At 44.4% G+C, this 288,358-nt stretch overlaps 4 protein-coding genes and 3 long non-coding RNA genes across 14 annotated transcripts in view; 3 read left to right on the plus strand and 4 right to left on the minus strand.

The window, feature by feature from the left end:
* Positions 1–3,172, minus strand: part of LOC309332702 (protein NipSnap homolog 3B-like) — a 7,382-nt gene extending 4,210 nt beyond the window's left edge. Inside the window, exons 1-3 of the mRNA XM_081845831.1 lie at positions 3,029–3,172; positions 1,022–1,244; positions 269–424 (exon numbers count right to left, since the gene is read on the minus strand). Of these exons, the coding sequence (XP_081701957.1) occupies positions 269–424; positions 1,022–1,244; positions 3,029–3,088 (439 nt within the window). The 5' untranslated portion in view covers positions 3,089–3,172. The remainder of the gene's footprint in view (positions 1–268; positions 425–1,021; positions 1,245–3,028) is intronic.
* A 2,209-nt stretch (positions 3,173–5,381) lies between these two features.
* LOC309332377 (E3 ubiquitin-protein ligase TRIM32-like) lies at positions 5,382–12,836 on the minus strand. Its single transcript, XM_081845547.1, has 3 exons — positions 12,656–12,836; positions 8,303–8,845; positions 5,382–5,797 (listed from the first exon to the last, which is right to left on the minus strand). Exons 1-3 carry the CDS (start codon positions 12,665–12,667, stop codon positions 5,450–5,452), a joined length of 903 nt encoding a protein of 300 aa, XP_081701673.1. The 5' UTR covers positions 12,668–12,836; the 3' UTR covers positions 5,382–5,449.
* Positions 12,837–23,834: 10,998 nt separating this feature from the next.
* Positions 23,835–172,450, plus strand: PSD3 (pleckstrin and Sec7 domain containing 3). Of its 7 annotated transcripts, XM_081844885.1 has the most exons (16): positions 23,861–24,029; positions 31,663–31,774; positions 48,869–49,895; positions 57,117–57,485; positions 82,706–82,918; positions 83,048–83,128; positions 84,881–84,993; positions 88,215–88,273; positions 94,189–94,278; positions 150,119–150,162; positions 156,860–157,053; positions 158,239–158,309; positions 163,314–163,471; positions 165,559–165,703; positions 168,491–168,634; positions 172,135–172,450. In XM_081844885.1, exons 1-16 carry the CDS (start codon positions 24,009–24,011, stop codon positions 172,348–172,350), a joined length of 3,057 nt encoding a protein of 1,018 aa, XP_081701011.1. In that variant the 5' UTR covers positions 23,861–24,008; the 3' UTR covers positions 172,351–172,450. The 7 variants fall into 7 exon arrangements, with proteins under 7 accessions (XP_081701013.1, XP_081701011.1, XP_081701012.1 ...); XM_081844886.1 differs by lacking the exons at positions 23,861–24,029; positions 31,663–31,774 and adding an exon at positions 43,584–43,629; XM_081844889.1 differs by lacking the exons at positions 23,861–24,029; positions 31,663–31,774; positions 48,869–49,895; positions 57,117–57,485 and adding an exon at positions 65,486–65,568.
* On the minus strand, positions 37,790–45,938 carry LOC309332567. Its single transcript, XR_014152183.1, has 3 exons — positions 45,619–45,938; positions 39,266–39,401; positions 37,790–37,927 (listed from the first exon to the last, which is right to left on the minus strand). It is a non-coding gene; the product is annotated as an uncharacterized lncRNA (long non-coding RNA).
* LOC309332626 lies at positions 61,438–74,109 on the minus strand. Its single transcript, XR_014152258.1, has 3 exons — positions 73,980–74,109; positions 68,618–68,732; positions 61,438–62,247 (listed from the first exon to the last, which is right to left on the minus strand). It is a non-coding gene; the product is annotated as an uncharacterized lncRNA (long non-coding RNA).
* An 84,052-nt stretch (positions 172,451–256,502) lies between the features above and the next one.
* Positions 256,503–281,090, plus strand: LPL (lipoprotein lipase). Of its 2 annotated transcripts, none has more exons than XM_081845316.1 (10): positions 256,503–256,750; positions 263,262–263,437; positions 265,858–266,037; positions 267,341–267,452; positions 268,425–268,658; positions 269,807–270,049; positions 271,555–271,675; positions 272,787–272,969; positions 277,167–277,271; positions 278,869–281,090. In XM_081845316.1, coding segments are annotated over exons 1-10 (1,443 nt in total). In that variant the 5' UTR covers positions 256,503–256,662; the 3' UTR covers positions 278,870–281,090. The 2 variants fall into 2 exon arrangements, with proteins under 2 accessions (XP_081701442.1, XP_081701443.1); XM_081845317.1 differs by lacking the exon at positions 256,503–256,750 and adding an exon at positions 257,586–257,640.
* LOC309332598 lies at positions 277,290–278,125 on the plus strand. Its single transcript, XR_014152224.1, has 2 exons — positions 277,290–277,770; positions 277,923–278,125. It is a non-coding gene; the product is annotated as an uncharacterized lncRNA (long non-coding RNA).
* Positions 281,091–288,358: the final 7,268 nt, after the last annotated feature.

A 288,358-nucleotide genomic window follows, 5' to 3' on the forward strand; every position in this document is an offset into this window, starting at 1 on the left:
CCCGGCTACGCCCATGAGCTTTGGAGAGGCTTCTTCCGGAAATTAGGAATCTGCACAGCACCACATTTCCAGGGCACGTCTCATAGGAATTCCTCTTCCCCGTTGACCCAGTGACCAGAAAGGGCCAGAGCAGCCTGTGGTAACTTTAACCAGAGCTCTCTGGTGGCACAGTAATGTTACTTACGCCCTCTCCTCAAAATGCTCCCTGAAATTTGTTCCAATACTAAAGACCAGTACCGTATACTGTTAGTGCAGTAAGACAGCTCACCTGGCTTTGGAGAACTCCCGAGCTCACACCAGGGGACCATGTAAGCAATTTCCATATGCTGCTTGTCTAGGAATTGAAGAAGTACTGACAATCTTTCCTGCCATTCTTTATCAGCGACCACAGCTTTCCTTACAGCTCTCCTGTGGGCAAAGTTGTCTATATAAGAAAGCAAAGAAGTGTTAGAACTCCTTTGGCCAGGTTCGATGGGCAGGCTAATAACAACAACAACAACAACAACAATAATACAGTCAACAACAACAATAATAATAATAATAATACAGTGGTACCTCGGGTTAAACCACAGAGCCTAGGACTTGCCAATCAGAAGGTCGGCGGTTTGAATCCCAGCGACAGGATGAGCTCCCGTCACTCGGTCCCCGCTCCTGCCAACCTAGCAGTTCAAAAGCACGTCAAAGTGCAAGTAGATAAATAGGTACCACTCTGACGGGAAGGTAAACTGCGTTTCTGTGCGCTGCTCTGGTTCGCCAGAAGCGGCTTAGTCATGCTGGCCACATGACCCGGAAGCTGTACGCCGGCTCCCTCGGCCAATAAAGCGAGATGAGCGCCGCAACCCCAGAGTCGGTCACAACTGGACCTAATGGTCAGGGGTCCCTTTACCTTTACCTACAACAATTGCAGCGAATTAACCTGACAGTAAACCTTCCCAAAATATCTACAATCGCTTGAGAAATATCCTACTCGGGATCTGCATAGAGGTCCCAAATGGTTAAAGCGCTACCGCGCAGTACCTACCATATTTCCAAATATGGAAAGCCTTATTCATTGACCCAAACTCCGCTGTCCAGAATCCAATCATCTCTGAATGAGCCACGCGAATGTTGATGCTTTTACTGACCAACTCAAGGAATTCCTTTGCCTTTGCTGGTTTGATATCATAAGTACGGAGTTCATAGAAGGTGCCAACATCTTGCCTGGGTCCTGTGGCAAGAGACGAGCAAACTTGATACAGACTTGGCTTAAAAGAGAGACATAAAAGCAAGAATTCCAGTTAGAAAATGAAATGAGGGTTTTGTTTCTAAGTTTGCAGCCATGCTAATAATTATTTGGATCAGTAGTATTACAAGGTATAGTTTTAGTATGTGAAGCTGCAAATGCTTCTTTAATTTTTTAATCTACTTAGTGCAACAAACCTAAATAAATTAATAATAATAATAATAATAATAATAATAATAATTTATTATTTGCACCCTGCCCATCTGGCTGGGTTTCCCCAGCCACTCTGGGCGGCTCCCAACAGAATATTAAAAACACCATAAAACACCAAACATTAAAAATTTCCCTAAACAAGTTTGATCTTGTTTGCTCACTAGCGTTTCATCTTCAATGGCTACACATATAAATTTAAATTCATTGCACATCCTGAAGACTAGTTTGGGGAAGAAAAAACAGCAGAGAGAGAAGAAACGCATAAAAACATTTTATCAACTTCCTTGAAATTTCCCACCCTTTCCTGACTTATTCCTAAATTCTAAAGGACAGCACTGGGTCTTACAATATATTTTTTTAAAATGCTCTGGCAGAAGGAGAATTCTGTATCTTGGGCAGCGGTGAGGGAGAGGCGGTCATGGGAACATCTGTCTTTAATCCAGTTGCCTTCTGATGCACATATGGTCTCGTGAAAAGGGCATTCTCAATGAATCTTGGAGATTGTAATAGGATACAAAGAAGCGAGCGCACAGGGAAACCTGTAGATTAGGATCAGTAGCTTGAATCATTTCCGCAAGAGAACAAGGGGCCAGTGTAGACCCTGAAGGGCAGCAATACAGTGGTACCTCATGTTACAGATGCTTCAGGTTACATACGCTTCAGACTCCGCTAAGCCAGAAATAGTACCTCGGGTTAAGAACTTTGCTTCGGTATGAGAACAGAAATCGTGCTCTGACGGCGCGGCGGCAGTGGGAGGCCCCATTAGCTAAAGTGGTGCTTCAGGGTAAGAACAGTTTTAGGTTAAGAAGGGACCTCCGGAACGAATTAAGTACTTAACCCGAGGTACCACTGTACTGCCAAGGGGAAGAAATTGCCTCTTTGCAGTGCAGAGTTTGCAGGAAATATCTCAACCCAGCAATGCAATGTGCTGTGTGTGCGTTTTTGGTGGGGCCTTTGCCAATGATCACCTCTGGCCTGCAACCTTCCGGTTGGCTAACCTTGACGGCAGTTCTTGAGCTGAAGAAGGTGAATCACCTGTAGCTTAAAGGCACAGGGGCCAGTTAGAAAGCTGGAAATCCAAACCAAATGAGGCAACTAATCTATGAGAGTCAGCAATGGTGGAGATTTATACTTGAAGGAATATTATCCTTTCCAGCGTGCCTCTGCTTTCCTCCTCTCAGGGCAGGCTCCTGCACCGTTAAAGATTCACGTAGCAGGCAGAAATCCAACAGGTAGCACCTACCCATCTTGGAAGCGCCACACACCTGTTGGGTGCCTGCCTGTTATAGGCAGGGGGACCCTACAAGCGTGTCCGCCTCCCCACGTGGGAACTGGGAACCTTCCTTTCCCCAAATCCCGGGTGTCTGAAACAGGAGCTCGTTGCGTGAAAATGAGCAGGTGACGGTTTTCCCCGACCCTTCCCGGAAAATGTGATACGGTTAAAAATGGTATGGTCTCCATACCCATGGGCGCGTTTAAATGCGCAGCTGCACAGAAAAGAAAAGCAGTTTAAAAGTTGGCAGCCTCGTTCCCGATGGACTTGGGAAGTCAGGAGAAGAAATCTGAAGCCTGGCGCCTCTTTCCCGGCTTTACCTGGGCTTTGCACCCCGAGAACGCAGCTCTGCGGAGGGAGCCGAGGACGCGCGAGACCATCGTGCAGCGCCCGCCGCCAGCTTTGCTGCCAAGGAAGCAAAAGGCTCCTTGCACAGCTTCGCCCCGACCCTTTGCCTATGGAGGCTGCAGGGAGACAAAAAGACTCGTGGCGCTTTCTAAGAATAGCAGCTGCAGGAAGATCGCCAAACCGGGAAGGTAGACTGCAATCGTCCATAAATGTTTGGGGGTTCCAGTTTGGTCGTTAAAACGCTTTGCAAACCAGAAGCAATGAACTCAGCTGTTGTATCCAGATGATAACTGCGTGCCTTTAAAAAAAAAAAATGCCTTATGGTCATTCTGGAAAGATTGGGTGAGGGTGATAATGAATGAATAAACCTGTTTGTCGGCTCACAAGGCTCTCCCCGCGCCTTGCGAAGAGGCAGAAAGATTGATCTCGTCCGGACTACGTTGACATTTTCGTTTCAAATGAACAGGATCCTGTGGATTCAAATGGCGTGCGTGCACCGCATATTGCGATTGATTTTGTGTATGGGGTGTGTGTCTTACCTGGGTCTCCCAATATTTTATTCAAGAGTTGGGACCCCACTTCCGTGGTGCCAAAAAGGTGGTTTGTCCACCTTTGGTCCCCGGCCCCCCTGCACTCAACAGTGGCTCCTAGATGCTGTCAGCATGGACCGTGGCCACATCCCAGGAAATGACTAAACCAGGTGAGGGTAGCAGATGGGTGTCAAATCCTTGGTGAGTTAGGGACATCTCCTGCATGTGAAGACAGGCTCCGTCAGATTGAGTGGACCAGAACCATAGTGGGTCCAACGGTCAAGAAGGTGGTTTCTACACGTGCTGTAGAGGGAAGTGAGGGGCAGATGGGGCTTGTCCACCTGGGAAGGTAGCCCATTTAGGAGAAGGAAAACTCTGATCCTGAACTTCTGCTGTCTTGCAGGACACCTTCAGGAGAAGAAAAGGCTATGGAGGCAATGCAGGAATCTCACCTAGATCATAGTTGCAAGCAGGGCTATTTTTCTAGAAAAAGAGGGGCTGGAGCTCACCATGAACCTTGTTCTCGTCAAATGTCAATGGCGCCCACCTGAGAGGTGCCGGAATGGGGTTCTGGTGAGCTCCGGCTGAACAAAAAAAAGAAGCACTGGGTGCAAGTATAGCTCAGTTGGTAGAGCATGAGACTCAGGGTTGTGTGTTTGAGCCCCACATTGGGCAAGAGATTCCTGCATTGCAAGGGGGTTGGACTAGATGACCCCGAGGGATCTCTTCCAACTCTACAATTATGATTTTATACATGGCAGTTGATCATCCAGCCTCTGCTTACAAGTCTCCAAGGAAGGAGAGTCCACCACCCCTCATCTGCTCCACTGTCGAAGAGCTTCTTACCAAGAGGTTTTTAGGAAAGGGGCAGGTATGTCCTTGTTCCTTTGATTTCTTTCTCTCCCTCGCCCATGCTCAGCTTTCTAACGGCAGGCTGGCAGTGTATGTGAACGTAATTTGTTTTAACTACTCTGTAAAGGTGGCCACGAGGCTTAATCTTTTTAGAACAGGAGACATGAGCATGTTGCTGCAAAATAGCCAGTGGGGTGTGCCCATCCAGCCTGCCTCCGAAGGTCATTACAGAAACACGCCTTTTCTTCCCGTGTCAGCAAGCATGGATGTGCTGCATTGGGATGGAAAATCAGCTACAGATTTTGTTCTCTGGGACCATCCAAAATGGCTGCAGGAGTCAGAATATTTGCCACGCATCGGTTTGGGCATATTTGCCACGCATCGGTTTTTGCAGACTGTATACATAAGTACAGTGTATACCTCGGGTTACAGATGCTTCAGGTTACAGATGCTTCAGGTTACAGACTCTGCTAACCCAGAAATATTACCTCAGGTTAAGAACTTTGCTTCAGGATGAGAACAGAAATCGCGTGCCAGCAGTGTGGCAGCAGCGGGAGGCCCCATTAGCTAAAGTGGTACTTCAGGTTAAGAACAGTTTCAGGTTAAGAACGGACCCCTAGAGCGAATTAAGTTCTTAACCCGAGATACCACTATAATATATCACAGGCTTTAGGGATGTTATGGCTTGGGGTGGGTGGTTAGGCTGCATGCCAAGACTCTTCTAATTCCTGGATCCAGCAAGTAAGAATTCAAATTCCTGGACTAGCCCGGGTAGCATCCTGATGAGGCAATAGCCTAAGTATGGGCCATTAAAGTAACAAAGGAAGTGGCTTTGTGCCAGATAACAAACGGGTGCCCCCCCCCCCTTAGCTAGCTGGTAGTTAGAAAAGCAAAGACCAGAGTGGATAGTTGCGTTATGTGAGCTAGAAGCTGGAAGCAAGGCTGGGAAAGCAGAGAGTCAGCTGTGTTTATTCCAGTGAGTTCCCTTGCTCAATGAAGGTGGTGACTTGCTCATTTGTACCGATAGATTTTAACACAGTGGTTGTAGCAGTCGGTGACAGCTATCATCCCATGGTCCAGCATGGAGAGTCCGCTTGGTCCTTGCAGGCCCTCGTTCACCAACACAGTACTGAGGGATGAGTCGGGATTAAACATCACAATGCAGTTTTCTCCTTCGTCAGATACGAAGATGTTCCCGTGCCCATCCTCACAGATGCCAGAAGGGTTTTCGAAGGTATGAACACACCCGTACCGCGGCCCTATGGTCCTTTTTACCTTATTTCCCTTGTCGAGAACTTTGATGCAGCAGCCCTGGTACCTTCCGAAAAGCTGCCCTTCTGTAACTAAGATTTCGTCATTCTGTGGGGGCAAAGTTGTGGAGTGAAGGGGGTGGAAGAGAGAACAATGTTAACAGTATTTCACACAGGTCTTAGAAAAGCCGCTTTGTAACTCAGGAAACAGTGCCTTTATTTCTCACCCAGCTATCCCTCCCACCTTCCAAAAGAACTTAGGGAAATAGTCTCACAACAGCCTTGCAAAGTAGGATCTGGTGAGAGTTAGTAACTGGCCCAAGGTCACTAGGGATGAGGATCTGAGCACAGAACAAGTCCTGAAGTTGTGACCTGAGGGCCGTCAGGCAAGGATTCAACCTGTGTGATCAAATTCAGGCACAGACAAATAAATTCCTTATCCCAACAGACCAGGTGAAAGACTAGGCCTGGTGATACTCTCTGACCTGAAGGACTAAGGGACTTCTTATTTGCTCTCCTCCTTTTTCTTCATTCTCAACTCCACATAAGCCAAGTCTGACACCCTGTGGTTTCTGTGGTTGTGCAGAGCTTTGAACACCAAACCTGGGTCCAATGCTCTTCTGACACTATACCACACACTGACTCATAGGGAGAACCAAGTTTGCTATTTGTCAAAGGTTAAGGCAGAAACCAGCACATACTTCACTGGGATGCGTATTGGATTGAAACCTTTAGTTGGATGATTCAGCGAGCAAATGTCCACCTACTTCAATGGGCTGATACAAGTGAGATTAAATAGGGAAAAGAGAATGCAAAGAAACAAAGAAGTCACTAACTGGCAGGGCCAGAAAGCAGCTGGGGCCGCTTGAAAATCTTGGCCCCATCTACCGTAGGTCCATCCAGGGGCAGTTGTGAATGCCATCCATATTGCATCCAACCCATCCAGTGGGATCCACATCAACATCAGCCATGCCCGTTGAAATATACTCAGAGTCGCAAAGTGATTTCATGCTCTTTATTCAGCTCATAGTGGTGAGGAGGAATGAATGAAAGTCCCCTCAAAGTATCTGCTTTATATACATTATTTACACAATGGGCTGCACATGATTGGCTAATTCCGGAATTCTACTGTAAGCCAATCAGGTTGTGGATTCACTTCTATCTGGAGCATGATTGGGTGGTTCCTGCCAACCAATCATACTGCTGCATTGTTCTAGGACCAATCAGACTGCTGCATTCTGAATCCTATTGTTCTAGGACCAATCAGACTGCTGCCTTTTGGATCCTATTCGACTCAATACATAACACCCGTACATGCATATTTCTGCCTGTGAGTCAGAAGGACTCTGTGCACATAGAATCATAGAATTGTAGAGTTGGAAAGGACCCTGAGGATCAAACTAAGGCTGAGGGCTGGATCCGGCCCAATCGCCTTCTAAATCTGGCCCATGGACTGTCTGGGAATCAGCGTGTTTTTACATGACTAGAATGTGTGGTTTTATTTAAAATGCATCTCTGGGTTATTTGTGGGGCATAGGAATTCGTTCATTTCCCCCTTCCCCCCCCCAAAAAAATAGTCCGGCCCCCCCACAAGGTCTGAGGGACAGTGGACCGGCCCCCTGCTGAAAACGTTTGCTGGCCCCTGTTCTAACCAGCTGAACTATCTGTGCATCAAGTGAAACATATTCCCCACTTGGGCTCATGGGCACTCAATATGGATAATATGGGGGGGGGACCCCCAACCAAAGGCCTTTCCTGAGGCCAGTCAATCTTATATCTGATGAAATTGTTCCATTGTTTTCAGGGTGCATATGTTGTTGTTTTAGAGTTGGTTGAATCAACTTTATTGTTCTTAGATATAGTGGTACCTCAGGTTACATACGCTTCAGGTTACATACGCTTCAGGTTACATACGCTTCAGGTTAAAGACTCTGCTAACCCAGAAATAGTGCTTCAGGTTAAGAACTTTGCTTCAGGATGAGAACAGAAATCGGGCTCCGGCAGCGCGGCGGCAGCAGGAGGCCCCATTAGCTAAAGTGGTGCTTCAGGTTAAGAACAGTTTCAGGTTAAGAACGGACCTCCGGAATGAATTAAGTACTTAACCTGAGGTACCACTGTATTGTGTTTCTGTGGGGTTTTTTTTAACGTGTACAGTGCTCCAGTGTGAAGCGGTCTATCAATTTTATTAACTTTGAGCCGATCAAAAGGCATCAATCCAAGCCAAACTTGGCATGTACATCTTGTTGAGATATCTTCTGGTTTCTGCCTGCATCTTTCACAAACCACAAGCTGCGTACTCCTTTTCTCTCTCAGTTGCCTTGCTGGCCCGATCAGTGCAAAGATCCATCCAGCCCTTTGACACTCAGCCAGGTGCTACAGGTAAGGTTGTGTGGAACCCTGAGCAGCTGGGATGCTCAAACAGTCCTTTACAAGGGTGCCAAGAGGAGTAAACAGAAGGAGGCCCTCCTGCTACCTTCCTTTCCAAAGGCCCAAAGGCCCCCATTTCTCTAGTTGCTGCCCACTCCACTGTCTAAACTTAGGCTAGAGGCTTGAAGCATTCTGTGCTACCAACCAATAAGCAGATATCTGGCCCTTCTGGGGTCTCATACTGTACCTTATTGGCTACCACCCGCACCGGCCTATGAAACCCTTCTATGGAACTTGTCTTCAGAACGGCGTTCATTCTCCAGTCCACTCCAATGATGTTAATTTTCCCTCCGTCACTCCAGTCTGTCACTGCAATTTTGTTCGCTTTCAAGACGGCTATCCCATATGAATTAGGCCAGGTGATTTTTGGAGACTTCAGCTCGTGGATCAGCTCCCCATCTTTGCTGAAAAGCTGGATGATTCTGGTCCCGTTTGTAACGAGAAGCACGCCATTTTTCATGCAGGTAATGTCCCCCAGCCCTTTAATTGGTTCGAATCCATAAGGGAACCTTTGTTTAACCTGACCATCTGCGCTATAGATCTGGATGTGCCCAGTTCCACTGTCTTTCACGGCCAAGTCACCTTCGGGAGTTGTTGTCAGGCTGTTTGGCCAAATCAGTTTGCCGGGGATTGTGCCATATCCTCCCACTATCTTTTCTAGAGAGTTGTAGTGGATCTTCTGGATTCCGGAAAGTTTCCATTTGTTGTTAAATCTGAGAACTTGTTCTAACTAACAAACAGAAAAGGAACAGACAGCAATGAGTTGGATGGCACCTTTTAGGCTAGCGAAACATATTTTGTGACCAAAGCTTTTGTCCGTTAGACGTTCCACTTTGTTCGGATGCAACAAGTGGTCCCCTAAATTAGGCTTAGGCTGAAGAAGAATGCTACACCTCTAGCATTTAAACTTACAAAGCAACAGGGCATATTCTGGACCTCTTTAAAGTTAAGGCACAGCTAATATGATCTTGCATATGAACTCTTGCTTAAGAACGTAAGAATCACATTTCAAGATCCGAACAAGAGTCCATCTAGTCTTGCTTCTAACAGTGGCTAGAAAGACACCTCTGCAAAGCCTGTATGGGCAGGATACCTACCTTTTGTTGTCATTAGTCCCCAGTATAAATGTTAATTAAGGGTAAGCTGTAGCTGCACATGGAGGCTGCATTTGGGGCTGCTTTGTCTATTAGCCATTGATGGACTTTTCCTCCTCGAATTCATCTCAGCCTTCTCCAAAGCCCTCTTGAGGCCAAAGCAAACAATCCATTCTCCGTCTGCTTGCTAGCAATACAGTGGAGATGGTGTGGGAACGTGAGACTACTGTACACGGTTCTGTCTAGCCAGTAGGGCTGGGCAATATATCAATATATCATCCAAACTTGGTTTGAAGTCCACATCGTGGTATCAGTTTCCTAATTTATGACCTGGCAAAATATCGCAAATTGTGATGTCTGTTAGGGCCAGGCGATGTATCATCCCAAACCAGTTTGAAGTCCAGTTTGTGATACTGGGTTCATAATTTTTGTGACCTAGCAATATATCACAAATCATGACACGTGTGTGTGTGTGTGTGTGTGTGTGTGTGTGTGTGTGTGTGCTAGGCAAAAATCACAAGGTGGGGAAAACTGTGAAGCTGGCCGGTGCCTCTACATAGCACCATCCTTATTTCAGATGCCATGATAAATCACAATGTTTAGCTGGAGGTAGGTAGCCATGTTGGTGTGACGCAGTCGAAATAAATTAAAAAATTGTCCAGTAGCACCTTAGAGACCAACTAAGTTTGTTCTGGGTATAGGTTTCGTGTGCATGCACACTTCTTCAGATATCTTAAAGGTAAAGGGGCCCCTGACAGTTAGGTCCAGTCGTGGACGACTCTGGGGTTGCGGCGTTCATCTTGCTTTATTGGCCAAGGGAGCCGGCATACAGCTTCCGGGTCATGTGGCCAGTCATGTGAACCAGAGCAGTGCATGGAAATGCCGTTTACCTTCCCGCCAGAGCGGTACCTATTTATCTTCTTGCACTTTGACATGCTTTTGAACTGCTAGGTTGGCAGGAGCAGGGACCGAGCAACGGGAGCTCACCCCGTCGGGGGGATTCAAACCACCAACCTTCTGATCAGCAAGCCCTAGGCTCTGTGGTTTAACCCACAGCGCCATCCGCGTCCCTTCTCAGATATCTTAGTTGGTCTCTATGGTGCTACAGGAATTATTTTTTAAAAAATGTTTTGCTGGTGGTATACATATCACAATGCTGAAAACCAGACAGCGCGCAGGCCTGCTAGCCAGCCAGTGCCTCTACATAGCTCCATCCTTATTTCAGACGCCGTGATAAATCACAATGTTTAGCTGGTAATATATATCACAATGTTGAAAACCAGATGGCGCCCAGGCCTGCTAGCCAGCCAGCCAAGCAACCCATCTCCGAGCCAGAGCAAAGCAAAGCAAAAGCATTCTCAGTTTGGAGAGCCACCCAGTGGAAACCTGTGGCAGTGACTGTAATGGCTGTGGCGGGGAAGAGACAAGCTGCAGTGTGTGCTTTGGGCTGCAAGAACCCCAGGAACAAGCTGGTGTGACCTAAATGGGAAGTGATGAAGCAGGATTGGGGGGGCAGAAGTCCAGAGCGCACCCACCCACAGCAAAGTGAGCAGTAGGGTGCCCCAGTTTCTAAAGTAATACACAGTTCCATCTCAGGAGTGGGGAGGGGAGTTCCTATAAAACCTTAAAAGGAGCCTCTGTACTGTCACTGTTTTGCAGGAGGAATTCAAGCAGTTTACAGCCTTTCTCAACCTGTGGGTCCCCAGATGTTGTTGAACTACAACTCCCATCACTCCTAGCTAGCAAGGCCAGAGCTCAGGGATGATGGGAGTTGTAGTCCAACAACATCTGGGAACCCACAGGTTGAGAACCGCTGCACCTAGTATAATAAATCTACCTTTTTTTTTAAAAAAAAAGACAACTTTAACTTTTTGTGGTTTAGAAAGTAACAGGGGCACAGGGGGAAGAAATGTCATGAAAAGACGGGGATGGAGGAATGGCTGGTGGGAAGATGTGTAAACAACCGGCAAGCAAATCAGAATGAATGCAGATAAATGTTGTTGTGTAACTGCCCTGCACACAAATCAGGACGAAAGCTCAGTTGAGAGCAAATATAACCTAACCTCCAATGTAAGCTTGGTGCAAGCAAATCAGGGTGAATGCGCAATTAAATGGGGCCCTTAGTGAATTCTGGAGTCTAAAAACTATGCCACTGTGTGCATTTATACAAATACACATGTGCACAGAGTAAAACAGCAAATTTCCAGACCCTCCAAGTGTTAATATTTTCCAGGGACCGTCCCAGATTTACAGAAGCTATCCCAGTTTCTGATTTGATCCCAGAATGCCCCGTTTTTCCTTAGGAGATCCCTATTTCCGTCAGAGAAATGTTGGACGGTATGGAGTTCTGCAGCGACCCCAGCCATCTGAAGGTAGCCCTGTATAGGGAAGGTTTTTTAAAAATGTTTAATGCTTTATGATGCTTTTATACATATGTTGGAAGCTGCCCAGAGTGGCTGGGGCGACCCAGTCAGATAGGCAGGGTATAAATGGTATTATTATTATTATTATTATTATTATTATTATTATGGGATAGGACATCCTGATTTTCATCAGAGAAATGTTGGAGGTTATGCACCCAACCACACCTTTTCCAGAGCTACATTTCTTAGCGTGGTTTAACAGCCAATCCCTCTTCCCAGGTTCATTATTTGAGAATGAACCCTGTTGAAATCTAAGGGGCTTAGATCTGAGTATACATCTACCGTATATTTCGCTCCATAAGACACACATTTTTCCTCTTTAAAAGTAAGGGGAAATGTCTGTGTGTCTTATGGAGCGAATGTGTGGTCCCTGGAGCCAAATCGCCCGAGTGTGGCGCGCGCCGTTACCCCGCCCTCCCAGGTTGCCTCCCAGGTTGCCTTCCCCTGAAGCCCCGGGAAGGTTTGGGAGCAGTGGGCAGGCTGTTCGCCATTGCCCCGCACTCCTGGGCTGCTCTTTGGGGGTGAGGGAGCCACACCACTCTGCCGGCAGCCTCCCCTTTCCCGTGAAGCCCTGGGAAGGTTTGGGAGCAGCCGGCAGGTTGTTTGCCAAGAGAGGGGAGGAAGAGGACGGAGAGGAGGGGGACCAAGAAGCTTGGTGAAGGGAGAAGGGGTAGGTTGCCGTGAGTGGAGAGTCATGGTAGAGGGCAAAGGAGAGGCAGCAGCGAAGGGGAGAAATTGCAGACGTCACCTGAGGAGTTTGGGCGAAAGGGATGGAGAAGAGGAGGCTGGAAAAGGGGACTGTGCTGCTTGGGGAGGGGGAGAAAAAAGTGAGGAGAAGGAAAGCCTCCCAAGCTGTGATTCAGAATATTTTTTCCCTTGTTTTCCTGCTCTAAAAACTAGGTGCATCTTATGGTCAGGTGCGTGTTATGGAGCGAAAAATACGGTATTTAACAGTACCTGGAAAATGGGGTGATGGTGATGGAAAGATGTCTGCTCAACTACAGGTCTACAGGGTCAAATTACCTCTTTGTACATAGTGCATGCAGAGCAGGGTTGATGTCCCAACTCTTATACATCCAGGAATCTGGGTTCAGCAAAATGCTGGCACACTGCCCACTGGCCTCACTACGGGCTCTGTTCTTCTCCTGCAAGCTGTCCATCACGGCTGCCTCCTGCTTCCCCTCCTCTGTACACCCCAGCCCCCTGCCCTCTCCCCCCTCCCATTGTTACATCAGTGCTGCAAACTGTATGAAGTGTGTAGAGGCAGGATCAGGATCCAGGTAAGGCACATAAAACAAGCAAGGCAGGTGTTGATACCTGTTCATCCTCTAGTTCCTTCAAAAAATAAGAATCTAGCATTGTTCCTTGGACAACTGTGGGAAATGTCCCTAGAATACAAAGAGGGGGAAGGGGGGCATATGAATTACAGATTGGTACATCATCATCATTATTATTATTATTATTATTATTATTATTATTATTATTATTATTATTTTATTTTACAATTGCATACAGAAAGTCAAAGTCAGTAGTCACATCCACCCCAAGTGTTTAAGGCACACATAAAGCACATTTTTAAATTTTTTTATTTGGTTTGTCAATCACTATATCTTGCTCAGGGAAACCCAAAGTGGCCTAAACCCAAACAAATAGACAATAAGCCCTGCATAGATACGTTAAAACCAAGAGGAATTATAAGTACATTTAAAAAAAAATCCCACCCACTTCTAAAAGGCCACAGAAAGTTAAAGGCCAAAGGCCTGGTTATAGAGGAAAGTTTTTGCCTGGTGTGTAAAGATATATAATGGTGAGGCCAGGCGAGCCTCCCTGGAGATAGCATTCCACAAATGGGGAGCCACCACAGAAAAGGCCCTGCTCTTGTGTTGACACCCTCCCCCAAACACTCATGGAGGGGGTTTCCCCAAAAGAATCCTGGGAAATGTGGTTTGTTATAGGTGAGGGGATTGTAGCTTTGTGAGGGGTAAACTACAGAGGAGCATGTGGTTCACGAGGTTGCCGATACAGTGGTACCTCGGGTTAAGAACTTAATTTGTTCTGGAGGTCTGTTCTTAACCTGAAATTGTTCTTAACTTGAGGTCCCACTTTAGCTAATGGGGCCTCCCACGGCTGCTGCGCCACTGCCGCACGATTTCTGTTCTCATCCTGAAGCAAAGTTCTTAACCCGAGGTACTATTTCTGGGTTAGCGGAGTCTGTAACCTGAAGCGGCTGTAACCTGAAGCATCTGTAACCCGAGGTACCACTGTACATCATTGGCATCCATCTGTCTCGAAAGACAGTGGAGTGCGCCTCTGAGGGTGAAGTAAAACCGCTGTGTTAGCAACACTGAAGACACCTCCCTGGGGCGCAAGCAGTGTGTATGGAGGTCCTGGGTTGCCCAGACAGCAAAATCCGCCCGCCCCCCGACCTCGCTGATGACTGGCCCAAAGGAAAGCAGAGCAATACGTTTGGCACCAGCTTAGCTGCAGGGTCAAATGAGTGACCTGATGACCAGATAGGAGGAAATTTGCAGTTCCATCAAGACACCAATCTTTGTCTAGCTACAGAACAATCTATATTCTCTCCCCCCCCCCACCGCTCCCTTTACTGCCTCTGCCACCAAAACCAGTTAGATCTTGGGAGGTGAGGGTGCAAAAAAAATGCTTGCGGGCAAAGATTAAGTCCCTGAACTGTGGGTTGGTCATTCCTTCTTTATTGGTTTTAACCATCAGTCATAATAAAAGGTAAAAATTATAATAAAAGAGGCAGATACAATTGTCACCTGGTAAACAATATCCAGATCCCATCTAAAAACAACAACAAATATAAAAGAGGTTCCCTCTCTCCAATCTCTCTCTCATGCAGCTGGCTAAAAGAAATCCATTTTTGGCAGCTTGACCATTGTGACCTTTCTATCAAAAGCACACGGAGATCTTAATCTTTTGTCTGTACAGCGTTGCAATAGCTCTTCAGCACCCCCTTGGGATACAGATACAGAACCTTAAATTTTAAATGATGCTTCTGTAATGGCCATCTTGAACTGCAGACAGCATATGCTGAAACAGCAGGGGAGTCATTGTTCTCCTGACTGAACACTTGAAAAGAATCAATAGAGAAGTCGCAGATTCCCAAGAAAATGTGATCATGTAATACTATGTGACTTCTTACGCTGTTTAGTTTGTTCATTATGTCTGTTTTATTTTCTGCCTGTCTTCCAAGCGTAAAGAGCACACTTGCAGTCCCTCAGTTTAGTTTTCTGTTCAAGCACCTACCAAGTGAAGACCTACTTAACTTCAGCAAGGCTAGTGTGTTGTGTGCTTTTGAGCAGATCATGCCTTAGCTTAACCATATTCATTTGCACAAAAAAACATATTTTGCCTTTCTTTCCAAAGCACATGTAACAGAGAAAGCCAGATATTTCATCATCATCATCATCATCATCAATAATATTTTTGCTAGAGACATCCATGCAGTTAAAGAAATCCATCATTCAGCATCCATGAACTGAAGGCTGCAAATATGGCCAAAACGCTTTACAGGAGATCCATTTCTAAGACTATCATCCTTTGACCCCTTTTGTCTTCGACTTCAGCAATAAGTCGTACTGAAGGAAATCTGCACCAACTCTAAGCACCCCAGTTCTGCAGCTACCCCTGTGACTCTTGCAAAGTGCCGTGGGAATGACTTTTTGAGCCATCTTAGTAAAACAAGATAAACTTACTTAGCTCCTGGATATAGCGCAGTTGTAGCTGAGATCCAACCGCAGCTTCTGTTCCTATAGCTTCATACCCAAGAGAACGATCTCCAATATCACCATGCAACAGGATACTCCCATCTGTTCAGCACGGCTCTTTGTTCTGGTTTCTGGAGCTCCTGCTTTTTGAAAGGAAACGGCAATGTGCCATTTCAGAAGGGCGACGAAGAAAATGGCTCCTTTCTGGTTGCTGCACGTAGCTGGGGTCTTATAGTGGGTATCTCGGCTGTGACTGCTTTGGATGGCCTTAGACAAGTTATTGGCTTGCCAGCTCTGCCATCTCTACCTGTTATACGTAGATATCATCATCCTTTGATACGTAGGTCTCGGCCCAGTATACCTGAAGGAACATCTCCACCCCCATAGTCCAGCTCAGAGACTGAGGTCCTGCTCCAAGGGCATTCTGGCAGTTCTCTCACTGCGAGGTGTGAAGTTCCAGGGAACCAGGCAGAGCGCCTTCTCGACAATGCCGCCCTCCCTGTCGAATGCCCTCCTATCAGGTGTCAAGGAGATAACTAAACAACTTTTAGAAGACATCTGAAGGCAGCCCTGTATCAGGAAGTTTTTTATGTTTGGACTTTTATTGTGTTTTTATATGTGCTGGAAGCCCCCCCCCCCCCCGAGTGGCTGGGGAAACCCAGCCAGATGGGCGGGGTATAAATCATAAAATTATTGCTATTGTTGTTATTAGGCCTACTTTACAAGGATGGTGTGACGATGAGTGAGGCAACGTCTGTGCAACAGTTTGATCCATTACGAAATGTGCTACAGAAGCGCAACAAAGATGGAAGTCAAGGAAATGAACTCTTAGATCCTAAGGTAGTATTTAATATAGGACACTGCTGGACTGTGGCTATTTCAGAGGTGGGATTCAGTCACTTACTGGCAGATTTAGCCTTTCTGAACTTGGTGCCTTCCAGTTGTTCTGAGGCTACAACTTCCAGCACCACCAACTATTTGCCATGCTGGCTGAACTAATAGGAGTCATAGTACTAATTATTGGGAGAAGACCAGGTTGGGTAAGCTTTGGGGGTGAGGAAAGCCAGATATTTACTAGTCCTGAGATAAGAGTTGATTCCAACATGCTCCCATTCAGCAAACCCTATGTTTCAGTAGAGTGCATTGTGCCTAGGGTTGCTTCCTGTCCCTAGAAAAATGTGAGGGGTGGGAAGAGGTGGGGGGGAATCAAAGAGAGTGTTATGTACTGAGTTGAATAGGATCCAGAATGCAGCAGTCTGATTGGTCCTAGAACAATAGGATTCAGAATGCAGCAGTCTGATTGGTACTAGAACAATAGGATCCAGAATGCAGCAGTCTGATTGGTCCACAGGAGCCACCCAATCCAGCTCCAGGTGGAAGTGTCTCTGCAACCTGATTGGCCTACAGGTGAATCCCGGAATTAGCCAATCACGTGGGGCCCACTGTGTAAATAATGTATATAAAGCAGACATTCTGGGGGAACTTCCATTCCTCCTCACCACTATGAGCTGAATAAAGAGCAGGAAATCCACTCTCAACTCCGACTATATTTCAGAGAGAGAAAGAAGGCCTTTGCGCTTTGCACAGGCCTGGCCCATTCAGTCTGGTGGAGAGCTTGCATAGGCAACGAGGAGGAAGGGCAGCTGGCCAAAGAGCAAGAATGGAAGAAAAATAAATCACTGACCACAGCGTAGCAGCTAAAATGTGAGGGCTCTTGCCCCCAAACTCCTTTGTTGCAAAGGTGGTGGTGTGTTGGCTCATTGGTGTCGAGTCGGCTTTGAAGCTGTTTCTGCACCAGGTAAAGTAATTTTTAGCTCCCCAGTTCCCCGCACAACCTGTCTTGTATTTTGCCCGGTCAAAAGTGGCAACCCTAATTGTGCCTTAGCTCCTGTGTAATGAAACTCTGACCTTTACACAGAATGCTGGCTCCCTAATGCTGCCAGAACCGTGTATCATGGGATTTGTAATAAAACCCTGAGCTAGCAGTCAAATTCCAGAAGAATGTGCTAACAGCGTTACCTTCTGGAATTCATAAAGCTTCACTAAAACGTGATGGGGGCAGAAAGTTCTACAGACCTGCGGTGGGGATTACTTCTTTCCTTGCTGAAACAAAGCCATTTGCGACTGCTTTATCGCCCAACACGACACACACAGAAAGTTAGCAAGGGTATGCTGTTGTTGCTTAATGATAATTTTCTGTTGGGCCAGCTTGTTATACACAGAGAATTTTGCACACAAGGAAGATCTGAAATATTGTACTTTCCCTATCTGCAGTTTGAAGTGGTACAGTCCATTCTGCCTTGCCAGTACTCCACCACAGAGGTTTGGAATAGAGACAGGATGATGGGAACAATCTGACAGCTTGACATGTTATAAGCAGTCAGAAAAAGGACGGCAGCCAACAAACCTTGTAGGTTGTGCTTATATCCCTCCCCCCTCCTCATGCTGTTTCGGAACAGAATGCAAAATATTGTTGTGCACCACCCCAGTCTCTGAATGGTGCGAGATTCTGGGAGTATACAACCTGAGACTACAATGGAGGGCTTCATAGTGTTAAGACCCCAAAAGGGCCTTGCTTCTGCCCTAGCCACAACCTTGGGTTCCTGCAGAAATCAGGCATGGCTGTGACTCTCTGCCTTCCCAGCCTGCTGTCTTGCTTCTAGCTTTGACTTCACATAAATCTAAACACTCAACTTTGTCTTTCTAATTGCCAGCTGGCTGAGGGAGGGGGCCCCACCCATTTGCCATCTGGCACAGAGCCAGTTGCTTGGTTACCTTAACAACCCATGCTTAGGGGGTGATCACCAAGAAACTTGTCTGGCTATTCCAGTAACTGGGTCCTTGTTAGATCCAGGAATTGTAAGGAACTTGGGCATCCAGCCTACCCCCGCCCGTGACAACTCAAATATATGCTCCAGGGTTTTCCTTGGTGGTTTACTGGACTAGACTAGGAACCTGGAGGTTTCTAGTTCATCTCTTACCTTGCTTTCAGTGAGAGTCAGTGTGGTGTAATAATAATAATAATAATAATAATAATAATAATAATAATAATAATAATAATAATTTATTTATACCCCGCCCATCTGGCTGGGCCTCCCCAGCCACTCTGTAGTAGTTAAAAGTGGTAGACTTGTAATCTGGTGAACCGGGTTTAATTCCCTGCTCCTCCACATGCAGCTGCTGGGTGACCTTGGGCCAGTCACACTTCTCTGAAGTCTCTCAGCCCCACTCACCTCAAAGAGTGTTTGTTGTGGGGGAGGAAGTGAAAGGAGATTGTTAGCCGCTTTGAGACTCCTTAGGGTAGAGATAAAGGGGGATATCAAATCCAAAATACTCCTCCTCCTCCTCCTCTTCTTCTTCTTCTATGAACTTACCATGAGTGCAGCTCTCCCAGTCTCAGCCCTGCCTCCAATCTGTAGCATCATGCCTTTGTGCCTTCTAGTAGCAAACTCAGCAGGTGAGTGCTGCTGGCAGGATTGTAATACAAATGGGTCCACTGGGAAACAAGAGGGAGGCATCAACATGCTCATAAAATCATAAAATTGTAGAGCTGGAAGGGACCCAAGGGGTCATCTAGTCCAACCCCCTGCAGTGCTCAATAGCCCCTGGTCTCTCAGGTCCAGCACTCTGAGCACTACTACGCCATTGCCTTTAGATATCTAAATTTTGCTTTTAGTTTATTTTAATGGTATGGTTTTAACTTTTGGGTATTGGCTACCCAGGGCTCCTTTGAGAGCTGGGCAGGATGCAAATTTAATAAATAACATACAGTGGTACCTCGGTTTTCGAACAGCTTATTTCACGAACAACTTGGAACCCGAACGCTGCAAAACCGGAAGGTGTTTCGGTTTTTGAACTTTTTTTCAGAAGCCGAACGTGCTCCATTTTGAGTCCCCATGTCTTTCCTGTTGCACTGCTAATTTGCTTCCCCCCATTGTAATTCAAGCCTTCCGTTTCCGATTGCAGTGTTCTGAGGTGATATTTGGAGCTTATATTTGGTGCTTTTGATTTTGCTATTTATTTTGCGGTTTTTGTTTTGAGGATTTTTCAGTTAATTTGTTTTTGTGACTGTATGGATCCCAATTCAGCTACTGATTGATTGATTGTGTGACTATGGAAATGGATAAAAGCCCCCCATCCAAACAATGACTATCATCAGTGCAGGTAAGATTTTTTTTTTAATTTTAATTTTTATCATCTACAATACTGTTTTATTTATTTTATAGTACAGTACATTGCTTTTTAGGGATGTGGGTGGCGCTGTGGGTTAAACCACAGAGCCTAGGGCTTTCCTATCAGAAGGTCGGCGGTTCGATTCTCCGCAACGGGGTGAGCTCCCGTTGCTCAGTCCCTGCTCCTGCCAACCTAGCAGTTCGAAAGCACGTCAAAGTGCAAGTAGATAAATAGATATCGCTCCAGTGGGAAGGTAAACGGAGTTTCCGTGCTCTGCTCTGGTTCGCCAGGAGCGGCTTAGTCATGCTGGCCACATGAACCGGAAGCTGTACGCCGGCTCCCTCAGCCAATAAAGCGATATGAGCTCCGCGACCCCATGACTGGACCTAATGGTTGTCCATGACTGGACCTAATGGTCAGGGGTCCCTTTACCTTTCTACATTGTTTATTGCTTTCATTTTATGGATCAATGGTCTCGTAAGATAGTAAAATTCATGTTAAATTGCTGTTTGAGGGGTTGTTTTTAAAAGTCTGGATTAATCCGTTTTGCATTACTTTCTATGGGAAAGCATGCCTTGGTTTTGGAACTCTTTGGTTTTGGAACAGACTTGCGAAACGGATTAAGTTTGAGAACCAAGGTACCACTGTAATGTTGAAGTTGATGATTATCTAGCTTCTGTGATATATGGCAAGCCAGATATTCTGCTCCCCTCTGCTTGCCCTGTACTGCAGCCCAATACTTTTCTTTCCAGCGCTGTTCATTCATCTGCAAAACTCGCTGATCAGGCCATCACGTGCTGTGATACTCTGCAACATGCCGTCTCCAGCCAAATTCAAACCAGATGTCTTTCCGTACAGTAAGATTTCCAGATCAGCTTGTCACACCACTCTCTGTGTGCAGCTGGCTAACTTGCGGCTGGAGGCTAGCAGCAAGACGTGTAAACGGAGGAGCAAGCCGGCCCCACCCTGTGCTTCAAAACTTTGCCCTGGAGGCACAATGCTCTCACCTGGCTTCTCTGAACTGGTGTATCTCTTTGGGCTCCACCTAGAGAGATCTGAAACTGGAATACTTCCTGACTTTTGCAGAAGAAACAAGGCACTAAAAAATCAAATCAACCAACTGGCTACTTCAGTAAACTGGGAATGGAAAGGTTTTTCCAGGTCCACTGGTAGATCATGTGACATGTTTGTATAGGGCTGAGTCCTGACTGTCAGCACTTTGCAGCAGATTCAAGGGCACACTTGAAATTTGGGACTGTGCAATTGAAGTATGTGAAGATGCTCTATTGCCCTGGTGTAACAGACCCGCTTTTTAAATAAATAAAAAAACAGATATTCTGCAGTTTGAAAAGTTATGGGGAAATGCACTGAAAAGTGTGGTATGGATGAGTGATTGAGAAATTGCACAAGAAATTCAGCCAGGATTCAGGCTGCGTGCTCACTGTCGTACAACTTCCCTGCAATCAGAACAAAAGCTTGGTAAAGCTTGGACACAGTCTAACCTCCATGTTGACTCTGTGAATGCAAAGCAGGATTAATGTTCACCATACAGAACTGCAGGTAGCTTACTGTCTGCCCGCAGGTGAGTTGGTCTCCCTGGCCATAAAGCAGCACTCTAGCCATTACACCACACTGTCTTTCTCTCCCTTCTATGTTTTTATAGACTGACTAAGCCTGAAAAAGATATACACTTTCCTTTTTCTGAATATTTGAAACTACAGATGTATTGATAATGAAAACACAGATAAATTTTCTGAAGCAACATTGACAGCATTTTTAATGTCATCATAGAGATGTAATTGTTATTTAGTGGCATTTATTTATTTGCACTTTTGATAACGACTTTCCCCAGGCTCAGTGTTTATGTAATGTTTACATAAACATTAATAAATAAACCCATTCATTTTTATTCATCTTAATACCTCGCATTGCAGTTAGATATTGATCTTATCATAGCTTGGTTTGCACTAAAGTGACATAACAGATTGTGTGCTTTGTGATGTATAGTAACAAAACAATAGCATCGTTTATATCCTATTCTTCTTCCAAGGACCTCAAGTTTCTCCCCTCCACAACAACGCTATGAAGTAGGTTAGGTTGGAGATAGGTTAAGCTGTGAGGCAATGACTAGCTCAAGGTCACCCAGTGATCTTCTTGGCTGAGTGGAGATTTGAACCCAAGTCTCTTAAGTCCATCACTCTGACCTCTTCCCCATGCTGGCTCTTGGTCAGTATTCTGTTAATATCATTACCACCCATAGCCTGAAATAATGTGCTTGATAAACGGATAAAGTCCCTCGTGTTCTTTGAAGAATTGTTCTGCCCTCTGTGGAAAGAGTGTTGTTTGAAATGCTAGAATCCAGAAAGGGAAGGAAAAGAAACCAACATGTGTTTAAAACCACATGACTTTCAATTTCATTCCTGTTATTTAATGGACTGGTTTTGCTCATGACACTGGTTATAGGCAACTACCATGGCTTTCGTTGTTGAGGGCAGAGAATAAATTGAATAAAGGACCAACAACAACACAACAATTTATGATGTGTACTTTCATGTTATTAATTTTATTTGAAAGTGTGAGTGCAGAAAGCAAAAATGAAATTACAAGGTGGCCTTCCCTGGGAAATGAAATGATCCCTCCTGTCACTCAGTGGGTCAGTGTGGCTGGCTGTATAGACACATAAGCACAGATATACATAAATACACACACAGAGGAGAAGGTAAGCGAGAGAGCATGTACAATATAGCTGTGCACAACTTGCACAAATGTGCCATAGATTAATTTTTGTCTTCCTTATACATAGAGCCTGTAAGAGTGAGTCACACTTGTGTCAACAAGCTGATGACTCTCCTTCCCTGTGGCGTACAACTGCACTGCTGCTGCCGTCGTTGGCTCATCTGTTGCAAATCTGTTGAGCTTATTTCTTTTTTGATACAGAAGGCACTAAATATCACAGAGGGAGGGGAAAGCTTAGATCTTTCCAAACAGAGACAGGCCAAGGCAGGAAGTCCAAACGGCGGGAAAAGTGTAATAAACTAACTGCACAATTTGATTATACATGTCTGCTCAAAAGTCCCATTGTTCACTGGGGATTACTCCCAGGTATAGGAGTACAGTATAGGATGGCAGCCTAAATCATTTGCTGTTTCTTTAACAATCTTCCGTAATCTCTGTTTGTAGCGCCACATCTCACTTTGCCCAACAGTAGGGCTGGCTCTGCTTATTCAGGGCATCGGTTGGAATCACATTCCAGTGGATACCAATGGGATATAAAAGATTCCTGGTTATTCTCCTTTGTTGCAGACTGCCTACCCTTCAACACTTCTCTGATGAAAATAGGGACACCCTATGTATTATTATTATTATTATTATTATTATTATTATTATTAATATATTTTACTATTCACACCCCACCCATCTGACTGGGTTGCCCCCAGCCACTTTGTACGGCCTCCAACATATATAAAAACATAATTAAACATTAAACAAACTTCCCTTATACAGGGCTGTCTCGGGGGTCGAATATTTATGATCCTGGACGCACAAAATCAAAACATTAAATATCAACGCCTTCCCTTCTTTTCATGGTTCATTTTACATATCATAAATCCCTGCACATTTTGCAGAAACGAAACAATCCAGTATAGCCATTGATATTTTAAGGATGTAAAAATGAGTGTACTTTAAATTGTAAAACTGACAATTTAATAAAAAATATATTAAAAAACAAACCAAAATCAAAACATTAAATAAATTCCTGGCTGCACGTTCTCCTGCCGCCTTGGAGATATTAGGATAAAACTTGTCTGTCTGTGTGTGTGGTTTTTTTATTTTCATGCAGCCTTAGCCGTTCATCAACCCGAACCGCCCGAACCAACCTCGACCTCGCTTCGCCTCTCAGCGAAGCCAGACCCAGCGGCAGCCCGAACAGCTGCGCTTTCTCAGCAGGCGGCCAAAGTGCGGGCAAAGGAACCTCCCCCGGCGGCTTCACTGCCCCGCACTGCACATGTGCAGCCGCTTGGAGGCACCACCGGAGCGAGGCGGAGGGCTTTGCACATGCCCAGAAGAACCGCCTCACCTTCCCTCCCCGTGCAGGAGCTTCTGCCGCTTGCCCAGCGTGAAGTTCTTGCGGGCGGCCACCCCCCCCCACCGCCTCGTTGTCATGCCGACTCCTCGCCGCCGCCGCCGCCCCCTCGCCGCCTGAGAGGAGCGCGCGCGCGCGTCCCCGTCTCTCTCTCTCTCCGCCCCCCCCCCCGGCACATGCCCGCCTCCCGGCCGCCGGCAGGAGCAGCAGTTGCAATCCCCGCGCATCACCCTCGGCTGCCGGGCGCTCCTGCCTCGGCGCGCTTCCCTCTTTCTCCGCCTCTAACAAAGGGATCGTCGGCGAGGCAGCCCCCTCCCCACGCGACCACCCACCCACCCTCCCCGGGCTATTGTTGCAGCTTCATCGGACGAGGGCCGGGAGATGGAAGATGGAAGGAGGCGACGGTGGGGTAAGGGAGTTCCGCCACCCGCCCTGCTCCGTCCGCGCCTTATTCCTTCGCCTTTCTTCGTGCGCCCTGGTCACGCCAGGCGCCCGGGGCTGAGTTTTGCTTTCTTACATAAATGCTGCCTGGGAACAGTTTCCTCTTTATGCGCTGCTTGGAGCCGCCGAGGCAAAGCCGTCCTCCCCCCCACCCCCCCTCTCCCGTTCCCGCTGCTTCTGATGTGTGTGCAAGCGAGCGAATGAATGAGAGAGAAAAGGAAATCTATAGGGCGATGCGCCTTGCGCTTTTACGCATTTCTAGGGTGCTTGGGAAGCTGTCGGGGGTTCTGTTGGCAACCGCGCCGGCGTCTTCAGGCCAGTTCCATTCTCAGGGGGCGCGGGTGGGGAGCGTGGCTTGCTTAGGCTGGGGGGAAAGGCACAGCTCAAATACCCGCACCTCTAAGACATCTGGATCTAGTGGAGAAGGCGGTCGTGTTTAGTTAGGCGGGCTTTCCTTCCAGGGTTGTTGTGAGGAAAAAGAGGAGCGCAGGTGGGGTGGGGTTTGGAACCATGAGCACCACCACCTGAGCTCACCTGAGGACGAGCGACCTGTTTTGAGGTCCCCTGCTTTGAAGTTTCCTGCTAAAATCTAAACTTTGCTCTGCAAGCTGTTCTGTGTTTGACTATCCCCACCCCTGAAGCATGAGTTTAGAACTGCCCTACCTCGCAGGCTTGTTGTAAAGATTACTGGGAATGTAAATGACGATGATGTTAATGTGAAGTGTATTTAACAAAGGTTGGGTTGTGTTTTGTTTTTTGCTATGTTTATGCTCCAGAGGCCGGAGCTTCGTTGTGTTTCAGCAGCGAAAGTAGCACGATATGGCTGTGATTTCTCCCCCGCCTCTTTTGATATTTAGCACCTGTGGATAAAAACTGCACAGGCCACTAAAATTATAATGGAAATGCTTCGACAGCCAAAACAAAGTTGCAAGTTGGCATGTTTTTGCATCTAATTTGCTTTGGTCGTCGCTTTGTCTTTCGCTTCCTCCAGTTTTGTAACTTTGTTCTCTAGGGCTGCAATCCTTTTCCTGCTTAACCAGGAATAAATCCCACTGAACTCAATGGGACTTATTTTTCAGTGCGCATGTATTGGGACAGGGCCTGTCCCTTTGTATTTTGCATAGCATCTAGGTCATTAGGCACATATCTACAACACTGGTAATTGTTAGGTTAACTGGGCTGTAGCCAACTTAAGTTCCACTCATAGTTAACCCGTTGAAATTAATAGACCTAAGTTATTAGCAGTGCCCGTTCAATCTCAGCGGGTCTGTTCTGAGTATGACTAACATTTGGATACAGCTCAGTTTATGTAGCTAATTAAATGACACATTTCTGTGTCTTGACATCTGGGCACACTTGGGCCATACATCTTATAACTGCCGCAGGACTTTGTCCCATATGGTCTTCTTAGTTGGTTGACAGCCCATTCTTAGTTGGTTGACAGCCTGCATCTGTCCCAGTTCATTCTAATTATATGCAAAAGAGCGCTCTGTCTGTGTGTGTGTGTGTGAGAGAGAGAGAGAGAGAGAGAGAGAGAGAGCGAGTGCTCTTTTCTGTTTCATCTGATTGCTTGAAACCTATTTTTAGTTCCAGAGATCAGGCTCAGTTTAACACATTGCAATGATGAACCTGGGGAATTTCCTGCAATAGCTCCCAAAAAGTCTGGACTACATTAAAGGCACTACTGTGAAAGAGAGAACTTTTGTTGAGGGTGGCCGTTGAGAAAAACAACGTGTAACTCCCTACTGACAACTTTTCAATGACTGGAAGAAGTATCAAGCGCTGCAGCCGTACAGCTGACTTAGACATGACTTTGGGTCATGTGTTCTTGATTTAAGGGAGACATCTTTCCCCATGAGCAATGCAAGGCAGTTCTCAAAAGAACTGTCCTGTGAAGGGTCTGGCTCACCCTAGGGGGATTTTGGACCTTCCTCAGGTTTTTAATAAATGATTCTCCAGTTTTTTTCTTTTATAGAAACAAGGGGGGGGGGGTGGAAATCATTGGCTGCATTCTGTCCACTGCCTGAGCAAGACTCCTGTACCCATTTATCAAATGGAACACAGCCATTGCCGCCTGCTAGTGTTTGGTGGGATTCTTAAATATCCAGTGGATGGGGATTTGTGGCTCCCTATTGCATGTCCCTGAGGATATATTTAGCAATGTGTGTCTGCCCTTTTGTAGTGGAACCCCAGTGCAAGACATGGAGAGCTCCGGCCAACACGCTGGCTGTGTCAAATGTGCAGTGATTCAGTTTGTGCCCATCTTGGCTACCATGATCTGGATTTGCCTTTCCTCTCTTCCAGTCTTGTGTACATGTTTGGTCCCACTGAGGTCAGCAGTGCACTTGGTGTACTTGGTTCAGAAGAAACCCTTAAATAATACTTGGAATATATACAGCACCACAATGTGTGTCACATATGTTCTTTAGGTAGCCCTTGCAAAAGTAATACAACAAAAGAACAACACCACAAACTGGCTTATAAGCATAAAACCAAATTTACTAGAATAGAGATAGACTTGTAACCATTCAAACAACAAACATACTAAGGCGCCATGTGCAAGACAAAGCCTGGAGATACTGTAAACATGGAGTGAATAAATGTACAACTGTATCTTAACAAGTTACATGTGCAGTAAACGTTATACAGACTGGATAAATGAGCATGATTACATGGTTAAAGGTGCAGCATCACTTTTTGGACTGATGAAGCGTTATTCTCACCAAGGTGGTGGCTTTGATTTGCCTTCCCGTGATTGCCTTCCCATGGTTCAGTCTTTGAAAAACAGCTTTGAAAAACTTTTTCATATTCTCCAGTGTGCTACCCTTGCCGTTATGGTGGCACGGGGTTGCCGTTCTGTGATTGGACTTACTCTACTTGTTGAACGGTTCATTTATCCAGTCTGTATAACGTTTACTGCACATGTAACTGGTTAAGATACAGTTGTACATTTATCCACTCCATGTTTACAGTATCTCCAGGCTTTGTTTTGCACATGGCACCTTAGTATGTTTGTTGTTTGAATGGTTACACGTCTATCTCTATTCTAGCTATTATTCTAACAAATTTGGTTTTATACTTATAAGCCAGTTTGTGGTGGTGTTGTTTTGTTGTATTATTATTACTGTCACCACATTTGATACTTTGTGTATATACTTTGCAGCCCTTGCAAAAGGCCCGCTGCAAAATATTTCAGTGTATTTTCACCTCTTTCTAGCTTCCAGATGCACTTTCCTTCAGGATATTTACTTCATTCTTTTCTCCACCTCCTTTCTCATTTTTCTTTTCCAACTGACACCAACACTCTGTGGCCAATTGAGCTGTCCTTCCTTCCTTCCTTCCTTCCCCCTTCCTTCCTTCCTTCCTTCCTTCCTTCCTTCCTTCCTTCCTTCCTTCCTTCTATCTTCTTTATGCTAATACTACCTCTTTGTTTTTTGTCTTCCCATGTTTTGGCTGTACAGTGGTACCTCTGGTTGTGGACGGGATCCATTCCGGAGCTCCGGTCAATCCCAAGGTTTTTGCAACTGGAGGTACTTGTTCTGCACATGTGCATGGCGCGGTAGAGTGCTTCTGCACATGCGCACGTGGCGAAACCCGGAAAAATACTTCTGGGTTTGCCGCATGCATATCCCGAAGGATATTTAACCAGAGGTGCGTGTAAGTAGAGGTACCACTGTAATTCTGTTTGCACTCATTATCTGAATCTGAAGTGGTGGTATTGTAGCCAGAAGATGAGACTGAGATAGAAAGCCAAGGAGTTAACCAGGAAGTCCATGGGTCTACATTATAAACTCATAATGACGCAGAGCAATCCATGCATGTTTGCTCAGAAGTAAGTTCTGGGGCTGGGCGACATCTTGTTTTCGACATCATGATATATCACCAACTAAATATCGCAATATATGGATATAACACAATGTCTGAAATAAGGATGGAACTATGTAGAGGCAGACAGTAGGGTTGGGCAAATATATGGTTCCCAACTTTGTGATATAACACCATCTAAACGGTGTGATAGACTGTTGTATCTCAATGTCTGAAATAAGGATGCAATTGTGCAGAAGCACTGGCTGGCTTCACAGTTTCCCCCACATTGTGATTTTTGTATAGCACACACGCACATCTTGAGTTGCAATATATTGCCAGGTCGAAAACTATGAAACCGATATCACAATATGGACTTCGAACTGGTTTTGAATAATATGTTAATCTATCACTAAGTCCTTGTAAGTTCCACTTGTACTTAAAGGTAAAGGTAAAGGGATCCCTGACCATTAGGTCCAGTCGTGACCGACTCTGGGGTTGCGGCGCTCATCTCACTTTATTGGCCGAGGGAGCCGGCGTACAGCTTCCGGGTCATGTGGCCAGCATGAATAAGCCGCTTCTGGCGAGCCAGAGCAGCACACAGAAACGCCGTTTACCTTCCCGCCAGAGTGGTACCTATTTATCTACTTGCACTTTGACGTGCTTTTGAACTGCTAGGTTGGCAGGAACAGGGACCGAGCAATGGGAGCTCACCCTGTTGCGGGGATTCGAACCGCCGACCTTCTGATCGGCAAGTCCTAGGTTCTGTGGTTTAACCCACAGCGCCACCCGCGTCCCTTTCCCTCTTGTACTTACTTTCAGATTAATTCTGCCTGTGTTTGCTGCTTTAGTGACACTACCTCAGTGTCTTCCTGACCATGCTTTTGAGCGGCATTTCATATATGACGGTGCACATGATCTCTGAGCAGGAAAAGCGTCAAGTAAAATGTGACTTAAGGGCATTTAACTGGTCAGAGGACTGTAGTCTTTATGTGCAGGCCTTGTGAGATAAATGGCATGCGAAGCTAAAGACTGTGTCATGACCCACAGGCTGCAATCCGGCCCAATTTGTTTCGTGAAAGCCTGCATACCCTCAAGATCCAAATTATAAGACGAGGAGCAGTAGTTTGTTCTGAGGTTTGCACCAGATCAGCAGCGGAGGCAAAAAAATAGCAGCTGGACTCCCTGACAATCTTTTCTGTGCTTCCTAGCCGAGACCACACTGCCTTCCATAGTATCGCTCCCTACGTCTGACCAGAAGATCCTCATAAAATTGCTTGACAGCACAGGAAGTCACAAAGCAGGGTTGCCAGAACAGATCTTATTTAGGCTCTGAATGACTTCAGAGTTCCATTAACTTTTTAAAGGGAGAAGCCAGATTCTGAGAATATCCGGCTCATTGCTGGAACTGATGAGATGCAACCGCTAATGCGCTGGTGGAAGGAAAGGAAGGGCAGCCAGCACCGAAAGCTCTGTGAAATACACCTAAAAGCTTAAAGTAACAAGACAGTGGAATAAGTTTTGCAGAAGGCTGCCTGCTTCAGAGGCAGCAGTAAATCAGCTGAAAAACACACTGGGCATCTTCAGTGCCACCACAAACTTCTGCTTGCTCAGAATCAAGTTTGTGGCCTTGCCTCTCGCTTATTTATTTTCCCCTCCCTATTGTAAATTCACTGAGCTATCCCGCTTTTACGGTTTCATGCTGTCAAAACAGGCATCTTTAAGAGTTGAGGCATGGCTGCTGTATATGCACCCAGACTTGGTACCTGATGGGATTAGGAGATGCTGCAGAATTGCATTTCAGATGCTGTTGGGTTGATGGGGGACAAGGAGGTTCCGCTGTGGCCCAGTGTTGGCCCTCCAGAAATTGGGCAATGCTTGTATGGGAAGGAGCTATAGCATGGTCCCGGGGCATTTCACAAGAACAAAGGAAGCTGCCTTGAATCAGATCATTGGTCCATCTATCGGGTAGAGCTTTGTCTACAGAAGGTCCCAGGCTCCATTCCTGACATCTGGTGAGGTTGGAAGAGACCCTGGTCTGCAATCCCAGAGAGTCATTGCCGTCAGGGTGGATAAAAATCAATAATCTTTCTGTTACCGGAAAAATCCGAGGGCTCCCTTGGACAAAAAGTAAAGACACCAACCAGAGTAAATTGGAGCAAATCAGCAGCCTGTAGGCTTGGTCTTTATTGAAGAAAGACTGTCGCGACAGGGTGCTCCCCTCACTTGCAGGTGAGAGGAAAGACACAGAAAAATGGTGTGCAAGACCTTATAAAAACTTTTGAAATTCCCATCCCCTAGGTCAAGCCCACCCCCAGAAACATCATGCATACATTACAGAAAGGAGGGGTTGAGGGAGGAGTTGGTGGTAACCTGAGTGTCTTGTCACCTGGCTGGTTCCTCCTTTCCCCCCTCCCCATGAGTCACTTCCAGGAGACAAAGGGGAGTTTGCAGTTTCCTGCCCCCTGAGGGAAGATCTGATCAGAGTCCTTTGTTTCAGTCCATGCTGAATCCACTCCCATATGCAAGTTCTTTGTGATCTTGATTGTCTTCTGTCTGGGACCATCAGGGTTGGCATAACAACTGGGCAGGGCTCCTGTGTATGTTCTGAGATGGTGAAGGGATTATGGCTGACCAGAACCAAGCCACCCCCCTTTGATAGTCCTTGTCACATGGAATAAAATAAAAATGGAACAGTGCAAATCCCATGTATGGTTGATTTTTCTATGAATTTATAACAGAAGTGTGGCGCATGCAGCGCGCGAGTGTGAGTGTGTGTGAAGTTTGCACAAACTGGATGATTGGGGGGGGGGTTCCTGCTACATTTCTAAAGGAAAAATCTTTCTATAGATAGTATTCTATTCAAGTTACATTATAGTCCAAAGGCTATTAATCAGGAAATGAGATTTTTTTCATGTGTGCTAAAACTCAGTCTTAAATTGTTGTTTTTTACATTGTTTAATGTTTAACCACATCAGTTAACAAACATGCATATGCTATAATGTTATTGTTTTAGTTAAATAAATCGTTTAAATTGTTATTAAGGAAATGATTATTTTTCTCCTTCCAATAAAGTACAGCAGAAAAGTTGTCCAAATATAAACAGTGAGCTTATTAAACCTCAAAATAAAATTTGTAATTATCTGTCTATGTATCTCTTAGTATAACCAAATCAGTAATTTTTTTATATAACTGTAAAAAATGCTCTGAAAATTTATTCCGGTACTTTCGGGTTCGGCATGGTGCGCAACCCGAAATCGCACAACCTGAAGCATTTGTAACCCGAGGTATGGCTGTATACCGTCTTTTTAACATGTGCCAGATTGTGATGTGTCCAGATGTGCGTTGGGTGGAGAGAAATGGTGCCTATCTCCCAGACGATCTGGTATGCTTTGACAATGTATACATAAGAATAGAAAAATGTGGTTTAAGAGATTTGTAGGTCAAGCTTATGCATGTTTACTGAAAAGTAAGCCTTGGTGAGTTCAGCCCTAGAAAGTGCGCATAGGATTGCTGTATAAGCTGTGTAACTAATAATTGGAAAGCGTTTTGCCGAAGAGCAAGGAAATGAGAGGGGTGTGTATGTTTGCCATTGCAAAAATAGTTCCCATCCACCCCCCTCTCTGTGTTTAAGAGAGAAAGAGGGAGATAAGCAAGGATCTTGCTTTGCAGGGTGTTCAAGGTCAGTCTGCTGTTTTTAAAAAATAAATAAATCCCACTCCCGCTTTGAGATGAGCATTGCCAGTGGAATGTGTCACAGTGAACTGAACATGTTTTTCTTCTATTTTTGTTTGCAGGGAGAAGCATTTGTTTGGGTTAACGGTGCATCGGCTCATTCTCAGAGTGTTGCCAAGGCCAAATATGAGTTTTTATTTGGTGGATCAGAAAATGAAAATATTTCAGAATCTGGTAAGCGTTGATCATTTCCCAAGTGCTGACTCTTGGGTGCAAGATTGTGCACTCCTTCAGTACTGGATATATATTTGTTTGTTTGTTTAAGTCAGACATATTGGTGTTGACACATCCTTGATCTGAAATTAAGGCAGGTATAGGAAAGGGAGCTCGTGGTCTCTCAAGTGTGATTATGATCGCCTCCCTTCATTTCCTCTACATAAGCCAAGAATGGAGACATGTGGACCTCAAGATTGTGGTTTGACTCCATCTCCAGTGGTCAGGGAAGATGGGAATTGTACTCTAATAATAACTGGAGGACCACCTGCCTTGGAAGTCTCCTTGGCAATTCACACCACCTTGGATGAGCAGTGAGTGGATCTACTGGAAATTTGATGCTTCACATCCAGACAAGTCCCCAAGGCAAATTGAGCAGATTGGTGAAACCCCAAACTGGATATATGATATGGCAGTAGGACAACCAGCCCCCACCCAATAGTTTGTATCCTGCCTTCCTACAAGGTTCATATGAATTTACCTGAACCTTTTGGAAGGTAGTGGGCATGGTCCACAGATGGGGCTGGAGATCAGGCTCTAGACTGGGCAGACAAGAATAAGAGGGCCAGAAGCAGGTGCAGAGCTGAAGCCAAACAGAAGGTCTAGATTCAAGGCAACAATGGAGGGAGCCAGAAACAAACACAAGGTCAAAGGCAGGCATGGGTTCACTATTGACTTATTTATTTATTGCACAGATTTATATACAGTGGTACCTTGGTTACGAACTTAATCCATTCCGGAAGTCCATTCTTAAACCAAAATGTTCCTAAATCAAGGTGTGCTTTCCCATAGCAGCGGGGGAGTCAGTTTACAAATGGAACACACTCAACAGGAAGCAAATCATGTTCTGCTTCCAAGGCAAAGTTCACAAACCAAAACACCTACTTCTGGGTTTGCAGTGTTCTTAATCCAAGTTGTTCATAAACTAGGCTGTTCTTAAACCAAGGTACCACTGTACCACTTAACATAAAATGTCAAAGTGGTGTGCAAGAAAGGATAAGGACGAAATAAAATTCTGAATAAATTGCATTAATCAATGATACGCCAACAGCTGGGGCCACACTTCAGGGGAGTCCTGAAGTCTCTGAAGCATCTGAATGTGAGAGGAGACTCCTGGATCAACCTATCCTGTTCAACGTCCTGTTCTCAAAGTGGCCAATCAGATGCCTCTGTTAAAAATTGCAGGCAGGACCCGAGCTTAGCAGCACTCTCCCCACCTGCAGCTTCCAGCAATTGGTATTCAGGACCATTCCTGCCTCTGATTGTGGAAGCTGAGAATTTGGAGAGTCAGCTGACCATATTCAAGCTGGGAGGTCAGCTGATTCTCAGTTCAGCTAGAAGCTGCAACCTATTTTGCCTGGCTTCTTGAGGATCCAAAATAGTGGTGTCCCAGAAGGTAGGGTGCTGGAGACTAGCTGCTGGCCCCTTGCATCGCCGAATGATCGGTTCCCATGTCTCTCCTCTTCCCCTGCAGCACGTTGGTCCCCAGATGTTGTTGCACCACAACTCCCATCATCCCTGACTACTGGTCATGCTGGCTAGGAATGATGGGAGTTGTAGTCCAACAGCATCTGGGGACCCACAGGTTGAGAAACACTGGTTAGCTGAACACGGGAAACGCTGTGCATTTCCTATCCCCTGTCGGAAAACCATTGGCAGTCTGGGATAGAGGCAGTGCACATCAACAGGTCCTTGCTTTGCAGGTTGTGTTAAGCTAAGGATTGCAAGGGAAGTTGGGAAGGGTGGAACAGAAATGGAACAGCAGGAGCACTGAGTCTGTGCTACTACTGTCTGTTTAGACACTGAGGTGTGTGATGGATCGTTGGTTTTTAAGAGAAGGTGGTAGAACATCGGGTGTAGTAAGCTTCTGTCTCTCGTTACACTCAATGGTTTGTGAAGTCCGCAAACCCTGGAGGTAATACCAAGGTCCACGTGGACATATTATAGCAAACGATCACTTCCATACTTTTCCAGAGAGCTGGATGGCTGTCACATGTGAACAGATAGCTGACTGATACACATCCACTTCTGCTGCAAGAAGAGCAGGGGGCTTGGATCTGGAAAACCAACGATCTCAGGGCTGCTCCTACAGGTACTTCAGTGTGGAAGCGCCCTCGGACCACAGTCAGTTCTTCTGCACATTGGGCAGGGGTTTTAAATACCGTATTGGCCCGAATATAAGCCGCACCCGGATATAAGCCGCACCTTTAAAATTGGAGGGGGGGGAAAATACCTGAATATAAGCTGCTCCATTCCTCGCTGCTCCTGGCTGCATACTGGGGGGGGGGGGGGGAGCTACACTGCGTGGCCGGCGGAGGCCTTTCCCCTTCTTCGCTCTCTCCCTTCCCAGACTTGGGGGAGAGGACAGGGGACTACGCACAGGGCGGGCACCGCTTTGCTGCACTCCTGGTGCTGTTTGCCGCACGCTCCTGGTTGCATACTGTAAGGTTGCTAATATAAGCTGCACTTTAACTTTTCACGGTCAGAATTTGGGGGGAAAGTGAGGTTTATATTCAGGCCAATACGGTAATTCTAGGTGGTGGTTTGTGTCTGTGTTTGCACATTAGGCTAATTTTGGCAGACCTGCGGAAGAAGGTTCTCTCTCACCCAGTCCCATCCTCGCTCTTTTAGGAAACAGAAGAAAGGGGAAAACTAAAGGAGCTTTTATCTGGAGCGAGGGGAGAAGAAAGGGGCCATTGATTCATTAGTGAAAGTTCCCAGGCGTTGGCGTTTCAAGTGAGGAAAACTCTTGAAGTGCCTCATAAGAAACATTTACTGACTTGTAGAACTTGGCTCGTGTCAAGAAAGTTTTTTTTTTTAAAAAAAATTAAAAACCCGTATTTGTTTATGGAACAGTCTTTATTCAAGAAACCCAGAGTATTGCTCACATTAATAGTGCAGTCATCATAGCATTCAGTCCACATAACCTCATGGTGGAGGTGAAAAGATATACGATTAGATTACTTAATAGAAGGGATGCCAACTGACTAAAGAATTTTGTACTCAGCCACCTGCCTCTTAGCGGATTGACTGCTTTTTTTCCATATGAGCCAAACAATATAGATGCCCTTGAAGAAAGTGCAATAAACTTACAACTGCAGAAAGGACTTTATGGTCTGAAAATAGAGACGATGTATGTACTTTTGTAACCCAAGATAATCTTTAATAAAAACAATTTAAAAAGAAAACTTAATAAACCAAAGCTCTCACTTTGCAAGAAAGGGGATCTAGAATATTTTTTTCATGCTCTGTTACAGTAAGACACTAACACTAATGCAGACCAGAAAGAAAATAAAAGGTGTACCCTCAACTTTCACTTCCACCAATAAAGATTACCCCCCCACTCACCAATTAATCAGATAAAATTTTGGTTGATTAATTTACTAGCTGTACTGATTAACTGCTTAAGGATCCCCGCTCCCCAATAGTATCTCATAGACTTACAGGTGATGGAGGGAACTATATATCCATGGCTAGACTTAGACTGTTATTATGAATTCTAATATCTATACCGCTGAAATTCACTATTCACTTCAGGACTGATTCTAAACTCAAGCCAATGTGCTTGAAGTGTGGCTAGGTATGTGTAAAAGGGAAAGGGACTCCTGACCGTTAAGTCCAGCTGCGGACGACTCTGGGGTTGTGGTGCTCATCTCGCTTTACTGGCCGAGGGAGCCAGCATTTGTCCGCAGACAGCTTCCAGGTCATGTGGCCAGCATGACTAAGCCGCTTCTGGCGAACCTTCTGGCCGGAGCGGTACCTGTTTATCTTCTTGCACTTTGACGTGCTTTCAAACTGCTAGGTTGGCAGGAGCAGGGACCGAGCAACAGGAGCTCACCCCGTAACCGGGATTTGAACCGCTGACCTTCTGATCGGCAAGCCCTAGGCTCTGTGGTTTAACCTATAGTGCCACCCACGTCCCTTAGGTATGTGTACATATCTCTGTATCTTTCCTTCTCCATACTGAATGCCATAAAGTATGCCATCTTAATACACCTCCGCTGCTGCAGTTTGTTAAATGGTTATCTGTGCACTGCAGCCTGTGCCAACCTGTAGCCAATCCAGTTGGTTTGGATTGCAATTCCCTGTGCTGGCCATGGCAGAGTTGGGGTCTCATATTTCAACTGGTGCTCTGTGTGATGCCCAAACCTGCTGCCCTCACTTCTCTCTATCCATTCTAAATCATAGTTGCAGTGCCCCCCAAGGCTCTTTGCCCAGTGTGACTGGACTGGTTTTGCCCCCCTAAATCTGCTCTGGTCTTGGCTGCAGCTGATGGAAGTTTGGTCTAAGCAACAGCTGCAGGGGCCACATATTCCCCACCAAGAGACATCCATTCCCCCCTCAAATTTAGGCCCTGAAGAAGGAGATAAATCTCCAAATGGCAGCTCTACTAGAAACTCACTAGGAACAAAATGTTGTCAACAACCCAAAGAGGAAACTGTGTCAGCCAGAGACTCTATTCTGTGAAAGCTAAACGATACAATAAATCTTCTGATCCCTAAGATGCCATGTTTTTTTTTAAAGTTTTTTTTAACAAGCCATCCGTCAAAGGCAAAAATGGGGATGAAATAGGGAATACCAGTTATTTGTGATAGATGCCTGCTGGGGAAATGAGCTGTATGCCTCCGATGTTCTACTGTGGTTGTCGTTAGCAGAAAAAATTTAGTAGTTTCACCCGGAACAACAAGCTATTTGACAGCTTTGCAAGGAGGAGAGCCAGCGTGGTGTAGTGGTTAAGAGCAGTGGACTCGTAATCTGGTGAACCGGGTTCGATTCCCTGCTCCTCCACATGCAGCTGCTGGGTAACCTTGGGCTAGTCACACTTCTCTGAAGTCTCTCAGCCCTACTGTTGTTGTTGTTGTTGTTGTTGTTGTTGTTGTTGTTGTTGTCCTTCTTCTTCTTCTTCTTCTTCTTCTTCTTCTTCTTCTTCTTCTTCTTCTTCTTCTGTTTTCAAGTTTTTTTTTCATTGGATCTGAAACGGATGCATCTTCTCCTTCAATCTTGCATCATGAAGGTCCTGCAAGAATTCAGAGACCTAGAGCTTTCATTTGTTATTGGCCCCCCGGCTTAATTTTGTGATCGGTTTTAATCTGCAATTAATTCTTTAAGGTGATTAGCTGCACTGATTATTTGATTAAAACGTGGAGCTCTGCTTATTAAGGTTTAGCCATGAAAATATTTGCTCAGATATTGCCAAAGAGTTTAAAGAGGCATGTGATTAAGAAGGGCATGGTGTTCTCCAAATATGTGAACCCACCTCCCCAATTTGATTCCCCCTCCTCATTTAACAAATGAGGAGTATGGCACCTGCAGACATTTGAGTTGTCAGAAAGGTCCCTTATGAATTAGCACAAAGTATCCTATGCTCTTCTGGCTTTGCAAAAACGACAAGTTAATTAGCACGCAAAAGCCCAGAAGCAAAGTTTGTGCACGTGTTTTAAATTTGTTTTTGGTTGTCGTTTTGTTCAGGGCCCACTTGCTTCCACACAGGCCTCAAGTTTAGAGCTGCAAGCATTCCTCAGTAGCTCTAACAAAGCTTTACGTGATAATCAGTGAAGATCAATTTTAACGGGTGAGGCTGTGAATTGAGAAGGTGGGGCCTTTGCACAGTCGGGGAGTACTGGGGTGGCGGCACTTTGACATCGAAAAGAGGACACAGATTCGCAAATGCTTGTTTAGATGTATAGATACAACTTTATTCATAATTGCTAGAATTTCGAAAAAAAAGTACAATACAGTGGTACCTCGGGTTAAGTACTTAATTCGTTCCGGAGGTCCGTTCTTAACCTGAAACTGTTCTTAACTTGAAGCACCACTTTAGTTAATGGGGCCTCCTGCTGCTGCCGTGCCGCTGGAGCATGATTTTTGTTCTCATCCTGAAGCAAAGTTCTTAACCTGAGGTACTATTTCTGGGTTAGCGGAGTCTGTAACCTGAAGCATCTGTAACCTGAAGCATATGTAACCCAAGGTACCACTGTACATCTTGCCACAGTGGGAGAAAATAAGGAAGTGGGCTGTGTGCCTTCTCATCTTGCTATTAAGGCATTAACTGTTGGTGGGAATCTTCAACACCGCTTGTTCTTCCTTCTTACAGTTCTTTGTCTCTGAAACAAACTTGGGCCAGACACCCATTTGGCTATTATTATGATTTTACTTATTACATTTATTCATTACTTACTCCAAAAATGTCTCAAAGTGGTGTACAGTTTTAAAAACATACATGATACAGGCTGTGTTCGAAATTCACAAGGTGCTATTGGCCACTTGCAACCGAGCAAAGATGCCCGGGCGCCAAGATGGCGCCTGACGTCTCTACCATCTGGAGGTACATGCCTGAGGATCCTTGGATCTTGACTGTTTTCACACACTAGTAACACATCCTGTAGAAGTCTATCCGTCGTATTTTATTTGCACAATCGCAACGAATTTCGGGAACCAAAAAGTCATGTGGAAAAATACGACTTTTGAGCCGCCTGGCCCCCAAATGGCAACTAGGCATTCTAGTTTTGGCGACTGTAAGCCTGGTTTGAGAAGCCATTTGGCGCCTAGCTTATATACCTAGTTTCTAACACTGGATACAGGATTTAAAATGCTTCCAAAAATATATAGAATTGACTGAGAGCTATAATAAAAAGGACAAATTGTACCGAACCATATGAAAAGCTGAACACCAATATGGGCTTCTCGTTGTACCCTTTGACCCCAGATCTCCTCCCAGTCTCACTATTTCTCATGTCCCCAAATTCTCCTCTCCTGCCATCGCATGCCTCTTGCCTCAGTGAGCAAACTGGCTACCAAATTCTGCGCCAGTGGACGTTTCTGGACGGAAACTTTTTCCTTCATATTTTCTCCCTTTCCTAATGTTTTATTTCTCTTTTCTCTCTCCTTTGCTTGTCAGACTGTTTTTTGGGTGTGTGTGTGTGTTGGTTTTCTTTGCAGTTGATACCATCAGCAGAAACAGAGCATCTGGGTCCTAGCAGATTTGTTCTTTCAAGGGCAGTTGTTTCAATGTCCAAGCTATATACCCTCACAGTAGTTAGGAGAAAGTAGTGTTTTGTGTGCTTGTGTTCTTCAGACACTTAATTTTGACTGCATAATCCTATGTGCGTCCACTAAGAAGAAAGCCCCACTGAATTCAGTGGGACTTACAGAAGATTAGAGCTCTATTACTGGCATTTTCTCCCTGTAGCAAAGTAATTCTGTCCATAAGGTTAATGCTGTAAAGTGGCACCTCTAAAACAGCTAATGAACCCTTTTGCCCATCTCCACTCCACAGTATATTTTCCACTGGAGATGTTGTGGTTTTATATACAGTAATGCAGATTTGAATATGTGCGATAGGCTTCATAACCATGTTTATGATGCTGGAGGACTGCAAAAAGAGATGTCATCTGTACCATCATTTTTTCAGGATAGCGTGATCATCTGCAAATCTACCTCCTGTGTACTTACCATACGTAGACCACTTCCCGCTCCTCCCATATAAACTGTGGTTTTGTCTCAAATGGCACGGTTACTGGAGTGACAGCCTCGCCCCATTCCAGAGGTGATGATTTCTTTGTCACAAGCAAATGGCTTGGAAGAAATCCTGAAAAGGTTTGTCAGGAGAGCTGCAGGATTATCGTAGCCAATCATTACAGAGAGATTTGGTTATTTGTAGCTTGGCTAATGGGATGTGTGTGTTTTTACATTAATATATTAATGCAAATCACTTTACTCTGATTGGTTACGTCTCACTGAGGAGTTTTACTGCAACACTCAGAATGCTGTTGAGAATTCCGGTCGCTCAAGCAGTTGGGGAAATGGCTTCAGGAAGTCTGGGCTGCCTCACTCCTCTTTTCTAAAACATATTCTTGGGTTTGGGGAATGGCACACACACCTGATTCAGGAAGTGGTTACAGAAAATGGAAGGAAGCATTGCATTTTCTCTAGTGGCTTTGTTTGGTCCAAATTGAGTACAGTGGTACCTCAGGTTACAGACGCTTCAGAACTAACCCAGAAATAGTACCTCGGGTTAAGAACTTTGCTTCAGGATGAGAACAGAAATTGCTTGGCAGCGGCGCAGCGGCAGCGGGAGGCCCCATTAGCTAAAGTGGTACCTCAGGTTAAGAACAGTTTCAGGTTAAGAACGGACCTCCGGAATGAATTAAGTTCTTAACCCGAGGTACCGCTGTCTACATTTCCAGAGTTAACACTAAATACATTACTTCTGGTAAATGAGCCACCATAGCTGGTAGAGGGCCGTGAAAATTTGTGTCCCAGGCTTTTTGGAATTGTCTACCCATGTGCTCAGGGACGCGGGTGGTGCTGTGGGTTAAACCACAGAGCCTAGGACTTGCCGATCAGAAGGTTGGCGGTTCGAATCCCCGCGACGGGGTGAGCTCCCGTTGCTCGGTCCCAGCTCCTGCCAACCTAGAAGTTCAAAAGCACGTCAAAGTGCAAGTAGATAAATAGGTACCGCTCTGGCAGGAAGGTAAACGGCATTTCCGTGCGCTGTTCTGGTTCACCAGAAGCGGCTTAGTCATGCTGGCCACATGACCCGGAAGCTGTCTGTGGACAAATGCCGGCTCCCTTGGCCAGTAAAGCGAGGTGAGCGCCGCAACCCCAGAGTCGGTCACGATTGGACCTAATGGTCAGGGGTCCCTTTACCTTTATCTTTACTACCCATGTGCTCTCTGAAACCAAAGGGGCGGCACATTGGTTGCCAGATGTGAAATACATTGGCATTGTTTCCAGCTCTCCCATCCCACTGAACACTTCATAGCCCAAAGCAGCATGCAGGGGCGTAGCTAGCTGCTCTGGCACCCGGAGTGGTGTGGGTGAGGTGAGCTGCCCACGGGGGTGGCGTAGTGAGCTGCCCACGGAGTCCGCCTGGTGGATGCAAGCCCCACGCTGCTGTTTCAGGCAGCGCAGGGCCCCGAGCCACCACATCACTCCCAGCAGAGATGCGCGGCTCCTGCGAGCTGCAGGCAGTAAGTGTCGACCGCCGCGGTGTGCCATTTTGTCACCCCCCTCAAGGATGACACCCGGGGCGGACCGTACCCCCCCACCCTTCCTATGCCCCTGGCAGCGCGCATGTGTTTGGCTAAATATCCTCTTGCCTGCTTTGAGCCTCAGTTCCCTCTCTGGCCTCTGTGTTGCAACTGACCACGTCTGGCTTCCAGAGGGCAACACCACACAGTTGCTTGATAAGAACATAATTCTGTATGGACCCTTTGCTCAAGTTATCCTGTGTGACGCACAAGTATGTGTCAAAAAGGCAAGCTGGCAATGTTTGTGATTGTTTAACTGCGAGCTTCTAATAGGCACCGGGGGGGGGGGGGCCACTGTGAGAATGGGATACAGTGGTACCTCGGGTTACATACGCTTCAGGTTACAGACACTTCAGGTTACAGACTCCGCTAACCCAGAAATAGTACCTCGGGTTAAGAACTTTGCTTCAGGATGAGAACAGAAATGGCACGGCGGCAGGGAAGGCCCCATTAGCTAAAGTGGTGCTTCAGGTTAAGAACAGTTTCAGGTTAAGAACAGACCTCCGGAGCGAATTAAGTTCTCAACCCGAGGTACCACTGTACTGGACTACATGGGCCATTCTCTGAAGCCAGCAGGGCTCGTCTTACGTTCTAGTTGAATTTGCAAATTGTAGCAAACTGGCTTTCCTGTAATTTCCCGCAATGAAATACAGTAATCCTAATGAATTATAGTAAAATGTTACATCAGTAACTGCAGTTTTTAATTAATGCTAAAATATTTTAGTCAATGAATGGGTGTAATTAAAAAAGATGAAAAGCAAAACGATAGGCAAAACATTTGTTTTGATTGTGGTTTTAGTAGCTGTTCATGTTTTTCTTCTTCTGTATTTCCTTTGTGAACCACCAAGTGAAACCATATTATGTAGCGACCATAAACATTTAGTATGCAAATAAATAATGTAGTTCCTGTTTTACTTCCCATTAAGTTGTGTTCCACAGTCAGGCTTCCTTTGCCCCACTTAAATTATCTGGCTGAGATTCTCTCACATACAAATTAGTAATGTTCACTTTTTGCTGCTTATTAATTGAGATCCATTTGTAGCAGTTGGATTACCCTGATATTTGACTGTGGGCTTCCGAGAGGCACCTGGGTGACAGCGTTTGAATTACCCTGATGTTCTTGTTTTAAATCACAAAATTGGCAGGGGTTTCTCCCCTTTGTGCTAACAACATTGAAGTTTTGTGCTAAGACAACTGCATCCTGTATAGCCTTTATAATTATGCAAAATTGTTTTTGTGTATGCTTTACAACTCTGCATACTGTACTCTGGTCTGGTTACTTATGAGGAGAAGCATGGAGGTTTACATGGCTCGCAGTATGGCCTAGTTCTCGAGTCACACTCGAGAACTACATAGTTAAAAGCAAACCATGGTTTACTGTGACTGCAAAGCATGCTGGTACATGCTACTGACAAATTCTTGTGCTTATCCGCTGCTCCTTCTGCTGTTGTCATCTTTTATTGTCAAAACCCAGGATCACGGTCTGTTTCTCTCCAAACAAACTGCAAATGCTAAGACAAGAACAAACTTTGGTTACCATTCATGAGAGAGAAACAAATCACGAGCCTGGGTTTGGACATCACAAGCCAACATCTGGCTTGTTTCCTGATGGCGCAGCAGCTGGAGAAGAGCCCAGTGAGAATTTTTCAGCAGCATGCCCCAGCATGTTTCTCATTTATAGTAAACCATAATTTGCGTTTAACTATGGTTTATTGTGACATGCGAACCAGGCTAATTCAAGTATATTTTTGTGAAGTCATGAAGGAAAGATATTTGAGTGTGAGTGTGTAATTTTTTTATAAGAAGATAGCTGATATTCTATGCTCAGTACAGTGGTACCTCAGGTTAATTCGTTCTGGAGGTCCGTTTTTAACTGAAACTGTTCTTAACCTGAGGTACCACTTTAGCTAATGGGGCCTCCTGCTGCTGCCGCACCGCCGGAGCCCAATTTCTGTTCTCATCCTGAAGCAAAGTTCTTAACATGAAGCACTATTTCTGGGTTAGCAGAGTCTGTAACCTGAAGCGTATGTAACCCGAGGTACCACTGTATTGTCTTTTGCAGTTTTCCCCTTTGCTCCTGTAAAGTCCTGGCATATACATTGCCCTGACTATCCTGAATTCTGTGTGCACATGTATGCATAGCACGGGGGGGGGGGGGACGGACACCTATATTGTAAAAAAATATTCAGAACCGGAATAGACATAATATGGAAGCAGCAGACAAGCATGGTGAGCTTGCTTTCATTTGTAAATCCATAAAAGAAAAGGCTCAATTATTGCGTGCCATCATTGATTGTGTGTGCGTTGCTGTGTCACTGGTATTAATGCACCGGAACTTCTCCTCCTTGCTTTTATTTGGTTATTTGCTTTACGATGACGCCTAACAAGGAATAAAATTAACTCTCGTTAATCATTAATGTCGGCTGCAAAAATCCTATCCAGACAGTAGATCTTGATTTTGATTTTGAGAAAAGCTTACTGTAGCTATTCTGCTACAAGCTGCTGAGGTGGACTCATCTTCAGCCATAGCTGGAAAGAGACTGCAGTCCTTTCTCCAGTTTCATAATGCTCAGAATGCTTCCATTTACATCACTGTGTGCAATGCAGGGCAACGGGCTGCTGCTGCTGCTGCTGCCGCCACCGCCAGGAAATTTGAAACTATTCTGAAATCCAGTTGACTTAGAACGGCAGCAATTGAATTAAGCTTGCATCCTTATTAGATAAACTGATGATCTGTGTGTTTTCATTGACCAATGGGTAACTGCTGGAGCTACAGTAATCTCTGTGAGTAGTAGCCTCTGTTCAACAAAATTATATCTTATTTGTTCAGGGAGATGATAGGGATTTAGGGACACGCGCAAACTCACGCACCCACAAACGTGTGTGTAAAAGAGCACTCTCTCATTTTCTGCGGGGGGGAGGTCTATGAATGTGCTTTGCTTCCCAAGCTAGTTTCGGGCATTCAGCTGACGGTCTCCCTTTGGCTTTTTAAACGTGTGACATATAGATCATATTTATTCCAATGCTCAATTAAGTTTTTGGATTCTTAAAAGCCCCCGTCATCAGGAAAGACGCCAGCTGCTTCCAGGCTATATTCGCTGCAGTGGCTCAGCTTTCTCATGCAGTCTTATACCTCAAGGAATAAATATGTTTACCAGAAAGAAATAAAACTTATGTTGGGAGGGGGAAGAGATAGACAGCAAAAGCGTTTACCTGGGGGGCGGGAAGGGAGATTTACCCAGTTCCTTTTCAGTATGCATGATTTCCCTGCTTTTCTTCCATGGAGTGGCACCTAAAATGTTGTAGCTGTGTTCCTTTTACTGGTCTTGTTTGTGAGGCAGTTATATTGGGCTGTCGGGCCGGGGAGGGTGGGTGAGTGGAGGATTGACGTGATATGCTCGCTGTTGAACAAGACATGATGCTGTGTGGCTTGATGGGAACAAGGGAGGAGTTTCTCTTAAAGAGCTTGGAACACTTTAAAAAAAGCTTTTGTACCTGAATAGAATGAGGCACTCTTGGGAGGGGAACAGAGGACTTTTAAAAAAGAGAGCGGACAGACTTTTAAAGAATAATCGCATTACTGCTAGCACAGCGAAGCCAGAGCACAGCTTTAATCCTCGCATAAGTTCATTTGCAAGTGAAATTAGAAATTGAAAGTGAGGTTGGCTCATTGCTCCTGATTGACAAGTGGTAAACTGTCCATTTTTTTTTTTTAATGCTACCATACATTTCAGCTATCGGTAATCATATCAGTGCTAACACCTGCTTGGTGCTGTCGAGTATTTCAGAGTGTTTCCTATTGTTATGTTATTCTTACAACTACCCTGTAAGGTGGTATTATTATTCCCATTTTGCGCTAAGGTGGGCTGATGGAATCAGGCTGCCGTGCGAGTTTGTGGATGAGCCATGATCCAAATCTGGAGCTTTAATGATTCATAGCTCAGCCTCTCAACTACAAGATTATATTGAAGAGGCGTTGAAAAGTGCCGACTGCTAGTGGTATGAGTGGAAATCAGTCTCTGAATCTTATGACTTTGGTTTTGCTCTATCTCATATAATGCTTAGAGCAGCAGTTCTGAAATCTCATGGTTTTCTGGACCATTTAAAAATTGCCAGAGGGCTTGGCAGACCACTTAATACACTCCCCACCCCTTTAGCCCCATTGTCATAAAACAAAACAAAGCAAAAACCCAGCTCTCTTATGGAATCAGAGCCCCTTTAATTGGTAAAAAGCTTTTTTGGGAAATTGTTGATTGCACCAGCACCGTAATATGGAAATACAGTGGTACCTCAGGTTAAGAACTTAATTTGTTCTGGAGGTCCGTTCTTAACCTGAAATGTTCTTAACCTGAAGCACCGCTTTAGTTAATGGGGCCTCCCGCCGCTGCACCATTTCTGTACTCATCCTGAAGCAAAATTCTTAACCTGAGGTACTATTTCTGGGTTAGCGGAGTCCGTAACCTGAAGCGTCTATAACCTGAAGCGTCTGTAACCCGAGGTACCACTGTAATGGGATCTAGGCCAGAACCCTTTTACCCTGCTTGATAAATCCACTCCAGGTTAAAAGCCACTGATCCCTATTGTCAGAAAAAAATAAGGCCAAGTAAAGTATTCTTGACTGCTCTTCCACAACCTTTCATAGACCACCTGGATGGACTGCCATTCCTACCAAAGTCCGTAAACCACACTTTAGGAACCCAAGGACTGGGCTTAGGGGTTCCATGGTTATTGTGCAGGACAGATTTAGATCTGCACTAGCCCTTGAAGCCTTACCTCTAGCCTGTGGTTTTCTCTTTTGGGGTTTCCTCATTTCCTAACAGCAGAAGACTAAACCACCCTGTTTCAGATACAGCTGGAGATTTTTTAATTGGCAGTGAAAATTCACCTGCAGCAGGCAGGATGCAAAATTATATGACCGCCCGAGTGGCCATTGTCTCACCACCAGTGATTGTGTCAATGTGACCTCAGGTCCACTTGAATTGTTTCCTAAGCGACAATTGTTCAGTTGTCCTATAGCAGCTATTGGACACATGGCTCTGGGATAAGGCAAAGGAAGCCGCCTGTCAACAGGCTGCCAATCAGCACTTAGTGGCCTGGACCACCTGTCAACAGGCTGCCAATCAGCACTTAGTGGCCTGGACCACCTGTCAACAGGCTGCCAATCAGCAATTAGTGGCCTGAACCATCTGCCAACAGACTGCCAATCAGCAATTAGTGGCCTGGACCACCTGTCAACAGGCTGCCAATCAGCACTTAGTGGCTCGGCCACTGAGCTATAAAGCGGGAATGCCCTACTTTAAATTTTGCCTCTGCTATGGCCCCACTAGGGCCTAGATCTCACTAGTGTGGTAAACACAGGTGTTAAGCTGTACACATCTGACTGAAGGTTGAGGCATATGTGACTGAATAAGTACTGATCCATGCAATACATGAATTACAATATAAGTTATTTGCACATTAAGCCAGATAGTAAGAGTGTCTAGACCAGCCTTCCTCAGCCTTGTGCGCTCTAGATTTTTTGGAATATAGCTCCCCAACCTCAGCCCTAGGTTGGGGTAAGCCTGACCCGAAGTGGAACTCTTCTCCCCTGAAACTCATTCTTTGGCAAGCTGCTTCCTTCACTTGCAAATTTCCAGACCCAAGCCCATGAGAGTTGGGGGAGAAATGTCTGGAATCCTGTTGGGTGGTGTTGGGAAGCATGTTGGAGGGACAGAAGGGGGAAAAGACTTTTTGAAGAAAAGCAACGGAAGGGATTAGTGAGAAGATGGTGCTTTCTGAGTGTGTCTCAGACTGTGCCAGAGAGAGCCTCTACCTCACCCTAGACCCAGACTGGAGCTCATGAGTGGAACAGGGGCATCCCTCTGTGGTTGCCGTGGGCATCAGAACTACTCAAGGTGCCACTGCAGAGCCTCATGGTGCTACAGACGAGAGCAAGGCCCCTTTTCTCCCACCTGGGGGAAGGTGAAGGGCAGTGGCAAGCGCACATTTGGGCAAGCCACCTAGCCTCTCCTTAAGCTATTGTTCCATGGGTTACTGAGAAACTGTATCTAAGGACACTGAACACTTAAGAAGCATTATACGCAAGTGTAAAGAGGATGCCGAGCAATCTAGAAACTGAATAGCAGTTTTCTGTCCTTTGAGCAATGCCTTGGTACTTTGCTGATCAAGAAAGCATCCTTTAAACTTGCTACTCAGGAGAAGGACTCTGCGGCTTCTGTTTATAAACAATCAAAGCCATTATTGAATCCGAACAATGGGTGCTACTGAGTGCTGATCTCCTTTGGGAGATCTGCCTTGTTGGCTTGCTAAGTAGTTCAGTTTTCAGCCATCTGGAAGGAAAAAAAAGGTAAACCTACTATTCTAAGCAGCATTGGGGATAACTATGTCTTCTAACATTTATGGCACATAATACAACCCCAACCACCCCCAAAACAAAAACAAGTAACATTAAGTAGCATGGTTCACATACCACCCTAAACAATGGTTCATTCATTCATTCATTCATCATTTTATTTGTATGCCGCCTTTCCATAATTAAAACAGTGCCCATGGCGGCTCACAACATGACAAGATTTACATAATTGCCAACATAACAAAAGTCATAAACAATAAATAAAAAAAAATCAAAAAGTACACAACCAAATGGAAAACAATTTCGACATAATAAAATCTAAAACAGAGTTTTAGATGCGAGTGGCGCTGTGGGTTCAACCACAGAGCCTAGGACTTGCCAATCAGAAGGTCGGCGGTTCGAATCCCTGCGACAGGGTGAGCTCCCATTGCTCGGTCCCTGCTCCTGCTCCTGCCAACCTAGCAGTTTGAAAGCACGGCGTTTCCGTGCGCTGCTCTGGTTTGCCAGAAGCGGCTTAATCATACTGGCCACATGACCCGGAAGCTGTACACCAGCTCCCTCGGCCAATAAAGCGAGATGAGCGCCGCAACCCCAGAGTCGGTCACGACTGGACCTAATGGTCAGGGGTCCCTTTACCTTTACCTTTACCTTAAGAGTACAGCATTAATATCAATCACAATTTAAAATGACATAGATAAAAAATAAAAGCAATTTAAAAACAAAACAAACAAAAATGGAGCCCTCTCTGCCTAGCAGCAGCGTCAGCAGTCCTTTATGGTGCCTGTCAGGCCCTGCCCCAAGCCAGGTGGAGAGAAGCAGGGCCGGGCCCTTCAGGCTCCCAGCAGGTCAGTCCTGGGCAGCAGCAGCAGCAGGTCAGTCCTGGTTTAAAGTAAACACTTAGTATTTTGGGGCACACTGCTTAAAAGCCCCTGCAGTTTTGCTCTCCCACTCCTGCTGATGCTGCACAGGGAAGGAAAGAAGGGAGGCTTGTCATTATGTGGGAACCTAGCCTCATGGTTTGTTTCTCTGCAAACAGCCAGGAGTGGAAGTCAAAGGTTGTTCATGGCCTTCTACACGTGGTTTTTTCCAGCGGAAACAAAGCACCTGTCCAGTTCTTATGTAGTGACAACACAAACTGCGACTTGTTTCCTCCCCAGCGTGTCATCAACAGGAGCAGGGAAGGAGCAAAGTGTGAGGTGGTAGGTGTGGCTTCAGTCTCTTCCTGCTGGGTGTTTTTAAGAAGCACCAGTGGTACAGAAGGGGATCTTTGTGTGGTGCAGGTGTGCATGATGCTGGCAAGCAGGTGAGTGGATTTATTGAGCCAGTTTAGCTTGAACGGCTTCCTTTGAAGTGTCTGGCTCTTGGGGGTTTTCAGCTGGTGAAGAGAATTCTTTGTCAGGCAATTCCTAGCCCCTCTCTCAGAACTGCAGCTCCCCAGAAAGAGGTGATGGCAGACTGTTTGGAACTTTTAAAACTTGGAAGCCTGGCCTTCCAAAATGCAATGCTGTCCCAAACCCCAAAGCTGTATTAAAAGCAAGCCTAGTAATAAGACTGAATGAGAAATGACATCATGCATGAGGGACTGAAATGGAACACTGTTTCCATGTAATAGGAATGCAGACAAAATACCGGTGCTGGAATTAAGTCCTTATTCTGCTTATTTTTTTGCAGGCAGCCATGGAGGTAGCACTCTCCTTCCACACAACATCAACAACGAATTCCCGGAATATGGGGCTGTGGAGGAAGGTGCCAAAACTTCGGAAATTCCCTCTGAGGTTCACGAAGATGAACTAGTGTGTGTTTCTGAAGGGCAACCATGTGACCAGCTGCCTTCTGAGAACGGCAGACCTAGTGATAAGGTAGAGTTTTTCTCTGAGAGGTTACAAATGGCTCCCCAAGAGGAAGAAGTGTCAGAACAGTTTGGCAGGCCAAGTGAGACTGTAGAAACCTCCCAAGATTTAGAATCTGAAAAGGCACTTGACAGGGAAAACGATGCTTTTGGTTTGGAGATGCAAATGGAAAAAGAGAGGAAAGCTGGCAGTGGGGCTGAGGAGGCAGCCAGGGAGATGGTTCTTGCAGGCCAAGATAAACCTCCAGAAATGCCTCTTCCATCTGAAGCAACAGCGGAGAGAAAATTGTATTGGATCGCAGAAGAAGACTCTATGGTCTTAACTGTGGAAATACAGCCCGAGACCTTACGAACTGCTGGCGGTGCAACTGAGGAGGCCCACAAAATATGTGATACCAGTTGCCATAAAGCTCTGGCCCAGCCAGAGGACAGAAAGGTGGGTGCTTCAGGAGTCCTTGGCGGTGCCTGGGCAGACTTTGAGCGGGAGTTTTCTGTGTTTGATTCAGACAAGGAAGAAAGAGCGCCCGAGAGGAGGATATCCAAAGAGGCAGCTGTGAGCAAACATGTGGAATTTCAAGGGGTGGAAATCCTTTGGATCCAAAAAGCAGAGGAGCAGAAGGAAACCGGACTCTCTGACATGGATAGTGTAGAAAGAAGATTCTCAAAACATCACACACCACCTGCAGTCTCATCAGAATTGGACTGTTTGCCGGAATGCTCCTGGAATGTATCCTGGGAAAACTTCAGGCCTTTAACTTCGCTGGCCGAAGGTGGAGAGGATGAAGTCTTCATAGTAGAGGAAAAGAAGAACAGGGCACTGGAGAGGAAATCTATGTTGGACAAGGACAGGTAAAAAAGAAAAAAGAATGGGAGAATGAGAAAGTCTCTCACTCTGTCTCTACAGATTTGGGAGGGAACACAGTCCATACTTAAAAGTGCTACTAGGCAACATGTTAGGTACAGTCGTACCTTGGTTGTTGAACGGAATCTATTCCGGAAGTCCGTTTGACTTTGGAAAATGTTTAACAACCAAGGCGTGGCTTCCAATTGGCTGCAGGAGCTTCCTGCACTCAATCGGAAGCCGCATTGGACGTTTGGCTTTCAAAGAACATTCACAAACCAGAACACTCACTTCGGGTTTGCGGCATTCAGGAGTCAAAACGTTCAAGTCACAAGGCATTCGGGATCCAAGGTATGACTGTATTGGCTTCATAATGTTCTTGGGATGGTATCCTGTTGTTCAACACAAGGATTGTATTGATCAATACAAACAGTGTATACTGTTGTGCGTAAGGCAGGGCATGATACAAAACACCCACAACACCCCGTCCCCCTGCGGCAATAAAAGCAACCACCAGAAAACCTTATCCTAAGCAGTTTTCTCAAAATTTGGTCTTAAAACATTTTTTGTTCAGGCAACCCTATTCAGACGTGTTTTATCCAGGGCTTTTTTCAGCCATGATTTGATGGAGCTCAGTCCCAGCACCTCTCAGGTGGGCACCATTGCTATTATAAGAGAACAAGGGAGGTGTTCGTGGTGAGTTCCAACACCTCTTTTTCTAGAAAAATAGCACTGGTCTTACCTCTTTTTTGCTGCTGTTTGCTTTAATCATCCTTTGAATGCTTTTAAATACTTGTTTTAACTGAGTATTTTAGTGATTTAATTTAAATTTTTGTAAACTGCTTAATTTTTGTTTTGTTTTGCAGTCAATACTGCTGAATAAATAACTAAAACAAAGAACACCAAAGAACACAATAACTGTGGGTGACCAGGAAATCTCTTGTTTCTTCAGTGGCTAAGGGCTGTAGGTTTAGGAGAATTAAGAACTGTTTATCAAGCTGCCTAAAACCATTCAATGGGTGCAGCTTGCTGAGTCTCTAGAGGGAGAGAGGTTCCCGGTCTTTGTGCTACAACTACGTCTCAGGTGTTTGCCAAAGAAACTTTCAGTGGGCAAAGGACCCTGAACTAAGTTTCTCTGTAGAAGAGGCTTGCTTTGGCTGAAGCATTCCTGAAGCTATGGTAGCTAGCTAGGAGGGGACTTAAGCATTACGGTGACTTGCTGCCATACAAATGAATATTTTTGCCCATTATTTATTTTCAACTACAACCACATAGTTAATCTTCAAACTGTGTGTTTAGCAATGGGAACAGCGCGAAACTCTCTCCCCTTATTCCAATACCTGAAAGCTCATTATTTAACCCAACATTTTACAAACAACTGCCTCAAAACAACAGCATGTCTCTCTGTCATGTATTAACTGCACTAGAATGGTTTGTGCATTTTTTAAAAAAGGTTAACAGATCTTGCAGATACTTTTTTCTGAACACTTCGGCTGTGAAACTCTGCACCCCCCCCCTCCCCACCGCCTTTCATTTCTTTGGATGCTTCTATCATAGCAACAGGAAAGCTCTACCAGCAAGCAGCAAACAAATTCTGGTTCAAGGCCAGTCACAAGCTGCTTTTTGAAATGCTAAGTGAATGCGTCTGGCGTCACTCCCTTTAGATTATTCAGGTTATTTCAAAGCTGGTCAGAATGTTCAGCCTGGCTTCCTGACTGCAGGCAAGCTATGAATGAGAATGAGAGTTTTGCAGGAACGTGGGGGGTGAAGAGGGGGGAGACACTCCCCTCCCCATCACCTTGGTTTTACGACCAGCAGAAGGGGAAGTAGGGTCTAAGTGCAGACTGGGGGGTGGAGAAACTGGGTTATGAGGAGTTTGGATTTGATATCCCGCTTTATCACTACCCGAAGGAGTCTCAAAGCGGCTAACATTCTCCTTTCCCTTCCTCCCCCACAACAAACACTCTGTGAGGTGAGTGGGGCTGAGAGACTTCAAAGAAATGTGACTAGCCCAAGGTCACCCAGCAGCTGCATGTGGAGGAGTGGGGAAGCGAACCCGGTTCCCCAGATTACGAGACTACCACTCTTAACCACTACACCACACTGGCTCTCTCATCTCATGAGTAGATGAAGCGTTGGAATAGCCACTGCTGAATGTGTGGGAAGGGAAATAGGTGAAACTGAGACACCTCTCAGTATCTTTGTCCTGAGACATATCTGTAGTTGGCAGAGACCACTTGGCTGGCATCTTGACAGCATTGATTGTCTCTGTTTGCTTGCCACCTGGTGTGTAAATATGCCAAGAGGAGTTTGAGTGAGTCCCATTGCACTTGTGGGCTCTCCCCTACCACGCACAGAGCTTTGGATAGGAACTGAGCACTATCACCTTATATAAATCATTCATACCTCACCCTTCATTAACCCCAGAGAGGCAAACAACATTACAAATGATACCATGATACCATGAAACAATATTTCATTTAAATGCAGCTTAATCTATTGTCTGGTTTTACATTCACAACACAACTGCACTTGCCAAATGAGAGGCACCACTGGAGTCAAAATGTTTGGCTGCAGAGCATCACAGCTCCATCCGTTTTGGTGCCACTCACACCAGAGAGGGGCAGCGTTCGAGATTCGGGCTGCCACTATTGAGAACGTCCTTCACGAGGCGACTGCTCAGCTCGTGGAGGAATGAGTAATATGTGTTACCAGCCGTAGATTTTTTTTTTATTAGTTCTCAATTACATTCCAATAATAGCCTCTTTATAACAATGCCAATTTGTAATGCAATTATTAATACAGTGGTGCCTCGCAAGACGAAAAGAATCCGTTCCGCAAGTCTCTTCATCTAGCGGTTTTTTCGTCTTGCGAAGCAAGCCCATTGACGGCTTAGCGCATTAGCGCTATTAGCGGCTTTTAGCGGCTTATCGGCTTAGCGGATAAGCAGATAAGCGGCTTAGCGGCTTAGAAAAAGGGGGGGAGGAGAAAAAAAAACCCCGCAGGAACTCACAAGACATTTTCGTCTTGCGAAGCAAGCCCATAGGAAATTTGTTTTGCGAAGCACCTCCAAAACGGAAAACCCTTTCGTCTAGCGGGTTTTCTGTCTTGCGAGGCATTCGTCTTGTGGGGCACCACTGTACCAGTCATTCAAACACTAAATTAAATAATTTAATTAAAGTGGCTAGATTTGATGGCTTTCTAATTCTCTTTATTTCTGCATTCCAAAATCGTACTGGTTTCAATTACATTCCGGTCATAATAATCCCTTTATAGATAGGTAGCCGTGTTGGTCTGCCAACAACTGCAATGTTAATAGCTTCTATATGTGTTGACGCATTAAATGATTTATAAAACTTCAAGTGAGGGACTCAAAACTATATCATTGTTCTTTCCTGTGGGTAGCAATTATTCTGTCCATGGTGTGTGTTCCTGTCCTTGTAAGATATTATATCTTTCCCCCCCCGCCCCACCCCCGGCTTGTTGCTGTTATCCATCATTCCTTGGGCGGAGCTGATATTCCATTGTTATAATGAAGTTTAGTTTAAACTGTTTGAACAACTAACCTCCTGGATCAAATGGCAGCTGCTATATCAAATATTATTTGGTTGGCTCCATGCCTCTCAATGGATTGTAGTCCTTTATCTGAAAAGGTAATCACCTGGGCCAGATGCAATTCCTCACAAGAGTAGTTCTTAAAATTAAATTTAGTCCAGTAGATTTACTCGTGAAAGGACAGAATTTATACAGAGTCACTAGAACGCCTTATTGCATGGTTAGGCAAACTAAGGCCCGGGAGCTGGATCCGGCCCAGTCGTCTTCTAAATCCAGCCCGCGGATGGTCCGGGAATCAGTGTGTTTTTACATGAGTAGAATGTGTCCTTTTATTTAAAATGCATCTCTGGGTTATTTGTGGGGCATAGGAATTCGTTCATTATTATTTTTTTTCAAAATATAGTCCAGCCCCCCACAAGGTCGGAGGGACAGTGGATCGGCCCCCTGCTGAAAAGGTTTGCTGACCCCTGGGCTGGCGCAGACAGGATGATCCTGACTCAGTTACATGAAGACAATGCATCCCCCCTTCTCTTCTCCTGCTGGTCTGAAGTGTGGTAAAATGTTACACTGGCCTCCATGTTGACCACAGTTAGGTCCCCTCTTAACCAGGATTTGTATCATAGCTAAAAAAAGAACACTGGTTTGCATTGTCTACCTTTAACCTACTTAAACCATGCAACCCTTAACCATTAGTAAACGTTGTGAAGGAGGAGTGGGGGACTGTTCATAGCAGAGGAGAGGAAAGAATACATATTCTCCCCTGTCCTGCTCCTGCTGTTTTTACCATTCTTACAGGTCAAACTAAGGGACACGGGTGGCGCTGTGGGTTAAACCACAGAGCCTAGGACTTACTGATCAGAAGGTTGGTGGTTCGAATCCCCGTGACGGGGTGAGCTCCCGTTGCTCGGTCCCTGCTCCTGCCAACCTAGCAGTTCGAAAGCACGTCAAAGTGCAAGTAGATAAATAGGTACCGCTCTGGCGGGAAGGTAAACGGCGCTTCCGTGTGCTGCTCTGGTTTGCCAGAAGCGGCTTAGTCATGCTGGCCACATGATCCGGAAGCTGTACGCCGGCTCCCTCAACCAATAAAGCTAGATGAGCGCCGCAACCCCAGAGTTGGTCACGACTGGACCTGATAGTCAGGGGTCCCTTTACCTTTACCTTTCAGGTCAAACTACACGTGGCATTCATTAGTCAGTGAAACCAATGGTTTTTTTGACAATACAAATGACAGGTGCAAGAGACCAGTTCCGATCAGGCAGGATGCAAAGGGTCAAAGCCCCGCTGCTTCCCATTCTAAGGTTTCAATGTGAAACAGCTCCCCCTTCCATATATACATCCCAAGCAAATGGAATTATGTGCCTAATGTCATGTACAGTTCGTCTCTATAAGACCAGGAGTTCTATGCTTCTGTGTTGGGGCCTAGTGCTGTTTTAATCAGAGATATTAAGGCTCAGAAAGCTAGTAGATTATGGGTTTCTAAAGCAAAACCCAGTGCCAAAAGCAGATTTTGAAGGATTATCTAAATATTCTTACTATTCTGCTACCCCACCCCATCCTGAGCCATAGTCATTTGACCAAATTGCTTGGTTTACTAACAGATATTTATGGTTTTCATCAAACAGGATTCCTCTTCTCTCTCATCTTAATGGAACAATACGAGGACTGGGTTAGAAGGAAGCTGGTCTGGCGTTATGCAGAGCCTCAGTTATAATCTTTGCTGCTTTCAGAGTGACTTTGAATGTGACAGTTATTTTGGTAGCCTTGTTGTACCCAGCATTGCTGAGGAATACAGTGCAGTTTTCAAATTGGTGGTTAAAATCAATGCAGGTTGGGAAGGGTTCACAAAGCCATTTGATTCAAAATGGCATTCAGTTGTATCCAGACATAGCTAGAAATCTGCTTCTTGATCTCAGGAACCAACTTGTAAAATTTGGTTCCGATATCTTAAAAAGCGTCCAAATGCATAGTGGACAAAAAAATAAATAAATAATAAATAAATAAATAAATAAAAAATCCAAAATATATAGCAGATGGAGATATCAGCAACCACAATAGTCCTTTGCTTCCCATTAGTTCATCACTTCCTAAATACCGTATTGGCCCGAATATAAGCTGCGCCCAGATATAAGCCGTACCTTTAAAATTGGAGGGGGGAAAAAAGAAAAGAAAACATACCCGAATATAAGCCACTCCATTCCTGGCGCTGTTTGCTGCACACTCCTGGCTGCATACCGTAAGGTCGCGAATATCAGCCACACTTTAACTTTTCACGGTTGGTATTTGGGGGAAAAGTAAGGCTTATATTCAGACCAGTACGGTAGAACTTTTGAACTCACATGCAAACAAACCACTTTAGCACTTTGCACAAATCCTGCATGCTAGAGGCATCATTGCTTGTGGTATGCACACCCTTCCCACTCTTGTCTCCATCCATAGGTTCTATAGAGCTTCAAAATCACAGAATCATAGAGCTGGAAGGGACCATGAGGGTCATCTAGTCCATCCCCTTTTAATGTAGGAATCTTTTGCTCGAACCCATGTCCATGAAATTAAGAGTCTGATGCTCTACCAACTGAGCAAAGCCAAGCCTGCGGGTTAATTATTATTTTTTATATATATATATATTTTATTGTTAAAAAGAATCCTGCAACACAATAATGTTACAGCATATTAAAATTATAAAATAACAAACAAGCAATCTTAAAATAATAGTAAGGTAAAGGTACCCCTGACCGTTAGGTCCAGTCGTGGCTGACTCTGGGGTTGCGGCGCTCATCTCGCTTTATTGGCCAAGGGAGCCAGCGTACAGCTTCCGGGTCATGTGGCCAGCATGACTAAGCCGCTTCTGGCGAACCACAGCAGCGCACGGAAATGCCATTTACCTTCCCGCTGGAGCGGTACCTATTTATCTACTTGCACTTTGACGTGCTTTCGAACTGCTAGGTTGGCAGGAGCAGGGACCGAGCAACGGGAGCTCACCCCGTCGCGGGGATTCGAACCACCGACCTTCTGATCGGCAAGTCCTAGGCTCTGTGCTTTAATCCACAGCGCCACCCGCGTCCCATTAAAATGATAGCAGACAATAAAACCATTTATTACAATGTAGTCCTTTTTTTGTTTTAGAAAGTTTTAGGATTCTTCTAAAAACAAATAAACGGGATCACACTTATCTCCCCATGGAAGTTATTACACAGATGGGGAGGAATGTCTAGGGAAAGGAAGCCTGTGTTAGGCCACCTTCAACTCTCTGAATAGCCATTGTCTGTCCTTTTGTTCTGTGACTTGGCTGCGATGTTTGGAGAACAGACCCAGAAGCTTCAGAATCTCCAAAAGCTAATCTGGAGTAGGGACACAAAGTGTGTCTTTTCTACGAACACAATGAGCTGATGTTCTTTCTTAGTACACATCATAATGTGCAAGCCACTTTTGTTTCTACTCAAGTACAGGGACCGGGTGGGGAGGGGGTGGAGGGAGCCAGAGGGAAAGACAAGGGTGTCTGTTCTTCATTAACACAATTGAAACCAGACGTGTAAACATTGGTACCTGGTCATCAAAAGGAAAGGCTAGTTATGTGTGTATGTGTGCGCATGAAACATCCACAGAAGATCTGAGTGTGCCCACATGAAAACCTTAAAGCAGAAACTGAAGAGGCTGTCTTTGGTTTTGAATCCTAGGCTCATGGAGGAGGAGGAGAAAGAGGACGACGACGACGAAGCCATCAGTGGAAGAGTGGAAGATGTCCTTGGGCAACCGCACTCCGAAGTCTCCACAGATGTGTACAGCTCCCAGTTTGAAAGCATTCTGGACAATGCCTCTTTATATTATAGCGCAGAGTCTCTGGAAACTTTATATTCTGAGCCGGATAGCTACTTCAGCTTCGAAATGCCGCTCACTCCCATGATCCAGCAACGTATCAAAGAAGACGCTCAATTTTTAGAAAGGACTCCTGATGGGGCAATAAGAAAAGGCCACAGCGACGGGATTGCCAATGGACTAGGAGATGTGAAGGAGACGGACATCACAGAAGCTTGTCATTTAGAAAGGTAACTAAGAAATGGCTTCCGTATTACATTTGCTGTTGCTTTTGCACTGATAATGAGCTTTTTAATCCTCACAGGTAGAAGAAAGTGTGTGTGTTTAATTAGTTGCTAGTAAAATGGAACTTAGTGTGAGAAGAGTCTCTATGCTGCAGAGACCTCTGAGTGGCTGTTTGTGCTCTGTGCACAGAGCCATACAGTGCCGCTGGGTGTTCTGCTTTCTGAAGGCTAGGCCACTCAATGATAGAGGCATGTTTACGTGCACTCTCTGTGGACGAGGTTTTTGAGCAGGCTTCCTCATCCTCGGCCCTCCAGATGTTTTTGGCCTACAACTCCCATTATCCCTAGCTAGCAGGACCAGTGGTCAGGGATGATGGGAATTGTAGTCTCAAAACATCTGGAGGGCCGAAGTTGAGGAAGACGGTTTTTGAGCCTCTCTTTATCTGCACAGTGTTCTTGGTTAAGCTAACAGTAGGACCAAATCTTGGAGACATTGGCTCTTTTTAATACCTGGATGGGCATGCAGTATGTTCAGTCAACTGCTTGGAACTTAAATACTGTATGTACTATTAGCAAGAACCTATTTTGCCTGGTATACGAAGTAGATGGGATAAGCCTTGGTCCCAGTTTCGGTGAATCCCTTCTACCTGTGGCAAAATATTTAAAGAAGTGGATTAATCTCTCCATGACTTTGCCAGTTTCCCATAAGCATGGAGATTTTGATGTTGGGAAATATCCAAACTTATGACCTTCCCTATCCTAGCGGTGTGCAGTAGTACAGACATAGGAACGCTGTGCCACATATTCTATCAAAGGGCCAGATATAAAGTAATCTGAAGCTTGCCACTTCAAGCACTAGGAATCTTTTAAAACTGTAAATAGCATTTGCTCACAGTTACCCATTGTTCGCCTTCTCTTCCTCTCCGTCTTGCTGACAGCTAGAATTTAGATTGTAAGCTTCTCTGGGCAGGGACCTCTCTGTCTGTCTGCCCTGCTTATGTTACCTTATAAAGTTCGGTGCACAGTAATAGTGCAATATAAACAAACCTTTAGTGCAGATGAGTTGATAGGCAATCTATAGCCATTGTGTCAGCTGCAGGCCTCTCCCAGTGTATTATTGGTACAATGGAAGGCATGCACGCTGGCTCAGGAATCTGGGTGGGTATGTGTCGCCATTGCCATGGACAGTCTGTTAATCTTATTCATTATGAGAATAAGCCTTCAGCTCATTTAAGGAAATTCGAAGATCTGCCTTGGAACCACCAAGGCTAGAAGTGTAAGCAAATGCTGAACTAGCTGTCATAAGAAGCTTAACTCCGCATTTTCTATTTGCTGTTCGACTGTCTTATCAACAAAGGCTTTTGGATTTCATTTTACTTTCTCTTATTAAGCCTGTGTGGTGGAAGAAAATAAGTTAACAGATAGGTGGGGCTTCTCTGTGCTTTGATGTACAGCTTCAAGGCATGGGGCACTCAGTCCTATCTCCTAATAAAAAGTACGGCGGGGGGTGGGGGGAATGAAAGCTTTTAGCTTAAGCATCTTGAGTGCTGGCAGCACAGTTTCCCGGTTCTGCATGTTGTAACAGAATGAAAGCTAGGGCTGAACTAATCTTCCCAGGGGAAGTTAGCAAGCCAGATTTACTTGGAAATTGGAACATAAGCTAAATATACCTCACATTTCCCCCAACTGAATGTGCTTTTAAGCTTGGCTGTGTTGTCAGTTGCTAGTTGGACATTTGTTTCTGTTTACCTATATTTTTAATTTATTTGTGCTATTTATACTATGCCTACTAACCAAACTCAATGGATATTAAAGCCTTTAACGCTCTTCTGTTCCTTAGGATTTTGCAGTTTGATGCACTTGTAATGTGTACCTTTTAGAAATGTATTAGTCAGCATCTCCTATATTGGCTGAATTTCCACATAAAGCCATGTTTTGGCAGTGCTGTGTGGATGAGCTTCAGCAGTATGCTGTGCTTGCCTGCTCTTTCCTTCCACTTGAACCTGGGATCCCTAAGCTTCATAACAAGCCAGGGGAATATTATCTGCAGACCATGATGCATTTTCAAGAAGTCCTTGAGACCACAAGAGAAATCGAGGAATAAAAGACCTTTCGCAAGCAGAGGCCAAAATAAAATCACATTTAAATAGCAGTGCTTTGACTGACACACAACTTTGTGATGTGTGCTAGACATTTTGCCCTGTCCGTCCACCATGCGTGTTTAGTGCAGCTGCATTCGAGTTCTGAATTGAGAAGCTTTTCAAGCAGACTCCCACATGGTTGCTGTAACGTGGAGAGAGAAAAAGAGTTATTACATGTTAGGGCACAGAGAACAGGCAAAGGAGAATAGTGGCCTTCAAGACAATGGAATTTTAACAATTGCTCGATGTGGCAGCCTGGGCTGATTCATTAGGATAAGTCATGCTGTCAGTAGAAGCAAAAAATGTTTAAAAAGGAAAAAGAAACCTGGAAGAATGCTGAGCAGCCAATAGGTGTCCCCTTTGAGCTGCTGTGAGGAGTTCAGTATGGTATTCAGAACAGCATGCTTTTGCAGCTTCTTGGTTCAAAGGTAGCTCAGGCTCCAAATGATACGGTCAACAACAACTTAGCAACCCCCATTTATATGCTCAGGGCAGGTTGGGGATCAACTGACTTGCATGGGAGACAAAATAGGCTGCAGCAGGAGAGGCACGGTTGAAGAAAGGCAGAATGCATAACAGATTGCAGCTCTTAGTACTGAGTGGGGCCTGCTGGAAACTGAGCTTTTTTTGTGTGGCCTGTGCAAACCCACCTTCCGTTTTGTTCTTGCTCACACTAGAGTGTGACAAAGGGACTGACCCTAGGAACTGACTTTACGTACTTATTTTTATATTGCACTGTGCTTGTGGCTGAGTAGGTGTGATAGCTAAGCTCACTGTGCAGTTACTTAAAGCAGTTTGCAATCCAGTTTATGCAGCGGAACAGGAAGTTTGTTGGATGCGCAGAGATCAAAACCTCACATGGGGTGGCTTATGACTGAGAACAGGCCCAAGAAGAGAAACTAAGGGAGACTTAAGAGCAAGAATTTGAAAGGAAGGTGCAGAGTAAGGAATGGACTGAGAGGTGAAGGGATCAGTGGAGAATGAGGTTTGAGGACAAGGAAAGAGGAGACAAAGAATTGATGCAGTGTGATAACATGGGAAACACAACAGTGCTAAAACAAGTTTTATAAGTTCACAAAAGTTATTAGTCTCCATAATGTTTTGCTAGCCTGGTGGGGGCTGACAGAAGAGGGTTGGAGAGCTACATTTCCTCCTTTAGTAGCAGCCCGTTTGGTTTCCATGTTAGGTACAGAGGAGGGATCCTCACTTACCAACTTGAAATGCCTGATCACCTATGGTTACCGGGCTAGTATTTAAATGCAAATCTCTTTGTGTGGATGTTTTGAAAAAACAACGACCCCAATATCTTTATTAAATATTGTATGATCAAACAAAAAAGGGAAAGGGAAGGTTTAATAACTCCAGAACTCTGTGGAACGTGGTCCCCTAATAATAGAGGTCTGGTTTTCTTACTTGCAGTTGAATTGATGTGCTTAATCTCCTTTTTGAGCTTCTGTTCTTGTGCTACTTGCCCTTCTAGCTTTTATATGAAGTGTTCTTGGTTTGCTGTTTGCCATGTTAGAAAACTCCAATACAATATATGTTGTAATAATAATAATAATAATAATAATAATAATAATAATAATAATTCCAGAATGGTTGAATGTGAAAGGAGCAACAACATCTGCGAGGCACTTGAGATGAAGAGGGGCTAAATACTGTGGAGAAAGAGAATGTGAAATGCTAGGGAGATTGTTGAGGGACAGGGTAGAAGAAGGAAGTGGAACAAAGTAGGCTGTGGCCTGAAAAGGCATAAATCTGAGGAAATTATTTTTTTGGGTGGAGACGTGAAGAACAGCAGAACCAAAGGGTAAGTGGGACCGAGACAGAATTACACATAAGGGATTAGAGGTAGGAGAAGTTGTGCTTTCTTGAAGGAAGTGGACGGGCAAGGGGAGGAACTAGAGATTGGGGGGTGGGGTGGGGATAGGTTTCCTTTGAGGAGAATTTATCGACCCGAATATTGGAATTTTGCCACAGAAGGGTTTGTGACCTGGCCATCTTAAGGGGCCAGAGTGTGGACTAGGAAGCAGTGAGCGATGGCGGGGGCTGAATGTCACAGACTGGCTTGAAGTAGCCAGCGCATACTTTGACTCTAGACTTCCAACATTCATGTACACTTGCATGCAAAATACCTACCAGTATCATGGGCAGGTTGGTGTTGAGGGAAGGGCTTTTTACTATGAAGACTTCCAGCAGAAACAGTTTGCCCCATACACTAAATTTTATTGCGATCCCCTGAAGGATCCCTGACAGTGAGGGTTAGGTCGCACAGAGTCAGGGATCCGTGGCAATTTTTTGCCGTTAGGACAGTAGCGTTCCCTCCTCCCTCAGAACTCGACGGTTGCCTTTGGCGACTATTCCTGTTCCCTGCCTCAATTATTTCAGCTACTGGAAATCAGGCCACGTCACGCCACATCCACTTAGTCCCATCTTGAGTTCTCTGTTTTGGTCATGCTAGGGGCAGGCTGTGTGAGAAAAGAGACTACTTCCCTTTTTGGTGCCTTACTACTCTTGTGTAATGATATACCGTTCCTCACACGTTTAAGTCCTCAGATATATGTGAATTTATCTCAGGTAGACACAGGTGAGAGGATTTCAAGCTCCCTTCAGCCAGGAGAGTTGTCCTCAAAACAAATGAAGAAAATGGCCTCAGTCAGAGGGAGCCTCTCTAAACCTAAGACACAATATCTCAATATCTGCCTGCTCTCTATGGAAGCCAGTGATCCGATAAAGGTTTATGTCTTTGTGGCCTGTCCTGTTACGGTGCTGATGGCTCCCATTGACCACCGTTTATCAGGGCTTCCACATCTGGAACCAGTACGAAGTGGCAAAGTAATGTTCTTATTCCTGCTAACTTCCAACCCACCTGCTTCCTAGTTTCTCTCATTCTCCTCAGGAAAGACAGCAGCCACTGTAAGGAGAACGAGAGAAGTGGTTTGGGATGCAGGCAGGCACATGAATGAGCTCAGGTGCCCAATCCCAGAAAACAGCAGGTAGAGCTCGTGTGTGTGTGTGTGTGTGTGTGTGCGCGCCTCCCTGTCTATCTCCTCACAGGGGCCATTGCGTTTCCTGAGGAAAAAAACAAGTCAGTTGCATGCATGAGCTCAGAGGCCCAAGCATGGAGCACAGCTGTAAGAGCATCATGGGGTCTTTCAGAAATATGCTCCAGTTGCTGAGTTGCTTCACTCTGACTAGGCCTCCAAGCTCGTGTGTGTTTTTATCCGCCTTCCATTCTTTTAGGGAATAGTAGGAACAGCATTGTGCCTACTATTTCCATGTGCGGCACTGGTGCTGGCTCGCCAGTTGCAGCTTCGTCACGCCGGCCACGTGACCCGGAAGTGTCTTCGGACGGTGCCAGCTCCTGGCCTCTTGAGCGAGATGAGCGCGCAACCCTAGAGTCTGTCAAGACTGGCCCGTACGGGCAGGGGTACCTTTACCTTTACCTTAGGAACAGCTGCAGAGCAAAGCCCAGGCAACATCAAGGCAGGGTCTGCTTGATGCACCCTCCCTTCTGCTCACAACCTGGCCCCTATGGTCTTGGGCCAGTTGGTCTCTTTCCCACCTTTATTCTGTTCTAGTTGTAAAGGAATCTCCTCCACAATATCCCTCCTATTCCTACAAATGGCACAGATCGGCTCATAGCGGCTGTCAGACCCCTCTCCTCCTAGAAACGTATAACCCCTCTGTGCCACTATTTTTGGTATTCAGCTTGCCATTAGCAGGGAGCTCACAGAGGGAGATAAAAAGTTTGACTCTCCCCATCCTTGGTCCCACATATAAGACCCGAACCCTGAGAAAAGACAATCCTAGTCTACATAAAAAGGTTTTCCTACTTAGGCTTAGCTGATCAAATTTATTTTCTGCCTTTCTTCCAGGGACCTTAGGGCAGCATACATAGGGCTACCCCATTCCAGGATTACCACAGTCTTAGATGGTAAAATAGGCTGAGAATGATTTGCCCAAGGCTGCCTAGTGAGCTTGGTGGCTTAGTGGAGACTGAAGACTGCTTGTGTGATTGTTTGTTTGTGATTGGCTGTGGTGATCTTTGTTTTCGTGTGTGAGTGAGGTGGGTGGGTGTTTTGGATCAAGTTAGCCATATTGATTTGTATGCTGTTGGTGGATTATTGTCATTGTCCTGTTGGGCTGTGTATGTGATAAAGGGGAGCCATACCGGGGTGAAGGTGTCTTCTTCTGTTTGTCCCCGTGTCAGTTTCAGTTTGTTAGTTAATTTTTCTAGTAGGGCTGTTTCCCATACTATTTGGTACCATTGGTCCATGCTTACTCCTGACAGGTCTCTCCAGTGTCTGGTTATGGTGTTTCTGGCTGCTAAAAGTAGGTGGGTTATGGAACACAAGTGAACAACACAAGCACGCTGACACCAAACTACATACATTAAGCATAATAGAAACACCGCTACCCCACCCCACCCCCATCCATCTCCCCTCCTTCCACCCTCCTTTCTTCTTTTTTTTTTTTCTTTTCTTTTTTCTTCTCCCCCTAATGCCTCAACAAATGAAATGGATTTGTAAAAATGTTACACGGGGGGAAAAAAAAATACACGAGGCATTACACTTACACTGTAAAACAAGAAAACCCTTAATAAAATATATTTAAAAAAAAAAAAAAGACTGCTTGTGTGAGAAAAGACTTTGCTAGCTGCTGCCGACTGACCAGTAATGGCCAGCAGGTACCAATACGGTAATTGTTTTTCCAAGTTGCTTCATTGCTTCCAACAGAAGCAACGCAGAAGATAGCACATCTTCTCCTTGAAGACATCTTCTTAAATCTTGTGTGTGTTTATTGGTCCGGAGAGGGGCCAGACATAGAACTCAAAGCCTGCACCAGGCCAGAAAACTACTACCTATTTAGTAAATTCAGTACTGATAGTGCCCTCTTCATTGACCCATTTCTGCTGTCCTTGAGTGTCCTTCATGTATTTGATCTAGGTAAGGAACATAGGAAGTTTCCTTATACAGTGGTACCTCGGGTTACATATGCTTCAGGTTATATACACTTCAGGTTACAGACTCCACTAACCCAGAAATAGTACCTCTGGTTAAGAACTTTGCTTCAGGATGAGAACAGAAATCGTGCTGCGGCGTGGCGGCAGCGGGAGGCCCCATTAGATAAAGTGGTGCTTCAGGTTAAGAACAGTTTCAGGTTAAGAACAGACCTCCAGAATGAATTAAGTTCTTAACCTGAGGTACCACTGTACAAGAATTGCCTGTCCTTTCTGGCCACGGAGTTCATGCAGGGGTCTATTCCACCCTTACCTGGAGATGCCAAGGAATGCAAATTATGACGTTTGACTCCCATCAGTTTAGAAATATTTTTTAACTTTAACATGGACTTGAAGCGTCAAACGGGTTGGTAAGCATATCTGATAGCTAGTGGATGTACAGAGGACCAGATTGGAGAAACCAGCTGGTCCTTTGAAAGCCAAGATATGAGCAAGAGGACCAGAGCTCAGCAGGAAACGGATTTTCTGTCTCAATACTGAAGAATCTCTTTGCATCTTTTTTTTTTTTTAAAGATGCCAGGTAGATTTTAGATCAGAGGCCAATTGCCTAAGTGTGTGTGTGTGTGTGGTCGTTTATGAAGCTCTGACGGCTGTGGTGCAAAGCAGAGCCAGGCTCTAAATGTTGGTTAGAGATCAGCTGATTGACAGGAGGGGTGATGTGTGGCAGTAATGTTATCCAATCCTTTAAATGAATGAGCAGAAGGGGACCAACCTTTTTCTCCATGCGGTTCAGCTGTTAGGGGCTGAGTTTCAGGGAGAGGGGGGCTTGAGAGGCGAAGCCGCTCTGTGAAAGTGAGTCACATGGCTTCGAAATTAAAAAGACTGATTAGTAGTAGCTTGTGGGCTAAGGAGTCCCTATGGGCTCCTTTGTGTCTGGGTGTTTCTCTCCGCCTGGCCTATCAGCTGCTGACCTTGGCTACGTTCAGTAAGTCTGCGCCCAAACTCTGCATGGCTTCAGTGTACTTGCTGTGACATTGGGGTGGGGGTGGGGAAGCAGTGTTCTTTTGATCGCAAGGTGGGAGAGGCATGCCTGGGAGAGAGAGAGGCCTTGGCTGCTCTGAAATCAGTTAGCATGCATGTTTTATGTAGGATCTTGGCTGAGTTTCCCCTAAAGGGCGAGGTTGTTTTTGAAAAGGGGAACTCTCTCTTAAACATAGTTCGGTTACTATGTGATCTCACTTCCAAATAAGGTGCAGCATCGAACAAAAGAGTTGGGAGCTAAAGAGAGAGAGAACCTGCTATTTCTGGAAGGATATTTCCACTCTTGTGTTTCTGTTTTGTTTTGCCTTGGAGTTCGATAGCTAGCATTTGAAGAGACAGGGCAGCTATTGCAGGAGGTTTAGCCATCGCCAGCTTCGGCTCATTGAATGGATATTAGCCAGCTTTTTATAGGATGCACAGATAAGATATAGATACACACACGCCCCCCCCCCCAGCAAATTGATCCAGATCTGCTCCTATGGTTGCCATCCCAGAAATGAAAGAGGGAGGGGGCAGGGGAATGAATGATGTCTGTGGTGTTTAGAGGCCACTTAGGGGTATAAAAAGGGGAATTGGGGCCTTGCCTCACCACCAGCGCAGACACATGATATTTGCACCCTCTTCTCTTTAATTAAGATAGGATTAAAGTCTACTTGGAATGTTTTCTGTTCAAGCCTCACTGGAAGGAAGCCTGTCTGTGGCCAGTACAACAGTTGTATATCTTGTTTTTTTAAAAAAACAGCTTTGAGACCTACATGGTTTAAAGCAGGATACATTAAAAAAATAAAAATAACGACACATATGCAATTAATTCAGTATCTCTTCTGAGCCTCAGAGCAAGTCTGTTTTACCTTAGGGCAATTCCATTGTTCTGCACATGTTTCCTATCTATTAAGAATGCAGTAAGAGTCCCACTGGATCAAACCAGGATCCATCTAGTCTAGCAGCCTCTGTGACAGCTGCAGGGCAATCTGACTTTGGGAAACTGACAAGCAGGGCATGAAATCAACAACCCCTTTCCTGTTCTTTGGCTCCAGCAGCTGGTACTTGGAGGTATCCAAACTCTGAAGTGGATGTATGAATATTAGGAGGTGGGACTCTGTGTGTGTACGTATGGACATGTACTTACATGGTGTTATAGGCACCTAGGAGCAGAGGATATGGAGATGTGTATGTGTATGTGTACACAAGCAGGATGTGAAAGTGGTGTAGGAGGTGACAAACTGAGCCAATTTCTCACTGGTTATTGTTTTGCGTCGTAGCTCAGATGAAATAGGCAACTTTTTCATGCACACACTTAAATAAAATGGCCATTACACTGAATGAAGTGACAACTTTTGATGTAGGCTGGGAGTACAGCATGTGTTGCAGGGCAGGAAGGCAGATAGAAGAACCTGCCTTATTCAGAGTTAGAATGATGGCCTGCATCTAGTTCACTGGTCTTCAGTTCGTGGGTCAAGACTCACTACAGGGTCACAACCTGACCTAGGGTGGTTTACAACACAGCAGCAGCACTACCACCCCACGTATATTTGGTGAACTATTAAAATATGGGTACCCAAATGCACATTTGAGTTAAAGGTGAACCCCAGGTCTGAAATGGTTGAAGACTACAGTGGTACCTCAGGTTACATACACTTCAGGTTACATATGCTTCAGGTTACAGACTCCGCTAACCCAGAAATAGTGCTTCAGGTGAAGAATTTTGCTTCAGGATGAGAACAGAAATCATGTTCCAGCGGCGCGGCGGCAGCAGGAGGCCCCATTAGCTAAAGTGGTGCTTCAGGTTAAGAACAGTTTCAGGTTAAGAACAGACTTCCAGAACGAATTAAGTACTTAACCCGAGGTACCACTGTACTGCTGAATTTCTTCCTGCCTTGTACCCAGTTCACCTTTGAAGGGGGAGGGAGAGGGGTTTATGCGTATGTTTCATATATTTGTTTATAAAGTACTGGTTACATGCATGATATTTTACAACGCAAGATAAACACAAAATAATATATATATATATATTTTAAAAATGGACTGCCTCAAGGTTCCTTCTGTTCCTTCCTAATGAGAAATGTGACGTTCTAATGTTTTATGTGGAAGAAACATAGAGGAAGGAGGGATGGAAGAGAGAAGGATAACATATACCATCCTTTAGACTTAGCTGCAGTTTTTAGATACAGGCAGCATTTATGTGGGGGTTACGTTCCAAGGCACTGTGCATTTAAGTGAAATTGTGTACAGTGGCACCTCGGGTTAAGTACTTAATTCGTTCTGGAGGTCCGTTCTTAACCTGAAACTGTTCTTAACCTGAAGCACCACTTTAGCTAATGGGGCCTCCTGCTGCCGCCGCGACTCCGGAGCACAATTTCTGTTCTCATCCTGAAGCAAAGTTCTTAACCTGAAGCACTATTTCTGGGTTAGCGGAGTCTGTAACCTGAAGCGTATGTAACCTGAGGTACCACTGTATATTGGTAACACCACTGGAAAAGCTTGCAAACGCCCTCTAAACTTCCTTGCTCAAACCTTAACTCTCCATAGGCTTCAAGGTTAGTGCAAAGGATCCTGAGAGTTAATACTGTATATTCTACCTTCACAGCAACCCTGTGAGGTAGGTTAAGCTGAGGGGGACCTTGGGACCGCCACACATGCCTAATCAGTCTACCTCACAGGGTTGTTGTGAGGATGGTGGGAGTAAGAGCACAGTGCCTGCTACCTTGAGCTTCTTGAAGGAAAGATGGGGCATAAATAATTGGGGGCTATATAGAAGAGGCAGGTTTTAAGATGGGCTTTCAAAGAACAGTGAGCGGTAGTACCATTTGAGGAAGGGAGATTTGGGGTGAAGAGGCAGGAAGGGAGAATTGATAGAGTTGTTCTAGAGCAGGTGAGAACAGAAAATAGCTCAGGCTCTTAAGTGAGAAAAATAGAAATATTAATAGTATCTATAACAAGGGAGTGAAATTCCTAGGTGGGAAAACTGCTCCAGCTTTTTAGAATACCAGTACCTTTCAATCTCTGCAGCATAGCTCTTTTCATCTGTCTTTTAGTGAGACGCTAGTCAGACTGGTGCATGCAGGCTCAGAATTTAACAGCGTGGCTTCTCTGATCCATTAGTTAGGTCTGTCAGTAAAAAAAGAAAAGAAAAATGCCACAACCCTTTGCATTCTTGCTAGTTAACTCTGCTGTTCTCAGCTGTCTACCTAGAGTGATAGCTGCAGTCACTTGGGCTGAAATTCAGGGTTCTGCTTTCTCCCCACCCCTCCAAACTTAGCGTGACCACTAGGAACCAGTATTCAAGCTGTTTGGCTGCATAGCTGATAAAGAAGCTGATTTGCAAAGTGGAAAGGTTAGTTTGCTGGAGCTGCTAGTGTTTTTTTTTTAAAGAGTTATGCATCCGGCAAGCATGAGATGTTTATATTCCATTACGCCCCCCTCCCTCCCCCCTTCGGGAAAAAACACCACCACCTATTTGAAAAGGAATTGTAAATGCTGTATTTTTGGAGCAGCTGTTTCTCTCCTCTTGAGGACAGAATTTAATCCAGAAGCAATTGTAGAAATAGCTTGAGCTACTCTTTGTTCTGGCCTCCAAATGGTTAAAGGGAATGTTAAGGGGGGGGGGTCAGGGGTGACTTCATTGTATATTGTGCTTGATTGAAGCAGGTCTGTTGGAGGGATGTTATGTTAGGGAACTAGGAAGAAGGGGAAGGAAGTCCTTAAATTTGTTTTAAGTTTTGATTCCCGCTCCCCAAGGGATGCATAAAAGCAGAAACTTGTGTATGATGTGTGTTTATTCCCCTTTCTGAAGCATGAGAAGGTATCGGTGGAGAGAAAAGAATTGCTGAGCAGATAAAATGCACTGATAACACGTTTGTCAAGGGCATAGTTACCGGCTGACCATTTTCCAAGCCAGGTAATTAGATATTTCCCTACTTCTTTTTCAGTTAACTGTGATTTAGCAGGAAAAAAATGCAATTTTACTCTGAGAATCAGCCTAAGACATGCTGCTTTTGAAAATCAAGTTTGTGACTATAAAGTCAAGAACGGTGTCTATATCTAGCAATGCGTTAACAATGCATTGTGAGATAATTAAAATGTTGTTGTCCCTGCACCGTTTAAGGTTTCATTTCTAAATCCGCTTGCTAGGGAGTAAGCACCATTGGAGATAGTGTGACTTAACCACTTTGAGGTTGTATATAAATCCTTGTGTTTATATGCAGTTAATTCAGATGAATCATTAGGGATTAGTGAAGCTACCAAGGCCCATAATTACTTTCTACTATTTACCTGGGCCTAAGATGCCATGAATTCTCCTTTTAGCTGAACTCTGATAGCCTGCTGATAGATTTCAATAAGCTTGACCCCATAATGCTATACAGCCTTATATTGCCCTGCCAATTGTAAATTAAATCAAACCTTAAATTCTTCTTCTTACAATTACCTTGTTTTTCTTATGATTGAGAGATGCACAATGTATACATGATGAAGTTCTTGCACATATAGACACAATTCCACTTCAGGAAGTGTGGTGCAAATGGTACAGAGGCTGTTCATATAAACAAGAATTTGTTTTACACATGATTCTATCAAACCTTTCAAAAATTAGATTTTAAGGAGCAGCAAACTGTCATTATCAGTAAAATATCAAACAAACTGCCCATTGTGGCAAGAGTTGTGTTTATTGGTTTAATCCTGCTTTCATGCATGGGATAGCTTTGATCCTCTTATCATAGTTATCCTATAAAGTTAGGCTTTGCGTCCACTAATCTAGACACCCACTAAGGTGATTGAGAGTGTGTGGCTGGACACTTAATAGATGTACCTGGATGAAACAGAGTACCTGCCACTCTGGGCAGGTCCCAACAAAATATTAAAAACATGATAAAACCTCAAACATTAAAAACTTCCCTGTAGAGGGCTGCCTTCAGATGCCTTCTAAAAGTCATATACTGTGGTTGTTTATCTGTTTGACATCTGATGGGAGGGCGTTCCACAGGGCGGGCGCCACTACTGAGAAGGCCCTCTGCCTGGCTCCCTGTAACTTTGCTTCTTGCAGTGAGGGAACTGCCAGAAATATAAATAAGTATAAATCTGCTCATTAATTAGGGATTTTCTCCTGTTTTACTTGCTGGCTGCTAATAGAAACCAGTGCTTAAAAATGTTTAAGTATATATATTTGTCAGAGAGAAAGCGGAGGAAGGGAGGAGGATGTTGGCGTAGTGAGTCCATGATTCTCTTGGGCTACAGCAAAGCAGACAGACCTCAGATGTGTGCCAGCACACCTTAGTATGACTTGACAGAGTCAGTTAAGTGCTGTGGGAAATAAGTATGCTAGTATCAAATTTTATTTCGGTCACAGACCAGCATAAGATAAAACATACGGATAAACTGAACACATAAGGCTTAAAACAGGTAAGGAATAAAAACTATTAATTAAAAGGTGATTATATCGTACATATTTAAAAAGATAGAAACAGAGACAAACTGTTAAAAGTGTCTATAAGGGAGTGAGAGTGAAGGTCTTGCATTTTGGGCCTAGTTTGTGTTAAATAATGAAGGGATCCCAAGAGGCGCCGCTTATCCCAATGGTCTCCTCTCAGTGCAGGTAATTCTGTGTGTCTCATCAGGTTCAGTGCCTGAATTATCTAAGTTACCATTTAAAATATTGCAATACAGGTAAGAATTTATATTGGCAACATTATTTAAACATGCACCCTAAAAGCAAACTCATTGCCTATAAGAGTGTAGTGCAGGGGTCCTCAAACGTTTTCAGCAGGGGGTCGGTCCACGGTCCCTCAGACCTTGTGGGGGGTCAGACTATATTTTGGAAGGGGGGGGAACGGCAGCGGAGGGATGATGAGCTGTGTGTGAAAGGGCTCCAGAGAGGGGCTGGCAGCAACAAAGCCCAGCCCCATTCCTCCTCTAGGCAGGGCAGGGAGAAGCCAGGAGGAGGGAGGGAGGAGGCGCCGCCGCTGTGTGAGGGAGAGGGAAAGAATGTGCATGCTGGCGATCCACACAGCGATTCCCGGACCGTCCGCGGGCCGGATTTAGAAGGCAATTGGGCCTGATCCAGCCTGCAGGCCTTAGTTTGCTGACCTATGGTGTAGTGTACCAACAATTCTAAATAAAACAAACAAACAAATGCGCCCCAGCTACCAATATGCTGGAAACACAGCAGTAAGGAGTTAAGGGTCGGTCCGTCTGTCCACCTCAAATTTAGCCCACTTTTTCCTGCAGCAGCGTACAGTAGGCGATGTTTCAGCCTTACAAACAACTCTTTGAGGTAGGTTTGCTTAGCCTGAAACACAGGCACTTCACCATAGCAACTCAGCTTGCTTCCTATTAGACTTGAGGCTTTTCAGGTGTGGATGAGAATGCTTTGTAAGCCAGAATGCGTAAGTTATTTTAAAGGAAACCTATAACTGTTCCTTTGCAGTGTGGTGAGTTCAGCAGGTTGGTGCGGTTCTTTCTCTCTCTCCTCTCGCCCTCCCCGTCCCCTCCTTGTCATTGTCTTTTTGGCAGATTTCCACTGTGTGAGTGAGTGAGTGAGTGAATGGCACAGAAGTTCTGTTCACAGGCTGATAGGCGCAGAGCGACTTTGCAGCATTATTCTGGAGTTATGTGTGGGAGCAGCTGGGTCACTCCTATCACAGAAGCGTGAGCTTCTTCAAAGCATACCTTTTGAAGGCCATTTTCGTGTAGGACTTCAAAGTGCAGCATCGAATGGTGTGTAAGCCAGGTTAACGCAGGGTAATGCAATTTATCAAATACTGAGAGTGGGGATTTGTTTACCGTCTTGATTCTTTTTTCAAGAGAAAAAATTAATTAACAAGGAAGTCTTTGCTTCGCATCTGATGAATTTCCATCCTATGCAGAAGCCTCCTCAGTCTGTCATGTTGATTGTCACATGCGACATTCTTACGCATATGGCGTTCTATCTGAATGCTGCAACTGTTGGTAGGATATTTGCAACTAAAGATAAATTGCAGGGTGTGTTCTTTTAATCTTTTATATGAAACAAGTTTCAAGTTCACAATTTTGAAAGCAGAACTTTATTTTTGCTGTGAGAGCTGTTCCGAGAATATTCACACTGATCAGAGGCATTCAGATGTTTTTCAGACCAATCCCATAAAATGAAACAATAAAAAATAAACAAAAAGAGAGAGAACTGTCCTTCATAACACTATGCCTTGACTGATTGTGAGGGGGAAATACTGCACACTTTTTGGAAGGCAAAGATGCAGAGCTAATCAGATGGCTGCAAGCTTTGACCCGGCCACTGATTAAAAATCTGGATGTCTAAAACTTTGAGGGGATCAGCAGTTGTTTCTAGTTTTTGTTCAGTATTTTTTTTACTGTAATTTAATTTTTTTAAAGATGCCTTTAACACTTTTTATCCAGCCTTTCCGCCTAGTTTTATAACATTTATTTCAAAAGATGATGTGTCCCCAGAACAGGGAAAAGCGAGGGAGGAGGTTATCAAGGACACATGTGTATACACATCTATGCTAGGAAGTAAATATACACATTCAGCACTGCTGGACATCCTAGCATCCAGTTATCAAAGAGTTCCATATGGGCTAGTCTTCCATATTGGTTTCTGTTCACTCTGCCAAATGGTCAAAAAACTCCTTTGCTAGTCTGTTGCTTTCTGGTTGAGTACAGAGGCGTAGTAGAATCATAGAATTGTAGGGTTGGAAAGGGACCCCAGGGGTCATCTAGTCCAACCCCCACTCCATTTCTTCTCCATTCCACTGAGAAGTGAGAGAAGCAATTCTGAATTTGAATCCACCCTTCGTTCTTCCACCGGGCTGAAGAGTAAGACAAATTAGCTCTTCCATACCCACTTCAATTCTCAGGTACTCCGGCAATGAAGAAGCGCATCTGAAATAATCATATCTTCATGGGCATTTTTGCAAATCGCAAATCGCATCTCAGTTAGCTGAAATGCAAATCCACTCATTTATTTATTCTGTGTGGGCTGATTCCTGGGACAATGCAAATGTGTATTCTGTTATTGCTGGCCGTAATCCAAGCGCCTGGCTCCTGGCAGCAACACTGAGCGATGGCCACACAGTGCTGTTGTGGCCGCGGCGGCAACAAAGGCATGTTTTTCAGGCCGCTTTACAAGAGTTGCAGCCTGTCAGCCCATATGAACAGGTGGCAGACTTTTTTTGTTGTTATTCTTTTGCATTTGGTGCTACGAGGCACCTAGATATTTGATGCTGGCCCCTAGGAATGTGTCGGTGTGGGTTTTCTTTGGACAAGTTCTATGCATTGCTACGTCCTAGGAATTTCAAACATTTTTTCCTGGATTATAGATATAAACACAAAGGTGCCTGGTAAGTAACCAGACTCCCTAGAACTCACATCCTGCTTGTGAGCTTCCCAGAAGCATCTGTCGGACTCCTGTTAGAAATGGAAAGCTGGGTTAGATAGGACTTTGGTTTGAGCCAGCAAGGCATTTCTTATATTCAGAAATACAAATTTATTTGAGGCGTTCCAGTTTCCTCACTGTGGGCTTTCCCCCTTCCCTTATTTTATCACACTTGGTGTCAGGGAACTGCCATCGGAGGAACAGGTGGTGGAAAGGCTCCAGGAGAATAGGAGAGATTCTGCAGCAGAAGAAGGAACCAGTAGGGGGAGAGCAGGAGCTCCGGCGGAGGGGGAGTCGGAGGGGAGGCTCTGGGATACTTCCAGTGAGAATAGTGAAGAGGTAACAGGACCCCCCTTGGGAACTCCCACCCTTCGCCGGAAGCTGTCACGCAGAGAGTCACGGAGGCGCATGTCCGTCAAACAACTTTTTTTTTATTTTTATTAATTTTTTAGAAAAGTTTTTCTTTTACAAATTTAAATAACACATACTTTCCAATATAATACATAAATTCTTTTAGACTTCCCCCAGCTCCCTCCACAATCCTCATGATTTTAAAATTTAATTCACATTTCCTTTATAATTGTATTGCTAGTTAGTGAATCTTTACAGCTCTTTCCCCTCTTACAACACCCTTTCTCCTCACAAAGCCTCTTTAAAACCGACTAGCGTTGTCTGTTCATCACATATATTTTCCAGATAAATCGTAAACTTTCTCCAGTCCTGTATGAACTTGTGATCCTTTTGGTATCTGATTTTTCCTGTCAGTTTATCTAATTCAGCAAAGTCCATCAATTTCCGTCTCCATTCTTCCAATGTTGGTAAATCTTCTTGTTTCCATTTTTGAGCCATTAAAATTCTTGCCGCAGTCACTGCATATTGAAAAAGTTTATAATCACTTCTATTGATCTCGCTTCCTGTAATTCCTAACAAAAAGGCTTCTGGTTTCTTCACAAACGTATATTTAAACATCTTTTTCAACTCATTATATATCATTTCCCAGAAGCCTTTTACTTTCTTACACTCCCACCACATATGATAAAACGACCCTTCCTTCTCCTTACATTTCCAACATTTATTACATGTCTTATACATTTTTGCAAGTTTAACGGGAGTGATATACCATCTATATACCATTTTCATGATATTTTCCTTTATCGTCATACATGCAGTGAATTTCATATTTTCCTTCCATACCTTCTCCCAATCTGTCAGCTGTATATTATAACCAAAATCCTTGGCCCAATGTATCATAACCGATTTAACTTCTTCGTCTTTTGTTTGCCATTCCAATAGCATTTTATACATTTTTGACAAAACCTTATAATCATTATTTATTATCTCTTTCTGAAATCTAGACTCTCCTTCAATATATTTCCTCTCTTTACAATCCTTTTTAAACATTTCATTTGTTTGGAAGTAGTGCAACCAATCATATACATATTTTTTAACTTGTTCATATGGCTTCAATTGTTCCAAGTTGTCACATAATTGTTTTGATATAAATCAATATTTTTTTGAGTTAACCATATTCCTAAATATTTTACTTTTTTCGCCACTTCCATCTCTGTTTCTCTTTGCACTTCTTCCATCAGACTTTGGTCCAAATTCTTCACCATAAGTTTAGTTTTCCTCTTATTTAGTACAAATCCGGCTACTCTTCCAAATTGGTCAATTTCTTTTATAACTTCTTTTAAACTTCTTGTCGGATCTTCCACTGTAATTACCAGATCATCGGCAAAGGCTTTAACTTTATATTGATTTTGACCTACTGTTACCCCCTTTATTAGTTCATTTTGCCTAATAGAACTCAACAGGACCTCCAGAACCGTAATGAATAACAGTGGCGAAAGAGGGCATCCCTGTCTTGTACCTTTCTTTATATTCACATCTTCTGTAATTACATTGTTTACAATCAATTTTGCTCTCTGTTCTGAATATATTGCCTTTATACCATTATAAAAGTCTTCTCCCACTTCCATCATTTCCAAGTTTTTCAACATAAATTCCCATGAAACATTATCAAACGCTTTCTCTGCATCCACAAACATTAGGACGGCCTGTCTCTCATTACTGGCAGTCAGATATTCCAGAATATTTATTATATTTCTTACATTATCCTTCATGTGTCTGCCAGGAAGGAAACCTGCCTGATCTCCATGGATGTGCTGTTGCAGTATCTTCTTAAGTCTTGTTGCCAAAATACCCGAGAAAATCTTGTAATCCATATTTAGCAGAGATATCGGTCTATAATTCTTCACTTGTGTGAGATCGGAGTCTTGTTTTGGTATGAGTGTTATAAAGGCTTCTTTCCATGTTTCTGGTATGTCCTGATGTTTCAAAATATTATTCATAACTTCTTTGAGTGGTACCGTCAGGGAGCCCTTCATTTCTTTGTAATAAGTTGCTGTAAATCCATCTGGTCCTGGTGCCTTCCCTTTTTTCATCTGTTTTATAGTTTCCACAATTTCCTCATTCTCTATTGGGGCATTCAGTCTGTCTTTCATTTCTGTCGGGATCTTTTGCACCTTTTTTTCTTTCAAAAATTTCTCTATCTTCTTTATATTGTTTTTCTCTCGTCTTGCATATAAATGCTTGTAGAAATCCAAGAATCCTTTTCTGATGCCTTTTGGGTTCTCAATTTCCTCGCCATCCACAATAATTTTGTTTATTATACTTTGCTCTTTCCTTTTTTTGATTTGCCATGCAAGCCATTTTCCAGGTTTGTTTGCGAATTCAAAGTTCCTTTGTCTCAGTCTTTTAATATTCCATTCAACTTCTTTGTTTATGATCATGGCAAACTGTGTCTGCAAAACTTTAATGTTTTGTTTTATCTTAATGTTATTTGGCTTTTTGATTAGCTTTTGTTCATTGTCCATTATTTGTTTTAGGATGTCCTTCTTCCCTTTCTCTCTATTCTTGTTTTTAATCGCATTCTGTTGGATAAAAAACCCCCTCATTACCGCCTTGCTTGCATCCCAAACTGTACTGATCTTTGTGCCTTTGTTCATATTATCTACAAAATAATCCATCAATTTTTTGCGAGCATCTTGAATGATTCTTTCATCTTCCAAAAGGTAATCTTTCAATCTCCATCTAAATGTTCTTTCTTCATACGCCTTTATCTCCATTTTTATCGGATTGTGATCCGAAATTACTTTAGGTTGGATTTCTATTTGTTGGATTCTGGTAGTTAGTTCATTCGAGATCCAAATTTGATCTATTCTTGACATGGACTGATTCGGTTCCGAATAAAATGTAAACTCTTTTTCTAATGGGTGTCTGAGTCTCCAAATGTCAATTAAATTGAGATTTTGCACCAATGCAAAAAAGGTCTTCGGTAATTTCCCTTCTTTACTGTCACTTTTTTCTCTTAATCTGTCCATTTCCGTTGATACAACTCCGTTCATATCTCCCATTATTATAATTTTTTGATCCATGTATTCAAACAATCTTTCTTCCAATTTCTTGTAAAAATCAGTCTTGTTTCCATTTGGTGCATAGATCCCGACAATTATTAATTTTTCGCCCTGCCAATTGATCTGTATTGCAATTATTCTTCCTTCTTCATCTTTAAAGATCTGTTGAGCTTCTATATTTTTTCTTACGTAAAGGACTATGCCTCTCTTCTTTTCTTTATCCGAGGATATAAATTCATTTCCCAATCTGTTGTTAATCAAAATTTTTTTATGTTTCCTTGCCACGTGTGTTTCTTGAAGACAGATGATGTCCAAATTTTTCCTTTTTAAATATTGTTCAATGGTATTTCTTTTCTTCTTATCATTCATCCCATTAATGTTCCAATTCCATAATTTCAATGCCATATTTTCTGATAATTAATTAAAAAATATAAAATTTTGTTCTAAATTTCTCTCTTTATAATTCCTCCTCCTTTTCTTCTTCTTCCTCCTCTTCTTCTTCTTCTTCTTCTTTCTCCTCCTCCTTTTCATCCGTCTCTCTATTCTTTTTATACTTTTCTTTTAGAAATTTTCCTCCCGCCGGGTCAATTCCTCCTACCGCACCTTCTTCCTCTTCCTCTTCTACCATCAATTCTTTGTAACGTCTCTGAAACTTACTTGTTTCTTCGGGACTTGTAAGTCTGTGTCTCTTGGCTTTATAAACAAAAGAAATCCCCTGAGGGAATTCCCATTTAAATTCAATCTTGTTTTTCTTCAGAATTTGGACCAATGGTTTATATGGGTCTCTCCGTTTCAGCAATCTGACCGGTATGTCTTTAAAAATAATTATATAACTCCCGTCAATGTTCAGTCGTTTCTCTCTATTTTTTTGGAGTATTAAATTCCTCATGTCTTTGTCTTTAAAAGTAATCAAGCAATCTCCTGTAACTTTCCTTGTCTTTGTTGTCCTTACTCTCATCCTAAATGCATTTTGAACTCTCTTCTCTACATCTTCTTTTTGTAATTCCAACCATTGAGCAATTTCCGTTATTAATTTGTCTTTGATGTCTTCTCCTTGGACCTCTGGAACTGCTCTCAACCTTAGGTTCACCTCCCGTTGCCTCAGCTCGTTCATGGAGATTGCATCCCATAACTCCTCCTGCGTTTTGCTCATTTCTGAAATTCCTGCTTTCATCTTCTCCTCTTCTCTCCTAACTTCCCTCATCTCCACTTTTGTCTTTTTTAATCCTTCCTCCACAGATTGTGTTCTCTTGCTGACTTCTTTTATTTGGCCTTTCAATTCTTTTACTGTATCATCAATCTTTTGGTCCATTTTACCTATTTTGTTATCCACCTGCTCAATTCTAGTGTCTACATGTTCTAATTTATCCTCCAAATTCTTTTCGCTTTGTCTAATTTCTGCGAACATTTTTAAAATTTCGGCTTTGAAATCTGCCTCAGGTTTTGAACCTCTTCTATCTCCCGGTGTTCCTCCTTCCCCAGCTTTTTTCTGTGGGTGAGACATTCTCTCCTTCTCCTTACTTTCTAACCCGTTTCCTTTTCTAATAGTTCAGTCCCACTTCCCTGATTCAGTTGGATCCAGACCCCAATTTCTACTGTGTCCCTCTTCAAAACAAATTCTTATGAAACATTTAAATGACACTTTTTCAAAATTTCACAATTCAAAATACAAATACCACTATCAACCATTCATAGTCCATCAAGTCCAGTCCAAATCTTAATATAATCGAATATAGTCAAATTAAATCCCAACAGTTCAAATTGTCTGTAAACGTCTTCTTGCCACCAATTAGGCTAATCCATAAATATAGGTACTTGTTTTAAATATGACCCAACTTTTGCAAATTACTGGAGTTAGAGGAAATCCAAAAGAGAAGAGGAAAAAAATAAAAAAATAAAAAATATATATATTAATGTTCAAAACAATCTTCTGCCACCAATTAGGCTAATTCCTTAAATCGATATGAATAAATATTTCTTCTGCCACCAATTAGGCTAATCCAAATTTGTATGAATCAATAATTCTTTTAATCCAACAGCCAAGGGCTATTTATTAAAGAAAAAAAAATAAAGACCCGGAAAAAAACAAGTTGTTATATGCGTTCTGACCACTAGGGGCAAGGTCTCCAAACTGTTTTAATTTGCTCAAATATTTAGGTGTTTCAATAAAAAGAAATTGGCACACACACAAAAAAAGAATTAAACAGTCAAAAAGTATACCGAATTGTATTCAATCCTGAAACGCCAGTCCAGATCAGTTTAGAAAAAAACCTTCTTTCCACGGCGAACATCAGACAGTCTCATAGAACTTTAACAATGGAGTCTGGAAATCCCCTTTTGTTACGCAGTTTTTATTCCGCCACCGCTGCAAAGTCTAGTTACGCCAAATCAAATTCACAAGCTTCAAAAAGGACTTAAATAACTCCGTCTTGTTCTTCTGTCCCCCCTTTCCCTTTAGATCTTCCTTGATAAATTGTATCTCCCCCAAAAAGGGTACTTTTTATTCAGTTAAAGGGGAGAAGAAACAACAGCCGCGAGCGGTAACTTACTTTCACTTTTGATCGCTTTGTTGTTTTCATGCGTCGCTTTGTTGTTTTCATGCGTCTAAGCTGATTGCGAATAGAGAAGCTGGTCTCGTACCTTTCAATTTTTTCATCCGGTTTCTTTCCTTGATTTTAAATTCTTCTTATATCCAATTAAGTCCGAATTTCTTTCAAATCGAGAATTGAAAGCTCTCCTTGCAAGCCCGGGGCTTCGTTTCTCGGAGGTAGCTATGGCCTCCCTGCAACCCGCTCTCCCCCCCGCCGTTCTCGTCACTCTTTTTGAGAGCTACCTGACGGCCGGGAGGTTCGCGTTTCGGCTGCCTGCGGGAACCTGAGTGTCAGAACACCCTCCTGACACTACTTCGAGGGGTCACTGCGCCCTGTGACACCCCCAATCCTCCGAAAAACCCGGGATCTCCCAAGAGGGAAAATCCCCGCTTGCGCTCGGATCGCTGTCAACCGGAAGTCCGTCCGTCAAACAACTTTTATGCTGGCGTAAGTTCCGTAGACGCCCACTGTCAGATTCTACCAGCGACTGACGGAGTCATGCTTTGGGGGCTCCGTTAGTGACTCGGTTTGGTTGACCAGCCAAATACCAGAGGGATCAAGCTTTTACGCACAAGCAGCTCATTATCCCATCACACTTGGATTCCACATTTTGCCCAAGGAGCTCAGGGTAGTGTGTGCCCCTTATTTATACATACAACAACCTTGTGAGGTAGGTAGAGAAAATAAAGTGTGCTTTGCCCAGAAACTTGAATGCAGGCTTCGTTAAGTTCAGATCCAGTGTGCCATGCTAGAGAGTATGCTCAAAACAAAAAGGAATAGTTTAAATGATTTCCACAATGCATGCATATTTATTTGAGAATTTATAGACTACCCTTCTAATAGGTGTGCATATTTGGCGTGGCTTGTATCCAATAAAATAATGTGATTTCATGGTAAGTTCACCACAGAAAATATAGGCTGGAAGACAAAAGTTATCACCAAACAGCAGAAGACTGGAAGGGAAAGGAGATTCCAGCTAAGCACCTAGAAGAACTTTCTGGCAGTAAAAGCTGTTTGATAGTGGAACAGACCCCTGTGAGAGGTGATGGACTCTACTTCCTTGGAGGTTTTTTTTGGCAGAGATTGAATGGTCGCCTGTCATGTATGATCTAGTTGAGATTCCTGTGATGTAGGGGTTAAAAGGTAAAGGTAAGGGTACCCCTGACTGTCAGGTCCAGTCGCGGATGACTCTGGGGTTGTGTGCTCATCTTGCTCTATACGCCGAAGGAGCCGGCGTTTTCTCGCAGACAGCTTCTGGGTCATGTGGCAGCATGCCTAAGCTGCTTCTGGCGAACCAGAGCAGCACATGGAAACGCTGTTTACCTTCCCACCAGAGCGGTACCTATTTATCTACTTGCACTTTGATGTGCTTTCAAACTGCTAGGTTGGCAGGAGCAGGGACTGAACAACGGGAGCTCACCCCGTCGCAGGGATTCGAACTGCCGATCTTCTGATCGGCAAGCCCTAGGCTCTGTGGTTTAGACCACAGCGCCACCCGTGTCAATGTAGGGGTTAGGACTAGGTTATCATCAGGGTCCCTTCTAAATCTACAATTCTATGATTCCAATGACTCAGCTGTTGAGTGCTCAGGTGAGCATTGCTGCCTTCCCTGGTCTTGCATTGGTCTGGGTCTTTAGATGTCACTTACACAAGTGTGTCCAAATATGCCACACCCACTATGGAACAGAATTCCTTGTGATGTAATTTCTGCAGAATGCCACCCGTCTGGAATGTCCAGTGGAACTTCCTCAAGTCATGTGGGGGTGTGCATGGCAGGCATAGATTTCAGCCATCTTGACATGGCGATGATAGAGACCTTTCCCCCTTCTCTGAACTTCCTGGTGCACACCAGTACCAGTTTGGGTTTCCTGTAAACTAACGAGAGGGGATCTCCTAGCTCGCCTCCCTGAAGAGAGAGCGCTGCATACTGCCAGTACATGGGCACACTGCGTGTGTGCCCAGTGCTTAATCTTTGTTTGAGAGGAATGAAAAAACATGAACAAGCCGGTGACGTGGATGGCTCTAATGGGAGATTGAACAGGTATGATAAGATTGGTGCCAAAGTTGAATAAGGGCCATGATTTGATACGACTCGCTTGCCCATAGTAGGTGCTATTAGAAAGGCCTTCATTGGCTTCCCCATATATGTGGTTGACAACTATAACCAGAATTTGAGGAAGGACAGAGGAAGCTCAAGTGAAGAAACTGCTACCTGTGTCCTATACATGGAATTGTTTAGAATTATCTTCACTATTAGCATGTGAACTTTTTCTTCTTATTGTATTAGTTTCCTTTATGCAAAAAAAGAAAAAAAGAAAGTCTCAAAGTGACGTAATAATAATAATAATATTTTTTATTTATACCCCGCCCTCGCCAGCCAAGGCCGGGCTCAGGGCAGCTAACAAGCAATAATAAAAACAAGTTGAATGAATACAACTTAAAAACAAGAGTAAAATACAACATTAAAATATTGAAACATTAAAATATTAAAATGCAGCCTCATCACAGGAGGCAAAAGGAAAAAGAAAAAAAGAAAGAGGGGGAGGGAATAGAACACGAACAGATATTTAAAGAGTAGTGGGACAACCCTTGCTTATTGTTTGATGTAGTCTTCTTTTGCTGTTAAAAGGGATTTCTTCTTGAAAAACATTACTTTTTTAAAAAAGGATATTCACCTCCCCAGTTCCCTTAATATTCCTGTTTGTTTCATAGCAATGCAAGACTGGAATGTACAACGGCGCCAGATGCCGTAGGGGACATGGGAAGCAACGATTTCCTGGAGAAAGATGGGCACGAAAACCTGGGGCACGACTTCATCAATGGGACCACCAGCGGCAATGTGGAAGCAGCCCGGAGGCTGGCAAAGCGTCTGTATCATCTGGATCGATTCAAGCGGTCTGATGTAGCAAAGCACTTGGGGAAAAAGTAAGGATCTGGCTTTCTATCTCAAAGGGTGTTCATGTTGCATCTGCAGAATGATAAAAAAACATGAAAAGTTCACTTTTTAGTAATGTGGCTTGTTTCTTTTCCTTCTTTCTTTTCCTGCGTCTTAAGCAATGAGTTCAGCAAACTTGTCGCTGAGGAATACCTCAAGTTCTTTGATTTCACAGGCATGTCTTTGGATCACTCACTCAGGTAGGAAATCTCTGTGTCTTTTTCTGGGTTGTGTCTCATCCACTGATAATCCTATATGTGCCCATTTTAAGGTGTGCCTTCTCACGCTTAAGGCGGGTTGGCATGATTGCCCCTGACCTACCCAGCAACAAGCCTCTTCCCACTCTGTCCTGGGCCTGACTTGCCTACATGCATTGAATATAATGTATAATCCCGCACACCTAGGCCTTGCTGGCCCATAATCCAGACCTGGCAAGACACCAGCATGGATTCTAGTGTTTTGCATCTATGCATGAACTATTTGTCCACCCTCTGACCTTTCCATCACTTGATTATTGGGAAGCCCCCAGGTTTGCATGCCAGGTATTGAACTTGGAGATTTGTAAATGCAAAGTGTGTTTCTTATGACTGAGCTATGATTCCTTCTCTGCGTATGAGCTTCTTACCCAAGCTGGGGCTTGGAGCAGAATGGTCAGAAAGGAGCAGGAGCTGGAATCTGGCAGACATGATCTGTCAGTCCCTCTTAAGGCCTTTTTTAAGAAACCACAGATAGGTCTGCATTCTCTGTGCTTTGTAATTCTTGAGTGGCGAAGACTTGAAACCCATGAAACACCTTCCTGAACCCCACAAGAGCTTTATTTTTTTAAGAAAAGGAAAAAGAAAGGGGGAAGGGAGAGAATAATAGCAAATTTGGAAAGGCTTGCCATTGTGTGATTCAAAGACTGAGGGAGACAAGAGGTAACAAGATCTCTATGAAATCTATATAGGGAGGGGAGATGAGAGACCCTAACAGCTGTGTTACCTTAAAAAATATACAGCTATTTGGATTAGCTGGATTTTGGAATGTGTATCTGAACAGTGTGTTCTCTCTGCTGGAAGGAAGATTTAAAGGAAGCTCAGCACCCAGCAAGTCCTAAGTGTGTGCGAGAAAGATAGGACTGCATTTGGAGAAAAAGGAATCACAGCCAGTCCTAGCCCCTTCCCTCAAATGTCTGGGGTGCAAGAAGTGTAACAGTGGTTTACACAATCTCTCGTTTTGTGGGGGTTGTATTGGGGTTGTTTTTTCCTTTGCCTCCCCCACCCCCCCTTACTGCGACACATTTATTGAGAAGCAACACATTCTGAGGCTGGGAACAGGTAACAGCTTTTTAAAAGTGGTTTGAGAGAGATAGTACTTCCCATTGCGTTTATACATCTAATTTTTCTCCCACTGTTTCCTCTGCTGAAACAGCTTCTGTGGGTTTTTGGAACAATATTAAAAACCTGCAATATTTGTTTGACTAGGTAGGGGTAAAAGTGGGAGCTGCCAAGCTAGCAGTTTGAAAGCATACCAGTGCAAGTAGATGAATAGGTACCGCTGTGGCAGGAAGGTAAATGGTGTTTCCATGTGCTCTGGCTTCTGTCACAGAGTCCTGTTGCACCAGAAGCGGCTTAGTCATGCTGGCCACACGACCCAGAAAGCTGTCTGTGGACAAATACCGACTTCCTCAACCTGAAAGTGGAGGCAAGCACCGCATCCCATAGTCAATTTTTGACTGGACTTAACCGTCCAAGTGTCCTTTACCTTTTCACTTTACAAAAGTTGGATAATGTTGCACTTTTGAACCATATTCAGTTCTCTGAAAATGCTGTCCTCTGTTTCCAACCTCTGTACAAACATCTTTAAAGGCTACAGAAATTTCTGGTGATTGACTGTAGTAAAATGACTTGACTTGACTTGACTCTTTAAAGGCTGATTTAACTCCCCCCTCCTCTTTTTACATTTTTTCTCAGGACATTCTTCAAAGCCTTTTCTCTTATTGGAGAAACTCAGGAAAGAGAGCGAGTTTTAGTTCATTTCTCCAACAGATACTACCAGTGCAACCCAAATGCCATTTCCACACAAGGTAATTTTACTTCCATTGCTTTTAAAACATTTCCCTACCTACCTTTCCTCAGGCAGAATTCTAGGTGGCTAGCAACAGTAGAAAATTAAAGCAACATCACAGTAATGCAAAGATAATAATGCAGGAATGACAACAAAGTCAAGGGAAAACAAACGCACCCACTCAAAGCAATTCCCAGTAAAATTAGAACAATTTCCCAGCGAAGCATAAACTCACTGAAGGCCACAGTTTGGCTTTGGCACTTGTCAGATCAAACGGTCACTGTGATTGCAACTGAGTCACTCCAGTCTTTTGAGATCTAGTTGGGGAACAAAGGAAACCTAGAAAACTCAAAGCAATAAGGCAAGATAGAATATGCTATTTGTTGTCAGGTTCAAGAATTGGTTAGGACTAGTGTTAGGTATTTCCATTTACAGGAGGGAGATACCTGGATAGCAGACCCCCCCCCCGCCACCTGATGCTCTCTAGATGTTTTGGGCCACAGCAATCCCAGCCAGCATCTGAAGAGCTCTGGCTTGGGAAATGATTAATAATAATACATCATATTTGGGTGTTGAATGCCCTTGTCTCCCACTTACAGCACCATATTTTCTGCCACATTGTTTGGTGTATGTGGACCAGCTTCTTTCTCTCTCTATGAGGAATGTATTTTAAAGAGGTGGGCTGCTGGTGTGTGCTGAACTCTGCCCCTGTGCTTTTGCCCTGTAGCTCCTTGGCCTCAGGTGCTTTTCTCCCAGCTAGGTTCAATGGAGCAAAAAAGTACCGGGGTGGTTGGACTGCACAGCATATAATCAGCAGGTGTGGGTGGGTTCTGCACCACCTGATTTTGTGCCTCTTTGCAGCCATTTGTTGCACAGGTGACCTAAGGGAGCACACCCAAACCTCTAGATGTGTCTCAGTCATTGTCACATGCAGTCTGAGCTAAGAAGCTGAACAGAGAACCACATTTAAAACTTTCCTCTACTATGAACTCAGTGCAGGACTCTGATCAAATCCAATTGAATCTCCCCACTCCCCACATCTGCAGTGGGTTAACAACAGCAGCAGCAGCAGCAGCAGCAGCAGCAACAGCAACAGCAACAGCAACAATAGTAATAGTACTGGCCTGCCTCACAAGACTTACTGAGATAAAATTAACACCCTAAAGCACTATAGATATGCTATACCATCCATGAAGCATTATATCTTGTCCCACTTCTCTCTCCTTCTTTGCCACCAAAGGCTTTCCTGAGCCCTTCTGGTCCCATCTTACCTGTCTCTCTTCTGCCACTCTGGCTGTCCTTTGGCTGATCTCTGACCCTCCATTCCCTTCTCCTGCTTTGCTCTGCTGTTCAGGATAAGTAGTGATGAGGATATGCCCAAGGCAATGTTGATCTCCATTTATCTGTAGCCTGTCCTACATTACTAGGGATGCAGGTGGCTCTGTGGTCTAAACCACTTAACCTCTTGGGCTTGCTGATCAGAAGGTCAGCGGTTCAAATCCCCGCGACGGGGTGAGCTCCCGCTGCTCTGTCCCAGCTCCTGCCAACCTAGCAGTTCAAAAGCACACTAGTGCAAGCAGGTAAATAGGTACCGCTGTGATGGGAAGGTAAACGGAGTTTCTGTGTGCTCTGGTTTCCATCATGGTGTCCCGTTGCGCCACATGACCTGGAATGCTGTCTATGGACAAACGCCAGCTTCCTCGGCCTGAAAGCGAGATGAGCGCCGCAACCCCATAGTCAGCTTTGACTGGACTTAATCGTCTAGGGGTCCTTTACCTTTACCCTTTACCTATCCTACATTACTATTAAAAGCATATCCCACTTTCCTTTCCTGCCATGGACTCTTATCCAGGTACTGATCACATTCACACCTTGGTTTCCCAAGTCCTACAGTACAGTATTGGGGTACTCCCAGATGATTTAACTGTAAATAGCTGCAGTAATCTCTGAAGGCAACAGTAGTGACCACTAATGATCTAAACTGAATATATAACATGTAACTCCAGATGCTGGAAATAAACAACATGGGGTAACTGTTATTGCTGAGCCCAGCTTTCCCACTTGTGCCAGGCACTGTCTCTCAGCATAACCTACCTCACAGGGTTGTTGTGAGGATAAAATGGGGAGCTGGAGAGCCATGTGTACTACTTTGATCTCCCTGGAGGAAAAGGTGGTGTATAAATGTAATAAATAAACAAACCAATAAGACATTAAAAAAATAAATATGCCCAGCCACTTTGGAGGCAGCACTGAGTTGATGGAACAAGGCAGTTATTTTCTTCTCCAGTTATTCCTCCTCCTTTGTGCATTTGCTTTATAGAATAAGGCAGCACCCCCACCCCAAGCATCCTATGATTTAATGTCATTGGGGGAGCACAACGAGAGAATGAAAAGGAAAGGCAAAGGTAACAAGGCGAACAAGTGCAGTTACATAGGCTTCTTTAGTTTCTATTGGAGGAGAGTGGATTAAGGAATTTAGTTAATGGCTTTTGTGATGATGTAGGTTTAAAGACAGGGAGGCAGTGAAAGACAGGAGTGCCTGGCGTGGCCTGGTCCATGGGGTCATGAAGCGCCAGACACGACTAATCAACTAAACAACAGCAACAAAGTTTAAAGACAGGAATTTAATGGGGGCAGGAACAGAAAGAGGTGGCAGCCTATGGGTGTTCTGCGGGGGTGGGGTTGTTGTTAAAGGCATCAAAAGGGCCAATCCTTTTACATTGAATTTGGGCTAGTCTGGTGTTAGGGACAATGACTTCAGTGAGACTGAATTTGGTTAAAACCATTGGCTTAACTGGACTGTAGATTGGGTTGTTAAAAGTCAGACAAAACCTTTGGAAGGTCAGCTTACATGGCTGAGGTTGATATTCACGGATCTTTGACATTTGTGGAGCTTTCCTTCAAAGCGTTTGGGTCCTAAACTTTAGGAGGTTTCACCTCCCTCCCCCCCCCACAAAGGAACAAATTGGGCTAGCTGTTTCTCCCTTCCTCCTTATCAACCCTTATGACTTCATCTCATGAGACGGTCTCTCTTGATTAATGCCATGTATTTCTTTATAAGCAAATTGCTTTTGGAAGAAGAAGGGAGTGTTAATTAGGCTTCAGGGGGGTCCCAACTCAACGTGAATCATTCTTTCAGAAGCAGATGTGAGTAGTAGGAAGTGTGATTTCTCTCCCCCACCCCACCTGCCTGTGTGACTTTCTGTGTGTCATGCTTGGGGTGTTTTTCCCCCCCTACAGATGGAGTCCATTGCCTCACATGCGCAATCATGCTGCTGAACACTGACCTCCACGGCCATGTGAGTATTCTGCAAATTGTCCTGTTTGCTCAGAAATTTTGACCTGCTCTTTCAGTATGCTTGTTGTGGTTGAGTACTCACTGCTCAAGTCCTCGCAGGCTCGGGTTGAAGCAGCCAGAAAGATTTCAGGTGACATTAGCAGGGGTGGAAGGCAATTGTGTGAAGAGCTTGTGAAACTGGCAAGGGAGCCAAAACCAATATGAATGTGTCCCATAAGAATGAGGGTCAGGCTGGATACAGTGAATCGGGCAAGTCTGGAAACCCAGTAGCTCGTAACAGGAAGGCAGGTAGAAGAACAGTTTCACAAGCACAGAGGACCAGCCAGATTTCGGGCACCAGAAAATCGCCCAGACTAATGGATTTCAGGAGACCCTGAAAGATGCAATGCAAGGAGTGGATTGGGATAGGCTCTCCTTGATCACCTGATTTCCTTACTTAGGGTGATGTGCCTGAAAAGCTGGTTGTTCCCTCTTGGCCCCAGTTGTATAGGGAGCTGATGTCTGGCCTGCCAGACCATTCAAGCCCCAGTGCAAGCAGAGCTTGTAAATCATCCTCACAGCACAAACTACTCCCACTTCAGAATCTGAATGCTTGGCATCCCTGGCTTGTGCACAAAGGGAGGCTATATATAGATGGCAACTTCTCAGAGATTTGGCAGCCATATTACAGAGCCATTCTTATCCAAGATACAAATGGTCATGTTTTTTTCTTTGTCCTACCAGGACCTCTGTCAACCAAATTCTGTCATGCTTATTTAGCTGTACTCTGGGGGAAAAAACTGTCAATAACTCTACAGAAGTGTGAGCGTCATTTCTGCAGGAGACGCGCATAAGTTTTGTTGTGGCTGTTTCTCGTGCTTAGCAGAAAGTTCACGTGGGCGCTAACACACAACCATATACCCCAACAGTTTTGAACAACTATTTTAAAATGAGTTTTTAAAAATGTTCTTATGTGACCTTTAAAAAAGAAAAAGTAGAAAGCTGTTTCTTATCTCAACTGTTTGGCCTGGGTTGGGGTTAAAACTGACTGGGACGATAGTTGTGTGCAACTTGGTCACATTGTTGACAGGCTTCCCACAACTATGGCAAGTGCCTGCAGCTGAGAGTGGCTGAAAAGAGAGTAGTGACTCACATTAGGTTTGTACAGTTACCCACCAGCCAAGGCTGGATCAGTGTTAGTGACCTCATAGAGGTGAGGGGGCAGTCACTCTTCTTGCTTCATTAAAGTTAAAAAGGAAAGAGAAAAGATCTACACGTATCCTGAATATTAAAATGTAATTTTCCCCGGCATTGCTTTGCTGCAGTGTCAGGATAACTTACGGGCACTAGGTGGCAGAACATGCATAGCGTTCTCTGAACTGTTCATGCATCATCAGATGAATGTGCAAATTCCTATCTGGGCCTTGCATTTTAAATCCACATGTAAAACAGGTATCACCATTGGCCAGAAAGCAAAGGGTCACATACTTGAGCTCCGGCTGTCTGGGTAAAGAAGAGGTCAGATGCCAAGAGGCCCACCTGAACCAACCTGAAACTAGCTACCTAATTTCCTGCTTGTTTCCCTGAGTGCCAGAAAAGGTCTCTTGTTTTGGGCAACTTTCTGCTCTCATCACAAACTTAGGGCTACGTATAAAATAGGGTTACCAGACGTCCCTGTTTCCTGGAGAGAGTCCCCGTATTTGCGAATAAGTCCCCGGACAAATTCCATCCTCGGAATGTCCCCGGATTTCATCTAATGTCCCCGGGAACCGCAGCAGCGGCAGTCTCAGCAGCCTGGAGCAGTTGGCTCTGGCTGGCTTCAGGAGCTGCTTAGAAGTCCCCGTATGATGGTGGTGCAGGGACTCTAAGATGCAGCTTCCGGGCTGCCTCCACCTTCCCTCCATAAGGCAGTGTGAAGCCTCGCTTCCCAGCTGAGGGATCCCTGCCCCCTGCTGCTTGCACGCAAGTAGGAATGGGATTGGGGCTGCTCCGATGGAAAGGGAGGCATCACGCTGCCTGAGCCGAGCCGCTGCTGCCACTCTCGGCCCTCCTTCTCCGCCTTGTATGCCTGACCCACCCCATTACCACCAAAGAACGAACAACTCAGGGGCTGCCCAGGCTCTTGGAAAAAGGAGATAGAAGCCTCAGAGGAAGGGGAAACGTGGTGGTTGAGGTCAAGGCGGCGGCTGCCCCTCTGCCACCGCCATCGTTGCAGCACCAACATCCCGAATGTGTATTAATTAATTAATTAATTAATTAAAGTGTCCCCGGATTCACTGGAAAAAACAACTGGTAACCTTAGTATATGGACTGTAACTCTTATTTGTGGTGGTGGCATTTCACTGAATTTCTTTACAGGGGGTTAGAAATTCCCCCAAGAGTTTTATGTGGTTGGGACTTGCCATCAGTGGTGGCAAGTCCCATAGCTTTTTAAGGGCACAGCTTTTCTTAAGGGGTAGGATGTAGGGGAGAGGGTTGTTAAAAAAAGAGAAAAGAAGCCTTTTGGCTTGACTTCATTGCAAACTCAACCCTATTTTCCCAGAGCTGCTCTTCTCAGTTAAGTTTCCATCGCCTTCTTTCTGTTGCCGCCCTCTGTCTCATTTGCCCACACTCCCATTTAATTCTGCTGGCTGCGGCAACTCATGTGGTTTTGTGAATGACATCATGATGTACTTCGGATCTGATGATATCACATATGCTCATCAACAAAATTATGTGGAGTGCCACAGCCAGTAGGATTAAGCAGCCACCTGGGCAAGTGAGGTCGAGGAGAACGGAGGCGGCAATGGAGAAGAAGGGAAATGGCGCCGAGTAGCAGCACCAGCCAGGAAAACAGAAAGGGTGTCGAACAGCATTGAAACCACACAAATATTTGTTAAGGTGAGTAGTTTGCTGTTAATCTGGCTGTTGTGAATGAGCAGGTTCTGAAGTTGCTTGCACAAGCTGCTTCCACATGGTTTTTAGCATTTTGCTTCTCCCACTACAACTCCCAGTCACTACCTGAGGGACCCATGGCTTTGGGGGGAGTGCAGGGGACTTCACTAGGGAGTTGGAGAGCAGAAGAGCCCCTCTGCCTGCATACTCTGGACTGAAATCCAGTATGATTTGGTGATTTAGCCATTGGTGAAGCCTGAGAGATACGTAACTGGAGATTTGCTTTCCAACATTTTAGATGGCATCTGAAGCTGAAATGCACTTCCTTTCTGCCATGTTGTTTTGCTAAGTGTGAGAAATGCGTAGGGCCAACTTGATAAAGCAATATTTTCCCATCACTTTTGTGCCTTCCCTTTCCTTCGGAATGCTTATCCTAACTGATAATACTTTTTGTTTTTTGTATTGCATTGTTTTTCTAGGTGGTAAGTTGGGCATTTATTGCTTGGAATGTAAAACATAGCTTGGAATGCATTTAACCAGGTTATTTGTTTCCTAACTATAATCCAGTGCTTCATCCTGTAAGCATGTATCAGGATTTATTTATTTTTTAAAACTGTTTTTTAAAATTTATATACATCGTTTTTCCTTCTTTCTTTTTGAGCCCAAAGTGGTTCGCTGTACATGAACACACCCATCAATTGCATTATATTTCCATGTATAAGGCACCCTCATGTATAAGACGACCCCTAGTTTTTTGAACCCAAAATTAAGGGCGGGAAACCCTAAAATAGAAGTAACGTTCTGGACAGTCTGCAGCAGCAAGTTGCTGATCTTTCTTTGGGCAATCGCCATCCAAGTTTCCAGCATGAGGTGCATGCAGTGCATGGTGGTGCAAAGGCAGTGGCTAGAGCACCACATGCTCCCCCTTGGCGGTGGCTGCTGCTGTGGGGAAAGGAGGCTCCTGAATCGGACGCGAGGGAGAGCCTAGGGAAGGCAGCGCCCGCTCTATGCCAGCCCATGCCGCTGAGCAAACCTAGCTGAGGAAAGTGGTGAACGGGCTGGGGGTTTGAGAGGGGAAGAGAGAGAAAAAGGAAAGAAGGGCGACGAAAGGTAGCCAAGGCAATTCTCGGTGGCGGCTGCTGCTCTCGATCCGGTGGTCAATAATAATATAATAATAATAAATTATTATTTATACCCCACCCATCTGGCTGGGTTCTAACAAAACACTAAAATACAATAACCTATTAAACATTAAAAGCTTCCCTAAACAGGGCTGCCTTCAATCAGATTTAAATTTCTCTTTGACATCTGGTGGGTGTTCCACAGGGCAGGTGTCACTACCAAGAAGGCCCTCTGCCTGGTTCCCTGTAACTTGGCTTCTCTCAGTGAGGGAACCGCCAGAAGGCCCTCAGCGCTGGATCTCAGTGTCCGGGCAGAACGATGGAGGTGGAGACACTCCTTCAGGTATACTGGACTGAGGCCGTTTAGGGCTTTAAAGGTCAGCACCAGCACTTTGAATTGTGCGAGAAACGTCCTGGGAGCCAGTGTAGGTCTTTCAAGACAGGTGTTATATGGTCTGGGCGGCTGCTCCCAGCCACCAGTCTAGCTGCCACATTCTGGATTAGTTGTAGTTTCCGGGTCACCTTCAAAGGTAGCCCCACTTAGAGCGCATTGCAGTAGTCCAAGTGGGAGATAACTAGAGCATGCACCACTCTGGCAAGACAGTCTACAGGCAGGTAGGGTCTCAGCCTGCGTACCAGGTGGAGCTGGTAGACAGCTGCCCTGGATACAGAACTGACCTGCGCCTCCATGGACACCTGTGAGTCCAGAATGACTCCCAGGCTGCGCCCCTGGTCCTTCAGGGGCACAGTTACCCATTCAGGACCAGGGAGTCCTCCACACCTGCCTGCCTCCTGTCCCCCCAAAACAGTACTTCTATCTTGTCAGGATTCAACCTCAATCTGTTAGCCGCCATCCATCCTCCAACCCCTCCAGACACTCACACAGGACCTTCACCGCCTTCACTGGTTTCGACTCGATGGCCCTTGTGGTCTCTTCCAACTCTATGATTCTATGATTTGAAAGAGAGGTAGAGCTGGGTATCATCCGCATACTGATGAACACCCAGCCCAGTGGGGCTTCAGGAGGCTAGCCAGTCACCAGCGCACAGCCCAGAGAGGGAGGGAAAAGAGGAGGTGGTGGCCCCAGGGAACGCCTTAGCCCACCCAAGCTAAAATCCCAAACATTTGCTCAAATATTTTAAACCTCACCCACCGATGCCCATGTTCTGTGTATAAGATGACCTCCATTTTTTTACTTCCTTTTTTTAAAAACAAAAAAAATATGGTGCATAGTGCAAGTGCTTGAATTACACAGGGCTGTATGAGAAGGAGGTCCAGGGTTCCCACTTTCACCAGGTTTTGGATCCAGCTTGGTTAAAGAGGAACCCTGGTTTGCTTTCAAAGTGGCTTAATGTTGCTGTTGATGAAATGGTCTTGATCTCACAGTCCACTGGCTGAAAAAGAGGGCTTTAAAAGAAACCTCATAATTGGCAATTGAAAAGCTTCTTTCCCCTCTTTTGGAAATTAATTTTGTACAGATATGTTCCATTTTTGTGAGGTATATACCATAACTTTCTTTTCAGCTTGTCAATTTCAAGTTCTTGCTCTGGCCGCATGATTCCAGCTTTTGTTTGTGGCAAGCCCTTAACGTTCTTGGAATGCAACTCAGTTCCATAAAGTGCTTTGATAGCCATGGTTGAAAAGCCTGTGCAATTGTTAAGATTCATCACCACCATTATCCTAGCAGGATCACTTTCCCACTGATTCCCCCTTTCCCAGTAGGGTTGCCTGTCTATGCTGATTTGTATTTTGCAGCTATGTTCATGCAGACACCCTTACAATGTCTCTTACCCTGGGATTGCTGCTAACAACTTGGTTTTTAACTTAACATGGGGGGGGGGGAATATCAATTAGAGCTTTTAATATGCAACTCATTTTATAGGCTACTGTCCTTTTCTTTCCTGAGAATTGCATTAATATTTATGTGTCATTTATCTTTCAGAATATTGGCAAAAAGATGTCCTGTCAAGAATTCATTGCCAACCTTCAGGGAATGAATGAAGGCAAAGATTTCCCAAGGGAACTCTTGAAGGTGAGGCACTATATTATCCTTCCGTTGTGGGAATACAACATTAACTCTAACTCTGCCGTCGGCCTGTGCTAGGGTGATGCTTTCAAAATGATCAAGCTTCTTGTATTTTAATGATTTTTATTTTTTCGTTAGAGTGAATGGTAATACATTGATAGTGCCTGCTATATGCCGATCACATTTATCTTTGCTATTCTACGGTTATGGACATTTACTTTGACCATTCCTAGTGCAGCTGTTCCCATACTCTGCACTGGGAGAGGGGCTGAAGACATTACACCAGCACGTTGGATTCTGCTGCCATTCTAGGACAGGGATGGACAAGCCTGAGGCTTGAAGGGCCTCCTTTGTTTTTGGTTTTTACTAGAATCTCAAGCTTCACCAGAGCCAATTGATGGTGCATGGTGGCTTTTGGATATTTAGGACGATATGCACCTTAAATAGTTTTGCACAAGCAATTATTGCTTACTCAATGGGACTTCCCCCCTCTTCCCCTCTCCTTGCTCTGCTTGCACCTTGTGTCATCCTGAAGTCTGCTCCAAGGGGTTGGGGAAACCTCCAGAACAGATTTAGGGGTGCAGGAAGGAGGAGGGGAGAACCTTCAATTGCACTAATGGAATGTTCTCCTTAGTTCTGGGTTGAATTCTCCCAGTAAGGCTGTATCCACTGATAGTCATATTCAGAGTAAGCCCATTGAAAGTAAAGGGTCTGACTAACTTAGGCTTCTTAATTTCAGTGGGTCTACTTGGAATAGGACTAGCATTGAATACAACCCTTAGCATTAAGCAAATGTTTAGAGCAGACATTTGTTTTCAGGATTAGATCTGACCTGACAGTCGTTTCTCAGGCATATGTGCACGCACACACATAGTTTTCCTGCAAGCTCTTTCTTGGTTCAGTAACCTAATGGGGGTGGAGGACCATTTTCGTGGTTGCTGCTGTTTAAACCATTGGGAGACAAAACCTCACTTGCCAATCTACTAAAAACTACTCCCATGGATCTCCCAGTAGATCACGATCTGCCTATCCCTGCAATATGGTACCTGGAGCAGGAAAATGTGACGCACCATTGATGTGTCACGGCTGCCAGTGCTTACCCAGCAGCATTGCACCAAGGAAGGAAGTTATAGATGAACCAACGTTCTCTGATGCAGCGTGGGTTATGGGTGCAGCAGTACCCAGAAGCATCATCATTGCCCAGAAAGCACAATCCCACCCCTGAACCCTGACTCACTGAACAAAGAGGAGGACGGGATGTCAGCAGGCAGTGCTAATATACTATCTCACAGTTGGAAACAGAATACCTGCCCTTTCTTTCTAGTGTAAGAGTGAACAGTGCACCTCCAGTTTTAATTTAGAAAACGTGTGGCTTGAGTATCAAAACTTTGGCAAACATTGCCTTAATATTAAAAAGGTAAAGGGACCCCTGACCGTTAGGTCCAGTCGCGGATGACTCTGGGGTTGCGGCGCTCATCTTGCTTTACTGGCCGAGGGAGTCGGCGTACAGCTACCGGGTCATGTGGCCAGCATGACTAAGCTGCTTCTGGGGAACCAGAGCAGCGCACGGAAACGCCATTTACCTTCCTTCCTTACCTATCTATCTACCTGCACTTTGATGTGCTTTCGAACTGCTAGGTTGGCAGGAGCAGGGACTGAGCAACAGGAGCTCACCCCGTCATGGGGATTCAAACCGCCGACCTTCTGATCAGCAAGTCCTAGGCTCTGTGGTTTAATGCACAGCGCCACCCGTGTCCCTTTGCCTTAATATTAGTCCATGCTTAAGTGTTCCGAGAATCATGGATCTGGTGTGTGTTTTTACAGGAAAATGAGTTTAGAGGTGTGAGTGAAATTGTTTCTGGCCCAGTTGTGTTCGCAGGCATCTTAGCATGCCTCAGACCTCCATGTGCTTGTTGATCAATAAGATCAGAACAGAAGAAACTGAATTCCTCGCCAGGCTTCTTGATCAGGACTGTTTTTATGCATCATTGGAACCTGCATGGCACCAGAGGCCAGATGTAGCAAGGACAATGCACAACAGGGGCCGTTTGTTCATTTACGAATCCCAGTCCAATAAGGTATATAGAAGCAGATCTTGCTTCAGCACTTGAATTGTCCAAACTGGATTGAGACTAGCAAGTGCCTTGTGTAATAAGCGAAAGCAGAGAAAGCCAGACAGGCTTTTTATTAGAAAGCTAAGGCTGCCTGCGGAGTATTTATGGTAACAGGTTTTTTTCTAGGTAGCTTTGGAAAGAAGGTGCCTTTGGGCTTTTACATTTGAATGGAAGATATAATTTGAGATCGGGACATTCTGTATGGTACACATTACTGCTTTTCTCCCCTTGCGTGCCGAGTTGTATATGTGTTCACTCAATTTGTTCCAGCAGACGAATCTGAATAGTTGGTGAAGCTTGAGTTTGAGGTGCTGAACATTCCCCATTGTCGGCACTAATAGGAATGTTTCTCTTTCTTTTGTCCGATTTGCTTGTGTAGGAACTGCTGTTTGCTACTGCATTTGGTTTGCAATGGAAGATTTTTTAAAAAATGATGTTTTGATGCACAAAGAAGTGTGACTTGAAGTCTTGTAACACCAGCAAAGGAAGACTTATGTTGATTTTTTTGTCTTTCCTTTTGTTGTGACCCTGAATGAAACATATTGATACTTGGAATCCAAAAGTGCTGTGTACTGTTGATGCCCCCTGCACTGCAGTTAGAATCTGGAGGGTAAACTGGCCTAGAATATGGTCTAGGGAGGGTTAGGAATAGCAAATAATTTCTATCTGTGAAGCAATTAGGGTCTAGGCCTGAGCGGAATTGGGATGGGAGAATTACGGAAAGTTTCAGGTAAGCTGCTATAAGTTCCTTAGAGGGTGGGTGAGAAATGAGTGCAAGAAACAAGCCTAGTCCAACTTTACTCAGTGCTGGATTTCTCTGCAGTAGAAGTGGCCAGCTTGGTGCTCTCCCGATATTGAGGGCTACAGCTCCAATCCGCTCCAGCCAGCATAGCCAGCAGTCAAGGGATGATGGGGAGTTGTAGTCCGCAACATCTGGAGGGCTTTCCTGTGGCTTTCCAATTTTTTCCACTTTGAGGGAGGCCTCTCCCCTGAAGAATCTACCTGCATGCTGCAAATAGGTTTGTGGGGCATATTCTAGGAGAATACAGTGGTACCTCAGGTTACATATGCTTCAGGTTACACACTCCACTAAGCCAGAAATAGTGCTTCAGGTTAAGAACTTTGTGTTATGTACTGAAGTTCTCACCCTGGGCCAGCAGGGAGATACTGTAGATAGTTATGCAAATGAAGGATCGAAAGTGACGCTCAGTGATTGGATAGTTTTAGAAAGTTGTTACAGTAACGTGGTACTGGAGCTCTATATAAGCAGGCTGACTGAGCCCTTCAGTTCAGTCCTGTTCTGGCCTGTGAATAAACAAGAGCTGTTTGAGGAATCGCTGTGTCGTCTGATATGTTCACCCACAACTTAACACTTTGCTTTAGGCTAAGAACAGAAATCAGGCTCCAGCGGTGTGGCGGCAACAGGAGGCCCCATTAGCTAAAGTGGTGCTTCAGGTTAAGAACAGTTTCAGGTTAAGTGCGGACCTCCGGAACAAATTAAGTACTTAACCCGAGGTACCACTGTACTCATCTTGCCCAGGGTACTTGGGGGGGGGTGTCTCAGTGTTTGCCCACATAAACTGTAGAATACAGTCTGTACCCTCCTACAGCTGCATTGAAGGGGCTTGGACTTGATGACCATTGGGGTCCATTCCAACTCTGCAATTCTATGATATACTTTTAATAAATAAAATAAAAGTGAAACTGGTGCTTTTATTTAGGCTGGTACCATTAGGTGGAAGAAGATCAGCTCTTAAGCCTCAGCAGCCCAAAATAATTTCCAGCCAATATGTTTTGGGGCAGAAAGGCCTAGCTCTGACGAAGGTTGCTCATCTGGTCTCCTCACATTCCTCCCTGGTTCCCTAGATTGGAGCCGCTGCTTCTTGCTTGGCTTCTGTCCTAGACAAGTATGTAGGAATTATTCAAGCATGTGTTTTTAAAGATACTGGCTCTGGCTGTTTGTGACTGAGAAAGCTTCAGCCAATGTTGACAAATCAGCTTATTTATAATGCTGTCTTGGAGAGGTGCAGCGGAATGGCCCCAGACTCTAATTACAGGCTCTTATTGACTGGATCGATCTCTAGCGCCGTATTTAAGCAGCCCACTTAGTGTAATAAAGGCAGCTTCCTCTTCATCCTTCTCTCCCAGATGTATATCTTTCTGCGAGCAGATTGTACTTTTTATGACCATATTCCAGACATAGTCCTCCCAGCTGCTCTAAATGAATTGGCCAATATCCCCCAGTTCCTTCAGCTGGAATGAAGATTAAAGACCTGTCTAGGCTAAACGTGTGGCGAGGATGTTGCATTCCATCAGATCTCTGGCTGGTGTAGCTCAGTTCTAAAAAACCCGACGACGGTTGCCTTAATTTGGATGTGCCTTGCATATCTTCTGAAATGAGAAGAGAAAGGAGGTTGTTGAACTTCCTTTGTTCCTTCTTACATTTGGTCAAATAAACTCAAGTCTCTTGTGAAAGGGGGCTTATTTGTATGTTATATAAAGGGATTAAATGGTTCCTCTGGTAAGAGTTTTCAGGTGTGGGCATGCAGCACCAGGGGAGATTTGATTTAAATAAAATTGATTCACGATTTAAATCACGATTTAAATGACTAGTCAGTAAGACTTGATTTAAATCATTTTCCTACATTTTTCTACATTGTTGCTGATATAATCTTAATATTTACAACCAGATGAAGTTTTCATTTTTGGAATAATAAATTTTCAGAGTAGTTTTTACAGCCATTTCAAAAATTACTGATTTGGTTGTACTATTTGAAAGACAAGACAGATCATTGTGAAATCATTGTGAGGTTTAATAAGTTAACTGTTTATATTTGGACAACTTTTCTGCTGTACTTTATTGGAGGGAAAAAATAAATCATTTCCTTAATAACAATTTAAACAACTTATTTAACTAAAACAATAACATTATAGCATATGTATCCATGTTTGTTAACTGATGTGGTTAAACAAAAAAACAAAAAAACTTAGACTGAGTTTTAGCACACATGAAAAACTTAAAACAAATCCTTATTTCCTTTGAATAGCCTTTTTGGACTATAATATAACTTAAATAGAAAACTATATTTAGAAAGATTTTTCCTCCAAAAGCATTTTATTTTAAAAATCCAATTTAAATTTTAAAAATCCAATTTAAATTTTAAAAAAACCCAATTTAAATTTTTTAAAAATCTGTTTTTTAATTATATATATATATTTAAAAATCATTGATTTTTTTCCACCCTGTGTGCCATGCATAGAACAAAACCAGCTCTTTTCTAATCTCTTGCATGGGAATGGCTGCAGTGTAGCTCAGGACCATGGGGGAAGGGGAGCCCCCGCTGCAGCTCCTGCAGGGGGCGGGGGGGTCACTGGCAGAGGGAGAAGCTGGTGTCTGGAGTTTCTCACATTACATTGTGACTTGGGAAGGAGCAACATTGCAAGAACGTGGCCAGAACTGCCTTGTTCCACCTTGCAACCACTTTTATCTGGAACTGTGAAGCATCTTTCTGATGCTACAAACAGAAAACTTTGGTCATGTTTGGTCAAGAGTATTAATCTCTAGGGCAGGCATCCCCAGCCTGTGGCCCTCCAGATGTTTTGGCCTACAACTCCCATGATCCCTAGCTAACAGGACCAGTGGTCAGGGATGATGGGAATTGTAGTCCAAAACATCTGGAGGGCCGAAGGTTGGGGGTGCCTGCTCTAGGTGCTGTCTGTTTTGGAGGTATGGTTTCTGGCAGTTTTGGGTAAGTTTACGGCTAAAGTGTGATTATTTAGGGAACAATTTAAAAGAGACAAATTTTACAGCATTCGGTCTGACCGTTGCTTGCTTATATAGCAGAATCAGAAGATCTTAACAGAACAGTAGTGCAATACACATTTATGTGAAACCAGTAACATACACAGTGACTTATCATAGAATTGTAGTGTTGGGAGGGACCCAAGGGTCATCTAGTCCAACCCCTTGCAATGCAGGAATTTCAACTAAAACATCCATGACAGATAACCATCCAACCTCTGCTTATGAAGGAAAGTCCATAACCTCCCAAGGGAGACTGTTCCACTGTCAAACCGCTCCTATTTATGATGTAGTAGACATTTATGTGAGGCAGCAGACAGATAAGAATCTCATTTTTTATTTTTCATTTGATTAATATATGTATTATGAAAAGAAGTGCTGGAAAAAATTCTAGTTGTTTGCAATTATATCTATCTCGTTAAATTCAATTGAGTTCCTATTGAACAAGAGAAAAGAAAGCCCCATTTGGGATCTGATGCATAAAGATGTAGAAAGAAAGTTACGTGTTGCAGGGAGTTAACACAGGGCATAGTAAGCCCATGGAACTTGCTGCCACAAGGTGTGGTGATGGTCACCAATTTAGAAGGCTTTAAAAGGGATTAGACCAGGGGTCAGCAAACCTTTTCACCAGGGGGCCAGTCCACTGTCCCTCAGACCTTGTGGGGAGCTGGACTATATTTTGAAGAAAAAAATGAACGAATTCCTACTCCCCACAAATAACCCAGAGATGCATTTTAAATAAAAGGACACATTCTACTCATGTAAAAACACGTTGATTCCTGGACCGTCCATGGGCCGGATTTAGAAGGCGATTGGGCCGGATCCGGCCCCTGGATCTTAGTTTGCCAGTGTGGTGTAGTGGTTAAGAGTGGTGGACTTGTAATCTGGTGAACTGGGTTTGCTTCTCCGCTCCTCCACATGCAGCTGGCTGCTGGGTGACCTTGGGCTAGACATACTTCTCTGAAGTCTCTCAGCCTCACTCACCTCAGAGTGTTTGTTGTGGGGTAGGAAGGGAAAGGAGAATGTTAGCCGCTTTGAGACTCCTTAGGGTAGTGATAAAGCGGGATAACAAATCCAAACTACTCCTCCTCTTCTTCTTCTTCTTCTTCCTCTTCTTCTTCTTCCTCCTCCTCCTCCTCCTCCTCCTCCTCCTCCTCCTCCTCCTCCTCCTCCTATGGATTAGACAACATAATGTAGGATAAAGCTATAAGTGGCTATAAGCTATAAGTCCTGATGGTTATATGCTACCCCAAAGATCAGAGGCAGCATTCTCTGAAATACCAGTTGCTGGTGGGGTGGGAGGCAGAAGGGGGGGGGCATAGCTTGCTTGTGGTGTTCCAGAGGGGCATATGGTTGGCCCCTGTGAGAAACAGGATGCTGGGCTGGAGAAGCTTTTGGAATGCTCTTGAAACATGTCTGCAGCTGATAAGCTGATAATGCTGCCAATGGAAAATAGATGTGGCAGTCTGCCCTTCCTCAAGGGCATTTTTCATACAACTTAAGAGGCTCAGGTATGTGAAACATCACTTTCTAAATTAAATATGGGAGGTGGCTTAGAGGGAACTCCTGAATACCTACAGCCTCCTTTTCCCCAAAGCCTCCCAATGTTTCCTATTGGATTTGCTTGGTATCTGTGGGCCCACCAGATGGCACTAGGCCACTGTGGTAGCAGCACACCAGTTGTGTTGGACTATCTTATCTCCTGTGGGACTAGAGACGCCCACTGCCTGTAATTAATAATAAAACAGGAAGCGTGGAATAGATTTTATCTCTGAGTCATAGCTCTCCCTCTTTCTCTAGCTCTAGTCCCATTTTGGAGGTTTCTGCTTCATCAGTAGCTGCATCTGAAGGAATGGTGTAGTCTCTTAATAATCTTTCTGAAGGTTTAGTAATAGATGGTGGGGGTCAATTCTACTTTTCTAGAAGAAGAGCTCACCACGAACTTCTCCCTTGTTCTCTTAGAATGCCAATGGTGTCCACCTGAGAGGTGGATGAGATGAGCTCCTGTGAACTCTGGCTGAAAAAAAGCTCTGGTGGTAATCATAAGAAGCTATAAAACTATAGAGTTGTTTTTTTAGAAAAATTAACCCTATGAGTTAAACTTGGCACCAATAGCTCACTGTATAGCTCTGACCACTTGGCCACCTTGCTCCTCCCTCTCCCCATCCCAGTAAGCATCAGTGAGGCTATTGCTGTGGCTTCCCCTCAACTGGGCTTCTTCTGTAACCCAAGGGCAACTATCAGAGCTGATGTTTCTGGCAGAGAGGAGAGAAGCAGAACCCTGTAGCCAGTGTGGTGTAGTGGTTAAGAGCGGTGGACTCGTAATCTGGTGAACCGGGTTCTCTTCCCCGCTCCTCTACATGCAGCTGCTGGGTGACCTTAGGCTAGTCACACTTCTCTGAAGCCTCTCCGCCTCACTCACCTCACAGAGTGTTTGTTATGGGGGAGGAGGGGAAAGGAGACTGTTGGCCGCTTTGAGACTCTTTAAGGGGAGTGAAAGGCGGGATATCAAGTCCAAACTCTTCTTCTTCCTCCTCTTCTTCCTCTTCTTCCTCTTCTTCTTCTCCCTTCCTGGCCTTTGGAAGGGGAACCAGGCAAGTCTTCCATCTACTGTAATGTTCTCGGAGGTGTGTGTATGTCTAGTCAGTTGATGGGTGAATCCAGAGTGTGTTTCTTTGCTCTATAGTTCCAGGAGTAAAGGTTGCCTGGTTTGGATCTGCCCAGTATCTGAGTGAGAGAGTGCCTGGAAGTGTCACTTACTCTCCTGGAAGCTTCTTGTGGTGGACAGGATATAAATATATCAAAACCAGCCCAATGCCTTGTAGTTTCAGACTTACTAGGCATAAACTGAACCTGATGGCTCCTTGGCTGTATTTTTTTGTTTTTTGTTTAAAGGCCACCATATCTGGTAATCAGAGATTCCTGGTTTATTTATTACTGTGTCATTTCATAAATATGTATCATCTTCCTTTTCTGAATAGAAATATTTTATTCAAAATAGTGGGCAAAAATATAAGAAAAGCACAGTGGCATAATAAAATAACATTATAATAGCAGGAGGGATGATAAGGCAGTTAAAGGAGAACAAAATACAGTCATACCTCGGGTTGAATGTGCTTCGGGTTGAGCGCGTTCAAGTTGCGCTCTGCAGCAATGCGGAAGTAACGGAGTGCATTACTTCCGGGTTTCACCGCTTGCGCATGCGCAGACGCTCAAAATGACATCACGCGCATGCACAGAAGTGGCGAAAAGCGATGCGGACGGGTGCAGACGTGCCATCGCTAGTTATGTTTGCTTCTGGATGCGAACGGGGCTCTGGAACGGATCCCGTTCATATTCAGAGGTACCACTGTAATAGACCACCTGCCTGAAAGTAGGAGACAGTCAATTCTCAACAGAAAGAGGATCCCACAGCAAAAGTGAGCAGGTCCTATCTCTGGTATACATCAGCCATCTTCCTGGTGGTGATGGGCAAGAGAGCAGAGTCATCATAAAACATGGGCAGGTTCATATGGGCCTTAAGGTGACATTCTTCTAGTCCGATTTTGGTGCTTCAAAGACTAGTACTAGCCCTTTGGGCCCAGCTAGCCCTTGGGGCCCACTTGAGGTTGCATTATTATCATTTTTAAATTGGACACAACAAGCCGAGGTGGAGTGGGGGCAAACAAAATTGGAGAAGTGCAGTAGTGGTGGATTTTGAGCTTTTCCTCTTGCTCGGCAGTCCTGACAAGAATTGCCTCTAGCTGTTATTCGACTTTCAAAGGTTGCTTCCATTGGCACCAATAGGAGCTCCCTTCTCAGGCCAAACATCAGAGTGTATTGGAGTGAAGGTGCAAAGATTTGATGGTTGCCAAAAGCATACATCTGTTTGCTTAAAAAAACAAGGTGTGTGTGTGTGTTTGTGCCTTGGTGAATCGTTAATATTGCTTGTAGGTGTTTTGAGGTGTTAAAAAAAGAAAGAAAGATGCAGCAGCGAACATTTGTCAAAGGTCCTGCTTGCTTCCTGGCTGTCATGTTCGCTTCTGTTCTCAACTTGGGTTTTGTTATCTTCTGCAGTATTTTCATATTATTGTGACTTCAGAGTTTTGATTGATATTTGTTTATTTTACTTTGGATTGTTTTTAGCCCTCTGGTGGGCCATCTTGAGCGTCTCATTGAAAAGCAGGAAAAAACTCGTTTGAACAGTAAACAATGTGTTTTTGTGTTTTGTGTTTTGGTAATCTAATCTTGAAAATATCTAGCAGTACCCCTTTATCAAAATCTTAAATGATGCCCCTGCTGTTGCTTCTAGACCACTCTAGCTTCTTTGCCTGATTTTTGTCTGCTCAAAATTAGCTGTTGTTAGAACAGTAGAGTCTTCAGAGGTTTTCGTGATGAGTACAGCTAGTACTTCAAGAAGTTACCCCAAGCCATATGCCACCAGCAGCATATGCCTTGCAAATGTAACGCACATACGGTCGTGGCAAAAACCCCACAGCTTATAATATGTGTAGGTAGTTCTGAAAGCACTACGTTCACACGGCATTTAAAAAAAATAGACAGCACCACCACCTAAAATCCAAGGAGATCTGGCTTCATATGTCTGCAGTTCCACCAAGTTTTTTAGGTTTGATATGTAAGTGTAGGTGGGTTTAAGATGGACAGCTGTGTGCAGAATAAGCAGCCAGATCAAAAATAATCGAAATATATGCTTAATATGCATGTAATGAAAATGAGTGAACACAGATGTGGCTGTCACAAACAGGTGCATTTGTGCATTTTCTCAGAATAGTTTCCAATGTTTAATCACAGCATATTCATAAATAGGAGCATGCAAAGAAACTTTGCATCAAAGCATTGTGTGTGTGTGAGAGAGAGAGAGCGAGCGAGAGCGAGAGAGCGAGTGAGAGTTGTATGGTGTATCCATACATGGTATGCAAACCTGTTTTTTCTTGTTATCTTTTTGCTTTGGAAAACACCAGATACCAGAACAGGATTGAGAATTCAAGGATGAGATTTTACCTGGTATTGGAAATGGAGGGGGAGAGAGGGAGAGAGAGAGAGAGAAAGAAAGAAAGAAAGAAAGAAAGAAAGAAAGAAAGAAAGAAAGGACTTGTGAGTGAAATGGAAATGTATGTGCCTAAATGAAGCTGTATACTGTAGTTGGGTGTGAGTAGAATAAACAGGCATGTTGATGATAGTGGATGCAATGTACAGTAGGTGTAGAGTGGGAAAGAGCCAAATGAGAGGGAGATCTTACAGTCTAATCTATGTGACTATGCATAAGAGACAGAGCAAGTGCAAGACAGATTCTCTGCAATGTATATGCATATGTATGCACTGGTGCAGATATGATTTCAGAGTTTAGTTACGTGAAAGCTGGCTCTTTCCTTATTGGGAGTAGATAGGAGGATCTTATGCTCTCACACACCACAAGCTTTATCCATGGTTTAAAATCCCACTCACAGTTAAAGGGAGATGTCGGTGATTAAGGAATACCAGGCCTCTCACTTAGCCAAGATTCTGACCTAGCGCTGGGTTGTAAACCCTACTTAACTTGGTTAATCTAACTGCACCCACTGTGCAGAGGTGGCTGAAAAACAGCAACCTGAGTAGCAGCTGGTGTCACGAACTGGTAGTCTACCTGGTCTGTCTTTTCACTGCTTCTGTCCTCCACTTCAGCTGTCTGTGTGCTTTGCTGTGTTCCAAGACTGGTTAGTGGCCTTGGCACATGCAGGAGACGACAGTTTCCAGACACAGTGGCTGTATCTCTGCCTGGAGCGGTACAGCTTGCGAGAGCAGAAATAAAATGCAGCCAGCTAGAACGTGCTGTTGCAGCCAGATTTTATTGTTGTGTCTCCTCTCTGTGTCTTCACACTCATCACTTATTGAACTCGGGGACAAAAAGTACCCAGACTTTTAAGTGGCAAAATACACATATGGCTCAGTCACTTGTAAATGGCGTGTACACATTTAAATGGTCATGTTTCCCTACTATGTACATAGGTATGGGGGTCTCTATCCTTTTCCAGTTGTTGCTTCCAAGCATTTAATGAGGACTCTTCCTTCATTGTCCGCTTGATTAAATCTTTTTTAAAAAATAAAATAAAATAATGACCAGGTTTATAACCGATTTTACTTGGCAGGTGCTGTTTTATTGATCTGTGTTGACATCCAGTTGTTTTCTCTTTATACTGTTTCTGTTATTTATCATGTTTCATACTGTTTTGCCAGTGTTGGCTATTTGGTTGTCCTTTACAACCAAATTGTTGCTTTTTTTAAAAAAAGATATTTTGTGGCAGTGACCATCTTTCAGCATGATAGATATACCCAGTGGTTCAAAACTGAGCGAGGAAAATGGGACAATCATCCCCCAAGGATACCCCAAACAGGGTATTGCTTCAGCTTCTTATTTACTGTATTTTTCACTCTATAGGACGCACTTGCTCTATAGGAGCAAGACTCTCCTGGCTTCAGCGAAAGGAACCCGAAGCCTTTGGAGCGCAGCGCGAGGTCCCGCTGCGCTCCAAAGGCTTCACGTGGCTATCCCTGAAGCCTTTGGAGCGTAGCGGGAACTCACGCTACGCTCCAAAGGCTTTGGGGTTAGCTGCGCAGATCAAGGCACCCCGCTGCCCTGCGGAGGCTTCACAGGCTGTCCCAGAAGCCAGAACAGCGAGACGGAGCACTGCGCAGCTCTCCGTCTCGCTGTTCTAGCTTCGGGGTTAGCGGCGCAAAGCCTCTGCAGGGCAGTGGGGTGCCTTCATCCTGCTGCCCTCCGGAGGCTTCGCGGGCTCCCCGTGCCCTGCGGAGGCTTTGCGCAAAGCTAGACCAGCTATCCCAGCGGCTATCCCAGAAGCCAGAACAGCAAGAGGCTATCCCAGAAGCCAGATCCCTCTTGCTGTTCTGGCTTCTGGGATTCAGAATTTTTTTTTTCTTGTTTCCTCCCCCCCAAACTAGGTTCGTCCTATCGTCTGGTGCACCCTATAGAGCGAAAAATATGGTAAACCTGCCTACTTCACATTATCTCACCCTCAAAGGGCCCTTAAAAATTATTTGCACGTGGTCCACGTTTCCATGAGCAGCTTCCATATGGTTCAGATAACATTTAAATAACAGCCATGTGTGAGAGTGACAGTCATGTGGGTCTTGATCATGGACTCATCACCTCTCCAGGAGGGAGAGCGGGGAAGACCCGGGTGGTCCATTCTCTCTTGTTTGGCTGAGTCATTTAAATGTCATCCAAACCATACTGGAGCTGCTTCCATGCAGCTCCCTGGCATTGTTTCAAAGGGTCCTTAAACGGTCAAGTGTTGGGGTTGGTAGGCATCTCTATATGCGTTCATAGCAAGCAGCAATAGATTGAAAGGGAATTTAGACTGCATTTCCACCATTTTCGTAAAGATGGTTCTGCTATATTCTCTCCCCGCCCCACTGCCCAATGATCTTTGCTTTAAGGCTCCCGCCCACCCTCCAACGCTGCTTGGGTTAAATCAGAGAGATTCAAACGAGTAATTTTACATTTTAATCCACTTTTCCATTGCACTTTAGATATTCCTAGAAAAAGAAAGAAACATCACACATTCATTGGCTTGATATGGCCTTTACAAATGTTGATTTTCAATAGAATACAGCCATAGGTAAAGGTAAAGGGACCCCTGACCATTAGGTCCAGTCGTGACCGACTCTGGGGTTGCGGCGCTCACCTCACTTTATTGGCCGAGGGAGCCGGCGTACAGCTTCCAGGTCATGTGGCCAGCATGACTAAGCCGCTTCTGGCAAACCAGAGCAGTGCACGGAAACGCTGTTTATCTTCCCGCCGGAGTGGTACCTATTTATCTACTTGCACTTTGATGTGCTTTTGAACTGCGAGGTTGGCAGGAGCAGGGACCGAACAACGGGAACTCACCCCATCGCGGGGATTCGAACCGCCGACCTTCTGATCGGCAAGTCCTAGGCTTGGTGGTTTAACCCACAGCGCCACCCGCGTCCCACAGGGGATATAATTTAACTTTATATCATTGCTTAAATCATATAGAATTTTACTCTCTCTTTTTTAAACAAGCTGATATTACTTAAATGATAAATTGCTCTTTCCTTGTTACTTTTTTTCAGTTGTGTAGGATAATAAGTAAACCGCGCACATTCCACAATATATTTAAAAATACAGATTTCTGTTTGCCTTTATTCCTGTGTATACGTGAAGTAACACTGAGCAAGACAATCTCTTGTAGATAACATGTTCAGAAATTTTTAGAAGCAAGCATTGGTAGACTGAGGTGGTTTTTTTCCTATTAGATGGTTTGTAAATTTTGGTTAGTAGTAATAAATATTTATGATTTTGAGAACTGTGCAAATTTCAGGCCCCAGACAGCTAGGGGGCATAAAAAGTCACCCAGATAAGCTCAGAAGAAGAACATTTTTATTGGGATTCCACAAATCTCTGATTTGAAACTGCGTCCTTCTAATATTTGACCTAAAGGCCAACCTATAAACATATTTCTTTTTCTTATTAATGGTTATGCACTGGAAGAACTCATCATTTTCTATTTTGTTATACAGTATTTCCACCCCTTTAGCTCTTTGTATCCTGTTGCCTATTGTAGGTTTCTGCCTCTAATATACTTACTGTCTGGCATTAATTGTATTGCGGCATATACCAGTGAGCATAACAGAGAAAGCTATATTTAAAATGCCCCATGTGAACAGAAACTGACTTGTTTCAGATGTGCCAAAACAGTTTTAAAAAAACTTTTACTAGCCTGAACGGGAAACAAACCGGAAAAAGAGGTGAACATGATCTAGAATTGCACTAGAAAATTTAATGATATGACTCCCTGTGGTTCACAACTCTTCCTCCAAATCTCTCTAGTCTTGAAATCCACAGACATAGATTTTGTGATCAAAAATGGACAAAAGAAATAGTGCATTGGGATCATATAGTTGGTTTTAAAAATCAACTCATTACTGGGAGAAAAGTCCTTTTCCAGTTCATTGTTAAGTCTAGAGAAGCACTGAGATAATAGGAAATGTCAGTTACCAAATGTTTCTATGGTTCCCACTGACTCTGAAATGTCCTTAAGAAGACATATATGTACTCTCTACTGCTGAAACCTGTTAACTACTTAGCACAGCTCCTGGATGAGATAACTGCCAAGTGCGAGACTGCATTGTGCCATACTGTCCATCTTAAATTCCTTCCTTCCTTCCTTCCTTCCTTCCTTCCTTCCTTCCTTCCTTCCTTCCCTCTCCATTTTCCAAAGAACAACTGTTGTATCAAGTTAGGGCCAAATATATTTAAAACAAGCTTGGAAAGGAGAAAACTGCAGCAATCCCTAAATGTGTCCTAGTTTAATAAAGAATTATGGCAGAAAAAGAAGAAATGCAAATTTTGCATACAAAATGTTGCTGTTTTGGTTTTGTGTTTGTGCTGGAAATAGCAAGGAGTTTACTAGCTAAACATTTTAGGTCAGGCTTTCTGCTGAATTTTATCTTTGAAGCAGGGTTCCCCCCCACCCCTGTACAATAAAAGCTATTTGTTCCTGAATTCTTAATTTTTCCCAACTGGTCTGCTTGCTTGCTCAGTCTTCTTGTTGCCTGCCCTCCCCATCTTCCCCTTTTGGAAGCTGCAGAGAGGCATTTATATCATTTTGCTGTCATTCTTTTGCACTTTAATTAAAGATCTGTTTATCGGACTCTTGATTTTTCTGTCTGTCATGGGTCCTACCCGCCCTGTCCCTGCAAAATAAACCTTTGATTAAAGTGAATTAGTGACATTGTGTGTGATCCAGACCATTCATTTCAGATGGCTAGAGGCAAAAGGGAACAAATGTCCATTCACTTGCTTTACATAATGCAAAGTCATCCTGGGTTTGACTGCAGTGTACGTAAGAGGCTTAGAAAGCAGAAAGTTGGTTGTTGAGTGGAGCTAGCTGTAAAGACCACATCGCACTTATCATTTAAGCACTTGCTTTCATTACCAGTTAGTTTTGGGGCCCATTTCAGAGCGAAGTCCCCAATTTTTAAGGCTGAAAAAAAAAAAGGGTTATCTGAAGGAATGCCTTTCCCCATATATTCTCCTGTGGACCTCAATATAATTTGGAGAGTCTCTTCTGGTGTCCACAAAGTGTGGCTGGTGAGATCTATGGTTGAAAGCCCACTCAGAGAAGTATTTTTTATGTAGGCAAACTCACCAAGCTGACTCCTTCTCAGCCTTATTTAGCTGGGCCTTTGATGTGTGGAATTGGATGCTAGATCAGGTTGTTAATCTTGGTATACAACTGGCATCTATTTTAATGGTTTCTGCTGGAGCTTTTAATGACTGTTATTGTTGTGACTGATTTTTATTGGTTTTGCTCATGCTGCTTGATTTGTATTTGCATTTTTAATTATGAGCCTGCGTGATAGCTGTGCCAGCGAAGAGGAATATAGTCTGAAAATGAGAAAATAAATGTTGAATGCTCCGTGTTGTGTATCATCCTAAGTTTTGCCACATTACTATGGCCTTGTTCTTGCAAACAGTAGATGAGGACGTATATTTGTATCTTAGCTGCACCACTTTAGATGGAAAGTGCAGTTCCCATGACTGAATCATTCGCATAACACCTGGCCCATATCCTTGCACATCAAAAACTATATGACTGTCTGATTGACATCATAGTTCTCTGTGTGATGAGACATTTGTATTTGTGAAAGAGAATTCAGTTATGTGGGTCTTCTGTAATCACAGATTTGCAATCTCATCTGCTCTGCATGAGAAACAGACCCCTGCTTTTGTAAGGGCAGAGGAGATAGACATTGCTGTTTAAAACTATGGATATTGCTGAAGGGTAATGGTCTAGTTCAACCTTCTCTAACCTAGTGCCCTCCGAGCACAATTCAAAGTGTTGCTGCTGACCCTTAAAGCCCTAAACGGCCTCAGTCTTGTATACCTGAAGAAGCGTCTCCACCCCCATCGTTCAGCCCGGACTGAGGTCCAGCTCTGAGGGCCTTCTGCCGGTTCCCTCCCTGTGAGAAGTGAGGTTACAGGGAACCAGGCAGAGGGCCTTCTCGGTAGTGGTGCCCGCCCTGTGGAACGCCCTCCCGTATGCACTGTGTACTTTATCTGTCCTGAATATTTCAACATTCAGCCCACAAATTCTGGTGTTACTGGAGACAGAAAAAAGCTCTTCTCTCCATCCACTTTCTCCATGCCATTAATAATTTTACAGACTTCTATCATGTCACCTTTTACTCAACTTTAAACTAAAAAGTCCCAAATGCTGCAATCTTTTCTCACAAGGGAGTTTGCTCCATCCCTGTTGATTATTTTTGTTGCTCTTTTGGGGGCCTTTTCCAAGTCTACAATAGCTTTTTGTCCTGAACACGTGCAGAATGTTTCTGTTATTTTTTTATTACCCCTTTGTCACCACAGCCAGCACTACCACTCCCCATTAAGAGAAATGATTTCCAAAGTCATTCTCCTTTAATTAAAAACGCCCGTGCCCTAACCCTGAGAGAGGCAGAGATAAAATCTTTGTTACCTCCCAAAATGAAGGGAGTTGAATAAACTCTGCCTGCTTTATTGTTCAGTGTTTCAGTTAGTGATGAAGTATACAGGCTGTTTTTTGTTGCCTGTTGCTATCTGAATTACACATTCAGACATTTCAATAAAAGCCACTTACTAGAACCCACTTAAAGTTGCTAAGTGATAGTAAATGCCAAATCCCAAATCAGGAAAGCACATAATAGGAACCATGTATTTGCATGCCTTGCTCATCATTCCTCTCAAAACTCAGAAGCTTTGTTTCAAACAAAATCAGCCTTTCCCAAGCACAGCAGGGTTCTAAATAAATAGCCTTATAGCGAACCGTTTGTTATTGTTTGTGTTATTATTACTTAGGGAAATAAAGGAATAACCCAAAGCCCTGGCCAGGAGCAATAGGGCAGAGCAAAGCAGCAGATCCATCAGCCCAGCAAAAGTCTTGCCATTTTGTGTCAGGGTACAAGGGTTGTGTGTGTGGCTCTACTGTTTTTGCTGCACAAGGCCCAGTCGGGTACAACAAATGGGCCAGCTTTGGGTCCATTTCCAACCCTGCTGTGCTCCATCGTTGGGCCTTATCATGGCTGCTGCTACTGGGAACACCTCTGGCGACAGCTACACGTTTCTGCTACACCTTTAGTGGGCACTGCCTCCACCACCCTACCCACCCACACTGGTGGAGCCTAGCAGAGACAGATGCCTCTGCCTTTTCCTGACCCCCTTCCTGCAGCACAGCAAGAGATTAGGATTGCTCTGTCCATGTCCATTGTTTTATCTTGCAAATTATGCATCCATTATGTGGGACAGAACAGAGGCTTCAGAACATTTAGTTTCCCTTCACACACTTTTGACACTGAAGTAAATTTCATTTCTTTTCTTTTAATAATACTTTTATTCATTTTCCAATACAAAATTATACAATCAGAACATCTTATTTATCACCAATTTCTCCTTTTTGATTTCCCTCAACTCACCTGGTAATCCTTCATGTTACTTACTTCTTTCACATTTCTTATATTAATATTGCACTATAATATTATTTTACTTTTTATCTTATTTTTTTAACAATATTTCTAACTTATCTTATCACAAAACTTCCTTAAAACTTAAAAACGTTGTCTGATTATCACTTAATTTTTGCATATATTCTGTAAATTTTCTCCAGTCTTCTGTGAATCTCTGGTCGTGTCGATTCCGGATCCTTCCTGTTAATTTATCAAGTTCCGTATAGTCCATCATTTTCATTCTCCATTCTTCTATCGTAGGTAGCTCTTCTTGTTTCCATTTCTGGGCCAAAGTAAATTTCATTTCTGACAGACAGGTGGCTAGATAGGCTCCACATGAAGCGTGGAGGTGATGGCTAAGATCTACTGTGGCATAGTGACTGTGTATTGATTTATGAAGGCATGGGCATAATGGGTCTAGGGTACCTCAGGGATTGCCTGAACCCTAATATTCCAGCTCGATCACTGATATCATTTTCAGGAGTATTTTGGTCGTTTCCTGTGTTGGTGAGGCTCGTTTGACCACAATGAGAAATCGGGCCTTTAAAATCATTGGCCCAGTCTTGTGGAACAAACACCTGTAGAGATTCAGTAGGCGCCAACTTTTAAACTCCCACTGAACACTTTTCTATTCCACCAGGCCTATGCAGGCAATTAAGAGTACATCCCACACAATCGTCTATTTATGTTTGTTTTAATTTAAGTTTTGCTTTTAACTTTTTATGATGTTATTGTTTGGTTTTATGTTTTTATATTGTTGTAAACTGCCGTGATATATCTTTATGATACAGTGGTATGTAAATATTTTTATAGATAAACAATAAAAGACTTTTTAGCAATTAATGGTTGTCATTTATAATCATTAAGTACGTTTGATATATTTTGAGTAAAAAAGTGAGTAAAGATGAAACCTAGTATCAAATATATTAAGCCTGATTTGGGTTGTAGAAACCTAGTTTCTTTGTCCTCTTTAATATCCCCAGTTACAGTCAAACTTGTAACATTACATATTGTAGCTGTTTTATTGGGAGATAAAGCCTGAGCTCCCTATTAAATGTTGTTGTATTCAGTTGTGTTTGTTTTTTAAAGGAAAAAGCATGTTCCAGAATATTTTGAATCTTTCTTTGGAATTGGGAAATCTCTTAATTCAATGTCACATATATTCCGGTCCCTGTGACATATTACTCCCACTTCAGTGTGGGAAGGAAACAAATTGCCAAATATGTCCTTTGATGGTCCTCCCACTGATCTGCTAGAAAATATAAGTTCCAGCCTGCAAGTAGACTGAAGGAGAAGAAGAGAGACAATTTACAGCAGCTCCTTAAAAAGACTCACCCCCCTCCCCATTCCCTACTGTTTTGGGAATTATTAGCATGCAAATCTGTTTTTTAAAATGGCAAGGGTAATTCTGTGTAAACAGCTTAAAATGTTTCTTTCCTTAACTGATGAGATCGGTTGTTATTTGGATATTACTGTTTTACCTCATTACCGAGCAGCTTCGTTTGGCTTCAGTCAGGAGGATATTTGTCACCATGCAATTAGCATAGGAGGTCGCGTGGCTATTTTTAAAAATCATACATTTCAAGAATCAAGCAAGATTTCAGCATTGTCATGATTAGAATTATTATCTTCTGATTCAGGAATTGTTCCTGAAAAGTAGGTTTGAGGGGCAGGGAGACCGCCTGGGGCAAGGAGACCTTCTCCCCCAGGGGTGGTGAGGCTTGATTTGACAGTCAGCTGTCCAGTTACTGGACCAATGTGAATATCGTTTTCTGAATAATATCTTCCTGTCCCAGAAGCACTTAAAAGAAGCATTCATTCAGAAGTGGCAGTATTTCTGATGGCCAAAGAGCCAGGGTTATGACTGGAATGGACATAGCCATTCCACTCATCTATCAGTGAATTGCCATTTTGCTTGGAGTTTGCCCACATGAAAAATACCATATTCTGGTGCATGCCCCTCCAGCAATATAGCATGAATAATGTGTGAGGTGTCCCAAAGAATTATGGTGCAAAAGCACTCTTCAAGCCCATCTAAGTGAATGCCTTCTTTCGTATGAACTCCCTGAGATCTTCTATGGAGCCCTTGCTCCATCTCTGAGCTGTGGAGAACAGGGGTGGCAAGCAAGAACTGCTCTGTTGTGGTGTAGCATTTTTCCTGAGGAAGTCTGCCAGGCTTAGCACCTCACTCCTTAATGATTTTAGGCGGCACTAGTTCCACCTTTCTCCCTTGCACTGGCATTGTCCCACTGCTCCTCGGGCTTCCTCTGACAAAATGGCCCTGCTGTTCCAGGGTGACTTTGTGTCCTATTGGTACAAACAGGTTTGGTTCTGATTTAATCCACTTCCAGCCATTGTAGCAGTGGTATGATTGCATCATCATTCATTCAAGATGGCAGTACTGTGCGTAACTCCCATTGGCTTCAGCGAAACTGGTTACTGCTAAACAAGCAGAACATTGTGCAGTTGTTGGCATCTGTCTATCTTGGGAGACAATGGAAGAGTTTGCCATTGGCGTAAAGTCAAACTGTTGGAGAGTTACAGCGCCTGCTGTGTCTGTAGAGACCGATATGGGAGAGACATGTTTTATTGCAGCTGGAGCAGGTGAAGGCATCCTGTTTCGCTGTTACATATGCACCATGGTGTTTCTTCTTTCAATGCAAATACTAGAAATACATATTTATATGGAGAACTAAATGATGTGCCCTGTCAGATAGGGACCAAGGAAAGGCCTAAAGAGTGAAAATCTGAAAGCTGTAATGATATTAGTCATTTCCACATCATGCATGAAACATATTCTCTTATGCTGTTACTGGAAACCATTTTGGTCTTTGCGCGCTTAAATGATAAGTAGTTGCTCTTGGGTATCATTGGTTCCTATAGGTACACAGACAGTAGTTTGAAGTACTGGTAAATCTTGAGAATTCATATAAGCGATAGATATCAAACTAGTAAAACACCTCAGCAATTGCCGCCATGACACTGTTGCACAATTAAGGTTGGAAGCCACAGGGCCATGGTTTGGTGACTGCCGCTAATGCTTTTGTTTGGGGAAAATCCATAGCTCAGTGGTAAAGCACATGTTTTCTATCCAGAAGGTCTTGGGCTCAATCCTTTGCATCTTCAGGTAGGGCTGAGAAAGACTCCTGTCTAAAACCCTAGAGATCTTCTGCCAGTCAGTGTGAGCTAGATGGACCACTTGACTAACTTGGTACAAGGTAGCTTCCCTATGTTACAGTTTACTACAGATGTAGAGCTGGGCAGGATAAATCTCCTGATGGAGAGGACATAAAATTAATCCATTATTGCTTTCTATGTTATAAGAACTTTGTCCAGTACAAACATGTCACTTGGTTCCTATAGTTTATTGGAAGGTTTCAAAAAAAGGTTTATTATTTTTTTTGTCACTTGACTCGGGCTTAAAAACTGTGGTAATGGATTCTTCGCCTTTTGTTTGTGTAGAAAGCGGAGCCCTTCTGAAAGCGCCATAGGTAGAGTTTCTCCAACTCTGCATCACAAAGGCCATCTAGGATTTCTTTCCACAGTGAAGGGCAGGTCTTTACACCAGTGTTACAGTTTAACATCTCTGGGTATAGAGTTCCATTCATCTCAGCTAATTTAGATATCCAGTTCGGCCTAATTTATACAAATGGCTTGGGAGGCATCCAAAACTTTGGGAAGATCAGAAGCTAGCAGGGCCATTTACTTGGACACTTGTTTTTATGTAGTCCTACATGGTTCAAGGTCCACACAACACACAGCTCCTCCCCAAACAGACTCAACCATTCTTCTCTAGCGATGGTGAGTCCCTCTTTGAGAGGGGTAAAGGCACTTATGGAAGGAAGTTGGGCGTTGTGCCTCCTCCCCTGGGGGAGTTTCACATTGAATCCACCTTGTTTCATATTCCCAGAGGTGTTCCAGCCAGGGATGAACTTTCAGGCCAGAAGTCTCATTCCCATCTCCCTGTCATGTAGCCTACATGCCTTAATAATGCCACATTGAGTGTTCTCTTCTTGCTTGGTGGCCAGTGATGGATATTGTGGGATGGAGGCAGCATCACAGATTCATTACTATATATTATGTGGTGTCAGGGAACTTGACACCAGTCAGCTATTTTCAGCACCTGCCCTGTGCTTTGAGTAGTGTCTGTTTCTCTCCTCAGGAATGTTTCTTCTGTTTTGTAGTCTGCTTGGAACAAAATACACGTACCTTGCAACAGTTGGAATTGTTGCATTACACGTTCAGATTCTTGCAGTTGTTGGCAAAATGCTTGGAGGTGGGAGCCTAATCCTTCCATTGGTTGATGTAGTTCACCATAAAAGGTTCTCTCTCTCTCTCTCTCTCTCTCTCTCTCTCTCTCTCTCTCTCTCTTTCTCCCCTACCCCTCCAATATGTCCTCACCCTACAATCAGAGATCATGGCAGTACTTGCATTAATGAAACCTCCTTTGCAAGCAGCCTCCCAAATCTTAGTTTCATTGAAGGCTCAATTGTGAATCATTTAAACATGACACTTACGAAATTTCTAAGGATCCCAGTCCCCTGGAATTCATGGAAGATTTAGTTTACTGTCAATAAGTGTAAAAGCCAGTTATGAAGATTGTTGAATCTGTATCACTGATTGAGTGACACAGGTAGAATAGGATTTAAATAGTACTTTAATTTAAAGCATTTAAAGTATGAAAAGAATAATTCTAGTAGATGTTTCTCAGTACTTTCTGAGTGTCTAAGCTGATAATTAGAGTGCATTCTGTGTTCTATTGATAAAAAAGGTACAGTATATCTAAAAGCCTTCTTGATGATACTAAGGAACAAAATTGAGAATAAAACTTTATGTTGAGGTCCCACTCCAGCTTCGGTGTGTGTGCATCGATTTGTACAGGTTCGTGTTAGTAGACTATTAAACACACACATAATTAATTTTAAGGAAATATTGAAAATAATGTGATATTTATCATATTGTGCTGCCATGTCAACATTACTTTATAGGGGGGGGGGAATGGAAATTCTTAACTTGAATTTCTATTCCCAGCGGCTGCTAGAAGGCAGTCATTGTGCTTGGGATGGCTCCTCTCACTGGCTGTGCAGGCAGGACCCCCTTGTTCAGATGATCTCACCTGGTGGGAAGGTCTTTTCCACCCTCCAGACCAGCTGGTGGAGCAAGGACTACCCTTCAACCTCAACAAAGACCCCATTACTGTAGCAGGGCTTCATGATTGACAGCCCACCATTATGACAGGGCCAGAAGTTTTAGAAATAGAGAAGCACCTAAGCAGTGAATGAAGACAACAGCAATAAACTCAATATCAATAGAAGAACAACAGTAAAGAAATCCCCAGGAGGCCCTGACTGCTGCCTCATATGTATGGTGTTGTTGTCAGAAGCCACTTGTACAAACATGACCAGGAGCCAGAAGGAAGAGGTAGGGTGCTATTCTCCAGGAACCTCTCGGAATAAAATTTCACCGTTAAGGAGAGACCAAAGGAAAGACTACTTCATGCAACACATAATCAGCTTTGGAATTCGTACAAGGTGTGTTGATGACCACCAACTTTATGTTTTTAAAGAGACTTACTCATCCATCGAGGACACTTCTGTTAGCCCACATAGCTACATTGAGCCACTCATGTTCAGACACATCTGACTACCAGAAGCTGAAGATAGACAAGGAAATGGTTGTTCACTTCATGCTCTGTGAACTTCCCAGAGACATCTGACTAGCCAGAATACCAGAGTATCCAGTTGGACGGTTGTTCTTACAATATACTTTTGATGGAAGTTCTATGTTACTCTGGATCTTTCCCTTCTAATAAGGGAATACAGAGTAATGGCCTTATGAATCCACTTGTGAAAACTAGGTTACTTCAAATAAAGGGCAAATAGGTTAGTGAATTATTTTTGGACATGGACTGTGTACTTGTCAGAGCTTATTTAAATTAATTGAAGCTGTCTGGCTTGCACCGGAATGCAAATTTATGGAATGATTTTTAACAGCAGAGTTGCTGAGCCTTTAATATGGTTAATTCTCCAGTGAGTTGTTGTATTATTCTACATCGTTCTCCATTATAATTGTCTCTAATATTCTACAAAGGATACATTTCTTTACCCCAGGCATTCTGTCCTAAGTGCAGTAAGCCCAAATCGTATCTACCTGGATGGTTTTAAAAGAGGATTGGAAGAATTGATAGAGGATAAGACTATTAATGACTACTAGCTGTGATGGTATGTTCTACACCAGCTGTCAGAGGCACTGTGCCTCTGAATATCAGCTTCTAGGAATTGCAAGAGTACAGGCAGCGACTGATTTATGCTTGTCCAATATGTTCATAACCGCGTATGCACTCATCGGCCCAAACCTAGAAGTGACCTAAAAGCATCACAAAAAGGTCACAAAAGGGGCAGCACAGAACAGCCTTACACAGGCCTCACCCATGTGTGGGGGGGTCTGGAATGTGGCTCCCATGCAAATCTGTTGCTGTCTGTACAGTACTATTGTGTTCAGGTCCTGCCTGAAGCCTTTGCATGATATTGGACTAGGTGAAGCTTTAGCCTGATCCAGTAGGTTCTTCTCATGTTCATTCTGCCCCTCCTCCCCAAACCTGGTTCCATTCCAATACCCTCCATGCTCTTCTAAGCAGCATTGGATAGCATCATAAGAAAGGAGCTTCCAAACAGCTGCGAGTGCATTTGAATCCTGCTTTTTGTTCATCATTGGTTTCATAAAAACATAAGAACATTTGCTTGATCATACTGCAGTTCCATCCGTTCCAGCTGTATGGGCTGTAGGTCCAGTAGTGGCTGACCACATCCCCCTTGGAAGCACATAACCAGGGCTTGATAGACATGGTAATCCTCTGTTGTTTCTTCCCAGTCTCTGGTTACCCAATAGTGACACTAAGTATGGAGCCCAGACATAGCTATCATGACTAACAGCTATTGATAGTCCTCTGCTGTATGATCTGGAGCATGCTCATTTAAGTGCCGGAGGTTTGATGAGTGTGATTCAACCACCAACATAATACCTTACTTTTTAAAAGAATATCGGGGGAATAGCACCACTGGTAATTATCCTCGCCTCTCTTGGAATAGTTATATTTCCACTGCTGAAAGTGGAAAATAATGATCCCAGGGCTGTCCACGTAAGCAGCAGGGAAAAGATAACACCTGTCCTTTCCCCCTTTCTCCCAGTGGCACGTTGATATACCACCTTTTTAGAAGTACTTTTCACAGCGAGGCCCTGATGGGTAATTTGTGTGTGTGATCAGACAAATCAGAAAGGCAATGTAAACTGGGGTGTGTTCTTTGGCCGTAAAGATTCTAGGTGACAGGAAAATAACACTTCCTTAGAATACACATAAAATTATCCCAGAACAAACAATAGCCCTTTACAGTGCCCAGGAATGCTGAACTTGCCCATGGCATGCGTTCTTGGCAGCTGCCATTGATGCCAGCTGGGCTTTGGCATAGCTCCTTTCTGGAAATAGCAAAGAGGGACTCGGCGTGTATTTATCTCACCATTAGATAACCATAATTGCTATCTATCTCTTCGAGGGAGGTAAGGCAAGGAGACTGAAATGTACGACTGATGGGATTTTTTAGACACACTGAAGTCCTAGTACCTGAGTATTAAGGGCTAAAGGGATCTTGGAAGACAAGTGGTGGTGGAGGAGGATGAGTGAAATGCAGAAGAAAAATGGATGGAGTTGGGGGAGGTCTTAAAAAGGAGCTTAAAGGAGAGGAGATCCAGGCCAAATGACATTGGATGATGGAAAAGTGAATTGATGTGCATGTTAGTTGGAAGGACGTCTAAGGAAGAAAGATGGTGCTGTTTGGATATGAGGAAACTGCAATGTGATTCTGCCAATGTGGGCCTTCAGGGAAAGAGAAGGAAGGGAAAGAAACAAAAAAGAACATTCAGTTTTGTTCAAGGTCAAAGCAGTTTTCCTCTTTTGTCCTGAATTTACCAATCCTTAGTGTTGCTTGGTAAAGCCTGAAAAGGAGAGAAATGAAAACTCCCTTACAAAATTCATATATAGGATCCCCTAGTCCTTACTGCTTGCTTGCAAGAGGAAAAGAAACTGGCCAGCTGGCTAACTTCCCATTCAACAACAGCCTGACAGGTGACATCTATCCTGATTCAACATTTCTACTAAGACAGAGTTTATTGCGCTCCCTGTCCTTGGTTACTTGCGGGAAGATTGGAAGCTGCCTTATACCTAGTCAGACTATCTGACACAGTATTGTTGACACTGACTGCCAGGGTTTCAGGCAGGAAGTATTTCCCAGCTCTGCCTGGAGAGCCCAGGGATTGACAAACAACCAGATTGAAAATGAAAGTTCTAAAGCTTTATTTCCTAAACACATGTTTCCATAGCAAGGAGATTGACTCTGGGGAAAAGGGGAGATAGGAGTGAAGATATTGCCCTACCTTGTAAGGTAAAGGTAAAGGGACCCCTGACCATTAGGTCCAGTCGTGGCTGACTCTGGGGTTGCGGCACTCATCTCACTTTATTGGCCGAGGGAGCTGGCGTACAGCTTCCAGGTCATGTGGCCAGCATGACTAAGCCAGTTCTGGCGAACCAGAGCAGCATACGGAAACACGGTTTACCTTCCCGCCGGAGTGGTACCTATTTATCTACTTGCACTTTGACGTGCTTTTGAACTGCTAGGTTGGCAGGAGCAGGGACCGAGCAACAGGAGCTCACCCCGTCGCGGGGATTTGAACAATCGACCTTCTGATCGGCAAGTCCTAGGCTCTGTGGTTTAACCCACAGCGCCACCTGTGTCCCTGCCCTACCTTGTACACTAGTCCTAAATTCATACACACAAAATATGGGGTATACTCACACCCATCCACCTGTCAATGACCTGGGCTAAGCATCCTGTAACAAACAAAAAGAGGGAAAAGATGAGTGCTGCAGACACATGTTGCCTCTTCGGATTATACTGTGATAGTCTTCTCCAAATTGGTGCCTCCAAATTGGCACTGAGCCAGTCCTGCCTTTATATAAACATGGAAAATGGAAGTTCCATCCCACAGGATCTAAAATGCCATTGGGTTGAAAAAGTAGCGTTAGCTTTGTCAAAATTCATTGCTATAATCATTATTGTCTCAATATTTGTCCTTTTGATGTGCATGGAAACTTCCATTTATGTAGGTTCAAAGTTAGCAGCAAAGCCCAAATCAGTCCTTGCACATCTGCTTGGCGAAACCTGCTCATTTTGCTTCTTAGCCTTTGCTTAGGAAGAAAACTATTCATTCCACTCTCACACACAAATGTTTCAGTATGGTTGTCATGCAGTTGCTAAGGCTTGAACTGTTTCTTATCATCAGGGTCAGCATACACTGCTCTGCACAGCTCATAACTTAAGTTTTTAATCCACCTGGGTTTAAAATACAGCTTACTTAACAATTAAAAATAGGAGGATAGAATACATGCTTTTAAAAGTATTCTATCTGAATATAACATAAGCATAAATGTCTCTGATAAACATTTAAAAAGGTAAAGGGACCCTTGGCAATTAAGTCCAGTCGCGAACAACTGTGGGGTTGCAGCGCTTATCTCGCTTTTACAGGCCGAAGGAATGATAAACATTTACTCCATTTTAATTGTGGCAAGCCCCGCACCCAAAGGACCCTTGGGGCAACAGGGTCATTGCTTGTGGCGTTATCTTCACTCCCAGCCATTTTGTTTTGTTTTGTTTTGTTTTGAAGGTAAAAAGGGTAAAGGTACCCCTGCCCGTACGGGCCAATCGTGTCCGACTCTAGGGTTGCGTGCTCATCTCGCTCAAGAGGCCGGGAGCCGGCGCTGTCCGGAGACACTTCTGGGTCACGTGGACAGCGTGACTAAGCAGCATCTGGCGAGCCGCACATGGAAACGCTGTTTACCTTCCCGCTATAAAGCGGTACCTATTTATCTACTTGCACTTAGGGGTGCTTTCGAACTGCTAGGTGGGCAGGAGCTGGGACCGAACAACCGGAGCTCACCCCGCCGCGGGGATTCGAACCGCCGACCTTGCGATCCCCAAGTCCTAGGCACTGAGGTTTTACCCACAGCGCCAGCCTCGTCCCTTTGTTTTCTTTTTAGTATAGCTTTTACTTTTCTTCTCTTCTGACAAACACACTGATATGTGCCCTCAGAGCTGTTCCTCCTTGCACTGTGTTGGCATAAGCATGTACTGCTTGCTGTGAAGGCACAATCTTGAAACTGACAGCTCCTCCAGGACCTTACAAAGTGTTGTAGTTGGTCTAAAGCTTTGGGATCAACCTTCACTTTAAGACTGCTCCAAGGACATCCACATACCTCCAAATGGGGCAGCTTTGGTTTGGTATTTGTGCTTCTTCCGAAGTGGATGCACACCACTTTTTTACGGGCATTGTGAAGATTGGTTTTTACTAACACAGAAAATGTGCCACTGTATTCTGCTCTGGTCAGACCTCACCTGGAGTACTGTGTCCAGTTCTGGGCACCACAGTTCAAGAAGGACACTGACAAACTGGAACGTGTCCAGAGGAGGGCAACCAAAATGGTCAAAGGCCTGGAAACGATGCCTTATGAGGAACGGCTAAGGGAGCTGGGCATGTTTAGCCTGGAGAAGAGGAGGTTAAGGGGTGATATGATAGCCATGTTCAAATATATAAAAGGATGTCACATAGAGGAGGGAGAAAGGTTGTTTTTTGCTGCTCCAGAGAAGCGGACACGGAGCAATGGTTCCAAACTACAAGAAAAAAGATTCCACCTAAACATTAGGAAGAACTTCCTGACAGTAAGAGCTGTTCGACAGTGGAATTTGCTGCCAAGGAGTGTGGTGGAGTCTCCTTCTTTGGAGGTCTTTAAGCAGAGGCTTGACAACCATATGTCAGGAGTGCTCTGATGGTGTTTCCTGCTTGGCAGGGGGCTGGACTCGATGGCCCTTGTGGTCGCTTCCAACTCTATGATTCTATGATTCTAAGAAAGTTTCTGAAGTTTTATCTGCTGCTGCTACTGTATTATTCTTATTTTTATATTTGTCAGAGCAGCAGGCAGAGGTCCAGTGAAGTCCCCAAACTGTGCAAAAGCAGAGAATCTGTTGATGAGGCTGCAAAGAAGCATTTAGGCAACCTGTTAAGCTTGTGTTCTCTAGGACGAAGCTCTTACCATTTTCAAAAGGACTGGCCTTTTAATTTTTCATAGCTCCACATCGGTTTCTGTTGTTACAGTGATTGTGGAAAACTTTCCCCTACTCTTTAAAGTAACCCTGTCATATCCCCAGGGGTGCTAGCATAATAAGGTAACTGAACTTAAACATTCACCACTGAGGTGGAAAAGTCATGTGCTGATGGTGGCAGTGCTGGCAGCAGCTTCACATAAAAACATCAGAACTCAGTAAACCTCCCCCCGCCCCAACCACACACCAGTGTTTTAAAAGGCACTGACAAAGTTTCAGTACCTGCCTAACAGATAAAAATATGGCCTCTGCTGTTTGCGGATTACGTACGTTTACCTGGAAATATGCACAGTTCTCTTCATAGACGATTATGTGCACATTATCCAGGAGCTGTGGTGAATATGCACAATAACTAGCTGTTATGTACTGCTCATCTTAAATTACCCCCAATGTATACAGTGGTACCTCAGGTTACATACGCTTCAGGTTACAGACTCCGCTAACTCAGAAATAGTGCGTCAGGTTAAGAACTTTGCTTTAGGATGAGAACAGAAATCGTGCTCCGGTGGCGCAGCGGCAGCAGGAGGCCCCATTAGCTAAAGTGGTGCTTCAGGTTAAGAACAGTTTCAGGTTAAGAATGGACCTCCGGAACGAATTAAGTACTTAACCCGAGGTACCACTGTATATAAGATGTCCTTGGTAAAACATGGCCTTTAATTAGTCTTCTGTGTGCACTGTTTGATTAATTTAAAATCTTTTAAATGATTTCCTTGGGCTTCATATCCTTCCCCAGGGTCACTAGAATTGAAAACCCCAGATGGGGGAGCGGGAATATATTTCGACTCTTAGTGCACATAGTTGTCTATGCAGACACACAGGAACAAAATGCCAATGTACCCCTTCCCTTCCACCTGATAGCTGCCTCCTCAGGTGGCAATTGTTGCTAAATGCATTGTAATAAGTGCAAATCAAGTGCATTGTGAGAGAAAACATTCTATTAAATGACTTCATTTTAAAAGGAAACTGGATTGCTAATACTCTGCTTCAGAAGGCACTGGGGGGAAATATTACTGGATAAACCTCAACATATAGCAAGGTGGACAAGAGTCATTTGCCATTTATTGTGTGTGTGGGGGGGGAATGTGGTGTTGGTTCAGAATGTTGTGATAACATGAAAATGTGCCTATCTCGTCTGCATTTTGTACATTTCAGTGCTCAATATGCACATTTTGTGGTCAATACGGTGTATATCTCAAGAGTGGTTTTTTTAGGAAATGTAAATTGAATATTCAGCCACTTACTATTGAGGGGAAGTGCGTGGAACAGGTCTCAGTGTTTCGATTTCTGGGAATGGAGTTGAGAGACGACCTAACCTGGGGAGAGAACAGCAAAGACCTGGTGAAGAGAGCACAGCAGAGGTTATATTTTCTGAGAATCCTCCAGAAAAACAATCTCTCAAAGGACCTGTTGATGGCATTCTACCATTGCACTGTGGAGAGCGTACTAACTTATGGTCTGTGCGTGTGGTTTGGGAGCTGCACGGCCAGGGAAAAAACAATGCTATCCAGGGTTGTTAAGACTGCAGAGAGAATTATTGGGTGCACTCTTCCCACCTTAGATCAAATCTATGCTGCCAGGTGCCATAAGAAAGCGGCAGAGATAGCACATGATAGTACACACCCCGGAAATGATCTCTTTCAGCTTCTGCCTTCTGGAAGAAGGTATAGGGTTATAAAGGCCAGGACTAGCCGCCTGAAAAACAGTTTCTACGCTAATGCAATTCTGGTTCTAAACGCAGCATAAGGGGTCTCTGTAGTATAGTGTATTTTAAAATGGGGTTTTAGAGGTTTTTTTTAGGGGTTTTTGAATGTTTTATGTAGTTTTATGTAGTTTTATGTAGTTTTTCAATTTCATTGTTCCGCAAGGGACAATGACAATAAAGATATCGTATCGTATCGCTTCTCTGGTCAATATGCATAGCCTTCATGAAACACTGGAGATTGTTCGCACTTCAGCATAATCTTTCTCTTAACTCATGTAACAAGGATAGTTCCTAACTTGAGAGAATGTGCAGAACGCAGCAATTTATGAAGGAGTTTTGTATACTGATGGTTCAGTAAACTTTGTAAGTGATGGTGGGCAGTGTTCATAAATACCTGGTAGTTGTAGATTCATCTGAAGGTGTGTGTGTGTGTGTGTGTGTGTGTGTGTGTGTGTGTTATTAGATAGATAGATATAACAATACATCTAGCTATTAGGGAACTGTGCCTGGTAAATTGGAACAGTTGGCGTATGTGTGCCCTTCCTGGCATCCTCAGTCATACGCAGTTCAACTTTTGTCTTTACCTTCTCCAGCCAGTGCTACCAGCTGATACTCCCCCTGTGTGCCAACGTACTAGGGATCAGTTCTCATCTGAGCTTGGTTGCTATGGTTACATGCAATCTGCTGTGTTCTGGGTCTCCAGGAGCTAGAAATGATTTGGGGGGGTGGGGTGGGGGGTTGGACTTCGTAGCCTTTGGGTAAGCACCACCACTCCCTTATATGGAGCTTACTTCCCCTTACGCCGTTTGAAACATTGATTGGGCAAAAAACCCACTCCTCTTGTGCAGCGGTTTACGGGCTGCTTTAGTTGGCGAAACAGATCCAGGACTTGGACTACCATCATAGCCTCTGCCTTTTTGTTCACTTGTGCTGATTTGAAGGCAGAACTGGCCACACTTTTTAAGCCTCTTCCACTAGTTATTTTGGGAACAAAGGTTCACATACCAGCCTTCGCTGCCAAAGCTGGGACAGTGGGGTTTTGCTACTGAGCTGTGTGACCTTGTGTCTCAGTTAACGAATCTGAAAATTGAGAATGAGCATGTATGTGAGCCATTAATGCCTCTTCCCACCCCCCAACCCCCCCTCTAAAACTTGAATTGAGACACAAGTTCTAAATCTGCAAACCTATGCACAAATTACCTGGGAGTTAATTATAATGATTAGGTTTTGTTTTTGTTTTGTTTTTGTTTTTTTAAATAGCATTTAACATATATTGCCCTGGTAATCCTAGTTGTAGGTGTGGAGCTGGCAGAGAGAAGCTTGAGTTAAGGAGAGGCAAGATCTGAATGGGGGATTTCTTGATTCCCAGTACCATATCATAGCTACCAAGTGCTTCTGTGTATAAATGCAGGGACGCGGACTTATAAAAAATATTGGGGGGGGCCGGGAAAGCTCATGAATAATAAATAAGCTCATGAATATGCAAATAAAGTGGCGCCGCCTCCTCGTGAGCGAATAGGGGAGAGCGTGCTGCGCCTATTAATCAGCTCCAAAGGAAATTGGGTGGAGCTTTTGCTCGGGAGGGAGGGCAGGAGGCATGCAGCCCGCCCCTCCCTGTGCATTTTGGGCTGGGGGAGGGGCGGCGATGGCGCTCTGCTGGAGGGGCGCCGGAGATTATTGGGGGGGCGGAGCCCCCCCAAACGAATTTTTGAGGGGGCTCGGGCCCCCTCAAGCCCCATGGAGTCGGCGCCTATGTATAAATGCACAGGGCTGCCCAGTAAATCCCACTTGTAGTTGAAGCTAGTGTCTGCAGACCACCCTGTGAAAAAGCACCACTTTTTTTTTACATGCTTGTCTTTCCTAAGATGTTTTGCAATCCATTTAGCTCCCACCCCACCCCAATTTTCTTTTCAAAGCAGCGGCTACCTGGCAGGCTTGTATCCTTTGGGGCAGTCTTTTATTTGTGCCGTCTTAATTTTATTGCACCCAGCTTAATGCACTTTGACATGGTATGGCTGGAATACAAGTGTTGCCTGTCTGCAGTCAGAAATGAATTGCTTTTTTGCTTGGCCTTTTGCCATCTGTTCCGCTCTTTGAAACTGATACCCTTGAGCCGCACTGGAGAATGCACTCCCCGTGTGTGTGTGTGTGTGTGTGTGTGTGTGTGTGTGTATTGGGAAAGGATGGCGATATGTGCTGAGCAGCAGGGTAGTGAGTAGGGGTGGGGTTTCCACCCTTTTATATTTTGCAGCCAGTGACGTAGGCAGTGCCTGGAACAATCACGCTGCCTCAAAACAGTGTAGTTGAAGATGCTCTGTGTGTGTATGTGTGTGGTGGCTGGTAGTGGGGGACCAGCTTGGTGCATTTTTAAGCAAACACTGATTGCTGCAGCTTAGGCTCCACAGAGATTCCTCTCCTTCTAAACTACCTTGAAGAGAATTTGTGAAGTGTGGTTTATTTCTCCTCTTCTGCCCCCCGCTTCATATATATATATATATTATATATATATAGGAGAGAGAGAGAGAATATTTATTTACTTTGTGGAAATGATTGGAGTTAATAGTGTCCAGAGCACCAGCAAGGTCCGAGTGAGAGCTACAGGTTCGGTGAAATACCCGCGAGAGGACCCAGTCTGGCGGCAAACTCACCGCTCAAAGTCCATGAAAATTTCCAACTCCACGGAGTTTTCTGCTAAAGAAGCCAAGGTAAATGGATGCAACATTGCATATAAATCTCCACAACATTTCTGGCAGTCCTGAAAAGGGGACGCTGCCCTTGAGTCTTTGCCTGATAGTGCCTTTTATTTCTTACAAAATACCGTGGGGAAGAAATGAGCTGGCAGGTGGGGGTGGAGGGACAAATCCCAGATTGAAGGTAGGTGCTGGATGGATTTGATAGACTTTCAGAGAATGTCACTTCATGGAGCTGGGTCAATGCTGCCAACTTGGTAGCCGATCCAATCCAGCCGGTGTTTTTCTCTTTGGCCATTTACCTGTGTTACACGGCGTGGTGGTGGAGCTGAAGGGGAAAGATCTACCTTGCAATTTCTAGACAGAAATGCTCTCCATGCTGATTGCATTTCCCTTCTCCCTTAGTGTCTGTCTGTGTGGGTGGCTTGCATGATTCAGGTGATGTTTTTTAAAATGCATGGCTAAATATTGCAATGAAATATTCATTATTACATTTCTCTCTGTGTTTGTGTGCATGGCATTCCCCCCCCCTTAAATTGTCATCTGTGTACTTGGTTTGTCACCGTAGACAGTACTGTATCCAGCTGGCTCCAGCCACCTGCTTTAGGAGCTGTTTGGAGTGCCTTTAAACTGTCATATTGCGTTCTGTTCTGCTGATGTTGTTGTTGTTTTAAAAGCAACATTGTGTAGCCTTGTCTGGGCATCTGCATGTGGGCATGATTGAGCACAAATTTAACCATAGCCCTCTCTGTCTCTTTCCTCCTGTTGCGACACATAATGGCAATGTTTTTCCACTAGCATGCATGTCAGGAAGTACGGTAGCCTTTTATAAAGGAGGGTGGTTAAAAAATAAAATTTTAAAACACGCCCCCAGTAAATCTGCAGTATTGGAATTCAGATGTAAATGCTGCTACTGTTATACCTGTATACACTTGGTGCTTTTGCACATGTTTCCTTTCCCTGTTCTTCTTCCCTCTTGCATCATGTTGCCTTCAGGGTGCTAGGTTCGAAATATCCATCTGCATGAGAACCTCACCAGTATGGGTGGGGAGGGTGGGCGGGCATGCCAAAATCATGTGGACTTAGCAAGGATCTTTAAACTTGCGACCCTCCTGTTGTGATTCTTCAAGGCAGACATTTAAGCTTTCTTGCCCCTTTGCAGGGAAGGGGCAGGACTGGAATCCTCAAGGTTGCACACACTTTTATAGAGGTTCGGTTTCATTCAGGTCCTCCCCACCCCACAAAGGAATGCCATTGTGGAAAAAAACAATAGAACCTCTCAGTTGGTGTTCGCCTCCTGCGGCGAGATCTAGCTGGTTTGCAGCGAATGAACGATATAATGAAACCCTAGCATTTTTGCTGATAACCGTTGCCGAATGCATGGAGAGGTGTATACATAAATATAACATTGCTGAGCTGGTGTGCTACTAAGCATGTTATGATCATGATTAGTCACGAGGGGCATCCCCAGGGGAAGGGCCACAGCTCAGTGACTGTGCACATGCTTTTCATGCAAAAGGTCTCCACTTAGATCCTTAGCTGGAGAAGGCACCTGTCTGAATGAAGGGCTTTGCTCGGGCAGCATAGACAACACTGAGCTAAGATCTGAGGCTATAAGGCAGCTTTCTCTGTTTCTTTCCCCTAATATACTATCATAAAACAAGTGCCCTACCCCCTTTTCCTGTGAGCCTCTGGTAGCCTGAAATTACTAATTCTCAGCTCTCTACTGGTTGTAATCTAAAGCCAGCTCATACATGCTTATTCGTTTACCATATTAACACATGGTAAGCCATCAGAGTTTACTCAGCCCAAGTTGGCTCAATCATGATACTTTCGAACTGAGGCAGTTTGTAGACTTGACCGATAGTCACCACGTGATGGTTCATAGTCACCAAGAGGATTGGGTAACACGTTAAAGGTGAACAGCTATATTGCGGGAGAACTTTTTGTAGTCTTGAGAAGTAGTCTTCCACCTTTTTGGACCTGGGACTTACCTTTAACCCAGACATGCATTTGGGGACCCATGTCTTTTCTCTCTCTCTCCCTTTTGCCATATATTTAGAGGGCAGAAGTGCTGCTATTGCAACCCACATTGGATCTGGCAGTGATTTCATAGTGGGTCCCAGCCAGCCCACCACTTGAAGACCAATGCCCTAGAACAGGGGTCAGCAACCTTTTTCAGCCGTGGGCTGGTCCTCCGTCCCTCAGACCATGTGGTGGGCTGGACTATATTTTGGGGGGGAGGGAATGAATTCCCATGCCCCACAAATAACCCAGAGATGCATTTTAAATAAAAGGACACATTCTACTTCTGTGAAAACATGCTGATTCCCGGACCGTCCACGGTCCGGATTGAGAAGGCGATTGGGCTGCATCCGGCCCCCGGGTCTTAGGTTGCCTACCCCTGCCCTAGAACCTACTTTAGCTGTAATGAGAAACAAGCGTTCAAGGAATGTAGATGTGCTTGTGTGAGCCAGGCCTTCGAAGAGTTTCTTTATGCATCTCAGTCCCCCAGCTGAATTTAGTGAAATTATTTGTGTGTGTGTATAGTAATAATAATAATAATTTATTATTTATACCCTGCCCATCTGGCTGAGTTTCCCCAGCCACTTCTAATCCCAGTCCTAATCCCATTTGAGGGCTAGGTCTCTCATTTATGGAATCAATCTCTCTCTTTTGTTGTTGTTGTTAACCCTATACAGAATATTATCAAAAATATTTGACATACAATAAAAAGGTAAAGCATAAACATTGAATTAGGCACAGCACTAAGTAAAAAAGCAATGGAGGGTCAGCCAGGAAAAGAGACAACAGAATGACCTTCAGCATATTCTTGTGAAAGTCATGTAACCACTGAGTGACTTAGTTTCTCTCCTGCCCCCACCCATGTGGTCCATTTATATCATTCTCCCTATTATTTCAGTGAGTAACTAGAAAGTGGACAAACTGAGTGGAGAGAGTGAGCAGGAGTAAATCCCTGAAGCTAATGGTGCAAGGAGATGCCTAATATATTCTGGGAAACCTTGTCTTAGGAGAGAGCCTCCACCAACTCTTCTCCAACCCTCCCAAAATCTGTAGGCTAAGGGCTGTGAATGAGTGGACTCTTGTTGCAGGCAAATGTTCATAACAAGCAGGAGAGCCCCAGATCTCAGTTGCTGGAGCTGCGAATTATCCTAATGCACTCTTCTCCCATATAAATGAATAGCGGCTGCCCAGTTTAGTGGGTGGTCTAAAAGTGGGAGTACTGTTGTGATGAGGGCAAAGCCTGTCCACTCAAATACTCAGCAGTCCTGCAGAGGCATATGCTGACACATTGCAGTGTCCTTTGTGAGGCTCCCTACGTACACAGACCAACCACCTACCCATTCTAATGAAGTGCATTTACTGGTTTATAGTGAGCGCTTAGCAAGCAGGGTAATACTAGTTGAAGGTGTTGCTCCTCAGAAGGGTGGGAGGGAGGGCAGGACCAGCCCTATCATGCCCCAGGTGAAGCACCATTCTTTGGGTTGCACCCTGAGGGAGCATATAGATGAGGGCAGGAAATGAAAGTCTGAATAGTACAACAAGACTCTTTAAAGTGGTGGCCGTGGTGGGAGTTGGGCTCTGCTTTAGACAAAATATATTAGGCTGGTGAGTGACATGTTACATCTCAGTAATCCAATGAAGTCACACTGAGATGGAAACAAGCTGCCCAGATGCTGTTTTCTGGAATACAGTGGAAAATGCCCCTCTCAGCCATAGTAGGAAGAAGATGTGAGATTATGAAATCAGAAATGAGATTATCCAGTTTTGCTTCAAACTCTTCCCCTGCTACCCCAGCCCCCCAGAACTAAAGATTTTGCTGCTGCTGCTGCTGCTGCTGCTGCTGCTTCTTCTTCTTCTTCTTCTTCTTCTTCTTCTTCTTCTTCTTCTTCTTCTTCTTCTTCTTCTTCCTTAATTGCTTTCTTCAACACACAAAACAGAAGTTATTTATAGATATCTGTTAGCATTTCTATAGGGCTTTTAGTGCAAAATGCTATGCAAGATTTAATTCATTCATCATTGCACGGAGCGGAGCTGGTAAATTGAAATTGCACAAGGAGATAGTTTAAGAAGCTGTAAAAAGCCCACAGTTCTGGTTGAGACCAAATACCTTAAGTTGTCAAATCTCTTGAGTGCTATATCCATTGGAACACATTGGGGCGGTGGTGGGGAGGGAGAGAGAACTATAAGTGGACAAATGGGATCACTTTCCCTAACAGCACTGCTCCTGTTTACAGAACCGTCCATCCATTTCTTCCTCTGGGATACTTCAAGCTATTTGGTGCTCAAGCAAGCCAGGTTATCATCTCCTCCCACCCTGCTTTACTGCTTTTCCTTTTCCAGTTGGCAGACAACATTCCATGGATCTTGGCATTTTGAGTCCCCATTGAGCTGTTTGGGACATGGTGAGGGAGAGTCTGTCCCCATTGGGGTTGTTTTTAAAGGGTTTTGGTTTTTTAGTGATTTTGTAGACTGGGGTTCTACTATTCCCAGACATGGTGATGCCTCCTCCTTGTTTCTCAGTGGCTGGGTTGTCTTCAGTCCTGTTGGCATGGGGACACTAAGTTCATTATTTGAGGGAGTAATGATGAAATGCAAATCCACAAGTGCACCCCCATTCTCTGCTGCCCTGCCTACAAGGCTGCTGCATTTTGTTCCAGAGTTTCTGGTTTCCTAAAATTCTTTGGCACCTCTGGCATAATGATTGTGAGAATGCACAGAATGCATTTTCCTGAGTGAGGCAGTTGATTTTGCTTGTTAAGGATCTAAGGTCTAATCCAATTTGAGGCTTTGCAAAGTGCGGTTTCCCCCTAGGGGAGCAGCTTTTAAAATGTAATGGCAAAGTGTGCCTTTGAAGAGCCTATTTATTTATTTATTTTGGCGGGAAGGGAAACATATCTTATGGAAAATAGGAAAATAACAAAACCACCCAATGATGGATGTTTTCTTTTAGGTTTTACACCCTCTTATTCTGGCCAGGAGGATGAAATTGTGGCCAGGCAGGTAAAATTCTGGCCAGTTAGCAGTCTTGCCATGACAATCCAGGATAGATGTAAGGTTCTACTGCAGATTTCATCTTCATTAGTATAGCCGTTTGTGTTTTTTATATGACTCGAACATGCCTATTACCACACAGTGACTCAGGGGTGGAGCTAAGAACGGACGCCAGCTGTCCCAACTCCTACTCATCCCATTTCAAAATGCCAAAACATCACACACACACACACACACACACACACACACAGAGAGAGAGAGAGAGAGAGAGAGAGAGAGAGAGAGAGAGATATTTAGGCTTAGTTTAGCTAATCCAAAGCTAACATGGACAACAAATTGCCTAGTCAGTTGTATGTCTGTCTCTCTCTCTCTCTCTCTCTCTCTCTCTCTCTGTGTGTGTGTGTGTGTGTGTGTGTGTGTGAGAGAGAGAGAGAGAGAGAGAGAGAGAGAGAGAGAGGTGTGTTGCACACTAAATAAATCTATTTTCTCCCACATGGAGCAGATTTAGTTCATGCCGAGTTATATCCTAGCTTGAGTTTCATTCTCAGTGTACAGCAGTCAATCACAAGTAGGAACGAAACAAAGCTGGCATTGTTTAAAAGTATTGCAGTTCAGGATTTTGAACTGCAAGAAGCTAATCCCTAGACTGGTACGTCATCAATCAAACATAAACATAAAAGCTTTGCAGGCTAAAGCCCAGCTCTTCTTCTTGCCAGTCAGTCATTGCTTCATAAAACTCACCAGCTGGTGTTGTTAAGTGTAATAATGCTCCTTTCTCCCCTCCCTTTTGCTGCAGCTCTTGGTGCAAGGTCTGCTCTGTTAGTCACTCAGATCTTTTTAACTAGCCTGTCCTTGTAACCCTCAGCCATTGTGGGATGAGATTTAACAATTCCAGTTTTTAGTCAGCAATGGCGATAGATGGACACTTCTTATTCCATGCATCACTTTTTAAAGGGACTCATCAAAAACAAAGGCGCTCTGGTTGGTGCAAAACTCCACAAGAAATATAATTTGATACAGGATCCTTTTACATTGTATGCCCAAGATACTTTGCACCTCAACACATTTTGGCAATAATACATTAAACAGCTAACAACTGGCTGCCCTTTCATGACACCCAAAATCAGCTGCCTGAAGCAGCCGCCTCACGCTGTCTTCTGATAGAGCCAGATGGAGCTTTGACATTAAATGGGCAACGACAGGTAAAATCTCAGAAACTAGAAAGGCAGCTTGATAAGTTTTTGGGTGCTTTCAAACAGTTGTTTATTGTGGCATCTGTGCTCCTCATGCCTGCACGTTTTGTGCAGCATATACATGAAGCCACTGTCATCAAATGCTAACCTATATTTCCCCCTCATTTAATCTGGATTTACTCTTTCCAGGGAATAGTTCATAATTTCCTGTTGATTACCCATTTGTGATATTACCCATAAGCAATATTAAACCCCCGTCTAGAAGCACTCTTACAGTGGTCACAAACCTGGAAATCTTATTTATCCCATGATTATAAACTTTGCACGGAATTCTGCAATAAATTGTGCACAGTATTAACAATTACGGAATTGGTGGGTTATTGCAAAAAAATAAAAATAGATTTACAGTCTTATGAAGATTACTTGTTCAAATTTAGCATAAGGTATCTCAGGGGTTGAGAACCTCTGGCCTGTGGCTCAGTCTTGGCCCAAATCAGCTCATGAGGCCATTTGTTTGAAAATAACTCAGAGAATGTGCAGGCAAAGCAGACCCCTCCCCACACCTTGCAGGCCAACTTGACAGGTGAACGAGACACCTAATGTCATTGTGATATCAAATGATTGATAAGTGGGTGGCCCCGCCCACCTGCTGAAGTTGGTCCACATGGTGAGGGAAGATATCGGTGTTGCCCATTGGGCCAAAAAAGAGCCATCTAATATATATAGAAAGCATGTCAAAGTGCAAGTAGATAAATAGGTACTGCTCCAGCGGGAAGGTAAACGGCGTTTCCATGTGCTGCTCTGGTTCTCCAGAAGCGGCTTAGTCATGCTGGCCACACAACCTGGAAGCTGTACGCCGGCTCCCTCGGCCAATAAAGTGAGATGAGTGCCGCAACCCCAGAGTCGGCCACGACTGGACCTAATGGTCAGGGGTCCCTTTACCTAATATATTAGATTACTGAATTAAGCACTTCTTAATCACAAAATGACCGAGGAGCCCTAAGAAAGTGTTGCTCACCCGCAGTAGACCATGAAAGATTATGAACCATATGTTTGTATGTGCCAGAGGAAAATACTCTTGCACTTTAGAAATAATGGAAACGGATCATCACACAAAGGAGTGAACTCCCGAGGTCCTTCTAAATACTGAAGTTTCATTGTGCAAGTTCTAGTTAACAAGATCCATTGATTTCAGCAGAATGGTTGTCCATTTCAGCCGAAATCATTGAGACTTCAGAATGCTCAACTTTGGTTGGATTGTGTCCAAAACATATAATACTTTTTCAAATCGAATGCTACGTTCCTGTGCTTCAAATACGATCCAGTTCATCCCATGCACATATGCACAATTTGGGTATCCTTCGTATGGTAATGTGGTTATTACTATTATTATTTTTTAGGGCAGAGTATTTGCAGCCCCAGCCCCTGGTTTTCATCTCTTCCCCCAGCGGCTTTGAAAGGATGTAGTCAGGAGAGGTTGTGGTGTAATCACGAGTGGGAAATGCTTTCTTCTTAAAAAATAAATAAATGAGTTGGAGGCTGGTTCTTTTGTGCCCTGAACTTAGACAAGCACTCAGCTAGCAGTTCCCTCTTCCTGCAGCCTGAAGTGATTCAAAGAAAATGCTTTGTAATTTGATTTTACAGATACTATAGACTGCCTGGGAGATGAGGTGGGGTGGAGGGGCAGGGAAGGAAGGGAGTGTTAGAATAGTCGCATAGTGATTTTGATGGTGTGGGGGTGTCACACACCCTAGTAGCCTTGGGGATTGGCATGCAGTTGAGCCTCTTTGTAGGACCATGGAAAGCTGCCTGGTCATCACAATACTTGTTTGCTTAACCCAAAACTCTGGACTCAGGTACAGGGTCTTTACCTGTTCCTTCTTAAACTGGAGATGCCCACAAGTGCACCTGCATCCTTCTATATTCAAAGCATGCACTCCCCAGTCTTTGATTCGACAGACTTGCCCAAGTCAAAGATGGCTTTGGAATAACACATTTCCCTCGTCGTCATATATTTTAAAAACGTTTAAAAGGACACAGCAAGGGCGGTTGTCTCTAAGCAGTATTATGTGCGAACTTAGACTTACAAGGTTCCCTCTTCCTGCTTTTTAATGGAGTCAGCATCACTTTTCTCTTTAAGAGACCCTGTGGCTGACTTAGCAGGCTTAAAAGCCTCCTGCGGTACCAGCCACCTAATAAGTAAAGGGTCTCCCACAGAGCAGTTCCTCAGCATTCAGTGGCTTAGGATGGCTGGGCTTTTTGTTTACCAGAATGATTTTCCTCTCCACAAATAAACAGCTGGGATAATTAGTTCAATCTTCATCTTTCCCTGCACACCTGGTTGTGCTTTTCATTTCCCTTGCTGGTTTCACCTCAATGGATACTTACAAGTGCTTGTCTGGTTAGCCTTGTCAGGTGTTTACAGATGCTGCTGTTCAGCATTTTGCTTTTGAGAGTGAGTCCGAATGGAAAAAAGACTGGTGTGACACACAGCCTGAATGTGTGGTAAACACCGGAAGCTGCTGTCGCCCATGATTCTCTGTGGGCGCACCACAGCATCCTTTTTTATCCCTTGGTTTTTCTCCAGCGAAAACACAATACATGTTGCACTGGAGATCAGAATGGAAAACTCCTTCAGTTTCAGTGCCAATCAGGACTGTGCATGAATCTGCTGTTTTTCCACTCCCATGTTTGAAATGGCTCCAGGGATTCCTTCGTCTTAAGATTTGCGTGCCTTGCCACGCTGCAACATGAAGGGGCCTACTTCTGATGACACCAGGAAGCGGGCGGTGGGGGATGAAGGTAGGAATTGCTGTTTGAGTAGGGCAGAAAGACTTTTTAAAGTATTGCCCCTAGCCAAGGGTGGGTGAGTGGGTTGGGTTTGGGATCCATTTCAGACAGTAAAGTATATTATTGGGTAGCATCCAAGAGACCACATACAGCCATGTCTGAATGTTGGCCTTAATTGGAGTGTAACCAAATAAATACCCTCCAGATATTTTGGACTACAACTCCCATCAGCTCCAGGCAGTATGGCCAATGATCAGGGAAGATGAGACTAATAGTCCACAATTTCTGGAGGGCAGCATGTTGGCTAACCCTGGCCTTAGCTTCACAGGTGGGCTATATCACGCATTATCTTAGATGCACACCTCAGAATGCAAAAGGTGAATGTAACTGAATATACCATAACTATTAAGCAGGTACTCAGTGACAAATCTGGGTTTGCCTCTGTGTAATGGATCGGTGCGGGACTTAATCTTTGGAGACCTCGGTTCAAATTGCTGCTTAGCCCCCAAATCACTGTTATGGCAGAACTGAATCTGAGCCAGTGCTCACACAGATCCGTCTCTAGAGATTGCTTTCAGTGCTGGAATTTTAGCTGGAGCTGATCAGTAATAAAGGAGAGAGCCTCTGACCACGTGCAAAAGGCTTCTTCCAACAAAGTTTCATGATCCAACCGATGTTTCATCACAGATATCGACAGAGAGTTGCTGATTCATTTGTAGCTGTTTTGTAGTAGGCATATTTTTCATAGAGTGGCTTGGACTTCAATGAGAACAATTTTTTGAGCAATTAATGAATAAATGTTCACCTACGTAATATTTTTACCTGTAATCTTCCTGGAACAGGAGCTCGAAAGCAGATCATCAGCCAGCTCCCTCCCTCCAAACAGCAACAGCATTTCCCCAGGTCTTGAGAACTCCACCTACTCATTTGTCAGCAGGAACTGTTTCCTATGGTTTCAACTAGCAATTTCAGCCATTTAAGATTCAAATTAAAATAATTAATTTTCTTGTCTGATTGCAGTTAGGTTTTTCTTCAGGGTTTCAACCCTCAGTCTCCAACCTGCTTCCCTTTTCAAAATACATGCATTCATTTTCAAAGGGTTAGGTTCTGGGGTGATGAGGGTGTTCTTCAAAAATATTTCCAGTAGCCCCAAATCTTTCTAAGGGCTCAGAAGCCTTAAGTCAATGATACTACATGTTTTTTGCAAACTGTGGATCATCCTTAAGCCTAGCACTTACATTAAGGAAGCAGTTTTGCGTTAATGTTTCAGGGCTGTGGGTGGGCACCCTACACCTGCTGGGCAACAGAGAAGGTCCGATCCATGAAATTCCAGTCTGTCTCAGGTCTGCATGAAAACAAGACTAAATCCTTTTCTTCCTGGTTCTGCATGGGTTTTTTTAGGGAAAACCGGCTGTGCAGAACCCAAAAGGCAAAAAAACCGTGGTATAGTTTTTTTTAAAAAAAACTATTCAATGAGGTGGTCCAACGACTGCTGTTCTGCCTCTGTTCCTATAAAATACATTTCTTTGCAAAAAGTTTAAACAGGTAATCTAGCCACCCACAGCCTGGAGCAGCCAGCATGCAGAGTTCCTTGCTGCTGCCTGCTTTGAATGCAATGCAACAAGTCCACCTGGGAGTGATGGGTTTGTTCTCGGGTGGAATGGCTGCCCCCAATAATGCAGCCATGGGTTGTTGTTTTTTTGTTCCTGTGTAGTTCCTCCTAAGAGCAATGCAATGTTATCAAGTCCTGCTGCTCTCATACGGGTTTGCAGTGTGCAGTGACAAGGAGCCTTGCTAAACGCTCCAGGCTGTGAGTGTTTGGTTTAACTGTCATGACAAGAAATATGTTTTATAGGAACAGAGGCACTGCTGCAGCACTCAGACTGCTTCGTGACCTGGTCCAGGTCATGATCCTTCCAGATTGAATCAGGCGAGTCTGCTTCAGAATCTGAGTTTGGTAGATTTAGAGCCAGTTTAAGCATGGTGTTCTCCTACAAGGGCTTCTCAGCAGCCACAGACATGGCTAAAGGTAAAAGGACCCCTGACTGTTAGGTCCAGTCGTGGATGACTCTGGGGTTGCGGCGCTCATCTCGCTTTACTGGCCGAGTGAGCCGCCATACAGCTTCCAGGTCATGTGGCCAGCATGACTAAGCTGCTTCTGGCGAACCAGAGCAGCTCACAGAAATGCCGTTTACCTTCCCGCTAGAGTGGAACCTATTTATCTACTTGCACTTTGACGTGCTTTCGAACTGCTAGGTTGGCAGGAGCAGGGACCGAGCAATGGGAGCTCACCCTGTTGCGGGGATTTGAACCGCCGACCTTCTGATCGGCAAGCCCTAGGCTCTGTGGTTTAGACCACAGCGCCTCTGTTGTGTAAATATGAAGGATGCACCTATCAAGTTGTGACCTGCAGGCTTTCCTCATGCTAGAGATAAGTCAAAGGCTAGAGTGATGGTCGGCTCTCATTACTGGGTACCATATTAACATTTGAGTAGTAGGAGCATGACTTAAATAAGGGGAGCTGCTTTATCCCCCATATAGGACTACAGTAAATGCAGTACCTTCTTGATGCTTGTTTTTATCCAGCTTGAAGCATTCTGTTTAAAACCAGAAATCCTTATTATACTATATTGAAACTGATGTTAACAGACCTCCTTAGTGTACTCTCCACTTGCTTCTATAGCAGGGTCTAAATATTTCTGTGGCTATAGTTTGCCAAAGTGTAAATTTCATCCAGTTATTAATTTGCCTAATTCATTAATTTAAGTACAGTGTGCGCAACCCTTTTCATGTGATTTGAATCTCAGGATGCCCATAATAGGGATGCAGTTTTAATAGGCTTAATTGGGATATTAATCAATTGCAGCTTTAGCTGATTGATCTGTGAGGCCGCAGATTTAATCGATGGAGCTGTGTGATACTTCATTTTGAGGCTGTTGCAGTTCTGGCGCTGAAACCTCCCAATTTTGCACCAGTGCCCTCTTGTATGCCATGCAGAATAAATAATTAAAAGTCTCTTTGGGCTCGAAGTGCCCACCCTCATAGGTGTCTGCATGGTTGGAGTGCTTAAGTGTGTCTTCATGATTTGCTGCTCTGATGTTGGCTTTTATTTATCACCATCTGTGTTTCTGCATCATGTGTGATGGGTTCACTCAGTTGCTTCCAGGTCAAAGACAGAACAAAGTTACCTGTGCCTCAAGGGAGGCTGTGTCATATGTCTTTGTCTTGAGTTGATAGCCACTCTCGGTTTAATAAGGTAAAAAAAAGGCCTCAATATCAAGAACTGGGTTTCTGTTTCTATGTTTGTTTTTCTTCCAGTCTGTAAACTGTTTTTCTTGCATCTTTTCCTGTCAGCTACATCATCTGCTGCTATTTGTGAAGACTGAATAGCCCTTTCATTGCTGTATCCAGTTCTGTTTAGGGCAAGTGAAGATTAATGGTTGTGCTGGTTAAATGGTTTAAAAGTATTCATTTTATTAGAGTGATTTAATTAAAAGTCATAATGTGAAATCGTTTATTATTTAAAATCATAGCAGTAAGAGATGAGAGAGGACAATAAATTGAAGCTAACAGCTAAAAAATTATGTGTTCTTTAGTTGCTGATAATAACCCATGCAAAGTCCTACTTATTTGAATGAAAGATAATTATGTGAAGTTGGTAATGAGTAGTGAAGTTGCTAAAGTTTGCAATTTGTTGATTCATAATACTAACATTGGCAACTTACTGGGGAACCTGCGGCTCTCTAGAAGTTGCAGACCACATCTCCCATCATCCCTGACCATTAGCCACGTTGTTTGGGGCTGATGGGAGTTGCAGTCAAACAGCATCTGGAGAGCTACAGGTTTCCTCACCCTTCTTGTTCTGTCCTGAGATGAGCGTTATGATCCAAGAGATCTTCACAGATTGTATCTCAGATTGTAATCCAGATTGTTGAGAAACTCATCCCTCATGCTCGCTCACCTGTTTATCTGGTACCTTGAACTGCCCTGAGTTCTATGGATGAAGGGTGCTATGCAGAGTTAAAAAATAATTATAATTATAACCCTGCTACAGCAGCTTTTCAGGCACCAGGTATCCTGGAAAATGTCACTGCTACCAGCAATCTGATAAGTGGGAAGCAGGCTGTGGAGTTGGGGCTCCAAGGGCAGTTGATATTATTGAGATCAGGAATATGGCTTGGAATAAATCTTTCTTTCTTTCTTTCTTTCTTTCTTTCTTTCTTTCTTTCTTTCTTTCTTTGTGGGGAGCTTGGTTTTCAAGCCCAATTCTGAATTGAATCAGGTTGTGAGGTGCTTATTCCATCATTAGGAGTGAAAGACAGTGGTATGTGTCATTTGAGATCCTGTAGTTGGGATTAATGAGATAATTGAACATGTGCTTCTCTCTGCCATTGAATCTAAATGAGCAGAGGATCTATTTCGCTATAACTTTTTGTAAATGGCCAAGTGCTTCTATTGCTAACTAAACAAGTCCAACCCTTGTAGACCGTGTGGCAACCATATGTAAGCTGCTCTGAGTTATTTGGAAGAAACGTGGGGCTTTAGTATCCATACGTTAAACTAGGTTCAATTAAAGAGCCTGCTTCTATCACAAACAGGCATATGGCCAGGACATCCAAGGGCAGACAGAGCTCAGGGTCGTACAGGCAGTCACAGGCCTTTTGTGTTTGTTTTTTTGGATGGCAGCAACATCCTACTGGATGGCACCTGTAGTAAACAGATGGTAGCTGTAATAAATACATTTTGCTGGCATATTAAGACAGCATGGTTTGATCTGCATGTTTATTCCCTTGAACAGGAGATTTGTAATAGAGAGGGTGTTCTGAAAGGCCATTCAATCTTTGTGTGATTTATATTGCCTCGGAGTTAAGGAAACTGGCTGATTCTGTGGCAGAAAGTTTGTGTATCTCTAGCAAGAGGGAGTTGTTGCTGTCAGAATATATTCCTTAAAAACATGTGAAATTGTTTAGAGCCTCAGGTCGGTATCCACGGTCTTTCAGAGTCAGATTAAATACAGCTCTTTTGTGTGCATTCTGTTTTATGAAAGCAGTATTGTCCCGAGCAACAGCTACAGGCGTTTGAAATGGGCTGCTTGCTTTTTACATCATAGGGATGGCTAGCTTGATATGCTAAAAAGCATTATATTTGTATATGTCTGAGAGAATTTGACATCAGTCCATCAGTAGGTGCCAACAGAGGTGCGCTGGTGCTAACATGATCTTGTACTACTGAAAAACAAGCATGGAAAGAGAAAAAGTAGTGTCCTTTCTAGAGACAGTGGTGTAACCCAGCACAACAAGGCCAACATGGGGTACCCCAGATGTTGTTGGACTACAACTCCCATCATCCCTGACCATTGGGTCATGCTGGCAGAGCAACATTTGGAGGGCACCATATTGGCTACCCCTACAGAATAGGGTGAGCTCCAGTTGCTCGGTCCCTGCTCCTGCCAACCTAGCAGTTCAAAAGCACAGCGTGAAGGTAAATGCCGTTTCTGTGCACTGCTCTGGTTTGCCATGCCACATGACCTGGAAGCTGTCTGCGGACAAACTCCAGCTCCCTCGGCCAATAAAGCAAGATGATCGCCGCAACCCCAGAGTTGGTCACGACTGGACCTAATGGTCAGGAGTACCTTTACCTTTACAGAATAGGAACCTTCTGGAGATTCTCCCATCAGGGCCAGCCATAACTAAATTTTTACTAGGTGGGTGTGTTTTCTAGACCAAGAGTCCAAGAGTTAAGTTGCTGGAAGTGGAGCTGGAGGCTTGACCTTAGATGGGGGGGGGGCGTCCTGGGGTCTGTAGGTAGCAAATATTGCTTTGAGAAGGCAAAGGCAGACTGCCAGGCCCCTAGTATTTATCCTAAGGCTGGTCAATGCAGAGGCTTCATGCTGATTGCTGATTGCAGCGGCCATTGTTGTACACTCTTTCCCCCTACTTTGTCAGAATTCTGTGACAGCATATGCCATCCATGGTGGCTCGCTAGACTAAATCCCAGAATCAAGTCAAGAGGTTCCTTGAAGTCTCTGACACCCACACCCTCCCTGAGTGGACTCAAAGTTTCCTCAAGCCAAGAGTAGTTGAATTCTGTTCCTCACCTATCCCCTGGTGTAGTGGGAAGGGGTGGATGGTGAAGACGACAAGGAAATTGGTTCATGATCTATTCATTTTCTTTCAGGAAATGTCACTAATGTATTGCATGATTTAAAAAATGGAGGGTTCTTGTCTGTAAAAGTTTCAGAACACCACAGGGAGGCTGCAGTTGACTCTAGGAAGGTTCACATGTCCCCCATCACTACCACCAGTATGTTGAAAGTACATGTCAGGAGGTTATTGAGTTATGCCAGCTTTGGTCCAGAGAACTGGTAGGTGTGGAAGTCTGAATGCACAATGGAGGATGGGTTGATTGCTATGTACTGTCATCACAATTGTGGGGTTAGCTGGCACAACCCTCTGGCTCTGTCTTGCATCCTTTGAATGCATGAAGAAAGTCATATGACATACATACATTCGCCATCCTGGTGGGAATACCTGAATAGGATATTATAGAAATGCTGAATAAGATATTATAAAAACAAGCAACCTCAGGGGATGTTAAGATTTTCTAGCAGCCAGGAAATAGAAACAGACTGAAGAAAATAACGATTGACGTTAGGGAGTAGAAGGATGCAATCCGGGGGGGAAACAAATCAGTGCAACAACACAAATGCACAATCCTTCATTCGTATGGGGAAAGCTATAGCTCGGTAAAGCTGTCTGCTTTACACACATGAGGTCCCAAGCCCAATTCTTGGTACCTGCAGGGATGGCTGAGATCGACCCCAGTTTGTTGTTTTGGCTATGCATGGTCAGCATAACCAGTCAGCCTTGGCTCCTGAGCTATATAAAACGGAACAGTGTGTTATGGTTCTTTTGTAAAGAGAAGGTGTAAAGAATCTTCCCTCCGTGCCGTATCCCTATCAGCTAAACTAAATGCCTTTTGGCTTATAGGTTGGACCCCCAGTTTGTAATTAAAATTGTGCTTTCTAGAACCTTCTGTGTTTTCTAGAACATTCTGTAACTCCGGTTTCAGGCATGCAAGAACTTTTAGAGGGATTAAAATCATGCTTGAAATCAGGTCTGGGACTGGACTCTGCTTTCATCTGGAAGGAAGATTGCCTGGGAGGGTGGACACCAGGTCCTTGAAAGAAAGGAGAGGCATGCTGAGTGCAATAAGTAGTGTCAAAGAAATAGCAAAAAATTAGCATTTTTGCCAAATCAGGCAGCACTTGTTGCTAAGAACCCAGCATTCATATATGACTGTACATACATAGTGAATAGCCTCCTGAGTGACGTTACGTATCCAAAACTCCAATAGATATCTTATAGAGGTGTTTACTTCAATACAGAATCCATGTCTAGGTGATACAGTCTACATGTTTCGGAGATTTCTGCCATATTTTTTATGCTTCCATTCCTCTAGGTTGGGGAACATTTGTCCCCTTGCTAAATTTCATCTTGCACCTAGGCATTTTCAGAAAACTTAACGTATGCCCCCGGTGTGGAACTACTATGAAACTAATCAAGCTTAAGTTTCAAGGCTCCTAATCCTGGAGGGGCCCCAAAAGAAACTATAATACATACCCAGTGCTTTAAAAAGTACATCTTGCATGTCTTAGAACATTCCCTAATTTTCACACACACACACACACACACACACAAAACTCAAAAACTATAAAGCATACCAAATTTTTATTCACTTTGACATGTGATATAATCCAGTACAGCAATTTTAATCAAAATCTGAGCTGTAGTAGTTTATTTTTTAAAAAAATAAATAAATGGTGGTGATCTATCATGGAACAACCCCACTGAAGGAGAAAACAGTGGTTACACAGAGCTCATTGTTGGTTGTGAAGAGGCCCCCATGACAGTTCAGGGGCCCCAAATGGAGATCTTCCACTGTATGCCCCCCTCCTTAGGAAGAGCATGTTTAAAGAACAGCTGGCAGGCATCATTCTTGTGGGCACATATTCCAGAAGTGACACCCAGTGCCACCCCCAGCCCTGCTGATCTTTTCTGAGGGAAGGGCAATTGACTAACACTGCTTTTGTGTGTGTGACAGTACTCACAATTGCCTCTTAATTTGCTGCCTATTTCATATGGGTACCCATGGCACTTTTATGGAGATATGAGTACCAGCACTTTTTTAAAAAAAGCAAAATAAACCCCAACTCCTGCTAGTGGCTGGTTGGGCTTCTACTGAGAGGCACTCCAACACGGCAACACCTTAGTATCATCTTTGTAGACTTTTGTATTTATTTATGGTATTTTAATAGAATTAAGAATATTTAACAATGAAGAGCACAATTAAAGATAGTGTTGATTCTGCTGTGGCTTTGAATAGGAAAAAAAAGTTCCCTCACCCCTACTCTAGAAAATGAGGGAAAGGTCTGGCAGAAAGGGACTGCCAACTTTCTTTCCTGGCTAGGTTCCTAGACCTATGACAGCTGCTTGACACACAGAATTTTTGGCAATGGAAGCTTTTCCCGGCAAAGGGATAAAGGCATAGAAAACTTCATCCACTGAACCTTGTCAGGAAGCTGTTAAAGGCAAGGAAGCATGGCCAACTTTAAAAATAAAAATGATCCTACTGGTAAGAAATAGTTGAACTTTCTCTGTAGCTTAGACTCATCCAGGTTAAAAAAAAAATCCACATGGACTGAAGTGGTGAAAGAATGATTTATTAAAGACAACCTTAATAGTACTATATTGCACTTGTATGTTTATTTGATTTTATGTTTCATAAACTATATAATAATATATGATTCCTGTTTCATATGGTATTTTTCTTTTTTGGGTACTGGGAGTCCAAAACCTTAGCACTGACATGTTTTTAGGTAGCCTTAGCTGGTTGCTTTCTATTGTATGTCAAGAGATGGCAGTCTGCTTTTGTGATGTGCAAGTTGAACATTATTAGTTTAACGAGGGACTAGTGTATTATCTGTGGCATCCTGGCAGGCCTCTGGGACTTCCCATAGTGTGGCTACTTCCCCCCAAACCAGAGTTGTGAAGGTATGATTGATGCTCGGCAGCTGGGAATCATTCTCATCAAGGACATCCCGCCCTCCGCAATAAATTATTGCTTGCTCATGCCAACTCATACTTGGAGACTGGGCTAACAATTGATCTGGGCTGAATTGCCATTAAGAATAAGACAGAAACTAATACGTTCGGCACTGTAATATTACCAAGTGAGAGAAATGCATCTCTAAAGCAGCCACTGGAAACGGGGAAAGCAATAACTGATTTCTAGCAGTCATTTAGGCTTGTTTTTGTTTCTTCTAAATGGTTTCATTTACCCCACTTGTTAATCTCAATAAATTACAGTGGTACCTCGGGTTACAAACACTTCGGGTTACACACTCTGCTAACCCAGAAGTAGTACCTCAGGTTAAGAACTTTACCTCAGGATGAGAACAGAAATCATGTAGCGGCGTCGGCGTCAGGCCCCATTAGCTAAAGTGGTACCTCAGGTTAAGAACGGACCTCCAGAATGAATTAAGTTTGTAACCCGAGGTACAACTGTATTAGATATGTTGCTTGTTTAAGGGGTGAAGAACTGAGGTAGAGTGATCGTCTTTGGAATGTCCCTCTCTAAATGGACACAGATTTCTTATTTGGATTTCTGTTATGGTTCTTCCTATACACTATGAAGTGTTCTAAGTTTGAGATGGGCAATTGCTGTGGTCCTTCAAAGAGGTCAGGCTAGCAGAGTCTTTGGGCACCTCCAGGGTGCCTGCCTTTTGTGCAGATCTGCCTCGCATTTGGGTAGATGTCCGTAGGTAGCCTTTGCACAATAAATTAAGGTTACCAGATTTTCCCCCCATTGAATCTGGGGACACTTTTCAGCTTCCTACTAAATAGATGGATTTTGTCAGGGGACTGATTTGTAAATCTGGGGACTGTCCCCGGGAAACAGGGACGTCTGGTAACCTTACAATAAATGCACCTTAATCACCCACCACAGAGCAAGTGAGTATATTGCGATAAATAGCAACAACTGAACAGCACTCTTGTGCAACGAAATCCACTTCCAGAAAAGAAAACTGGATTTTCTGAGGCATAAAAAGAGATGGAAAAACATGGCAGAAAGTACCACAACCACTTGATGGCAACATTGTGGACTCAGCTATACAGCTACAAATGAAACGTTTTAAGTGTGTTGTAAAGTTCCTCATGAGAAGAGAAGACTCCCTGGAAAAGACCCTGATGTTGGGAAAGATGGAGGGCACAAGGAGAAGGGGACGACAGAGGATGAGATGGTTGGACAGTGTTCTCGAAGCTACCAGCATGAGTTTGACCAAACTGCAGGAGGCAGTGGAAGACAGGAGCGCCTGGCGTGCTCTGGTCCATGGGGTCACGAAGAGTTGGACATGACTAAACAACTAAACAACAACAGAAGTTCAGTATAGAAATGTGACACTAGATAGTGACAGTGAGCTATGGAAATTTCAATGTATTTTCCAAAACTTTTTTTTTATTTAAAAAAAGCATGTTCACAGCGTTTTCTATATGTGCGTATATTCCACCTGTGTAACCGCTACATTATTTTTGTGAAAATAAATCAGCAGTATTGTTCAAAGTGGCCTCTTCTGGTAGCGACCTTAGAAGTGATATTTGTGCCTTTGAGCAACCACTGGGAGAATGATGCTCATCCTGTTCTGGACAGGAATGAATCCCCCTAAGACCTAAAGCAGCAAATCTGGGGGTGGGGTGGCTCCTAGAATCAAGCTTTGCTACCTCAACCCCAAGAGCCTCTGTGATGAAGAACATCCTCCATCTGCTGAATCTAACGTGCCAGTTCTGGCCAGAGATTGTCTGGGCCTGGTAATCTATAGTAACATTTAAAATTGACTATGGTTTAAAGCATTATATTTGGGGCTACCCTCAAATGCTATGTGAAACTGTAGTTAGCTCAGAACACAGCTGCAATGACCAGACTGGATGTTGGGAGACTAGTGCTTAAAGAACTGGACTGGCCTCTGGTGCATTTCTGAGCACAATCAAACATGTTTGTACTTAATATGGTGGATTGGGACCTCTAAGCAGTGGTGGTGCCTTGTTTATGGAATTCTGTCTCCAAAGACGCTTACCTTTTCAGTATCAGTCGGTGTGATCTGTTTGTTTTCATAAAGATTGTTTAAAGTTTTGAGTTTTCAATTATTTTAATCTGTTGCTTTTGATTGTTGGTCTTGATTGTGCTTGTTTGATTTTTGTATAGATTCTTATTGATCCTTTTCGCTGCAGGACAGTGCACAGATGGCATTTAATAATACTAATAAAGTGTGCGTGCGTGCATGCGTTCGTTTAAAACCTGTCTGCATATCAAAGAGGCCTAAAATGCAATCTCTTACTGAAACTAACATTCAAGACCTTTAACAGTCACACTATAGGTTTCTCTTGCTGGAGTTAAGTGATTGCTTAATACTAAAGGTATCGTAATTTAATATTATTATTTTTTAGTATACTGTTTGATATAGGCACCACAGAGTAGGGACTGACCCTCACCATATGGGATTGGCATGGTGTTTAATAATATAACGGAATTCTGTAAAGTAAAACTGCCCATCTGTCTTCACAGGGCACTATACCACCTGCACTTTAAGCAGCAATAGACAGCAGTATGTGAAATGATGATGATGATGATGACAGTCAATTGACAGATTTGTGAAATGTATTGATGGAACTCGTCAATTTCGATTTTCATTTGTGTGTTTGTTTCTTGGTAGAAGATCACAATCTGGTATGAGGGTAAATAATGTGGGATATTTTTTGTTTGCATAACATTAGCTACTTTACAACTGCATGAACTACAGAAAAGCCACAGACAAAGGGCTCTTCTTCAACAAAAACAGCAGAAGAGGCTGTGGTTGAACATCTTGCCTTAAGTGGACACCAGCTGCTCTTTCTTAATTGGCTTGTTTCTTGACTTACCAAGGCCTCTGTTGCTGTTCGGCTAGGGAGAGGCATAGGGTTAAAGAGCCCCTTTACCTGTGTCTGGAGAAGTCAAATGTGTTGCTTAAAAAAAAAGAAAAATGGATTGAGCTCAGGCTGTGTGTTGTGGCTCCAAATGGAAAGCCCCAGGAAAGCCTAGAAGGAAAATGTGGACTGCTGGTTTCCTAACTCTGTAAACAATCCAGCATTCATCTTGGTCTGTGGCATCACTGTTCAGGACATTGCTTTTGATTTCTCTTAATTGCAGGACGGAACCCCAAAATTCTATACACATATATACCAACAGTTATTCATTATTCCTTGATCTGAAGGGTCAGCAAATTTTGATTGCTTGGTATTTCTGCTGTCCATCATTGACCCTTCTCTTCCTCCAAAAGGGGAGAGAAAGTTTTCTCAGTGATCTAATGCTGAGCTTTGGGGCCCAGCATAAGCTCCCTCATCCTACCCAGTTCTAGACTGGGCAAGGGGCAGGTGGGGACTTTGACCTTCACTCTATGACTCTGAGGACCTTGGAAGTCAGTGTGACATCTCAGTGTGACTTTGGAGAGCCTCCAAAGTCAGTGCAAGGTCACAGAGACCATCTGCTGTTCTCTCGACTTGGGTAAAAAGCGAGTGCTCTCAGCAGAATTAAAAAATGGCAAGCACATTTGTGCCACCCTGCTCTTGAATAATATTTTCATTTGTGCTTGATTTTGCCATATATGGGTGCTTTCATGATCAAAAGCAGCTTGCTTGTGACATTTAGGTCTTTTTTTTCCTAAATAAAAAAAAATCAGCAATCTTCTGTGTGCGGTCAAGACGAACCCAGTAATTTCTTCTTCCTTTCCTTTTACAGGCTCTCTACAATTCAATCAAAAATGAGAAGCTTGAGTGGGCAGTGTAAGTATATTGTGCAGAATTAATGAGTTTTAAAAATGACGCCTGTTATGGCATTCCGCTTGATATGCAGGCAGCATATGGAACAGATTCTAGATCTTGCAGAAATCCACCCCAGCAATCCAGGGGAGCAACCCACCAAGTCCTCTTGCATTCATTTGCTGTATAGTCATTATTCATTCAGGAGAGCTAGTACCGTATGCCAATTAAGAGACCAAGCTGCAGTGGACTTGAAAGGTCACGGGTTCAAATCCAGCCCAAGCCATGAACTCATTAGGTGGCCCTTAGCCAAACCAAGCACTTCTCAGCTTCAGTCTTTCCTTCTATTTGCAATGTAAGGATAATAATGCTGACAATACCTTACAGTAGTGTTGCAGGGATTACTGAAGTATGTTTTGAGAAGCACTTAAATACTGTAAAACAGACATTTGATAGACAGGATTATCTAGTCCAAACCCCTGCAATGCAGAAATATGCACCTGTCCCATACGGGGATTGAACCTGCAACCCTGGCATTATCAGTACCACACTCTAACCAACTGAGCTATCTTCTCTCTCTCTCTCTCTCTCTCTCTCTCTCTCTCTCACACACACACACACACACACACACATATTTATTTATTTATGGTCACCTTCCAGTCTTATTTCCAGGACTGTTCCCAGAATAAAACAATTAAAGTGCAAATACAAAACGCCAGTAAACTAAAAGTCACAGAAGCATAAAAGCCACCACTGAGAAAGGCCCGCCCCACCCAGTAGCCACCTGCCTCACTCAGCAAAGTCACTTGCAAGAGACCCTGCTCCAAAGATCTTCACGTACAGCTAGATGCATATGGAGACACGTGGTTCTTCAAGTTCTCCCTCTCCTAAATCATGATGGGCTTTATAGGTTCAAACTTTGGGGAATGGCAGGGCTCAGTGGTAGGAGCATGGAAACAAAACGCCCCAGGTTCCAACTCTGGCATCTCCATGTAGGACTGGGAAAGATGTCTGAAAGCCTGGAGACCCACTGCTGGTCGATGTTGTCAGCACTGAGTGAGATGGACCAGTGGTCTGACTTTTTATAAGGCAGTTTCTGATGTTCTTAGACTGCCACTTTCAATTGAATCTGGAAATGGTTCATAACGCCCAGTCCCAGTTGGTAATCTAAGTAGCCTCACACTACACTAAGTGAAGTCTTCAAACTGTCTTCAAAGTAAGCCTCATGTAGCTCATTACAATAATCCTGCCTGTAATGTATATGTAATTTTCATCTCTCAGAACAAATGCTTTGTACATACACTCAGGGCGGCTTGATGGTTATTGCCTCCTCGACTCCTGCCCTCCCCTTTGCCTAGTCACTTGTGCTCAAGCACTGGAGACGCTTTTTAATTATTGTTGCTTTTTGTTGCCATAATAATTTAACAGATTTATAGACTGCTTCATAACATAGAGCCCATTGAAGTGGCACATGAGATAAACAACAAAATAAAATTCAAACACACAACTTCTAAAAGCAAGAAAACAATTTATTGAGAGATACAACTGTGCCACAAATGACTGGGTCACTTCAGAAAGCCTTCTTAAAGAAAAATGTCTTTAATAGGCATCTAAACATCACGACAGTAGCTGTCTCCTAATTTCGGCTTGTGATTGATTGCAGAGAACTGGAACTATGACACCAAGAACCTGGTTTCTAGTACAAGATGAGCACACCTCTGGAGCATAGAGTGCTCTCAAGGGGACCCAGCAGAGAACATACAGGAGAAGGCAGTCCACTAGATACCCTAGTCCCAAGTTGTTTAATGTGTATCCAGGAATCACAGTGTGCCTTTGTTCCTTCCCTTGAGATTATGCAATTGCTCATGTTACTGGTTGAGGGGGAGATCATTCTGCTACACTGAGTTTTGTTGTTCCAATGGGAAATGTGTCCTTGATGGATAATTCTTCTCATGGCACAGTTTCAGAGTTTCTACTCTGCCTTACAAATGTGCTGTTTTGATGGTGTTTTATGGGAATTTTTTGAAATAGTGGAGATTGCACATCAGGAAAATGTGCTGATTTGTGCATTTGGACTTTTACTCCCTGGTCCACAAAACACTGGATGAGCTGTCCTCAAAGCTGTAACAAGAGCGCAGGTTGTCAAACCCTTATTATATCATGAAATCCACATGCCTGCTGTTACTCCGGCTAGCAAAACGAGTTGTTAGCGATGAAAGGCCACTTGTAAGGGTGGAGGACATTTTTATTTGGCTCGGAAACTTCATCTTAGAGAGAGAAATTAAATCCTCAGTTAATCTGTGGCAGCATGATTAAAACACGTGCTTAGTTTTCGGCCTTTTATCTTCCAGGACATTGTGTCAGAACTTGCTGAGTAGAAAACACGTCTCGGGTCAGATTTCTTCCTGTTGGCTTGTTGTCTCGTGTTTGTCTCTTGATTAACTATGGGTAGCTTGACAACGAACTGATATCAAAGATAATTAATTGCGGAAGGCCTAATGTACCCCACTTCGGCTGCTTTCAGGAAGCTAACAATTGGAATTCAAAGCCAAGCATGAGGAGTCCAGTTTCTGCCAAGACACTTTAATCATTCCTCTCTGTCATCCCTGCTTGCTTGACTTCCTTGTGATGCTGGTGCTTTCCGTAGTGGGAGAGAATCGTGGCTGTTGTGTGAAGGCTATGGCAGAACAGAGGATGTCATTTTAAATGCAGCCATGCCCATTTTGATGCTGGTAAGAAGGCTGCTTTTATGGAGGCAGCTTTTGCTGCTCTAAGAGCTTTCAAGTTACACCAACTGCAGTGGAACATCTGCAGGCTCTTTTCCTGCACCTATGGTGGTTTGTGGGATGAAAGATGCCATAATTACCCATTCAGTATTACTGAGTCCTTTGCACTCCCATGACAGTAGCAGTCACTATCAAATTGCTCCTGGTGATAATGGAAGTTAATTATTATTATGTATTATTATTTATACAGTCCCATTAGTGTACAGTTACAAAGGGAAAAAAATAGGCAAGACCCTCACTTCAAAGAGCATCCAATTTAAAGCAAATGGGGGGGGGGCAGGCAGGGTGGGAATGAGAGGCAGGGATGACTTTTGGGATAGGGGAATGTGGGCAAGTGCAGTTACATTGATACCTAAAAGCAGATCATTGGAGTAGCTGTGGTCCTTCAGGATCTTCACTTATATCAGCTGCTGCTTTTGCCATCATGTGGTTTCATCACTGTTGAAATCAGCTGCCAGCTGAACTACCCTGTCCTTCATTTAACCTTCATCCATGTACTTAAGAGTGGCCACAAGAACTTACTTCCCTGCTCCTCTTTCTTCTTCTCTACTGATGGAGAAAGCCGTTTCCCTCTCAGTAGCACTTACAAGAGTACCCAGTTTTCTAGGGCCATCTTGCTTGTGATAGCATCATGGAGTAGAAACCAGCCAATTTAGGACACATGTGTCATCATGGAGACTCTGCCCTGAATAACCAGGGAAGGTGGAGAAGTGAAAAGGCAAATGACCAGGATGGGGGGGGGGGCGCAGGGTGTAGCAGAGGATGACAGAGGGTGGGTAGAACTCTGTGTTCTTTTAACTATACCGTTTTAGAACAGTGCAGTTTAGATTGCAGTTCCTTTGCCAAGAGCTCCTTGTTGGGCAAATCCCTCCGTAATGGGGAGGAAACCTCTCCCCTACTACCTTAGTGAAACTCATACCTCTCAGGCTTGGATATGGGCTTTGCAGGTTCATAATGTTCATCACAAAGAAGAGGTGAGTGCATTTGGACCTTAATTCCATATTCCAAATTCTTTTCCAGTTCTGGAGCCAAATAATTTTGGGCCAGAGAAGAATCTCTGCCAGAAAACAATTATTTGGGGCTGGAGCACTGGAACACAAGATTTAGATGGCCCTTGGGAAATGTAGAATCTACAGAATCAAACTTATAGGACTAGATCTTGTTTTGAGAGTGCCCTGCAGCTCAGTGGTTGGGCAGATCCTTTGCATAAAAAATACTTCCAGCATCTTTGTCTAAAATGGTCTTGGCACTAGATTAACAGGAAAGACCTCTTTGAAGAGCCACTACCAGTCAGGATAGACAGTGCTGAAGCAGATGGCCAAGTGACCAAACTTAAATGGGGTAGCTTTTTACTTTGATAGAATCATGAGTTGGAAGGGACCCTGAGGATCATCTAGTCCAACCCCCTGCAATGCAGGAATATGTAGCTGTCCCTTTTGGGGATTGAACCCGTAACCTTGGTGTTATCAGCAGCACACTCTAACCAACTGAGCTATCCAACCTTTTTGATCAGCAAGCATATTCTGTACAGTCTACACCACCCGAACTCCTGACATTATACAGGTACTCCACATTTGACAAGGACACTTGTGGAATTACTTGGTTCTGTTTGGAGTAATTTATAAACATCTTAACATTTAGAGGGTAGAATTGCTTTTCTTGATTAGGGCCAAGGGGCTTGGGGAAATGAGCGTTAGCTGATAAAACTCGAAATAAGCGACGGCTGCTGTGTTTTTCTTCAACGGTTAGGAAGCAAAGGAGATATTGCAGAGGACTGATTTATCGTCCATCTATGTCAGACTGCTTAAGATGACAGAATTTCCACCAGGAAAGATGTCTTCAAAGGGTGCATTTTATAGTTTAGATAGCAGTTCTGTTAATTGAGACCTGGGCTGTGACTGATTTCAGCACAGAGAGAAAGACAGAATACATGTATGGCTTTTCTACAGCCGTGACAACAAACCTATCCCAGATCCAGGCTCTCCTACCAAGAAGGCGTCCAGGTTGTAGGCCTGAGAAAGGCCTTTCTTTCTCTCTGACCTTAGTGAGTTGCTGTCAACTGGAGCAAACTACATTGGGCTAGACAGACTCTGTATAGTGCAGCATTCATTCAAATGACTGTGGCCTCTCTCCACTGGTGCTCCAAAGTGAGCCCTGTGCCCTGTGGGAAACACTGTGCTGTGCTTCTATGGGTGCAGCAGATGGCTCTTACATTTTAGATCAAATAACAGCCCTCGCTCCCCTTAGTTGATGTCACTCCAGTAGTATTGGAACAGAATGAACTAGTGCATTGCTGATGAAACAGAGGGGGAGAACTTGTTGACAGTCAGTTGGACAAGAGGCGTTCTCTGCCTAACTGCTCTTGTTATGTGCTTTAAACCAGAATCTTGAAGTTATTTGCTGCAGTCATTATTTGCAGGATTAAACCGAGTCAGTAAGTCCTTGGTCAAAAATGTATGATACCCAGAGAGCCGCTGCCCCTGGTTAGCATTCCGACATTTTGCCACTTAAAAAAACGTTATGTCATAGTTCATACTTTTTTTAAAAAAAGCCTGGAATCCTATATGCCTTTACAACTACATTCTACCTTCCGTTCCTTCATAATCTTTACACTCAAGCGAGAGACAACACCAAATCTGGCAATTTTTTTACGACAGTGGCATATAGCAGTGATGATGAGGATGATGATGATAGTATACCACCTTTATCTTCTAAAGATCTCAAGGTGGTGTATATGGTCCCCCCCCCATGTCATCCTCACTACAACCCTGTGAAGTAGGTTAGGCTAGGAGATGGTGACTGGCCCAGGGTCATGCAGTGAGTTCCATGGCTGAGTGGGAATTCGAACCCTGCTCTCCCAGGTCCTAGTCCAACACTCTTAACCATTACGTCACACTGGCTCTAGTTACATGTCTTACATAGTCAATGCTCTCTTGGGGTAGAAATGTTGATACCAACGAATTAAAACATGCAGCACCAGGGGAATGGTGCAGAGGTTTTGGTTCTGATTCATATCTCTAAATATAAATATATGAGCCATCCCGCTGAAACTAATAAGATTTCTTGCAGGTTTAAAATTAGGTGTATGTTAGAAGTACTGCTGTTCGTTTTAGACCACAGCGCCTAACATGAAGGAAGTGTCTTTCCACTTACTTGGTAGGCTGAGGTGATAAAAAAGTGTTCCTCTCCTTAATCTGATTTTTAAAAGATAAAGATTGCATCGGGCTCGCCAACTGAATTTAGGTGTAGTTACAGATAGGTAGCCGTGTTGGTCTGCCATAGTCAAAACAAAACAAATTCCTTCCAGTAGCACCTTAAAGACCAACTAAGTCAGTTCTTGGTATGAGCTTTCGTGTGCATGCACACTTCTTCAGATCTGAAGAAGGTATCTGAAGAAGTGTGCATGCACACAAAAGCTCATACCAAGAACTGACTTAGTTGGTCTTTAAGGTGCTACTGGAAGGAATTTGTTTTGTTTTGAATTTAGGTGTGTGTATGTATGTATGTAGGGATGCAGGTGGCGCTGTGGACTTGCCAATCAGAAGGTTGGCGGATGCAGGTGGCGCTGTGGACTTGCCAATCAGAAGGTTGGCGGTTCGAATCCCCGTGATGGGTTGAGCTCCCATTGCTCAGTCCCTGCTCCTGCCAACCTAGCAGTTCAAAAGCACGTCAAAGTGCAGGTAGATAAATAGGTACCACTCCAGCGGGAAGGTAAACGGCATTTCCGTGCACTGCTCTGGTTTGCCAGAAGCGGCTTAGTCATGCTGGCTACATGACTCGGAAGCTGTACGCCGGCTCCCTTGGCCAGTAAAGCGAGATGAGCGCCGCAACCCCAGAGTCGGCCACGACTGGACCTAATGGTCAGGGGTCCCTTTACCTTTACTATGTATGTATGTATGTATGTATGTGTTGTTGTTTTTCCAAATTTGCTTTAGAGATGATGAAGAAAAGAAAAAATCCCCCTCGGATGGTACCGACGAGAAGGATAATGGAACTCAGTCGAAGTCTGGCAACCGCATAGGCAATTCTGGTAACCCTTTCCTGGACATTCCTCATGACCCCAATGCTGCTGTATACAAAACTGGATTCCTGGCACGTAAAATCCACGCTGATATGGATGGGAAGAAGAGTGAGTGCATTTCAATGAGAACTGTTTTCTCTACATGCTGCAGTGGAGAAGGGGGGGAGGGGATGAAATGACCGGAAAGCTACATGTGTGCAGCTGCCCAGTCCAACTCACTTGCCCCCATTGCCTCATGGGAATGGAAGTAAAGGGTGCCGGCAGATGAGTCCAGGGTTTCAGAGCACCCTTTGCACCTTGCAAGCTGGAAGGAGAACCGAAGGAATGTTCACACTGTACAAATCTATGTGAAGCTTACCAAGGAGGGAGCCCCCAGATGCTCAGTGCATTCTGTAAGCAAGGCCTTGTACAAGGAGGAGGTGGGAGGGTTAGTGTAGGGTTCCAGCCCCTTCCTCTCTGACTGAATATTTTTGCTGTTTCACCAGAGCTCTCCATTTCTCACCTGGCTCTTTCTCATGCACCCGACAAGCTGTAAGAAAACTCCCTTCCCCTCTCCCTTCTTCACCAGGGCTTTCTTGAAGGGGAGGCCGATCACTTCCTATACCGATGACGGCTTCCCCTGCTTAGGCCTGGTTCCTTACTTCAACCCTAGTCCCTCACATATTCCAGCCCAGGCTACATCAAGCACCCATTTTCATACCCTCCACCAAACTGAAGGGCTTTCTGTCACTGTCTCGGAGGAAGTGGCTTCAGTGAAAATAGGGCTGGTATATCAATAAGTAGCTGTTTAACAGCAATGTTTCTTCCAAGGATGTATTCAAAGGGCCTTCTCGGTAGTGGCACCTGCCTTGTGGAACACACTCCCATCAGATGTCAAGGAAATAAGCAACTATCCTACTTTAAAAAGACATCTGAGGGCAGCCCTCTTTAAGGAAGTTTTTAATGTTTAATGCTGTGCTGTGTTTTTAATATTCAATTGGGAGCCACGCAGAGTGGCTGGGGAAACCTATCCAGATGGGCAGGGTATAAATAAATTTATTATTATTATTATTATTATTATTATTATTATTATTATTACTACTACTACTACTACTACTATTATTATTATTATTATTATTATTATTATTATTATTATTATTACCAACAACAACAAAACATATGCACTGTTGCTTATTTCTGTTCCTGCCCCCATATTAAACAAGGGGTAGATCCTGAACAGAGCACGATCTTGATTTATATTACCAATGGTTACTTATGCATATATATATTTTTGTCCATGTTCTACTTTGACAGCTCCACGAGGGAAGAGGGGATGGAAAGCCTTTTATGCTGTTCTTAAAGGAACTGTGCTTTATTTGCAAAAGGTAAGAGGTTCCCTGCCAAATACACTCCATTGAACTCCTTGTTGGATGAAGAATAAAGGAGAGGTGTTTCACCCTGTCTTCTTCCTTCGTTGGCTTCTGTGTGTGTTCTGTGCCCACAAGCCAAGTGAATGATAGTATGGTCTGCAATTACTTCACCTCTCTGAGGTGCTTTAGATGCTCCCTGTATCTGAGCTGCATTTGGCTGTTTCAAGGAAAGGAGCAGAAGCCGGCGTACTTCATCTCCACATACTTTAGGGCAGGAGCGGGAAAACTGTGGCCCTCCAGAAGTTGCTGGACTACGAATCCCATCACTCCTGTCCACTGGCCATGCTAGCTGGGTCTGATGGGAGTTGGAGTTAACAATAATTGGGAGGGCCAGAGGCTCCCCAATATCAGCTACTCTAAAATGAGTCTGCGTTTTAAATTGCATTTTAACCTGTATTTTAAATTGGTTCCCCCCTGCTCTCTTTTTCCCCTATTATGTTTTTATTGTGATTTTATTGGTGTTAGCCGCCCTGAGCCAGGCTCTGGCCGGGGAGGGCAGGATATAAATAACAATTATTATTGTTGTTGTTCTTGTTGTTGTTGTTACTACTACTACTATTATCCCTGCATTAAGGTCTTATGTGAAGCCAGGGGTGAAGATGAAGGAGCACATATTGTCTCCCCAACTCCCCCAGAGATACTTAAACTTTCCCAAGTTTGGGAAATTCTTCCTCTTTCCCCAGCACTGCATGTGAAACCTGGAAGCACAGGGTACTCAAAAGAGTGATGCGTTAAGTCACAAACGTTTCCTCTTTGCTTGTTTCCTTGAAATACCCAGAACACCAAAGTTTTGCCATGAAATAGACACTATGTAATTAGCAAGTGCCAAATGTTTTCACATCTGAAGGAAATTTATGGAGACTGAGGCAGAGATAGAAGGTTACAGGAAACATTTTCTCCCATTATAGATGATAATCCTATCCCTGTTTACAATTAAAAATGAACAGATGGTACTCAGGTTTCTTTGTTTCTTTTTTTTTTTATCCCAACTTTCCCAGCAACCACATTTCATTCTAAGACAGAGAGATGAGCTCCTTTTCTTTTTGATATGTGTGTGTTAGCTAATCCCAAATTCAGCCATTACAAAAGCAATTTTTCAAAAACTGATTTGAAAAATGGAGGATTTTAGCCGACAAGGCAATTGCAGGATTAATTTTTGAAGGAGAGGTCTTTAAGGACATGAATGAAAAAGCACGTGCAGCTTTGAAAAATTACCGAGTGTGTCGGAGTTTGCTACACTTTTGTCATGGCCACTCGACTGCTCTTTGATCTCTTTGGGTTGTTTTTTTTTTTTTTAAAAAAAAAGATAATGTTGTGCAGATGGGCAAATTGCTTACATTTTTCTTTTAAATGGTGGTCCGTCTTCAAGGGAGGGTGCCCAGCCGTGGAAAATGAGCCAATAACAGGAACATTTTTGAAGGATTATTGCTTGCAACACAGGAACCTGCCATACTGAGTGAGACAATTGGTTTGTCTAGCTCAGTATTATCAACATTGATTGGCAGAGGCTGCACAGGCAGGAGATATTCTCAGGCCTACCTGGAGATGCTGGCGATTGAACTTGAGATCTTCTGCATGTAAGGCAGGTGTTCTACCAGCGAGCTATGACCCTTCCCAGATATTAATGGAGGAACCCAAGGATAGCTTAGTTGGTTAGAGAACGTAGTGCTGATAACGCCAAGGTTGCAGGTACAAACCCCGTAAGGGACAGCTGCATGTTCCTGCATTGCAGGAGGTTGGGCTGGATGTTCCTCAGGGTATCTTCCAACTCTGTGATTCTATGATAGGTTCTTTAGGTAAGTTTTGATAATACAAGGCCCAACTAGTGAACTTCTAGACTGGGAAGGAGCTTGAATTCAGGTTTCCCTGTCTGACACACTATCCACCACAATGGTACTGTGTTGACACGTTAACTTCATGGCACTGGGATCACTTTAGTGTGGTTTCTTCTCACTTCTGTGAGAGTAACGTGAGAATCTCTGAGCCACTGCAACTCCTGGTAACTGGAACAACGTGGTTGTGGAAGGGGAGCTGCAATATGGGACCTTTCCATTAGGGCCAGAGCTTCTGACGTAGCTTTTGCTACAGTGGCTCTCACAACATGAAGATAATGTGAGAGGAGCCCTAAGAGGAGAAGAATTTGCAGTCTTAACAGGAATGAAAGCAGCTTCAACTGTGGACTTTTTTTCTAGCAAACATCTCAAGCTTCAACTCCTTTTTCAACGTGATAGCTTCAGAAAGGCATCACTTTGCCACCATCTTGCTTTATGACCTCGACTCAGCCAGTTCACCTCTGGATGCCTCTGCTTTCCCGCTCAGTATTTTTTTAAAAAGAAATGCCTTGATTCATCTCTGCTTCTGTAGCCTGAAGATTGTATCGGCCACAAGCTTAGTCACTGAATGTGAGAGATTCCCTTTTCTGAAACAGAAAAGAAAAGAAACATGGTCAAAGTGGAGAAAAGGAATCTACACGACCCACAGAACGAACATGCAAAGTCATAGCCTTCAAATGCCATGTTTAATGCCACAGGGCTTGTTTTGAAATATAATTTCTCAGTGGGGGATAATGGAAAATCGAAGAAGTAAGCTGTGAAGAGGAACGAGACACAGAAATTGTGTGACAGGGCATCCAGGGTTCTTTACAATGAAGCTGAAGGTAGAAGATACGTAAGGGGCAAGCTTGAACAATTCTGGGAACTGCCAGCTTTTTGGTCAGAGCTAACATTGTAGGACAGCGACTCACAAAGCACTAGTACAAATACCATAAAATCAAGTTCAGGAAATGCTTACCGTACTATGGCTAAGCATCTGGAAGAGCTTAGTGAGACAGGGAATGAGTCTATTGTTTTTTGGCAACTTGCTTATTGGAACTAGCAACATCCAGATTTTTCTCCTGAAAGCATTAAGTGGCATAGATTGGGGCAGGCTGAAACTGCCTGCAGTTCCTAAACAACTTAGCAACAAGTGTCCCATGGGTTCAGGAGTGGAGCAAATATATCAATATACATAAGAATGCATAAAGTTCCATCACTTGTGTGGTTAACAGATGACGCAGAATGTGGTTGCGCAGATAAGAACAGGCTTGGTTCTCAATGGCTGGGGCCTGTTCATGACAAAGAATGCAGGAGAGTTCTGTTATTGTTACCTTTATATTTTGCCTTTCTCCCAAATGAGCGCAGGTGGGTATGCAAAACAAGTCCATGGGATTGCAGTCCAAGGCTCTAATCCTATGTACACTTATTTGGAATAGGCCCTGTAATAGACAGTGGGATTTATATCTGAGTAAACACCTCTTATAAAACTCTAGGGAAACACCATGGGAACAAGGGACCAGTGAAGTCCCTGAGATTGATTGCTCAAGCTCCCAGACCCAAAGGAGCCGCTGCCTAAGCAGAAAGATTTTATTCATTGCCAGACATACCCCCATCTCTTTTCTTGATCTTTTCTGTTGATGTCAAAAACTTTCCTCCTCCAACCTTCATTGTGAAACGTGAATTGGAATCATTTACTACTAAAATTGTAGGTCTGTTAATAGCAGAAGCAATGTCAGTAAAAAAACCCAACCAAGGTGTCATGTCCATTGTCAATAGCAGGTGACAGATTATATAGACTAATAAGACTTAGAGGAGGACAGAACTCATGTACCATTGACGGTTTTATAGAAGAGTGGATTTCAGCAAGAGCAGATCCTCTTGTAGGGTTGGGAGAAGATGACCCTGCTGAAATTCTCTCTTTTACGCAACTATTAAAAGGCACAGCAGCTTCTCCTGTTTCCTGAGCTGTGTTTTTGCCTTGCCATACTACTGTTAACAAGCACACAGGCACAGATCCACTCACTTGATTTTTATAGCATTGTTTCCCATCCTATAAAACATACTTTGACTTCCAGTTAGCCATCCTATATAGGATACATAGCATGTTAGTCAAAACCCATCTCCTGAACACAGAAGAATCTTTGATTTACCTTTCTTAATTTGCTGGCCGCAGGCTGTTCTACGGTGAATTTGCTATGGGTCAGTACTGAGCTGAAATTGATTTAATGAAGAGCTGACCTGTAATGTCTGTCTGCTGAAGACACATTATGTAACCAATGTGGACGCTAGTGGAAGTTGTTTTTATGACATTTTTTCCTTAATAATGTTAAAAAAACAAGCAGCCCCCAACAATGTACTTTGGAGATGTCATATAAGCAAAGCATTCACTGCTGGGGATGGGAAATGGAAACCACAGTGGCAGATCAGGGGATCTTGCTACAGAGCAGCCTACTGCTGTGTAAATGTGGGATTATTTTTTTTATTCATCAAGAGTTTTCAAAAGTAGATGGCCGGATCCAACAGTGATTAAGCCCTTAAGAACACAAGACAATCCAAACTTGTGCTATGGTAGGATCTCTCACTCTCTCTGTTTCATAGAGAAACACCTTCTTGAACATTGCACATCACTCTAGCAGATGCTAGGCAACGGTGTCTTGTACATTAGGAAAATTGTAATTGGGAAAATATTAGGCGATTATAATGTGGTAGTAGAGCTTACGTTTTGCTTGCAGAAGGCTCCAAGTTCAAATCCTGGCATCTCCCGTTAAAGGTTGCAAATGCTTGTTTTGAATCTGAAAGGCTAAAAAAAAAAAACCAACCCAAACATTTAAATAGCAGCATTTTTGTTTTTAAATAAGTTAATCCTATGCAGATTTACTCCAAAGAAAGTCCCAAAGAGTTCAACAGTGTTTACCCCCAATTGTTTGCATGGGATTCCAGTCTTAAGTCTCAGTGCAGTGGGATTTATCTCTGAATAAATATACACAGGGTTATAGCTGCATATGGGATTGTTGGTTTGTTTTTTGCCAAGTTAGATGACTCTTTTAAATACACTTTTGTTTATTGCCTTCTTTTGGAATGTAATCAGGCTTTAAAAACACTGGCACTATATAATAATTTGTACTCTTAATTTGGGCTTTTGCAGGATGAATACAAACCAGATAAAGCTTTATCAGAGGAAGATCTTAAGAATGCAGTCAGCGTGCACCATGCATTGGCATCGAAGGCGACAGACTATGAGAAGAAGCCAAATGTTCTGAAGCTCAAGACAGCTGACTGGAGGGTCCTGCTTTTCCAAGCCCAGTAGGTTCCCTTTTGGTTCCTTTAGGGATTCAAGCAAAATATGCTCACAGTCAAGGGTGGTGTGTCTTCTCACACTGGATTTTTAAAAAAATTAATAAATCATTCTTGAATATAAGGTAGTATGAAAATGAAAAGGCATAGACTCCATACTGTAGCTCAGAAACTCAAGCTCATTTTGAGCCAGCAAGCTCACAGGACAGGCTCTCCATCTTTTTCTTCTTATTGCTTGTGGAATATTTTTTTTATTTGCATGGCAGAATAGTTGCTTGTAGCTGAGAGTAGAGTATGCCAGGAAAGGGGAGAAAAGAGCCAGGCTTCTTCCAGCTCATCAAACCCCTGCGGTTCCGTCAGTCACTCATCAGCCTGACAGCTGGTGCAGTTTAGTATCAGTTCAAATTCCAGTAACACTGCTGTGATCCCTTATTTGAACTTGCATGAAGGCATCAACCTGGTGTGCAGCACCCCAACCCTGTTCAGATGTGGCAGCAGATCCTGTTTCGACTCTGATGCTACTGATTGGATAATCAATGCACCGCCAAGACAGAGGTGGGGTTGGGGTCACCAAAACCCCTAAACGTTCCATTTTCCTTACTGGGCACCCCATCCATTCTTCGTTCGGTGTCTGTACTTGGTTTGGGGCACTGCTATGAATTCAGTTGCTATGCCGCCCACCTTCTGCCTAATAGACTGGGTTTTTTAAAAAATATTAATATTTTTATTGAAAGAATTTCAATTTTAAAGAAATAATGTGGTACAAATGAAGAAAGGGAAAGGGGGGGTGAGAGCAAAGATGCATATAAAAGAGAAAGACAGAAAACAATGATAGCTGAGGTGACAGAGATAGTACTAAGCTTGACTACATCCTCCAAACCAAACATGATTATCACCAAACGAAGGAAGTTAATACCCAAATAGAGCTTTAGTCATTTTTCTGGAATAGGGCGTCCAGTCGAAAAGCAGTATAAAATTGATGGTTTTACAACCCAATACCCAAGGTGGTATTGAGGAACAATCTGGCTGGAAGTATCCTTGGCCCTTGCTGGTCACAATTGCTTGTGAGCTTTGGGGTTTTGGTTGTTTTTTTTACCCTTGAGGAAGCTGGCAAGGATCTGGTGGAGTGCAGCCAACCACTAACATTATTGTCATTTCCCCCCATGGAAGTTTCAAGCCAGCATAAGAAACTATAACCAAGCCTTTGGCTGATTATCGTTCTGTGGTATTTTAGATGTGTTTGTGGGGTGTAGGTGGGTGTTTTGTTATGTATTTTGTGTTCTTGTTTCGTATTTTTATGTTGCGAACCACCCTGTGATCTTCGGATGCGGTATGCAGATTCAATAAATAAATAAACTGGAGGCAATAAATACTTCACTGAGAGAGAAAGCTGCCTTGTCGCAGTGAACGAAGCGATGAGTAGACTGCAGTTGAAAACCATCACTGAAGTCATTTAATATTGCAACCTATAGATATGTCTATCTATTATGCCATTCTTTGAGAAGGTGATTGAATGTGCAACAGTACCCAGCTTAAGGAATCCCAGATGAGCAGATTATCTAGCCCCTTATCCGTCTGGTTTCCCGGGAACTGTTTATGGGCTTCCTACTGCTCTGGTGGATGACTTCTGCTGGGAGAATTAAAGAAAGAGTGCCATCCTGTTTAATTATCCTAGATGAATTGATTGTGGTACCCTTCTGGATAGCTTTTGTGGTTTGGGAACACTGCCATGCGGTAATGATCCCTGAAGAGGCTAGACTCCTGCGGCTCCTCTTCTCCCATGGCTCTGGCCCTTTCCAGGTTAAATATTTCAGCTGCAATTGAAGCTGAAAAGCACCAAGTATTAGACAAGGTAAACATTTCACCTATTAGGAGAAGGGGGGCTTCTGGGCTTAGACCAACCTCTAGCAAAGGATGGAGAAAGAAGCAGGTGGAATATTCCAAGCAGTGCAGTCAGTGCCCACTGTCCAGTATTGAGATGCTGAAGTAGGAAATGTGATTCAGAGCGGCGGTTCCTTTTAGGGCAGAGCAGATGCTGGAGAGAAAGCAAAACAGACAAGCTCCCAGACTGACTGACCTTTTGCTCTCTTCCGCAGGAGCCCGGAAGAAATGGAGTTGTGGATCAACAAGATCAATTCTGTGGCAGCTGTTTTTTCTGCCCCACCATTTCCAGCTGCTATTGGATCCCAGAAGAAGTTTAGCCGCCCACTGTTACCTGCTTCCACAACCAAATTGTCTCAGGTGATTAATATACAACCCTAAGTGTATTTCAAGTGTGCATCTAATGAGCCACAGACCCCCCCCCCCCCGTTTGCAAAGAGCAAACCATTGATAGGGCAAGTGCTTGAATTTAGGGAAGGGGGGGTGCTTGTAGGTGTTAATCCCCCTGTTTGAGCACATTTTTCAGATTAGTCCAGACCCATGTGAGCTGAAGCAAAATGCTGTAGCAAAGTGGAGCAGAGCTTGCAGTAGTGAGGTGCTTAGTCTTCCATGAAGGCTAGCCCCAGAAGTTGAAATGATGCTCTTGAGCATGCCTGAAACATTGGACACTTTTGAGGACGGGTAGAAATATTTCAAGTAATAACCAGTAAAATGTTGTTGCACAATCGGTTGGAATATATAGAGGGGAGGGCAAGAGAGGCACTGCCTGCAGCCTTCTGCATTCAATACCTTTGTTAGTCTTGAGCACCCATTACTGGGGAAAAGGCAGGTTTTGCCCTCATAGTGAGTGGCAGCTACTTAACTTGTACAGGAGAAAGTCTAGGGGTTTACTTGGAAACAGAGTTTGGCTGGAGGCAAAAGTCTTTGCTTGCTCTGCTGGACCCACCCTCCTTCCAGCCTTTGAGAATCAATCATGTTTTGATCTGGCCCTACCATATCATCTGCAGAACTTCCTTAATTCTGTTAAATTGTGACAAGAGTGCTGAGACTGATATTTAGACAAAGGCACTTCCAGACAACCTGTTTATTGAGCGTTCATCCTTATATCATGACAATGGCTATATAATGAGCATACATTCTCAGTTGTTTGCAGGGTGGTTAGATGATGTGGCATCAAAGCAAGTGTTATCCCACACTTTCCAGTTCTTCTGTCACTTTCCTTACAGCAAAAAGTGCAATCTTTTGGGGAAGCAGATTTGTTTCACAAATCATTGTGCAATCTGAATTTGCTCGTACATGATGGAATCCTACCCCGAAATAGCCACTGTCCAGAAGCACACAAACAGACAGAGCCACTTTTGTGGCCAGGTCTCTTGCTCACTTGTTCTTTCTCTTCCTTGCTGCTATGAACTGGGCGTGCAATATTATTTTACCCTGTATTAAATCCCAGGTTATCTTACAGCTTTTGATTATTTTTTGATTTGCCACAGTACGGAAACTGGTGTCTGGCTGCATAATTTCCTGTTTCAGCTACCCATTCAGGAAAGTAGGGCCTTGCATGTTGGTAGAAAGAAGAGAATGAGAAGTGAAAGTACAGGAGCTGTTTTAAGCCAAAAGGCAGGGACAAAAAGTGCTATGCTTCCCAATGAGATAAATTCAGGCATAATCTGAGAACCGTCTGTTTTTATCTGTGAGATAGAGAACTTGCCAGTAGGCTCCTGCGTATACTGCAGAGGATGAAATGTGTACTGTCAACTCTGCCTGGCTGCTGTATTAGAAGTTGCTGCTCATATCAAGATGTGACTACGCAAAGAGTTGCTTTCGCAGGCTCTGTTTCTGTACCCAAGATCCAGAATGGAGTAGATAAGGAAGGAAGGAAGGAAGGAAGGAAGGAAGGAAGGAAGGAGGGAGGGACAAGCAACTGCTTAGGGCCCTAATCCAGAAGATCAGGACCATGGCATGTGGGGAGAGCAGGATCTGCCTATTTCCCTGCACAATTTTTCTCCATGAAACCCCCACCTGCTTATTTGCCCCTAAAGATGCCATTTTCTGCAACAGGGGAAAATAGCACCTTGGAGGGTGGTGGGGGTTTTTCAGGGATGCCTGAAGATGCTAGATCAAGGCCCCTCCAGTTGTTATCTCTCTTCCTTTTTGTTTGCTTTTTCTTTTAAAGAAGCTCAGGATAGAGGGTTCTGTGGTAAACATGTAGTCCAGCCTGTGTCACCATTTTTACTGTAGTGACCCAGTTCAGACATTTAATCTCCCAGTTCCCCAGTGCACTGTGGGCTCCCCCCCCCCGCATTGTATGTGAATTGCCTCCCCTTCTCTATGGTTTACCATAACAGTAGTTTTGTTTGCTATGCCAGAATTGGGCAAGCTCTAATTAGCATTAACCAGAAATAGCTTTGAAATCATGCTTAAATAGGTTTATAGACCAGAATTTTGAGGAGTCCTCATTTGTTCTGACCTTAATTGGTCCTGAACGAGAGGCATAATAGTTGTGTTTGCATGCAACGCTAACCTATGGTTTAGTGCAAGCATCCCCAAACTCAGCCCTCCAGATGTTTTGGGACTACGACTCCCATCATCCCTAGCTAACAGGACCAGTGGTCAGGGATTATGGGAATTGTAGTCCCAAAACATCTGGAGGGCTGAGTTTGGGGATGCCTGGTTTAGTGCTACATGGGCAAGTTGCAGCAACCACTGGGCTCATGCATTCCCCCTTCTCCCAGCATTGTCACAAGAAAAAAATAAACAGCTTTGAGTTTTGATTACCTGCCGTTTAGCGGTCTGAACCATAGAATGTGCTTAAATTTTACTAAGGTTTGTTGGAAAAAGCCAACTTCATAGCAGTTCATTAGCCACTGTTGTCTGAGTTTGGACGTCAAGATAAGCCGGAGTTCATCTAAAATAGAAGTGAAGTATAAATAAATGAGCATCCAGTAGTTACAGTTAGCTGACCAGGTCTCTTGACTGCCCCTCCAGAAAGTTATTTGTTGGTAACATTTCTCTGTATTTGTGTTACCTGGTTCAAAACAGCCCCAAGCAATATATTATGATACCTATAGTTCATATTCTTGTCCATTTACTTTACATTTTCTAAATATACTAGAGGTTCGCTGTGACATATACTATTGTCTCCTGCAGGATGATCAGCTGAAATCACATGAAAGTAAACTGAAGCAAATCTCCACTGAACTAGCTGAGCATCGTTCCTACCCACCAGATAAGAAACTTAAAGGCAAGGAAGTGGAGGACTACAAACTGAAAGATCATTATCTGGAATTTGAGGTATGTCCGGGTCAGCCATGGCAGAGCACCGTTACAAAGATAGCCACTGCAGAAACAGTGGAAATTATCCTGTTTCATAGGATAATTAATAGTGGGCTGGCATTTAAATAACTGTTTCAAAGCAAAATTGCAGAATGTCATGTTGTGTGGGCAGTAGCCAGATAAAAACGTTAGTAGTTCAAAGTATCTGGATGTATGTGGAAACCAGAAAAAGTGAGAACCATATATGCTAAATAGAAAAGTAAACTTGAAGGGAGAAGTATCTTTGTGAACTGAGTCCCCTTTCTCTGCCTGCTGGCTTAAAGGCTGCAAAGGCAGGTACATATTCAGAAGAGAAACTCCTTCGGTGCAGAGTCCTCAGCTGACCTAGAAGGATCAGTTGAGGATTGGGGGTTGTTGCCTGTGTTGTTTGTTGTGCATGTGAGTGAGAGTGGCGTGGTCACACCGACCACAGCCACACAACTTCTTTAGGGTTGGCCAAGGGTGAATGCATTCTATTGCAAAGCGTTCTGAGGCATGTTCTGGGTCTTGTTGATCTCCTCGTGTCAACTGAGGGTGCACTGTCAAGCATTGACTCCCGCTGTTGGTTGCATGAGAAGATAAACAGATGAGTGAGCTGTCTTTCAGGAAAGCAGCTCTGCCTTCGGTGCTTTTCAAATTGAAAGACCTTTATAAGTTTCCCAAGAGCCCTGTAGATTGGGGTGGGGGGTCGGGGGAGGCGAGAAAGATGCCACAACTTTTTGACTGACAGCAGTGCAGGCAGAAAAACACCAGGACTTTAGAATTACTGTATGATGACCCAGCATCTGTAGTCCCGTTTCCTCTTATTACAGCTCTCTGGCGTATGCATTATCTGATGAAAAATGAATCAGCCCAGAGCACTATCAGCATTCATCTCACAAGTTCCCTTATTTGTGAGTGACATGCTTTAGCTATTTAATTTATTTGTCTCCTCACTGCTGGTGGAAGTATAGATACCAAGTGTATGGCTGTCTTTCTTCATTTAATTTTAAAGTGGATTTTTCTTGCGATCTTTTTCTGCATGAATCTATCTCTTCAAAAGCTCTTTGGAAAGGCCATTCATAGCCATCTTTTCTCTCTCTCTCTCGCCTCCCCTTTCATAAAGGCATTGAAGTCCTCTTGCATTTGAATAATAATGATTACCTGAATTTTGTTTTTTGAATTAAGAGTGTGTGCATTTTCCCCCTCATTGTGGCATGCAAATAACTTGACAATCGGTTTTTCTCCCCTTTGAAAACCGTGTGGGCAACTGGTGGAACTTCATCAACATTTGCACTGATTCATTGGAGACGGGTCAGAAGACGGCATTGTTAAATAAAATTATTTTGGAAGGCCAGAGTGTGCATTTTGCAACTCTTAAAAGCCTTTTTCTGAATCCCAGCTAATCACTAGTTATTTGAGTTAATCACAGAGCCATTGTATGCGGCTGCAGATAGAACTGCCCTACAATAGAGGGCTGCATGCTGTTCTAGACAGTGAATAAATTCAGCAGTTTGCTCCTTGCAGAAATACATAGGGTCTCCTGCAGCTTTGTATTTTGGGCCTGGTGTGCTTAGTAGATTTGTACCTGGAACAAAATGTGCTTGAAATGCCACAGTCTTCCCAGCTGAGGGGCAGCGAGGGTCTGTACCTTAAAAATTAATTCAGAGCGAGGCCATAGCTCATTGGCATGCAATGCACAGAGAAGAGCCAAAGGTCTGTCTTTGGCTTCTCTAGGAATGCCATTTTGACATCATGATACCGAATGCCTAAAAATCTGAACAGAAAGGCAAGAACTAGCTATGTGCTTAAGGTTTCGTTGAAATCTTTAGCAGTCAAGCATCCACCCACCCACCTGTGTGAAAGCCTCTCTTTTGACATACAGATAAAGATATTTACTGCTCAGAAATGGGCAGAAAACAATAATTGGTCCCGTGTTTTCAGACTTCCTAGCCTATAGCAGTAAAAAGTATCCAAGTCCTGTTGCACCTTAAAAACAAAGTATGCTGAATTACATCCTTCTCCAGCCTTGGGTCTCCATAAGTTGTTGTACTAGATCTTCTATCACCCTGGACCATTGGCCATGTTGACTGGCCAGATTTGCTCATTTCGTTTTCCCACTTTTTGAGACTTGTTGGCTAGTTCATCATCAGGGAAACTTTCCAGGTTGATAGTAATTACAATAATCTAATGCCCTAAAGCCCTTGGAAGTATTAGTCCAATTATTCTGTAGGACAGAAATGTTCAAAAATTGGACACATATAAATGTACAGGTTCTCATTGGCTCCTGGGGATCTAATTGTGTCAATGTTCACTGTAAATATGCAGATCCAAAATGAAGGGGAGGCCTGTCTGATTCATGGAGAAGGGCATTATCCACTTCATCAAAGAGATGAGGGTTTGTCTTGCTGTACCTAAAATTACAGTGCTTGTGACTGAGCCGGTATATTTTCCATATTAATATTATGGACTGATTGTGAAGACTAGTAACTGGATTTCAAAACTTTGCAACAAAACCTTGTTGAAGCCTTGCTATATAAGTAGACGCCATCTAAGGATTACAGAAAAAACAATCCAGGGTTGTTGTTGTTGTTTTGATGATGTATAACTTAAAGAACAATAGTTACATGCACACCCAGACATTTTACACGTCTTACGAGTTCCCTGTTTGTTTTCTTAAAAAATACTCTGGTATGTTGCCCAAGAAGACATATTCTAACTTCTGTATGTTTTCCCCACCAGCCACCAGATAGACATTCCATCATAGAGGGGGCAGACATTTATTCCACTTGTGCTCCTGCTCTCCTCCCCCCATATACCCCCATGCCCCCCAAAATTGGTTTGTGTCAGGAAAATCCACAAAACAACATGTGAGGGGAGGAGAGAGGGGGATCATTTAGTCAGGCAAGCTGAAATACTTGTGCTGACAGAGGAAGCATAAGAGTATGGTGTTGAATTCCTACCATAGAAGAAGACCTTCCTCCCTTAAACCACAGGTAGCTGTTGATCTACCCAAATTAGGTTGGAATGATGGAGAAAGTGTTGGAGTGATCACAGCTGTAAATCTGTTCCCTAGAACTTGTTACCGATCCACCTCTTCCAGATGTTCCACACACCCCAAGTGAGGCCCGTCCGCAGTACGGGAACCACTGCTTTAGGCAAAATGCAATGGTAACTTAGGGATATGTGGGACATCTCCACCTCCCCTCTCCCAAAATGTTGATAATCTTGGTGAGACTCTTTAGATTTTCCTCAAATGTTTTGCCTGAGGAGGAACCACTACCCCCCCCCCCCAGTTTTGCTACAGGGGAAATTTCTGTGGCATCTCAGTTTTCTTGCTACCCATAAGGCAATTTGCTATAGTTATGCTGTGCACTTGCTGTGCAGGTGAGGAGGTCCTCTCACCTGGGAAGAAATCGCCTTGCTTGACTTCCTTCATATATCACTGAAGTTACGCTGTAGATTGAGTCTTTCTTTTTCTCACCTTTTTTCTTTTTCAGAAAACTCGGTACGAAACCTACGTGTCTCTTCTCACAGAGGGAGCCGGCAAGGAGTTGCTGAGCACCAATGAGAATGACGGCCTGGGACTGAAGAAATGCCACTCAAGCCCCTCATTAAATCAGGAGTCCCCTCTTAGTGTCAAGGTGAAGCGTAACATCTCTGAGAGGAAAGACTATAGACCCGAAACACCGAGCATCAAGCAGAAGGTTACTTAGGGCAACTGAGACAGGCTGGAGGAACAACATGATCACTCGCTCTTTGATAACCTGTCCTTTGCAAAAACAAAACAAACAAAAATTAACACATCTGCCTGAATGGGGTGTTAGTGACATTTTCAATTGTAAATTTTTGTTGTTTCTGTACAGGTTGTTGGAGATGTTTTGGCTTCTGACTTGCATTTGCCTAGTTCATTTATCATAAAGCAATTGATCCAGTCCTTTTAAAAAGAGAGAGAGGGAGAAGGAAAAGGTACAGCAAGGGAGAGATTTGATGATGTATTCATCTCTCTCATCTTTTTATCTTACTTTGTTGGCTTCATATCTCAAGTCATCTGCTGCTTTCCTGCAGTAGGGCAAGTAACTGGACAAACCGAAGCTTACTGAGTCGTTTAGCTTTGTGAACAGATTCTTGCATTTCCCAAGGTGGCACAATAGTAGTCTCACTATTAAAAGAGACTAGGTGAAACTGCACATCCTTGGAGAAAATTAAGTTTCCAAGTGCTGCAGAGCTCTGTAACTAGCATGTGGTGGGAGCCATGTCAATTGCTAGACTGTGAAAAAACCCAGTTGTGATCTCTGAGCCCCACAGTCTGTAAGGGGCTGAAAAGCGAAGGGGAAAAAATGGAGTTAACAAAGCTAGCATACTAGATTTAGACACCAAGGAAGGCCTTTGGTGATCTGAAATGGCTCCAACCAAAAATGGGTTATTTTTCCATTTCATTGAACTGAAGGTCTTATCCATGGACCTCTCTGTTTTATCAGCAAGTTGTGCTACCTGTACAGTTTTCAGCAGTATCTTAGTCATACAATTGCTGTACAGACAGCTGTAATGTGTATTTATTTTCCATTGGCATTACGATCCTCCTCCAGAAGTATGTTCAGGCACTTTATAGTCTAAAAGACTGCAGCTGAGAATTTCTATCTGAATGCTGGAATGTCTGAAGAGACAGCATGTTACTCAGTTCCTTCTGTAACTAAAAGTCACGGAGACCTAGAGATACGGTGTTTGGAATGACAGCTAGATTCTTTCTTCCTACAAATGAAAAACTGGCTCCATTCCAGCCACCCTGTGCCAGCCAGAAGATCCCTGCAGCTAAAATATCACCCACCATAGATAATGCCCTCCACATTCTGTTTCCTTTCATCACAAAGAGAACATGGGCTACGAATAAAAATGATAGATTTTCTCGTTGGCTCCCAGAACAGGCAGCTCAAAGTTAAGGACACACATTGCTCCCATATGTGATGGATGAGGAACCTGCGGCTGTTCAGCTGTCGTTGGACTGCAACTAGCATAATCTCTGGCCATTGGCTATGCTGACTGAGCCTGATGGCAGTTCAGCAAAGTGTCCACGGGTTCCCCATCCCTGCTGTTGATCTGGGGGCAGTGTGTGTATATGTTTTTCTGTCTGTCACAGACAGGGTAAAGGGTGACTTTCCCATGAAGCCATCTGCCTCAGAGATGAGGAAGAAGGACTAAATCAAAAGGCGCCATTTGCCAAGACACAGGCTAGGCACAACTAGAAGTGTTGTTCTATCCCTCAGTCTCTGTGGCGAAAGGCGTATGTTCCTGGCATTGGCAGTCAGAGTGGCAACTAGTTGAGATTAATCCAAGAAGTGGGACAGGAATCCCTTGCCACCTGCACCTTCCTAGGGAGACCCAACCTGTAGCTGAGAATTGTCAGTCCTGTTACGTTATGAAGGGTGAAACCGGCCATTAATGTAGACCGGTTGATAGTTACTGTGAGAATGAATGAGCCCAGAAGTGTGGCATTTGTGAGGCAGTGGCTCGCAAGTTATTCTGCTGTAGCTCATTTTTCACCAGTGGTTCAGAAAAGTCAGCAAGCTGTCCAGTTATAATGAGAAGAGAGAGACAGCAATAAAGTGACAGAACCGATTAGCATTGTCTGAGAAAGAAGAGGTGACCTTGGCTTCACTGCTATGTGTATCGTCTCTGGTGGAGTGCAGGCAAAAAGTGAAGATGACTTTAAAAAGATGGGGGGGGGGGAAACGCCCACTGTTTTGAAAGCTGGGGAAGCAGGTAGAGGTGAGGAAAAAGAGAGATTGCAGTTACCAACATGTGCAAAGCCATGATATTGCATTGTGATTCTCTCTGGCGTTTTCCATAGATGGAACAAATTGAATTATTCAGGAGCCTTCTGTGTTGCTTGGCTGTTGGCCTCTATGGCTGTTTGCTGAGTGTTACTGAGTGGTGTTTGCAAACTCTAGAATAGCAGTTTTTCTTGGAATGGCTGTGACGTAAGTTCTGACATGGTGTTCATCCTAAAGCTTGGAGTAGGAATTATCAGGTGGTGGGTGCTTCCACTGAAGATGCAGAGTCACAGGGTGGTCAATATGCCTTCGCACAGTTAAACCACTGTAGTCTGATGATCAAAGGAGAGGTAGCGACTCTTTATACCCTTCCCTTGGAGGTTAATGAGCTTTGCATCAGCTAAGATTTGGGAAGGGAGGATACATATTGCAGTCATGTAACAACTGGGTGACCCAGTTATGACTCTTTTGAAGGAGAGATGGCTGTGTGTGTGTGTGAGAGAGAGAGAGAGAGTGCACAGAGGAGCTGATCCAGTATAATGCCCATATTTGTGTCGGTTACAGTATGCTTTAGGGTGCCCAGATGCACAGCTTTGTAAGAGTTTCAGGCTGAGAAAAGCTGCTCCTTCTGAGTCTACCTCTTCTCCAACTGTTTAAAGGCACACAAGCACTATCTTCTTTTGCATTTCCCCCTATATATACCCACCCCTTGACAATCTGCACTGTGGGGCAGGGAGCTTTTCTCTTGGCCAGATAGCACTGTCTTGGGGGTCTCATTTGAGAGGTGGGTGATGCAGACATTTTTGGAGGCTTAGGGTTGTACTCACTGTAATGCCTACTCAGTGAAATTAATAGACACAACTAATTTTGGGCCATTAATTGCAGCAGCTCTGTTTAGAGTGAAGCTTAGTTGAATGCAACCCTTAGTACTTGGTACCACTTCCTAGGTGCAAGTTGGCAGTGTCTTTTAGAGCAGTGGGTGGCTTTGTATTCTGGGGGACAGGAGTACTTGTTTTGTTTGCCTGACAGTGGCCCTTGGGCTGGAACTGCCTTTTGTGCAAACCTGATCCCTTCACTGATGGTTCTATGAGTCTAAGGATGTTTTGAGTTTGAGCATGGCTTCTAAAGAGAATGAAAGAACTTTAAATTATAGAAGATATCTCTTTCTCTCTCTTTCTCTCTCTTTCTCTCTCTTTCTCTCTCTTTCTCTCTCTTTCTCTCTCTTTCTCTCTCTCCCCCCCCCACACACTTTGAGTATTATTTTCTTTCCTGAATGAATGACTCTGTGGGTCTTTTAGTGACCTGGATTGGCCCAAAGGCCAATGGCCATCTTTGCTTTAGAAAATTGGCAGGGAGAGGAGAGCTGAAAACAGTAAAAGAGCTGAGTTCTGGTAGTTCAGGGAAAGGAAGGAAGCGCACCTGGGGAGATCCGTATCCTCAAAGGAAGGTTCCCCCGTGAAACATTCACCTTGCTCTTTTGCCCATGGATAAAACATAGCTACTACTGACATGCCATCCTCTTTCCCCCCACTTCCTGTTGTTGAGAAGCTAAAGATGCAAACTGAGCCCGTTGTACACCATGTTCCTGTGTGGTAGCTTAAAAAGGCTGGGTAACCGCAGAGAAACCTTCTGCTGATCATTTTGCAGTACTACAGGGCACCAAAATAGCCCCCGAGATGGCAGTTTTAAGTTGCACAGTTGAAAGCTGGAAGTGTGCTTCATGTATGCTCTCATTGTGAATGTTGGCAGAGCAAATAAATTGAAATGCTGCATTTTATATCTGTTCTTATTTACTTATTTTAAGAACCATAGGGGAATTCTAATTATTTCTTACTAGCAGAATGTCCGTCATGATGACGGAGCGTATGTGTTGAGGGAGTGCTTGTAAATTGCAAGGACAACCCCCACCCCACCCACCATTCCCACCCTGCGCCTCTCAGACAGCATCTCTGTTAGGCCCCAGAAGGTTTTGCTTTCAGTGCAGCATTGTTCCCAAGAGTAGCTCTTTGCTTTTTCTCAAAGCACTACATTTATTTTTCCTGTATATTTGCTTCACAGGAGAAAACTGAAAAATGCACTTGAGGAAGCTAAGCTTTTGCCCCACTCCTGGTGACATGGGGACTCCAGCCGTTAAGAATCAAGCCTCTCCTACATAGTCCCATTTTGGGGCTCTGTTTCTTGGTCACGCTAGAATGCAACTGAACTATGGGTTGTGGCTTTTATATACATTCAGATACTTCTTTTATATTCACTTGAGAAGCAAGCTGTAGTTGTTCTGATCTAGCATTTCCATAGTGGTTATAGGGACATACATACTCAAACAAAGGTGAACGTTGATACAAAAGTACATCCCTACCTGGAATTATAAGCCATGTGCTTGACCTTAACTGGAGCTGGTTATTCCTTGAAATTATGCCTTGTTATTCTTTTAATCACTTCTCTTTCTTCTTCTCACCCTTCTTGGCCTTAACTTTCACCCCTGGATCTGTTCTTTGTGCAACAGCTCCACATTCCACAACACAACACTGCAGAGTAGTTTCTACATCCATATGTATGTTAACTTGGCTTGTACAGTATATTTATAAATACTCTGTTGGTTGTACAGTATATTTATAAATACTTGGTTGGTTGGTTGGTTGGTTGGTTGGTTGGTTGGTTGCTTGCTTGCTTGCTTGCTTGCTTGCTTGCTTTTAAAATTGAGAATCCACATAGTCCACAGTGTAGTAGCAATCTGGGTTTTCAAAAGGAAATAGGATTGCAAGCAGCGCATAACCTTCTGTACAAGAATTGACCCTCAGTGGAGGGTGGCCGACTAGGCTCAATGGGGCGCTGCTCCACCCATGTTAGTCTCTCCTCAGCCAGTTCCCACTAGCCTACCTTCTTACTTAAAACCAGTCCAGGGAGAGGTACTGGCTGTTAGCTTCTTCCCCCTTAGTTTCAGTGTTGCCCTTGCAGAACTCAGCGGGGAGGAGAGTTGGAATAAAAGTAGAATTAGTTGGCTCTACCTCTCATTGGTACTGGTTCTGTCTACTGTTTGGGCTTCCTGCATTCCACCCCACCACCTTCGATGGGCACCAGCCAGAACTGATGATGAGGTTATGATGAGATGGCCAAAACAGATTAGTAAAGTGTTTCTTTGTCTGCTCACCTACCGCAAGTAAGAATTGTCTCCAGGGAAACCATTCAGGATAGCTTTAGAAAATTCATTTACACAAATGATTAGCGTGGGTATGTGTGGGCAGATAGGCTTATAAAACTTTGGGTGTTAGTAGTTTCTGTGGTCTAACTTCCAAAGCTGGCCCAAATGCATCTTCAGCCGATGGGTTTTTGCCTAGTCAGGTTGCTCTCACACAAACTGAAATGGTTGGAAAGTATTCCAAATGCTGATTGCTCCCCATCATGTGCACATGCGCAGAGCTCTCTAAGTTAGTATTTCAATTTTCCTTTGAGGAGTCTATAAGTAAACTAAGTTCTGCTAAGCTGAGATCTTGCATCTGTTCCTGTTTTATTGCAATTAGATGCTAAGTAAAAATTATATTTGAGAAAGAAAGAAAGAAAGAAAGAAAGAAAGAAAGAAAGAAAGAAAGAAAGAAAGCTCTTCGTTCATTTAAAAAAGACGATTTACAGCCTAGCCATTGTTCAAGGAGTCATTTATATTCTCCTTTAATTGTGAATATGACATTCCTGAGCTCAGGAAGCTTCTGGCAGTTTGTATGGCATATGTGCTTGCTTTTAACATCTTGCAGTCATATCTTGCAGCTTCTACAACTTGGCACCTTCTTTGTGCCAAATTTGTGATCCGTTCCCAGGATCACTCCAAATGGTGGATTAAATCAACTTATTTTTCCGATTTGCAGTGTGCCCTAGGTACCATTGTCTGCAAAGAGGTAATGCGCTCACGTTTCTCAGCAGACAGACTTGTCTGAAAATCAGTGATTGATTTAAATTCCTCTTTCAGACTGTCAAGACTGCTTTAACTGGTACACGGCAGAACAAAACTGTCTTTTCATCAGGCACTGTGCTAGAGTTTACTAGGTTGCCAGACATGGCTGCAAGTTTCGGAAGAGATTGGGGTCTTTATGTGAATATTTTTAAGCAAGCCTCCATCTCTAAGCCTCAGCTCCCCATCTGCAATAGGCAGAAGATAGCACTGGGCTACCAGATAGGGTTGTTGCAAGGCTTTCTGTGATAATTTATGTTCAGTGCTTTGAACACTCTGGAAATGTTCAAGTGCTAAGAATGATTCTATCCCAAATTTCTGGATTTCGTTTTGAATTTGGGCAGAATGAAAAGATGCGGATGGCAGGAGCACAGTGGATCAGTACCACGCCTGGGCTGGTCTTATATTCTTGATGAAAAGGCCTGTAAAATATTTTTGGACAGCTGGCTAGTGTCTCCTCAAAATAAAAACAACAACAATTCTTTATAGAGGCATATCGTAGCACTTAGGAGGCCATACTGCATGTGAATTTTGCCTTGAGAACTTGAATAGACTGGCAAATTTAGAACTTAAATTTCACTTTGTACTAGTAACGTGTGCCATGCCTTTTAAGTGACTGTGTGTTGTATGACAGGTAGCTGTTGTGGCAGAATACAATAGGTCTCCTATTGTATAATGAGATTATTGTTTCTGGGTGCTTTGTTTTAGTCATCATTTCCTAGCTCTATCCCCCCCCCTCCCCCCAAAAAATATCAGCTGTGACTGGAAGTAAACTACAGCAAGCAGTTGCCTCTTTTTCAGATGCGGCTTTAGGATGCATTAGCTCTTTTGTTCAATTTACATAAGGATTGCTGGATAGTAATTCCAGAAATGTTCCCTTTAGTCCAAGCCTTCTCTGACTTCTGTGTTCATAGCAGAGATGGCATTTAAACCGCACGTCCTTCCCACTTGTTGAGACTTACGTTTAAAGTTTTTCTGTGTTTAGAATAGTGGTTTGTCTGAAGCAACAGTAACCACCTTCCTTTGCTCAATACATAGCTGCAGTGAGCTTTCCATCCCCCCTTACGCAGAGGTACGTGAGATTCAAAAGCTTACATATTCATGTGACATTAGAAGTTAGTCCAGTCGGGACCCACTTTATTTCTTTGTTACCTCTTGAAGAAATGGTGTAGCTGACTTGACATTTGCAGTGACTCTGAGGGTGAGGTTTTATTTATTATTTCTAACAGGGAAATGCCAACTCAAGGAGATCTTTCTGTACCATTGTTTTGTGGTTATTCATTTGATTTCTTGGTGGAGACATTTCCCTGTCAAAGCTGATTGTAAACGGTTAGTGGGAGTTTAAAATAGTACTGCTGCATAATGTGTCGGCATATGAATCAATCGGTTGTGCATAGCAGTACTGAAATGTGCTCATGGGATCAGGGACTTCATGCCTTGCTTCTGTTTCAGTAAAACACCCTTAACACTTGCTGAGTTCTTCCACTGAAATTATACACAAGGGCTGGGCTGGACCCTGCTCTAGGTCTTGAAAGCCCATGTCCTGAGCGGTGAAGCTTTCACCATAGCAACACTGAAAAGCACTCCATTTCTCTTTTCTTGGATTGCCCAGTGTCAAGGAAGAACATTTAAAGCTTACCCACACTTTAACTTTTGTCTCCCTCTTTCCAAGCACAGGTCTGCACTTAAAAGTTCAGCGTCCAAGCGTTTTATTTTTCCTCCAGAGCTTTTCCTGCAAAAACCTGCTCTTTAGCACTCAATCAAAGCAAACATCCATTTGGCTTGTCGTTTACTCCGATTAAGCTTTAAAGAGCGGGGTTTTGTGGGGAAACCTCAGGAGCAAAAGCGGGGGGCGCTTGGACAGAGAGCTTTAAAATGTGGAATGTACTTGGAAAGAGCAGAGGAAAGCATGGATAAGCCCTTAAGGTCAAGGCAGAACATGGAGCTCTTCCCTTCCTCCTAAGCTTCCCCTCTCACCTCTAGTTCATCTGAGGCCTGCACACAGAAGAATCAGAGTTAAGATGGAAAGCATATCTCTCAAGTATCCCTCACATTGAGGGACATAGTGCATTACGCACCACTGCCAGCCTCCAGTGACTTGATGATCTTGACAAGGAAAGTAGGCCAGACTTTTATCAAAGGTAATCAAAAGGGTGTCCTAATGAAAAACATGTGGATACTATTGTAGAAGGCAGCATGTGGAAGAGTTTGGTGGTGGTGGTGTGGAAGGCTGCCATCGGCTGTGGTGGCTTGTGACAGGTCTTCAGAGCCACACACAAGTCAAGAGCATTAGCCTTGAGTTGAGTTGATGGAACTCCCTCCTACAATTCCAGCAACCATTGAGAATGCTGGTGTCGAAGTTGAACTTCAGCAGTCCTATACACAGTTGCCACCAAAATGGTTTGTTCTTGCTGGTACGAGCTTATAGAACATGACCTCTCTGGGGAATGTTGATCATAAGCATAATAGGAAGACAAAACAATTGTTCCTGTGCACTCATGCACACACATACACACAAACCTGCATGCATGCAAACAAACTGGTGCAAATTCCTTTGTTACTCCTTTATTTTTATTTTTTTTAAGGAATTGTCCGTGTATACTCTAAGCTAAAAATCTAAACAACAACTGAGGTTGAATTGTAGACTATACTAGCCTTCATCCCGTTACACGACTTGAGGTTGGAATAACAGACTATAACCCTAACCATGTAGGTTACCTGGCCTCCATCAATCTTGGTTCACAGCCAACCCTTTCCCCTAATTGTTGTCCTTCCACTACTGTTCATTGGCCAATTGTACTATTGACCAATCATTTTCTTCTTAGATACGGAGTAGATTTTGTTATGCCAGGCAGGATCCTGAAGCTACCCTATGTGCCAGGATTCTGCCCATGAAGGTTAATTTCTCCCTATGGGAACAAGAAGTGGCAAAGCACAACCTACTTCCTTCATACCAGGAGCCAAAGGGTCCAAAGCATTTTGTTAATATTCTCTACAGGTACTATAGAATTTCCTTTAAAATCTCTATTCCCTCTTTACAGGTACTAGAAAGGCAATTTCATATTTAATGAAGGCACTTATGGAGATCCTCTTCCACATGGTACATGGACTCACTTATGTGGATATTGTTTTTATATCATTGAAATAATATTTTGGGGATTAAGTTTACATTTGCTTTTGGGTTTTCCCCCCTGTATATAAATACACTTCTGTCTGTTTTACCATTGCTGGAGTCTCCCTTCTATGGTATGCAGACAATAATTTGCCTGATGTTACAAAGCTGTGAGATATCGTAGTTTTTCCCCTAGCCCCTTTCTTGTGTACATGTTCATGACCATGACAACTACGTTTTTTAAAAAATGAGTTGGAATATTCTTGCTTTGGCGCAACGAAAACATAAAGCCTCTTGGATGGATTTTTATGTTTATGGAAGTGAACAAGCTGGTGAAGGATTTCACTTATGTATATGATATATGTATATGTAAAAACAAAACAAAAAAAAACCTAGAAAAGAAATAAACCAAATGTATTTCATCTGCTGGAACGGAAGGTCATTATTTAAGCTTGCCCTATGGTACTGTTGCCAAAGAACAGCATAATTATCTGATTGGTTTTCACTTTCTCTGAACAACCCCACATTGTGAGTCATGTGTAATAATAATAATAATAATAATAAGGCACAAATCCCCATTCAATTTATTATTTATTTTTTTCCAATTTTTTAAATTGATATTCAGTTTAAGGTAACATTTCGTTTTTCAGCTCCATCAGCTTTCACTCCCAAGTTTTTGTGCGTTCTTGACCCAGTGGGCTGTCAGCGAACACTGCTAGTGTCCTGAGGAAGATTTTGAGCATTTATCAAGCATGGTAGTCCACTGGAAAAGCTATTAATTCATATTGTGTTCATTCGTGCATTTTTCACCAATTGAATAAAGGCATATCACTGGCCTATGAAACCATCCTCATAGTCTAATCCTCTTAATGCTCAGACTTCCTTGGCCAGCTTCTCTGCTAATGCATTAGACCATTCTTGTCCTGTACACCCAGTCTTTTCTCCATGGAATAAATACACTTGTTGACAAACCTGGTGACACTTATGACAATTGTTTATTTCTTCCTTAAATCACTATTTAAAACAAATCCAGTCACATAACAAAAAGCATAAGGACAACTGGTTGATTTTTTTTAGGCTGATAATTTCAGGAAAGACTGACCACTGGATAAGACCCAACTAGTTCAACCATTCTTGAAATATTTTGCTTCACCTATGTGTAAAAATAGCAAGCAAATACATGGCAAAGTTCTAATATGTTTTAAAGGCACCCTGGGACTACACTACCCCATAAGACATTGGTATATATTTCCCAAACAACATATATAACCCCTGAACCCCATTCCCAAGCCTGGTATCCCCTCCTTGCACCTTACCTGCATCCCCTGTGCTTATTGACCTTGGGCGGTTGCCTCTGGATCACATTTTGGACCTGAACCGAGTCTCTGTGCTGGACCCTGACTTGTTTGGATGGCGTTGCGCCTTCAAACCTGTTGTCCTTGGTAAGTGTTCTGGTAAGAGGCTCATACCTCCTGGCACTGGGACATTAGCCCCCAGGGGTACCCACTGGAGTTCAACAGTCAGCATCATAAACCCTTCCCAGCACATCTCTTGCCCAACACAGAGAGAAGGGCTACTTTAAATGGCCAAGCTGCCTTTCTTCTGGGAGAGAACCCAAGATAGCATACACGTGATTCTCAGGCAGTCGACCCTCCAGGAACTGACCAGATGCAGACCTGCTTAGCTTCAGTAAGCTGGTGGCCTTCAAACCATATTCTGGGATCGTGTTTATCTGTCTTAACGATTTGGAATTGATGAAAGAAGTTGAAGTTCTTGCTTTTCCCATCTTGCCCCGAGAAGTAGGTATGGTGATGAGAAGTTTTACCAATAAGATTCCTGTTTGCCATTCAGTCGTTAAAATTAAGCTGATATGCCAGCCAGCCAGTAAAAGTCACGCTCTTGATTTTACCCAATTTTGATCAGGCTGTTAACCTATCCCAAAATATTACGCTATTACATGAATGTTAATGTCATGGATATTCACCATCTCTATATCATCTCTCTCCCCCACCCTGCCACTGACAGCTCTGATAAGCATTTTCTGCTGATCCCTTTAATCTTTACTCATCTCGATTGCTCAGAATACATTAAGCAAGAATGGAATGACAAAGCAGTAGCTTCAGATTGCAAACTGGAAGACAGGTGTGCCTATTTTGACTGGGGCTGTATATTGTGCATTCAAGCCAAGGGCAGCCTTTGTTCATTCATTTAAGAAATTCACATCCCACCTTTCGAGGGGGGGGGGGAAGGAAAGGAAGAAAAAATTTAAAGCAGGATCCAATAATTTAAATACATTTAAAACCAACCAAATCCCCCAAAATAACAGCAGTCACTAACAACCAGCATGCATCATGTGTCAATCAAATGCTGAATGAGTAAGAAGCTCGCACCCTATTCGATTATTGCACCATCAAAGCCATCTTTGTTTGTTACTTGCGTGTCAAGGTATACATGTTGACACTGGGGGCAGGGCATTTAGCTCTGCCCTCCCCAAGCCATGCAGCTATTCCTACTCCCACCCATAACTTACACAGGGGAGCTTTCTCTACAGCTGGATACCTATTTTGGGAGTTCTAACAAACCTGGTAATGGTAGGAGGAGTCACATAACTTCAGGGATGCAGCTAAATGTGAATAACGTGAAGAGGACTTGGGTGACAACCCGCCTGTTGGAATGCAGCTTTGGAGATCAAACATCACAAATCACGCTTCCATATAACCTCATCCTAAACCCAGTGTTTTTCAATGGCATACATTTAGTTGTCAGTCATCAAGTGTAGAGAAGAGAGATCGAGGGATGAACATGCATGTGTGAACCAGCTCTTTGAGACACACATGTGATGGGTAGTAGGCTGCATTTTTGTTCTAGTAAATAAATACGACACCCACCCCTTTTCAGGGCCTCTTCCCTCAGTCAAATTTTTTTCCAGGGCTCTTCCCCCATTCCCACAAATTGTGTGTTCGTGTATATGTTAACAATGAACCACAGCAAGCCCAAAACACATTTGCAAGCTTATCTTTGTCACATGTGCACATTGGTCCAGAAGGACTGAGAGTATGAGAAAGAAGAATCTCCAGCCATTAAGCTCATAGGCACAGTTTGTGATTTAAAGCACTGTGTCTGAACGCCATTTTGTTGTTGTTGTTCCGGAGTTTCCCCTGCTAAAATCTCTTTAAAGTGCAATCAGAGCAAACGTCAATCCACAGTATACCTGAATTGATGTTTGCTCCAGTTCAGCTTTAAAGAGTGGGTTTTCATGGGGAATGCCCAGGGCAAAAAAAAATTTACATGCTCAGACACAGAGTGTTAGCTTGCAGACCTCTTCCTGGAAAGAGTGATGTGAAAGCCAAGTACGAATAAACCCACAGTCTCTCAGCCTGTTACCTCTTTCCACCCCCACCCCCAATTATATCGTCAACATTTTTAGCATATACAGTCAAAACACAATTCCTTCTTTTATTTTTGTAGACTCTCCATCCTGTTTTCCATGGTGTTGTTGTTTCTCCCCTTCTGGTGCACCCTATCTTCTATCAAATCATAACCACAATATTATAATCTAATTACTTCTGTTGCTCAAAGCTCTAATCCTCCTTGCAAGCTCATCACACTGGCAGAGGAATGGGGGGGACACGGGGAGCGCACCGCCCCCTGCTCCATTGGGGCCACCCCCTAACACGCACCATGCACCCCCCTGTGCCAGGCACCATGCCCCTGCGGGCAGCATGCCACACCCCCAGGATGCATGCCACACCCAGCAGGTGGCATGTTACACCCCCATGGGCGACTTGCCACACCCCAGGACACATGTCAGCCACGCCCACACCTTCTCTCCGCCCCCCGGTGACAGAGCATGCAGCTTCGCCACTGGCTCATCATACAGTGGTACCTCAGGTTAAGAACTTAATTCGTTCTGGAGGTCCGTTCTTAAGCTGAAACTGTTCTTAACCTAAAGCACCACTTTAGCTAATGGGGCCTCCCGCTCCCACCACACCGCCGGAGCACGATTTCTGTTCTCATCCTGAAGCAAAGTTCTTAACCTGAAGCACTATTTCTGGGTTAGCGGAGTCTGTAACCTGAAGCGTATGTAACCTGAAGCGTATGTAACCCGAGGTACCACCGTACTATAATATTTCTTTAAATAGTCTGAAAAAGGCATCCATTCTTCCATAAAGCACCCATCCTTTTGCTGTTAATGTTGCCAGTTCTGCATTGTGCATTACCTTACTTATCTATTCTTCTTTGGTTGGAATTCCTTCTTCCTTCCATTTCTGCACATATAGAATCCTAGCTGCTATTACTATGTACATAAAAGTCTAAACCACCTCAAAGGGTTGTGAGGATAAAATGGAGAGAGGAATAGCCATGTGTGCTGTCTTGAGCATGGTGGAATATACACGTAAATAATAATAATGAATCATTAAATTAAATAATACTGCCACCAGCACAATTGACTTATTTGTAATGCCAAAGAAGAGATGAGTAGGGTTGGCCCGTCACCTCCAGCAGACCTGAAATCTTACCAGCTGCGTGACTTTCATGCAGTTGTTAAAGGCACCAAAGATGTGGCAGGATAAAGTTGGCACGGTACCCTTTTGCTCTCTGGTGCCAGAAGGAGGACCAGCCTTGTCTTGCTGTATCTGTGAAAACGAGACTCATCCTGCCAGATGCCAGGAACAAGTACTCTCCAATGCAAACGGAGGAATGTTTGCTCGAATGCTTAAGGCCAGGCAAAAAGCCAAACTGTACTTCTGGTTTTAAAAGGGGGGCGGGAGTGGGAGGCTACTGAAGAGCAACCAAAAGGAAGGATAAGGTAATCTCAGGCCCTGGGCAAATTCTTGTGTATCTGGAATGATGCAAATGATTCCCCCCCCCCCTTCTCTGCGGCACCAAGTTGGAATGATCATCGGTAGCCTTGCGGCTGTGCAATTGCAATTGAGAAGATTGTGAGAAGAGTCACTGAGAAGCGGGGGAGGCCAATTGGCTCTGTTTTCCTAATGCTTTATGGCAGCTAATCTCCCACTTCCCAGAATACAACTGAAAATTAACTGGACCAAATAACTAGCGGCCTTTCTGGTCTGGTCAATTTCAGTTTTAAGGTGATGGAAACTGCCCCAAGAGGTGAGCAAATCTGTCGGCTTTGGTTTCTCGTAGTTTGTCATGTTTTCCAATACTGTGGTACCTCGGGTTAAGAACCTAATTCGTTCTGGAGGTCCGTTCTTAAGCTGAAACTGTTCTTAACCTGAAGCACCACTTTAGCTAATGGGGCCTCCCGCTGCCACTGCACGATTTCTGTTCTCATCCTGAAGCAAAGTTCTTAACCCGAGGTAATATTTCTGGTTAGAGAGTCTGTAACATGAAGCGTCTGTAACCTGAAGCGTATGTAACCTGAGGTACCACTGTACATTTTGCCACATTTCCTTATCAGTTTGCCACATTTCCTTATCAGTTTGCAGTCATCATGAAAATCATCCCAGTATGCATATTTTGTTTGTGTTTCCCCCTAATACAATGCCTTATGCTATTTTCACCAATCTATACAGTTTTTTTTTACACACTTTCCCAAATATACAATTTTTTACACATTTTTTTTAGGGCTGGAGAACTGCATCACAAAATTCAAAAAGTGGGAATTTCAATGGACAGCTGCATTTTGGTTTGTGCATTAAAATGTGAAAAGTACAAACTCCCCCTCATGCCTTCATGAACTTAGAAAAAAAACCAAAACATTTTAACACATTAATAAAAATGATCTGAGCATGAGGTAGGAGAAGGAATTGTAACTCATGGTTTCTCTTCAGTAAGTGGTCGTTATAGTGGCACCCAGTGCTATTTTTCTGGAAAAAGAGGTGTCGGAACTCACCACGAATCCCTCCCTTGTTCTCCTATAATTGTAATGATACCCACCTGAGAAGTGCCGGAACTGAAATCCAGTGAGTTCTGGCTGGGAAAAAAGCCCTCGCTGCACCAAAGCAGTGACACAAACACAAAGGTGATCCTAATTGGACACTTGTGAAATCAGGTGGTGAGTTGCATGTGTTGTTGTTTTTTGAAACCATTTTTATTTGATTTTTACAAATATAATTTTATAACAATCCAAATACATATCCATATACAGAGATTACTCAGAATCTCGAGACTTCCCCCCCATCCCCTCCATGGGTCCTATTGTTAACATTTAAAACTGCATATTATTCCATAATCCACATTTTATATCAGTCCATATTGTCCATAGCATTTGTTACATTACAAGTGGGGTTAAAATCCTGCTAGTTTTTTCATCTGTTTGCAGTGGTCTCCTAATTGGATTATAAATTTTCCCATTTTTTTAAAAAGCTTTTGTCCTCTTGGTTCCTGAGCTTTCCAGTCAACTTTGCCATTTCAGCATAGTCCATCAACTTGATTTGCCATTCCTCTTTGGTAGGTTTTATTTTATTTGTTTTTTATTTTTATATTTTGGAAATGTACATCCAGTTTTTTCCCCTTTAAATTTTTTAGAGAGTGAGGCCCTAAGCTAAAGCTTGTTTGGCTTATACATAAATCCGGCACTGGCTATACCAACCTCTGGCATGTGGCTTTCAGACTGAAGAAGGCTCCTCACCCCTGCTCTATATACTACTGGAGCAGAGAAACTTCCTTCCACCGATGGGGAATGTTGAAGTGAGGGTAGCATCAGAGGACATGTGCTGTCTTGCCGTTCAAAACGAATGTTCTTTCCACCTTTTGTGCAACAATGCATTATAAGAGGAAGCAATGTCTGCAGCCTGAACACTAAGCTGAGCCACAACGACTCTTTGTTAGCGCCAGTGCCTTTTATTTTAACAGTATTTCTTAAGCACCGGGAATCAAGAATTGTCAATCTGCATATGCAGGGTGGAATATTCCTGCCAAGCTACCGGGGAGTTACATGCTGTGTATAAATATCAGAATGTACTTGCTTTCCATCTCGCCACCGAAGCCAAATTTCTCTCAGCCAGCCAAGGGACTGTATCAGACCCTCCTGCTGAGATAGCTGGGGGTCTCGACCTCCTCTAAGAAAATCAAGTCTCTCAGCTGCCACCCATCTCACCTAGCTTTCCCCCCGCCCCTTAGGAGTTTGTAATTCTAAGCATGCTGTGCTCAAACAGGCCCCATCATGCAAAATCCTCTTGCACTCATGTGCTTCTCAAGCTAGTTCAGTACTTTGGCTTTCTTTGAGAGGGGGTCTCTTTGTTCATGACTGAGACACACATGCAACTCAAGAACAGCATTCCAAGTAGATGCTGTAAGCCACATTGAGCACGGAAAGGCAGCATAGAAGTAAAATTATGTATGTATGTATTCTTTGTTTCTTGTTCCAGAAGGCAGTGGGTACAGATTTTTCCTCAGGGTTTACTCCCAAAGCCACAAGGTTTAGGTTTAGGACCAGAGTTTTCCTTCTCCTAGATGGGCTATGAAGTGTAGGTGGGTTCCCATGAGGCAGGACACAGTGATAACAGCAAGAACCTTGATTGAATTAACAGAACTGAACAACAGGGGCAAAACAACTGCTTACATACATTTCTGAAGGCCTGGGCCACTCCCAACATGATTGGCTATCTAAACTTCCAAGCTGCGAATCATAACTCTGAGTTGAAGGGCCAATGGCAGAGGCCCAAATCCTGAAATGTTCTGTGATTGGATATCATGTATCGAATCAGAACACAGGGACTCATAATCCTTAGTTCAAACGCAAGCTCTGGCAAACACAGACCACTGAATACATAACAGGCTACCTTCACAATTTGACGAGCCCCATTTGCCCCTCACTTCCCTCTACAGCATGTGCAGAAACTGCCTTCTTGACATTTGGACCCACAATTAGTCTCAGCTGCTGAATCTTCCAGAGCCTGTCTTTGCCTGCAGGGGAAATCCCTAACTGACTGACAGTCTGAGACTGTGGGCATAGCTGGGAGGTGGGGGGGGGGGGGAGCTGCCCCCTGGATCAAGTAAAACAATACAAATATTTAACTAACTGACCAATCACCTCGGTTCTGCTCCCCCCTAACAACAGTCCTGCCTCCACTAATGAAAATCCTGGCTACGTCCATGTCTGAGACACACCAGCTACTCTCACCTGGTTTAGCCACCCAGTCAAAGCCATTCCTGGGATGTGTCTGTTGACACATGCCGGCAGCTTCTAGGAGCCATAGAGTGCAGGGTGGGGACAAAAGGTGGACAAACTACTCCAGAAGGAGCACACTATGTCCCCCACCAGAGGTACAAACCGAGGGAGAAATGGTGGCTCCCTTGGCCTGAAAGCAGAGATGAGCGCCACACCCCATAGTCAAATTTAACTGGACTTAACTGCCCAGTGGTTCTTGACCTTGACTTTTACTACTCTGCCCCTAACACCATGTACACCGTACCCAGATCCAGAGTGGAGTCCCTAAGGATGGGTGGCTGGCGCCTTGTACACTGCCTTCTGGTAACTTCTGCGGCCAAGAAGGTGCCAAAGGTATCGCTCTGCTTTCCTTTGGACCCAATCAAGAAGGTTGAGAGGGAGGTCTTGTTGTCTGGGCAGCTCAGGACCTCCATATACACTACTCAGGCCTGCACCCCAGGGAGGTCACTTTGGTGCTGCTAGGACAGCAAAAACAACGCAGAAGAGGTTATTAGTGCATGTGCTTGTATATGTGTGCGGACTGGGAGAGGGGATTTGTCTACAGGTATATGTGTGGAGTCTTTGTCCATGGAGTTTTCTTGGCGAGGATACTGGAGTGTCTTGCCGGTTCCTGCTCCAGGTGGATCACGTTTGGTCAAACCCATGCACTATGACCTGTCCATCTTGGGTGCCCTGCTCGACATAGTTCATAGCTTCTCTGAGTTATTCAAGCCCCTTCGCCACGGCAAGGCAGTGATCTTGGGAGAAAAGCAATGACAAACCTAGACAGCATCTTAAAAAGCAGAGACATCAGCTTGCCAACAAAGGTCCGTATAGTTAAAGCTATGGTTTTCCCAGTAGTGATGTATGGAAGTGAGAGCTGGACCATAAAGAAGGCTGATCGCCAAAGAATTGATGCTTTTGAATTATGGTCTGGAGGAGTGTCCCATGGACTGCAAGAAGATCAAACCTCTCCATTCTTAAGGAAATCAGCCCTGAGTGCTCACTGGAAGGACAGATCCTGAAGCTGAGGCTCCAATACTTTGGCCACCTCATGAGAAGAGAAGACTCCCTGGAAAAAACCCTGATGTTGGGAAAGATGGAGGGCACAAGGAGAAGGGGATGACAGAGGACGAGATGGTTGGACAGTGTTCTCAAAGCTACCAGCATGAGTTTGACCAAACTGCGGGAGGCAGTGGAAGACAGAAGTGCCTGGCATGCTCTGGTCCATGGGGTCACGAAGATTCGGACACGACTAAACGACTAAACAACAACAACAACAACAACAACAACAACAACATATGTGTGGAGTAGAAGGAAGTGTGGAGGATGTCAGTCCTTAGTCACTCTCTCTCTCTCTCTCACACACACACAGTTCTCATCTACTATCACAGGTGACATCCAAATCTAAAAGGTCACTCTGCCATGCGCTGAGCCCTGACAGGTGTTTGAAAAGCAGCAAACACCTCCCCAGAAAAAGCAGCAAACCTAGGAGGGTTATTGAGCCCCGTAATACGTAGCTAGAGGGTCATGACATTCTCAGGCCAGGGCTAAAACCCAGCTCTGATAGAAAACTGCCTAAGAAGGAATGAGAACTGAATTTCAGTCATGGAACTCATGCCCACGTTGTGTTTCTCAGGCAACTGAGACACTTGAGTGGTGGGTGGTAGCTAGCAGTTTCAGCTGTATCCAAGAAACCAAGAAAATCCCAGTCCTGTGTGTGTGTGTGTGTGTGTGCACACAATTTGTGACTACATTTAAGACAGGCTGGTGTAGTTCAACTCAGGCTGACCGAAAAGCAAAATTCTTCAGAAGGCCAATAAAACAGCATAGTCACGCAACAAAGGGGCGGAGGCTGGAATCGAATTTGTTTGGCCCTTTCTGGCAGAGTGACCTGCCATTTTGTGTGCTCTGTGGAGGCGGCAGCTGACATCTGTTGATCTTTTTCTGCTTCCTGCTCGTTGCACAGATTACGGTTTTTTACCTGTGGCAAATCGGTTCCCCCCAGAGATAGCTGACATCCATGCTGGTGTTGCGGTGCACTCACAGTTAGGAATTTTGATAAACGATTTGATGTGTAAAACCTTTGGGCTGATTAAGTATGAAGAGCTCCATTGCTCTGGCATCCAGACAGATGCTCGCTATGCTGTTTTGACCAGCTGGTGGGGAAATTGGGGGGGGGGGAGCTTCACGCTAATTAACAAGAAGCTTGGCAATGATTATTTATTACCCTCCTTTCCACACACCCCACCCCAAAACTTTGTCGTGAAAGGGGAAAAGCTACGTAACCCTTTGAATTTCAAAAGTGGGCTTTGCTGTTTGAGACTTCCACACAACCTATTTAGCATTCATCCCGATTTGTTTGCATGGAGATTAGACAATGTTGGCTATTTAATGAGCATTTGTTTATATTTGTTTGCAGAGAGGCTAGATGACATTGCTTCGAAGCAAGTGTTATCTCACACTTTCCAGGGCATTTTCCTTAATGCAAAAAGTCTAGCCTTTCAGAGGAAATGGATTTGTTGTGCTAGACATCCTAATCAACCATAATTGTGCAACCTGAATTTGCCAGATTGTGACAGTGTCAGTGAGAGTCTGGGCTTGCCGTGCCTGTAACTGCTGGGGGAAGACATGCTCTCAGTCCCATTTTTTTTTTTGGGGGGGGGGGGTGTTGTGACTAGAAATAACCAACCAAAGAACAACAGCACTGAGAACAATTTTATGCCAGAACAATGAGCATACAGATGAAATAGAATCCAGAATGTAAAAGCAAAGGAACATTTTTATAACAAGTTATTGTACTCTGACTGTTCCACCTAAAACCAGCAATTTCCAGCATGCCAGGACATGCTGTGGCGCTGAGAAATGATTTAACGAAAGGACACAAGGCTTTTGTGAGCACAAAGACAGAAGCTGTGGAGAAGTGTACTTGTTGTGTCCTTGGGACTTAAGACTCTGTCATAGATTCAGTCAGACTACCAGTATATGTTAATCTAGGCCAGCATTGCTTGTTCTGAATGGCAGCAGCTCTCTAGAGTCTCAAGAAGAGAGTCTTTCCCATCACCTGCTCTCTGACCCATTTTAAGTGGAGACGCCAGGGAGTGAACTTCTGAATACACAACATGTGAACTACTACTGAGCATTACCGGATGCTCTGACCTTGCCTTTTTGGGGTGGCGGGTATTTTGCCTGTCGCCCTAAGGTAAAGGTAAAGGGACCCCTGACCATTAGGTCCAGTCGTGGCCGACTCTGGGGTTGCGGCGCTCATCTCGCTTTATTGGCCGAGGGAGCCAGCGTACAGCTTCCGGGTCATGTGGCCAGCATGACTAAGCCGCTTCTGGCGAACCAGAGCAGCGCACGGAAACGCTGTTTACCTTCTCGCTGGAGTGGTACCTATTTATCTACTTGCACTTTGATGTGCTTTCGAACTGCTAGGTTGGCAGGAGCAGGGACCGAGCAACGGGCGCTCACCCCGTCGTGGGGATTCGAACCGCCGACCTTCTTATCGGCAAGTCCTAGGCTGTGTGGTTTAACCCACAGTGCCACCCGCGTCCCGCCTGTTGCTCTAGATGCAGATAAATCGGCAGATCCATCCCTCCTCAGAGAAGGCTGTGCATTTTGTTGCTGGCTGAATGGCAACCTATCAGAGACTCTGTAGGAACCATAGAATCATAGAATTGTACAGTTGGAAGGGTCCCCGAGGGTCACCTAGTCCAACCCCCTGCAAAGCAGGAATAGCAATAATCACTTCCTCTGTGCCAGGTTCAGAACAGAGGCCAGAGGGCCTCCATTGCCCCCAAGCACAGATCTAGACAGCTTCCTGAAGCACTCCAAGACCAGGAGATGCCACAAGACCCATTATTTTATTATAAAGACCTCACTCAAGATGGTGTGGCTGCCTTGCATCGGCAGGGACTGGGCTAGATGAAATTTGAGTTCCCTTCCAGCTCTATGATACAGTGGTGTGATTCCACCCAGAGCAATGACTCGCACAGCAACAAACACAAATCCTCTGAGAATGGATCGTTCTTATTCTTACACACTTGAAAGTAAGGCTCTCCTGTACAGTATGTGAGAGTGAAGTGGTGTTGCTTCAGAAAAAAAGTATGTACCTTAGGGTATGAGAAGTTAGAAAACATTGATCTAAACAGAACTCTGACTTGACTGTGCCTCACAGTCCTGGGATTATTTATCCTTTTTTTATTTAAAGAGGAAATGTCTTCTGATTATGATGGGGTTCCTCAACAAATCCCTTCACAAGTATAGAAGTTGGGTTCTCTGAAAGACCAACTGCCCTGAGACTGCCTACTAATGTGTTTTGGTAAGTGTGTTATTAAAAAAAAGTCACTGACTACCTCAGTTGTGGATAGCTTGTTATAAAGAATACCGTATTTTTCACTCTATAGGACGCACCAGGCCATAGGATGCACCGGACCATAGGAGGGGGAGAACAGGGAGAAAAAAATTCTCCCCCTCTCTGCTCAGCATCCCTTCACCCCGCTGCCCTGTGGCGGCTTTGCGCAGCTAACCCCAAGCTAGAACAGCGAGATGGAGTGCTGTGCAGCGCTCCTTCTCCCTGTTCTGGCTTTGGGCTTAGCTGCACAGCCTGCATTCACTCTATAGGGCGCACACACATTTCCCCTTAATTTTTGGAGGTGGAAAAGTGTGTCCTATAGAGCGAAAAATACGGTAACTCGTGTTGTGGGCAGATGTCTCGATCCAGTATCCAGGCCAAATACATGGGACAACTCATATGTAACTATGCCAGCTTGCTATCAGGCCATTCTCAGTAGTACCTCAAGGTGGACAAACATCTTCTATGGTCAATTTGGCCTTCCTGTTTTTTTGGCCTGGTGATTTACTTCAGGCCCTTACTGTTTCTGTCCCTTTATCTCATTTTCTTGAATTCCAACAGTGGCACATTCTTCAACATTTTCCCAGAGTTACCACAGAACTTTTTACATGCTTATTTTGCTCTCTGGGTGCCAACCACGGTCACACAGAGTCTTTCTCTATGTGGTGCAGTGATGTTAATGCAGAAACACTCCTATCTGGACATTTCAGCAGCCCATTGGGTTGTTGCCAGAGGGATGATAACCTCACCACTAGTTTGGATAGCGCCATATAGTCTTTGCCTTCTGTTTTTTTGATCAGCAACCGAAGTTTAAGCTTGAAGTCTTTGAAAGCGTTGAAACAGAGACATTCGAGACAGCTGCTTTTTAGGCAGTCTAACAATCAAAGCTTGAAGCAACTGCTCCTTCGAGGAAGAGGCATATTTTGCTTCGCTGTGACGTCTTTGGACAGTTGTCTCATTCTCATAGCATCTGTTTTCCGTGTCTTGTAGGTGGTAGCTGCTTTCGAGCGAGGATCCGGCTTGTATGTGTGGAAAACCATGGTTTATCAGCGTGCTTGACATAGGAGAGTTTGCAATCAATGGCAAACAAAGTCTTGACATGCACCAACTCTAGGGGCCGAGCTGTCTTTGGATGCCTCAATATTTGTTTGAAGAAGGTCTGGCACCCTCTACGTTGAGGGGGCCAAGCACTCCGCCACGGAAGATTACACCAGGCTGCACAGCCTTGGGAGACACTGCAGGGACTGGTCTTGCTACTCCACGTTTTGGGATCGGACAGAGAAGGCTCAGGATGGTTGTTTTGCATTCTCTAAAATGGGATGAAGTTTCAAGAGAAACATTTCCTTTGTGGGGGTGAATGTCAGTAGCTTCCTTGTGGGAGTAGCTATAAGGAATCAAAAGAGAAGAGAAGGGAAATTGGGGTCAGGGGTGGTCTACTCCTTAAGTCTATTCTTGGTGAGAGATCTTTCATATACCTTTCCAGTCTTTGAGAGGAGACACTCGCCATATTCCTGAAATTTGCAAACACTTCCCTTTGTCATTCTCAATTTCCCCAGTAAGTGGTCAGCTACACAATTGTTTTGTTTTTACTCTTGCAAAGACATTGTTTCTTATTAGATGACTGGTATCTTTTTTTTCTTCTTTTCATTTTTGGTGTTCTTGCCAAGATACCTTTTATTTATGGGAACAATGGGTAAATTGGATTGTTGTGTTTACTGATATTTTAGAGCAATATTCATTTGTACAGAGCATATCTGGCCAAGTGCATCAACGGTATCACCCTCATTCCTCTTGGGAATTAAGCTTGAGACTTCAAACCCCCACCCCCCTTGCGCCATTGTAAGATGTAACTTCCATTAAAGGAAGGAAGGAAGGAAAGAGATTGATTGTATAAATGGCCTAACCAGCTATTAAGATCTCAGTGTGGAGCAGCAAGGTTTTCCTTGATTTTGTAAAAGGTTTTTAAAATGGCATAGCACTTTGTTCTTGATCACAGCTTACTGGAGCCTGAATTTTCATTACTGCTCCATCTGACAAAATGGTCAGTCAAAGCCGTCACCATTCCATACTTAAACAGAAAAATATGGCCAATATGCAACATGGGAAGCAATGAGGCAGCACAAAGAATATCCTTCTCTTATTACTAAATTGTGGTCACTGTTAAGAAACTCACCTAGACTGTGGGTGTTATGTACTGAAGTTCTCACCCTGGGCCAGCAGGGGGATACTGTAGATAGTTCAGGTCCACATATGCAAATAAGGGATCGAAAGTGACATTCAGTGATTGGCTAGTTACAGAAAATGGTTACTGTTGCGTTCTAGTGGAACTCTATATAAGCAGGCTGGCTGAACCCTTCAGTTCAGTTCTGTTCTGGCCTGTGAATAAACAAGAGCTGTTTGAAGAATCGCTGTGTCGTCTGATATGTTCACCCACAACTTAACAGTGGGCTTTTCCACCCACCTCAGGAAATACAGGCACCATCCTGTGGGTTCACAACAACAGAAAATCTTCCATCTCCCGCAGCTGATTTGGATAGGCTGAAATCCAACACAGGTGTGGAGCGTTGGCCCTCCAGGTGGTGCTGAACTACAACTCCCATCAGCCCTAGCAAGCATGGTCAGTAGCCAGGGAGGATGAGAATTGTAATTCTGAAGCATCTGGCAGGCAAAAGGTTCCTCGCAATGGGTCTAACAAATTGGTTACAAATGTGATATCAAAATCAATATTAATTTTGATCTTACAACAGGAATAGGGAACTGTCACAAGAGTCAGTAATCACACAGTTCGAAGTCTTTATTAGCAAAAAAACCATCTCTACAGACTTGGTTGAGTGTCAGGCCTAATGAGCAGAGCAGCTCATTCCTGGTTGTCTTATTCTATGAAAATCAGTTGATAAGACTGAAAGTCCCTGCCTCCCCACAGGTGTCTAATACCCTTCCTCTCCAAGGCTTTTCCCAAGCACCCGCAGACTATGCCTGCATGCAGCCAACCTCTCCTCTGCCCTTTTCGTGCCTCTTCTCGTTCTGGGAGACAAGTATTGCAGCAGGAGGGGGAGACACCCATGACTCATCAGCAGCCTGACTCATCTCTACTTCTGGGCCTCCCTCCTCCCATGCTCCTGCTTCAGTTTTGACCTCTTATTCTGGACTTCTTTCTGCCACAGACTCTCCCAACTCACTAAGCCATGTTACCTCTTCAACATCCAACACCTCCTCTTCCCAATCTTCTCTCTCTGGCCACTCATCATTGTCCTACCAACCCTCCCTGGGCTCTGAGCCTTCTTCCCTTGGGGGTTCCCCAGCTGGTTCCTCCCACTGTTCCTCTGTGTCCAACCAGTCCGTCCATGACAGGAACCTTAACCCCAGAGGCCAAGTATTCCCAAGATCTCTGTCCGGCCCTAAGAACCTTCCCAAGCCACACACCTCACTGATCCTGCTTCCTGCCTTCCTCAAATTACTTTGCCAGGCTGAAATACAGTCTTGTAGAAGGGCAATGTCTCTTGCTTGCCAGAATGGGGTGTGTGTGTGGAAATTTCCGGCTTTTGCATGGCTGGGACATAGCCTACCATACAAAGGGTAAGAGTTGAACCTGTTGCTCCAACCACTTTGTCTCTGTTTTTGTAAGTACAGTGGTACCTCGGGTTAAGTACTTAATTCGTTCCGGAGGTCCGTACTTAACCTGAAGCACCACTTTAGCTAATGGGGCCTCCTGCTGCTGCCGCGCCGCCGGAGCACAATTTCTGTTCTCATCCTGAAGCAAAGTTCTTAACCTGAGGTAATATTTCTGGGTTAGTGGAGTCTGTAACCTGAAGTATATGTAACCTGAAGCGTATGTAACCCGAGGTACCACTGTACAGTTGGAAGTACCTTGGAAGTCGAACAGGTTAATTCTCGAATGTTTTGGCTCCCAAACGCTGCAAACCCCGAAGTGAGTGCTCCGGTTTGCAAACTATTTTTGGAAGTAAAACGTCCGATGGGGCTTCCATGGCTTCCGTTGGCTGCAGGAGCTTTCTGCAGCCAATTAGAAGCAGTGCTCTGGTTTCTGAACGTTTTGGAAGTTGAATGGACTTCCGGGACAGATTCTGTTCCACTTCCAAGGTACGACTGTACTTGTAGTAAAATATCCTTTTCAAGTTTTCAGATCTGTTGTCCAGTTAATTGGGGCCTCTTTAGACTCAATCAAAAGGTTTGTATTCATGGCCGTACTAGTGGCACTGTTTCTGCCTTGGACCCCTGCTTGGGTTTATGTGAAATATGAGTCCTGGCAATCCAAGAATCTCACCAGACAAAACAGATGACGAGTGGGAGGATTGTGATGTGGAGGAACCGATATGTGCTATTATTCAGATTTGCTTCTCCATCCTTGCCGGTAAAATGAATAAGTACTCATCAGGTGCTTCGACCAAGCCAAGAACCTCATGCGAAAGGTTAATAAGGGTCACCTCTCTGAATCTTCACCTGTAGTAATTCTTCCTGGCAAGAGCTAAATTCTTAGAGATATGCGAAGTCGTTAAAAAAGCTCCAAGGAGTTCTTTAAAATTTTGCTGGGAACGTTCATGCCAATAAAAACGACCCTTCAATGAGCCCATCTCTCCTTCTTCTTAATAGCTTGGAACTATTTTAAAATATTCCACAAGGGGTTATCTCTTTTCAAGTTAGCCTGCAGTGACACTGCAGTGCCAGTCAGTAAAATAAGTGACCTTGCTAGCTAGGAATATATTCGTGCCAACGAATGTTCATCTGTGTTAAAGGCCCTTGTGCAAAATAACGGAGGAGGACTAAAATGAATACAGTGGTACCTCGGGTTAAGTACTTAATTCATTCTGGAGGTCCGTTCTTATCCTGAAACTGTTCTTAACCTGAAGCACCACTTTAGCTAATGGGGCCTCCTGCTGCCGCCGTGCCACCGGAGCACTATTTCTGTTCTCATCCTGAAGCAAAGTTCTTAACCTGAAGCACTATTTCTGGGTTAGCGGAGTGTGTAACCTGAAGCGTATGTAACCTGAAGCGTATGTAACCCAAGGTACCACTGTAATGCATAGTTATTCTCTATTAGGATGATTAAGAATAATAATGAATGTTGTTATTATCAGTTCTGATTATTATTTATGAAGACTCCCAAGCTTTATATGCTGGAAGCTCCCATCAGCCCCAGCTAGCACGGCCATCTTGCCAGCAGCTAATGTTTGGCGCAGTCCAATACCCGCTGCAGGGCCACAGATTCCCCTTCTCTGTCCTAGGAAATAAAGTTTCCTGATTGGTGGAGGACAGTGAGAAGAAGCTGATGACTCAGTCCTTCAGCTCTCCTCCTATGGGATGGAGCCAGGGTGGAATGGATGGTGAAATGTGAGAAATGGCCGTCGCCTTGGCGTTGGTGCGTTACACACATAAGGCAAACGAGTTTGCCAAGCCTCCTTATTAATTTGATGCTGTGAGCAGCCATGAAACATTTAGAGCCTGTATGAAATATTCAGATTCCTCTGTGGCGATTTTTGAAAGGCCGTGTGCATAATTTAAAGGTAAGTGTAATAACACCAACGTCATTAGGAGCATCAGTGCTCAGTTTAGGGAGGCAGGAACAGAACTGGAACAATATGGATGTATGATCTTAGAAAAACACCCTCTTGAGCATAAGGCCACACACCATAAGAATGTCTATCGCCCACACATTTTTAGCTGCTATTTAGTTACGTGTTTTGTCCTACATTCAAAGAGCCCAGAGCATTGTGTATATCCATCCCCCCCGTGGTGATTGCCCTCCTAGGTGGGTCATAAGGAAAGGGTTAAATGAGTGTGAAGTGATTGGCCAGTGGGAACCCAAGGGGAGGAGTTAGAGTTAGAGCTGGAGTTGTTGTGAGTTGGGAGTTCGAGAAGGAATAGGGAGGATAAGTCTGTGGGTTGGTCTAGTTTTGATGTGTGAGAGTGAGGGAAACTGTTAGGAGGAGTCAGATAGATAGTTGGGATAATCATTTAGAAGTTATTAGGAAGGTATAGGCCGGTAAAGAAACTAAGATTAAGAAACTGACAAGAAAAGTTATCTGAAACCATAAACTTGTTAATGCTTATCAAACAAACTTGCTTATTTGATTTAATGTTAACAACTGTCTGGACTCTGTGTGTACCTGAGAGAAACGGGTTGGTGGCAGCGGGGAAGCAATCCCAGTGGTGGCACAGGGATCAATAGACCCCATTATCTTCACAATAGTCAATAGACTATCAATAGACCCCATTATCTTCACAATAGTCTTGTGAGGTAGGCTGGAAGGCAGAGAAGTGGCAGCTTGCCCAAGTTCAGCCAGTAAGCTTTGTGACTGTGTAATTTGAACTTGGCTCTCTAGCTCACTTGGTTAAAGCATGGTGCTGATAATGCCAAGGTTGCAGGTTTGATCCCCGTATGGGACAACTGTGTATTTCTGCATTGCAAGGGGTTGGACTAGATGATCCTCAGGGTCCCTTACAACTCTACAATTCTATGATTCTATTATTCTGCTTGGTCTGCTGCAGCACTGACCACTATGCCACATTGGCACTTGAATGTTTAGATTGTTTCTGTGGCTATGAGTACAGTTTGAATTCAGGTAGCTCCTGCACAACTTCCAGAATGAAGAGTTTAACATAAAAGAAAGAACCAGGGGTCTAGTCCTTGTGCTAAATTAAAGGTAAAATTTAATTCAGAAATAATAATAATAATAATAATAATAATAATAATAATAATAATAATATTTTATTTATATCCCGCCCTTCCCAGCCAAGGCCGGGCTCAGAGTGGCTTACAAGCAATAATAAAAACAAGATGAATGATTACAACTTAAAAACAAAAGTAAAATACAACATTAAAATAATGGAACATTAAAATATTAAAATGTAGCCTCATCGCAGGAGGAGAAGGAAAAGAAAAAAGAAAGAGAGGGAGGGAGGGAATCAAATTGGCTCCAAGCCAAAGGCCAGGCGGAACAACTCTGTCTTACAGGCCCTGCGGAAAGAAATCAGATCCTGCAGGGCCCTGGTCTCATGGGGCAGAGCGTTCCACCAGGCCGGAGCCAGAGTTGAAAGGCCCTGGCTCTGGTTGAAGCTAATCTAACTTCCTTAGGGCCCGGGACCACTAGGGTGTTGTTATTTATGGACCTTGAGGCTCTCCGTGGGGCATACCAGGAGAGGCGGTCCCGTAGGTACGAGGGTCCTAGGCCGTGAAGGGCTTTAAAGGTCAAAAGCAGCACCTTAAATCTGACCCTGTACTCCATCGGGAGCCAGTGCAGCTTGAAAAGCACTGGGTGAATGGGAGCCTCGCTGCAGCATTCTGTACCCGCTGGAGTTTCTGGGACAGCTTCAAGGGCAGCCCCGCGTAGAGCGAATTACAGTAGTCAAGCCTGGAGATGACCATCACATGGATCACTGTGGCCAGGTCAGGGCGGGAAAGGTAAGGAACCAACTGCTTGATGCGGTGAAGGTGGAAAAATGTCGCCTTGGCTGTTGCTGTAACTTGTGCCTCCATGGAAAGGGAGGCATCAGGGATTACACCCAAACTCTTAACGGAAGGCAATGGCACTAATTGGGCCCCCGCAAGAGAAGGGAGTTGGTCCCTCATCCCCATGCCATCCCGACCTAGCCATAAGACCTCTGTCTTCGAAGGATTTAGTTTCAATCGGCTCCCACGAAACCATCCAGCCACAGCTTCCAAGCATCTGGTCAGTGTGTTCGGGGCTGAGTCGGTGTGGCCATCCATCAGCAGATAGAGCTGAGTGTCATCAGCATATTGGTGACAGCCCAGCCCAAAGCTCCGGATAATCTGGGCAAGGGGGCACATAAAGATGTTAAAAAGCATTGGGGAGAGAATTGCGCCCTGCGGCACTCCACACACCAAGGAGTGGCGCGACAACATTTCCCTCCCTAGTGCCACCCTCTGTCCCCGACCAGAGATAAAAGAGCACAACCAGTTACGGGCTATGCCCTGTATCCCCACGTCTGTGAGGCAGTGGTCCAGAAGATCATGATCGACCATGTCAAAGGCTGCTGACAAATCTAAAAGGATCAGCAGTCCTGACCCGCCTCGATCTAGTTGTCTACGGAGATCATCTGTTAGGGCAACCAGAGCCGTCTCCGTCCCAAAACCAGGACAGAAACTGGACTGAAATGGATCTAATGCCGATGTTTCCTCCAGAAACCTACCAAACTGTTCAGCAACCGCTCTCTCAGGTATGGAAGATTTGAAACTGGGCGGTAATTGGATAGGTCTAAGGGATCTAATGAAGTTTTCTTTAAGAGTGGACACACCACTGCTTCCTTCAGTTCCCCTGGGAATGTCCCCGTGTCAAGGGACAAATTGATAATTTCAACCAAGGGGGTCCGCACAACATCTGGACACTCCCTAATCAGCCAAGACGGGCACGGATCAAGGAGGCAGGTGGTGGGCCTACCAACTTGGAGGAATCTATCCACATCAGTAGGGAGTATCCAGTCGAAATGGTTCAACACTGGACCTGAAGTCAGTCGAGGGGCCTCCAGTTCAGTCACTGTATCTAAATTGGCAGGGAGGTCATGGCGGAGCAACAGGACTTTCTCCGCAAAAAAGCTCGCGAATGCCTCACAGCTGTGGGTCGAATTTGTGATTAAATTTGGTTGTCCTCCTAAGGACGTTATTGACCTAATTATTCTAAAAAGTTGTGCCGGGCGAAAGCTAGCGGATGCAATGGAAGCTGCAAAGTAAGATTTCTTAGCAGCTTTCATAGCCATCTCATAGGCTTTCATAAATGTCCTATAAGATGTTCTTGAGGCTCTGTCACGTGTCCATCGCCATACTCGCTCTAGCCGTCTGAGATCCCGCTTCATTTTCTGGAACTCCTCAGTAAACCAAGGGGCCCGGTTTCGACGGGGTCGCAGAGGGCGCTTAGGCACGATCTCATCAATGGCTGCCAAGAGCCGGTTATTCCAGTCCTCAACAAGGTCATCTAATGAGTCGCCAGGAGGAGCAGGGTTCCGCAAGGCTTGTCAGAATCTATCAGGATCCATCAGTTTTCGCGGACGAGCCCAAATAGGTTCGCCACCCGAGCCGGGGAGGAGTGGGAAGTCAATCTTGGCTTTCAGAGTGTAGTGATCAGACCATGGCACTTCCACAGCGGGGAGCATGATCACATCTATGCCAGCCCCAAAGATCAGATCCAGCGTGTGGCCTGCTTGATGAGTGGGGCCCAAAACAAACTGGGAGAGCCCTGGTGTTGCCATGGAAGTCACTAGGTCCAGAGCCTGTGAGGAGGGAGCGGCATCGGCATGGACGTTGAAGTCTCCCAAAACCAGTAGGTTTGGGAACTCCAAGGCCCAGCCTGCCACCACCTCCAGCAGGTCTGACAGGGTGGCTGCAGGTGTGCTGGGTGGTCGGTACACCAGCCAGACAGCCAAGCTCTCCTTGATGCCCCACACGAGACCAACACATTCAATGCCGGAGATCACCGGTGATGGCAGAGCTCTGAAAGAGCAATCCTCCCGGAATAACAACGCTACTCTACCCCCCCAAGCCACAGTCTGTGATTGATGGAGGACAGAGAAACCTGGGGGTGTTATCTCATGTAGGGAGACTACTTCGCCTTCCCGTACCCAGGTCTCCGTCACACAAGCCAGGTCAATCCCCTGCGAGACAAAAAAGTCACGCATGGTGGCGGTTTTGTTGCCTATGGACCTGGCATTGCACAGCACCAATGACGGAGGTGTGTAATCCTTGCTCTCCCTACCCTCATCCCTTGGGATGGGGCATAGATTGGAAGGGGTTCGAGGATCACTGCATCTCAAAACCCTTCGCCGATAGAGATATCTAGCCCCACTGCCATTCCTCCCTAGCCCTTCAATTGTGGAAATCCCAGATCCCATACGCCTCCCCAATAGATGGGTAACATCCCCTCAATAACAAGTCATCCTTGGGCCAGGACTCCTGGGTCAAAATGGTATGGGAAAGAGGTGGAGGTCTGATAGGGTAAGTATCCCTAGAAGATAAAACCCAACCAACCGCACCCCAAGCGGGGGGGATAGTCCCATGGTGTTTCATTAACTGTCAATCCCTCTCTCCCTCCTGGGTTAATTGGAGGATTGTTGGTTCTATCTGTGGCTGTGAAAGTATTAATGAGGTATGTGTTATAAAATGTGGATCACTGGCCAACAAAGATCCAGATTCGAATTCGGAAGATCTGTCCATCCTGTCTCGCCAGGAGTACAATAGAGAAGGCTGATCATTCTGATAAGTTTTTGGAACATTAGGCAAAGATCCAGATGTAGATTTGGTGCTGGATATCTCCAGATTGTCAGCAACATAGAGTTCTTTAGGAGTTGTTGCCATAGAAATGTCGGAGGCGCCAAATTCCTCATCTAATTTGGTGTCGTTTGAAAAGGGAACAGGGAGTTGCACTGATGTCTTTCGATGGGATAAAGAGCTGTTGGACGTGTTTAAATATTGTGCTCTAGGCTCTACTGTCCTTATACTTTCGGTAGAAATCTCAGTCTTTATACTCATTAGCCTCTTCTTCAGGTCTTGTAATTCTAGGCTTACAGAGTTCTTTTCTTCCTTCGGGCAATTAGTATTTCTAGTGTTGAGCTTGGTTTCCTTTATCCGCATTAACTTTGACTCTATGCAAGGGATCAATTGCCTCCTAGTTTCGTCCTTAAATACCCTCACTGGGCGGAGAGAATGGAACCACCATAGGGTATCCTTTATCTCCATGAGTCGAGATGGGAGGGTTGATGACCTAAAGGTCATAAATAGGCGCATGGTGTTTCTCAAGGTAGGCAGGAAGTGAAAATTTTCTAGATCTACATTTCGGTAATGGTAATTCAGGAGCTGAGACAAGGACATAGTAATTTGTCTGCGGTTCATCCACCTATGAGTGTATCGGTGAATCTCAAGCATTATCTGGTTCGTTTGCAAGACTTGACAGGACCTCGCTTCATCCATAGTTTGAGTTGGTGAGTTGTTAACAGAGTCATTTCTTATCATCCTTTTAAGCCCTTGGGCATTTAAAGGGGAGGAACTAGATAACTAGGAACTAAATTATGCATATCACTTGTCTTAATGTCGCTTATCTACAGCAACTCAATACTGCTAGTAGCCCATAAATTGCTTTATAGTTTAATTCCAAACTGAAAAAGAAGACAAATCCTAGATAATACTTAACTCAATGGGGCTTACTTCTGAGTAGGCATATTTAGGATTGCACTGCTTGTGTAACAAAATTGTACGGAGAGCAAATATACAGATTTTTTGAATAATTGCAAAGTACGGTGACATATTTCTGGCGCACGTCCAACACACTTCTCTTCCTACACTATAAATTTTTAACTTTTTAATTTGGCTTGAATCAAATGTTTACAAGAAAGGAAACAGAAAAGAAAGAAAAGAAAAGAAAACCCCAACACAGTAACTGAAATGTATCATGTCATTCAAATCAGGACCAACAGATCTAATTATTCTAAATCCAAATTCTGATTCCAATAATTTTGTAAGGCTGCCATTTCTGAAAAGCCAGAGAATGATCTCTTTAATCACTGCCCCTCGGAAGGATGACAGTGAATCTGTCCATATATATGATGTCTAATAGTTTTGTCAGCCTGTCTGTAGTTATGGATAGACATTGCAAGCAATGAGCTAAGGCCATCTTTGCAGAAAGTTCATAAAGCAAAGCTGAGTTCTCTAATAAGGTTCATCATCAAGGTAAAGCATGAGAAGAATCGAGACAATATTCTTCCATTGTACTCACGACATAAATCTGCTGACTTGAGAATCACGTCCCCAGTTAAATGGGTTCACATGGTAAGTCTCTGGGGCAGGGGTCATGGTTCAACATATTTTTAATGTTGTTGTTTTTTATAAAAAAATTTTAATGAAAGAACAACACAAAAAAGAGAGGGGAATGAGAGGAAAGCAACTAAACAAAGACAACACTGTCAGCTCATCTTTGCAATATATCAATACATCTGTCATCAATTACACATACAGATCCAAATGTCTGAATATGTATCCAGACATAACAGATGGTGAATATTTACCATCCCAAGCTCAAATTTTAAGTATCTTAGCAAGGACAACAAGTTAGTCACCCCCTGCTCTGAGGTACCATTTTCCAGGAGCCTATGATGTGTCTCCTGTAAATTAAGAGATTATGTACTGCTTAATTGTTTTGTGGATCTTGCCCCACATCTGATTGGATGTAGCATTCCCTGTGTCTCTAAACCACAATCTTATGAACAATCTCTCTTTCCCTTTTCAAATTCCAGATGATCTGACAGACCATTCATTCCAATGGCTGAGCAGCTGCTTTTTTTACAAAGTCTATGGCAAGAATCTGCATTTGAGCATTTGCAAAATTGCACAAACCCAAACAGGAAGCAGTCATCATGAAATTATAAAACTGTATTTTAAAATCAAAGTGCTCAAACAGTAAAACACATCCGAAGGCAGATGTCATTCATAATTAGGCAAGGAGAAAGGCCTGACTAGGAAGGGAAATGACACAATGCGTGGCTTCAAGTTTCAATTGTGCAGTCTTCTCCAATAAGGTCATATTGACTGAGGCTGATGGAAGTTGTCCAAAATATCTTGGTGGCCATCAGTTTGGGGAAAGCTGCAGCAGTGGCTGGACGGCAAGATTTACCAGAAGGGGGAAAGACCTGATCTTGGATGTGCCCAAATGCTTCATTTTACAACCCTTTGTTGTGGTTCAGTTTTTTAAATATCTCACAATAATCAATGGTGCAAATGTTCCTGATGGGGTGTTAGGGGAGGGGTGGTACCACTGGTGGGGGACATGTCATGCTCCTTCTGGAATAGTTTGTCCATCTTTGGTCCCCAATCAGCTCCTAGAAGCTGTCAGAATGCAACAGCAGCTACACCCCGGGAACAGCTTCAACTGGCCAGTTCTTCTTTTTCTTTGGTGATCACTCATAGCCGAATAAGATTGTCTTCCATTAATATGGTCTTAGTAGTGTGTCCATAAGTGACTGTGGAGGCCAATTGTGGATCCACACATCCTTCCACAGTGGGGTAATCCTCAAGGTGAGGATCTGCCACGTGTGCCTTCCTCTTAGCTCGTTTCTCCCTTTCATGCTTCTTCAAAGTTCACAATGCCTTTGGTGAAGGCTGCTCTCCAGCTGGAGTGCTTGCAGGCCAGTAATTCCCAGTTGCCAGCGCTTAAACTACATTTTTTCAGGTTTGCCCTGAGAGCATCTTTCAACCTCTATTGTTGTCCACCGGCATTACTTTCTATTCTTAAGTTGGGAATAGAGTACAGTGGTACCTCTAGTTATGGACTTGATCCTTTCCGGGGTGCCATTTGCACCCTGAAAAGTCCATAACTAGAACGGTGCTTCTGCACATGCACTTGGCATGATAGAGCACTTCTGCACATGTGCGAAGCGCTCAGAATGCTTCTGCACACACATGCATGGCGAAACCCATTTGCAAGCCAAAAAGACACAACATGAACCTAACGCAACATGAGGTATGACTGTAGTCGCTTTGGAAGATGGTAATCAGGCATCTGAACAATGTGACCAGTTAAACCAGGTGATCAGCCATTTGCTTGCCACTGCTTCTCAGAGTTAGGGTTGTCAACACTGATTCTGGCCAATAAGTGAGGAGCATGTGACAGATCCCACAGCCAGTCCAGCAGCAGAGCCTGGGAAAAACATCTCCAGATACTATTTTTAATGGCACAATAGTTACCCATTTATTTCGGGGGTACAGTTAAGATAGGGGGATTGCTGTTGGGGAAAGAAAGCCATGGCCTTGCCCCTTGCTTTTCTGGCAACTCCCCTTAAGTCTGGTGTGTGGTGGGCCAAGGTGGCTTTTTACCTGGTTGGGCCTCTCAGTAGGTGAGCAGCTGAACCATAGATGCACAGCCTTCCCCACTTGGGCCTCCCCGGACCTCGTATCCACAAGGCTGGGGCATGAACTGGATACACGGCATGAATATTTCATTCCCCGTTCTCCGAGCGAACTCCAGGCTCCCATCAACAGCACCAGTGTGTCAACATCATCAACAACTCCTTCTACCTTGTTCCTGTCACAGCAGACAGTAGAGTACAGCGGATTCCCTCCTGAACAAGACCTGCATAGTATATGCTCCAGCAGTTATTAAACACATCACTCACGGAATGATATGACCTTCACAGGGGATCAGGCAGTAGAGTTGGCGATGCAAAAAGTGATACTCTGTACCTGATCGGAATTATTTCTGAGGGAGGCAGGAGGACTGCCGGGGGAGGGAGGAAAACTCCAGTCACGCTGCATAGCCGCCGCTCTCCAAACAACCTCAATCCTGCCATGCCTTATTTCCCTGTTTATCACAGATGGGTGCCTATTCAGCTCAGTTTGGAGAGTGGAAACATAACACCCTGTGTGACTTGGGTGTTTTAGAATGCTGATAGATGGAGGTGGGAGTGTAATGCTTAGGGGTATGGCCATGAATGCATTAGCTGCCTCCAGGTATACTAAAACACTGTGCTGTAAGCCTCTTCCCTCCCCTCCCCACTGCTTAATCTCAGGGGAGCTGTTACGGGCCAGCCTAGGGTCTTCTCTTTTGCTCCCTCCCCCTTCTGAAATCTTGATTTTAAAAACAACTTTACTTACAGGATAGCCAAACACGCTGCAAAGTGCAATTAGATCTCAGTCACCCACTGTCTTAATTTATCCAGAGGCAAATTATTATTATTATTATTATTATTATTATTATTATTATTATTACCCCAGCCACTCTGGACAGCTTCCAGCAAAATATAAAAACATAATAAAACATCAAACATAAAAAAAATTCCCAATACAGGGCTGTCTTCAGACGTCTTCTAAAAGTTGTGTAGTTCTTTATCTCCTTGACATCTGACAGGAGGATGTTCCACAGGGAGGGTGCCACTGCCGAGAAGGCCCTCTGCCTGGTTCCCTGTGACCTCACTCCTTGCAGTGAGGGAATCGCCAGAAGACCCTGGACCTCAGTGTCCAGGATGAATGATGGGAGTGGAGACGCTTTAACAACAAGAGACAAGAGTTTATCACTGTCCCCTTAAAGTGGCTTAAGTCTTCATATTTCCTTATAAGTTAGCATATTATATTTCCTGCAAATTTGTGCCATGGCCCCGTGCCCCAAATATTTTAATTACCTAGAAACATGCAGCCTGTCTGTCATATGGAGGCAAGGTAAAAAGTAAAAGATAAAGGAACCCTGGACGGTTAAGTCCAGTCAAAGGCGACTATGGGGTTGCGGCACTCATCTCACTTTCAGGCCAAGGGAGCCAGCGTTTGTCCTGACAGCTTTCTGGGTCAGGTGGCCAGCATGACTAAACCGCTTCTGGCGCAACAGAACACCATGACATAAACCAGAGTCACAGAAATGCCATTTACCTTCCTGCCTATTTATCTACTTGCACTAGTGTGCTTTTGAACTGCTAGGTTGGCAAGAGCTGGGACAGAGCAACAGGAGCTCACCCTGTCGCAGGGATTAGAACCGTCAACCTACCAATCGGCAAGGCCAAGAGGCTCAGGGGTTTAGATCACAGCACCACCCGCGTCCCAATGCGAATACTAGTCTACCTATTACTATGGTAATACAGTACTACCCTATCTTACAGGGCTGTTATGAAGATGAAATCATATGCACGAATCACTTTGAACAGTCAGAGGGCTTCTCCAGATCACTGATTTATGGAGCATCCTCTTGATACACTTGAACAAAGTTTACATGGGGATTGTACTTTCAACATGGAAGGTTGTATTTCTATTTGATGTGCATTTGTTCTGATACGTTTGCAGGGAGGTTATAAGGCAATGAGCATTCATCCTGCTGACATGATTTCTTTGTGCATTCCACATACTTCAATGCATTTACTCATCCCTTTCCAAGCCACAAAAGTCTATTTCTTTTTTAAAAAATGGACTTACACTTTCAGCCACTCTAACTGCACAAGCCTAAATTTTCTGATATGTGGCATGTGCTTGAGCCCCTTCCAGAAAGCGCTCCATGTATGCAACACTAATGTCTCACAACAAATGTAATCGATCTGTAGAAAATACAACCTGAAAAAGAGACGTTGCACGTACTTTTGTAAACCAAGAATTTTTAAAACAAAAATTATTATAAAATAAAAGCAGTTATCACTTAAGGTCCTGCCAGAGGTTTATTTTAGCTTATCTTCTCCTGAGTGCACATTTTATTTTGATACTTTTTGTGATGGTCTTTTTTAAATGTAGATTGCAGATTTGAAGTACAAATTATATTATTTTGCTATTTGTCATGTCTGCTCTGTCCTTTGGCTGCCAGCAATGTAATGAACTTTAACTTAATGGGTGCTGCAGTCTAACCAACACCCGTCTGCTCAGGCCGTATGTCTGCAGAATTCATTAGATGAACTCGGCTGTGAATTTTGTGACTCGAAGGCCAAAGATTGATAGCTGCAGGGTGGGGTGGAGGGATACATTAAACAGTGATGTGGAAGTACTTCAGACAAAGAGCGGCAGGTCCTAAGAGTAACGCCCAAACAGGGGCACTTATTTGCCATGTTGGCGTTGCTGGAAGGAATCTTCCCTATCCATTACTGGTATGCTGATTCGCAGGCCATCAGAATTGTCTCTATGTGCATCTGTAAACAAGGAAGTTGAGGTGATGGCACCACCACAGCAAATAATTATAAGGTGAAAAAGAACGGGAAGTAGCAGAACTTCAGGATACTTCAGGCAGCCGAACTTCAGGCAGTTATCAGACTAGCTCTGTGTTTCAAATACCTGCAAACGTGACACGAAGGCTAGCAACAGCAAATGTGGGAACCCCTTGCAGACCACAGCACTGCCTGGAGACAGTCAAGCTGGGATCAGAGGAGAAATGACCCCTGGGAGGAACACAGAGAGAAGAAATGCCGTGGTGCATCTGCAGCAGCACAACCGGACACCTTCATCTGCCCCAGCTGCAGCAAAACATGTCTCTCCCGCATCAGTCTCTACAGCTACAGCAGGCACTGCAACCTTCCAACAGTTTGGCTTCACTCTCAAAAGTGCACTCCTCCATCGTTCCCCAAGACAGATAGATGCCAGCCAAATTGATGGCCATTCTTTGAGTTCTGTCCTGTGCTGCTGGAGGAACCAGTTTTGGAGCTTGAACTAGCCAGAGCACTCCTGAAAGTGTTCTGGCTAGTTCATGGAGGAAAACAGCAGAGGGGTGATATGTTCTAGGCATTACTATTCCAGCCGCCCAGAGTGGCTGTGGGGTATCTCAGCTAAAGCATCAGTGACAGATAGCCATCCAGCCTTTGCTTTAAAACCTCAAAGGAAGGTGAGTCCTAAACCTTTCAATAATCTAAGTGATTGCAGTTCTCTCCTTTCAGACGGTGGGCAGTAGTGGTACATGGTCTGAATCCAAAAGCAAATATTATTGTAAGGTCACAGAGCTGGCAACCTAACTCCCATTCTGCCATGCTTCAGCTCATCACTTTTAAGAGCTGATGTGGACTTGAGTCCTGACTGTCTCACAAGGGTTAGGCCCACAGAGCAGCGGGAGAGAACTTGAATGCTTATTTTTACTAGGCTGATAAAACCATGCCACTGACTCTGCTTGCCACACTGCTGATCTTGTCCCAGGATGGGAAACCTAGGGCCGTCCAAATTTTGCTTGACTACAACTCCCATCACCCTGTAACCAAGCTGGCTGGAGCTGATGGGATTTGGAGTCCAACAACAGCTGGAGATGAGCTCAAGTTTCCTATTCCTGGTCTGGCCACCATGGTGCTCTCTCAGCCAACGTTACAGGCAAGAGGAAGCCAATGCGATTGGATATGTTCTATAATGAATATTCATGGGATGTTCTGCTTATTGCCTGCTTTGCCTCCCCCATCACCCTTCTTTATGTGGTGAGGCTAGTGGAGGTTCTCTTTTGACTCGGTCCTACTTACCTCATACAAAAGATACTGGCAGCCAAAATGCACATCTACAGAAGGATCTCTCAGGGCAAAGAATAAAGGCTTACTGTGCAAAACGGCGGCTGTGCTGGCGCTAATCGATACTTGGCTGATGGATGGCCTGCCAGGAGTCTTTCAAGCACATCAGTTCAGCAGCGAGATTTTCTGCTTGCTCACTGCTTAACAAAATAAATAGAGATGAATCCAGGCATTTAACATTAAGTTCTGATTCAGGACTCAGATTGTTTAAGATGCATTGCTATCGCTGCTGGGTTTCATCCTTGTAAAAGCATGCTACGCTCCCAATTGTTTTTAAAAGTGTTTTTGTGTGAATGTTTTTTAAAAAAGAACTGTGCCCTAAATATAAGAATGCTTGGGAAGTAAACATTTTTCTTTGAGGGAGGGGAGGAGCAGAGTTCTGTTTTTCAAAAGAATCAGGCCAAGTATTCCCTTCAGTTTTATAAACTTTGGTTTCTTTCGCTAGGCATAAGCAGCTGCAACATGGAGAGTAGATGAGATTGCTCAGCTAGTAGAGCGCGAGATTATTGATCCTTAGGGTTGTGGGTTCAAGCCTAACATTGGGTGAAATATTCCTGCATTGCAGGGAGGTGGAATAGATGACCCTCGACTCTATGATTCTCAGAAGGGGGTCAAATCCAGCCCCCACCTTGCATGCTGTCACTGCCTTCAGAAATCTGGCTTGAGGTGGATAGAAACAGGGTCTTTAAAATAATAATAATAATATTACTGTCTCATTGAATGTTCTGCCTACCAGACTTGACCTGGCCAGTTCACTGAGACTGAAATCAGCGGGCCTAAGTTAGTTGCAACTCCCTAGTGATTTCAATTTAACCTAAGCAAAATTAAAGGAAAATCATTTGGATTGGAGTCCGTATGCTTTAACGATAACGATAACAATATCTTTATTGTCATTGTCCCATGCGGTGTATGTGATAATAGATCTATAGAATCCTTACAACATATACTATTCTCTTGTTCACTACATTCAGTTTCTCGGATCAGATTTTTGTCCCCTTTATTATTGGAAATCTCGGGTGACTCTTTGGAAACACAGCTAATACATTTACTGTAAGATTCTGATACGAGTAGGTCTCTTTCTGTTGCCAGATTTCTGATAACAGTATTAGCTTATAAGAGGAAAAATGGATTACTCTATGATTATTGATTTTGCCTAAATAATATTGATTTATATTGATAATTTGATATTTTAAGCGCTATATTGTTCTTATTTTAATGGAATTTAGAAATTTACGGTTTGAGATGTACTTGATTTAAATGTATTTTAATTTATTAATTTTACTTTGTTATACCTGTTTTGCTGTATGATGTATTGAATATGGGCCTATGGCCGTAATAAACTATCTATTGTCCCATGCGGAACAATGAAATTGAAAAACTACATAAAACTACATTAAAACTACATAAAACTACCACAAAACTACATAAAACTACCGCAAAACTACATAAAACTACTACAAAACTACATAAAACATTTAAAAACCCCTAAAAACTCTAAAACCCCATTTAAAAATACACTATACTATAGAGACCCCTTATGCTGCGTTTAGAACCAGAATTGCATTTGCATAGTAACTGTGCGGTAGCCACCACAAAAGTCAAAGCAGCCCCATGTTGCTACCAAGTAAATTTTGAAATGACAAGACAAAAGAAGGGGATTTAAAAAAAATGCAAAAACACCAAATAACACCAGTGTTTGGGTGGTTGTTGCTTAAATTAGATGGATGCTTTTAAGAAAGAAAAGTAAACACAGCTCAGAATATAGTTGTATTTGTCTGATATGCTATGCATCATTTCGCTAGAAAATTTGCATTATGTTTTGCAATGGAAAATGTGGATTGTGTGAGTGAGCAACAGCTTAGGTTTCGGTTGGCTTGTGTTTTAATATGATAGGATTAACAACTCTGCCAGGAGAGAATGAATGCAGAGCCTTAGAACTTTTGTTTGCAATTTCAAAACTTCTCCATCTCTAGCTGAAGAGTCTCCCCGAAAAGCTGGGGGAATATAATACAATTTAGGCTGCGATGTCATATGTACATATTTATGAGCAAGTCCCACTGAACTCAGCAGAATTGAGTAGGATTGCAGGATTGCTTTAAAAGTAAATTAGGCAAATTAAATGGAGGTTAAGGCTGTCATTGGCTTCTATCCAAGAGGAGTTTGGATTTGGATTTGATATCCCGCTTTATCACTACCCGAAGGAGTCTCAAAGCGGCTAACATTCTCCTTTCCCTTCGTCCCCCACAACAAACACTCTGTGAGGTGAGTGGGGCTGAGAGACTTCAGAGAAGTGTGACTGGCCCAAGGTCACCCAGCAGCTGCATGTGGAGGAGCGGAGGCGCGAACCCGGTTCCCCAGATTACGAGTCTATCGCTCTTAACCACTACACCACACTGGTTGGTTATCTTCTGCCTTGACGGTTGGAGGCAGTATGAACCTGAAAACTAGCTGCTGTGAATCCCAAGTTGGGAAAGTGTTGTGCTCAGGTTCTGCTTTTCAGTTTGCGATGGGTGCCTGGTTGTAAGAACAGGCTGCTAGAGTAGATGAAGCTTTGGCCTGGTCTGAAGCTCTGACTCTTCTTACATTTTTATGCCTGAGATCATGTTCCCAGCAGAATAGAAAAACTCACCTAGCAGCTTTGAGCAAGCCGTAGAGGGCTTCTGCATTTTCAAAAGCAGTAAATGGGAAATGATATGTAATGAATTAAAAAGGATGTTCAAAATAACCTTTGTGTAAAAAACAAACAAAACCAGAAGTTTTCCTTCTGGGAATTATAGGGACTGAAATACCTAAATTGTCTAGAAATTTATTTATGTATGCTACTACAGCAGCAAGAATGCTACTTGCCCCAAAATGGAAAGAAGCAGAAGTCTCAGCAAAGGAAGAACGGATACAAAAATTTATGGAATATGCAGAAATGTTGAAACTTACTGGAAGAATAAAAAATCAAGATAACAAACTTTTAAATAAAAGAATGGAAATGGTTTGTTGAAGATTTATGGATAAATTGCAAACAGATAAAAACATTGGCAGGATTATAGAAATAACCTGCAGTTTCATAAGAGTACATATTTAAAGCAGATGAACAAATGAGCAAATTAAATGAGTTTGGATATGCAGAAGATATTTAAAAAATAATAATTTAAGAAACCGCAGAAAGAGGTGGAAGGAAGTCAAGTTTTGAAATGTCAAAATGATTGTAAAATTAGTGAAATGTATAAACTTGAAAAGTATAGGTAAATTAAAAAAAAATAGAAAAGGAGGCCTTAAATACCCTGAGATCGGACTTGAGGGAAACCTACGTACTCTTTCAGGTTCATCCCCAAGGAGAACCCTGTCTCCAGGCCTGCCTGCTATTGGCCAATCTGTAGGTAGGGGACTTCCACATGTTCAAAAGCATTTGCATAGTGTAAAAGATTGATATGTGAGCAGGATATGCAGGAAAGGGTAGGAGAGTCAGATGCAATGCAGGACAAAGCTTGATGTGGTTGGTTGATAATTCTATATCTGGACAGATGCAGCCATCAGTGATGGTGGTGGTTTTATTATTTGTACCCCGCCTACCTGACTGGGTTGCCCCAGCCACTCTGGGCGGCTTCCAGCATATACAAAAAACATAACAAAACATTAAAAACAAAAAGTTGTATAGTTACTTATCTTGTTGACATCTGATGGGAGGACATTCCACAGGGAGGGCGCCACTACCAAGAAGGCCCTGGTTCCATGTAACCTCACTTCTCACAGTGAGGGAAATGCCAGAAGGACCTCAGAGCCTCAGGGTCCTGGCTGAATGACAGGAGTGGAGATGCTCCTGATGTGTACATGCCCTTCCCAAACTGTCTCAGATCCTGATAAATCTTGTGTCCTACACAGGCATTATCCAATCACCTGCTCTGAATCCATGCATGGTACTTACCAGCTAAAGAGTTTCAGGGCATCGGGAGTATTTGATTAAACTGCATCTCTTCTCTCCTCTAGGCTGTGCTTTGCTCTGTCATTGTCACCTTCCTGCCATTTCTGATCTTGTCTGCTATGCTTTCCAGAGTAAGTGGCAACATTAACTCTAATGGCATTTAGACTAATAGGACTCACTTACTCCCAGTTCCAGCCCAGTGCTTTTGCTTGACAAAAGAGAAGGGGCTAGAACATAAATTAAGCATTTGTGTTTGGTGTGAATCCATTGGAATGGCCCTGATGTCTACTCTATCCCCCTGCCCCTTCATATCAGCAAAATCCAGCTAAATATTTTCCAGGCAATACAGTGGTACATCGAGTTACAAACACCTTGGGTTACAAACACTTCGGGTTATAGACTCCGCTAACCCGGAAGTAGTACCTCGGGTTAAGAACTTTACTTCAGGATCGGAACAGAAATGGTGTGGCAGCAGCGGGAGGCCCTATTGCTAAAGTGGTACCTCAGGTTAAGAACAGTTTCAGGTTAAGAACAGACCTCTGGAACGAATTAAGTTTGTAACCAGAGTTACCACTGTAGTGAATTTCTAGTCTAGAGGGAAAGTGTCATGGGAAAGCTTAGAGGAGACACCAGTCAAGAAGCTAGACAAGAACTTGATTGTCTCTCTCCAACAAGAATGGAACAGTGAGGTGAAAATTCAGATTCCCCCTACAAGTCCAGGGCCACCTAGTGTTTAACCACATGATGACACTATGTATAGACAAAAGGACAGCAGATAGGAGGAAATGAGAAGATAATATTGTCTTTAGAGAAATGTAGTAGATTTTGTAGCATTATTTTGTGTTCATCCAGGGCTGGCCCCAGTGGCGTAGCATGGGTTGTCAGCACCCGGGGCAAGGCAAGTAATCCCGTAACCCGTGGATTTGCGCCCCCTAACCGGTGGATTTGCGCCCCCTAACCGGTGGATTTGTGCCCCCTAACCCTAACCCCCAGATATTGCGCCCGGTGCGGCCGGCCCCCCCTGCACCCCCCACGCAACGCCACTGGCTGGCCCTGACCAGCAGCAGAGTGAAGTGACCGGCTTCATGTGGCACCATCAGAAGAGGATAGATGAAGGCAGGAATAGTGCAGGAAGACATTTTCAAAAGCTGGACCCATCTAGGAAGCAATGGATCTGTTAATGTTGGTTTTTTGAATGTATCATTTTATTCAATCAACAATTCAGTTCTCTACATGTCTGATGCAATCTTTCTTTCTCCTTCCTTCCTTCCTTCCTTCCTTCCTTCCTTCCTTCCTTCCTTCTCCTCATGAAAATTGGTGAGCTTTTTGGTCTACATTTTGCCCCAGTTTCCTCCAGCTATTTTTTGTGATTAGTTTAGCCATAGTTCCTGAATTTTGAAAAATGTGCTTTAGATATGCACATTTATATTAATGTCAGCAATGGTTTATATGGAAAGCAAATATATATGGACCTAGCTGTATGCTTGACCACCCACTTGCCAGCTACAAATTACTCCAATAAAACACATGTAGGCTAGAAGCTAAATAATTCAGCTTACAGCTTTGTTATTTACCCTAAATCTCAAGATAAATGGATTATTTATTGCGTTTTGCTTAAGATGCCCAGTAGCAAGTTGGGCTTTTTATGCTTTGGGGAGGGAAAATATATAGCCCATGCAAACAAAGGATTCCTTAAGTGTTCCACCCTGGTTAGTTTCTTCAGTGGGCTATTGGAAATTCAGCAGAGCATTTAGAATCATGGGATGCTGTCTTGTGCTGAGTCAGTAAGACCACTGGTCTAGCTAGCTCACAATGGTCCATGCTGATTGGCAGTGGCTCTTGGGAGATTCAGATAGGGTCTCTCCCATCCGTACCTGGAGAGGGCAGGGGTCCAACTTGGGACCTCCTGGAAGCAAAGCCTTTCAACGTCTGCCCAATTGTAATCATGCACTAGCTTGTTTTCAGCCTCAAATGAAGCTTTTTGGTGTGACTTCCCTCCAAGCCCATAGGCATGAAGACCACCAGAACATCTTGACTGCCCATTACTTCATTCAGCCTGAAGTTCAGAAGCACACAGAGCAGGACCCATCATTCTATATGCTTAGTTATAATGTCCCGGGTTTACTCCCTGGTTAAAGCAGCGATAGGGCTCTACCAGAAACTACAACTAATCCAGAATGTGGCAGCTAGACTGGTGACTGGGAGCGGCCGCCGAGACCACGTAACACTGGTCTAGAAAGACCTACACTGGCTCCCAGTATGTTTCCAAGCACAATTCAAAGTGTTGGTACTGACCTTTAAAGCCCTAAACGGCCTTGGCCCAGTATACTTGAAGGAGCGTCTCCACCCCCCATCGTTCAGCTCACTGAGGTCCAGCTCCGAGGGAACCAGACAGAGGACCTTCTCGGTAGTGGTGCCTGCCCTGTGGAACACCCTCCCATCAGATGTCAAGGAAATAAACAACTATCTGACTTTCAGAAGACATCTGAAGGTAGCCCTGTTTAGGGAATTTTTTATTGTTTGATATTTTATCATGTTTTTAATGTTCTGTTGGGAGCCGCCCAGAGTGGCTGGGGAATAAATAAATACATAAATAAATAATAAGATCTGTGGCATCCCCAGATGACGTTGGACTCCAACCTTCATCAGCCCCAGCCAGCATGTCTAGTGGCCAGGGATGATGAGAGGTGGCCCAGCACCATCTGGCCCTTTAAATAATCCTCTACCCTGTTCTTGTTTGCATAAATTGATGGGCAGAGATGAGCATGGAGCTCTCCCACAAACACTACCCACCTTGTACCTCTTGCTTTAAGTCTGCAGTCCTCCCAGCTGACTTGGAAGTAAGGCCTACTGAAATCAACAAGTGTTATTTTGCAATCCTCACCCACCTACCAAGGAGTAAGCTCCATTGAATTCAGTGGGACTTACTTTTGAGTAGGCATGTTGAGGATTGTAGCCTTAGTTCTCAGTCAATGGGATTAGGACAAGGCAAAGGCAGCAAGCAAGTCAGAAGTTAGATGCTCCTCCATAATACATACCCCCTCATACATGTCAGATGTGTAGGACCACCCGCAGCAACACAGCCCAAGCTTTCAATTGTACATGCCTGGGATTCATAGCACATGGAATAAGCTTACAGTTTTCAAGTCAGGGTGAAGCTAGCTTGCGGGGAAATGCCTCACAATGCAATATTTCAAAAGGAACTATAAGATACCTGTGGGTTGTGAGTAATCTCTGTTGCAGAAAACAGGTGGGAACACACTGGGACCAGAGTGAATGACAATGTGCACACAGCCTGATTCTCTAGTGCCAGTTTCTAGGCCATTTAAATATCATACAGCAAAAAAGGTATTTCTGAGTCTATAAGTCATTAAAATTACAGGTAATAGCAAGATTGCATACTTATCAGCTTCTGTAGTGCCTGATACTTGCTAAATATTAATGCATGTCAGGCAGGAAAATTAACAGCAGCAAATTGTGTCTATACATATTTAATAAAGCATTCCAATGTATTAAACCATATGATTTATGCTTAAACATGAATATTTATTGCTTAGTACGATTATTGAGGGCCTGGGTCAAATCAACAGATGATTTAACCCAGTGCTAGTCCAATGATGTCAATATAGCAATGATAATCTCATACCCTTCAACATTTCTCTGATGAAAATAGGGATGTCCTGTTTAATAATAATAATAATAATAATAATAATAATAATAATAATAATAATACCCTGCCCATCTGACTGTGTTGCCCCAGCCACTCTGGGAAGCTTCCAACATTTTAAAAAACATAATAAAACGTTAAACACCTGCCGTATACAGGGATGCCTTCAGATGTCTTCTAAAGGTTGCACAGTTACTTATCTCATTGGCTTGGGGGACCCTCCAACATTTCTCTGATGAAGATAGCGACGTCCTAAAGGAAAAGCGAGACATTCCAGGATCAAATCAGAAACTGGGAGAAGACTGTTCCTGGAAAAGAAGGACACTTGGAGGGTCTGAAAGGAGATGGTGTTGGACTTTCGGAGGAAGAGAGGAGAACTAGCCCCGCTGTACATCAGGGAGGGCTGTGTGGAGACAGTCTCTTCCTTTAAATTCCTAGGAGTTTATCTCAGTGAAGACCTTACTTGGAAAATAAATACAACCCAGGGGGTTAAGAAAGCCCAACAGAGACTCCATCTCCTCAGAGTATTGCGAAAGAACAATGTCAGTCAACATTTGATGATCTCCTTCTACCGGTCAACAATAGAAAGTGTCCTTTCATACTGCATCACAGTGTGGTACGCTGGTTTGACATCAACTGATAGGAAGTGCCTACAGAGGGTAGTGAATACAGCACAAGATATTATGGGCTGTCCTGTGAATCCGCTGGATGAAATAGCGGAAGAACGTTGCCTCAGGAGAGTGAGGAAAATTCTCAGGGATGATTCACGCCCTGGCCAGCACTTTCTTGATCTCCTGCCCGCAGGCAGAAGATATAGAAGCATGATTAGTCGCACCAACAGGGTAAAGAACAGCTTCTATTCATGGGCTGTTAGGCTGCTGAATGAAAAGATAACAACAGGGCAACTTATTTTTGGGTTTGATGGGTGTGCATCAGTAAACGAGGGGAATTAAGACTAAGACAGCTGAGTGGGGGGTGCTTGTGTAATCTCACTGTATATAAATTTCTTCAGATACTGAATTTCTTCAGTATCTGAAGAAGTGTGCATGCACACGAAAGCTCATACCAAGAACTGACTTAGTTGGTCTTTAAGGTGCTACTGGAAGGAATTTGTTTTGTTTTGACTATGGCAGACCAACACGGCTACCTATCTGTAACTGTATATAAATTGTACAAGTGACAATAAAATATTTCAATCAATCAAAGTCTGGAACTTGGACAAGAGTGGTTGGTTCAATAATGAAGCAGCTCAGCCTGGTAACTTATAAAGACTTTGGAGGCTCCAACTCTTCCTGGTCCTCAACCAACATTCTTATGTTCTTATTGCACCACCTCAGTTGCTTTCAGGTGGACCAATAACCATCTCCCTTCTTCACAGACAGACAAAATGGAGTCTGGCTAAGCAACTTGTTCTTCCACCGCTTATGGCACTGAAGTGAACTTCTGTAAATCTGGGACTGTCCCTGGAAAATAGGGACCCTTGGAGGTGTGCAAGATCTTCAGAAATGGCTGTAGCAAAGACAATAGTTGGTTGCCTAGTTTCTCCCAAAGACCATTGTGATGGGCAGGGCAGGCTCAGTCACTGCCTAGAAATAACCTCTTACACCAGTGAATGACATGCTTCAAAAGCAAAACAGTATTTAGCAACTTGAGTGCAAGATAAGCAGGCTCCTCTGGGATAGATCAACGATCTATCTCAACTCACTACTTTTAAATCAATAAATCGCCTACCCACTTACGTTGCCCTTGAGTGCTTATTAAAACGCTCTTGCTCAGTGTTATTGCAAGCACTGACCTTATCCAGTTTGTAATTCTAATTTTTATTCTTTGTTTGAAACTTGGCTCTTTGCCTCAGCAATAATGGAGAATTCGCAGCTTGGGCATATAGCTCGTGAAAAGATTTCACTGCAACTGCCTGAGGTTTATGGCCTGCAAACTTGGGTGCCGGCTGGTCCTGGCTTTAGAGATTAGTGGAATTATCTAGCTGAACCTCACCAGACAGTAGATGATTTCATACATCTCTATCAGCCTCTTTGCGGATATGTGGTCTCATTTTAAATAAGGACCTGGCTGTAATAATTTGCTATGGTGAGTAACTTTATATAAGTAGTATCTTTAAACTCCATAGGGGTTAACTAACAGGGTAAAGTTCATGAGTATTTTATAGATCAAATCTGTATTAAGCTTCTTCTAAGCATGACTATAAATGTGGGAAAGGTGTAGGGAACCTTTGGCTATCAAGATGATGCTGAACAAACTACAACTCCCATCACCCTGAACCATTGGCTATTGTTAATGGGAGCTAATGGGAATTGTTGTGGATCCAATCTGGCCCTCCCAGTGGTGAGTTTGGACCATTTGAACCTTGCCCCTCCCACTCTACCCCCTGTTAAGCAGCAGCAGGAGGTCAGATGAGTCTGGCCATAATAGAACGGTACCATTAGTGTTTGCGAACTAGGCACTATACTTCTGTTGATGCTGTCTAGAATTGCATTAGCTTTCTAAATCACTGCATCAGAGTGCTGACTCATGTTTAGCTCATGGTCTACCAATACATCCTCTTCCCCCTCCTCTCTCCTTTAATTTTGAGTTAAACTCTACATTTTAAATTCCAAAGTATCAAAGTTTCTCATCCCTAAATTCAAATGGCAAAACCTGAAATTTGGGTCTCTCTGTGTGTGTGTCAGTGAAATTCCTTTTAGCTCTATAGAAGACACGGTAATGTGGTAAAATTCTAGGTAGGTTTGCAAGGGTAAGGATGCCAGGATTAGTTCAGCATCCCTCCAGTAACAGATGAACTATGCAGTGTACACCAGTGGTCATGTCCACAAAATGCAAGGTGGCAGGATCCCCAAGGACATGCTCTACGGGGAATTGGCTTCTGTGACTAGGCCTGTTGGCAGACCAACTCTGTGTTATAGAGAAAGGCTGGCAACACCAACACTGCCATGTGGGAATCTCTTGCAGGTGATCACAGGGCCTGGAGACAAGCGGTCATGTCATGTATCTGTTAGAATTCCTGCTCCATGACTGCAGTCATGGGATTGTTGTCTATCACATGACGGTGTATGTTTTGACTCCACAGAGTGGGATGTGACGGAGACAGGATGTTTGTGTTACTGTGTTCCGTGAAGTGGGACTATTGTCCTTTGTTTTCTCTCTCTTTGCTGTCTGATGCTAGAGAGAGAGGGAGCCATGTTGCAGTGCTCCGTGTGTGTTTATATGTAAATAAAGTAGATTAGCCAAAATGCTGAGTTGCTGAGGTCAGTTATGCATGATGCACAAACTCTGCGGATCCCTAAGTGTGCCAGTGTCTGTTGGCATCGTTCGCTCTGATGTTCAGGCTGAAGAAAGCTTTTGAAGCTCCCGAACGATTGACCAGGAGGGAGAGAACATGCCAGTGAGGCATGTGTCTCTACCAGGGTCCTACTCAAGTGTAGGCTTAGCTCTTGACAGTATCCATAGCTATGACCAGAGCAGAAATGACCGCTGCAGGGAGCACAGAGAGAATAAATGCCGTGGTGCATCTCCAGCAGCACAACTGGACACCTTCATCTGCCCCAGCTGCAACAAAACATGTCTCTCCTTTATCATCCTGTACAGCCACAGCAGGTGCTGTGACTCTCCAATGGTTTGACTTCACCCCCGAAGGTGCACCCTTGCCATTGTCTCCTGAGACAGACAGATGCCAAAACTAACAATGCCAGACCAGCATCCCTCCAGACAGTCCAGTCCATGTAAGTGAGTATACTGCGTTTAGAACAAATACAGGGCAGGAAACAATCTTCTGTCACTCCAATTCAATTTTTTCTCCCACCTACACAACCTACCCAAACATCTCCTCTTTTTAGAAATTATTAAACGTATCATCACAATCCCACAGAATTTATGGGAGTATACGATTTCATATAGCATGGGTTTCTTTTTTCATATTTGAATGTTCCTACACGCAAGAAAAACTCTCTTTATGTGGAAAATGAATTTCTCCAAGAAGAAACCCACACTAGAACGCTTCTCTTCTTGCCAGTTTCCCACAGACAGGAAGATTTTTTGTGTGGGGGAGAGCATTCAAACACGTTTTTCTCCACTTGCGATCTGAAATGGTGCAGTCCCAGAAATTCTGTATATCAGCTCTAAATTGAAGGATGGGCAGAATTTTCAGATGTGCCTCAATTAGAATGTGAAAAGCTGTTAGGTAAAGGGACCCCTGACCATTAGGTCCAGTCGTGGCCAACTCTGGGGTTGCGGCGCTCATCTCGCTTTATTGGCCGAGGGAGCCGGCGTACAGCTTCCGGGTCATGTGGCCAGCATGACTAAGCTGCTTCTGGTGAACCAGAGCAGCGCACGGAAACGCTGTTTACCTTCCCGCTGGAGTGGTACCTATTTATCTACTTGCACTTTGACGTGCTTTCGAACTGCTAGGTTGGCAGGAGCAGGGACCGAGCAATGGGAGCTCACCCCGTTGCAGGGATTCGAACTGCCGACCTTCTGATTGGCAAGCCCTAGGCTCTATGGTTTAACCCACAGTGCCACCTGCGTCCCGTGAAAAGCTGTTAAATGGTTGCAAATATGCACATACATTAGACTGGGATCTATGGCCTTTATATGCCTGTGTACGTATGCGTTTGTCTGTATACGTGTGAAAAGCTTTAAGGCTGTGTGGGCCATCAAAATCAGTGTGCAGCCTATTGACTCAGAGCTCACTGAAATGCTCAGGCAAACATGTGTTACAGTCCTCCATCTGGATGATCCGTCTCAGAAGCCATGTGTCCCACATTTTTAAAAATCTTCCTCCTCCTTATGCAAAGCAGGCATATCAAGAAGAATGTTTGTTCATGGTCCTGTGAGAGGACTGTACCACATGCACATTTGACCTATGGATGGTTTTAAGCAAGCAATCTTCCATGGGCATTCTGTTACATCACAGAGACAACTTTCCAGGTATCTCTTGCTTAAAAATGAGTTTATTTAGGTTTAGAGTGCTAACCATTTTTCAGAGTAAGAGGTGGTATTTTGGCTTGTTTGCCATTTGGGATGCTTAAGAACAGGGAGGAGCTGGATTTAAAGGAGGGAATTTCACTAACTTTCTTTTTAAAATTCCCTAAAGACTTCACATTTGATTCTCTTAAGCCGATGAAACGTAAAGTGGGTTTTTTAAATTAAAAAAAAATCCTCAACATTGCCACTAGGGGGCATTGCTTACTTTCATATGGCTGTAAAGAATTCTTGGAAGGTTATGCAAGTTTCTGTGAAGATGCGCGTGTGTTATAAAAGACAAATGGGATTTGCAACAAATTCTTGTAGTAAATTCCTGACACCCCTCCTTCCCCTCAGGAGCGCTCATGTTCAGTGTTTCAGCCATCCTAGCCATGTCCTTCTCTACAATACTATAAACTACAGTATTAGGGCTCAAGCAAGCCAAATGACCCCAACCCTGGCTGTCTGCTTTTCCTTTAGAACTGACACTCAATATTCAATGGCTCATCCTGTAAATGAAGAATGCTCAGTCTTCACTGGGCTGCTATTTATTTATTTAAACATACATACATACATACATACATACATACCTTGCCCATCTGGCTGGGTTTCCCCAGCCACTCTGGGCGGCTTCCAACAAATGATTAAAAATGCATTAAAACATCATTCATTAAAATCTTCCCTAAACAGGGCTGCCTTCAGATGTCTTCTAAACCTCAGGTAGTTGTTTATTTCTTTGACATCTGATGGGAGGGCGTTCCACGGGGCGGGTGCCACTACCGAGAAGGCCCTCTGCCTGGTTCCCTGTAACTTTGCTTCTCGCAATGAGGGAACTGCCAGAAGGCCCTTGGGTGGAGACGCTTCTTCAGGTATGCTGGGTCGAGGCCGTTTAGGGCTTTAAAGGTCAGCACCATCACTTTGAATTGTGCTTGGAAACGTACTGGGAGCCAATGTAGGTCTTTCAAGACTGCTGTTATGTGGTCTTGGCAGCCGCTCCCAGTCACCAGTCTAGATTAGTTGTAGTTTCCGGGTCGCCTTCAAAGGTAGCCCCACATAGAGCGTTTTGCAGTAGTCCAAGCAGGAGATAACTAGAGCATGCACCACTCTGGCGAGACAGTCTGCGGGCAGCCTGCGTACCAGATGGAGTCTGCGGATCTCAGCCTGCGTACCAGATGGAGCTGGTAGACAGCTGCCCTGGACACAGAACTGACCTGTGCCTCCATGGACAGCTGTGAGTCCAAAATGACTCCCAGGCTGTGCACCTGCTCCTTCAGGGGCACAGTTACCCCATTCAGGACCAGGGAGTCCCCCACACCTGCCCTCCCCATTCCCCCAAAACAGTACTTCAGGATTCAACCTCAATCTGTTAGCCACCATCCATTCTTTTAGGGGGTTTTAGGGATCCCCCCCTCAATTGCATTTCTGCAAGGCTCAAGTTCCTCCCAGATGTCCTGATATACCTTCTGCTTGTAGTTCAGTGGCCTTATTTTGGCTCACGCCCTGTGGGGCTACTGAGTTCACTTTTCCAGGAGAGATTGCTGAAATAGGCTCTAGGCAGCCTCCCCCAACGTGGTACCCTACAGATGTTTTGGGCTATAACTCCCATCAACCCCAGCCAGCATGTAAAGTGGCTAATAATAGGATGAGAGGAAATGTCAGTGGCACAAAGGGAAGTGGGAATGGATGCTAAATGGGGGGGGGGGAATGCAGAAGTGTGGAGGCCAGTCACCAGTGCCAATGATCATCCGATGAGAACAATCTGTTTCTAATTATGGAGAAGTCACATGTGAAATCCCAGATGCAGAAATGCATCACTGATGCTTCTACTGATTTTGAGGAAACCCCGACTAAAGAACTGTGGCAAGAGAAATTGATGGACTATGCAGAATGGGCAAAACTGACACACAAACTACACGACAAGGATAACTGTGATTTTAAAGATGAATGGGAACCCTTTACAAAGTATTTAAAGAAACAACAAAATGAACTGGACTCCTTGGCAGGTTTTGAATAAACATTCACAAACTTTTTGTTGATAACATTTAGACAGATAAATTAAGGATCTGTACAGTTTTGTAACATGCAGAAAATAACGTATGTTGATAAACCAGAGAGAGGAGTCGAGGGAAGTCTGGGGGGGGCTATGTTTTGGGGAGGGGGGAGGGAAAAAATAGGGGGGAATATAAGGATGATATGTTTTTTGATAAAATGTTATGTTGAAATTACTAATAATTAAAAAAATAAAAATAAATGATCATCCGATGAGAACAATCTGTTTCTAATTCTGGAGAAGTCACATGTGAAATCCCAGATGCAGAAATGCATCACTGATGCTGCTGCTGATGTTCAGTTAACACAAGTGGCAAAGAGGTTTGGAAAAACTAAAAGTTAAACCACGGGGTGGGCTTTTTAATTATTTATTTTCAACTGAGACTTGCTGTGATGGAACTAAAGACTGTGACTGGCTACCGGACGCTTCATGGGCATCATCCCACAGTCATTTGGGCTCATTTACAGTGCACTCCGCAGCCCAGAACCTACCAGGTCTACTGATGGAGTCCTGCAGCAGTTAACAGGTCCCAGCAGCAATACTAAGATCTGTTTCTGCAGGACCTGGGAGAGCTCCTAGGAAAGAAGGATGTAGCTCCAGCAATGTCCAAAGCTCATTTGAGGTCTTTATTTTCCTCTTCCCATCTTAGGCTCCATCTGCACCATACTTGTAAAGTTCTTGGAAGAGCCACTATCCTTTGGAGTCGTCGCTTCTGAAATAGGCGGGTTATTTGGCGGGTTCACATGTTCAGCTGCTCCTGTTACCTTTCTGACAGGCCTTTGGGCAGTTCTTGGCATGGATGGCAAGTTCAGGAGGCAGGGCTGGCAACAACCAAACAAGCTGTCAAGCTAGCAGAAAGAGTAAGCAGTCAGAAAGATGAACACTCTTGAGAAGAGGCCAGTGTTTATAAATTGTGCAGATGGGTGAGCCAGGACAGTGTCGGAGGTATAACAAGGGCAGGTGAAGACACACCAACACCTTGTGCTGCCTGACCATTGCTGAGTTGGTAGCTGTGGTACCACCCGATGGCCATCTTCCTTTGTGGTGCCAAAGGACAACTGGTGGGCCAGCAGCTTTCTCCCCTAGGAAGGTGCAAAGAGTGAAGGTACTTGGTCCAGTTGCGGGTCACTGGCATGAGAATGTCTACAGTTCCCTGGGGATTCTAGGTCAGAAGCATCTGAGAACTGTAAGACCTCTTGAGGTATGGGATGGTCCTAGCTTATTATCAGAGCAGTCACCGTCAAGCCATGTCAGGGGTACAAGAGCCAAGAAATTATTTAGCTGAAGATTAGGCTGGGATAGTACAAGAAGCGCAGTACAAAGTGTTGGTGCTGACCTTTAAGGCCCTAAACAGCTTTGGCCTGAAGGAGCATCTCCATCCCCATCATTCAGCCCAGTTCGTTCTGGCGGTTCCCTCACTGCGAGAAGTGAAGCTGCATGGAACCAGGCAGAGGGCCTTCTCAGCAGTGGCGACCGCCCTGTGGAATGCCCTCCCGTCAGATGGCAAAGAAATCAACAACTATCTTACTCTTAGAAGACATCTAAAGGCAGCCCTGTATAGGGGAGTTTTTAATGTTTAATGTTTTACTGTGCTTGATGTTTTAATTTGTTGCAAGCTGCCCAGAGTGGCTGGCGCAACCCAGTCAGATGGGCGGCATATATATAAATTATATCTTCATCATCATTCCTCTCATTCAGATCATGAGAAGGGCCATGATTCACAGGGTTGCTTCATAATTCAAAGACAGCATAAGGGCACCTGTTCCTCAGCTCAGGACCAGATGACAGACTTCTTCACTGCTGACATTAGTTTATTATCATTAAAAAAAACCCCATAGCTCTTTTCATCGTTTAAAGTGCTTCAGCTGAACTTACTCCAGATTCTCCCAATGTCAGAGTGACGTCTCCTTTTCCTATTGTTTGGACAACAAGGCAGTGATGGCTCTTTTGTGTCTGTACAGAAAGTTCCCTGGTCTCTCTGCAGGGATTTATTAAGAGCTGCCGCGAGGCAAGGAGAGAGGAAAACCACAGAGTCAAGTGTTGGACTTGGCATTTAGCTGGGACTATATGAAAAGAAGTTTTAATGTTCAGTGAGTCAACTTGCAAAAGGCTGCAGGCTGCCTCTTCCTCTCCCGTACCGTTACTTGCTCTCGTTACGGTTTTGCAAAATATGGATTATTTTCTTAATGCAAATCCTTTGGCTGTTACTCAAGTTCCCATGTGGAGTATTGTGCATGACATACCATGCTGGAACCAGTTCCAATCTGCCCCTCCTTCTCCTGTTCCCTTCGAGGGAGACAGTGCCTGAGATTAGCTTTGCTTCATTTCTGAGAATAACTCTAGGGGACTCTGTGGTTCCGTTTCAATTGAAATGGCACAGAATAAACAAGCATGGGTGACAGGCCGGGAGAAACGGCTGAGTCAGAAAGGTCCCTTTCCTTCCTTCCCACCCACCCACGCTAGATCAGGGTCTGTAATTTGTGCTGGGGCTTCTCAGAGCTTAGCACATTTTCAGCGCCATAGCTCAGGGCTTGCTCCAGGTTTTGAGGTTTTGAGGAGGCCCTGAGAAAGGAGACTTCTTGCAGGAACCCTTCAGTGAGGCCTGATGGATTCACCTGAGCTCCAAGCACTGCTGGGAATTTGGGTCTTGCTCGCCACCCTTTTGATTCCCCACAATGCCCCACAGCAGTGCTAGGTCAGAGGTGCAGTGGAAACTTGAAAGGAAGGCTCGGTCCCGTAGCTTCCTGGTAGAACATCTGCTTTACATTCAGTAGGTCCCAGGTTCAAAACCTGGCATCTCTAGGTAGGGCTGGGAAAGAAGCCTTCCTGAAATCCCTGGAGGGTCAGTGTGGACATTATGGATGAAATATATTCAGAGTTGAGAGTGGATTTCATGCTCTTTATTCAGCTCATAGTGGTGAGGAGGAATGGAAGTTCCCCCAAAATGTCTTCTTTATACTGTATACATTATTTACACAATGGGCTCCACGTGATTGGCTAATTCTGGGATTCACCTGTAGGCCAATCAGGTTGTGGATTCCCTTCCACCTGGAGCTGGATTGGGTGGCTCCTGTGGTCCAATCAGACTGCTGCATTCTGGATCCTATTGTTCTAGGACCAATCAGACTGCTGCATTTTGGATCCTATTCAACTCAGTATTTATCAATAGAGGTAGATGAACTGATATTCTGATTCTGAATAAGGCAGCTTCCTATGTTCCAAGATCCAACCACCTGACACTGCTCAGTGCCAGACTAGAAAATATGAGATAGATAGATGATAGATGCTAGAGGCCTCCATCAGCTGTGCCTCACTCCACCAGGGTGCTGGGGGTATGAAAGTTGCCCAGTGATGCCAGGTGCTGAAACTGGTGGCCTTGCCACAGCATAACCCTGGAAAGAAAATACGATCATGTCCCTGAGCAGGTGCAGAGTACGTTGTTGCTCAGTTGTAGAATAAAATATTCCACAGAGTTAGAGGCACTCAACCCCAATGACCACAATGGCCTCTATTAACTGTACGGTGCTTTTCAATTGTGTAATGACTAATTTATTTTCCAGTGTGGGTTCATCAGTTGCCCAAATCTTGTTTACTGGAAGGGCATTTTGTTTGCTCTTTTGTGCTCTGAGTTTCCCTGGAAGTCCTGCAGGACTACTGTGGCCGTTTAGATTGGATGCTACCTCTCTGCAGAGAATGCTGCCTATGCTCTTCTGTTATCTCTGATGCTCCACTGCATACAGGAAAAACCTCTTCACCCCTCATCTGGTATTGACACAAGCCTTACCAGTGCATCACAGCTGCCCTTGGGCATCTTGCCTAGCACACGAGAGGCTTTTGATGAGGCAAATACACACAGAGCGGTGGAAGTGTGCAAGATGTGTACTTGTATAACTTGGAAAAGGAGAGCCAGCCAGCAGTAGTAGTTCTGTTGACTTAACCGCAGATAACCACAGGCCAAATATGCAATGGAAACAGATGCGCCCAGCACAGTGGCATAACATGGGGGAAACCACACAGGTAGTTGCCCCGGGCACAAAATTCTTAGGGGTGCAAAAATTTCAACACCCAGTGCTGCCTCTATACAGCTATGCACTTCCACCACTGTGCTCCATTGAAACCGACTTCTCCATGCAAACCAGGAAGTGACTTCTCCAGGCAATGGAATGACTCTTCTTTTCTTATCTCTGCGTCTCCGATTTCCTGGGTGACAAGGACGCCATCAGGCAGTTGAATGTGCATGTGTATTCCAGCTGTTTCCCTCCCTCCCACTGCCCCTCGGTGCTGGACACCCGCGCTATGCCACTGGTCCAGCATAATTGAATACAAATAGTTTTTTTTTTCCTATATAGAAATTTACATTTGTTACTCAGCAGTTATATTCCAATTCAACAAAACCAGTGATTTCCTTCTCAAGCATGGGAAGGGTGGAAAGAAAAGAGATGGAAAGAAGATAAAGTCCCTACCAGAGAAGAGTGGCAAGTCAAGTTGTTGGATTCTGCTGAAATGGCTAAAATGACTGGAAGAATCAGGACTTCCGGGTTGGCGCCATAGCCGAATGGCGGGCTCCCTCCGTGCTCCGGAGGGAGCCGGCTCGGCAGGGGCTGGGTTCTACCGCGCCGGCGACGCGGGGACCCGCAAAAACCATGGGCACGGAGCCCCATGGACATGGTGACTCGGCTGGCACCTTTGAGCCCCCCCTGGCCCGCGAAAGAGCCTTTTTAAAGGCTTCGGAGCGGGCGCCTGGGGGGGTGGTGGTGCTTTGAGTCCGCCGCTTCCCCTGCCGAGCGAAGCCGCATGCCATTCGGTGGAGAGCGCTGGCTTCTTCCATTGAAAATTTGGATCCAAAAGAACAACCCGTGAGTAATTGGAATATGGATTAAAAAGAGGGATAATTTTTTAAAATCCGGAGCGAGCGGGGGGGGGGGGGTATAAAAAGGAAGTCATCCCCCTCCAATTGTAGAAGAGCCAAAACAAAGGACTTAACAACTAAGATCGAGAGTGACCTTATCTTGATGAATTAGTGACTTCGCGAGGGAAAAATATAAGATTGAGCTGGAGGAGAAAAGTGGAATTTGAACTAAAAAGCACCCCCCCCCCGGAATCCCGGGAGCGACTGGTGAAAATGCCTGGGGAAGAGAAACGGAGGTTTTGACAGCTGTCAAAGAGCTGTCAAAACGGAAGAACAAAACAGAGACTTTGTTATGAGGACTTTGCCAGTTACATTGGTTATAAATTGGATATAAAATGTTTCAAATAAGGATCAACAAGCTACTTGGATTGGTGGATGTGATCTGGAAGGGAACTCAGTTACTGAAATCCATCTAGAGGAGCTGAGGGATATTGCAAGTGTTTTTGATGGAAATTTGAACAGTTGAACAGAACTTTTTATCTCCTGGGAAACTGCAGAAATGGAACATTATTTTGTCTACAGAGGTCTACACACTACAGAAAACAATGGATGTAAATGAAAGGGACATGACACAATGTTTTGCTCCTGAATAACAAGCCTCTGCAGAGAAACTAGAAACTTTTGGAAATAGAACATTTCGGCAGAAGAGCAGGGAAAAAAGCAAAAAATAAAAAGGAGGAGTGTGATTAATAAGAATAATGAAATAACAAGATCTGGACAGAACTGGAAGTGGGAACATTTGGGACATTCAGATTTGACAAGCTTATAGAAATAAAATTGGAGTTTTTGCTCCTGGATATAAAAATCTGGATAGAAGAAATGGGCCCCTTTTTGAGATAGACTCCTTCTATGATTGGACACTCGAATTTAAAAATGACTGGTAAAGGACTAGAGAGGTCTGGGTTTAGTGAGATGTGGGAACCCCAGGAAGATATCAGATGTCGAGGGATATTGGGAATGCAACCGGGAAAGGGGGGAGGGAAATCCGGAATCCAAAGGGTGCAAAACTATTTTTTATCTTGTTTATTTTTATCTGCATTATTCTTGAAGGGGGGGAACTCGTGGAAGGGAATTAGGTCGATCTTAGGGGATGGGAATTTTCGAAAAATTGGGTTATTGACGATAAGTGTAATTTGGGGATAAGAATTTGTTGAATTGATTTGTTAAACTGGAAGACAAGAGGGGGAGGGGAGGGGAAGTCCTGGTTATTGGAAAAAGATTATAAATTGGATTTAATTTGTTTTAAATTGGAAAACTTTAATAAAAATTATTTAAAAAATAAATAAATAAAATGACTGGAAGAATCAGAAATCAGGAAGACCAAAATTTTAATAAGGAATGGGGAAAATTTATAACTTACCTTAAAGACCATTGTAAACAGTTAAAATCGTTAGTGGGATTGGAATATCACTTGTAGTTTAATGGTGAATTTTGGATACAATGGAGAGAGAAAAGATTTGGATTATTATAAAAGATGCAGAAGGAAATGATTAACAATGGGACCCACAAAGGGGAGGATGGAAGTCTAGGAGATTCCTTGGAATCTTGTTTTTACGTTGTATGTTGGATATGTGACTGTAAAATGTTAATCTGAAAAACCAAATAAATAATTTTCTTTAAAAAAAAAAAAGAATTCCTGCTCACCCACCATCAATGTTTATAACTCATATTACACACAATTGCATTTTAAGGTTCTGCCTGTCACCCTCTCTAACACGTTTCATGGTCAGACTTGGTATGAGGCAGCTTCCTATAGACAACATCTCATTTATTCTGAAATGAGGAACTTTTACAGCTCTCTCCTCAAATTACTTATTAGTATTAGTGCACTATGCTTGCATCTTTACCTCTTCCTCTGAGCAGCTCAGCCTGATTTCCTGGGAGTTATGCCATTTTATCTCCACAACGTCCCTCTAAGGCAGGCCAGGCCAATAGACCCAAGAGGGAGATGCTCCTGTTAAGTGCGGACGGGAAGAGCAAGTGAGGCCACTTCGGGGGAACACGAGGGCAGAGTTCTCCTGCTGCAACGCCGACAGTAGCTGCCTTGGAATGTGGCACTAGGACTTGCCGATCAAAAGGTCGGCAGTTCAAATCCCCGCTACGGGGTGAGCTCCCGTTGCTTGGTCCCTGCTCCTGCCAACCTAGCAGTTCGAAAGCACGTCAAAGTGCAAGTAGATAAATAGGTACCGCTCCAGCGGGAAGGTAAACAGCGTTTCCGTGCGCTGCTCTGGTTCACCAGAAGCGGCTTAGTCATGCTGGCCACATGACCCAGAAGCTGTACACCGGCTCCCTTGGCCAGTAAAGTGAGATGAAAACCGCAACCCCAGAGTCGGGTACGACTGGACCGAATGGTCAGGGGTCCCTTTACCTTTACCTTTAAGAAACACCAAGGATGTGTCCACCAGCCATGCAAACGTGTCCAGAAACAAACAAGAGCTTTGCACATATGGACAAAAGGCATCAAGGCCTTGATGGGGAAGCTTGGGAGCTCTGAACGAGCTCACAGAGAAGCCCTGTGCTCACAAGGGTTTCCCTGCTCTCTTCCCGGAGCAGCAGAATGATCCATGCCCAGGGCGATAAATGAACGGGGAAATGCAAAGCATGTTCTGTCAGAGAGGGGAAGGGGGAATCCCTTTCAGCTGCCCTCTGACCTGGGAGAGCAGACATGCCGTTGAAACAGGGAAAATCCATTCAGAGGGGAGAATTTGGAGTGGGGAAAAAGGATTTGGAGTGGGCAGGGAAAGGGAAGGTGTCTCTTCCTGCTTCCACATCTATGCCGCTCGCAGCTGTAACCTCCCAAAGCAGCTTTTTCAATCATGAAAGGGTGCTTTGGTGAGGCACTGCCTTCCCTCCCCCACCCCAGTCTTTAGATGGTATTATCACACTTTGCAATGTGATAAGCTAGCCCTTGTTGTTTCTCATTCTGCTGAGTTTGGGTCCTGGACTTCTGCCACAAAATCCTGCCCTGACGACATCACTGATTTGCACAAGAACATGTAACGTTGCCTCGGTGGTGGTACTAGACGTCCCAGACAGCAGCGAACAAATGCCAGAGTCTCATGCCCCATTGCCCATCCTCTTCCAGAATGCCAAGTTCAATTTGCCTTGTGTCCTCCTCAGGAAGAACCTTCTGGTGGTAAGAGCTGTTTGACAGTGGAATGGTTTCGCTCAGAAAGTGGAAGACTCTCATTCCTTGGAGGTTTTTAAGCAGAGGTTGGTTTGGCCATGTGTCATGGATGCTTTAGCGGAGATTCCTGCATTGCAGAGGGTTGGAATAGAGAACTCTTGGGGTCCCTTCCAGATTTACGATTCTACGATTCCTGCTGGCAATATGCTGAGCATTCCCTTTGCCCTTGTCAGTGATGGCAAATCTATGCTCTGGAGCAACGGCAGGTCACCACAAACTGTAATAATAACATTAAGACTGAGAGGTAAATTTACCTAGGCATTGCAGAGAAGGGTGAACCCAACATAAGGCTGCAGATTTTGGCAACAGTTCCACATGCTTTTTGGTTATATCTCCTTAAATCAACTTGAGTAAAAAGGAGATTTCACCCACAGAAGAGTTCTCATTGCACAGTAAATTGGAATGTTGCTTACCAACATTTTAGAAGACATCTGAAGGCAGCCCTGTTTAGGGAAGCTTTTGATGCTTGATGCTTTATTGTGTTATGAATATTCTGTTGGGAGCCGCCCGGAGTGGCTGGGGAAACCCAGCCAGATGAGCAGAATATAAATATATTATTATTGTTTTTTTTATTATTATTATTATTATTATTATTATTATTATTATTATTATTACCACCATTGACCAGAAGTGCGATCCCATGCATGTCTACTCAGGTCAGAAGTAAATCCCATTTAATTTAATTTAATTTAATTTAATTTAATTTAATTTAATTTAATTTAATCTAATTTAATGGGATTTACTCCCAGGTAACTTTGTACACCTGAATTGTGAGCAATGAAGAGCCTTGTGCAGGAATGTAAAGACTAACAAATTTATTACAGCATAAGCATAACTCATGATAACATTCCATGCATCTGACGAGTTGGGCAGCAATCCATGGAAGACGATGGCATAATAAATCTGTAGGGTTGCATTGAACACTGGCAGAACTTCCCTCTCCTCTCCTCTGCAACCAGTGCTATTTTTCTAGAAAAAGAGGTGCCCGAACTCACCCTTGTTCTCTTAGAATGGCAGCGGCATCTACATGAGAGGTGCCAGAACTGAGTTCCGGTGAGTTCCAGCTGAAAAAAGCCCTGTCTGCAACCCCTCAGGTTCGAGAAACTTTCTGGAGCAGATGTTGGGTTGGATCCAACTCTTAATCTTTGAAGTGCCACAAGACTCCTTGCTGCAGCACGTGGCTCTCTCTGAAAACCTGAGAAAATGAATGTTACTTTTAAAAAGCTAAGTTGAGAACAATATTAAAGCAGAAACATGTTTTGAAAGCCATTTCCCCTCAAACTGGCCTACTTTAATAATCCAAAGAACACATATCTCTAGGTTGCATGGATTTTAGTTAAGAATATTGAGCATATGCTTAAATCTCCCCCTTGGGGAGCAGTAGGTCAGAGAACTTTAACTGGGCCATATGTGCTCTGTTTTCATAGGGTGTTCTATTCTATTCTATTCTATTCTATTCTATTCTAGTCTAGTCTAGTCTAGTCTAGTCTAGTCTAGTCTAGTCTAGTCTAGTCTATTTTATATTTTACAGTGGTACCTCAGGTTAAGAACTTAATTCGTTCTGGAGGTCCGTTCTTAACCTGAAACTGTTCTTAACCTGAGGAACCACTTTAGCTATTGGGGCCTCCTGCTGCCGCTGCACCGCCGCCATGCAATTTCTGGTCCCATCCTGAAACAAAGTTCTTAACCTGAGGTACTATTTCTAGGTTAGCGGAGTCTGTAACCTGAAGCGTCTGTAACCCAAGGTACCTCTGTATTTGCAAATATTTACCACCGGAAAGGACTGACCAAATTCTTCAAATTCACAGTTGAACTGTAACTTTCAGTGAATCCACAGTTCTTATCAAACCATGTTTGTTTTGTTTCTAGAACTGTCATGGCAAGCCAATTAAGGACGAAACCCTATACGCGCTAACCTGGAGAGTGATTTTTAACTGAGCTTAGTGGGATTCACTTCTGAGTAGATGCGCCTAAGATTTGTGAGAGTGGCTACCACTCATTGCAGTGGAGCTTGTGCATGAGAATTTCCCAGCGGATCATGCCCTAAACTTCTGGCAAATCCTCTAGAAGTGGATTTTCTTTGCATTGTATTCCACGAGATCTGAGTAGCAACATCTGAAAACCAAGATTCTCCCCAAGAGCTTGTTTACTTCTGCTAAATCAGGTAGCTAACATGTTCCCACCCCCCAAAAGGGCCTTTTCAGTTGTGGTACCATGAAGAAAAGGAAGAAGAAGAGTTTGGATTTGATATCCTGCTTATCACTACCCGAAGGAGTCTCAAAGCGGCTAACAATCTCCTTTCCCTTTCTCCCCCACAACAACCCTCTGTGAGGTTAGTGGGGCTGAGAGACTTCAGAGAAGTGTGACTAGCCCAAGTTCACCCAGCAGCTGCATGTGGAGGAGCGGAGACGCAAACCCAGTTCCCCAGATTACAAGACTATCGCTCTTAACCACTACACCACACTGGCTCTCTAGAATGCAGTGTGTGTGTGTGTGTGTGCGCGCGCGCGCGCACCATCATTTTATTGGGTCATATTTCTATTGGTTTTAACTGTAAACTGCCCTGCTAATCCCAACTGAAAGACAGGGTGTACATTTTACTAAATAAATAGAGGCTCATGGTAACTCCAGGAACATTATCGACACAGTTCAATGACTTGCCTTTTTTCTGATGAAAGCAGATGTGCGCCTTTGGCACTCATACCTCGTGTACGGGTCTGTTTGCTTGTTTGAAACAGTGTGTGTTGACAGAACCTGTGGGCTAAGCTGATCGGAGATGGATGTACTTCTGGAAAGTAATCACCTGTGGTCTGAAACAAGCGAGTGATAAATGTCCCTCCCTCTCCCTAAACAATGCCCCTGAGAATCATAGCTGTCAACTTTCCCCCCTTTTTAAGGGAAATTCCCTTGTTACGAATAGGATTCCTCACAAGAAAAGGGAAAAGCTGACAGCTATGCTGAGAATTATATGTTAACATGTATAGTGATCCTAGACACATTAATTGGGAAATGAATATGAACTGGTTATTTTAGGAGAGTAGGCGGACTTCAGGTTTATGAGATTATTATTTTTATTAATTAGACCCCAAGATCTACCAACCAGATCCAGATGCAAAAGATATCAATGTAGAATTATACTGTTAGAATTAGAGGTGGGGGATAAATTTGATCCAGTTTGCTTTTAAAAGTGAACCAAACTGATTCACACTTTCTGGAACAAAACAAAGCCACCTTCAGAATCCTCACTTTTCGGAATTTTGCAATGTTGTTCTCTGGCCAAGAAACACACAAATATGCATGTACTAAGGTAAAGTGTGCACCGTGATGCATATATTAGTGAAAATACCATACAGAAATGTATTTATATTTGGGGAAACTTCTTTGCGAAAATGTGCATGTTAGGCAAAAATTGCATACAAACATGGATATATATATAAAGGGGAATTTTCACTAAAATACTGGTGAATTTTCAGGAGGTTTTTCTTTCTTTTTTAAAATCAGAAAACTGATGCAGAACTGCGGAGAACTGAATTTAAGACTGCAAAAGTGAGAAACTAGGAGAAAATGAAATGGACAGATACACCCATCCCTAGTTGGAATTAAAGAACAGGGTTCCTTTGAGCACATTCTGAGCCTAGGCATTTGATTTCGGTAACAGAATTGCACTGCACGCAGTCCTTTCACACAAAACCCCACTCCTGGTTATCTTCCTTCATTAATTTATTGTGGGGGAGCCATTTTCTCATTGTTATTAATGGGAGTCAGAAACCTTTACTGCAAATCACCCAAAGATCTAACAGGAGAACCTGATCTACAGTCCACCCATCCTTGTCTTAGGAAACCAAGGATAATAACAACAAAATGATGGGGGGGGGGGCTACATTATAATGACAGCTAATACATTATCTTCCCTCTTGCTGTAAGACACTTCATTAATTCTCTTTGCCCTCCAAGGGAACAACGGATTCCGCCTCCTGTAGCGTTAAGTGGCTGGCAACTGGAGCCTGAATTTGATTATTACAACTGAGATCCAAATTGCACCCCCGAGAGCCACACTTGGAGAGGAGGCAAACCACGTCAGCACATGCTAAAAGTGCCTGGTATGTGTGGGCGTCTTGGAAAAGAGACGGAAACGCCATTGGCAGGCATCCATCTCCTGTACACACATACAAACACACTGAAAGAAAGCAGTTTGCAGTTGCAAAGCTTAGAGGTAGCCATGGCAAGGATGCATTTTTCTCTCCATCGCTCCAGGCATCCCATTGCCAGTTTCAGAGGAAAGGAAGAAAAGGTCATCTTGTAAAGGAGACCAAAAAAATGATAACTGAGAAGATGTATCAGAAAAGGGACGCAGGTGGTGTTGTGGTCTAAACCACAGAGCCTAGGGCTTGCCGATCGAAAGGGCAGTGGTTCAGATCCCCACGACGGGGTGAGCTCCCGTTGCTCGGTCCCTGCTCCTGCCAATCTAGCAGTTCGAAAGCAGGTCAAAGTGCAAGTAGATAAATAGGTGGGAAGATAAACGGCATTTCCATTCGCTGCTCTGGTTCCCCAGAAGCAGCTTAGTCATGCTGGCCACATGACCCGGAAGCTGTACGCCGGCTCCCTCGGCCAATAAAGCGAGACGAGCGCCGCAACCCCAGAGTCGTCCACAACGGTCAGGGGTCCCTTTACCTTTATGAGAAAAGGCAAAGTCATAGCTTGCATGATTTTCAAAGATCTCTTCCTCTCTCTTCAGCCTAATTATGTTTACAATGCATAAATAATTTCAGATCATAGGCCATAAATGATGCAGTCCACGCTTAAGGACATGATGCACAGAAAAAGCCCCGGACTGTACTGAAACAAGACCTTATTGGACAAACTGCCCCAGAAGGAGCATGATGTGTCCCCCACCAGAGGTACTCCTCCTCCCCTAATTCTCCATACACGCCAAATGACTCCTGTTAAATGTAATAGTTGAGCAGGAGAGGGAATTTCAGCATGTGCAGCTTTTCTCAGTCCTGTATGGCTCAAGTCACACCTTCCAAAATTCCCCCATTAAACAGGACCATTAAACAGGAACCCCAGCAGGACCCCTGCTGCTGAGTCCCTCCTCCAAAATCCTTTGGCCCATTCCTTCATCTTGCTGATGTTGCTTCTTCATCTGGCCTCTCCAGGAGACAAGAGGTCCAAAGGAAGGAGAAGCCTTGCACGCTCTCCTTCTGGGAAGTGGTGCAGATTGGGGCCAGAGGGCAAGCAAATGGGTAGTGGTGACAACGGCAATGAGCTGAGTCCATGTGACCTAAAATCTGGAGCCAATGCTGCTGTTACAGGCTAGCAATGCGTACATCGCAATCCACCCAACCCCAGAAGACGCAATGCGTCTTTGTGTCCTCTGCACACGCAAAAGCACGTCATCTCACATGTCAGCAAGGCCAGGCCACCTAGGATCAGGGATCCGGTCCTGGCTGCAACACTGTCCCCAAGTGCTGTGCTTTCTTGTTTTCCTGTAGGAATGAATGTCACATTCACAGATATGGGATAAAATAATGGTCTTCCCGGGACTGGGGCACAGGCTAAATCTGCTCCCTGGATGCCCATCCACTAACTATCAAGCCAAAATTTATCTCCATGGACCCAGCATGGTTTCTGTTTCTGCGTCACAGGATGGAGTGTGTTTTTATTTATTTATCTCATTAAATTTTGTCCATCAATCTCTTCCCATGAATTGCATCCAGAAGCATTTAAACAACAATAACAACAACAAAACCATCAGCAATAAAAACATCAGTAAATACGATTTCTAGGGCCAACATGAGTAAAGGCCACGATCAACATCTCCACTTAGGAAGCTTGTTGGAAGAGGAAGTTCTTTAATAGTTGTAAAGACAATGAAGGCAATGGGTATCTAATATATAATGGAAGAGTGTTCTAAAGGCTGGTGCTTCAACAGGGTGGGTGCTTCCTGATAAGAAGTTATCCACAGGAGGCTGTCTCCTGGCACAGCCCAATGACCGAATGGGTATTCAAATGGGTGGGGTGGTATTTCAGGTATCCTGGTGCTGAGCTATATAAGGCTTTATACTGATCCCAGCTGCTGATTGGCAGCCTGTCCTTCAGCCTGTCCTTCAGCAGCGACTTAACCTAATGGTGACTTTCTGCCCCAGCAAGCTGCTGCATTTTGCACTAGCAGCAGCTTCTGGCTCAACCTCAGGGCAGCTCCACATAAAGCACATTGCAGTAGCTCAACCAAGAGAGTACCAGCACATGGATGACAGTGGTCAGGCTGATCCTGTCCAAGAGCATCAATTGTTGACTTACCAGTTGAAACTGCTAAAGGGCATTCCTAGACGTCACCGTGTGTGATGGCCTGGGACTCGAGCTCGGACTCAGAACCAGAGGAGACTCAGTCTGCACCGGATCATTTGCATCACCTGAACCAAGTCTGGGGCCTGATCCTGAAGAGTCCCAGTCTGCACAGGATCCCCTGCAACAAACACCAGCTGGGCCGAATCAGGGGCCTGAGCCTGCCCTGGCTCCAGATGCGTGGATTACCTTGTTGCCTTCAGCTGGGCCATCGCTTACAACTGCTCCACTACCAGTTTGGTCCGGGGAGGCTGAGGTGGCCCCTGGGTCTAGTAACCCACCAACGTCTCCCGAGTTGCAGAGACTAAGGTCTGAGAGAAGGAGAGACCTGAGTACTTGCAGGAGAAAGGCTCGCCTTCGGGTGAAACAGGGAGGTGAGTCGCCAGGGGATCAGGACTGGCTGCTACCCCAACAAAGATAAAAGGCTGTCAGACCCTGCCCCAGGTTGCAGGAGCAACATTGCTGTATGCTAGATCCTGCCTGAGATCCTATACTTGTTCTTGCCTGGTTTCCTGCCTTGGCCCTGTTGGACTGATTCCTAGTGGAACCTCCAAATTCTGGACCGTTCCTGGACCGCGTTTCATGGGTTACCCCCGGGCCCAGGACACCGTGGCCTCTAGAGAAAGATGGTTCTAGTAGGACCTCCAGACTACAAACCTGTTGCTTCATGGGGTGTATGGCTCCTTCCAAAGCAGGCAATTGACCAGTTACCTGGACTTGTGAACTGAGCTCACCCAGGGTGCCTTCCCCAGGATTCAGAAGCAGTTTACTGGCACTCCTCCAGCCCACCGCAGAGTCCAGGCACTTGTCTAAGACTTTCACAGCATCTCCTAATTCAGATGTTACAGAGAAGTGGAGCTGTGTATCAGCAAACTGATGGTACCCAAATCACTGCAACACAGTGGCCCCAATACCCTGTTCACTGAATTTGTTCAGGGCAATGGTATCAAAAGCCACTGAGATATCAAGCAAAAATAACAAGAGTTGTACTCCTCCTGTCCTTCTCTAGATAAAGGTCATTCAACAAATTGATGAAGGCCAATTCAGTCCCCAAACCAGACTGGAGCCTGGACCAAAATGGCTTGAGATAATTAGTTATCATGGCTGAGCTGGGACGGGGGAGTTCTGTCGGCCCAGGCTCAGCTGGGACATTCCAAGATCTGCCTATTCCAAACTTGCTCATCCTGGGGGGACCTTGGGCTGGCTTCAATTAAACAAGCAGGAGCCAGCACAGTGTGCCCATTCCACTACCCTGTGCTCCCTGCACCTCTCAAATAAGCTCTGGAGGGAGGAGGAGAGGGGAGACTGTTTCGTCTGGCAAGCAGAACTGCTTGTACAGACGGAGCAATAATAATAGCCCAATGTTGAATTCCTCCCCTTGCATTTGGATCTTACTGTTACATGGAAGTGTTATGTTGATAATTTCCCATTGCCAATTGCAGTACAAGGTGACATCTTTGTGGTAGGTCATGACTCTGGGCCCCAGATCTTGAAAAATCATGCCTTCAGAGGGAGACACATTTACATTTCTGTCTTTTATCCATGTAGAAAATATAGGAGCTACATTCCCCTTTGCATCTGGTGACATCGGTCCAGAATCTGAACCCCAAACCCTGGTGCAAAATGAAGAGGAGTCAAACTCTTCCAAGATGCTTTTGCTCTACTCTCTTTAGTATTTTCTTTCCTCCCCCCTCCCCAAAGAAAAATAATATTTAGCAACTGCTCAGTCTGTTTCCTAAGCAAGTCCCGCCACACAATCAAATGTCAGACTTTCTCAGGAGGATTGGTTGTGCCACAAAGTCCAAGCTCAGAACTGTGGAATGTATTTTAAGTGCAGCAACCACCAGCCGCTTCTGAACCTCCCATGCTGCAGACCTTGGTTTCCTCGCTTGTGAAATAAGCAGCCCTTCTGAGCATCTGGGGCAAAGATCTTGGAAAGATCTGGGGAGGAAAAAAGCCAGCAGATTTTGAGAGTACCCATGCATGATACGAGATGACAGACAGACCATTGCGTATTTGAAAGTTAAAGGTAGTTTGTACGACTGAACAGTGGCGGGAGGGGAGGAGCGCAGGAGCAGTTGCCCTGAGTGCAAAATTGTTAAGGGGCACAACATTTCAACACCTGGTGCTGCCTCAATACAGCTGCATGCATCTGTCACTGGTCTCTGTTGAAAACGGCCTCTCCATGCAAACCGGGCAGTGGCCTCTCCAGACAATGGAACAACTCTTATCGTTGCGGCTGTGATCTTCTGGGTGACAAGGATGCCATTAGGCAGTTGAATGTGCATGCATGCTCTGTGTTTCCCTTTCTCCCAACCATCCACTTTGCACGGCCCCTGGCAACCCACGCTATGGCACTGTGGTGGAGGCATCATTGCCCAGTGGCATAAAACATAAGCCTCTTATCAAGACCTGGGGTGGTGGTGAGGAGTTCTCCTCTATGACCTGATCAAACTGGGCTCAGTGAAAAAGTAGGTCTCTTGGAGGGCATTGCTCAGATTCCTAGTGGCCCAGCTAGTTAGCTATTCCAAGTGTAGCAGGGCAATGTTTCTCATACTACACAAAACAACTGCTGTGTTGTTTTAATGGCTGCATCGTCTACTTTAATGGTGGGTGCCTATATTTTAATGTTTGTGTAAAGGTCAAGGGATCCCTGACCATTAGGTCCAGTCGTGACCGACTCTGGAGTTGTGGCGCTCATCTCGCTTTATTGGCCGAGGGAGCTGGCGTACAGCTTCCGGGTCATGTGGCCAGCATGACTAAGCCGCTTCTGGCGAACCAGAGCAGCGCACGGAAACGCCGTTTTACCTTCCTGCTGGAGCGGTACCTATTTATCTACTTGCACTTTGACGTGCTTTCGAACTGCTAGGTTGGCAGGAGCAGGGACCGATCAACGGGAGCTCACCCCATTGCAGGGATTCGAACCGCCGACCTTCTGATCGGCAAGTCCTAGGCTCTGTGGTTTAACCCACAGCACCACCCGTGTCCTTCTCAATGTTTGTGCAGCTGGTTGCTATACTTTGTAAACCACCTAGAAATCCATTTTGGCATTAAGCAGCATATCACATCCTAAGTTGGAAAGGCAGATAGCAAGATAGGATCATTGGAAAGGTGTGCTAAAGAAAGAGGTTGCTATGAAACAAATCCCACAAAAAACACATTACTAATGAATGGGGATGTTTTCATGACCTCTTTTGCTGCTTATCTGAGGGTGGGGCAACTTACTTTTCTTTTGGTAGCTGCTTCCTTATGCTTACCATTGTATTTCCACATAATACCCTGGATGTTGCATTTTCCCAGAACATTCTGGGGGAAATGGTGACTGCCATTGGGACTGCTGATTTTCTTGTGTTGACCACCCTCAGAATGCTTCCAGAACAGAGCACTCTAGGAAAATAAAATTGCTGCTACCAGGAAACAGTCCCTGGAAAACTCTGCTCCCACCACTTCCATAAGCTATGTAAAAAAAGCACAAATAAGCACAAATGCATGTTTTAATGAATTAATGCAGGCAAACTTATTTTACAATGGGGTCATTTAGGAGAACTTCATGATGGACTGTGCCCAGCAAATGAATAAGATTGCGACCAAGCCAAATGTTTCGGCTACATTCATGTGGACTGACATTGAACTGTAGCATAAAATGCACTCTTCAAATACACATTTCCCCTACAATCCGTGAAAGGCCATCTTCACATTTAAATGACATGAATGCCATATTTTGTTTTCTAAGACACTGCATTCCAAAAAATCACAAAAGTATTGAGAAACTGAAAATTCAACACATAGTGGCATGTGCTGTTTTGGATCTAATTAAGTCCTGGAGTTCGTCATAGTATGTATTATGGTGTATGCAGAACAAATCAAATCAAAACATGATTCGCTTAAAGGGGTGGTGGCAGAACACAATGAAATTACAATGCTTCGTTCCAGTGGAATTTTGATCCACCCTGGATAGTTTTAAAAATAACAACCAATTCTCCCAGGCCTTTGGCTAATTAATCTATGACCTTTTTTTTTTGAACTGTGTGTACAATGGGAGTTTATTGTTTTGTTTGTTATTATGTTATGTATCATTGTGTTTTTTATATTGTATACCACCTTCCAATCCTCAGATGAAGGGTGACATATAACTTGAATGAATGAATGAATGAATGAATATCAACTGCCAGGGAGCAGAAGAGACAGCCATACACACATCCCTGGCTTCCGACCACCTTGTATCTTTCTTTGCGTTAGATTGTGATGGATTGTACACCAGGTAAAATTGCAGCTTTGCTTCTGCCCCCTGCCCTCTGCACCTGTCCTCAAGTCAACTGATTAATTCTGTGAACTCAGATTAGGTGAATGCCAAGGTCTGCTTTTGCAAACAGCTGGAACAGCTTCTATGAGCTTCTAGTTAGGCTCCCCCCCCCGGATGGTCCACATAGAGAGGTGCAAATATGTACTGGGGTAGTAGCTACCCTTTTTCTAGGTTCACAAAACTCTCTTCTAATCTCCCCCCTCCTTACAGAGGTCCTGTACCTTTAGCAACAGAGCTCTGGGGCCTGTGCTATTGCAGGCCACTGGTGGAAGAGGACAGGTCTGAAGGTTCAACCACATTGAATAAATAAATAGACTTTCCCCACATACAGGAAATTAGACAATTTGGGACTATCAGTATCTACATATTAAAAACAAAAACACAAAAACACCTTAGGCTCCAATCCCATGCTAATTTACTTGGTAGTAATTTCAATTGTACTCAGTGGTGTTTCTTCAAATAGGTGAGCATATGTATTGGGCTGCATGTTATCAAACTATAACCCCCAAAGTGCCCTCCTGGAACAAACTGCAAACTCACCTGTTTCGCAGGTATTTGTTGTGCCATTTTCTTCTATACGATGCTGTCAACAGCTCATCCAAGGCAGACTGCGTAATAACTATGACTTGTAGTTAATTCATACTTGGAGTTTGATCTTTGTGGAGCATTTAAGCCTCTTAGGAAGACACTGAATGGGGTCTTTATGTATGTCAAACACAGAGTCATTTATTGCCTCTTTGGGGGTCATTGCATAGTGAGTTAGCAAAGGGATCTGCAAGAGCAACTGTTTTCATTTCTTGGCATTCCTCTATGACAGCATAACAATCATAGAAACCCTAGACGAGGCCTACAATTGTAGATTACCTATTGTACCACATGGTAGACTCTTTATGGAATACAGTGCAGTGAAATTTAGGTCATCTCCAGAATGATGGTATTTTGGGGGAGGGATTCAGGAGCATACAAAAAATGTAAAGGTAAAGGTACCCCTGAACGTAAGGTCCAGTTGCGGACAACTCTGGGTTGCGTGCTCATCTCGCTGTATAGGCCGAGGGAGCCGGCGTTTGTCTGCAGACAGCTTCCGGGTCACATGGCCAGCATGACTAAGCCGCTTCTGGTGAACCAGAGCAACGCATGGAAACGCCGTTTACCTTCCTGCCAGAGTGGTACCTATTTATCTACTTGCACTTTGACGTGCTTTCGAACTGCTAGGTGGGCAGGAGCTGGGACCGAACAATGGGAGCTCATCCCATCTCAGGGATTTGAACCGCTGACCTTCTGATCAGCAAGCCCTAGGCTCTGTGGTTTATGTAGGTTTGCACGAAATGAGTTTAAATGCTCTGTTACCCTGCTACAAATACCTTTTTGCTGTTAGGAAAGTGATAGGGCAATGGGATTAATGGGAAGACACAGGACTACAGCACAAACAAATCAGAATGAATTAAGGGACAACGTTGTTTGTCGTGTAACCCCCCCATTCCGCAAACAAATGGAGAGGAATGCTCAATAAAGATCAGACATTGTGTAAGTTTTGTGCAAGCAAATCAGGATAAATGCTCAATAAACAGGTCTTCTGGCGGAACCCTAAGAGGAGAGGGAATGGCCTATTCCTAGAAAAGCTGCTTTTCACCGCACAGAGATCAACATTATTGCCTGCCAATGACCAAACATCAGGTTTCTGTTAAAGGCACAGCTACAGTTGAAAAGCTGGCAATCCTGGCTTGTGGGGGTTGAATGAGAAAGGGCAGTGGGAGTCCAGAAACTTAAATTGGAGAACTATCCAAAGCTCACCATGGCGCTAATGCCCTCTGTGGATATGCCATTTGTTGACAATCTGGCGGACTCTGTTTGGCGGACTCTTGCAGCATTTCAGTCCACTGTTTCTGCAGCAGAATTGCTTAGGCAGGGTTTGTTGAAAAAGAGATGCAAAATTCTGAACAGCAAGGAGATGTTTCCATGAAATTTTTGTTGCTGGCAACCTCATTACCAAAACTTCAGATTTCTGAATTTCTGTGGCAGCCCCCCTCCTCACACCAACCAGTGCCAAAATGTTAGTATTTCACACGCTCAAGAAGATGAGAAGCCGTTTTAGATCTTGGCACGTTATTCCACTATAAGCATTTCACTAAAACTGTAGGACACCAAAAGGTGCTTCGGAGGTGAGGGAAGCTAACTGAATTAAATGGTTTCAAGAAATGTTGAATGAGTTTGGCCCAGCTGGCTGAAATTCAATTTAGCACTCGACATCGACCTAAATCTGAAAAAGTTACAAGGACCTGGAGGCAGGGGAAGGTTAGAATTGAATTCAGCATTAACAGTAAGCGTGTGCAGCAATCGCCAGAAGATACGATTAGAATTGTAGGAAGGCTCCATACTAAGTTAATTGCCTTTCAGGAGGTGACCAGTGTTACTGGAAAACTAAGGAAAAGCATACAAAATATGCTGTAATTCGGAACCAGATCAAAGATAAGCAAAAGTGACTTAGGATATGAACACCCTGGAATATAAGAAGCTGCATTTATTCATTACTGAGTATTCTTTATTGTGCGTGGGTGCTCCTCTACTTCTCCTAATTTTATTTTGTTTGGAGAGAAAGGCTGTGGTCGACAGAATGAAGAGAATCTGTTCCCATGGCTCAAACGATTTGTTTAATAAATATATGTAGGACAGAAGGGGGGGGGGAGAGAGAGAGAATTGGCTGTTTCAGAGAGGGCTGGCAAGGGAAGCGACTTTGTCCGTGAGGAAGACAGAGCTCCGCAGGAACTAAACGTTTTTCTCTTGGACCAAAATAAATAAGTAAAACAAACGCCATCATTCCCCACCCTCCTTTCCCACCAGCCAATCATTTCCTCACTCTTGCACTTTTATGCAGCCTGGCAAAGGGCTGGAGGGACGATGTCTTTCCCATGCTGCAGAAATAGCCAAGGAACCATGTGAGCCTGATCAACAGAGGAGGGAAAGAACCAATGGCAGAAGGGACTCGGGCTCCACACCCACCCCCCACCCCTGCAGTGGGAAGGGGCCGGCACCCGGCTGTCTCTCTGCATTGCATGCTTTTAAAAAATGGCTGGCAAGACAACCAGATACACTTGGCGGGTGGTATCTGCCTCTCTGGCATGATGAACTAGACCGTACTCAAAAAATGCAGCATGGGCTGTTTTAAATCCAGAGTCTGGATTTTCCTGGAATCTGGCTTTTGTTGTCTAAATCGACTTCTTTGCCTACATGAAACAGAAGATTCCCTCCTGCTAAAGTTGAAAGAGTTAAACACGCCTCTAAATTGACCCATGGGTGGAAGAGATGCGGACTGGAAGTTAGAGAAGAAGGAGACAAGACAGAAAGAGAAAGAGAGAGAGTTAAGGGCATCTGAACGGCTAGACCAGAGAGTCACTATTCTATCTGGTAGAGATCTGAAGAGAGATATAAAAAAAGAAGACACCTGCCCAGAAACTGAAAGCTGGATTCAGGCTAAGTTAGTTGAACTTAGTTCACATTGAAATCAATGGGACTGATGTTAAACCATGACTGACTTGACCCACTTATTTCAATGGGACCTACATTCAACTAATTTAACCAGAATCCACCACGGAGTAATTTGGACAGCCTATAATGCAAACAAAGAAATAGGTCACCAAGGGTCATACCACAACAAGAACGCTATTCGCTTTTCCAGTGCCAAAACTTTATCTCTCTTGTCTCAATTATCACAACCCCAAATATTCTCTTCCTGCCCTTGTTGGTTTCTCTATTGCTGGGTGTGCGAAATTGTTAATTAATTAATTAATTAATTATTAATATATAGCCTACCCACCTGGCTGGGTTTTCCCAGCCACTCTGGCTGACTCCCAAGAGAATATTAATATTATTAATAATAATAAAGTGACAAAACATCAAACATTAAAAACTTCCCTAAACAGCCTGCCTTCAGATGTCTTCTAAAAGTCAGATAGTTGTTTATTTCCTTGACATCTGATGGGAGGGCGTTCCACAGGGTGGGTGCCACTGCCGAGAAGGCCCTCTGCCTGGTTCCCTGTAACCTGGATTCTCACAGTGAGGGAACCATAGAATCATAGAATCATAGAGTTGGAAGAGACCACAAGGGCCATCGAGTCCAACCCCCTGCCAAGCAGGAAACACCATCAGAGCACTCCTGACATATGGTTGTCAAGCCTCTGCTTAAAGACCTCCAAAGAAGGAGACTCCACCACACTCCTTGGCAGCAAATTCCACTGTCAAACAGCTCTTACTGTCAGGAAGTTCTTCCTAATGTTTAGGTGGAATCTTTTTTCTTGTAGTTTGGAACCATTGCTCGGTGTCCGCTTCTCTGGAGCAGCAGAAAACAACCTTTCTCCCTCCTCTATGTGACATCCTTTTATATATTTGAACATGGCTATCATATCACCCCTTAACCTCCTCTTCTCCACGCTAAACATGCTCAGCTCCCTTAGCCGCTCCTCATAAGGCATCGTTTCCAGGCCTTTGACCATTTTGGTTGCCCTCCTCTGGACACGTTCCAGTTTGTCAGTGTCCTTCTTGAACTGTGGTGCCCAGAACTGGACACAGTACTCCAGGTGAGGTCTGACCAGAGCAGAATACAGTGGCACTATTACTTCCCTTGATCTAGATGCTATACTCCTATTGATGCAGCCCAGAATTGCATTGGCTTTTTTAGCTGCCGCATCACACTGTTGGCTCATGTCAAGTTTGTGGTCAACCAAGACTCCTAGATCCTTTTCACATGTACTGCTCTCAAGCCAGGTGTCACCCATCTTGTATTTGTGCCTCTCATTTTTTTTGCCCAAGTGCAATACTTTACATTTCTCCCTGTTAAAATTCATCTTGTTTGTTTTGGCCCAGTTCTCTAATCTGTTAAGGTCCTTTTGAAGTGTGATCCTGTCCTCTGGGGTGTTAGCCACCCCTCCCAGTTTGGTGTCATCTGCAAATTTGATCAGGATGCCCTTGAGTCCATCATCCAAGTCGTTGATAAAGGTGTTGAATAAGACCGGGCCCAAGACAGAACCCTGTGGCACCCCACTAGTCACTCTTCTCCAGGATGAAGAGGAACCATTGATGAGCACACTTTAGGTTCGGTCAGTCAGCCAGTTACAAATCCACTGAGTGGTAGCATAGTCAAGTCCGCATTTTACCAGCTTCTTTACAAGAATATCATGGGGCACCTTGTCAAATGCCTTGCTGAAAACAAGGTAGGCTACATCCACTGCATTCCCTTCATCTACCAGGCTTGTAATTCTGTCAAAAAACGAGATCAGGTTAGTCTGACATGACTTATTTTTCAGAAATCCATGCTGACTATTGGTGATCACAGCATTCCTTTCTAGGTGCTCACAGACTGTTTGCTTAATGATCTGCTTCAGAATCTTCCCTGGTATTGATGTCAGACTGACTGGGCAGTAATTATTTGGGTCCTCTCTTTTCCCCTTTTTGAAAATAGGGACAACATTTGCCCTCCTCCAGTCTGCCGGGACTTCACTTGTTCTCCAGGAATTCTCAAAGATGACTGCCAGTGGTTCTGAGATCACATCTGCCAGTTCTTTTAATAATCTTGGATGCAGTTCATCTGGCCCTGGAGACTTGAATACATCTAAACTAGCCAAGTATTCTTGTACTATCTCCTTAGGTATTCTGGGCTGTGTTTCCTCTGCTGAATCATTTGCTCCAAATTCTTCAGGTCGGGCATTGTTTTCTTTATCAGAGAAGACCGAGGCAAAGAAGGCATTGAGGAGTTCAGCCCTTTCTGTGTCCCCTGTTTGCATTTCACCATCTATTCCTCTGAGTGACCCCACTGTTTCTTTGTTCTTCCTTTTGCTACGAACATACCCATAAAAGCCTTTTTTGTTGCTTTTAACCTCTCTAGCAAGCCTGAGTTAATTCTGTGCTTTAGCTTTTCTGACTTTGTGTCTACACGTGCTGGCTATTTGTTTGAATTCCTCTTTGGTGGTTTCCCCCCTTTTCCATTTTTTGTACACATCCTTTTTTAATCTTAACTCAGTTAAAAGTTCTTTAGATAGCCACCCTGGCTTCTTTAGGCACCTTCCATGTTTCCGTCTCATTGGTATTGCCTGAAGTTGTGCTTTTACTATCTCCCTCTTAACAAACTCCCAGCCATCATGAACTCCCTTTCCTTTTAGTATTACTGTCCATGGGATCTCACCCAGCACTTCCCTAAGTTTTATGAAGTCGGCTTTCTTAAAGTCAAGAAATTGAGTCCTAGTATGCTTGGCTGCTCCTTTCCGCTGTATAGTAAACTTCAGAAGAGCATGATCACTCGCGCCTAATGATCCTTCCACTTCTACCCCACTAACCAGGTCATCAACATTGGTTAGGACCAGATCTAAAATGGCTGTTCCTCTTGTTGCTTCTCCCACTTTCTGGACAATGAAGTTGTCTGCCAGTGAGGAATCTGTTTGACCTTATGCTCTTGGCTGAGTTTGACATCCAACAAATATCCGGGTAATTGAAGTCCCCCATTACTACTATCTCCCTTCCTTTTGCATGCTTGGCCATCTGTTCCAGGAAGGCATCATCTATGTCCTCCGTTTGGCTTGGGGATCTATAGTAAACTCCCACAATGAGGTCACTGTTATTCTTCTCTCCCTTAATTTTGACCCAAATGCTCTCACTTTGGCTTTGAGGTTCTAAATCTTGGATCTCTTCACAGGTATACACATCCCTGACATATAACGCCACTCCTCCTCCTTTCTTGTCTGGTCTGTTTCTCTGAAATAGATTGTATCCCTCCATTATTACATTCCAATCGTGGGGCTTATCCCATCAGGTTTCAGTGATGCCTATTATGTCATATTTAGTTTGCTGTACCAAGAGCTCAAGCTCATCTTGTTTATTTCCCATGCTTTGCGCATTAGTGTACAGACATAGAAGTCCATTAATCATTTAAGGATTTTTTCCTCCCACCACTAGGTCTGCGTGCTGTTTGCTCCATTTGGTCTATGACATTTGGATGATCATGTTCATCAATTGATAGACTCCTACCTTCAGGAGCACTGTCTCCCTCCCCCACATTAGTCAGTTTAAAGCCCTCCTGATGAGGTTTCTGAGATTTTTGGCAAAAACATTCCTCCCAACCGTTGTGAGGTGCAGCCCATCGCTTGCCAGAAGTCCATCTTCAAGAAACTGCAGTCCGTGATCTAAGAATCCAAACCGTTCCTGTTTACACCATTTGCGAAGCCAGCTGTTCACTTCCACTATTTTCCCTCTCTCCCTGGGCCACGTCGTTCAACTGGGAGGACAGATGAGATGACAATTTGTGCATTTAATTGCTTCAGTTTCCTGCCCAGAGCCTCGTAGTCTCTTTTGATCTTCTGGAGGCTATTGCTTGCAGTGTCATTGGTTCCCACATGAACCAAGAGGAAGGGGTATTTGTCAGTGGGTTTTATGATTCCTTGCAGTCGTTCAGTTGCATCTTGGATCTTAGCCCCGGGGAGACAGCACACTTCCCGAGACATCTTGTCAGGCCCACAGATCACTGCTTCTGTTCCCCTCAGTAGGGAATCCCCTATCACCACTACACGCCTCCTCTTAGGTCTGGTCGGGGTTCTTCCGTGAGCTGTCCATTCCAAGGTCGCCTGCACATTCCCTGAGGACTGACTTTGCTGCTCGTCTTCATATACCTGATCGACTGTAATGAGGGAGAGATCCTCAAATGTAGTCTGCTCTTCGTCTTCCATGCTAGGGGAGAGGACCTCAAAGCGATTGTGTATTTCTAAACAATCAGAGCGAACCCTGGGCCTCCTACTACCGCCAGAATGGCCTTGGTGCTAGACCTCAGTGTCTGGGCAGAACAATGGGGGTGGAGATGCTCCTTCAGGTATACCGGGCCAAGGCTGTTTAGGTCTGTAAAGGTCAGCACCAACACTTTGAACTGTGCTCGGACTGTGCTGGTCCCATATGGGCCAATAGAAAGAGCCAAGGAGGCCACTTACATACAGGGTCCCATAGAAAGAAGGGGGTCAACTGGGCCCGGATCAAAGGCCTGGCAGAACAGCTCTGTCTTGCAGGAAAGATGTCAAATCCCGCAGGGCCCTGGTCTCTTGTGACAGAGCTTTCCACCAGACTGGGGCCAGGGCTGAAAAGGCTCTGGCCCTGGTCGATGCAAATACATACGTAATACATTGGATTAATTAAAACAGGTCAATATGCCTGTCTGCCTAGCTATCTGCTATGTGTTCTGCTCTCCTTTTAAGGTATTTAAGACAGGGCGGTTTCCATTTTATCTTCACAACAACCTTGCGAAGTAGATTAGGGTGAGCACTGATGTCTTGACAAGGCCACCCAGTCAGCTGCAGGACATGTATCTCTTATTGTGGCTGGGTCTGTAAACATACACATTCCTTGAGCAAGTGAGCTAAGCAGAATCAATCATTTCCCAACTAGTTTATATGAAAATCTAGCTAACACAATGTGTATCGTATTACTCTAGGATGCTTGCTCAGTCCTGGCTCTGCAACTCTTTGGATATTTCTGAGAGTTTTCTTCCAGCTGCAGATAATTGTAATCAGGTTGAGAAGTGTTTTGTGCCATGGCCTAAATATGCTCAGTCCAATGTTAGCTGGCTTTGAGCCTCAAATCCTCAGCAAAGTACGTAGCCTTAATATGCTAAACATTATTAGATCTTCAACTTAACTCTCCCACTGACACCACTGATATTTCAAAGTGCTTAACTAAGGTTGGATCACAGAATCTTAGAGCTCAAAGGGCCATCTAGTCAAGGGCCATCTAGTCCAGCCCCTTGCAAAAACAGGTGCCCATAGAGAAGTCAGCAAAGGCAGTATGGCAAAGGCAACCAGTTTATTATGGTCATAGACCAGAAATTTAAAAATGGCCAAAAATATAATAGTTATAAGAACAAGATATAATAGTTATCAGAACAAGCCAGGATAAAAGCAGGGAGACAAAAGAGTCGCTAACCAAGTAGAATTTTAGCTGTTACTAAAACAATTCAATTGCATGCCCAAGGAAAATACGAATGCAGCTTTTGGGGGGGTGGTCAAACTGTGCATTTTCTCTCTCTCGCTTGTCTTCTCTGGAGTGTAGAGCTTGGTGACTGGACAAATAAAAGCATTAGAGCACGTGCTTCTCCAGTGCTTATACTATAGAGACCAGGCACCCCCAAACTTGGCCCTCCAGCTGTTTTGGGACTACAACTGCCATCATCCCTAGCTAACAGGACCAGTGGTCAGGGATGATGGGAACTGCAGTCCCAAAACAGCTGGAGGGCCAAGTTTGGGGATGCCTGATAGCTAATACATTCGTATTAGCCTCCCCTCCCCACTACTCCATAAGTACCCAGGGTGCGCAGGACAATTTTATACCTCCCTGCTGCTGTCAGATACCAATCCTGTGACAACATACAATGTTGCCAGATTCTGCACAGCAGCATTCAAAATTTGTCAGATGATGACGACTTGTGCCACCAACTAGATTTAATGAACACTCACATCAGGGTGCTCTCTAAACTGATAGTTGTAGTTTTTTATATACTAACCTTTTATGCTCTTCCATATCCATTTAATGTTCCCAACCCTTCTTTTAGATTCTTATAGTCTTTTAGATACACCTTCTGTTTTAATACTTTTTAGCCTTCCGAAATGTTTTACAGATTCTAAATGACTGTACCCCACCCTACTTATGCTGGTCTATGACCGTAATAAAGATTTGATCAATTGGTGAAGAAACTCTCCATGCAGTTTGGAAAGTTGCAAAGTCCTGGGACTAAGGTTACCAGTGCATTTTGGCTGTAGTAAAAATTCTGGAGCAAGTTTGGAGGCCTCTGTTTGGGGGGGGGGGACTTACAAGGAAGAATGCATGAGAAGTTCAGGAAGGTTTGTGATATTCCTTTGGCGGGGCAGGGGGGCAGGGAGGGCTCTGCATGTTCCAAATTGTGAAACAGGAGAACATGAGAAAATAAGATGAGCCTGCTGGATCAGACCAATGGGCCATCTAGCTTAGCATCCTGCTTTCACAGGGGCTGACTAGATGCAACAGCACTCTGCCCACTTATGATTCCCAGAAACCAAGAGATCGAGGCAACCTCTGCAAACTCTGGAACATCTTACCAATGAATTTTGGGCACAATACCTCAGGAAACTCTCTTGCAAAAGCCAATTGAAAGAAATCTACTTTCATGTGGGACATGTGCTGGAGAAATTCTGGATGGATATTGCCCTTTATCTTTAAGGTGCATTTTCCCAGACCATATGGAACACACATTTGACGCTTTTTCATTTAAATGCCCAACACCTGTATATTTTCCCACTGCATACTCTGTGTGTGTAACTGCATTTTTAAAAGAGGTTTAAATGCAATGCACTATATCCAAAGTTAGTTCTACCTAAATGCAAGTTTTCTGTCCGAGGTTGTGGTCTGGCTGACTGCTGATAACAAAGCAAGCAAGCATTTTAAAAAGTCATTTAAGTTGGAGATGAGTGGGCAGATTTCAAGATGCACATTTACAGTATTCTGAGCTCCATAATTTGATTGAAGTGCCAGAATACAAAAGAGATCTCCTGTTCCTTTCTTAACAAAAACCGTGTTCTAGAAAATTCATCTCCATTTTCCTTCATTTCAGCAGAGGGTGGAGATTTCTTGGGGAGGGGCTCATTTTCGTATTGGTTAGCAATTGGGATTGCATTAGAAACCCTTTCTCCTAACTTCTGTCATGTGCAGTGTGAGTCCGATCGATGCATGTATTGCATCAGCCCCGCCCCACCTTTGTGGGACTAAGGCTGCAACCCTGCGCAAAACTCCCCCAGACAGAAGTTCCCCTGGCCTGAACTCAGTGGGATTCCACTTTGGCATGCGCAGGTGTTGATGAAAGTATGGTAGCTTTGGGAGGAGATACCAGGTGGGAAACCAAACCAGTGCGTCTGGTCCCGCTCATGAATCTCACCCATCAGGTGTGATTTAGCAAGGATTTTCCTATATCCACGTCGCGACTTCGGGGACGGGGAGACACTTGAGCATCTTAATTCAATTCCCCAGTGGTTTCCTTCCGCGCCTTTGCAGCCCCTCGTCCTTTAAGTTTGGGGCTTGCAAGGCATTCCTCCGCCCACTGCCTCTCGGCTCCGAGCAACTCCAGCTGCTCCAAAAGGAAGCGAGCCTTGCAGAACTGTTTGAGCGGAGCCTGCCTCGCGCGCCTTGCGCAGCCAAGGGGTCGGGCCCCTCCTCCCCTCCTCGAACCAATAGGTGCCGAGCTTCATTTGCATATTTCTATAAAGCGCCGGCTTGGGCGGGGTGGGGGGCAAGCGCGAGTATCTTGCCTTCGTGCCTTTCCGAGGGCGCCCTCCGAATCCTCCCCGCCTTCGCACGGCCCAACTTGAGGGGAAACTTTCCCGCACGGACGCCGCCCGCCACCTTGCGCTCGCGGAGCTTCTACCCCGGTCTCCGGAGCGATGGACAGGCGCGCGCTGCTGGCAGCCCTGTGCCTCGTCGCTCTTGCCTCCCAGCCCGCCGCCGCCACCAGCACCACCTCGGTCCCCAGTAAGTGCAGACCCGCTCGCAGCCCAGAGAGCGAGGCGGCACCGCGACCAGCGAGCGCTCTGCCAAGCGAACCTGACTGGGGTTGGCGGGAGAGAAGGAGCGTCGCGCGGCGCCCGCGCTGGCTTTGGGGTGGCGGGAGGACGAGCAGTAGTAGCAGGTAGACGCGTCGAGCGGGCGGAGTGGAAGGGAACCCGCGGAGGCGGCTGAGGGGCGAAGAGGGCGGGAGGAGGACAAGCGGACGTCTGGAGCGCGAGGATAAGGCGCTGGTCAGTCAGAAGCGGGCGCCAATTTTTGCAGTGGGTCTGGAAGGGCGGCTGACAGGGCGAGCTCTCTGGGAAGTAATGCGCGTCAGGGGACTTGGCTCCCAAGTTTGAGTGCAGGGGCGCCTCCGGCATCCCGGGACGGTGCCAAGTGTCGAGCGGGGGGGGGGTGTTCGGAGAAGTTCATACCTGAGGATGGTAGGGAAAAGTATGAGCCGAAGCGCGGAGGACCCTGTAAGGGCTTGTGGCACAGTCCGCGTTTCCGCAAGCGATCCAGCCACGCGTCCGGCGCGCGCGGGACGGGGCGACTTCAGTTTTTGCCCGGGACTGTGGAAGAAGCAGGTGTGCTGTTTGGGGGCGAACCTGCCCCGCCCGCTAGGGCTTCTCGGTGACGAGGCGCCCTTAAGAGGGCCTGCCGGTTGGAGCATTGCGCGGCAGTTTTGTGCGTATTGGCGGGGAAATGTGAGGCGCCGCGGAAGGCAGAGAGGAGAAGAAGACGCCCCCAGATTGGAAGGGCGAAGGGAATGGGAGGGGCGGCGGGGGCGGGTTAGGATACCGAAAGAAGATGGGGAACGCTTGACGGGGTTACGATGCCGCAGCTCGACGCCCTGCGGAACTTGAGCCGAAAAGGCAAGGCGCGCTGAGGCGAAGGGTTTGTGGGGCTCGGCGTGCGCGTCGGGGAGGCGCAGGTTCCGTGGCCCCGGGCGCGCAGGCTGCGAGGCGCGAGCTTCCTTCCCGCCCCTCGGCTGCTTTTGCGCGCTTCCTTGTTGCCGCCTGCCGCCCTTCCTCGGGTCAGCGCCGCCGCCGCCGCCGCCGCGTCAGGAGTGGGCCGGGCGGCTCTTCCCCGGCACCCGCGCGCTCCGGAGGAGTGTGCTGGGCGGGGAAGGGGCCCGCCGGCTGACGGCTGCTGCTGGTGACCGCTAGTAACTCCTCGGCTCGCGAGCCCAGGAATGCCTGGAACGTGGGCCAAGGTCACCCTGGTTCAAGGGCTGCTGGGAGCCGGGGCAGGCAGGGAAGGAGGGAGGGAGAGCGGCCGGGGAAAGCCTGGCTGGGATGCTCCCTGGAGGATGAAAGCGCCACTCAAGGGAGGGAGGAAGTGTGTAGTAACCAGAGAGAGAAGGGAAGGGGAAAGCGCTGTTTCGCGGGTGTTTTGGTCTCCACAGGGTGCGCTGGAAGTCAGTCGTCTAGTCCTCATGCACGCGCATTTATGTTCTTGTGCCCACTGGAGGCCAATATAGCCACACCCCCCCCCAATCTCCAGATGCAACCCTTAGAGAGCTGGGAAGAAAGCTGAAAGGATGGAAGAGAGATTGGCCGTTTTGCAGTTCAAGGCAGATAGGTGGACAGTGGCTAAAGTTCTCCCTTCCACGCCTCACACAACTCACACAAGACTTGGCAAAGTGTTAGCAAAGGGCTTGGCTAATTGCACTGTGCACACTGCATGTTTTCTATCTGCAAGATGTAGCCCTTGTTTTCTGGTATATATGTTCCTAGTAAAGTACTTTCACTGACTACCACCACCCCATTGAGCTCCTTGGGGATGTTATTATTATTATTATTATTGCTTTTAAAAAGTGTTAGAAGGAGTTGCTAGAGTTGGTGAAAGTCCAGAGTTGCTTGTCCAGAAAAAGCACCTATTCATTGCTTTTTAGAAGCACCTTTCATGACTGTAGGCAACAAGTTACCATCTGGTAAGTTAGTGTTCAGCATTCAGGCCTACAGATTAGTCACCTTGTGACCACATTCCAATTTTCATATGTTGTATTATTCCAGTCTTATGGCTGCATGTGCAAAATGGCAGGACTCATGTGCTTTTAACAGATTTGTGATGGGTAGAAACAGCAAGTTCTGCGTTCCCTAGCTTCACATATTCTGAAGGTTCATTTTACAGTTTGTTTGTTTGCTTGCTTGTTTAACAGGTTGTAGTGAAGAAGGAGATCCTTTAACCATGATCCTGGGTTCACACAACACACAAAACCAAACATTGGCTTAGTTGCTGTGCCATACTGACATAATAAGCCTGAGAAGGAACAAAACAGAGGGGAATTCTCCTCCGGGAGACAGCATGTTTGCATGGTAATGGCAAACCAAATTCTGACTTACCATGGCATGTGAAGTGGGCAATAATTGGAGCACATGTGGATTCTTTCAGAGTTTCTGTCTCATGCTGCTCTGTGAATAACACTAGCATGCATGTCCTGCTCAGGCTTCTTTATTTATATTGGGGGGGGGGAACCATTCACATTTCTTTTGCATGTGTAAGGTGGCAGTTCCATTCCAGAAGTTACTACAGTGGATTCAAACGCAGTGCGAGCATACCTGTGCTTTACCACTGCCAGCTGGGAGGCCAGCATAATAGACCAGCATTGTAAATCTAGAGGACATTGCGGACAGCAGACATTTGGCCGTGCCTCTGTTTATTAACTTAATCAGTTCCGGAAGTCCATTCTTAAACCAAAACTGTTCTTAAACCGAGGCTCGCTTTCCCTATTGAGGCCTCCCGTTGCCAGTGCCCTTCCACCACTCAGATTCCATTCTTAGACCCAGGTAAAGTTCTCAAACCGGGACACTGTTTCCGGTTTTGTGGAGATTGTAAACCAAATGGTTCTTAAACTGGACTATTCTTAAACCAAGGTACCACTATACTGTTAAGTCCTGCATACTTCACCAGCAAAAGTTTAGGCCACCAGTCTAAACTGGGCAGAACAGGACCGTACAGCATCAGCTTGAAATATTCTGTGCTGTGCTCTGAAAGCATACATAGCTAAAATGCAGAAAATGAAAAGAATGACAAGGAGAACTCTTTAGTCAAGTAGGAAAACCCCCAAATATTTTCTTAATCCCCCTTGCAAAATACCTCACTTGCAACCAAGTTAAACACCCATTTCTCAAAGATTAGGCTTGGCCTCTAGTTCACCATCGGGTGTCAGTCGGTGGGCTTTTGTTCCTAATCAGTGAAGCTGTTTACAACATACCACTTGCCAGTCATTGATCACAGCATCTTTTTTGTGTCCTTCCTAGCGTGTTAGATCATAAAGTCAGTGAGTTACACTGCAGGAAGTTAAGTTAATAATGTAGCTCATTTAATATATATTTTCCTATTTCCATAATAGGGGAAATAATAACTACTTGAAATGAACTTGGCAAAGCTTCGTTTTATTGTGAATTGTAGAATTATAGAAAGTTTGAGACCAATAACTTAACATTGATGTCAGTTAACAGCTGAATTGCCAGCTTCTTATCTGTAGCAATTGTTTCCGGAATGCACAGTTTGTGTAAATGCTGATACAGTAGTTGCAAATTTTGAGTATTGTTGTTCATGTAAATTGCAACAGTTTTGTGCACAAAGTTCAATAAATGCTCTCCTTCTGTGCTCAGCTGATATGAATGGTGGTTGCAGTGTTTTATAGAGCATACTCTTTCCCTGATTTTAAACTAGCAGCCTTCTTTTCATTTTTAGTGGCTAATGAAGCTTCTCTCCTGGGATTAATAACAGCGTCAGGTGGAGAGTGTGGGGCTCACTAGAAAACATTAACTTGCTCCCTGATTGAAGGTTTAGTTGGGCCGCCAGATGGTTGGCATTACAAATTGCAGCAATAAAATAATAATTCTAATGCAAGTGATGTGTTAGTGTTGCATCCTGCTTTTGGTGGTTGACCCTGCTTTTGATGATTACTAGCGTTCCTACCATAAGTAATTGTACTTCAGAGGTAGGAAAAACATTTCCGAACTTTTCATGTGGGTGACACACTTTTTAGACATGCATCATTTCGCAACACGGTACTGTAATTCAGTTTTACTAGAAAACTGGAGGTTAAACTAACCCCTTTCCACCAGCCCCGGGAGGAGCGCATGGAGCATTCACGCAACACACCTGCACACTGCAGCTGACACACTAATGAGTCGCGACTCAGTTTCTAAAGCTCTGTTCTAGGGTGTATAGACTGTTAGTCAGTCTAGACAGCTCATATTTATTTGAACTCTTCAAAGGTGCTGTAGAAATCTTAATAACAGTTATATACTGCATAAAGGCAGTTACAGATTAATGTGTATGCTATGTATACTTAGCTGGCAGGCAGCAATTCAAATGAAATAAGCTTGGCTTTTCATGCCAAGATGTCTTGCTAGGTATAAACTGGTAAGTTTTGTGTTTATGAAATTATATGAACTTACTGGAGTTGAAGAGTAGCTAAATATAGAAATGCAAAGGTGTAAATAAAATACAGACAGGGTGTTCTTCTTTGTGTTCCTGTTTGGAACAAGAATCTTTCATGACCAGAAGTCTATTACGGTGTTTCCTGTATGCATTCTGTATAGTTGAAGGCTCTTTTTATTCCACCCAGAAGTCTGTCGATTCATCATTTAATGGAGCAGCAAAGAGTTTGTTTTAACTTAGCTTAAGACCTACTCAACTATGAATTTCCTTTTCTTAGTGGGTAAAATGAATATTTATTTAGCAATCTGTGATAAACCTAAAGATGTACTTAGAAACTGGCAATAGGTTGAGGAGACAATGCATTTGTTTTGCAAGGCTACTGTGAGTAGTACTTGAGACTGAGAACAATGAGGTGCGAAAGCTGCCATAAAATATCATAAGCGGTAATATGAACTGGCACCAGTCAGCATAAAAAAAGAGAAACCCTGTACCATTAAACAGCATAAACCTGGGAATGCCTGCCTGAACCAAAATTCTTCACCTAGGACTGAAGGAATAAAATGTATTTCTCTTGAAAGAGAGCTCCCTGAAGATAGCAGTGAGTCCTAGCAGCTTGAAAGGCATAATGTAAAATAAACAAATGGGGAAAAAATTCATTCTAAAATTTATTTAGTTCTAATAAATGCACAATATGGTATGTGTGATCCCAGCCATACTAAAATATTTTCCTTCAGAGGCAGGGGAGCCAAAGAGTCACAGATTCCAAAGTCTGAGAATAGTTTCCACAAAAATAAATGAGTTTAATTGCTTCCTTTACTTCCCTTCCACTACACACACCTTTTAGCCTTCCTGGCACCAATGCACAGAAGCTAGTGAGACAAAAGTCCTACTGATTTCAACCCAAGGAATATGGCGCTGGACTCATTTTGCAAATATACGCATGCTTAACTTTTAAATGGGAATACACCCTTTGAAAATGCTGGCATTTCTTCACCTAGAGCTTAGGTTAGGGTATTAAACATATAACTGTTAGAGGAACCATTGGCCTACTTGGATATGGTGGGCTGAATCACCCTGAGACCTCCAGGTGTAGGGTGGTATATTAATAATATAATATTAATAATATTCCAGCTCAATAATCGTGATTTCAGTGGGAAAACCTGTCAGTTCAATATTTTTGTGTATATACCGGTACATCCTAGGATACATTTAATAGAATCATAGTTTTTGTAAGGGTCACAGAAAATAAAATCTCAGCCTAATTAAGAGTTATCCAAGTCTTTGTTGTACTTGTACACATATATTAGACGCTGTGGTTTCGTCATTTCCTTTGCTAGTTCTGAACAGCACTCCACAAATACGTTCCCAGAACATTGTGAAACTCTTATGTGAAACAACAAATAGAATACACAGTTAGATAAACAAGGCAGCTGTAGTATCAACATTTGCTATGTTATGAAAAGGTGAATAAATATTTGATAGGTAGAAGCAGACCAACAGCTGCCTATTCAGCAAAGGACTGAGATTAGACCATGCTTAATGTTAAAATTAAGCAACCTTCACTGCAAAATATATTGTCTGCCCCTTTTGTTAAAGAGCAAGATGGAAGCTGCTGGTGAAGTCTAAATGTCTTGATTCAAGTAAAGTAAAATATTTGATGACGGTAGGGTTTATAGATAGCCAGGCACACAAGCCAGGAAAGCTTTTATAAACTGTGTTTTGTGAAATGTGCTGTGTACACACACATGCGGACAGATTACTAATGTTTGTGAATTAACTTGCAAGGCTAATTGGTAATGTGATATATTTTTGAATAATAATGGTATGCGTTTTCTTTGTGCGGCAAATGATTTACATGCTGATGCATTCCAGGGATCAGAAACAGGGTGGCCCATCTGCCTCTTTAGCTGCTAAAGCAATGATAGCTATGGGCATTGGTCTTGCCAGCATCCTAGGATGGGCAGGGGACAGTGGTCCACCACCCTCAATACCATCCTCAAGGAAGACCCTTCAAGAGAACTACGGCCACACATTTGCTGGCATTCCTTTTCTTTTAAGTCATCTTAATGTTTTTCATGTTTTGTTCTCACATTAGGGAGCACTACGGACAAAAAGTGGGACTTCAGCGGCATTGAGAGCAAATTTTCTTTAAGGACGCCTGGGAAACCTGATGAAGACACCTGCCTCATAGTTCCTGGCCAGGAAACCAGTGTAACGCAGTGCAGCTTCAATCATACCAGCAAAACCTTTGTGGTTATACATGGATGGACGGTAAGAGGGGTTGCAGTTCTCCTAGTGCTCCACAGTTGCTTTCTGATTCAGAGCCGTTTGAATAGAGTCTATTAGTGAATTTTCTGTATCATATATACCACTTCAAATAGTTGTCACATTTCTGGGTGGCGGATAGCCTTCTGAGCTCCATTTAGTGTTAAAAAGTCTTTAGACTTGTTCTTAGAAATACATATTGTGTGTTTATAAGTAATTTGCAGCAAACACAATATTAAGCTTAAAAAAATAACTGTATCATAACCTTTAGCAAAATAAGAGCAGCAGAGTTCAATGAGAAAGCAAGGGCCAGTCTAGTGTAGGGTTTCCCAAGCTTGTTTCTCCAGCTGTTTTGGGGACTACAACTCCCACCATCCCTAGCTAGAAAGACCAGTGGTAAGGGATGATGGGAATTGTAGTCCCAAAACAGCTTGGAGACCCAAGGTTGGGAAACACTGGTTTAGTCCATCATTCTGTTTCCACCATTGGCCAGCCAGATACTTCTGGAAGCCAAGAAGCTGTCAAGGGTGAGCTGTAGGCAGCTGTCAGAGGTGGTTCAAGAGCCAGAGAGTCAGGGCTAAGGGGCGAAGTCAGGCACAGAAGAAACACACCACTGTTGAAAGACCTTACTATTCAGGTAGTGTCCCAACCCAAACAAGGAAGGCTTTCTGATTCAGGAGGGCCCAATAAGGCAGAGCCACCCACAGCTTGAGAATACTTCATTGCTGGGAAGATGTTCTAAGCTGCATCACTTGTCAGGGCCCCATATGGAACTGAAGATTCCCAGTACTAGCCCTGGTCCTTAAACAAGCAGGGCATTAAGACGAGGGCATTGTTCTTGTTTGACTCCAGCACCTGGTATTCAAGGGATATATTGCCTCTGTGCATGCAGTTTCCATTTAGCTTTCATGGTGAATAGTAGACTTATCCTTCGTAAATGTGTCCAGTTCTCTTTAGGTAGATATTTCATGTTCTGCCTCCATTCCATTGCCTCCACATGCCTCCGAATGACAGTTGCTGGGAATTGCAGGTGGGCAGACCTTGTGCTCAGGTCTCGCTTGCAGGCTTTGCACAGGCAGTGAGAGAACAGGTTGGCAATTGTCAGAACAGGATGCTAGACTAGATGAGTAGAGTTTCATATTCTTATTTTTTTTTTTTTTATTAAGGATTTTCTTGTTTTACAGAAGTGTAGTGCCTCGTTTTTTTTTTTTTTTCTTCTTCTTCTTCTTCCATGTAACGTTTTTACAAATCCGTTTCATTTGTTGAGGCATTAGGGGGAGAAGAAAACAGAAAGAAAAAAGAAAGGGGGGGTGGGGAGAGGGAGGATGGATGGGGGTGGGGTCAGGTGGCGGTGTTTCTATTATGTTTAATGTATGTAGAGTTTGGTGTCAGCGTTGCTTGTGTTGTTCACTTGTGTTCCTTTGGTGGTGAGAGAGGTTGGGGTTGGCTTAGGGTGTGATTGTTTGCTTGTGATTGGCTGTGGTGATCTTTGTTTTCGTGTGTGAGTGAGGTGGGTGGGTGTTTTGGATCAGGTTAGCCATATTGATTTGTATGCTGTTGGTGGATTATTGTCGTTGTCCTGTAGGCTACAATTGATCACCACATCTTGTGAGAGAGAATTTTGTATGTGTTCACTATACTAATAATAGGTCTAAATTGGAAATTTGTGTATTCTGTGTGGAGTCCCCAGTCTAGGTGTGCATCTGCATTCTATGATTTTGATGGTTCAGGCAGTGGCTGTTTATATATATACACAGCTATATATGGGACGTAGGTGGCGCTGTGGGTTAAACCACAGAGCCTAGGGCTTGCCTATCAGAAGGTTGGCGGTTCGAATCCCCGCGACAGGGTGAGCTCCTGTTACTCAGTCCGTGCTCCTGCCAACCTAGCAGTTCGAAAGCACGTCAAAGTGCAAGTAAATCAATAGGTACCGCTCCAGCGGGAAGGTAAACGGCATTTCCGTGCACTGCTCTGGTTCGCCAGAGGTGGCTTAGTCATGCTGGCCACATGACCCGGAAACTGTACTCCGGCTCCCTTGGCCAATAAAGCGAGATGAGCGCCGCAACCCCAGAGTCGGTCACGACTGGATCTAATGGTCAGGGGGCCCTTTACCTTTACAGCTATATATATATATTTCTTTTCTATGGTTTTGTCATGGCATTTGGCTCGTACAGTAAAGCTTACTTACTTACTATACTAATACTGCTGAAATCTGTCCTCAGTGATTCCCATCCCCCTAAAATATACCTTAGATGCTGCTGTGATATAATTCCCTAATCAAACATGCTTTCCTCTTAGGTTCCCACACTGGAAACCTTTGAAAATTGTGTTAATCTTGTGTGTTCATACACTGCTTCCTTGGTTGGGGGCGGGGTCCCTGTGACAGCTTGAGACAGAATAATGTGGTTTCTATTCCTGTCTTGCAGGTGATTGGCATGTACGAGAGCTGGGTCCCCAAGCTGGTAAAGGCTCTGTATCAAAGGGAACCCCATTCAAATGTTATTGTCGTTGATTGGCTGTCTCGATCCAGCTTACATTATCCAGATTCTGCTGCCTACACAAAGGAGGTGGGAGAAGATGTTGCCAAGTTTGTTGACTGGCTGGAGGTAAGCAGTTGCATTCATTTTTAGTGCATAATACATTCAAGGAGGGTTAAAGGTGTAGAATATGTACTATAAACGCTATATATTAAAGCATAGCTATGCAGTCAGCGAAATCTAGCGATGCATCTCTTGTTGAAGTGTGCCACATGGGGCTGCAGGTGGGGCAATTACATGTTTAAATATTCTCCCAATGGAGGGAACGTTCTGCATATAGACTGGGCAGAAGGCCAGACTAGAGAACCTTCTTTCCATCCTATTGGATTTCTGTCCGGGGATTTTTTAATATGGAAGAACATCTGAGAATCCGAGCTGCAGCTTGAAGCGGTACACTTTGGCAAGGATCACACCTCTTTGTCCTTTTTTTCGTTTCTTTGTCCTTAGTCTCCTGAATATATGAATACAGTGGTGCCCCGCAAGACGAACGCCTCGCAAGACGGAAAACGGGTTTTCCGTTTTGGAGGCGCTTCGCAAAACGAATTTCCCTATGGGCTTGCTTCGCAAGACGAAATGTCTTGCGAGTTTTTCCGACTCCCCCCCCTTTTTCTAAGCCGCTAAGCCACTTATCAGCTGATCCGCTAAGCCGATAAGCTGCTAAAAGCCGCTAAGCCGCTAATAGCGCTAATCCGCTAAGCCGTCAATGGGCTTGCTTCGCAAGACGAAGAAACCGCTAGACGAAGAGAATCGCGGAACGGATTCTTTTCGTCTTGCGAGGCACCACTGTAGTAGCCATGCTCCCTCAACCTTGGGTCTCCAGCTGTTTTTGGACTACAACTCCCATCATCCCTGACCACTGGTCTTGCTAGCTAGGAATGATGGGAGTTGTACCCTGCTTTAGCGCAAGTTGAGTGGGTTTGTGGTAGGCTTCCTGCTGTAGTATTTTTGGACTAAATCAGGGGTGAGGGCCACATTCTTGTATAGATAACTTTCTGGGAGCCTCATTCCTGTGCTGGGAAGCACTGGAAGCAAAAGTGGGCATAGCAGTCAATGTGAACTTTACCTTTGTACTGTAGGTTGGTATACACACACACACACACACACACACACACACACACTGTTCTGCAGCCTCCATCCAAGCAGGAAAGAGGCATGGTCAGAGTTCAAGGAACCAATCCAGGCAGGCAAAAGCACTCAATGAAGGTGCAAAGCAGCGCTGGGCATGACTTGGGTGTGTGTGTGTAGTCTGGGAGCAGCCCAAGTGCTAGGCTGGCCCCTGTCGCAAATCAGTTCATCGGCTGTTCAGTGTCAAGCAAGATAAAAACTATAGATTTAGAGCTTAATCTTTTTAATATGATTTTTTTTTTCATAGGAGCAATTCAGTTACTCACTGAACAAAGTCCATTTGCTGGGATACAGCCTTGGTGCCCATGTTGCTGGCATTGCTGGGAGTCTGACCACTAATAAGATTAACAGAATTACTGGTAAGCTAATATTGATGCCATTGAGTTAAAAAAAGGAAAGGTTGAATGCCGTGGTTCCTTCCACGTTACAAAATGAATTATCCTCAGAACAAAACCAGGAAAGGGTCATTAAAATGTTACATAAAGGCTGTACAACCTTTCTGAAATGGGATGTAGTGCTAATAGTTATAGGATTCTGTTTCTAGCATCACCATCACCATCATCATTTATTATTTATACCCTGCCCATCCGGCTACGTTTCCCCAGTCATTCTGGGCGGCTCCCGAAGGATTAAAAACAGAATAAAACATCAAATATTAAAAACTTTCCTAACAGGGCTGCCTTCAGATGTCTTCTAAAAGTCAGATAGTTGTTTATTTCCTTGACATCTGATGGGAGGGCGTTCCACAGTGCAGGCGCAGGTGCAGTTGAGAGCTATTTATATCTGTGGGAATTTTGCCATTGAACTGAATGAGAAATGGGGAGGAATTCAATGTTACACCAATCCATTGGTACAAGTATTTCTACTTTCCTGACAAAACAAATCTCCCCTGTCCTCCCACTAGGGTTCTTCCAATCCTCATTTGCGGAAAGAGAGGGGGCAAAGGCCCGTTGTGCTGGTGGGAGACCTTGCACTGGCTTCTGCTAGAATGCAAGGTTAGGTGAATCCGGCCTGTGGAACTCTACCACTAATATTCATTCTTTTAGACCAGAGTTTTCCAAATTGTGTGTTGTGACACGTTAGTGTGCCGGCTGCAGTGTGTAGGTGTGTCATGTGAATGCTCCCTGCACTCCTCCTGCAGCTGCAAAGAGGTTAGTTTAACTTCTAGTTTGCTAGTAAAACTGAATTACTGTGTCGCGAAATGATGCACCATATGTCTTTAAAAAAGAGTATCACCAACATGAAAAGTTTGGGAAGCTCTGTTTTAGACAATGTGCCATACCAAAGCATCATACTTACAGGGATTTCTCACAGTTTTCTTCCCTCCTAAGGTTTAGATCCTGCTGGCCCTAACTTTGAATATGCTGAGGCATCTGTACGCCTTTCCCCAGATGATGCTGTCTTTGTAGATGTCTTGCACACTTTCACAAGGGGGTCCCCAGATCGCAGCATTGGAATACAGAAACCTGTTGGGCATGTTGATATCTACCCTAATGGAGGTATCTTCCAACCTGGTTGCAATGTCGCGCAAGCCCTGCTCCTGATTGCAGAAGGAGGACTTCAGGGTGAGTTTTCAAGTCTGATTCTTAATAAAGGCATAAATATGACCGAAAGCTAGTGGTTAATTGTGTTCATATGTGCTACTGAACATTAAATTCTTCTGAAAACTTGCTTCCCTTTTTTCAGATCCTTCACAGAAACATCCATTAATTTTATACTTTTTCTTGTTTGAATTCACGCTTATTCCAAGTTTAGCTTTTTTTTTTTTAAGTTTCCCAATCACATTATCAATTCTCAACTGGGGAATTCAAGAGATGCAGTGGATGAATGGTTAAGAAAACACTCAATATTCTCCAGAGGTGTTATGCATTAGAGAGCTGCTTATTTTAATGTTGGATGGCTAGGTCCAGCATATCCACTGCAAATGGGGACTTGACCCACAATATTTTACAAGTAAAATACAATCAACAGTGTCATAAATGTGTCATTCTTAAATGTGTCAGAAACACTTATTTTTAATTTATGATAGCTTAATCAACTATGGGACGTGGGTGGCACTGTGGGTTAAACCACAGAGCCTAGGACTTGCTGATCAAAAGGTCAGTGGTTCGAATCCCCGCAATGGGGTGAGCTCCCGTTGCTTGGTCCCTGCTCCTGCCAACCTAGCAGTTCGAAAGCACCTCAAAGTGCAAGTAGATAACTAGGTACCACTCCAGCGGGAAGGTAAACGGCTTTTCCGAGCGCTGCTCTGATTCACCAGAAGTGGCTTTGTCATGCTGGCCACATGACCCGGAAGTTGTACGCCGGCTCGCTCGGCCAATAAAGCGAGATGAGCGCCGCAACCCCAGAGTCGGTCACGACTGGACCTAATGGTCAGGGGTCCCTTTACCTTTAATCAACTATAGCCTTCAAGGTAATAGTATTTAACCTATATCATATATATGTGAGAATTGATCTTCATGCTGGTCCCTATTACATTGGTTATTTCTTCTTATCTATAGTAAATTCCTTACATTGGAATGAGCAGAAAAATCACATCTCTTCTTTTTCTAGGGGGGAAATCTGCATCATTGAAACTTACTGATTTTGGCCTCCAAAAAGTCAAAACAGGAGGCCATTTACTGCGCCTGCATATATTGTATATGTTGTTTAACAAAGGGCACACATCTGTAAGCTGTGCATCCGTAACATAATGGCTTCCTTTTCCTTAAAGACGCCGATCAGCTGCTGAAATGCTCCCATGAACGCTCCATTCACCTCTTCATCGATTCCCTCTTGTACGAGGAGAAACCAATCATGGCCTATCGCTGCAACTCAAAAGAAGCGTTTGACAAAGGGCTCTGCTTGAGCTGCAGAAAGAACCGCTGCAACAACTTGGGCTACAAAGCCAACAGAGTAAGAAGCAAGAGGGGCACCAAGATGTACCTGAAGACTCGAAGTCAAATGCCTTACAAAGGTAAAAGTGGTGACTTTCTCTATTCTAATCTCGGGGGGGGGGGTGTGCGTGAATATAAATAATTTAAAGAGAATGATGGAAAAGCCTGGTAGTTCTCTTGCATAGGCACTACTTATTCAAAGGAGCTTGTGCAGGAACCTTCCACCTGAATCATGCCTCTCTTTCCCTGAGTAAGGAGAGAAGCAGGCTGCAGCCGTACCAGCTGTTTTGTCTGGATCTGACATTGTTAATTTCGCTGGTCACCCGCCTCTGAACTGAGTTGAGTCTCCCCTCAATAACAGCTGGAATCAATCTAGCCCAGTGTTTCCCAACCTTGGGTCTCCAGCTGCTGTTGGATTACAATTCCCATCATCCCTGACCATTGGTCTTGCTAGCAAGGGATGATGGGAGTTGTAGTCCAAAAACAGCTGGAGACCCAAGGTTGGGAAACACTGATCTAGCCTACCTCAGATACTGGCACAGACTAAATGCCTCTGAGGGCCATATTCCTACTAGGCTCTTCTGGTTAGAGCAACTAAAAACAAGTGGCTGGGTGCAAAAGTGTCACAATAAATTTAGGGCTTAAAATCTCCAAATGGAGAAATATGACCTTAGAAATTGGATCTTTGACCAGAATGCCAATCAAGATAGAGCATCCATTATAGCTGCTCGTTACTCTTCCTGGTACCCCCAAATTAAGATCAACCATTCAAGACCTTGAGACACTGACTTTCCCATGACTGAGTGGAGCATTTGTCGAACTAAGGTTCCAACAGGTGCCCTCAGCATACTTAGAGGGGAGATACCTGGGAATTCCCAATATGGAACGCAAATGCATTGATGGATGCACTCAGGTTGAGGATATAATGTGCTACCTGCTAATTTGCCCCCACTGTATACAGTATAGGGCCAATCCCCCTAGGAAGTGGCAGTCGAACTCTAATAAAGATCTACAGATGACACACCTGGTACCCAAATTTGCTCTGGCAGCTAAGAAGCTCCGTTCCAGACATGTTAATGCTCTCTAATTTTAAAATTTCATGCTGTAAACTTTTTATGCTGCAGACTTTTATAGGGTATGTCATGCAATTTCAGAGGAAAGCTTTGCCTTGCCCTCAGCTGTACATTGTAAAGGCCTTTGGCTATGCACAATAAATTGATTGATTGATTGACATTGTTAATTCATTCCATTATTGTCCAGAATCCAGTCACAATGCAAAAAAAAACCAGCATTGTTTGCAGATATGAGATAATCAGATAAAATTCTATGATTGGGTATAAATTGATTTATTTGTTAAATTTATACCCCAACTTTCCATCACATGGTACAGAAGGTGATTACCAATGGATTTTATGATCTTTTGTTAACTGGTGGTGAATAAATCTTACAAAACTGACTTTGTGACTTGGATGCAGAAGGATTGATATGCTTGAATAAAAGTAGTGGCTTCTAACTCAAGATAATTAAAAAGAATTGTATTTAGGTTTCTCATCTGTTGTTTTTGGTCTCTCTTTTTGTTGCTTAGTCTATCATTATCAAGTCAAGATCCATTTTTTCGCAAAGGTGAATACAACCAAGAAAGACCAGCAATTCCGTCTCTCTTTCTATGGCACGAAGGATGAAAGTGAGAATATTGCAATTTCACTGTGAGTATTGACAAACAACTGCATTTATTTTGGGTAGTAGAAAAATGTTAAATGTATGGACATACAGACAGACACACAGAGCTATACAAAGACTCTATAATCAATCAGTCATGCAGAGGCTTGCTTCTCAGTCTGCATCTTGTAGTCTGACTGAGTCTAAAACACACACCTCAAATCACTTCTGCATACAAAGGCAGCCATCCAGTTTGAGAAATAGTTAAGGAGCTAAGCAGCTATGCAGGGCAGAGAGTAAAACCACTTTGCCTCTTTCTGTATTATGGGACTCAATTGACCAGGTATGGCAAAAGCTTCACTTTAAAATAAAATAAAATGAGTTCAGCAGGCCCTGTATTTTTATGCCCTTATGTCTCGTGACTTAATCACATAGATAACTGATTTTTTATTGCCGAGTTCCTCTAATCATATCTTTGTGTACAAAGATTACAGTCACAAGACAGTTACGGCACCTAAGTCCACCAGAGATTTAAAATTAAATCTGAACTTCCTTCTCCCATGTGAGATTCTGTGGGCAGACATAGTCTAATACAGTGGTACCTTGGGTTACAGACAGTTCAGGTTACAGACGCTTCAGGTTACAGACTCCGCTAGCCCAGAAATAGTACCTTGGGTTAAGAACTTTGCTTCAGGATGAGAACAGAAATCGTGCTCCGGCAGCAGCGGGAGGCCCCATTAGCTAAAGTGGTGCTTCAGGTTAAGAACAGTTTCAGGTTAAGAACAGACCTCCGGAACGAATTAAGTTCTTAACCCGAGGTACCACTGTAATGGTATTGAACAATGGGTTCTGTCTCTACTTCATGCTCTTGTTTTGAGTCGTCTCAGCTTGGTCTGTTGCAAGTCACTGTCCCACTTTCTCTCTTGTGTGCCTGTGTGGATGCTACAATAAGGATTTACATAGTGGGTAGAATTGATTATTTAGTGGAACATCTTTGCTCCTATACATGTTTGATACGATGTGTGCTATGTCCTATGAGCCAGCACCTTAGTCTTTTCCATGTTTCCTCATTTAAGAAACAACTGCATTCTCAGATAACTGAATTCTTACAAGGTTTCAGGGAAGTATTGCCTAAGCATAGATTTTCTTTTTTAACAGGCCCGAGATCTCCACAAACAAAACTCATTCGTTCCTGATCTACACAGAGGTTGACATTGGGGACTTGCTCATTGTCAAAATCCAGTGGGAGAAAGGCTCATTTCTCGACTGGGCCGATTGGTGGGGTACCCCTGAGTTTGGCATCCAAAAACTCAGAGTCAAGGCTGGGGAAACCCAGAAAAAGTAAGAGAATGGATTGTGCCGTGTGTGTGTGTGTGTGTGTGTGTGTGTGTGTGTGTCATTTACCTTGCAGCGCATTTTGCTTTCATCTAGGACTAGTTGCCATCTATCCATTCTCTGTGAAAGTGCTATGCTGAAATTTTCTGTGGATGGGAAACCCAGATGAGTTCAGGCAGGGCTGGCGAACCTGTGGCCCTCCAGCATGGCCCATGGTCAGGGAACATGGGGTTTATAATCCAGCAATATCGGAGTTCCACGGGTCCACCAGACTTGAGTTAAAACATCTCTACTAGCAGAGTTGAGAGAGACCTTGGCACCATGAGGTGCACCATGTGAGCGAAAGGCAGTTCTTCTCATGCAAGGGAGACTCCCCTCACCACCACCAGCCTGCCACACCATATCCCACATTGTTTGAGGGTCCTCTGACTCTTGTGATAAGCTGCTTTGGGGATGCTGGAGGATGGAGAGGAACAGCCCATTCAGTGAGCGGAATACTTGGCGCTCTCTGGACACTTTAGACCATGGGTTGGCAAACTAAGGCCCGGGGGCTGGATCTGGCCCAATTGCCTTCTAAATCCGGCCCACGGATGATCCGGGAATCAGCATGTTTTTACACGAGTAGAATGTTTGCTTTTATTTAAAATGCACCTCTGGGTTATTTGCAGGGCCTGCCGGGTGTTTTTACATGAGTAGAATGTGTGCTTTTATTTAAAATGCATCTCTGGGTTATTTGTGGAGAATAGGAATTTGTTCATTTCTTTCCTCAAAATATAGCCTGACCCCCCCCCCCACAAGGTCTGAGGGACAGTGGACTGGCCCCCCACTGAAAAAGTTTGCTGACCCCTGTTTTAGAGTGTCTCCCAATCAGAGTAGACAATATTGAGCTCTATTAGCCAATGGACTGTCTTGATATAAGGTAGTTCCATACAGTCAAACTCCCAGAGAGACCATAGAGGTGGGCTTCCTGTCCTCTAGAGCAGTGTTTCCCAACCTTTTTTGGGCAAAGGCACACTTGTTTCATGAAAAAAATCTCGAGGCACACCACCATTAGAAAATGTATAAAAAATTAACTCTGTGCCTATATTGACTATATATAAAGTAACTCTCTTTAATAGGAATCAAATAAACACAAAGAAAGTATTTTATAATTACTTTATTATGAAATAGTAAGTACCGTATTTTTCGTCCCATAGGACGCTCCGTCCCATAGGACGCACCTACTTTTTTGAGGGGGGAAATAAAGGAAAATTTTTTCCCCTTTATTTCCCCCCCAAAAAACCAGGTCGGGGAACAGTGGGATGGCGGTGCTGCGCCTCCCCGCTGTCCCCCGAGCTTGTGGGGCTGGCCCATGTCTGCCTGGCGCGAGGGGCGCTCTGCTTCAGGGCGCCCCGCGCGTCTGGCGGCAGGCTACAGTCCGCAGCATGGGGAACCCTCTGTTTCAGGGCGCCCCATGCGCCCCCCGGGTGCGCAAGGCTGGCCAACACCAGCGCGGAGCACGGGGCGTCCTCCGAAGGGTGCCCCGTGCTCCGCGCTGCCAGCTGCCGCCCGCAAGCCTTGCGCTCCCGGGGGGAGATCCCCCGGGTGCGCAAGGCTGGCCAACACCAGCGCGGAGCACGGGCCGTCCTCTGGAGGGCGCCCCGTGCTCCACGCTGCAGGCTGCTGCCCGCAAGCCTTGCGCTCCCGGGGGGAGATCCCCCGGTGCGCAAGACTTGCCAACACCAGCGCGGAGCACGGGGTGGCCTCCGAAGGGCGCCCCGTGCTCCGCGCTGCCAGCTGACGCCCGCAAGCCTTGCGCTCCCGGGGGGAGATCCCCCGGGTGCGCAAGGCTTGCGGACACCTGCGTGGAGCATGGGGCGTCCTCCGAAGGGCGCCCCGTGCTCCGCGCTGCCAGCTGCCGCCCGCAAGACTTGCGCTCCCGGGGAGAGATCCCCCGGGTGCGCAAGGCTGGCCGACACCAGCGCGGAGCACGGGGCGTCCTCTGGAGGGCGCCCCGTGCTCCGCGCTGCAGGCTGCTGCCCGCAAGCCTTGCGCTCCCGGGGGGAGATCCCCTGGGTGCGCAAGGCTTGCTGACACCAGCGCGGAGCACGGGGCGTCCTCCGGAGGGCGCCCCGTGCTCCGCGCTGCAGGCTGCTGCCCGCAAGCCTTGCGCTCCCGGGGGGAGATCCCCCGGGTGCGCAAGGCTTGCGGACACCTGCGTGGAGCACGGGGCGTCCTCCGGAGGGCGCCCCGTGCTCCGCGCTGCAGGCTGCTGCCCGCAAGCCTTGCGCTCCCGGGGAGAGATCCCCCGGGTGCGCAAGGCTTGCGGACACCTGCGTGGAGCACGGGGCGTCCTCTGGAGGGTGCCCCGTGCTCCGTGCTGCAGGCTGCTGCCCGCAAGCCTTGCGCTCCCGGGGGGAGATCCCCCGGGTGCGCAAGGCTGGCCGACACCAGCGCGGAGCACGGGGCGTCCTCTGGAGGGCGCCCCGTGCTCCGCGCTGCAGGCTGCTGCCCGCAAGCCTTGCGCTCCCGGGGGGAGATCCCCCGGGTGCGCAAGGCTTGCGGACACCTGCGTGGAGCACGGGGCGTCCTCCGGAGGGCGCCCCGTGCTCCGCGCTGCAGGCTGCTGCCCGCAAGCCTTGCGCTCCCGGGGAGAGATCCCCCGGGTGCGCAAGGCTTGCGGACACCTGCGTGGAGCACGGGGCGTCCTCTGGAGGGTGCCCCGTGCTCCGTGCTGCAGGCTGCTGCCCGCAAGCCTTGCGCTCCCGGGGGGAGATCCCCCGGGTGCGCAAGGCTGGCCGACACCAGCGCGGAGCACGGGGCGTCCTCTGGAGGGCGCCCCGTGCTCCGCGCTGCAGGCTGCTGCCCGCAAGCCTTGCGCTCCCGGGGGGAGATCCCCCGGGTGCGCAAGGCTTGCGGACACCTGCGTGGAGCACGGGGCGTCCTCCGGAGGGCGCCCCGTGCTCCGCGCTGCAGGCTGCTGCCCGCAAGCCTTGCGCTCCCGGGGGGAGATCCCCCGGGTGCGCAAGGCTGGCCGACACCAGCGCGGAGCACGGGGCGTCCTCTGGAGGGCGCCCCGTGCTCCGCGCTGCAGGCTGCTGCCCGCAAGCCTTGCGCTCCCGGGGGGAGATCCCCCGGGTGCGCAAGGCTTGCGGACACCTGCGTGGAGCACGGGGCGTCCTCCGGAGGGCGCCCCGTGCTCCGCGCTGCAGGCTGCTGCCCGCAAGCCTTGCGCTCCCGGGGGGAGATCCCCCGGGTGCGCAAGGCTGGCCGACACCAGCGCGGAGCACGGGGCGTCCTCTGGAGGGCGCCCCGTGCTCCGCGCTGCAGGCTGCTGCCCGCAAGCCTTGCGCTCCCGGGGGGAGATCCCCCGGGTGCGCAAGGCTTGCGGACACCTGCGTGGAGCACGGGGCGTCCTCCGGAGGGCGCCCCGTGCTCCGCGCTGCAGGCTGCTGCCCGCAAGCCTTGCGCTCCCGGGGGGAGATCCCCCGGGTGCGCAAGGCTTGTGGACACCAGCGCAGAGCACGGGGCGATGGGATGTGGGAGGGAGCTCGCTCCCCGCCCCGCGTGTGCTCGCCGCCGCCGCCCCGCCTCTCGCCGCCCGACTCGCCCGCCTCCCTCCCACGGCACACCAGCCGACGTCCCGCGGCACACTAGTGTGCCGCGGAACACCGGTTGGGAAACACTGCTCTAGAGTGCAAGGAATCATCAATACATTGTGCAGCAAGCAAGGAGGAAATGCTGTGATATGGTCCAGTAAAAGTTTTACCATACAGGTTTGCTGACAGTGTCAATAGGATAATCAGCAAGCAACATTCCCCCCCCGGTGTTTTTCTAAATTAGTCTTCTGCTAAAGATCAGACTTCAGTGGGAGTATATAATTGTAATACTTCTCTGCACTATACAGTGGAAGCTTGCAGTATTAAATGTTTTACAAAATATGGTCCAGGATGGTATTTTTAATGTCACAAAATCTTTGTGGTTTGTAAGCATAACTTGCTTCTCTGGAATAATTGAAAGTGCCATATGTATAATTTCATCATAGAAGAAATAAAGTAACACGTTAACCTGTCTCCTCCCCGCAATTATAAAATGCCACTATTCAGAAGACTTTTCCAGTGTAAGAAACAGATTAAATAACAAGAGATAAGACGTTGCATTTAGGATGGTGTATTAATAGCTGTTTTGGGAAAGAGCTATGGTAATATTCTGTGTACTCTGCAGGTTGGTGTTCTGCTCTCGCGATGGATTGTCTTACCTCAAAAAAGGAGGTGGAGCTGTGGAATTCGTGAGATGCCTTGGAAAAAACTCCATTGATCATGATTCATGGTAAGAACTTTGCAGTTGTTTCACTGAGAACTCGGTCATGAGTGATGAGTTGCCACCACCTTTGTCACAGTGGGTGGGGCAGGGCAGTGGCGGGTTTGGAACTGCACAGGAACAGTGGCAGACATGATCCAGCACTTCTGCCGGTGCGCCCTCACAGCCCTTACATCATCACTGCCCTGCCCCATCTCAGTCTGATTCAGGCAAGCTGCAGCAGAGGCATTGTTAGCAAGGTTAGTATCTTGAGTACAGCAGCTCCACCCCACCACACAGGTCGCTGTAGATTCCAACCCATGCCTGCTCTTCCTAAATGGTGATTAAGAGCCAAGTTCCATTATAAGCGAAATCAGGTGATGCACTCTTGCTAGACTGTACCTCAGTGACATGGGGCCAGTTAGGGCCAGAGGTGCCACCTTGAGAGCGATTGGGTCGGGGGGGGGGGTGTGAGCATCGTGCTTCCCTCCCTAAGCTGGGCAGAATCTTTCTGGAGTTTGGGAAGGAGGTGCCAGGCCTCTGACAGGGTGCTGGAGCTCTGCTGCCTCTTTCCCAAAGCTACCTGGCTTTGGGAAGGTGGAAGGAGGGCTCTCGGACCCATTGGAGCAACGTGTCCCTCTACCTAAGCCAGGCAGAAGCTTCCTGGGCTTTGGGAAGGAGGTGCCAGAAGAACATTTAAGGGGCTAGACTAGACCCCCCCCCAGTCCACTGTCCACACATACTGCAGGGTTCTCCTCGTTCTGTACGTAACCTGCTAGGGCATTGTAGAGAAAGTAAAACATAACGCTTCTCTCTGATTGTGTGCAGGCATCCTCCCATGGGATATAATTCAAACATATGCTCTGCATTCTGAGGGGGGGGGGGAGCACAAACCACCAAATACTTGCGGGAATGTTCAGGGATGCAGGAGAGGATATATTGTTTGATTATACCCTTTCCAACTTGTGTTAACAAGTTCTACAATTTAGCTGAGTAACATTCCCCTTTTTAAACTTGCACAGCGGATGCGTTTGCTCAGGCTTGCTAAAGCCTCTAAAATATGTTTCCTTGGTAATTCCCCATTTAGTCCCTCACAAAAAGATAGACATGACACAGTCTTCTATAAAAGTATAAAAAGAGTTTACTCACACATTCTGTTCACAAATGGATCTCAGAAGGCAGACTTAACTTACAAAAGTAATATACACCTGGAAACGATCCCATAAGGAGACAGCTCCTTTGTCCTCTCTTGGCTCGAAGCCAAGACGAATATGGTCACAGAGGGAGAGAGAGAGATGGCTAACCAGTCCTACTCTTTGGTTACCTTTGCACCTAACTCTAGTCACATCCAGAGGAAGTCTGTCCCAGCCTAGGAGAAACAGGAAGTTCTGACTGTCTGGTCCAGACATCCGCTTTTATGTCCACTCTAGGGATGTTGTACTTGACTGCTCTTGTGTTTCACATCCCACAATACTGAACCCTGGTGGGCTAATGCCGACAAGCTATTTTAACTGCCCCCTCTTCTGCCTTCTGTCAGCAGTTCCCACCCCCCTCCCCAAGTTCAATCCTGCTGTGCCCATGGATCTCATGTTCCTCTTTCTTTGCCACCCCATTGTTTTCTTTTTAGAGACCAGGTCAAGTCATGAAATAAATATCGGCGCTTGAGTTCCTCGGAGACTAGCAAGTGGGTGAAGAAGTTCCATTCAGGGAAAGAGCCAATATGTTGGCTGTTCGGGGGCTGAACCCATTGAAATATTTATCGGTCTTCTGCAATGCTGTCTACTTTCTTCATTGCTCTAAGAGACTCTCGCCCAACCCAGGCTCTAGACTGGTTGCACCAGAATGCGGTTGGGGTTGCCCAGTTGAAGGCACACCCAACTGAAATGAATGCAGTGCAATAGACAACATTTTCAACGAGGATTCAGATCTTCACTGTATTCCTGATTCAGCGAATGATATGCGTGCAGAAGCCTACTTTAAAATATGGGGATGCCCTTCTCTGGGTCAGAGTATTTTTGTTTTATCTCAGTATGCAAAAGAGCGCACATTAGCCAACTGTTCTTTTTTAAAGAAGCCTCTCACATTGCATTGAGAGCAAACTACCATAATTGTCACACCACCTTGTTACAGTTTCTCACTTTTTTTATAATGTACTGTGTGTAAAAAAAACCCAAAACTATTTATTGAAAGGCTAGATATTTCAACTGATGAGTTTGTATTTTTATAGGTTTTTTTAATGATCACTTGGACATTTTAATGATCACTTGGACATTTCCATTCAGGTCATTTATTCAGTGTTGCATCCTTTGACTGAAATGCAATAATTTCACTTGAAGGGGGAGGGCAATAGATACTCACTTAACATATTCCTGTTATATACATTTCTCCTCCAACCCTGAGCATGACAGAAAGACTGCAGGGTGAAGTCTCTGCAGTTGGTCAGCACTTATGTACACTTAGGTATTACTTATTGAACACTTACTTTTTAAATAGGATAATAAATTTTCCAGAGAAGAAGCTAGCATTTTTTTAAATGTCCTGTCTTCATTTTTTAAAACAAGAATGCAGTGCATCTGTATAAAAACATATGCACTCTCTGGCACTGTACCAAGCAATTAGTAAAAAGGAGTAACAGTTTGTTAAAAGATTGCAGGAACACTATTTCCGTTATCAATTTCAATTTGACAACTCCTAGTCTTGAGTAATTGTTACAGCTGCAATCATTGTTCCTAGGACTAGGATAAAGGACAAACACCTCTTTGTTGCTGGTATTCTTAAATTTGGGAATGGAACCTCTTTTGTTGCTCAGCAATATGAAGAACAGCAGAAACTTGAATAACAGTGTTTGTCTGAAATCATCCAGGTTTTAACTAAAAGCAGTATTGCACACTTTTAGAATATGCACACGTTCAGATTATGCACAAGCATCACACCCTTTGAATCAGAAAGTCATGGACACATGGACAAGCTATAAAACAAAGGGGCCTTAAGAAGTATTTACTAGAATGCTCAGAATACTTTAGTAATCATTTCAATTTTGTAGCCGATAACTCAGTTAAAACAAAAAGCTGTTGTTTTATGAGGATACCTGAAAAAGCATACCTGGAAATATATATGTACTGACCTTCTATCTCTTGTTCCAAGGGGCTATCTGACATTTAATATTCATTGTTTGAGCAAAAACATGTCACAAATAAATTGTTACCAAAATCCTGTGTGTGGTGACAAAACTGTGGTCCAGGACACACATACCCCAGTCTAACACAACAGAAACTGCATCCTTCAAGAACATTCTTTTTAAAAAAGAATTTATAATAGTTTAGCTGGCTCAAAAATGATTTCTATGCCCTGATGAACTATGGTGTAGGCAGGATAATTGAGTTTGATAACTAAGTATTGAAGGAGATCTATAAAGATAAGGCAGTGTTTCTTCTTGACGAAATTTCATACTTCCATTTTCAAATTCCTGAAAAGTGAGGGTTCATTATCTATAAATGTATTATGAATTGCACATTTCAAGGCAAAATCAAATATCAATATCAACAGCATTTGATCACCAAATGGTGAAGTATTTTATATGAGAAAATAAAACTAGGCTTTAAATGTTCTTATTTATTATCTGTAAAATACCTGTATGTATATGTGCCAAAAGGTTAGTTTGTATATATTGCTGAAGTTATCACGGCTATATGCATAATAAAAAAAGTGCCAATTTTTCTAAATGAGAAATTATCAATCAGTTATATGAAAAATGCTGCAATGAAAAACCTTTCCTCCTCCCCAAGATGCATCTCCATTTTGTACTACACTGAAATATGAAAGCTTATTAAAAGTTAATTTAGAATGAAATCACTGGCATGACTTTCTTTGGAACAGGTGGGGAACTAGAACAGATCATACTTACAGAAAGAAATTTAGCAATGCACTGGAATATATGTGTGAAATTAACACTTTCATCCCTTCTGCAAGCAACACCCTGTCTCCATAAACATGCCCTCTAAATAGGCTGGGTAGTCCATTCATATAACTAAAATCCCAGCAAAATATTAAGAAAATGAAAACTTGGTGTGATACATTAGGACAGTCCATGGGGGGAAATCAGTCCTTTGTTGCTTCAAGTTATTTCAAATCAATTGTTCATAAGGTGCAAATTGTCCTAGGATCCCTACCAGAAGCTAACTCAGTTATGTAGAATGTTCATGTGTTTCCTTAAACCACTTGGCACTAAGGACATACCTTACATGCTGTTAACAGTTTCACATTAATTACCATAACTATTGTGGCATCCCTCAAAGAATATAATCATCTTCACAATTTATTATTTATACCCTGTCCTTCGGGCTGGGTTTCCCCAGCTACTCTGGGCGGCTTCCAACAAAATATTAAAAATACAATAAAACTTTAAAAACTTCCCTAAACAGGAGTGCCTTCAAATGTCTTCTAAAAGTCAGATAGTTGTTTATTTCCTTGACATTTGATGGGAGGGTGTTTCACAGGGCGGGCGCCACTACCAAGAAGGCCCTCTGCCTGGTTCCTGTAACCTCACGTCTTGCGGTGAGGGAACTGCCAGAAGGCCCTCAGAGCTGGACCTCAGTGTCTGAGCTGAACAATGGGGTGGAGACGCTCCTTCAGGTCTACTCAACCGAGGTCGTTTAGGGCTTTAAAGGTCAGCACCAACACTTTGAATTGTGCTCGGAAATGTACTGGGAGCCAATGTAGGTTATGTGTTAGGTCATTTTAATTTGGCGATGGTGCAGAAAAAGAGGTCCCTGTCTCACTCCTCTCCACAGAACTACAGTTACTTTTAAGGTCATGAGGCAAGTTGAGGTTGAAAAGCCTTGGGCGGCAGAATCCACAGGGTTTAGCAGATCTGGCCTCTGAGGAATGCATCACTCAGTGCCACAGTGTCAGTGACAGCTGCGGCTCACTTCTTGGAAGTCAGATCTGCCATGTGTTCAGCAGCCCCTTCCTCCACGACATCTCACAGCCTTAGTGAAGGAATGCCATTTAGTGGTTCGCCTCGGGTGCCAGAATGTGTTGGGGGCTGGCCTTGTTTTAGTTGCTTCCAGTGTGGAAGTGTGTGCTACATATTGCAAATAGATATCACAAATGGGTACTGCACTTTCTTCTAAGTGGAGCTACATAGGACTGTTAGAAAGCACAACTCAGCTTGCTGTTGTTACTTGGCTAAACAACTGAAGTAAAAAAATAACCTGGGCAAGCTCAGAAGCACTGATCTCATTACTCCGCTGTCAGTGAATGTTTAGTTAATAATAGCGCTCCACAGTCTGAATTGGTGCTGCCTCCTCAAATAAACTAATATTTTACCAATAGCTTCCCTTCTACATGCTTCGCTCGTTCTCACCATTCATATAAAAATACCCTGCATGTGCTCAGAGGGATTTTTCCATGGGCAGGGAATATGTTTTTGAGACTGAGAAATCCTCTTGAGAAATTTAATTAGTCGTACTGAAACTCTTCTAAGCTCCACTTTAAATTATTCTCTCCCCCCACCCCACCCCCTGAAGTAGGAACCTCTTTGGGAGCCTAGAAGTGTGAAGATGGTGAGGGGAAACAGCTGAGGAATTTTGCTGGTCTTATCAAAACTTGTTTGGCTTGCTTTGAAATTCCCCAGATGTTTTGCACAATCAAGAGATCCCAAGTGTGCCTCAAATCTGGCTTTAGGCAATACTTGAGGCCAAGCTATAGGTATTCTAGAAGCCAAGGGGATTATACGGTGGTGAGCACTGCTGAGATAATATATGTGGTATGTTCTAAAGTATGATATGGATGACATATATTGATATTTCTAGTAGTAATAGCACTAGCACCATTGTGGTAGTGGTTACAAGAGGAACCTGTTGACAAAATATCCATCACTTTAGTCCCGTGTGAGTGAAAGCTGACTTGCAGAGTCAAGACAGTAGACGCAGATCTTTGTCCTCCTCATACGATCCTCACAACAGCCCTGTGAGGTGGTTGGACCTGAGAGATGGTGGCTGACACAAGGTCATTCCAACAAGTTTCAGAGCTGAGTGGGGATTTGAACAGGCCTCTCCATTCCTGGTCTGTCACAGAACACAAGCGGAAACCTTTTCCAGAAGGAGGGACTCATACCATCCTTGGCAGCCTTCCAGGACCTATGTGCAAGGGGTGGATGGTTCCAAAGGCAAAAGTGGACAGGTGTGTTGAACCAAATGTGATCTGCTCTGGAAGGTCTGATAGCACCATCTTGGCACTCAAGATGACCCCACAATCAATTGGTAGCGGTTGTAGCCAAGAGCTCACATAGGTTTATGTTCAGCTTGCTTTGAGGGTACCCTTTTCTGTGGGCTTGGGATACTGGGCTCCGAGGCCAGAGAGAGGGATATCTGTGATGTTTTGGGTACTGGCTACCTTCCAATCAGGTGATTTACGTATTTTGCTTTGCTGTATGAAGAAGCTAGTAGTATCCGTGCTGCTGTCGTCGCATACATAATTAATCGTCTCTGTTCCTTTGGTATCTCCGCACCTAAATTCCTAACAAAAAGGCCTCTGGATACTATTGGCCCAGAAATGGAAAGAAGATAAAGTCCCAACCAGAGATGAATGGCTGATGAAGATGATGGACTACGCCAAAATGGCGAAATTGACTGGGAAAATCAGAAACCAGGAAGAGAATAACTTTAAGAAGGAATGGGGAAAATTGACAATGTACTTAAGAGAACACTGTAAACAATTAAAAACTTTGGCGGGATTTGAATAACGTTTGTAATGTACTGAAAACTAAGGTAAAATTGGAATATATAAGAAAAATAGAGAAAATAAGTGAAGCAGTGGAAAAAGATTGAAAATGGTAACCATGGAAGGGTGGAGGGGAGTGAAAGGATGCATGGAATCCTAAATGATGGTGATGATTGTTTGAATTTAAATTTGCAATGTAAAATTCAATTAAAAAGATTTATAAAAGAAAAAAGAAAAGAAGAAGAAGCTATGCCCTTTTGCTTGCATGTGGACAAGCCATCTCCTTGCTGGAATGCCTGCGTGCTGCAGAGTCTATCCTGTGTCTGTAAGGGCAAGGGGAACTAGCAGGCTGCTTCACTGTAAGTCTATGCCTTTCTTTAATAAAACATTAGAACTGATCGCTCTGATGTTTCAGAATTCTTCCTTGGAACTCTTGCGTATCACAAACTCCCAAGAGCCCTGCTCTGGCTCTGTGCCGAGCAGCGACAGAGCAACAGACGTAGCATTTCTTCTGCGCAACGCTTGCACACAGATACTTGCACTCCAGCCACCCAAAGTAGTTTCTACTCATCCACATCTCTCTCCTTCCTGGGAAGAAAGAGGCTTTCTCTTTCAGTTCAAAGACACATCCCAGCCACGCAAATGCCAGAGAGCAAAGCATTTCTGCAGGAAAAAAATCCACTGGAGGGAACAAAATCGCTCAAGATCTACTATTTCCAATAGCCAGCGTCCCCCAGATCATCACTCCAAAGTGGCTTGAGTGCTGGGAGGACTGAGGCGAATGTTGTCGTGAAAATGTTTAGAAAAGAGGTTAGAGCAGATTGTTGTTGTTTAGTCGTGTCCGACTCTTCGTGACCCCATGGACCAGAGCACCCCAGGCACTCCTGTCTTCCACTGCCTCCCGCAGTTAGCCAAACTCATGTTGGTAGCTTCAAGAACACTGTTGTCCCCTTCTCCTTGTTGTCCCCTCAATCTTTCCCAACATCAGGGTCTTTTCCAGGGAGTCTTCTCTTCTCATGAGGTGGCCAAAGTATTGGAGCCTCAGCTTCAGGATCTGTCCTTCCAGTGAGCACTCAGGGATGATTTCCATCAGAATGGATAGGTTTCATCTCCTTGCAGTCCATGGGACTCTCAAGAGTCTCCTCCAGCACCATAATTCAAAAGCATCAATTCTCTGGCTATCAGCCTTCTTTATGGTCCAGCTCTGCAGGGCCACCCAAGATGGACAGGTCATAGTGGAAAGTTTTGACCAAACGTGATCCACCTGGAGCAGGAACCGGCAAGCCACTCCAATATCCCTGCCAATAAAACTCCATGGACAAAGTTAGAGCAGATATTCCCCCCCAAAAAACCCTCTGACAGTGACAAGAGGAGTTCACAATGGGAAAAACTCCACCACATGTGGAAATATGTACCTGGCAAATTACAGCCCTTCCAAAAACCAAGAAGGAAGAGATTGTTCTTTTATTAATGCACCAATGTTGGGCTGTTGCTGTAGAATTCCACCACTATATCAGTCGAGCATCTTCTCTAATCCCTGCTAAGACTTATTTCAACAGTAGTTTTCAATAATCTGGCATTCTAGCTTGCTTCCTACATTGACTTTCCCCACCTCCTTCAGCCCGGCTGCGCAGTTCTTTATCTTTTAAATGGGCAGCTCATCGATGGAGAACTATCCTTCACAGAGAGGGCTGTGCGACACATGTCAAGCAGGCCACATGACCACTCTAGTCCACTTTCTCACAAGCTTTCTTTCCACATTAATTGCCTGGTGTGTGATACAATGAAGTAGCCTGGGATGACATGGTAATTCATAGGCGATGGCTGCTCATATCGAGTATTGTTGTTTAGTCGTTTAGCCGTGTCCGACTCTTGGTGACCCCCTGGACCAGAGCACGCCAGGCACTTCTGTCTTCCACTGCCTCCCGCAGTTTAGTCAAACTCATGCTGGTAGCTTCGAGAACACTGTCCAGTCATCTCGTCCTCTGTCGTATCCTTCTCCTTATGCTCTCCATCTTTCCCAACATCAGGGTCTTTTCCAGGGAGTCTTCTCTTCTCATGAGGTGGCCAAAGCATTGGAGTCTCAGCTTCAGGATCTGTCCTTCCAGTGAGCACTCAGGGCTGATTTTCTTAAGAATGGATAGGTTTATTTATTGTTTTCTTTTCTTTTCTATGTTCTTATTTCCTTGGTTATTATTGTTTAATTCTTTTGTGTTTGTGAAAAGCAATAAAAATTACAGCGGTGCCCCGCAAGACGAATGCCTCGCAAGACGAAAAACCCGCTAGACGAAAGGGTTTTCCGTTTTTCGAGGCGCTTCGCAAGACGAATTTCCCTATGGGCTTGCTTCGCAAGACGAAAACGTCTTGCGAGTCTTGCGAGTTTTTTCGCCCCCCCTTTTTCTAAGCCGCTAATAGCCGCTAAGCCGCTAATAGCGCTAATCCGCTAAGCCGCTAATAGGGGTGCTTCGCAAGATGAAAAAACTGCAAGACGAAGAGACTCGAGGAACAAATTATTTTCGTCTTGCGAGGCACCACTGTATTTTTTAAAAAATGGATAGGTTTGATCTTCTTGCAGTCCATGGGACTCTCAAGAGTCTCCTCCAGCACCATAATTCAAAAGCATCAATTCTCCGGCTATCAGCCTTCTTTAAGGTCCAGCTCTCACTTCCATACAACACTACTGGGAAAACCATAGCTTTTACTATACGGACCTTTGTATCGAGTATTAGAGATATATTATAGAAGGTGGGGGGACTGTTTCTGAGTGCAGAGAGCACAGCTGAACTCAGATCCTGCTTGCCAGCTTCTCTTGGGCACCTGGTTTGCCACTGTGACAACAGAATGCTTGGCGGAACAGGCCTTGGGTCTGATCCAGCTGGGCTTTGCTTAGGGTTTTAAGCATCCAACAAAAGGGGGGCAGATTGAGGCCATGGGCATAAGCACAATGGGGCAATATCTGGTTATATGCCTACTGGGAATGAGGAAATGTTAAAAAGATGACTAAATATGGTCAGGGGACTGTGCACTTATCTGGAAGCAAGACAACAATGCAAAAGGAGCAAGATATGGATAGGCGGCTGTCTGATCTGAAAGCAGAAGATTAGGAAAGTGTTTGCTGTCTCCGTCCTGAAAAGTTCAGCACATCAGCTCAAGACATTTGGCTGCCCCCAGGAAGCTGCACTGCACAATCCAGAAGTACATTTCCTTATTCCACCATGTTGTGGTGTTTTTGTGTGTTTTGTGTTGTGTTGTGGTGGTTTTTTTTTTTTTAAACGAACCCTTTCTCACCAGGCATGTAGGTCAGATATAACAATAATGTATAAAACCCATAACTTAGAATTAAAACATTCAGTGGCATTAAAAATAGTCGACATAGTTAAAATTATTGGAAATTCCACAACCAAGGTCAATAATTTTTGAGTAGTTGTTTGCCAAGAAAAACTAAATTATATTAAATTCAAGCGGGTAGCCGTGTTGGTCTGCCATAGTCAAAATAAATTTTAAAAATTCTTTTAAAAGATCGTTAAAAAGACTTTTCTTAAAAAACCTAAAAACTCCCTTAAAAGAATCAAGTGTTCAAAAAAGTTATATGATCTAAGAAAGTCTTTAAAAGAATCCTTCTAAAAGAATTTGAAAATTATAAAGTAGCACCCTAGAGACCAATGGAGTTGTTTTAGGTATACAATTTCGTGTGCATGCACACTTCTTCAGATACATATAAATTATATTAATTTAGCCAACTTTTAGCACCCATCATTTCTGGAATTTGAAAGCTGAAAAATTCAATCCTCCCTATTTATATAGTTATATACAGAGAATGCATTAAAACAGCAATCAGCCCCAGCCGAACTATGCAATTACAGTATAATATGCATGGTTGGAAAAGAAGATTTGCATCACCAAGAGTGGAGGACTAAAGAGGACACCAATTTACATTAAAAATGCATATGGTAATTTTATATGTGTAGGCACAAATTTAGCTGTGATCACTATAATTAGAAAAGCAGTAAATCTCAATATAATCAAAAAGACACCAGGAAACTTGCATGCTTGCTCATTCTGCTGACCTGGTGGTGCTGTTGATGGCAACTTCAAAGCTCTCACCCTTCCTTTTTCTAGCTCTTTATCTTTAAACTAGTCTCAAACTTGGACAGCTGTCAAACAGAGTACACTTTCAAACAGGATTTCGGCAGCCTGATTAAAACCATCACCCAAACCCCAGTTTTCAAAGCCTGCTTAAAGGCTTGGCAAGGGGGAGCCTGTCTAATCACACTTTGAACACAGTTCCACAAAGGTGGGGCCACCGCTGAAAAAGCCCTCTCCCTCATCCCTGCCAGAACATTTGCTCTCCCAGGTGGGTACACAAACCAGGCCTCAGAAGCAGAACTCAAAGT

Source organism: Podarcis erhardii (genome assembly GCF_964252035.2).
Source record: "Podarcis erhardii genome assembly, chromosome: 17".
Lineage (NCBI taxonomy): Eukaryota > Metazoa > Chordata > Lepidosauria > Squamata > Lacertidae > Podarcis > Podarcis erhardii.

Coding starts and splice junctions, on each gene's coding strand:
- LOC309332377 (XM_081845547.1), bottom strand. Junction 5,798..8,302: donor TGCGGGTGGTAGCCAATAAG/GTACAGTATGAG, acceptor TTGCCCCCACAG/AATGACGAAATCTTAGTTAC.
- PSD3 (XM_081844885.1), top strand. CDS start 24,009: ATGGAAGGAGGCGACGGTGGG. Junction 24,030..31,662: donor TGGAAGGAGGCGACGGTGGG/GTAAGGGAGTTC, acceptor TTTTGTTTGCAG/GGAGAAGCATTTGTTTGGGT. Junction 84,994..88,214: donor AAATGCCATTTCCACACAAG/GTAATTTTACTT, acceptor CCCCCCCTACAG/ATGGAGTCCATTGCCTCACA.
- LPL (XM_081845316.1), top strand. CDS start 256,663: ATGGACAGGCGCGCGCTGCTGGCAGCCCTGTGCCTCGTCGCTCTTGCC. Junction 263,438..265,857: donor TGGTTATACATGGATGGACG/GTAAGAGGGGTT, acceptor CCTGTCTTGCAG/GTGATTGGCATGTACGAGAG. Junction 266,038..267,340: donor AGTTTGTTGACTGGCTGGAG/GTAAGCAGTTGC, acceptor TTTTTTTCATAG/GAGCAATTCAGTTACTCACT.